The sequence below is a fragment of the Schistocerca cancellata genome, chromosome 4 (genome assembly GCF_023864275.1).
Source record: "Schistocerca cancellata isolate TAMUIC-IGC-003103 chromosome 4, iqSchCanc2.1, whole genome shotgun sequence".
In the NCBI taxonomy this organism is placed as follows: Eukaryota; Metazoa; Arthropoda; class Insecta; order Orthoptera; family Acrididae; genus Schistocerca; species Schistocerca cancellata.
Genome location: NC_064629.1, coordinates 395,033,183 through 395,321,540, shown reverse-complemented (window position 1 = coordinate 395,321,540; position 288,358 = coordinate 395,033,183). Strand labels below are relative to the sequence as shown.

General features: G+C 42.1%; 1 protein-coding gene across 1 annotated transcript; it reads left to right on the top strand.

Annotated features, from left to right (window-relative positions):
- Window positions 1-52,289: 52,289 nt before the first annotated feature.
- LOC126184731 (melanocyte-stimulating hormone receptor-like) lies at window positions 52,290-245,327 on the top strand. The gene is made up of 4 exons (XM_049927268.1): window positions 52,290-52,367; window positions 209,436-209,866; window positions 223,423-223,623; window positions 243,449-245,327. The coding sequence occupies exons 2-4, from the start codon at window positions 209,442-209,444 to the stop codon at window positions 243,888-243,890; spliced, it is 1,068 nt and encodes a 355-aa protein (XP_049783225.1). The 5' UTR covers window positions 52,290-52,367; window positions 209,436-209,441; the 3' UTR covers window positions 243,891-245,327.
- The last annotated feature ends 43,031 nt before the right edge of the window (window positions 245,328-288,358 follow it).

The following is a 288,358-nucleotide window of genomic DNA, read 5'->3' as shown; positions in this document are numbered from 1 at the left end:
CTTAGCAGACACATGCTTAGCCGGAGATCTTACCGCTTCAGACGCTCGCTCCGGACCGACTAACCTGGACCCCTAGCGAGCGTGCTTAACAGATACAAATGGAAGTGACCAGAGAGGCAGCTTCCTATACCAACATGACAAGCGACGGACAGGACCATACTAAAAATAGAAACCTCTCTGCTTTTAGAAAGCGTAGCTACCTGTTCCGGTGTTGGTCCTACTGTTCTCTAGCAGACAGGTTTGTCTGCTACCATCAATCATGCAACTAGAAATACATTTGCTCATTCATCCTCTCACACAGAAGGGAAGGGGGATGACAGTATCTTATCGTATACAGTATATAAAAGAAAGCGGATGTAGGTTCCGTATGAGACTTTGCGACATGAATTACATATAAACTGTGTTTTAAAGTGTAGTAGTGTGACAGATCGTTCTTGTTTATGTGTAAAAGTAACACCTTTCACTGCTCAGTCTCCTCCCAGATAGTCAGAAACACCACAGCAAATTTAGAAGAGGAATTTATGCCATAAATGACAACAGAATTAAGAAATTAACATAAAGGAATCCAACAGAGACCTTTCAATACGTCTTGGAGAGCCCATTTTCTCCATCACCAGCACAGCAGCTGCTACTTTAATTATGGATCAGAAAAGACAGCTGGCGTATGTACCCAAGCAGCAGCGTTATAGTAACCGGCTGACTGATATACAACAGTTGTAACTGGACACTGAGTTCCCATTACCAGCATCATCAGCACTACTCATCAGAAGGCTACGATGACATACTTCACTTATTAAGGGGATGTTATACACTATAACATACCATCTAAATTTGAGCGGTAGTAAACGTTTGGGTATAGGTTTCTCTTCAAATTCTGGGCTCAGCACAGCGTTAAGGATCTAAAATCTCCATTTAGTGGTATGACCTAAATGCTTTCACACTATGAATGGCGTGTATTATGTCTGAACGTCTCAGATATATCTGTCTGTCAATGGTCAGACGCCTCCGGTGTTGCTAGATTACCAGACAGGATGTGCTGTCAACAACCTGGGAACAGGTTTAGCAGTCATAACGACTTGAATACTGAGGAGTGTACTTACATTTGGTTATCAATGTACAGAAAAAAATTATGCGTTCCAGCTCGACCATTCAAAGTGCTGTAATTGAGTGCCTCGTGTCTTGTGTTTCGGAATTTTAGGAAATCTATGGCACACACACACACACACACATACACACACACACACACACACACACACACACACACACACACACAAACACACACACGAACAGGATTTACCCGTCAGAACAATCTCAGAGGACGTTTCTGCAAAGATAAGCAATACGTATGGTACATAATCGGTTCCTGCTTTAGCTAAAAATTTGCTCACATATTAGTGTATAAATTTACTCCCTACTGTGTTGGTTGCAATTACAAAAAAAGATAATAAATTATTGTCTCTAATGTGCAGCGTATTAATTTAACTGTCATATGAGGAACTTATTCCTGCAATATTAATGTGTGATCTCATAGTGGGTTTAAAACTATTACATTCTCTGTAAGCACTCCAATAGATGAACATCTCTCATGTCAATTTACAGTTAGTTATTACTTTCGCTGATTTTCTCGTATTTTTCAATATGATTAGCCAAAGTCACACGTAAATAGTGGACTAAGCAATTACCACTCTGCAACAAATGAAATACAGCTACTCAACAATTCTACGCGTAGCTTGTCCCAGGATTATTACACAGTGTCTTAAAAATGTGTTTCATGTAAGCGCTCCAATGTATAACCAAATCGCAACGCAGTTTACAATTTTTTACGTTTTTCTCTCCACGGTATCCCAAAGACACATGTAAATCTAAACTTAATGTTGAACAATCACCCAACTGCATTACTTAACTACTGAGAGGTATCAAGTCTATTAACAACTCTTTCCAGCATTGTTGTTAGTATGCATCATCATAGCGTGTTAGAAACAATAACATTTTCTGTAATTACCCCAACATATGACCATCTGCCATGGTTATTTACAAGTTATTAGATTTTCGACTGCTTTAGCTCCACAGTATTCCAAAGATGCACATGAAAATGACACTGCACAATTACCACAGTGGCATATCTGAACAAATACATAAATTGCCCACATTAAACAATCAGCACTGTGTAGTATTTCAACAAATATACTCATGTCCCATATTAAACAAATAACACATTTTGACAAATAGGGGAAGGCGGGGCAAGATTGGGAAGCTAACTTTAAACCCTTACAAAACGGACAAAATAAACAAATTGAAGTACGTTTGATTATCATTTGTTTACTTAACCATTGAATTACAATAGCATGCAAAGAAACCTGCAAACTTGTTACATTTAGTTCGAAATATCTCGATTTGAAACATAAACTACCAACTCCCCTTCTTGCCCCATATGGGGGGTAAGATGGGGAACTAGCATGAATTCATCTCTAAAGCTTAAATAAGGACTGGAATAACGAAATCATGTGACGATAAGGTTTCGAAACATGGTTCTGCGAATTGTAGAATCAGGTATTACGTTTTATTTAGGCCTCTTACTTTCACACAGTACACAAGTGTGGACACTTTCTATCCCTGCACAAGTGTCGTGGGCCCAGCGTCCGTAGCTAATACACCGTATCCAGCCTCCTTCAAAGTAATCATAGCAGTATAAACATTATGCACTCCCTTCCTCGTTGTCATTCGACCTCAGTTTATTATCCCTTGAGCATGAAGGGGTGGTTAAGACGTCTGTAACGTTCGTCACTTTTTCGTTGTCATTACGTCCTTTTGGTGATGTCCCAGGTTTATTAAACGTCTTTGAGAAGAGTTTTCGTTTACATGCAGCACGTTTTGGGACTCCTTTTCGTTTAATTTCTTCAGATAGTTCACTCCTATAAGGAGATTCGGTCAAAAAAACGGGTTTTCCACACCTGTTACATACTTTCCTTTTGGTTTTTTTATCCACCTTTGGAATAGCTAACACCATCACAGCGCTGGTAACCTGAAAGTTAGACGAAACAGAGGCTTGACCGTCAGTTGTTAATTGTTCAGGTGTTTTACGTCTTGACAACATCTCTGGTATTTGGTCTTCCGTTTCTGTAACTTCAGATGTGTGAGCTTGATGAATGTCTGTAATCACTTTCTTGAAACACATTTCTGTTTACAGGCCAAAATGCCTGTTTTCCGAAGCCCGTTCACTGATGTGGACATTGTAACTGAATGAATGAAGGTTTTGCCGAATAAACTTACGATCTCATGCAGCGTAACAACTTTTCCAGGATGGGTGCGAAGCCACTATCTTACTTCATCTTCGTAAAATGTACTGAGATGTTTCATAAATGCCACGTCCAATGGTTGAAGGTGTGAGCAGTGTGGTGGAAAACACAGCAAGACAACCCCATTTTCGTGGGCCACATCTATCAGTTCTAAATTCTTGGTGTGCGTTTTGTGGCCGTCCAATATGAGAAGTATTGGTCTTTCCTTTGACACTCCAGTAAATGCAATAAACTTCTTTACCCAAGTAAAAAATAGTTCTTTCGTCATCCAACCAGTTTCTTGGACTTCTGCCCAGGCACCAGAGGGCAGGCCAGTCTCAAACGCTTGTTGCATTCGTTTTCGAGGATAAATTAACATAGGTGGTACGTAGCACTCCGACGCTGAAACACAGATTTCTACAGTCACAGTCTGGCATCTTTCTGCTGAAGTAACTGCTCCCACCTGTCTGCGCCCTTTCAGAGCAACCACCTTTGTGTGACCTTTTGGAATGACTGTTAAACCAGTCTCATCGCAATTGAAGGACCCCATATGACCTTCTATAACAGCATTTACAGCGCCTTCCTGCCTCGTGATGACTGGGTGTTGTGTGATGTCCTTAGGTTAGTTAGGTTTAAGTAGTTCTAAGTTCTAGGGGACTGATGACCATTTATGTTAAGTCCCATAGTGGTCAGAGCCATTTGAACCATTTTGAACAGCGCCTTCCATTGACTCCAATGACCAGTCTTGCCTAGACGTTTGTCGCCGATACTTGCGAACTATCTGAAATAAAACACGTGGAACGTACTATTGAGTCAGATCATTCCTCGTACTCTATATTATATAGTAAATACCATATTTCCAATAGTCAGTCGTTAAAGCATAGCAAGAATACTGACTTTGCACGTTTTGTGCACTTTTATTCACCATATAGCCTAAGGCATACTTTGTAATTAATTAGGAAACGTTGGAATAAGGAATACCATTCTATTTACAATTTTATACATCATATAATGTACGTGTTCAAAACCCGCAGCGAGGTAAACACATGAGACGATAAGAACGTAATGTTTGGACAAATAGTAGCGGCAGGACGGGGAAGCTCCCCATCTTGCCCTACCCCGTCTTGCCCCCTACCATGCCATCAGGTTATGTTACGCCTACATCAACACTAATTAGTGAATATTGACTACTGACACAGCAGTTTACTGTTAATAAGACGTACTATTGAGTGCTATATATACAGTCTGGACAAATGTTCACGAAACACATGTTTTAGGACCTCGAAGGGTGTAAAACATTGCAAATCAGAATAACAATTGTACGTACCTTGCAAAGCTCACAGAAACCGCCGCGAAACTAAGGTTCAGCAATGTCAGCACACTAGGACCTGTGTACTGATGATGTTGACGTAGCTATCCACAAATGGCAGCACTCTAATTGTAGCTTATAGCCCTTCCGCGTCTTACCCCGTCTTGCCCCGCCTTCCCCTACATACGAAGTCTACTAGAAACAGTATAGTAAGCCTGCCTTAGAAGATTAGAACACTATAGGCCTGAGATATACTAATAAATAATGACAGAAAAATCCACGAACTCCCATGGCATCGCTAAATTTACAGTTTAAAGAATAACTACCACCACTGGCATTAATATGAACAGTAGAGGAAACGCACTTCACTTACAACCAAACTAAGAGCAGACGACAAAATTTCTCTTGGTAATTGCTGTTACCAGAATCATGGCAGCATGAGATGTGGTCTTATAATATTCTTGTATCTTCTCTATAACCGAAATGACACAGCATGTATTTCCTTGAAGTCTTGTGCGCTGCGAAGACGCTCAATCCATCTGGTGAGTGTGGTTCAGACTCTTGCTTCAGATACCGGTTAATGGTTCAAGGACATTGTAGCGTCGGCTCTTTTGGGAGTCAGCACTGAGCCAAACAAGTAGAGAAGTTGCCATGATCGGTAACAGGAATCCTAAATGATCTGTACATAACACTTCCTGATAACAAAACTCTTTAGTGCCCCCGACATGCAATTAATTTACCCACTATTACTACTCTCAGAACGCAGGCTGATCGTCGTCTTCCTATTACTCAGTACTGATGCTCTCAGAGTCTGCGACCGAACTGGGACCGAACAGCGGTGAGTGGCTGGTTAAATCAGCATTGACAATGGGGCGATGAACTCTGTCTTACTGGGGGTGCGGCGCTGCCCGCTCTTTCCATTGGCGAGCGGGTTACCGCCTTCCTGATGACGTTTCGCGGCTCTGCGGTGGTCGTTGGCAGTTGGGTGGTGTAGTGGGCCGGGAGCCGCTACATGGACCGACGCCCGAGCCCCTTGCCGCTCCCTGATATCCTTCCTGCACTCCGAGTGGAACGTCGGTCGGAAAACCCCCGAAAAGGCTACCACCCTCTTCCTGAGCCGGTCTGATGAAAAACGGAGGGGACGGTGAAGACGACAACGACGACGTCGCCGGGTCGCCGGCGCGTGCTGTGACGAGCACCGGGAAGTTAAACTGCTGCGGCGGCGAAGCCAATGGGTCCAGCTCCATCGGTTCGACAGGCGGTGCCGAAGAGGCAGCCGGGGCGGCAGCGCCGGCCGCAAGATCCTGGTAGGATGCGAATCTGGCGACAGAAAATCTGTGGAATAATCTCGCAATCGACAAGTACTAATGTGGTTCTGATGGAGGCGCAGCAACCCCGCAGGACCTTGAATTAAATGCATGCAAGGGCCCCAATTTCGAAGAAACATTCCTCTCTCCCAGCGCCTGGCGCGACCAAAAATTTCGGAAAAAATAGAACCATTAGGCGCAAAGCGATACTTGCGGAGAGTGGGATGCGCAGTGCGCTGCAGTGGACGCAGCAACAGGCGCAGCGTGCGGTGGCGCCGGTCATGTAGAAGCTTCTCTGGTGACAGGCCGTTGCATGCTGGGAGCAGTACGCTGCGATGAAGAGCAGCAGCGCTTGCTCCTGTGTGTGGGAGGCAAGTAGTTCCATCATGCGTTGCTTGAACGTACGCACAAATCGTTCAGCTTCTCTGTTCAACTGATGATGAAACAGAGCACTGGTAAGGTGAGTGATACCATTGGCTGTACAAAACTGTTCAAAGTCCTTAGACGTAATCTGTGATCCGTCGTCTGTAACCGACACTTCAGGCAAACCTAAAAAAAAAAGGATGACAAAGTCTCAATGGTACTACCCAACGTAGTCGAGTTCGTGGGGACAGCAATCTGATGTTTGTTAAAAGAGTCCTCAACAATATGGCAATGAGTGTTCCAAAAGGGACCAGAGAGTCATTGTGTACCCATTGTCAGAACGGTTGAGATTTTGGCCAAGCTGAAAACGTTTGCGGCGGGGACGATAGAGTTGCAGCACAAGAGTGACACTGTGACATCATTTGATCAATGTGGGCGTCCATTCCCGACCAAGTGCAGTGCGGAAGGCTAACTGTTTTGTGCAACAATTCCCCAATGTCCTTGGTGGAGCAATCGAAACACATATTTTGCAACACCTAAGGAATAATCACACGCGAATATCCACAGTCATTTTGCAATAAAACCACACCGTGGTGGGCAGATAGTCTGTGCCGACGAGCAAAATATGGGCGCACGAAAGAATTCGGAATATTTTTCACTGAACGAGGCCTAGCTTTACGTATGTAGTGCAACAAAAAGTTCAAGTCAGGGTCTGCTTTCGTGGCCTGTGCGATTTTCCTATAGTACAGAGGAAACGTTTGCAGAAGTTCAGTGTCCTGCGCATAGATCTGACAACAAGACGAGGCAGGAGCATCGAATCAGGACCAACAGGAAGGTGAGAAAGGGCATCATCATTTGCAAGCTTCTACGTCGGCCGGTACAATATTACGTACTGTGACAATAACATAGTCCATCGCTGCAGCCTCTGAGGTGTGTGGCGAAACAGGTTTGGACAGATGAAACAAAGACTGAAGTGGCTTATAGTCCGTCACTAGGTAAAACTCCAGAGTAAAGAGATACTGGTGAAACTTCGTCACGCCATAGATGATTGCCAGCGCTTCCTTCTCAGTTTCGGAATAGTTACAATGAGTCTTGGTCAACAACCTGTAAGCAAAAGTAATCAGCCTTTCCTGTGAACCAAATCAGTGCGTGATCACATTTCCGATTCTGTTCGAAGAAGCGTCTACTGCGAAAACCACAGGTTAGCGAGATCGAAACCAACAAGGCATCTGTAACTCAACAAGGCATTTTTAAGTTTCTGGAAATCATCCCGACACTGCTTGGTCCAAACTAAAGGTACATTCTTCCGGCGCAAACGATTTAACGGAGCCAGCCGCAAATGGGTTGGTTTGGGTATAAACCGGATATAGTATGTTTTCCCGAAAACTGCCTGTAATTCTATTACGTTACTCGGAGCAGAGAGATCGCGGATGGCCAGCAAATGTCTGAAAAACAGGCGGATTTGTCCAGGCCCGTCTTCAAACCTGCAGCTGAAAGTACTTGAAAAAGTGTACGAAGTTTACTGATATGTCCCTCCGGCGTACGTCCTGACATCACAGTATCGTCCAAATAACTTGAAAAGAGCGAAACTTTTTCAGTAAGCTGTTCCAAGTAGCGTTGGAATATGGCAGGCGAGGAATCGCTGGCAAAGAATAAGACCACAAAGACTTTCTGAGACTCCTCGCATAGAGGAATTTACAAATACGCATCGCGTGTAAATTTTTGAAAAACATCAGCTTGCACCAAGGCTGTCCATTAATTCCTCAGGCGAGACAATGGTAAGTATCAATTACTGTTTGTGGATTCACAGCGGATTTAAAGTCAACGTAACGACAAAGTCTTCCAGGAGGCTTTAGTAAGGTTACCAAGGGAGAAGTCCATTGACTTGCCTGAATAGGAGCAACAACACCACTGTCTTGCCACTCTTTAAGTTCCTTTGCAGCTTTGTCTCTAAGTGCATAAGGGACAGGATGGCCCGGAAGAACTTAGGTTGCACTTTGGCCGTCATTGCCACGTGCGCCACAAAATTATTTGCTCTGCCGACTCCTTCAGAAAATGAATCAGCAAAACTCCTCAATCAAATGAGTGACACTATGTTCTGGGCTGAAAGCAGAAACAGGAAGTACATTGAATATAAAGATCAAAGAAATTCACTGAATCTAACCCAACAATATTAACACACTCTCGCGAAAGCAAAATTGTAAATGTCACTGTTCTGGTGTCAGACCGTAATGTGGCAGGAAAACTACATGAACAAGCACTGGAATGTCCTGACGGTTAAACGTGGTAAGTTGCTTGCAAGATTTTGTCTTCTGTGGCAAGCCCAACTGTTCAACAATCACACGGTTAAGCAATGTAACGGAATCGCCGGTGGCTAAATGAAGTTGCACACAGTGTCCGGTCATTGCTAAGTTCACAAAGAGTCTGTTTCACTATCGTTGCACAGTATTTGGTAACGGTAAAGGCACATCCTGAAATTGGTCATTACTATACCAGTAGCTGCGTTAGAAAAAACTACACTCACTGAATGAGAGCGAACGTGAGTAAAGTTCTTTTTCTGTTGGAAGCATACAGCCTGTACGTGAACTTGCTTTCCACAAGTAAAGCAATTCGTGTCCTGGGAGCGGAAATTTTATCTTTTATGCTTGGAAAGCAGCGGGACATGATTTCACAGTAAACATACGCGTTGACACTTTTTTATTTTGTCCATGGCGCGGTCGCTAGTTTTCGCCCTGTGGTCAGTCGCAAGGCCATACCTGTTTGTCGCTTTGCATTTCACTGCAGACGGGAGCTACGTCAAAGTTTTCCACAGCACTATCACATGAGTGCTGGTGTTCAACAATTTGTAGCACTGGTTTCAAACTAGGATCAGAATGTTTCATAATTTGTTCATGAATCCTACGGTCTGATACATTGTATGGAATTGCATCACGAATTATTGCGTCTCTATAGTACTGTCCACAGCTACACTGAAAAAGACACTGTTGCGTCAAACCGTTAAGTTTGACTGACGGTGCTGGTACTGCGAACGGCTGAAAGCAAGGGGAAACTACGGCCGTAATTTTTCCCGAGGGCATGCAGCTTTACTGTATGATTAAATGATGATGGCGTCCTCTTGGGTAAAATATTCCGGAGGTAAAATAGTCCCCCATTCGGATCTCCGGGCCGGGACTACTCAAGAGGACGTCGTTATCAGGAGAAAGAAATCTGGCGTTCTACGGATCGGAGCGTGGAATGTCAGATCCCTTAATCGGGCAGGTAGGTTAGGAAATTTAAAAAGGGAAATAGATAGGTTAAAGTTAGATATAGTAGGAATTAGTGAAGTTCGCTGGCAGGAGGAACATGACTTTTAGTCAGGTGATTACAGGGTTATAAATACAAAATCAAATAGGTGTAATGTAGGAGTCGGTTTAATAATGAATAAAAAAATAGGAGTGCGGGTAAGTTACTACAAACAGCATAGTGAACGCATCATTGTGGCCAAGATAGACACGAATCCCACGCCTACTACAGTAGTACAAGTTTATATGCCAACCAGCTCTGCAGATGACGAAGTAATTGCAGAAATGTATAATGAAATAAAAGAAATTATTCAGATAGTGAAGGGAGACGAGAATTTAATAGTCATGGGTGACTAGATTTCGGTAGCAGAAAATGGGAGAGAAGGAAACGTAGTAGGTGAATATGGATTGGGGCTAAAAAATGAAAGGGGAGGCAGCCTGAATTTTGCACAGAGCACAACTTAATCATAGCTAACACTTGGTTCAAGAATCATAAAAGAAGGTTGTATACATGGAAGAAGCCTGGAGATACTGACAGGTTTCAGATAGATTACATAATGGTAAGACAGAGATTTAGGAACCAGGTTTTAAATTGTAAGACATTTCCAAGGACAGATATGGAATCTGATCACAATCTATTGGTTCTGATCTGTAGATTAAAACTGAAGAAACAGCAAAAAGGTGGGAATTTAAGGAGATGGGATCTGGATAAACTGAAGGAACCAGAGGTTGTACAGAGTTTCAGGGAGAGCATAAGGGAACAATTGACAGGAATGGGGGAAAGAAATACAGTAGAAGAAGAATGGGTAGCTTTGAGGGATGAAGTAGTGAAGGCAGCAGAGGACCTAGTAGGTAAAAAGACGAGGGCTAGTAGAAATCCTTGGGTAACAGAAGAAATACTGAATTTAATTGATGAAAGGAGAAAATATAAAAATGCAGTAAATGAAGCAGGCAAAAAGGAATACAAACGTCTCAAAAACAAGATCGACAGGATGCGCAAAATGGCAAAGCAGGGATGGCTAGAGGACAAATGTAAGGATGTAGTGCCGGCCGAAGTGGCCGTGCGGTTAAAGGCGCTGCAGTCTGGAACCGCAAGGCCGCTACGGTCGCAGGTTCGAATCCTGCCTCGGGCATGGATGTTTGTGTGTCCTTAGGTAAGTTCGGTTTAACTAGTTCTAAGTTCTAGGGGACTAATGACCTCAGCAGTTGAGTCCCATAGTGTTCAGAGCCATTTGAACCATTTTAAGGATGTAGAAGGTTATCTCACTAGGGGTAAGATAGGTACTGCCTACAGGAAAATAAAAGAGACCTTTGGAGAACAGAGTACCACTTGTATGAATATCAAGAGCTCAGATGGTAACCCAGTTCTAAGCAAAGAAGGGAAAACAGAAAGGTGGAGGGAGTATATAAAGGGCTTATACAAGGGCAATGTACTTGAGGACAATATTATGGATATGGGAGAGGATATAGATGAAGATGAAATGGGAGATACGATACTGAGTGAAGAGTTTGACAGAGCACTGAAAGACCTGAGTCGAAACAAGGCCCCGGGAGTAGACTACATTCCATTAGAAATACTGACGGCCTTGGGAGAGCCAGTCCTGACAAAACTCTACCATCTGGTGAGCAAGCTGTATGAGACAGGCGAAATACCCTCAGACGCCAAGAAGAATATAATAATTCCAATCCCAAAAAAGCAGGTTCTTACAGATGTGACAGATGTGAAAATCAGTCTAATAAGTCACGGATGCAAAATACTAACGCGTATTCTCTACAGACGAATGGAAAAAACTAGTAGAAGCTGACCTCGGGGAGATGAATTTGGATTCCGTAGAAATGTTGGAACACGTGAGGCAATACTGACCCTACGACTTATCTGAGGAGCTAGATTAAGGAAAGGTAAACCTACGTTTCTAGCATTTGTAGACTTAGAGAAAGCTTTTGACAATGTCGACTGGAATACTCTTTTTCAAATTCTGAAGGTGGCAGGGGTAAAATACAGGGAGCGAAAGGCTATTAACAATTTGTACAGAAACCAGATGGCAGTTATAAGAGTCGAGGGGCACGAAAGGGAAGCAGTGGTTGGGAAGGAAGTGAGACAGGGTTGTAGCCTATCCCCGATGTTATTCAATCTGTATATTGAGCAAGCAGTGTAGGAAACAAAAGAAAAATTCGGAGTAGGTATTAAAATCCATGGAGAAGAAATAAAAACTTTGAGGTTCGCCGATGACATTGTAATTTTGTCAGAGACAGCAAAGGACCTGGAAGAGCAGTTGAACGGAATGGACAGTGTCGTGAAAGGAGGGTATAAGATGAACATCAACAAAAGCAAAACGAGGAAAAATGGAATGTAGTCGAATTAAGTCGGGTGATGCTGACGGAATTAGATTAGGAAATGAGACACTTGAAATAGTAAAGGAGTTTTGCTATTTGGGGAGCAAAATAACTGATGATGGTCGAAGTAGAGAGGATATAAAATGTAGACTGGCAATGGCAAGGAAAGCATTTCTGAAGAAGAGAAATTTGTTAACATCGAGTATAGATTTAAGTGTCAGGAAGTCGTTTCTGAAAGTATTTGTATGGGGCGTAGCCATGTATGGAAGTGAAACATGGACGATAACTAGTTTGGACAAGAAGAGTGTAGAAGCTTTCGAAATGTGCTGCTACAGAAGAATGCTGAAGATTAGATGGGTAGATCATATAACTAATGAGGAGGTATTGAATAGGATCGGGGAGAAGAGAAGTTTGTGGCACAACTTAACTAGAAGAAGGGACCAGTTAGTAGGTCATGTTCTGAGGCATCAAGGGATCACCAATTTAATATTGGAGGGAAGCGTGGAGGGTAAAAATCGTAGAGGGAGACCAAGAGATGAATACACTAAACAGATTCAGAAGGATGAAGGTTGCAGTAGGTACAGGGAGATGAAGAAGCTTGCACAGGATAGAGTACCATGGAGAGCTTGCATCAAACTAGTCTCAGGACTGAAGACCACAACAACAACATGTCTATTCTGGCTTTTTCCGCAATCGAAACAACTTTTAATGACCTGCAGCTACCTGTACCTGATGCCTATAATGTACATAGTGAGAGCGGAAACTAAATCTTAAAAAAGTAGCAACTCCAGCCTACTAGTTAGGAATAAGTTGTGAGCGAGGCGATAAACTCCTGTGCTGGCCACTGACAAGACATAAGAAAGTATTTTGTACTTGACGTGTAACACAATGAGCGTTGAACTGAACTTACAACCCGTTCCAATCCTCTTGCAGTTCATTGAAACCTTGGAACGCTGGAATGCACGGAGACCGTGCTGAAGATGTGGCTGGCTTTGTGGTGGAGTTATTGCAACAGGAATTTGTGCGTTAATGAGCTGCTGGAGTGCGGTCATCAACTGCGACATTTGGTGGCTCATTTTTTCGTGAAAACTGTTAAAAACATGAAACATTAGTGGCAGATCTTGGTCACTCCCTTCAAATATTATGTCATCAAAGTAAAGAGCATAAAAACCAAATCATATTACCCAACACGGGATTATTTTTGAAAAACGTTTCTTCTAAAGCATTCACAAAGATGTCAGCTACGATACCAGCTATGGGGCAACCCGGGACTAAGCCGAATGGTTGCTCATACTCTTGCCATTAAACGGAAAGTAATTATTATCGAGTACAACCAGCAGTAGTGACATAAGTTCTGACAGTTGTGACTCACTTAAAGTTTTATGTTGTCGAATAATATTTTCGATAGTTGTAAGAGTGATATCTACCGGAACATCAGTGCACAAACTTACAACGTCGAACGCTAGTGCGATGCTCCTTTCCTGTCTTGCTGGGATTTTACGTATTTTGATGATTGTTGTTGGCGGTTTTCAATTTGTATGTCTGGTTTAAATTATTATGTTATGTTTTTTATTCATGACGACAGGTGGTTTCGATTTACTATAACAATTTGTTCGTTTTCGCCATTATGTATCTTTGTGTTTAATTTGTGCGAGATTCACGCGCATAACACCAGTGCCCTCTCTCGTTGGATATGTTCCTTAGCGCAAGCTTCATCTGCTTGACACTAGGACACAGGCAAATTGGTGTTCATATTTTCTATTGTAGGCAGGTGTTTTAAATGGTTCTGATATGTTTCGTTCATTAAGACATAGGGTTTCATTTTACACAACCTTTAAAATTTTATTGCGCATGAGCACGTATCCGGGGTTTTATTGTGCGAGAGTGTCTCGCGCATATCGCCAAGTGCCGTCTCTCGGTGAAACTGTCTACCCTTGTGCTTTAACACACTATTCACGCTAGTCCACAGGCTAAGTACTGATAGTGTGCCGTTTTCGCATCGACCATGTCTTCATAATTATGCTGTACGGATGGAGGGGATATTTTAATTTTAATAACTGACGGCGTCTTTGGGCACGATTGCTATACGCATCGCCACTGCATGATGTGATTTTAGTATGTGACTAAAAGTTTTGTGCTTGTAATACTTTGGTAAGTTTCATAGTTACTTGTAGCTATAAGTGGTTGTTTTCTTTCTTCTATCTCAGTGATGTTGGTAAGTTTCTTTTACTAATGAAGGTGTCTTCCTGATCAGGTATATTTTTGCTTCTGATGAAGGTATCGTTATATATACCGAAACCGTGGTCAAGGATTTCAATAAATCTATATCTTGCAACTGTTTGGCTGTTATCATTTACCGTGAATGTCTTATATCTTTTTTCTGGTTCAGTATCATGTGAAGGAAGTAGTCACCATCGATTGCAGCAGCCATAACGCTTACTATTACAGCTTTCCATAATCTAAGCGCTGATCGCATACATGTTGAAATATTCAAGAACATACTTCCACTTCGAGAACTTTGGGATTACCAGGGCTCCAACATTCTGACGACTATCTTTGCCTGAACTTGTCTTGTTAGTGAAAAACGCACACCACTTACAGAAGGCACTCTTTACGAGAGAATACCAACCTAAAATATTTCTGCATCCTTCTTAGGCTGAACTTACGAATTGATAATTCTGTAGAGTGAGGAGAAATTTGTAATTAGTGTCGGGCGCAAAAATATTTTGAAAATAATGTAGATTCATGTTGTCATCAACGTTTTCGATATTTGATAGTAAACAATCACTTACGTCTTACAGCTTGGTGGTGGGTTGTCAGAGCTTGATGTATCAGTAAAAATGATGATTTCACTTCAGAACCTGGCAAACGTGATTTCGAATTAGCAATAAAGCTTCTGTTGCATGAAAACAGCAGAGGCGGCAACTGTGGTGAATCACACATTTCGCATACCTGAGATGACGGAGTTCCTTCTAGTCTTGGTGTTTTGTAGAAACAGTTCAAAATTTTTCCACGTTTTGTTGTGTGGTCTGTTGTCTTAGCTTTAAAAATCAAGAATTCACTGTACTAGTAGCTTCCATGACACTGGTTTCCGCAACACTGTCTTATCAACACTTTCACAATCGGTGACGCAGAAAATCGTGTACGAAACAGTCTAGAACATATCCTGGTCAGCGTACGCTCCGACGTGTGTCCACCACCTCTACATTGCGCATTGTTTCTGTATTCATTATTGTTCATTACGGGTACCCTAACATGCTGAGACTGAGCTTGTAAACTTTGTATTTAGTTCACTATTGATGTTAATATGGAATGTTTTACTAAAAGAAAGCTGATAACATATAATGTTATCATGAAATGAAGCATATTGTTTAATGAAGTAAGTTTTAATGCTTTAAGAATATCTATTTCCCGTTAACCAGTCACAAAGTACAACCACGCTAGCTATCATGAAATTACAATTAAATCAATACCATTAGCTGCTGACAGACGTTGATATACATCAACGAGGACAGCTAAAAATGTGTGCTCTGACCGGGACTCGAACGTGTGATCTCCTGCTTACATGGCAGACGCTCTAATGTTCAAATGTCTCTGAGCACTATGGGACTTAACATCTATGGTCATCAGTCCCCTAGAACTTAGAACTACTTAAACCTAACTAACCTAAGGACAGCACACAACACCCAGTCATCACGAGGCAGACGCTCTATCCATCTTTTTTTTTTTTTAATCTCATTTTGTTCGATATTTTTCGTTGCATTTGTTCGGTGCGGATGTCCCAGGACACACGTTCAAGTTCAGTGTTCAGCCGCTGACTCTGTTTTTTTATTACAGAGGGCAGCTAACCTGACTGAAAACGCTGAGCTACCGTGCCGGCATCCATCTGAGTCACGCGATGGCACAGAGGATAGTGCGACTGCAGGGACTTATCGCTGGCACGTTTCCCGTGAGACCTACATTCTCAGCTTATAGTCCACACACTATATTCGTAGTGCCCCTGGCATTATACCCATTGGTCGTGGCAGACAATCCACCGAGTCCCGTGAGAGTTCAGGCTATTCGTGTGCATCCGCACCGAAGAAGGTCATCAGCTGGTTAGCCTTAACGATATGAAGATGTCATCTGTTCTTTCGGACATGCCCGAAAGAACAGATGCCATCTTCATAACGCTAGTTATCGGTGACTGTCTTTTGTGCGGAGATTCTTTCCGAATTAGTCTGTCACTGGCACGTTGTAGCATCACACAATGCGCTTCTTCACATACTGAAGCAGAGGTGTTGTTAACCAATCTTTTCTCTCCATAGTATTACGATATTATGTGCAGGTGCCTAAGAAAAACATATGTATAATTTAGCATTTAGAGGGGGGCTTAAGCACTGAAGACCCCCCCCCCCCAATCCTTAATAACGGCACAGGTTTCCACTTAAAACAGATGCTAAGCAGAACATGGATAAACAGAAATTAAATATGTAGACATGCATACCTTCTTCATCACTATTCAGTAAATAATAATAGGATGTAACATCATCTTCTGACTAGGAATATGAAACTACGGGTTGTGGTATATATTGCTCAGATGAAAACTACAGCGTCTCACCCTCAGATTAATGAGCCAAAATCCTGTTTATGGCATTTACAATGTCCTCTTCTGTTCTTAGAGGTTTGGCCATAATACATGTGTGTATTGTAAGCGCCATTTATGCTACTAACAGATATTTTATGGAACAAAGCAGTAACGGCGTTAGATCTGTGTACACATTCAAACGTGTTTGAACCTCATCTCCATCCCCTCCACTGCTGGAGAACGGCAGCGTCATGAGGTAATGACATAAATTTGAGTAATGTGATTGTTGAAAAAACACAGTCAAATAATAAATATGAAGTTATACGAGATATAAAATTACTATAACTGCTGCAGCAGTGGGGTCATAACTCACCCGTTCATGGTTCTAAGTCAATCTGGATTTTTCTTGTTTAAGGTTTCCCCCCCAAAAAGTTAAATTAAGCGTGATAGTTAACTACACTATTTGATAAAAAAATCGTAGAAATTGACTAATCTAGGCGATAATACAAATTTGTGACAAATGAAAGAATTAAATGACGGGTCACAAGTGACAATGCAGTGATTCTAGGGCACACTCAGATATCACACATCAATAATGCAGGTACTAGTTTCTTGTAGATTGGTACACACCCGTGTTTTATTTTTTGCGTTGCAATAATTTTTTCAGTATTATTTACGTGCATCTTTGTTTAATGATACCGAAAAGTATGAGAAAATAGGAAAAAATGCAGCAAATTGTAAATTGCCATGGTAGGTGGTGGTACATTGAGGGTTACAGAAAATGATATAGCCTCCAACACACCATAATGTTACACGTTGTTTATGCAGATGTTAGTTCCTCATGTTGCAAATTTAAATAATACACCGCAGACAGTAAACATTCATTTATTATCTCGTTTTGTAATATCAGCTAACATTGTAGGGAACACATGTATACACAAATACGTGCGTAATTCCTTAGCTACATTCAGTAGCAATGATGCACCATACATACTTCATACATGAGCGCAACGATTGTTGAAATTCATAGCGAAAACAGCCTTTGAGGTACTCTGGCGCGTGTGCTCTTTAAGTGGGTGCCATAGATATCCTTTTGTGTCGTATTGTTGTCACTGTAGGCTTGAACCATGGGAAGCAAGGAGCGGATGTTCTATCCTTTTTCTATAACACAACTGCGCAAATGTATTAACGGGGTTCTTTATTAACTAGAAGAAGAACTTACTCATCTTTAAACTAGTTGTTGTGGTACAAACTCTACTGCAATATTCTATGTTACACATCCCACTATGCGCACTACTCTGGTCCCTATGTGCTGCCTGAGACTGAGGCTCTGATTGTGACTGCAAGTGACTGGGCCACAGCTGATGTACGACAATGACTCTGCCACACCGTCAGATGGCTTGCGGAGTGTGAATGTAGATATAGACTGTGTCTGTGACTGAGTTGGTACCTCCAGTCCGCGGCGGCGATCTAAATGCTGGAAGTTGAGAGCGCGTTGGTGGTACATTTCTTGCGAATTTGTCTTTCGACTCTTTCCTGATATTCCTGCTTGGTCCAGCGCCTACCATCGATCTTCTCACAGCCTCTTTGCAGGCCTGTGCGCTGGTGACAGCTTAGGCCAGCATACTAAAAATCGGTATACATACTCACAAAACCTGAATTCTCAGTCACAGCACACTGAATAGTTGAGCTAGCACACATTAAATATCTTGGTGATGATTCTTGAGTCCATGTGCACTACTCAGTATTATAGTTGTTATATTGTTATAGATTTCGACTGTCCTCAGGTTGCTGCCAGCATAACCTGTGTAGTAATCTCATAACAAAGAAGGCATTTGGTAATACAATGTAACATATATAAAACACGCCATTCATAGTGTGAGAGCATTACATTATTGCGGATTTTCAGTCATTACCACAATGTTGAACCAACACTCTGAGGAGAAACCTACAGCCAAATGTTTACTGCCACTCGAATTTAAATTTATGATATAGAGAATAACATCACCTTAATAGGTGAGATATGTCATGTCAGCGGTCCCTCGAGCGTTTCTGACGACACTGACAATGGGAACATTTCAATATCCAGGAACGATTGTTGTACATCAAATAGCCAGCCGCGGGGCGCTTCAGTCTGGAACCACGCGACTGCTACGGTCGCAGGATCGAATCCTGCCGCGGGCATGGATGTGTGTGATGTTCTTAAGTTAGTTAGGTTTAAGTGTTCTAAGTTCTATGGGACTGATGACCTTAGATGTTAAGTCCCATAGTGCTCAGAGCCATTTGAACCATTTGTACATGAAAATAGCCACTCACTGTGATCCTGCTGCTGGGGTACGTACACCAGCTGTCTTTTCTGATCCCGTAAGCAAGGTATCAGCTGCTGTGCTGGTGGTGCAGACAACAGAACCAATAGTTGAGCTAGCACACATTAAATATCTTGGTGATGATTCTTGAGTCCATGTGCACTACTCAGTATTATAGTTGTTATATTGTTATAGATTTCGACTGTCCTCAGGTTGCTGCCAGCATAACCTGTGTAGTAATCTCATAACAAAGAAGGCATTTGGTAATACAATGTAACATATATAAAACACGCCATTCATAGTGTGAAAGCATTACATTATTGCGGATTTTCAGTCATTACCACAATGTTGAACCAACACTCTGAGGAGAAACCTACAGCCAAATGTTTACTGCATTGCAGCTGCTGTCGCATGAGAGGAGCGTTGAGCAGTTGGAAAAAGAAAATAAATATCCTAAGTAAAACCACATAGTACATCAGTAAATAAATGATCATCTGTAGAATGAAAATCGTACTTCCTGAAACATATATAATATTAACAAATGGATATTCCTTTGTAGAAGAACAAAAAATCGTTACTATATTCAAGAAACACATAGAATATTAATAACTGTTTAATAATGAGAGATATGAGTTGACTAAAGCTAGGTGTACACGTGAGATTTATCGCTCTCATAGAGCTTTTGCGAGTAACACGCGTCGTGTAAACAGCTCCAAAAGGTCAGCTCGCAACCAGTGTTCGAGAGTGGGGCAAGATCTGGACAATCGCGCTTGTGCATTGAGAGCTCCCGTGCAGGCGGAAACCTCAAACTCTCGAGAACTATTCGACGTAGCTCTTAGAAAAGAAAAAATACGCCGGAATTGTCGGCAGAGTTCAGAGTACTCGGAGAGTGCTGCGTAGTGATATTGCGTCGCAAGAATTGTGCCGTATTTCACAGTCTGTACACCACCACATCTTGATAATACATATTGTCGTACTAATGCACATATTAAGGAAAAGTACCCATGAAACTGCTTATTTTAAGCCACAATATGTTACCGCGGCATGTTTCTGAGAGAATAACGTACGTAAGCATCGTCTCTGATCATCTGCATCCATTCATGATATTGTGCATCCCAACGGACATGGGTTATTCCAGCAGGACAATGCGACACCCCACACGTCCAGAATTGCCAGACATGAACATTATTGAGCGTATCTGGAATGCCTTACAACGTTCTGTTTAGAAGAGACCTTCACCCCCTCGTACTCTTACGGATTTATGGACGGCCGTGCTGTATTCATGGTGTCAGTTACCTTCAGAACTACTTCAGACATTAGTCGTGTCCATGCCAAGTCGTGTTGCGCCACTTCTGCTTGCTCGCGGGGCCCCTGCACGATACTGGGCAGGTGAACCAGTTGTTTTGGTTCTTCAGTGTTGAGTTAACACATGAAAATGAAAAAAATGGTCACTGAAGACATCCGATCGCATGTTAATTTGAAAATGCACCACATCAACAAAGCAATCATCGGCTGTGTAACCATGTACAGGCGCTGACGTGAAGATATAATCTACTGTACCGGTGAATATGTACTACAAATTAATGTCAGCGATGTCTCGGCCAAAAAGTTATGAGGACAGCCGCTAGGAAATGGACTCTGGTCGAAGTTGTGCAGTCAACTACTTTGTGCAAAGAAAGGCCAGCGTTACCAAATGTACAGTCATTAGACTACAAGATATGTGATAAGAAGAGACGTCTGTTAGCTGAAATGGCTACAGATGTTAACACCTTCACAGAAGGAATGTACCAGAATACTTATAATTCAAGGAATCAGGCAAAGTATTTTTATAACATAGAAAAGTTATCATAGAGACACAAGCGACGTTATGTTTGAAAATAATAGTTTTGGAACTCGGAAAACTGACATTTAGCTTCAATTAATACAGATAAATCTGTAATTTTATACGATGTGGTGTTTCTTTGTAATATTATATAGGGTGTTGAAGAATAGACATTTAGGAATTTAGTGGTTTGCTAAGTCAATACAATTAAAAACGTTCAGATAAATGTATTTATGGAAATGATTCATTTATCAGCCATCTGGCATAGTAGGCTTTTAAAAGTCTATGAGTATAAAGATGATATTGGTTTAGTGTTATTTTATCAAAATTACTACTTTACCAAATGTTAAAGAGAACAAATGTAGTTGATGCTAGAAATATTAGTGTCGTAAGTTGTTTTTCTTTAACAGCTCATAGATTGGCAATTTCAGGTGCACTTAGCAAGAACGCCTCTTTCATCTCCACAGCCGTCATTCTCGTAAAATCTCGATGTTGTTGTGGATTTTCCATCACAAGCTCTACAATTAGATTCTTGTAAGCGCCAAAATAGTACCGCTACTTGAACTTCCCTCTTATCAAACACGAACACTGTCGTTTACTTTTCTTGCCACCAAAAGTATTACAAGTGCAGCTGTAACCAGCAAACACTTCCTTCACGCACAAAACTGCGACAGAAAAATCTTGGTAAGAGCTATCATGCAGATCTCAATGACTCTCTCACCCTGCTGTGTGTAAACGTTTTCGATATCTGCTCTCACAAGACTCACAGACTCTTACAGAAAGTACTAGCGAGGAACTATCAGACAGAAGCTATTAGCGAATATTTGCCACTAGTGTTAACAGTACTGCGACTAGCAGCTGAGAGTACGAAACTGTTTGAGAGCAAAGTAAAGTCTAACGTACATCCCAGCACTGAAACCATTTTTTGGAATGTGACAGGCCTCATCTTCTTTTTATTCTGGCCAGCGGCAGTGGTTGATCTCTGTTGCTGCTGTCGTTTCATAATACTCTTATTATGGTGCACAGAACACGAGTGACGAAACTCACATAACTACGTAACTGAAATAATAACAAAAATAGGCGAGGAGGTTTTAAGCCTTTTAATGTTTTCCTGTAGATTTAAGTTAGTTTATGTGAGTGTGACGGGATTCCTGCCTTTTTTAAGCCATACTATTGACTTAAATCAGTTAGGGAACGGGACCTGGTCTAATCTGTCCCAGATCGTGCACAGTGAATGGGTGACCTTCATTTTCCCGTAATTTTATGTCACGTAATTACCCAAGAACCCACTTTTGACTACTGTGCAAAAACTGATGTCCAAAATTAAAGCGACAAACCACTATTTTCCTTCCTGTGCCTGAGTTTAGTCTTGACTCTTTGCTGTTACGAAATCTTGTCTGAAATCTACTGAATATTCTTTAGCCTTAGACTCTGCTGTAAGTAAAAGAAAATATTAGAATTAGATCTGCTTTATGTAGTTAGGTTTGCTGCAATCTTCCCGTTGTAATAATTATTTATGAAACCCTTAGAAACACTGTTTACGGCGGCCCTGCTTACCTGCACTCAGCAACAAATACAAGTAACCGCGGCGGGGTCAGGTTTGTTTTGGCTCCGTGTATAGATAAACAAGCCTATCAATCTACTACTTCAACTACAAAATATTTTTGAGTGATACTGCACCAGCTATGCAGAGATGAAGAAGTTGCTCAGAGTCGACTAGCGTGGAGAGCTGCATTGAGCAAGACTTCGAACTGAAGACCATAACAACAACAATAGTAACATTAAAATGCAATTGCTATGCATTCCTTGTGGCAGGGAGAGTCACAAATCCTGAACGACGCAGTGACTCCTCTGGCACTACCCTCACGTACCTCGTGGGACAACGTCTGATGATAGTGTAAAACAATCACAGATGGGAACATGAGTGAATACGAACGATTGGCAGATTGCGTGTTCAGAGAACATAAGGTTTACGGTGATTCTCGTGGAGAGCAGGAAATTTTCCTTCTGCTGTTGTCTAGTGCGAATTATCAGTAGTTACAACCTATTCATTACCTTGAGTCGTTCGTTCTTCGGGAAACCGCAGACGCCAAAAACAACTTCCGTGGGGATAAACATGTTGATGACAGTGGTTGCCGTCGAATACAACGGATCGTAACAGTGGGTAGACGAACAACATTGTAACAGATCTCAAAATGCTGTACAACCACAACCTGTTATTCACCTTACAGCGAGAGCGTCTTCCTTGCTGTGGGGCACGGGAGACAGTGTATCGTAACCGTACCTATGCATGCCGCATGTTAAAGGGCATGGTTACCAAATAGCCGCCACTGAATGCCTGAAGCGTAAAAATGTCGCCTAGGCGAGAAAGACAGTGTACTACAATGCTCAAAAGCATTCGAACTACACGAATTGTGTTTCGCCTGATTTGCGTGCAACATACATGACGTATTCTTCTGGGAGGTCCTCCGACCCCTTTGCGATACAGTCGGCTGGTAGTACAAAATGCTAACCACGCGTGACCATTAGAGAAAACTCCTCTGTATGGTAATCAGATTAAAAGTAAGTTAACAGCACAATATTACACATATTAGAAATTACTTTATTAAGGATGAGACAGTACTTGACGCTTATAAACTCAGCTTTATTGCAATAAACTGAATATAAAATGAATTACCAAATTCATTGAATCAAAGCTAACTTTAGTCCTCAGGTGGGGACCTCCGGCCATCAGTGTCATACGATTATTTCATTTCACTAAATTTATCACATATATCATTCTGTAATCTTTAGTCAAAAAGAAACAATATAAGCTCAGACAGTATCTGGATTCCTAAAATTCTATGACAGTTCGAAGTATTTTTGCTGTCTGGAAGATTTTCCAACCAACTGCTAAATGTCACTCATGTGGCAGGTGATTTTACATTAACTGGTAATTGAATTAACAAATATAATGAAGTATGAGTAATACCTGCAAGAGCTATATGGGAACCTCAACATTAAAAGCGTACCTGCAATTTTAACCTATTCGTGATTCATGATATGTTACTTGTGGACATGTTTGGACATTATATGACGTGACGAACTTTTTTTTCCAGCTTTTGATTCAAATTTAACACCTGCAGTCACTGCTAACTAAAAAAGCGTTCGTGTCAGGACGAGACTCGGTCACGATAACAATCGTCATTGACAACTACTCATAAAAATATGTGAAATATTAGTTTTTCAGCCTGTACCAGTTAATAATCTTGAACATGAGAATAAATGAACATCTGTGTATTTAACTGCGAATCATATCAAGACCTTCATCTTCCTGTTAACTAGCCATCTATACTTTCACTCACCAGCAACAAAGCGTACACATGTTTAAAACTGAAATGCCATGAAATACATTTCTGTGACAAGAATTCGAACCCAGCACCTAAATAGATAGTTAGGTATTGAAATTTATCAACAGTAGCGAAGAAACGTGAAATGATGACACAAAGTAGTTTCTCCCGAGCAGGATTCGAACTCGGTACCTTCCGCCGTTGTTTTCTACCAATGAATCGACGTTAAATATCGATTGTTTGTTCAACGATAGTGATACGTGCGCATGTCAGACCAGAAAGTGCAACCAGCACCTAACGTTACTGATGACAACACAAGAAGAGACTTTAAGAATGAAAACAATCTTCCACCAGTAGTTCGGTGTGCCAATGCTAGCTAAATCTTCAGTGAAATGGTAAATATTTTTCTGCTGGCATACGAAAGCAGATACTTGCCTTTCGTGGATAACTAGCGCAGTTTCCTATCTTGGCGAAAACAACATAATGATGGAACGCTCCGAGACGGTTAGATATCGTGAGTGAGATCAGAACTGGAATACAATTTTAGCTCAAAAATATCTTGAAGACTCTAGTTCAAATAAAATAAGAGCTCTGTGGCCTTAAATGACTATTGGTTCATAAAATAAAATAAAAATTTTAGTGTAAGAGCGCTCATTGGAGACAGAGTTTCTGTTAGTCACGATTTCGATCTCTGTCATGGCCCAACCTAAACTAACTTTCACCCAGCCGGCAGAAAATGAATGCGACATTTGATGTGGATTCTGAACTACGATGCTACCTGACCATCTTTACTTGGCATTACCATATGTGAAGAAGTTCCGTTCGTAGTTATTAAGAATGGACGCATGAAGGGCGAACTGATCCCGTACCTTGCAGATATCAATCCAGAACCAATCCAATACACATTGCAACACACAATTGTATCCTTCATGACAGTGTTCTAACGGAAGATGCACAACAAAGTATGAGGGATCTGACTCCCTGGAAGTGTATTCCTCATTGTTCAGTACATTAGTTTTCTGGTTCTGTTTTTATTTTGTTTGATCGCATCGACATTCACCAGCTGCCTTACGGATGGCAATTATTGCAGAAACCAACGGTTTTCGATTACATTGGTTTTTTCCCCTTGATTTGAAACTGACTGTTAAAACCCCTGAAAACAACTTATTTCTGAAATAATCGATTCTGTCTTTTTATTCCTATTATTTCTTGTAATAAACATAGAAATCTAAGAAAAACTGGAAAGTGATAAGTGGTTTAGTACTGCAAAAAATCACCAGTATTCTCCTATAACTTATAATATTCTGAATCTATGGTCAAAAATCATTTTGTCATCGGTTATCATACAATTACTAGGGTATTACAAATAGTTCGTGTTAAATCGTGAAAACTGTCTTGGAGATCTCTTTTTTTCATATTAGTTTGTCTATTTTCAAGGACTACAAGTAGATAATAGCATTTATATAGTCACAGATAGCAGTATATCTACTTTGTTTTTTTATTATGTGCTAAAAACGGGTTGTTTTTAAGTTGTTGTTTATTTCCATCCTTTTTAATTATTTCATAGAAATGACAGACAAACTCCTAAATTTTGAAGAAAATTAAGCATTGTACTTCACTGCTCTCTCATTTCATAACAATACACACGTCAAAAAATGTTTCGCATCACCCCGGTTCCCTGAACTCCCGAAGATAGACGTTTACTGTGGATATTCTACAACAGACACAGTCAATTTGACTGTTCAGATACGTCACTAAATCTCCCCAAAGATGTAAACAACCATGCACGAGCAGCGCCGATTAGACTGGGGGGTTCCGACAGCCGATTAGTTCCAGTCATTCCACCAGGAAGGAGGTGTACAGCTCGTGTTGTCTGTAGTTCAACCACGCCTAGACGGTCAGTACCACGGTTCGATCGCGTCAGCATTGTAACTTTGTGCCAGGAAGAGATCTCAACAAGAGAATTGTCCAGGCATCTCGGAGTGAAGCAAAAAGATGTTGTTTGGGCATGGAGGAGATACAGAGAGATAGAAGCTGTCGATGACATGCCTCGCTTAGTACGCCCAAGGGCTACTGCTGCAATGGATGACCGGTACTTACGGATTATGGCTCGGAGGAACCCTGACAGCAACGCCACCATGTTGAATATTGCATTTCGTGCAGCCACAGGACGTCGTGTTACGACTCAAACTATGCGCAATAGGCTGCATGATGCTTAACTTCACTCCCGACGTCCATGGTGAGGTCCATATTTGCAACCACGACACCATGCAGCGCGCTACAGATGGGTCCAATAACATGCCGAATGAACCGCTCGGGATTGGGATCACGTTCTCTTCACCGATGAGTGTCGCACATGCCTTCAACAAGAAAATCGTCGGAGACCCTGTCAGGCTAAACGCCTTAGACACACTGTCCAGCGAATGCATCAAGGTGGATGTTTCCTGCTATTTTGGGGTGGCATTGTGTGGGGCCGACGTACGCCGCTGGTAGTCATGGAAGGTGTGGTAACGGCTATACGATACGTGAATGCCATCCTCCTATCGATAGTGCAACCCTATCGGCAGTATATTGGCGAGGCATTCGTCTTCATGGGCGACAATTCGCGTCCCCATCGTGCACATCTTGTGAACGACATCGCTCGACTAGAGTGGCCAGAATGTTCTCCAGACATGAACCCTATCAAACATGCCTTGGATAGACTGAAAAGAGCTGTTTATGGACGACGTGACCCACCATCCACTCTGAGGGATCCACGCCGAATAGCAGCTGAGGAGTGGGACAAGCTGGACCAACAGTGCCTTGTGAACTTGTGGATAGTATGCCACGATGAATACAGGCATGCATCAATGCAAGAGCACGTGCCACTGGGTATTAGAGGTAGCGGTGCGTACAGCAATCTGGGCCACCACCTCTGAATGTCTCCCTGTATTGTGGTACAACATGCAATGTGTGGTTTGATGTCGAACATTTTTTGATGTGTGTACACCCAGACCAGAGGATTAGTGCCATTCCGCAATAAATGGCGACAACAGCGAGGAACTATCGTATAGATCAGGTGGGGGCAAGGGTTGCACACTGCACGTACGCGGGTACGCTACGCCACGTCACAGACACACGGCAACTGGACATTATTGTCTCAACAATACTGTACCATTTCTTAAGCCATGTGCTCGTTGCTCGTTTCTGTCGGTGTTGTTATTAAAATAGCACCGATCGCTTTTTCCATTTTCTATAATAAAGCAATATTTTAAAAAAAAGCTTATATAAAAACTAAAAATTTTAGCACCGATGCTATGGATAATTGATATTCGGTTTCTTTATATAAAAAAGAAACACCTGTTATAACCGAGACAAAAAAATATAGAAAAATACTGGTTACTCAGAACTAGAATGTCGGTATCGATTTTAACCGGTCGGTTTTTGCCATCCGTAAGCTCCTCTGACTACTCAATGCATATTTTTGATAAGCTTAATGCTTCCACAAATAATTCAAAGGTATAATGTGTCGCAGTGAAACCATCTCCAAAACCTGTATATGTACGGTTTTAACTGCTAATGAGTTACAATTCCTTTCTTTACACCAAAGCTTACAAATTAGAGATGGTAAAGGAGCACAAGGTGTCTGTTAACTGTTTAATTACCAATAAGCATCAGACGTGGAAGTTATTCAAGTCTCATGTCAGTGGTATCTAGAGATGCTTCTTGTCATCATAGACACTACTCGTAGCCCTTTGGAAATTTTCACTATTTCAAAGAACTTCTTTGTTCGATAAATTCCACTGCAGTATACGCAGTTAAAAGATAATTAAATTATGAATATGATTATTACTGTTTTTTCATTGAGCTGCTGTTGTTACAGGTGTGCTTTCATATATTATTTAGTGTTTTTTGGCTATTTTTAGAGGCTGTAGCTCGAAAACGGGTAGTTATTTAGTCCTTTATGCGTGTAGCGAATACTTTCCAGGTGAATATCGGACATCACTAATTATTAATTGACTACACTGAAACGAAAGGAGTTGATGAAACGTTGCTAGATAAGAGAAATCGCAATGTATTACTTTACTTGCTTGCTGTCAGGAACGTCACTTGTAAAACGCTAAAAGTGATGGTAATAGCCACTTAAAAGCCAGAAGATGTTAATGTTTTCCTTTAAATGTCATGGTCATTCTCTGCAAATGATTTGGTCAGATTTACCAAATATCAAGTAGTACAAGAAACAAAAGCAAAGTATCAACCATTTACGTTGCAATAAACTCAAATTATAGCATTCGACATGGTTCACATTTTCTCGTAAATAGTTTAAATATAGTATCCACCTCAACAACGTAGAAACATATTACACTATTGTAAACTACACATATGACACAGCGACCTCATACGAAGTCGTCAACCAGGAATTCTAGCTCTGTGGAACACTAGTTTCAGTATCTGATTTAATGAAAACTGTTTACAGTGCTCTCTCTAGCCGGAAAACAGGCAGTTAAAATGTTCAAATATTTGTGAATTTCTGAGGGATCAAACTGCTGAGGTCATCGGTCCATGTACTTATACACTACTTAAAAAACTCATGCTAAGAACAACACACACACCCACGACCGAGGGATGATTCGAACCTCCGGCGGGAGGGGCCACGCAGTGCGTGACATGACGCCGCAAACCGAGCGACCACTCCGCGCGGCCATGCAGTTCATACACTGGGTCCATACGTACACTGTTACAGTAATTCAGAGATTTCGGATTTGAGGATTTAATAATTTCGAGGCTTCCAGCTCTGTATATCCCTGACCTAAACATTCCCCGTGCCATTTCAGGCAGAGGTTAATGAAATATCCTATTAACACCAGCAATATGTTCGTACTGACGGCTTCATTGTTCGTTCACTTGATTTTGAAACCACATAACCTCTAAACGTGAGAGGTTTGACTTCGTCCTCCTTTCCTTTCAACCAGCGAAATGTGGGATAATGCCGCTAGTAACCGATTCACAAACCGGTTTTCAGTCCTCTTAAATTTTATATCCCGCCTGGAAGGCGGTGCGTGGGTCTTCTCCTGTATACTGAAGGGTAGGCCGAATGTAGGAAGCGAGTAGGAGCAGGAAAAGGTGAAATGCTTCTGTACTGCGTATAAGTTAAAACTCTTTTACTGGGGTAGGAACATATACAACTGATATTATTACTTAACTGTGCGTACAGATGAGCACGTAGGTGCGAAGCCGTTCATCAATCTAATCTAACATCGACTAGAAGTTACAAAGGCAAAATCTGTAGTGGTTCGCCCACTATGAAATAGAAACAATGTTCCTTGGTCGTCTACTCGGTTTCAGATGGGTAGAATCTAAAGCGGCGCTCGTGGGACTGCACAGCGCCTGCTAGAGGGCGCTGTCGTCTGTGTCGGTGTCGTAGTGCCAACCTAAGAACTTGCAACTACGCCGTGGCATCGTAGCTATCGATACCACATTAAGAATATCTGTTTTAACGTTCATTGTAGATGAAGGAATTCAGTTTCGTGTAAAAAAGGCTTAAGGAACAACTATCACCAATTTCCCGAACAAGAAAAATATATTGTCCACACAGTAATGGGATTTAAAAACAAAGTCTCCACAATCAAAATATCCACGGGTGTGCTGCCGGTCTATAGTGTCCAACGGGCACAATATTTCGGCGATCATACATGTCGCCATCATCAGGTGAACTGACGGACTGAGCTCCTGTGAACGTGCCGGCACGGAGTTCCGTACGCTATGGCTGCTCAGAGGCTATGGCTCCCTCTGAGCAGCAATAGCGTACGGATCTCCGTGCCGGCACGTTCACAGGAGCTCAGTCTGTCAGTTCACCTGATGATGGCGACATGTATGATCGCCGAAATATTGTGCCCGTTGGACACTATAGACCGGCAGCACACCCGTGGATATTTCGATTATCAAATACGCCGGGAGAAACTCAAGAATCACAAAGTCTCCACAGTCAGAGCAAGGTCGACCTTCTCATCTGATGGCGCTGCCTAAGTTTTTACTAATACTTTTCTGCAGCTCTTTAAGTATTAGTTGAAGCAGTGGATAAGGGTACGTGCTGTTCAAACTATAAAATGATTTTCAACTGAAAACTGAGTTCATCCTCTAGCAAGGCGTATTTAAATGACGTAAATTTCACGAGACTTTTTGCCCTTGGTTTCCTGCAGCAAGCACTGGAAGCCATATACATCAATCACTAAAATATTCTGAATACTTTCAATGCCACTACTGACGATATTCCCCTAAATGATGACACTTACAACCTATTAAAATTTGTAGAAGCGAGAAGATTCGAATACACTGCCTACAATCTGGAAATATACTAATGTAACAACGACACCATTGCAGCAGTCGATTCACTGATATTTCTGAATGGAGTGATCTGGTCTCTGCGGTCATTAATCACATTCAATAGCCAGGGAAACATAACATGGATCACTATGTGAATCTCAATTTCCCTTCTAAATACTTCTCTTCTTTATCATTTGAAACAGTACAGTTACTTGCAAAAACGCCGAGCCATCCGGCAGCCTCCACAGCCAATACGACTGAACCGATTCCGTAGGTGGCCAACATGGCCGCCCCGTAGGATACGAAAGTTGGTAGTGGAGATGTTATCATCTCCCAGAGCCATCGACTGTCGCGCCTGCTAGTAGCAGGTTGGTAATCGGCGCCTAAAAGGACGACAAAAGTCGACTAACTATACGGCATGTTACCTGTATGTTAAAACTGTGTATGTAACCGAAGTCCAATCATAATTCCCCATTCTCACTCCTCCAAAATGGCAGTCTACTATGAAAATATTTTCTTGACAGAATTCTAGGCTGAGTGTCAATTTCTGAACATTTTCGTGGCTGAGAGTCCTTCCCCGACACAGCAGGCGTCCGCTTTATACAGAAGCAGCCACAACCTCCTCCTTACACACCCTAACCTCCAACAACACCTCGACGAGATAACACAGTAGTGCAATCGCTGGAAAATAAAGACCAATCCCACCAACTGCCAGGCGATGTATTTCATACCTAAAATCAAGTTCCTTGATCGTCAACTCACCACTGACGGCACAGAATTAACCTGGATGAATTCAGTATTTTACCTGAGCCTCGAAATAGATCGACGCCTAACATGGAAAAGGCACCTCACGACCGCAGCAAACAAAGGCTGCGCACTCTTCTGTAGTTTATATCCGCTGCTGAAAGGGGACGGATTAACCATTGAGTGCATCTTCTTCCCTGGCACCAGTTCATACTTCCGGTCATCTTGTATGAATCGGAGGTATGGTCTATGGCGTCAGCCAGCACTAACCCGACTGCATCGTCTCCAAAACAAAGTTTTCCGTATCATCTCAGGAGCTCGCAGATACGTCCCCAATACACACATAAGAGACTTTTTAGGCCAACCCACAATTTACACACTTCTTCAGGACAAATCCACAAAATTTTAAGAAACACCACAAACTTCAACCCACTTTCTCATTCAAAATTTAGGACACGAACCACCAGAAACTTCTCACAAATGCCTAAAATTAATCCTTACACTACACGCCTCTTTAGGGACCAATAACACACACATAAATCACCACACAGAAGCTTACACACTGAAACCACTCACACAGCCCCAATCCCTCATCTTCACGAAAACCCCTAGCGCATTCTGAAGTCAGATGGGCACAGCCCAGTGGTACTTCATACGCTACAAAAACAAGCATAGCCTCGTCAGCGGGCGCGGGTGCTGCCACTTTTGCCAGCCCCCTAGCCGTCCAAGTCTTCCCTCTGTGTTGCAGTGACTGATTCCGACCTGCGCCGTATGCTACTGCTCTGTTTGGCTATTGTAATGCTCTTCATAGTAGCTGAGTGAGATTTCGTGGTAAGATACTGTCGAATACCGAATGAAAGCAACGCAGTGTTTCTTTGATTGAAACACAGACATGCTCCCTAACTGAATTCCATGAAGGAAGTTACGAACAACGCAAGTTTATTGAAACTGACGCAACAGTTATTCTGCTAAATTACATCAGAACTGCTTATTTTGGAGGTAACAAATTGGGGAAGATTCAGAACATGATTACTGCTGATGCAAATGTTTCAACATAGTGCTGGAGAATTTATTCATGTAATACCAACGTATGGCTTGAAAATGTTTGCTTCATGTAACCTACTAGCATGATTAAAATGTACCAGAAAAGAAAACTGGACTATAAACTTACTATAACTATCTAAGAACCAGAATTTGTTATAGCGAAAGGTAAACGTAAACTGTGTGTCCCAGCGACAATTGAAAAAATTAGGCAATTTGTCATAATTGTCTTCAGCCGCTGAGACCATATTCATATTTGTACAGTTTGGCTTCATTCGAATCAATCACATTTGTCGCCTTGATGGCTGCCGTAACATTAAAATAGGATAGGTCAAGACATCTGCCGTTATGAAAAGAAATTAACAGAAAATCCAACTTACCCATACGTCAGGACGCAGTACTGTAGTGTGCACTTTTGATATGAGCGATCAAGTGCCAAATACAGGTAGCATTTCAGAACACTCGTCATAATGGAAAATATGACGGTGGAAGTAGACATATGAAGCAACTTGAGAAACATTTCAATCGACATCATATAGTAATCAAATTTCGTATTCACAATCAAAATTTATCTCGCCTGGTGCAGAAACGAAAATGAAGATGCGAAGAAGCTTTGAACTCTGCAATTTAATAGGTTCTTCATGTCCTGATTTACCATAGTTAAATGCTATTGAGTGTGTTGATTGCTTCCATAACTATTCTTTGCGGTGATGATACCCTATATGACGAACAAAACACAAACGACTGTCATTAATGATCCCTTACAGTCTTTACAAAACTTTTCTTGTGAAATAACACAATATTTTCAAGGGAGACACGCTTGCAGCTACAAGGTAGTGAACCGAGACTGTGTGATGGCTTATTACGTAGAGCTTCTCTTAAGATTTCATTACTGAATTTCGTGCTGCCCATTTGCAAATCGCCAACGGCCTTGCTGCAGTGGTAACACTGGTTCCCGTCAGATCATCGAAGTTAGGCACTGTCGTGGTGGACCAGCACTTGGATGGGTGACCATCCGTTCTGTCGAGTGCTGTTGGAAAGCGGGGTGCTCTCATACCTTGTGGGGCAAACTGAGGAGCTACTTGATTGAGGAGTAGCGGCTCCGGTCTCGTAAACTGATATACGGCCGGGAGAACGGAGTGCTGACCATATGGCCCTCCATATCCGCAGCCAGTGACGCCTATGAGGTGAGGATTACACTGCAGCCGGTCGGTTCCGTTGTGCCTTCATGGCCTCTTCGGGACGAGAGTTTTTTTTCTTCATTTGCAATTCGAGTAAAGAAAACGAAAAATCTTAAATACTGCAGCATTTCTGCAGAGAGACTCTAGCCGACATCTAAAGTCTCAAAAGTATCAAGGGCCGATTGTGTTTCCGCTAATCCGTCGACACAGCTGCAGCATACATGCTCTCATTATTTCCATTGTGATCTTGGCTTCAACCAATGAATTTAATAGCTCAGTGTCGCATCTTAAATGTTGATCATTCAGAATATTTTATCACGATGGCATAAAGCATCAAATAAATGTAGACAGATACCTTAGCTCACACCCGGAAGTAAGTGCAGGATTAGAGGGTTGACAAACTTTTCATGCTGCATTGTCAATTACATTCTTCACTAGTGTTCGTATTCGAAATGTACGACTGGCTCTGAGGCTCCCGCATACTGCTCAGCTCTAAATTAAGTCGATAGGTGGTCACGCGCAGGGAGACTGCAAAGTGTCTGCAATAATTTCCCACGGTGCTTCAATGCCATTTGAGTAGTTAGGCTACAAGGCTAAACTATATACAGGAATATCAATCTCGGTGACTACAGCGGCTGAAAGCTACATCAAAAATGAGGATAAAGAGAGCTTTAGGCAGGCCTGACAGGCAGCGGTGGTTACACCTGTTGCATACAGTGTTGATCGTACTATAAATTGACATGCTCGTTCAAAAGCTGCGTTTCTAATTTTCTACTAATCATCTTCAGCTGTAGCACCTGAAAGTCGCTATCTGAATTTGTCAGGGTATTCATACGGCAATAATCGAAGTGAAACTACCATCTGTTTAAGGTAATGGTTGAAAAATTGTGAAGATCACTATTTACAGGGGTACTGAAATGTGTGTAGACGTCGGTCTCGGGAAGATCAGTTTTGGTTCCAGAGACATGTAGGAGCAGCTAACTCTGAAGTGTATCACAAAGAACAGGTTGCAGAAAGGCAGTCTACATTTATAGCACTTGTAATTTTAGAGAGTGATTTTGACAATGTTGACTGCCACCCATTACATGAATCTGTGAAGGTAGGAGGGGTAAATTACAGGAAATGAAATATATCTACTCCTTGTACAGAAATCAGATTGCGGTTATAAGAAACAAAGGGCATGAAATAGAAGGAGTAGCTGAAAAGGACTAAGGCAAGGTTTCAGCCTCTTCTCGATGTTATTCAATCTGTACAGTGAGCAAGCAGTAAATGCAAACAAGGAGAAATTTGCAAAGCGAGTTAAAGTTCAGGGAGAAGCTATAAAAACTTTGTGGTTTACCGCAGACACTGTGATTATGACTGAGACTGCATAGCAGTCGTAACATTAGCTAAACGGAATGAACTGTGTCTTGAAAAGAGATTATAAGACGAACATCAATAAAAATAAAATTATGGTAAAGGAATGTACTCGAATTAAATCAGGTAATAGTACGAGTATCACAGTAGGAAATGAGTCTCTAAATGTTGTAGAACAGTTTTACTATTTGGTAGCCCACAAAACTGACGTTGATCGAAGTAGAGAAATGCAAATCGGCATTAGCAGCAAGAGTATTTCCGAAAAAGAGAAATTTCTTAATTTCGCATATAAATTTGAGTGTTATGAGTTTCTTTCGGAATGTGTTAGTCCGGAGAACAGCCTTTTGTGGAAGAGAAATATAGACGATACGCAGTTCATATACACTCCTGGAAATTGAAATAAGAACACCGTGAATTCATTGTTTCAGGAAGGGGAAACTTTATTGACACATTCCTGGGGTCAGATACATCACATGATCACACTGACAGAACCACAGGCACATAGACACAGGCAACAGAGCATGCACAATGTCGGCACTAGTACAGTGTATATCCACATTTCGCAGCAATGCAGGCTGCTATTCTCCCATGGAGACGATCGTAGAGATGCTGGATGTAGTCCTGTGGAACGGCTTGCCATGCCATTTCCACCTGGCGCCTCAGTTGGACCAGCGTTCGTGCTGGACGTGCAGACCGCGTGAGACGACGCTTCATCCAGTCCCAAACATGCTCAATGGGGGACAGATCCGGAGATCTTGCTGGCCAGGGTAGTTGACTTACACCTTCTAGAGCACGATGGATGGCACGGGATACATGCGGACGTGCATTGTCCTGTTGGAACAGCCAGTTCCCTTGCCGGTCTAGGAATGGTAGAACGATGGGTTCGATGACGGTTTGGATGTACCGTGCACTATTCAGTGTCCCCTCGACGATCACCAGTGGTGTACGGCCAGTGTAGGAGATCGCTCCCCACACCATGATGCCGGGTGTTGGCCCTGTGTGCCTCGGTCGTATGCAGTCCTGATTGTGGCGCTCACCTGCACGGCGCCAAACATGCATACGACCATCATTGGCACCAAGGCAGAAGCGACTCTCATCGCTGAAGACGACACGTCTCCATTCGTCCCTCCATTCACGCCTGTCGCGACACCACTGGAGGCGGGCTGCACGATGTTGGGGCGTGAGCGGAAGACGGCCTAACGGTGTGCGGGACCGTAGCCCAGCTTCATGGAGACGCTTGCGAATGGTCCTCGCCGATACCACAGGAGCAACAGTGTCCCTAATTTGCTGGGAAGTGGCGGTGCGGTCCCCTACGGCACTGCGTAGTATCCGACGGTCTTGGCGTGCATCCGTGCGTCGCTGCGGTCCGGTCCCAGGTCGACGGGCACGTGCACCTTCCGCCGACCACTGGCGACAACATCGATGTACTGTGGAGACCTCACGCCCCACGTGTTGAGCAATTCGGCGGTACGTCCACCCGGCCTCCCGCATGCCCATTATACGCCCTCGCTCAAAGTCCGTCAACTGCACATACGGTTCACGTCCACGCTGTCGCGGCATGCTACCAGTGTTAAAGACTGCGATGGAGCTCCGTATGCCACGGCAAACTGGCTGACACTGACGGCGGCGGTGCACAAATGCTGCGCAGCTAGCGCCATTCGACGGCCAACACCGCGGTTCCTGGTGTGTCCGCTGTGCCGTGCGTGTGATCATTGCTTGTACAGCCCTCTCGCTGTGTCCGGAGCAAGTATGGTGGGTCTGACACACCGGTGTCAATGTGTTCTTTTTTCCATATCCAGGAGTGTAAAAGGAGAATAGAAGCTTTTGATATATGATGTTACAGAAGGACATTTAAAATAGATGTGTCAATTTCAGGAAAAAGCAATTTGTGGTTCAACGTGATTAAAAGAAGGAAGCGGTTGACAGGACATCCTGAAGCATCAAGAAACAGTCATTTTGGTGATGGAATGAAGCGTGGGAGGTGAAAACTGTAGAAGGGGGCCATGGCTTGAGCTGGTTCAAATGGATGTAGAGTAGCGTCGAGATCCTCGTCAAATCATTATTCAGATTGCAGATCAAGACAACAACAGGAATAACAGCTCAAGAAGAAAGATCTATGTGATCAACGGGGCAGTGATAGAATATTAGAGTACAATGTATCTTCGAGAAGGTACAGCTTGTGGGAAATGAATGATCGATAATTGGAAAACAATGAAATCATTAGATTACTGGTTTCTGTTATTGATACCTGCAGAAAAAATGTTACTTTACGAAGTCCGTCTCAAGATTTGGCTGCGTTGTCAACTCCAACATATTAAGACAAGCTTCTCCACAGTCGACGCAATTTATTCTCGCAGGGGTCCTCCACACTGACCAAATGTCTTACATCTACATCCACTTCTAAATCTATATGTCTACTCCGCTGTTCACATAAGTGCTTTTCAGAGGGTTCATCGAACCATTTTCAGACTAAATCTCTACCGTTCCACTGCCGAATAGCGTGCAGGAAAAGCAACACTTAAATCTCCCATTGCTGGCTCAGATTTTTTTTTTTATTTTTTACGATCATATTTTCTGCTGCCCATGTAGGATGGCGTCAACCAAATATTTTCTCGTTCGGAGGAGATAATTGGTGATTGAAATTTCGTAAAAGTTCTCACTACAAAGAAAAATGCCTTTCTTTCTAACGATTGCTACCCCCATCTTCGGTGTAGTACTGAAGGCACACACTCCCATTTTACGCGATAGTACAAAACGATCTCTAATTCTTTGAACTTCTTCAATGTCAGTCGTATCCGGTACGTATCCCACACGGCACGGAAGTACTCTAGAAAACAGTATCTCTAGCAGAACTGTTGCATCTTCTGTTCTGCAAATAAAACCTAGTCTTTTTTTGTCACATTACCGACTAAGTTATATATGTCATAATTCTAGTTTAAGCTGTTCGTAATTGTAATCCCTAGGTATTTAGTTGAACTGGCAGCCTTTAGGTCTGTATGATTTATCGTACAGCCGAAATTCAAGGGATTTCTTTTAGTATTCATGTGGATGATCCTACACTTTTCATTATCTGGAACCAACTACCACTTTTGACCCCTTATTGCCTAAATCATTTCGCAGTTGGTTTTGATCTTCTGATGACTTTACTTGGTGGTTAATGATAACATCATCTATAAAAGATCTAAGAGACCTGCTCAAATTGTCTCCTAAATCTTTTCTACCAATCAGGAAAAGTAGAGGGCCTATAACACATCTTTGGGGAAAGCCAAACGTCATTTCTGTTATATTCGAGGATTTTTCGTCGATTAATACGTCTTGTGACCATTGAGACACGAAATCCTGAATCCAGTCGTACATCAAGACAATACTCCATAAGCACGCAGTTTGATTAGAAACCGCGTGTGGGAAACGACGTCAAAGACCTTCTGTAAATCTAGAAATATGGTATCAATGATCACCTGTCGATAGTTCATAGTGATTCGTGTGAATACAGACCTAGTTGTGTTTCAAATGAATGATGCTATCTGAATTCGTGCTGACTATATATCAATATATCGTTTCCTTCGAGGTATTCACAACGTTCTCACTCACGCCGAACGACGACAGGAACACGTGTCACGTAAAGTCTTAACCAAAATATACTAATCGGCGCTCTTCCGATAGGCAGTCAAATGAATAGTGCTTAAAGCATTTCTCCGATGGGGAGCATTCCTGCCTTTCGGTACACTTGGTGGCAGTGGTAAGTTCCTATATGACCAAACAGCTGAGGTCATCGGTACCTGTACTTACACACTACTTAATTTAATTTAAACTAACTTACACTAGGGGCAACACACATACCCATACCTGAGGGAGAACTCGAACCTCCGAAGGAGGAGTCGCGAAAACCGTGGCAAGACGCCCAAGACCCCGCGGCTACCCCGCACGTCTCGATACACTTCCCATGTTTCTAACTCTAAGAGGACTATATCCACAAGCACAGTAACTGAGTAAGAGACTGGCATGTATATTGTCCATGAGACGGACGAATGCCGTCTCTTTCACTGAACACATGCCGAGGTTCATACACAGAATGATTCTTGGTTATTCAATTAGCGACTGCTCTAGATGTTAACATTCAGATAAATACAGATAGCCGCGCGGGGTTGCCCCGCGGTTTGAGACGTCTTGTCACTGTCAGCGCGGCTCCCCCCGTCGGAGTTTCGTGTCCTCCCTCGGGTATGGGTGTGTGTGTTGTCCATAGGGTAAGTTAGTTTAAGTTATATTAAGTAGTGTGTAAGCTTAGGGACCGATGGCCTAAGCAGTTTGGTCACATAAGATCTTACCACAAATATACAAAAATACAGTTAATCCTCACGACTGAAAGAAATGATTCGAATGGCTCTGAGCACTATGGGACTTAGCTGCTGAGGTCATTAGTACCCTAGAACTTAGAACTACCTAAACCTAACTAACCTAGGGACATCATACACATCCATGCCCGAGGCAGGATTCGAACCTGCGACCGTAGCGGTCACGCGGTTCCAGACTGCAGCGCCTAGAAACGCACGACCACATGGCCGGCGCGACTGAAAGAGTGAAGGACTTAGCGTATGTTTGTATAAAGTTTCGGTTCTCACACGACAAAACAGTTAGTGAATTTCATTGTTGTAGACAAAAGGGAGAACAGTTCGTAATTCAATAAGTATGCTTTCAGCATATAAATTAAAATTAGTGTTTACAACAAAACACCCCGATTATTCCTATACGAAAATTATGATAGCTTTAAACGACGACTTTTAATTATAAAAACTGACGGCATTTAGTCGAAAAGTCGAAGGGCGGCTCTTGAATGAGCATGTCAATTTGTAGTGCACTTAACCCGGAGGGAAATGGCTGTAGCCACTGCGGCGTAACAGGTCTATCTAAATAAAACGCTCCCGCTCTTAATTGTACGTTGCCATTTACATATTCGTTGAGATTGATATTCCTGTCTAAAATTTAGCCTTGTAGTCTAGCTGCTGAAACGGGATTGACACTGAGTCGGATAATGGTGCACTCTCCTGGCGCCTGACGATCTATCAAATTAATTTCGGGCTGACCTGAACCTGCTCTCCAGTAGGCGGGACTCACAGAGCCACTCGAACATTTTGGATACGGAAACTAATATAAAATGGAACTGACAACATTGCCTGGAAAGTTTAGCCACACTGTGATCTTCCACTTACTTCCCGATGTACACAACGCTATCCGTCTACATACATACCTCATTGTCATTTTCGTGATATATTCTGAATGACTTCTATTTAAGATGTTACACTGACAAGTTAAATTTATTGTCTGAACCAAAGATAGAGGATCGCCGCTTAAGCTATGGCTGCTCTCTCTCTTCGCGTAGTGTATTAGGCACCATGGAAGTATGCCAAAAGGAATGCTACAGCTGTGTCTTGTTGGGTTAACTGTAACAAAGTCTTCTAGTGCTGCTTTGGAGGCTTTGGATGTTGGTTGGTATCTCACTGGAGAAAAGTTTTTACGACATTTTTCGTTTCCTTTACTCAATTCGCAAGAAGACAGAACAAAATCTAGTGACAAAATTTTAGGCGAATATCTTAAGAGAAGCTCTTCATCATAGGCCATCTCACGCCCTCGATTCAATGCCTTCCACTGCTGGCGCAAGTGTCTTCTTTGAAAATACCGAGTTACTTAGTAAGAAAGTTTCTGAAAACACTTCAAGAGACCATTAATGACTGTGATTTGAGCTTTGTTCGTCATTTATGGATTCATCGTCTCAGGCAAAAGTTACAGAAGCAATGAACACACTGAGCAGCATACCACTGTGGTAAATCTGGTGATGAAAAACGTATGAAACAGGAGAATTGACCATTTGTTAGTATCTAAATTTCTGTTTGTGTATCAGGAGAGATAATTTTCTTCGTTACTTCAAAATTTGATTACTGTGTGATTTCGAATAATTTACCAAATTTCCTTATGAATTTACACTGTAGTTACAGAGAAACTGGAATAGGAATCCGTATTGAAAGACAGGCAGGTTATCAAGATTTAAGGGAAGCCGGAACGATCAGGCTCCTCCATGTTAATTTTAGCACATAGACATTTTTTCTAAAACCATTAAACATATTGGTCTGAAATTTGGACTACACGTTCAGTGAATATTTCTCTACGAAGTCATAATGCCATGTTAAGAAATATATATTGGTTTTTGTTTAACAAATTTTTAAAATAGATGCTAATTTTTTCTGTAAAATTTTGCACTTTTTCTTCTATAACTCTAGAATTATACAGTTTCTTTTTTACAATTTGTTACAAAAATGAAGGAAAGAAGTAAACAATATTGTGTATAAACTTCATTGAGATACGTTTGAAAGTTTTTGAGAAAATGTTCCTCAAAGATGAAAATTTTAAACTTACGGGAAATGGCTTGCTAAGTTTTTTTAATACATTCCTGCTCCATATGATGGATTATCAGCATCATCTTCTTTTTCCAGTGTTAGTTTCATTTTCTCTGGTCTTTTCTTCCCTTTTGCAGCATTTTGTAGCCTTTTCTTCCCGCAACTCTTAGTCTTTCTTCATCAATTAGGCGCATTGTGGAAATGGTGTTGTGTCCTGGTTGGAAACCTAAACGTTTCGGCACATCACATTTCATAATGTTTCCTTCATTATATGTTGCCACTGCATCATACACTCCAAAATGCAATACTTGTATCTGTACAAACTCTCTTTTGGGAATCCTAATCCAGATTAAATTATTTACACTTTCATTTGGATTTTGTGTTTTCCCATATAAACACTTTTCCAATAAACTTGGCTGTGATAAATCTCTGAATATTGGCTTAATTACATCGATTACAGCATTTGGCAAACTGTTTTTATGGGAATATTCCTTTCCTGATTGGTACTTATGCCATGACCTGTGGGGCACAGTGCATGTTGAGGGTGGTCATTTGTTAATGTAGAATGAAAAAATAATGCCCATACTGCTCTCCTCATATGCTCATTGCTTCTTGTATTTTGCCTAATTGCACACCCATAATACCTCTGCAATCTATCAATTGCTTCATCAATCAGTCTTTCTCTTCCTCCAAGGGCCTTACCATCACTAGGCTTCTGGGATCCTAATGTCTGCTTTAGTTCGCGAAAGCGAGCCCCCATGCGCTTCTGCACATGCCCAATGCCCTCCTGTTTTTAATGTGAATTTCATTGCCATAAGGTTTGAGTTCCTCTACAGTTTCATAACCCTTAGAATCACTATCTCCTAGATAGTTAGTAAAACGCACATTATACCAGTCCTACGATCTGGAAAAAACTGCTCTCACTCCCTCTACTTCCATCGCTCCACTCGTGCCGTAAAAATTTGCTTCACAACTTTGACTATGTTCGTCATTGGTATTGCTCCTACATCTACAATCTTTTGAGAGAATAGCAACTACAATTACTTTGGAACTGTCTCCATTGGTAGCTGTCACAACTCCATTTAGAGATTTATGACTTCTACGTTGCCATGACCCATTTAAAGCTACAGTTAAATCTCTACAATTCCCATTACCTGTCACAGCTTCTTTAACTGCTTTCTTCATTGTTGCTTGAGCAATATCTTCAGCAGAAGATCCCACCAATTCATTATAAAATCCAAACTTTGTTGGTGGTTTTGGAAAGTTCATAATTCCACATAACATTGTTCCTGCAGCACTGCCCTTGCCAATGTAATGCAAGCCATAGACTACTCTAACATTTATGTCATACACCCTCTTTCCACTATTACCACTACGAGGAATACTGTTAGAATTAGAAAACGAAACTTCTGCATCACATTTGTTACACTTCAATAACATTTTACAGGCCAAACCAATGTGTGAAGTTATTTTCAATTCCAGTCCTCTTTCTTTGCAAACTTGGCATAATACGTTATGTTTCTAAATATTAGAGAGCAACGGAATGTTAGTTATTTCATTCACATCATTACTGTCACTTTCACAGTTTTCAAATTTTTCTTTGCTGTCACAAAGTTTCTTACTGGAAGAAGTTCTATCACATTCTACTCAGTGAAGCAGTCTAAGCAGCATCTCCCTTCGAAACAACAAAAGATTTCTTCTTCCACTCATTGTGCCTTTCCTTAAACACTCGATTGTTGAAACGGGGCATACTGATATCCACAAACCACATACGTAAAACAGGTACGAGCAATATTCGTCAAATCCGCGAAATTGAACAGCTAAACAACACAAAGCGAACTCCACCAGTCAGCACACACGGTATAGCGTTTATGTTTACCGATATGAACAGTCACTTGTCACAGAGATAAAGCCATACAACGTTGGAAAACAAAACACTGTCTAATTCCGCAAAGATACCATGCTTGCAGCCAGCGTGCGGCGCCGTCAGAGGTGACACACCAAGCAGCTACAACCGTTTACGCGGCGCGTCAACTTTGTAGCGATAAAAAACTCACTTAGAATTCACTTAGAAGGGTGAAACTTGATTAGTTTTATTCAGAAAAGTCCAAATAATATTACAATGAAAAACCAAAAATATGTTAATTTTGTCATTTTCATCGTTCGCGTTCCCCTTAAGTGAGTTTGAACGTTGTGTTACAGTCTGCGCACGAGCGATGGGACACAGCATCTCCGAGGTAGCGATGAAGTGGGGATTTTCCCATACGACCATATGACGAGTGTAACGCGAATATCAGGAATCCGGTAAAACATCGCTGCGGCCGGAAAGAGATCCAGCAACAACGGGAGCAAAGACGACTGAAGAGAATCATTCGACGTGACAGAAGTGGAACCCTTCCGCAAGCTGCTGCAAATTTCAGTGCTGGGCCATCAAGAACTGTCAGCGGGAGAACCATTCAAATAAACATCATCGGTCTGGGATTTCGGAGCCGAAGGCCCACTCGTATGCCCTAGATGAATGCACCACAAGAAGTTTTACGGCTCGCCAGGACTACTCAACACCAACACTGGACTGTTGATCACTGGAAACATACTGCCTGGTCAGAGAGTCTCATTTCAAATTGTATCGAGCGGATGGACGTGTACGGGTATGGAAAAAACCTCAAGAAACCATGGACCCTGAATTTTAGCAGGGGACTGTTCAAGCTAGTGGAGACTCTGTAATGGTGTGGGGCGTGTGCAGTTGGAGTGATATGGGACCCCTGATACGTCTAGATACCATTCTGACAGGTGATACGTAAGCAAGCATCCTGGCTGACCACTTGCACCCATTCATGCCCACTGTGCATTCCGACGGACTCGGACAATCCCAGTAGGACAATGCGACGTCCGGAATAGCTACCGAGTGGCTCCAAGAACAGTCTTCTGAGTTTAAAAACTTCCGCTGGTCACCAAACACACCACTCATGAACATAATTGATAATATGTTGAACACCGTGCAACGTGCTGTTCAGAAGAGATCTCCACCCCCTCGTACTCTTACGTATTTATGGACAGCCCCGCAGGATTCATGGTATCAATTAACTCCAGCACCACTTCAGACCTTAGTCGAGTCCATGACACGCCATGTTGCAACACTTCTGCATGGTTGCGGGAGCCCTACACACTTTTAGGCAGGTTTATCAGTTTCCTTGGCTCTTCAGTGTCACTTCCACCGCCATGGTTTCACATTATGACGAGTGTCCTGAAGTGCCACCTGTATATGAAAGCTGATAGTACATATCTAACTGCAGAGTATATTATTTCTTCCTGACATTTGAGCAAGTTTTTTTTCAGTTACTTTTTCTTTATGAGGGCATATGTATTGTCCTTTCCTATTTTAGTGATATGGGACCAATCATGGCGATAAATATGACTCATTCTCATGAAGTCAACTAGTATAGATATGAAGACGACCTCTAGCAGCTGAAAATGGTTATGACCACATGGATCATTACTCAACTATGACTATCTTTCTTTGATTTCTTTTGCTTGCGCCTTTTTTCTCGCGGATACGCAGGGTCGGCATGGTTAATCGGATGTGGCAATGTTAATGTAAGGGGTGGTCGGATGCCCTTCCTGCCGCCACCCCGTACTCCCTGGGACGGAATTAGTGTACCCCAACTGTCTGCAACTAGGATAATCCATGGAACAGGGCGAAAGTGTTCAGATCTCTGCGAGCCGTGTAACTGAGGCGGGACGTGGGGAACAGCCCGGTATTCACCTAACGGGATGTGGAAAACCTCCTAAAAACCACATCCAGGCTGGCCGGCACAACGGCCATCGCCGTTAATCCGCCGGGCGGGTTCGATCCGGGGCCGACGCGCCTAACCGAGTCCAGGAAGCAGCGCGTTAGCGCTCTCGGCTAACCTGGCGGGTCGTTACTCAACTATGACTGAAACAAACAAATTACCTATACCTTTCATTATAAAATACTTCTGTTGCAAGATATATGTCGTAAGTGCACAATTCAACCATATTTCCTGGTGCATGTTAATGATGGTGATACATTATATGAATCAAAGATTCTCACTCTTTGCTGCATGAGCAATTGTTCAATGAGAAAGTTTGCCACTACTGTGTCAAAACTTCATGACATTTGCATTAGCAGCAATTCAGTTCTGAACCCTTCACAAACAAGGCTTCTCCAAAATAAGTAGCTCCGATAACGTTTAGTAGGATTCATATTGCGTCAGTTTCAATAGTCTTGTATTGTTCATAACCGTTTCATGGAATACAGTGAGACAGACTGTTTACCTTTTGATCGAAGACAAACTGCATTCCGCCGGCCGCTGTGGGCGAGCGGTTCTAGGCGCTTCAGTCTGGAACCGCGCTGCTGCTACGGTCGCAGGTTCGAATCCCGCCTCGCTTATGATTGTGTGTGATGGCCTTAGGTTAACTAGGTTTAAGTAGTTCTAAGTCTAAGAGACTGATGATCTCAGATGTTACGTCCCACAGTGCTTAGAGCCATTTGAACTATTTTCTGAACTGCATGGCATTCACTTTGTATATGGTTAGACTCTTTCCATGGATACTTACACAGCTACTATGAATGGCCTTATACCAGCCAGAACCTAAACAGCAGCATACGCCGCAGATCTCAATCAGGGAACATCTGGCCAGCAAGGTGGCGTGTGGCCGCAGCCAGTGGCTGCGCCCGCTGTATTGGGAGCGAACTTCGCCATTCTCGGGGTGCCAAAATGTGGAATTATGATTGGACTTCCATTGCATATGCAGCTGTAGCACAAAAGTGAAATGCAATACAGAGAGCGGACTTCGACGAGTTCAAAATGATTCAAATGGCTCTGAGCACTATGGGACTTAACATCTACGGTCATCAGTCCCCTAGAACTTAGAACTACTTAAACCTAACTAACCTAAGGACAGCACACAACACCCAGCCATCACGAGGCAGAGAAAATCCCTAACCCCGCCGGGAATCGAACCCGGGAACCCGGGCGTGGGAAGCGAGAACGCTACCGCACGACCACGAGACTTCGACGAGTTCTTAGGTGCCATTTACCAGACGATCACAAGCAGACGTGAGAGTCTATGGCTTTAGCAGATGATAACACCTTCGCTACCAACTTCCGTATCCTATAGGGTGGCCAATTTGTGCTGAATGGCAGACAAATATTTGTAAATTGTAAATATGTGGTAAGTTACTATGGGACCAAGAGCTAGGGTCTTCGGTCCCTTGGCTCACACACTACTTAGTCAGACTTAAACTAATTGACGCTAACGACAACACACACACACACACACACACTCATGCCCGAGGGAGGACTCGAACCCCCGACGTGCCAGACACAGAGCTATGAGAATTGTTATGTTGGCCACTTAGGGAATCGGTTCAGTCTTAATGGCTGTGGAGGCCGCCGGATGGCTTGGTGTTTTTTTCAGTGACGGTATTATATGCAATGCAAACGAAGAGGCTCCCTTTAGAAACATAGATTTACATAGTGGCTCGTTTTCTGTTTCTCCGGTTATTTGGCGTGATTAAGGTATGACCTCACAGAGCGTATCATACCATTAGAAAATAACAGTGGAGCCGACTGCTACAATGACGTTGTGGTTAAATTCGTAAATTTCTAGCTTGTAGGTAGTGTGTTCTAGTCCTTTCACTTCTACAAAATTTTATACTTTGTAAGTTTTGTGTATACGGCTTCCAATGCTTGCTGGAGGAAGACAAGATGAAATAGTCCCCATTAATTTACGTGACATAAATAATTGAGGATGAACTCAGCCTTCGGTTGATAATTGTCTTGCAGTTTTAACAACTCAGTAGCCTTAGCTGTTGAACACACTGATTCAACTAATACTTTCGACAGCTACAGAAACGCAAAGTGTGTTGTCTCTTAGGTAAATTACTTATGCAGTGGTATCAGACGAAAAGATCTACCTGGCTGAGAATTTGCAGACTATATTTTTAAACCTCTTACTGTCTGGGCAATGACCTTTTCTTGTTCGGAAAATTTACGGTAGTTGTTGCTTAAGATTTTCTTGCAAGAAACTAAACTCCTTCAGCATCAACGAACGTTAAAACAAATGTTCTTAACAGTACTAAACAGCAGTTTGTGAATCGGTTACTTGCTGCATTTTCCCACATTTCGCTGGTAGAAAGGAAAAAGTTGACTAACAAAAAAAAAAGTCTTCGAGAAAGAAAGAAGGATGGTATCAAACTTTTCACACTGCAAGGTTATGTGATTTTATTTCAGTGATTACAAAATCTAGTGAACGAAGAATGTAGATGGCAGTACGAATACACTGCTGGTGATATATGATATTTCACTAATTTGGGCCTAATCTGACGTAGGGCCAGCTTAGACCATACATATACAGAACAGGAAGCCTCAACATAATTAAATTTGGAAATCCGAAAGCACGGAAGTACTTTAACGGAAGGCATTAACATCGTCTGGCTTTTGAATTGACATTTACGATAATTTATATGTGTTTAGAGGTAACATCGCTGAGCCCAAGTCAATAAAGTCGTGCAACGTGATTTCTCTTGTCAAGTAACGTCTTCGTCTATTAATTTAGTTTCGTGTAATCAATGAATAATTGGAGGTGTTAGATATTAACTTCGAAGGTATTCCCTACGTATGAAAAGAACTAAATAATTACCTGCTCTTTGGGAAGAGCTTCTAAAAATAACTTAAAATCATTAAATGTTTTCTACAAGCACACCTGTAACAGCAACAGCTGAATAAAAAAGGGTAACAGTATTATGATGGTAATAATTAAATAACCTGTCAACTACATAATGTACAGTGGGATTTATCGAACTAAGAAATTGTTTGAAATAGCGAAAATTTCAAAATGGCTCCGAATAGGGGCTATGATGGCAAGAAGCGTCTCTACATACCACTGATTTGAGACTTGAATAACTTCTATGCGGAGCCTTACTGATAATTAACCAGTTAACAGAGAACTTGTGTATCTTTACTACCTAATCTGTAACTCTTTCCAGTCTTTGTATCAGAAATTAACTGTAACCAACTAGCCGTTGAAACCGCACACATGCCGATTTTGGCGGTTATTTCATTATGGTACAACATACAATTTAATTGTGAGATTTGTGAAGAAACGGGCCATTTAGAAAATGTGCATTGAATAGCTAAGGAAAATGGTGAATGTCGACGGAGTCGAATACATTTACAGCAGAACCACAAAATGAAGGCACTGAACAGTCGGGAATACACTTCCAGGGAATCAGATCTTTCATACATTCTTGTGCATCTTCCGTTATAACACACTAATGTAGGTTACAAATGTGTGTTGCAGTGTTGTGTTGAGTTGGTTCCAGACTGATATCTGCAAGGTACGGGCTCAATTGTCTCTCCAGCCGTTCATTCTTAATAGGCACAAACGTAGCTCTTAAACCTCTGGTAACGCCAGGAAAAGAAAGTCGGCTGCATCGCAATTCAGAATCCGCATTAACTATGATGTCAATTTGCTAAAAACTGGAGCAAAGCCATTTATTTTATTTTATGAGCCACTGGTCATGTTAGGTTACGGATCTCTTATTTTAATTTAACTTGTGACGTTGAACATATTGTTGGTGCTTTGCTGGAATTTGGGTCTCGCTTTTCACGTTATTTGACCCTCTCAGGGCGGTAGAGTTACATCAATTCGTTATTTTCATCAAGATTTCTAGTTGCTCTAGGTCTCCGTGAGAGGCGCGTATCTTTGTTCGAATCCCGTTCCAGCACAAACATATTCACCACTTCATTTCAAGCACTAACTTGCTCACGCCGAACTACTGATGAAAAAAAGTTTTCAGTTTTAGCGTCTTTTTTTTTTTTTTTTGTCAGAGGTAACGATTGATGCTGGTTTCAAGTCACAGGCAGAGAATGAACATCTACTCATAGTATTTCAAGTTTAAAATTTCATCATGTCATTTCAAGTACCAACATTCTACTCGAAGTTCCCAGTGAAAAATAATTATATCGAAAACCTCTGGTTGTACCCAACAACTACGGAATGAGATGGTTTCGATGCCTAGTCAGTCGAGAAATTTCCATCAAGTCATTACAAGTTGAAACATGCTACTCCTAGCTGCTGGAGAAAAAATAATTTGTTTATTAACATATCTTCGTTACGATGTTAGTACGGTTGGAGTTACATTTGCACAAACATTTCGTCACGTTCTTTCAAATCGAGCATGCGCACATATCCCTAATTGTGAACAAACAACATCTGTTCCTGGGTGTTCAACGAGGGAGGAAAGTGACGAGCTGGAATCCCGAGCAAGCAAAGGTGGTGGAAAAATTCGGTATCTAATATTTGATATTATTCAGTTAACAATCCTATTATGTACTGGGTTCGCATCCTCGTCACAAAACTTTACACCAAGGAATTTAAAATTTAAACAAGTGGGCAGTTCGTTACTTGTGAATGAAACTATATTAAATGTCTTCCGAGTCTCTTGATAGCATTCCTGTTTCGGTTAAGTTTTAATTTACTGTGAAGTTAAGATCTGGTAACTGATACTGATTGAATCCCTGATATTCCACGTCTTATTATGCCCAATCAGCAATGAAAATCATTGCCGTGATCGTAGCTTGTTCAGAAATGAAAGGTTTTCTTAGTTACCAATGACTACAGGTGTTGGTTATGAATTTAGATTCAGAACTAAAAGATGTTCTCATGCCATTTAAAGTTCAAATAGGTGTAAAAATTACATATAAGTCACCATGAGTAGATGGAAATTATGGTGATACGCTTTTTTCCTGTTTTTACTTCTCATTCCAGTAACCAGATAATGCAAAACCACCCACCATAGGAACGACGTTCAGCAAGTGGCAGAAAACGTTGTAGACAGCAAAAATTCTTCGTACTGTCATAGACCTTCGGGAGTCCGAATATTCTCTCAAGACAGTTTACTTCATTTCGATTATAGATCACAAAACGATTTGTGTGATTAAGTAAATTTCAGATCCGAATGGGTATAGTAACAATTTTGAAGCAATAAAGCTGAGTTTACAAGCGTCAAGGACTGTCTCATCTCTAATAACCTGTTTACTAATGTTTGTAACACTGTGGTATTAATTTACATCTAGACTGAATACGATGAAGAGCAGTTTTCTCTACTGGTCGCCTGTGGGAACCATTTTGTGTAGTCGAAAGACTATACCGACAAGAGATCAGAAGATCTGCAAGAAGGCTACAGTGCGTGGGCTGTATGCAAATCAGGCGAAATGCAATTCCGGTCGTTTGGATAGCTCTGAAGATATGGTGGTGACCGCACATACGCCGTGCGATGGGGACCCAAATATCTACTGTCCGATGGCGAGTATCTGTTGGTTCGCCCACTGATGGCCACTATTTTTAACAGAACAGTGCAACACCCAGCTGTCAGAATTGTGTTAGCGGTACTCCACAAACATCGCAGCACTTTCATTAAGCGATTTAGGGAAATAAAATAAATCCTCCATGTGAATGCACGGAAGAGAATTGGAATAACAGTACGAATTCAGAGTCCTATTAGTGAGCCCTCCCGATCGATACACAAAGCTGATACGTGTTACCAGTTTAACTGCTCATGACTGTGTACACACGGTCAGAATATTTCTCATTATTACCTCGGCCACTGTTGTCAATCATACGTCTTGCGATTTAACTTTACCCGATACTGCAACTTTCCCGATCAACCGTACATGAAGTAAGCTCTCAGTTGGTGGTTACTCTTACGAGAACACGCCAAGTGCCGTAATCTGATTTTATCAGAAACTTTGCTCAGAGGAAGATACGCGACCATTTCTGAGAAAATAACCGTCACAAATTTCGATGACATTTAGATACGTCTAAGCGTGCGATACGCTCATAGCATCCAGTGGGCTAGTGACTAGCGTCACGTTTTTTTTTTTTTTCCACTTTTGCGTCCAGTGCTTGAAACCTGATAATTGTTTTTATTTTATTTTTTCTATTATCTACCCAGGTGTGTGGAAGTCTACTACATTAATGTTTCTTACAAAGTTAGGGAATACAAGAGCGCTACATTAACTGCAAAATTACTGCTGGGTGTCACAATAAGTGTCACATAATTTTTTATAAAATATATGAGTACATGGTATTTCTAGAGCTTACAGGCTTTGTAAATTCTCCTATTCTCTTATTTATTCTTATATCAGTTCTTAATTCTTATATTTTATACTTATGTTTATTCTTCAGGGAGATTTGCTGCATTCCTTTGGCTGATACCGATCGTAGAAATATTGGATAAAGAAATTCCGAACACGAACACGGCACCGAGGTAGGTTTGCAACAGTTACACTTCTTCATAAGAATCTCACTCGGGAAAGAACCGTTCTCAACATTGCTGAAGATTTCACGCGTTTGAAATAATTTCGTGGCAAACCACGCATACCGGATCATTTTTCCGAAAAAACTGGTACCTGCAGTTTATTATGTATCAAGCAAGTTACACTAAAGGAATTCCACCAAAAACTATTACAAAAAATTTTTTCATTCATTTTTTTTTAATTCATTCGTCAGACTTACAATTAATTGACGAATATGGACAACGTTATTTTAATATACGTTGGAAAGCATTCTTGTAGTAATCTTCTACGGACATGGATAGATAAATGAAAAACAAATGTGAAAATGGTAATCGGGTTTTCAGCACGGGGTGCATTCTTGTAGTTATCTTCTACGGACATGGATAGATAAATGAAAAACAAAATTGAAAATGGTAATCGGGTTTACAGCACGGGGTGCAGAAGTGTGAAGCCGTGATGCTAGTCCATGCGCACCGCTTCGGTTGAACTAGTTGTTCGCTTAAAGGCACATACGCTACCTCAAAAACTTTGATCGTCGTTTACTCAAAAACAGTCAAATATCTATTGGTAAACTGAGACATGTGTTTGCTTATTTTGAGCTCTCTTCCACTGAGCAGAGTTTCTGGGATATCGGGTTGTGAAACTTGACGTGTTCTCCTCGTAAGTAGTAGGAAACCTAAGAGTACAGATATGCCTCACTGACTTTACGGACAACTTGTCGGAGAAGGCTAAACCGAGGTTAAGAAGACCGCTCGAAGGTCTCATTAAAATGAGGGTCACGAAATGGGCACAAAACGTGACAGTCGACCCAGAAGTTGGGATGAAGGAATGAATACCGTTATTAAGGTTATTACATCGGTTGAAAGCCAGTGAACTTTGTGTGACAGTTCACGTGGTCGTGGATTTCAATGCTCGTAGCTGGCTCGTTTGTAGGAGATGAGGACGCATAGTGAGTGCAGCGGCGGCGGCGGCGAGTGCTGACCTTGCGCGGCGGCAGCCCCCCCACCTCCGCAGCCGGCAGGCGCTCTGCTGCGCGTAGGCCAGTGCTCCGCCGCTGGCGCCGACGTTCGCAGCCGCAGCGCGGAGCCACCATGCGCCTCCCACCAGCCACTGCACGCTCCCTGAACGTCGGCCGGTACGTATCAGCTGTCACTGCCACACGGCTCAGCGCAATGCGCAGTTACCGGCGTTACTAGGTTAGATACCTAATCGTGCGACTAGACGCCAGTGTCAATGCCGAAATGTGCCAAAAAGGTAGAGAGAAATATGAGGTAAAAAGAAAGAACGTGTATATTTCTTGAAGAAGCATAGCATAAGTATTGTGATAAAACTTTACTGTAATTATGTGAAGAGAAGAAGAATGAGGAAAGTTGGAAATACACTGGAAATGATATAAGTATGACTCATACAATATCTTTCTACTGTAAGATGGGGAGAACTGTATCCTCTGATTTATGGAAAAAGCTGCAGCACAAAATGGGCTCGGAAGTAGGTCGCCAATGTGTCTGACGTGCAGCTGAGTCAGTGAGATCATACATATTGTCACTTTAGACTATGGACCTTGCAGCTATGTTGACTTCCAATAATCTGTCTCTAAACAGTAATCATAATGGAGACTGTGTCATACAGTTCTATTTTCGTAGCATCATCTATGAATTTTTCCCAGAAAAGCTTGAACATATCCCAATAGACGCATCTACGGGAAAATTTCATGTATCAACTGTTAGTGAATAATACCAAACCTCCGAAAAATATTCGTTCCTGGTCCCAGGAGGCTTACAACATATTAAATTGTCTTTTCGAGATAGATTTGGAAAGGTCATTTTTTCATTACACATATACTGAAATTGATTGTGGTAAACAATCAGCACGCTTTTCATTAAAAACGTGGAAATAATTGCACAGCATACTGAATAAAAATTGGCTCCATACGTCACTTTATTATGGTTGTGTAACTAATAATAAATTTGATTACTAGAAGGAGAAAAAGTATTACATATTGACTAATCTACCAAATAGGAACACACACCAGTGAATAGTTGAATCAGAAACACCCACTTAGTAGCCCTCCTTGTTGACTTGAAGACAACATACTCAAGTTGTGGCACGACTTAACGGTATAGAGTACTCGCTGATGAGTCACGTCCTCAAAGATCAATCCATAAAATTTTGGTCAGGTGACTTCGGGGTCCAGACACGGGTCCTCATATCCGTGGAGCGTTCTTCATACTCTTCTAACATAACTCGAGCGTGATGGGGCTATGCATCGCTTCGCTAGAGATACAGATCACCTATAGGGTGCTGGATGCACATGATCATACATTAGATTCAAACATAGTTTGCCGGGTGAAAGACGATTGAAAGACTTTGTTGGACCACTCGCTGATGGACCACTCGCTCAAGTGGCATTCGACGTTCTCTTTCCGTGTCTCCGTGAAGTCCCACAACTTATCAGTAAAGGCGACTCTATTCCATGATCCTTGACATGCGGTAGCCACACGTACGTGTGTGGGCAATTCTATATTCCACAAGTGGAGTATAGAGTTTCTTTGCATGTTTCGGCTGCTCACTGATTCTGTCGTTTAGCATTGAAAACTTCCGTAATGTTGCCCCCCGCTGTAGTCGTCGGCGACCTCTGTCTTCAACACGCTGCCTGCCTAAGACACTGCAGCTGTCGTTTTGGCCAAGTATTCCTGATACACACATTGAGTATTGGTGCGTCGAAATCCCGCAGCATGCTTTACCTCAGAGACAGGATATTCGATGTGCGGATCTGGCTGCGCTGACATTCCACATCATGCTCATCCTGTGCTTGAATGTGAGGCCGACGGCGAGAAGAACTTGTGACGACATCAGAGACACGTGGCGCACCGAACTATTCCATTAGCTGCGGCAATACGAGCGCTCTCTCTCCACAGCAGTGGTTACGTCTAGTTGTACTGCTACCAGTGGATTCATCAGTGCCATATAATTTCACATTCAACTGCAACATTACATTAAACGTGAAACCCTAGTTTCGCGCAAAAGTGCCAACCAAGATAATAATGTTTTGAATGCGATCAAAGACAATTTTGAACACTAATTGCTTGTAGTAAATCAGTCGAGACGACAGATCACTGATTTTACCATAATTCAACGTACACACCAAATTTAGCAGCACACATAACTATACGTCTGAATAGTGAAAACGTCTCTATCGAACGCCACGCATGATTAACTGAACTTGATGGAAATGGACGAATACCAATACCTTGCTTGTTCAGATTACGGGTTGAAGTTGAACTGTAGCAGAATCCCTGAGGAATTATGGGGTTGTCAATTGAAGTCTGTAGCTTTACGTACCATCGACTTGCATAAATAGACTGTGGCAGTTCGCAGAAGAAAATAAACCAACTCAATTCATATTCTGGAAAATTTTCCGTAATAAATGGGTTAAAGCAACAATGCAAGAAAAGCGACGGCACAGATAGGAAACCAGTGGCGATTATTAATGAAAGGAACCAAAAACAAAACTCGTACTTATTCCCACACTACTTATTTCAAGAATCACCTCCATAACTATGTCATAGTGATCACCGTGCTGTCTAGGCCTACTACAAACACTCCAGTATCCCAGGAAACTCACTCACACACGTAGAGGCTGAATATTGGCAACTCTTTTGGAGTGCTGTTTCCTTAACTCTTGCGATCATTGCAGAGAATACGTTACTGACGTATTTTCTCTTGACCGACCTGGTAATAATACATGTTAATGCCCTTTGCGATCTCACTCGCTTCTTAACTTTGATTGGCAGGGCAGCTAGTTTGAAGTACTCTGGTAATGTTTATTTCGGAAAACTGGGAAGACACTTTGCAAAACTGTATCTTGGTTCTTAAGTAACTGGTCATCGTGAATTTCGTGTATCACAACATTATAAAATCGTTTCTGCACAGAGTAGAAAGTTTTTTTTACTATCTTTCACTTCCTAATACACCGTAAGCTGTGTATTGAACTTAACACTCCTAGCTTTCTAATGATCGTCGACACTGCTTCGTTTGAAAAGATTTGCCTCATGTGTTGCAAAATATAATATGAAAACAGAAATTCCGTAAAATTTTTCGGAGGAATTAGCTCTAATTTGCTTTCCTTAGCGCATAGATGTAAATGATAATCCATATTTGTTCGTTTGATGGCTAGCGAGTTCATGATATGTGCTGTTTAGGTGTTGGTACATACCTTATGACAACAGATGTTACTTATAAAACCTCGTTCCAGGTTAGCGAACGCGCTCCATGACACATGACAGACATACAGAGCTCCATTTCCTTGTAGCTATTACCACGCACGAAGAGAGAAATTAAAAACTATCGTATCGGATGTTATTAATGAGGAATAAAAGTCAATTGTCGACTAAGAACGAAGACACGGTAACACGGAATATTTTAATAATTATTTGATTAGCACGACAGAAGTTCTGACCGAACCTATTATGCTACACTGGAAGGCGAGTGTACAACAGAATCGAAATTAATGTGCCTCAACGAAGCGTTACGGGATCTCTATTGTTTTCATATAGGAAACGACTTGTCAGATAGGGTCATGATTATCCTCACATGGTTCAAAAATGTTCAAATGTGTGTGAAATCCTATGGGACTTAACTGCTAAGGTTAACAGTCCCTTACACACTACTTAACCTAGGTTATCCTAAGGACAAACACACACACCCATGCCCGAGAGATGACTAGCACCTCCGCCGGGACCAGCCGCACAGTCCATGACTGCGGCGCCTCGACCGCTCGGCTAATCCCGCGCGGCCTAAAATTGTTCGGTGACGAAACTATTTTCTATGAAGGAGTTTCCTCTCAAGTTGTTTGTAAGTAAGTGCATAACGACTTTGAAAAAATTATCAGTGGGCGCAGCGAATGTCGACCCTCTTTAAATGTTGATAAACACAAGATAGTGCCCGCAACAAAGAGAAAAAACCTGGCTGAATTCGATTACGGGCTCAGTAGTAAGCATCAGAATGTACAGAAAGGCGCTGCTAGAGTCGTACATGTCAATACAGCGTAAACGGAAGTGCAGCGGGGAACATGCTCAGGAGAGTTAAATGGAAATATTTGAGGTAAAAGCTGTTCTGTTTCAACAAAACCCACCTGTATGTCTCTTGTAACCTGGTATTCAAGGAAGACACAGCAACTATTCTGTAGTAATTAGTGTGCGTACCGAGGGATATAGGATGCTATTTTTCTCTCGCATCGTGCGCAAATGGAACAGAATGGAAAGTTGCTAGAATCGATTCTAAGTACCAGCCATCATGCTCAGTACACTGATTGCCAAGTACATATGTGAATTCAGTTGTAGATGAGGATACTCTCTGCAAAATTAAAATTAATAAATACTGGTGAGCCTTAACTTTATGAACAGCCTTTATCTTAGTTAAGAGATCGCCTGGTTCACGTAGAGGGGTGGGTATCCCAGTGCGAAATGTTTTCGGAATGCGGTAGGGTAAAACAGTATCGTCAGTGGACACAATTTCGAAGCTGCTGAATTAAGCGACTTTGAGGCACAGCAGGTCAGGATGTCTGCACTCTGGCAACAAGCGTTATGGAAACGGCGAAGCTCTTCGGCTGTTTACGTTCTGCTAGCGTTAGTATCTACTGGATGTGTACAAACGACAGTTCAAGCTGCAAGTTTGACCATGGTCGGCGATGGCTTGTTAGAACGGTAAAACAATTTCAACGACGAACTTCACGAAAACTTTCAAATGTGTAAAGCGAGGTGATCTTCAGTGACTCTACCGGTATGTGTACTTTTATGTGCAACGATGTCGTAAGTTACCATTGCAGTGGACACTAGAATTTTGTGAAGATACAGTGGGAAAATGAAACACAGTGGACCTATCAGGTAAATCACGTTCCTGGGTACATCACACTCAGTCTTGATCGCATTTTTTTTTTTTATGTATTGGAGTGAGTGACCGGTTTCGACCCTTTCATAGAGTCATCTTCAGACTCTGTAAAGATATATTGCCAAGGTAGTGTAGACGTTACAATAAGCATGTAAGAGATATATAAAAATAAGATAAATAATAATAAATTATACCCACAGCGGAGGGTGGACACTGCCAGACGAGTTTCGTCGACCCTCGACGATTGTGTAACTCGTGACTGCATAGAGGGAACAGGTATTAATTGGGCTGGACACACCCACCGTTCTGAGTATGACATCATATAAAGCCCATCAGAAAACACGTTCATGATTAGACAAATTAATACATAACTATGAAGGAACAATTACAGTTATAATACCTCATAATGTCAATTACTGATCATTATTCGTCAGTGAATTTAATTTACACTATTAAAATGGTTCATTGGTATGAAATAGAGTATGCTGCCCTCTAAACTCAGAACTACAAATCTGCACCAAAGATTGTCGTAGCCCCAGCGTCGACGTGGGTAATCGAGGGTTACCATGGAAATGGCGTCCTGTTCCGCTGTGGACGTGCTGTCGAAGACTGTACTCTGGGGAGTTACGTAGTACGTTACAGTTATGTGCCATAGAAAAACGGTTAATTTTCCTCGCTTCTGATGTCAGCGCCATGAAAATGACCATACTATGGCGGAACCATACTAATATTTCTATAATAACAGCGGAACGGTGTTATTAAAGTGCATCGATAGTTGCCGCCGGCCGGAGTGGCCGTGCGGTTCTAGGCGCTACAGTCTGGAGCCGAGCGACCGCTACGGTCGCAGGTTCGAATCCTGCCTCGGGAGTGTATGTGTGTGATGTCCTTAGGTTAGATAGGTTTAATTAGTTCTAAGTTCTAGGCGACTGATGACCTCAGAAGTTAAGTCGCATAGTGCTCAGAGCCATTTGAACCATTTTTGATAGTTGCCGTAGAAACGGCGTCCTAGCTCGGTGAGGCAGGCATCAGATGATCAGAGATTATAGTGTACTGCGAAAGATATCGCAACGGTTGACATTTCGACCACGAAAACAGTGTTTCCATAGATAATCGGCAGTTGTTATAGAAATAGCGTCTTAATTTCACTGCGACAATATATAATGCTGTAACAAAGTATAATTGGCGGAATTTGTCGCCCTCGTCAATATAGCATAGTATTCGTCATTATGACAAAATTATACGTCATAAAAGGAGAAAATAGTAATCAGCTTAAAAATCTCTTCACGAGGAATTCTCTATATGAGGTTATAGTAATGGCAATAGGATGCTGTAAATGTATATGGTGATTGGTGGGAACAGGTGCCTGATACCGCTATGGCAAAGTACAAAGCGTACATCAAAAAATATTTATGTATCCTTTGTACTTTTCCATAGCGGTATCAGGCATCTGTTCCCACCAATCACCATACAATTTTACAGCATCTTGTTTCTCAATATTATAACCTGACATAGAGAATTTTTTGTGAAGAGATTTTTAAGTTGATTATAACCCTTTAATTTTATCCATTTATGACGTATAATTTTGTCATAATGACGAACACTATGCTATAATGACAAAGGCTTCAAATTCCAGCAATTATAACTTTGTTACAGCACCATATATTGTCGCAGTGAAAATAAGACGCTATTTCTATAAGAACTGCCGATTCATCTATGCAAACACTGTTTTCGTGGTCCAAATGTCAGCCGTTGTGATATCTTTCGCAGTACACAATAATCTCGCCCGCCCGGTTGGCCGTGCGGTCTAACGCAGTGCGGCTCTCGCAGCCGAGCGAAGCAGACGTGCGGTGTGTGCTCTCCGCTGTCAGAGAGAGCCCGCGCGCCTTGTTTACTTTCTTCGGCCGACACTAACGTGACGCCGTAGCGCTACAAGACCATGGCAAACCAATACAGAAGATCAACCTTGAAATTCACATTTCGGAACGACTTTACCCGACCAAAGGCGCTCGAAGTCGAACGCTTTTTAAAAGAGGAAGCCAAGATCCCGGCTGCCGACATTGTCGGCATTCACTTTTCGATCGTCAGTAGCACGGTCTATGTAAAGCTCATAAACGAAACTACATGCGACAAGGTGCTTCGTGAGATGAAACAAGAACTCCGCTTTTGCCACGCAGATGGCAATGTTGGCAACGTCGAGGTCGGCCATGCCGCAATGGGACTGCGGACTATCCGCATATTCGAACTTCCATTTGAACTCCCGGCGGCAGAAGTTGTAGCGGCGCTCCGCCCCTACGGCACGGTACACGAACACGTGGCTGAAAAATGGACCCAGTTTAAGACGTATCCAGTACTCAATGGAATACGCCAAGTGCGCATAGATCTCCAACGGCACGTGCCATCCTATCTACAGATAGGAGGATGCCGGGCCATAGTTATTTATGACGGCCAGCCGAAGACGTGTTCCGGATGCGGCAAAGAAGGACACCTTCGTTCCGAGTGCCTCCAGCGTCGGATCACACAACTCCCACCGAAGGACGTTGCACCACCAGCGGCGAAGACTATTCTACCCGTGACTTACGCGGCGGCGCTCACGACGTTCTCCACACAACAGACACGGCCGACCGCTTCAGCGGTACAAGAATCACTTTCCACGGACAAAAACCTGGATGATCCGCCGACCTGGCCAGTGGTGGAAAATAGTACTACGACTCTGGAGCTACCGAACGCGACAGACATTGACGCCGGCAAGATGGCAATTGATTCCCTTATTGTACCGACCGAAGCGTTTGTTCCGGCGGAGCGTGAGTCAATGCCGTCTTCTGACAATGAAGGTCATGTACGGAAACAGCGATCACCGAAACGCCGAAAGCGCCGTCGTCGGACCGTGTCGGAACACAGCGGTTCGCATTCGGCCGGGGAAGAACAACTAACCACTCAAGAAGCCAGCCGCGAAGCTAAGGCTGTTTCCACTGACTCCAACCTTGCAGAACAGACAGAAAAACATGCAGCTTTCGAACATCAGCCCATTGACGGAAACAGTGAGCAGCGGGAAGGTACCAGTGCAGGCAGCGAAGTCGCCCGGTCCCTTACTACCAAACATTCCGAGGCTATGGAACATGAACAGACATCCGCGCCCGCTTCGTGGGCCGAGGACGTCGAGACACAAGATCCCGACCCGCGGCCAGCTGAGGCGCCGCCGGATCATGCAGCATAAGCAGCACAAGGAGGACCGCGTTTGGCGGGGGTTGACATCACTTCCGATGTTCGCTTCTCTCCAACTTCAACATGGATAACCTCGCCCAAACAACGCGTTGCCAGGCTTACCGCCTGGCGACAATGAATATCAACATGATCAGTTCTCCTGTCAAGATCCAACTTTTGAAAGAAACCATACGAGCCATGGGAGTTGACTTTGCTTTCCTACAAGAAGTGAAAACGACTACACTCCCGCACTTTTACGGTTACGTCACACATGTGACGCCCGGTAGCCCTGCAGAAACCGGAGTGGCAATATTAGTGCGCGAAGGTATTGAAGTTACCGACGTCACGTTTCTTCCCTCCGCGCGAGGAATAGCATTTACGGCACTCAACACCCGATTCATTAATGTTTACGCGCCGTCGGGAACCACAAGACGTCACGACCGCGCCAGATTCTACTCCACAGATGTCGCTCCCCTTTTCCTTGGACGATACGACCACAGCGTCTTCGCCGGCGACTTTAATTGCGTACTTCACCCCCAGGACCAAATCCCACATTACATGCCTTGTCCGGAACTGGGTGCGATGATCCAAGAACTTCACTTGTGCGACACGTGGGAAAAAGTCCACGGTAACCGCTCTGGCCACACTCATCTTACCAGTCATTCGGCCAGCCGACTTGACCGCATATATGTGTCACAAGATCTCACACAAGGTGTGGTGGACGCCGAATTATGGCCTCAAGCCTATTCCGATCACAGTGCCTATATCTGCACTATACATCTACGCCCCCAACAAGTCTGGCGCAGCAATGGCTTTTGGAAGCTCAACATAACTCATCTCCAGGACCTGGATTGCCGCCGGCAAGTTGCAGCAACGTGGACTGACTGTGAACGCCGCCGCCCACGATACACCTCGACCCTGGAGTGGTGGCTCCTCTGTGCCAAACCAGCAATCCGTAGGACACTTATGCGATATGGCAAGGACGTGACTGCGTGGCATCGACAGACCCTCGATTTTTACTACGCGGCACTCAGGGACCTCGACGCCTTACCCCCTTCCCCGGAGAGACAACATGACCAAAGCAGAATCAAGGCTCACATACTATCATTGACGAAGCGTCGGCTAGAAGGTGCAGTAGTCCGCTCTCGACGGCACGACCGAACGGTTGCAGAGGAACCCACTATGCACCACGTTGTGGCGGATAAGCGCCGACAACGCCAACATTTAATCACACAACTCAGGACGCACGACGGTCGCTTGTGTACGACCCAAGCAACCATAGTAAAGGCGGTGGATGATCATTTTCGTCATCTTTACAATGAAAGAACCGTCAATGACGATGCCACTACTGAAGTGTTACAGCAGGTAACACGTACTATCGACGAGGCTACCGTGAATGTACTAACAGAGGAAATCTCACTCGAAGAAGTCGAAGACGCCGTGGACAAAGGTGCGGCCAATAAATCTCCTGGACCTGATGGATTGCCCATCGAATTCTACCGGACTTTCCGTGACATCATGATGCCTCGCTGGGTTATAATGTTCCGCGAACTCATGTCTCCAGACTGTGTTGTGCCGCCAGCGTTTGTAGAAGGTCTCCTCATACCAGTACACAAGCCAGGAGGAGGACTATCGATTAACGACTATCGGCCGCTTACAATGCTGAACGCCGATTACAAGATTTTCACCAGGATTATGGCGAGCCGTATTAAGACGACTTTGCCGATGATCCTCGCTCCAGAACAGACGTCGCAGGGGGGAGAAGCCAACATACACATGGCCACCGGTGACTGCAGGGACTTAATAGCGATTGCTTCTGCGTGCCGTCTGAGAGCGGCGATCGTCTCCGTCGATTTCAACCGCGCCTTTGATAGAGTGCACCACAACTTCCTCCTACGAGTGATGGACTGTATGGGATTCCCACCTGGCCTCATCGACACCCTACAGCGTCTTTGGACCGCAGCCAGCTCACACGTCCAGGTCAATGGAAGGACGGTAGGACCAGTACCCATTAAGAGGTCTCTACGACAGGGTTGTCCCCTTTCTACCTACCTTTATGCAATCGCACTCGAGCCACTCCTAGGGGGCCTTAACCACCGCCTATCTGGCATCACGCTGCGGGACGTCACCTTTCGCTATAGGACATACGCTGACGACCTGCTACTGCTGGTTCGTTCCAATGACGAAGTTCAAAGCGTACTAACCTGGATTGAGCGATACGGACAGGCCGCAGGCAGTCTTCTGAACATCAACAAGTCGGCGGCGTTGGACATTGGGCGTGGTCTCGGACCGGAAGCCCTCGCTCCCCTCCCACCAGTTTCTGATCTGCGATATTTGGGAATCACGTTCAAGAAAGATGTACGTAAAACAGCTGCAGCAAACTACCGACGGTTATTACAGATCATACGCGCAATGGTGCGACAGAACCTGCTCCGGGACTTGAATCAGCTACAGCGTGTTGAATACCTGAACCTCTACGTAGCATCAAAACTCAACCACGTGGCACAGGTTCTCCCACTACCGCTGCAGATAGGTCGCCGGCTTCAGGCGGCCTTCAGTTACTACGTTTCCGCAGGTCATATCTTTAAAGTACGATACGACACTCTTACCCTCCCAGTGCACAAAGGAGGGCTGGGATTGGTCAACGTCAGGGCGAGAGCAGCTGCCCTTTACATGAGCAACATGAGGAAACGATGGAAAAGTCAATATACCTCTCTCACGGGTCGTTTACTACAGGTTCTGATGCCAGCCTCTAACGTCCCGCCGGTGTCGGTTGCGCACGTCGCACCACAGCTCTCCCATGTGTCGACCTTCATTCTTGATTACAGCTATGTCAGCTCGAACCTCTCCGCCACACGTCCACCAAAGGCGAAAGATTTTTATACCAACCTTCTGCGGGCTGTTCACCATAACGTGGTGGAAAACAAGTATCCTATGGTTCACTGGCCAAGAGTGTGGAAAACGATACACCACCACTTTCTGTCATCCACGGTGCGTTCCAAGTGGTATCAGATCGCCAACAAAAAATATGCCACACGCCAACGACTTCACACTATTGGACTGGCAGACTCCCCTTATTGCCCAGATTGTCACCTTTTGGATACCGATGAACATCGTTTTACTTGCGCATCATCGTCCGGAGTTTGGCGACTAACACAGAAGATATTGGCTTGTTACCTCCGGGTCACGCCTGATATGATTGACCCGCAGACCCTACTCTGTCCCGATGAAACTTACTTTCCGGCTGCAAAATATCATGCGCTTACATGGTTCAAAGCACTTACCGTCGCCTACATCTTTAGTGACGGAGAGAAAGAGCAGTTTGATTACTGGTGGTTCCTACAAAATGCTCACAATACCCTCGAACGCACACCGAACTACCGTACGCTCTTCGCAAATTATTTACGCAGCGTCTTCGTTAACCCCCCACTCAGCTGGGGAGTGCCAGGCTGTGGTTAATGTGCTGTGCCGCATCACACTAACGGCTCAACGTTCTGCCTTGTCAGCCATGACCAAAGGAAGAGACAAGCTGCTGCAAGGAAACTGTTTTCCTTGAGGCACTAGCGAAGCAGAATGCCTCCGTTGCAGATGCCCTTCAAAGGCGCTATTGGAGATTTCAGATAGCGATGGCGAGGCTCCAAGTGGAACCAGTTGCATTATTGAAGAACCTTTTAGTTAGAATTACACCAGTGGTTTATATTTTATTTTTTTGATTACTCTTTTATGCCACCTTTGTTGTTGTAACACTTACTTGTAACACTCAGTTACTAGAATTCTCATTTGTATACGCTCCCTAAATGTAATCGTATAAAAACAAAAAGTGGCAACGGATAGCCCTAACCTAGATTTCCCGTACTTCCCCTGGTATATAGGCAGCTCTCTGGGGTGGGTTTACTCATGAGCCAACGCCTGAAGTGGATCAGATTTTTTTGTTATAGGGTGACAAGTGGCGGTGGCACTTAGGTTTTTTTTGTTTTTTTTTCCTTTATTTATTTTTTTTTAGTTCCATTTTCCTAAGGGGCTTTTTAAGGGAAAAAAGTAAAAAAAAAAATAAAAATAAAAAAAAATAAACAAAGAAAAAAAAAAAGAAAAAAAAAAGAAAAAAGAAAAAAAACGCATGGCTTTCCGGGTGGGAAGGAGCGCCTGGTCCACGGCACGAATCCGCCCGGCGGATTTGTGTCGAGGTCCGGTGAACCAGTCAGTCTGTGGATGGTTTTTAGGCGGTTTTCCATCTGCCTCAGTGAATGCGTGCTGATTCTCCTTATTCCGCCTCAGTTACACTATGTCGGCGATTGCTGCGCAAACAAGTTCTCCACGTACGCGTACACCACTATTACTCTACCACGCAAACATAGGGGTTACACTCGTCTGGTGTGAGACGTTCCCTGGGGGGTCCACCGGGGACCGAACAGCACAATAACCATGGGTTCGGTGAGGGGCGGCGGAAGGGAGAAATGGACAGCGGTAGTCGTCGTGGGGTTGTGGACCACTGCGGCTGCGGCGGGGCAGAGCCTCTCCGTCGTTTCTAGGTCCCCGGTTAACATACAATACAATACACAATAATCTCTGATCATCTGATGCCTGCCTCACCGAGCTAGGACGCCGTTTCTACGGCAACTATCGATGCACTTTAGTACAACCGTTCCGCTGTTATTATAGAAATATTAGTGTGGTTCCGCCATAGTACAGTTATTTTCATTACACTGACATCAGAAAAGAGCAAAATTAACCGTTTTTCTATGACACATAACTGTAACATACTACGTAACTCCCCATAGTACAGTCTTCGACAGCACGTCCACAGCGGAACAGGACGCCATTTCCATGGTAACCCTCGATTATCCACGTCGACGCTGGGGCTACGACAATCTTTGGTGCAGATTTGTAGTTCTGAGTTTAGAGGGCAGCATACTCTATTTCATACCAATGAACCATTTCAATGTTGTAAATTAAATTCACTGACGAATAATGATCAGTAATTGACATTATGAGGTATTATAACTGTAACTGTTCCTTCATAGTTATGTATTAAGTTATCTAATCATGAACGTGTTTTCTGATGGGCTTTATATGATGTCATACTCAGAACGGTGGGTGTGTCCAGCCCTATTAATACCCGTTCCCTCTATGCAATTAGCAGTTACACAAGCGTCGAGGGTCAACGAAACTCGTCTGGCAGTGTCCATCCCCCGCTGTGCGAGTAATTTATTACTACTTATTATATTTTTTATATATCTCTTATATGCTTATTATAACGTCTACACTACTTTGGCAATATATATTTACAGAGTCTGAAGATGACTCTATGAAAGAGTCGAAACCGGTCTCTCACTCCAATAAATAAAAAAAAAATTGCGATCAAGACTATTTTAATTTTAACAAATTTTAAGATCGCTGAATATGTTTTCAAAAATTCCAAAAACTTCACATCACACTCAGGTTGTTTCCGCACACACCGTTTTCTACAAGAACGTCTACATGAAACATGCACAGCCACACTTAACAAGAGTGTGATGATCGCAGTATTACGTTACGGGGGACGGAAATCTGAACGTCTCTGGAAACCGCTGTTGTTACCGAAGACAATCTGAATGGTGTGAAACACATCCATTACTGCTCACAACTTGCTTAACTGTCGGAAATTGTCCTAAAAGACAGTTATAACTTTCATCAGATAAAATATATTAATTAAAATAAGTTGAACATTATTATCGGAGATGAAATCAATAAATTGACATAAGAGAAATCCGTTCAGAAACACTGGACCTCCATTGTAATGGTTACGTCGTGACGAATGAAAATGTGTGTCGGATTTCCTGCTCATCACAAGCAGTCGCTTTAACCATTCACGTGACAAGAGTACCCTTCAGTTATTGCCGAAAATAACAACCAGAGGTCGTTGCACGGTGTCTGTGACAGTAGGACCACTAGCGGAACGTATTTGATGGAGCGACCCGGCTGCATCACGGACCAAGGGATGGGATACTAACTATAATGAAAAACTAAAACCAGTAATTGACTTTACTTGCTCAGTTATACGTGGCTGTAGCGTTCGAAAATAATAGTTGAGAAAAATCCTTGATATTTAAAATCTGAGTCGATCCTGGAAGATTAATATGGTCTAAGTGACTGTTTGCGACAACCACTGTTTCTTATTTCGTTTTGTAAAAATTTTTCATTTGTTACAATTCATTAATTACGACTGAATCTTTCTACAGTGATTTGAGTAACATAAAGACTATTTCCATTTGATATGAACACCATACAATACGCCTGGGCTGCCATAGAAAATCATTTCTGAATTGACAGGCGATATTAATATCAGCTGCGTTAATCTTGCATGATTATATGGTTTCATCCTCCTCTTGCCACGTATCAATGACTTTGGCAGGGAATATATTAAACCGTAGCTATTTTTTGTGTCGACCAAAATGTCGTCTAGCCAACACTTTTCATTTATTTTAGATAAAAATCAGTAACTTACTTTAACATATGCTTAATGAACATGACTGTTGCGTGGCCGGGAAAGTTCACGACTGAAAGTGGGTTTCTGTGTTACTGTCTAAAAGAGATAAAAGAGAATTGTTTAATAAATATCAGTCACTTTCCTCTACGGACTGACTGATGTTTCCAGCAAGTTAGCAGGAGGAAGGAACTATTTTCGGGCTATTCACCGTATGTCTGCATTAATTTTTAAAAATTTCCATTGCGTACGACAGTTTACTGCTGCGAATGCTGGTCGATCATTGTTTTGAAATGAACTCTCTCGAGGTGAGTGCTGTCCAGGTAATGCTAATGGCATTCGACGCCTTCCCCGTCGTTGGCAACGCTGTGAGTCCGCTTTGGTGGTCTATTTTGAAGCACAATAGTTAATTTTGTTCCATGTGTACTCGCGTACAATAAATTTACACTGAGTTCCAATTCATGTATTTCGTTTCACCCGTTACCGTGGCCTCCTGTATTGTATTTTGTGTTGGCATTGAGTTATAAGCAGCCACATCAGTTCAATATACATTGTGGAATTCTTGTGATGTCGCGTTATCGCAAGATATACCGTAATTACCATGACTTATGGAATAACCCTCGTACAACAGAGGGCTAATGTGTAGGTCTGAGAGACAAAATACACAAAAATATAAGTCCCAGTAGAAATCCTTGAAAAGACACTAGGTACTGCATGTAATTGACGATCGGATAGAATATAAAAATGTAACAAATGAAACTGGCTAAAGCAACACAAATATCTGAGAATGAGACTGACTGGATGTGCAAAACTGCTAGAGTGGGTGGAGCAGTAATGCTAAGTAGTAGAAACATCCATGAACAGCGGAGAGGTAGGTGAAACCTACAAAATTATTTAACTGACCTTCAGAGAGAGGGGAAGCGCCTGTAGGAGTATTAGGAACTCTGATAGCAAGCCAGTAGTAGGCAACGAAGGAAAGTTGAAACGCGAAGCGAGTACATAGGAGAGCTGTACAATCTCAACCAATTTTACATCATTGTAGAAGAGGAAGACAAAGTAGCTGAGAATAAAATGGCGGATGCGTCATTGTGAGAAGAATTCGACAAAGCACTAAAAGATCTAAGTGAAAACAAGCCCTTCAGGGAACATGCCCTTCAGAATTATTGTGGCATTTGGGAGAGTGGGACATGATAAAAACGCTCGATTTTATGAGCAAGTGATACTATCTGATCAAAACAATCTGGAGACCCATCAGTGGAAACTAATGTAGCATTTGTGGAAACTAATATAGGATTTGTCCATCCTTCACCATTTTGATGGCTTGCCTTTTGCTGCAGGCGCTGTCAACGAGGTTTGTCAATATCTGTGAAGGCGTGTTAGCCCGTTCTTCCACTACAGCCGAAATCAGAGAAGGTAGCAACGTGGGACTCAAGCGTCTGGAGGGAAGTCGACGTTCTAACTCATCCCATAGGTCTTCTACTGTGTCCAGATCGCGACTCAGGGCAGACCGTTAATTTCAGGAATGTTATTATCCACAAACAATTTCCTCACAGATTCTGCATTGGCATGCTGATATAAACAATAATCGTCTCCGCAATGTTCTTCAGTTCTACAGAATACACATTGCTGTACTATGTGTTGATATCCTTACGCGTTTAGCGTTTTCTTAAGCGCAACAATGGACAATACCTAACCACGAATAACATCACATGCCGTGACGTCTATACCTCTACTGCATCGTTGACACTATGCATGTTGAAAAGCAAATTTTTCAAGCATTCACGAATCTCAAAGCCTTCCGTCGGATTGTCACAGGGTAAAACGTGTTTCATCACACCAAATTATTCGTTGCCAATCTTCTACTGTCTAATAGTGTCGCTCTTTATACCCCTTCGAATGTCGCTTAGTGTTCACTACAGAAAAATGTGACTTATGAGGAACTGCTCGACCACTGAAACCCATTCTTTTTAGCTCCCTACGCACAGACCCTGTGATAAGTGAACTGCTGATAGCACTTTGGAAAGCTCTCTCTCTCTCTCTCTCTCTCTCTCTCACACACACACACACACACACACACACACAAGCGCGCGCACGCGCGCGCGCGCGCACGCGCTCGCGTGAGAAAAATCACGTAAGATGTCAGACTGAAAACGTACAGTAAAAGGAAAAATCAGGCGAAAGGAGTAAAAGAATACAACAGGTAGCTGTTGGCTGAACGATCGCTGAATCAAGAAGAATTAGCAAACCACTTCGCAAACATCGAAATTCGTTTCAGGCCTCTCATCTTAGTACAACATGCAATCAGATAAAGTGTGGCTACAGACGTTTGCTCAGCACAGACGGCACTGAGTGGGTTATCCTTTCTCCGGAGTAGGAAGAGATTGTCAGAGACGGGCCATGAGATGCGTGTAAAAGGCAGGTCGTTGATGATGGCAGGATGGCAGGCAAGTAACACGAATGGCTAACTGTAGAGGTGGGGAGCGAATCAAGAACTGTGGATGTAATTTTTTCTTAACTTCTTTCACAGATCATGGCGTGTATTAGTATAAAGCAAAAATGAACATCTAAGAGCATGTGACATATGAACACCATATCAGGAGCGAGCAGTGATAGACGACAGTAAAGGCAATGAATCAAAGAAAATTCGCTTTCTTGATCACAACTTAATATTGTGGAAAAGATTATCGGTTTGGATCTCACAGCAATCATTAGATGAAATTGAAAACAAAGAAAAGTTTTTCGTAATTCTGGAAACAAAAAACAAACTTGCATTACACATACACAGAAAAAGTACCGAGCGAGGTGGCGCAGTGGTTAGCACACTGGACTCGCATTCGGGAGGACGACGGTTCAAGCCCGTCTCCAGCCATCCTGATTTAGGTTTTCCGTGATTTCCCTAAATCGTTTCAGGCAAATGCCGGGATGGTTCCTTTGAAAGGGCACGGCCGATTTCCTTCCCCATCCTTCCCTAACCCGAGCTTGCGCTCCGTCTCTAATGACCTCGTTGTCGACGGGACGTTAAAACAACACTAACCTATACACAGAAAAAGTGTCATTAAAAAACCTGCGGCTCAGAGGATGCGTAGTCTTAAGGTGGACAGTAGACCAGGATGCGTGATACTTCAGTAATGGATAAAAACTACAAATATTGGTTCTTGTTTCACTGGTGGAATGATCTGTAACAGAATGTATCATGCAAATATTTTCTGGGAGCAATTTAATTGCCGGAAAGAGAAATTAAACAAAAAATTCCTTTGTTTGTCAGGAACACAAAAACTTCAGTTTAGCAAATAGATACAAAATGTCGCTGCAGACGGTTCTAATAACCACAAGCCGCTGTCCTTGCAACAGCCGGGGGCCTCAGTACGGCATACTTCCGATCACTGAAATACAGGGATCAGTGGTGTATTCTTGAATGTTTCGCGTTCAGAAACTGAGGAGTACATCCAGCAGTACGCTAAGTGGCGTGATTAATCTCATAAAAAATAGTTAAAAATTGTATCAGTAATGTAAAATGTTCCGCAATGTCCAAAACATAAGAAATACAATGAGTGAAAAAGAAATACAAATAGTATGAAGGGGAATGCTGTGCAAGGTGACGTCAGAAGTTGTCTCACTACACGAGGAGTCCATCAGCATGACTGTGCAGACAGCGCAGTAGCCGTCGAAGTGGCAGAGGCGCAAACATTCCCCACAGAGTACCGATGACAGCCGTCCAGTTTGATATCAGTGGGTGGTATGGATGTCATCGTGACCGCCAGCGACCATTCCAACTTACGGTTCACGAAGAGGACCGGTAGCCCTTCGAATATTTGCAGGGGCAATTGTCTGGATTATTGACCTCAAAACATAAGCCAACAAAATCTTGGTGTGCCGCTGCTGTGAACAACTGAAAGCAATCCAAAACAACGCCATTTCTTTTAACGAGGGCCTGCAGTTCTATTATACACTGATCAATCAGAACATTATAACCACCGGCCTGCTATTGATACAAACCCGTCCAGGCGATAGCAGCGTCACGTGTCGAGGAATGACTCCTAGTCAGACACACGCACGGTACATGTAGTATCAGTGAGTGTGCTGTCCGTATGTAGAATGCGGAAGGTGCGAAGTCTAACTGAGTTTGATCGAGAGCGAATTGTGACGACCCAGATGGTTCTGCACGTGCATTTCGGAAACCGCACGACTTGTCGAGTGTTCGGGGAGTGCTTTGTGTCTTCAACACATGGCGAAACTAATGTGAAACCACGTCCAGACGTCGTAGGGTTGGGCAGCCATCCCTCATTACAGATGTCGGACCTCATAGGCTGGGCATACAGGCGGCGAATTGTGGCGGAACTAACATCAGACTTTAATGCTGGGCAGAGTACAAGTGTGTCCGAACACACAGTGCAGCGAACGCTTCTAACGTTGGGCCTCTGTGGCCGACATCCCATGAATATGCCAATATTAACACCACGACATAGGCATCCACGACTGAGATTGGCGGCACGTAACCATAAGCACTGGACGTTCGTGCAGTGGCAGAGCAAATCATGGTCTGATGGAGCCCGTTACCTTTTTCATCTTGCCGATGGGAGGCCACGAATCAGTCGCCTTCCAGGGGAACAGCTTCTTAACACCTGTAACGGGATGGAGACAAGCTGGCTGCGGCACCTTTATGCTCACGTTGGCATCCTTCGGTCCCATGGAGCTGAAGCAAGGAACCATGTCGGCGCAGTGGTTTCGTACAATGGTTGCAGACCACGTACACCCCTTCATGACTATCATGGTTCCCAACGGCAGTGGCATTCTCCAGCAAGATAATGCCCCATTTCACAAGATCAGGAGTATGGTGGAATGGTTCGAGGAACACAGTGACGAGTTTCGATTGATGTGGTGGCTTCCCCAGCTCGCCAGATCTGAACCCGATCGATCACATCTGGGATGTGATTGAATGTGGCGTCAGAGCTCATTGCCCCCTACCCCCCGTAATTTACGGGAATTAGGTGAGTTGTGCGTGCAGATATGGTGCCAACTCCCTCCAGCGACCTACCAAGGCCTCATTGCTTCCATGCCACGAAGCGTCGCCCCTTTTAACGGTACCAAAGGTATACCTACCGGCTATTATATAGGTGGTCATAATGTTCTGGCTGTTTAGTGTATGGTTAAAAGATGATGGTATCCTATGTGTAAAATAATCAGTGGGATTAAGAAGTCCCACACTGGTCCATTGGGATCTCCTAGTGGAGTCTATTGAGGCGAATGTTGTCACCAGGGAAAACGAAACTGACACTGTACGGGACGAAATGTGGACTGTTTCCTCCCTTAAACGTATAGTTACACTAGCGAATTAAAAAAAAATGAACTGAATATGTTGAAAGTAGTTTTAGTGGGAAACACTGAAGTACGGTGGCAGGAAGAAAAGGCCATCTGGCAAGGTAAGTACGAAGTTGTTAATACAAAACTGAATAGCAGTAATGCAAGAAAAGGTCATGAAGAGCGTACTGAATGTATTATCGTAGGCAAGGTAGATACGAAAGGAAATCCTACCACGGTGATAAAGTTTTATACGTCAACTAGCTCCGCTGACGATGAAGAGAATAATGAAATATGAGATGTTGCTATGAAATAACGGGACATTTGCTGTAAAACATTTTATTTCAAAAACGTACATGTTTAGTTACCGTCACTCTCTATATACTCCCCTCCTATGTCACTACAACGCTTCATGTTAATTCTCCACTTATGGAAACAGTGCTGGAAGTATTTCACTTTGAGCTCCTTGATGACACGTGCCGCATTTCCTTTGAATGCTTCAGTAGACTGAAATATTTTTCGTTTTAAGGCAGATGTGAATTTCGGGAACAGGTGAAAGTGACACGGTGCTATTTCAAGCGACTAATATGGGTGGTCTAAAATGTTATGCTGAATTTCGTCATAAACCTCTAAACACACAATGCGCTATGAGCCGATGCGCTGTCTTGATGCATAACCCATGAATTGTTCTTGCACAATTCAGATTTGTTTTCTCTTATTTTCCCACGGAGTTCAGCAAAAACCTCAAGGTGACGATGATGATTACTAGTTTGACTTTATGGAACCCAGTGAAAACGCACAATTAGGTGCATATCGAAACAAACTATCACGATGGCCTTAAATCCTGATTTGCTCATTCGAGTTTTCTCCCCTCTCGGAACAGTTGGGCCCTTTCCATGAGCGGATGGGGACTTAGCTTCTGGATCATAACTGAAAACCAATGATTTGTCGTATGTTATCACTTTTTTTCAAGAAATTTTGATCATTTTCAATAGTATTCAAAGCGTCAGTACAAACAATTTCACGAGCTTCTTTTTATTCGATAGTGAGAATTTTAGGCACCAGTTTCGTACAATTTCTTCTCGAGTTAAACTGGTTATGTAAAATTTTCCGTATGAATTCTTTGTGAATTCCTAGAGTTTCAGTAATCGATAGAATACCCAACCGACGATAAGATCGAATCAGATTACCTACTTTTTCTATATTTTCATCCATTTCGATGTTGAAGGGCATCCGGAGCGTGAGTCTTCTTCAGCGTCTTCTCGGCCATCTTGGAAACGCTTGAACCACTCAAAAACACGAGAACGTGATAAAAAGTCTTCGCCACTCATTCCTTTTAGTAAAAGATAGTTTTCAGTAGCAGTTTTTCTAAATTTCATGTTAAGCTTCACGGCAATTCCTTGCTCTATTAATATACTTACTGTTTTTGCGCCAAAACAAAAACGTAACAGTTCTTACACAAATGAAGGACACGGCCACATGCCGGCCGGAGTGGCCGAGTGGTTCTAGGCGCTGAAGTCTGGAACCGCGAGACCACTACGGTCGCAGGTTCGAATCCTGCATCGGGCATGGATGTGTGTGATGTCCTTAGGTTAGTTAGGTTTAAGTAGTTCTAAGTTCTAGGGGACTGATGACCTCAGAAGTTAAGTCCCATAGTGCTCAGAGCCATTTGAACCATTTTTGACACGGCCTCACTAATTTTTCTACAGGCATCAAAGGTGCCGTATTGAATTGAAAAGGCTTCACCTGTTGGTCATTCATCTTTGGCGCATGCGTACTTCCTCTGTGACAACATCAGTCGCGTTATTTTCTAGCCAACCCTCGTATATGTTGAGATAAAGAAACTTTACGCATTGTTAAGGACGACGAAAATTTACTTATGCTTTGGATCTTAAATTGGAAATTAGGAAAACTAAAAGAATGAAAAATACAGGGAGAATGGGAGAGCACGGACTGGGAGAAAGGAATGAGAGAGGGAAAAAAGCTAACAGAATTTAGCGCGTGGCATAATTTAATCATCGCTATGACTAGTTTCAGAATCATCTAAAAAGGATGAATACGTAGAAGAGACTTAGAGACACTGAAAAGTGTCAGATTGAGTGTATAATGGTTCGACAGAGATTTCGAAACAAGATTTTAAACTGTGAGACATTCCCGGGAGCATTTGTTGTTTCTGACCATAATTTACTAACAGCGGTTAAGGAGTATGGAAATTCAGAAAGGCAGAAAATTAAGGATATCGGACGTGTATAAATTTAAAGAGCTGGACGTTGTTGGGAGTTTTAGAGGTAACGCACGGCAACGATTGATTGAAACAGGTGGAAGGAATACAATAGAAATATGACGGGGAATTTATTGAGATGAAATAGACAATGCAACCGAGAATTAAATGTGTAAAAAGACAAGAACTGTATGGAGACCTTGGATAATACCGGAAATATGGAATTTAACTGACGGCTGAATAAAATGCAGAAATTTAGCCAACGAAGCAGACGAAAGCGAATGAAGGCGTATAAAATTAGATTGGTAAAAGGGCAAAATGGATAAACAGGAATTACTAGCCGACAAATGCAGCGCTGTAGAAGGATGAAATAGTAGATATGCTACTGCAAGAAGAAACTGACACAGAACTGAAAGACCTGGGATTGACGTCACTGACTCAGATTTATTGAGACCCTGGAAGAGTCAGTCATGACGCAAATATTCAGTCTTATGTAAGAGGTACAATCGTAAGAAACAAGCAAAGTAAACTTCAGAATTGGTCAAGAGTGTAATGATTCCAGTTCCAAACAAAGCAGGTGGTGACAGGTGGGTGATATTACAGACTATCAGTTCATTAAGTTATGATTGCAAAATAGACACAGAAATTATTCAGAGAACAATGGGAAAACTTATTGAAGGCGCCCTCGGGGAAGTGAGTTTGGGTTCCGCAAAATGTAGCAACACACGAGGAAATACTGACCCAATGACCTACCTTAGAACGTAAGTCAAAGAAAGGCAAAAATTTGTAGATTCAGAGAAAACTTTCAACAATGTTGTCTAGAATATACCCCTTGAAAATTGAAGCTAGCAGTGACAAAATACACGGAGCGAAATTTGTGTACAACTAGTTCAGACATAGAACTACAATTGTAACAGTCGAAGGACATGAAAGATAAGTAGCTGTCGAGAATGACGTGACACAGGGCTCTAGCCTTTGCCCGATGTTATGTAATCTTTACAATGCGCAAAAAATAAAGGAAACGGATGATAAACTTGGAGAGAGATTCAAAGTTAAGGGAGAAGAAATTAAAACTTTGAGGTGAACTGATGACATCGTAATTGTTTCAGAGACGGCAAAGGACTTGAGAGAGTAGCTGAACCCAATAAATACTAACTTGAAAACATATTACTAAGTGATCATAAACGAAAGTAAAACAAGGATAATATAATGCTGTTGAAATATATCAGGCAATGCCGAGTAAATTATATTAGAAAATGAGTAACTTTAAGTAGTAGATGTGTTTCGCCATTTAGGAAGTAGATTAACTGATGAGGGCTGAAATAAGGAGGAAATGTAATGCAGACCGACTATAAGTAGAAATGCATTTCTGAATAAGAGCAAAGTGTTAACGTTTAATATTAATTTAAATACTTGGAAATCTTTTCTGAAAATGATTTTCTGGATTGTAGCCGTATACGTAAGTGAATCGTGCATGATAAGCTGTTCATACAACAAGAGGGTAGAAACCATTGAAATGTGGTGTATAACAGAATGCTGAAGGTTTGGTAGATGGATCTGACAACTATTAAGGAGATAGTGACTCGAACTGGGGACAAAAGATATTTGTGTCACAAGCTGAGTAAAAGAAATGGTCGGTTCGTAGGACACATCCTGAGGCAAAAGGAGTCGTTAGTTTGGTAGTAGAGGGATGTGAAGGATAAAAATTGTAGAGAGAGGCCAGGGGATCAATAGGTAAGCAAGTTCTAGTGGATGTAGGTTGCAGTTGTTATTCAGAGATGAAGGGGCTTTTATAGGTAGAGCAGACTGGAGTGCTGTATTCAATCAATCTTCGAAATGAAGACCTTGGCAACAGCAAACGCAATAGTACTAACAAACGACAAAGTGACTTCGTTTTATTAAAAGATTCAAAGCGAGTTGCTGTGGTTGTGCGGTTCTAGGCGCTACAGTCTGGAACCGCGCGACCGCTACGGTCGCAGGTTCGAATCCTACCTCGGGCATGGATGTGTGTGATGTCCTTAGGTTCGTTAGGTTTAAGTAGTTTTAAGTTCTAGGGGACTGATGACCAAAGAAGTTAAGTCCCATAGTGCTCAGAGCCATTTGAACCATTTTTTTGCTGTGGTTGGACTCGGAACCATGTGCACAAGGTTAACATGAGCTACACCGACTAAACTGGGATGTAGTTCAGGAATATTTTCTGAGTATTTTAGCGTAAGGAACCAAAGGTCTCACTTGGCTGGTTGGAAAGTGATAATGTAGATACGAATTATTCTCTTTGTTACAACAATTGCTTTAGTTTCTACGAGAACACACTTACAAAAAATGGAGATATGTATAATATGAATTCACCAAAATGTTCTACACAAATCACTGAGTAATGCGATCATCCTCAGACGAAAACAGAACATCTTTTTAAATTTTGTGTTTAATATGTACTGTCAGGTTAAGGAACAATATTTAAGAAATGGAAAACTTTTCTCACGGATGTGTTGTTCTAAATGTTGACCACTGTGATGACAGCAGAGTATACAGCAACGATTCATCACCTGTCTGACGTGCTGCAGAGTCTCAGGAGGAAAAATCCTACGAACCGGAGTCTCGTGAACCAGGCTCCTCAAACGCCCCAGAAAGAAGTCCGTTGTTGTCATGTGTGATGACCGAGGTGACGATGAATCACGATGGTTGTCCAAACTGATTTCTATGTGGATTCTAATATCGAGCGCACAGTGTGCCGACAATCTGTTTCGTTGAAATCACGTAAGCAGCACGTTTTCTAGGAACTGCTGGAGGACATTGTAAACAACGTTGTGTAAACGACTCCCTTCAGTTTCTCTGGGAGTACGTAACGTTAATTATATAATCGTAACAATACCACTCAATAACTATAAAGCGGACTTGTTTTACAAGATACACTCCAATGCGAGTGTGTTATATCGCCCTATACCAAGCTATTCGTACAGTTCAGTTTGCTTTCTTTTGTAAACGGCCGGCCGGTGTGGCCGTGCGGTTCTAGGCGCTACAGTCTGGAACCGAGCGACCGCTACGGTCGCAGGTTCTAATCCTGCCTCGGGCATGGATGTGTGTGATGTCCTTAGGTTAGTTAGGTTTAATTAGTTCTAAGATCCAGGCGACTGATGACCTCAGAAGTTAAATCGCATAGTGCTCAGAGCCATTTGAACCATTTTTTTGTAAACGCTGCACTTGACTGTAAACAACACGAAAACAAGAAAATTTTGGTTTTCTACACATTGGTGTAGGAACTATTATGCCAACTGCCACTCGACATGGGACTGCCACTGACGTGGGTGTAATTGTTGTTCACTGAAGACTGTCGAAACAGTTGTTAACCTGGTGATCAGACCATGTACGATACTAATCACACGATAGTGACCAATCATCTATCACACATCCTCTTCCAGGTCGAGTGCTCTGGCATACGTTACGCGCCCAATATCAATCTTTCTAACACTGAATGAGTCAGTATATGTTAAACGGCTATGTACATGTGCGGAAGTAATGTGATGTGGTTGCCGTCGTTTCGGAAACAGCTAGCAACAGCGTCCCTGTGCCATACTTCCGCTACGTTCAGTGAACGCCGCACATGATTTGCACTTCAGTCAACTTTTCATTAGTAAATCACTCTGTACAATTAACACTGCCGAAATAACAAACCTGAGACTGGACCGAGCAGTAGTAAGTGCAAGCTTGAGGGCGAAGAGTGAAGTGGGTGTTTCTATTGTCTAAACCAAGTCTGGTGAGTGATGGAACAAGCTTCTCTCCAAACAAAACACAGAGTGCATACCGTCCCAATTTGTACGCTTGAGCAGATAATTTTAGTGCAATAGAGGCACTAAAAGTCATGGGGTAAGAAATAAAACGTAATACAATTGCCCTGTAATAAGAGGTAGTGTATATCAGCCGCTTTAAGCGCAATTTAGAGTCCATCTATGTCTGTGTCTTGAAGATCAAAAACTTTCCTTCGCCGCCACTACCACAATGAATACACCGAAATGTCCCGCTTACCACTTCCTTCATGATGTCACTAAAAATTATTTTAAAAGAAAAATTATATTGAACAGTTACTGAGAATTATTTTTCTGGGCAGATCTCGAGTGAATGGCGCTAGTGTGGAAGTGTTTAATTCCGCCATCGCGAAGTTGATCATCATGGCCATGAAAGACTTGTACCCTATATTGAAAATTAATCTGACGTCACACATGTGGAGCATCGTCGATACCACTTTTCAGACATGTCACTATAATAGTCAGCCACAAGAGTCCATGCGGCAGCATGTCGCTTACCTTTAGCCTGCTCTAAAGTGTCTTCCGATTCCATGTGGCATACATAAACTTTGGTTTCACACGTACAAATCCCCCAATCTACGATCAATTCGTCTCATCTTTTATCAATCCGATAATGTTATCGTCGCTCAGTTATACATCAAACAAGCATCCAAGTGACACGAATGTTTCAGGATGGCACCTTATCACGTTATAAGGAATTAACTTCTTCACACAGTAAATGGGATTTCGATATCCATATAGTACAACTTTGGAGCCTCAGAATGAGATTCCGCTAATTCATAATAAAAATGTGAAGCTTTGACAGGTGCACTGTACACATACCAACGAAAACAGAAGTTATCGGAGGGTACTTCGTACCAGTGTTTGTCAATATCTGTCCTGCTCCATTTGTGTAAAGGGAAATTTATTGTCTTTATGCGTCTAAATGCAATCTGGCTTCTCTTATCTTACTTCCTTAATCCCTACGAGATATTTTTACATCAGAATTTCCTCGATTATTGTTTGCCTAAATATATCCATTTGCGTTCCGCGAGAATAGCGTCGCCTGTTTCCTGTGATATCTACGAGGATTGGAACTTTAATTGTGGCAACTGTTTATTTACAGCCCATACGAAATAGATACGTGTTTCAAAGTTTTACAGACCTTCAAAGTAGTCACCACCATTGTGTATAACCCGTTTCCAGCGATGTGGAAGTCGTAGGATACTCTTAGCAGTGCCAGTTGCGTTGACAGCGGCGCGGTCAACTGCCCGACGAATTTGTAGCAGTTCTGGAGCGAATACCGTCTTATGTTTCCTTCAGTTTAGAAATAGAATTGAACATACGAGGGCTTAAGTCAGGGGAGTGCAGTAGATGGTATAGCACTCAGCAGCCCCATCAGTCAAACAAATCAGTAACAGATTGCACTGTACGTGCTTGAGCATTGTCCTGCAAAATGATGGTCAGGTCCAGCAGAAAGTGTCATCACTTCTGTCACTATGCTGTTCATTTTTGGAACACAGCATAGGACCAGCTTAGAGGCTGAATTGATGACACTTTCTGCGGGGCCTGACCGTCATTTTGCAGGACAATGCTCAAGCACGTACAGTGCAATCTGTTACTGATTTGTTTCACTGGTGGGGCTGCTAAGTGCTATACCATCTACTGAACTCCCATGAATTAAGCCCTCGTAAGCTCAACTTGATTTCTAAACTGAAGGAAATACATCACGGCAATCGCTTCAGAGCTGCTAAAAATTCGTCGGGAAATAAACCGCGCCGCTCAAACTGTCAACACACCTGGCACTGCTAAGAGTATCCTACGACTTCCACATCGCTGGCAACGGGTTATACACAATGCTGGTGACTACATTAAAAGTCAGTAGAACTTTGAAACACCTATCTGTTTTGTACGAGCTGTAAATAAATAATTGATACTATTAAAGTTCCAGCCCTTGTATTTACGTCCTTCGGGCATTTAGGTTACACATTTATATAGGCTATACCGACCTATTATGATAGCAGAAAAACGTTTCTGAAATCGTTGGATGCACGCTTCTATGAGTACTAGGAACGGACATGATAGCTAATACTTTATCATAAGTCGCACTAGCGAATTTCTTAGTAGATGTACTGCACTTTCGAGATCCCTTCCAACTAATCTAAGGGTTCCAACCGTCTTGCCAGTTACATATTATCGTGTTTACCCATCTGACGGAGCACATTGTTGTTACTTAGAAATATTTAAAAGAAGTGACAGACACGAGAAGATATTCACGGTCTTTGATATGGGAACTGTGACAAACGTTTCATTCAAGATTTTTTAACGGCAGTCGAATCAGTCCCATTATCAAAGAACTGTACGTGTGAACACAGTAAAACAATAATTACTGCCGTACGAAAGTCATTTGTAACTTTGAGCAATATGCTACAGGAACAATATCAGTCAATTTATTTATGTTAAAGACGGGACTCGTGTCTCACACTGTGCTGACGATAGTTAGGGGCCAAACTCGTATTAGGTAGGCACAGTGCCACTAGGTACTCGTATAGAAGGTTAGCAGCATGCTATTCAGTCTTGTTAGGTCAAGTCGGCGGTTTTTGTTTCCTTCAATACCAGGCTGACTGAACTCAGTGGTCAAAGTTTGATAGTCTACTCAGGTAATCAGTTTCAGGTTAGTGTGAAGAACATTGTATGATTCATACATGTACGAGTAGATACATGTACAGGGTGATTCAGCTGCCCCTACATATGGGTTTTATGCAACCCGCAACGCCTTCAAGTATCACGTCCAAAAATATTATATTCCATAGCTCGCTACCCGCGAACTATACGTCCTACAAATAAATAAATAAACTGGACATTTTTGTAGAGAAATTAATGTAGCTAAATTTATTACTGGGATACGTTTTTGTTAGAGGCCGCAGTTTTTTAATTATTAAATAAAAACATACAAAACGTGACGTACAAACACATTTTTCTTGAATAACTAGAAAACCTTGGCCTTCGGCGAAATCATATCCCAGTACGCCATTTAACTACGTTAAACGTCCTACAAAAAGTACTGTTCATTTTTTATGTGGGAAGTATAGTTTGCACATAGCGAGCGAAATAATATAAAAATATGACGCGTGATTTTTTAAAGTTATGTAAGTTGCATAAAACCTAGCGGTAGGGGCCGCTGAATCACACTGTGTATGTAAACGAAAACTGAAAGAAAATAAGTAAAGAAACTTTGACATTTATTCACCCATAACTGTAAGGTGAATGTAGGACAGTTTCGACACTACACGTTGCGGTGGTTCACATCATTATGTTCAGATGTTTTTTAATTAAATAGCTCGTGTAAGTGAAGGCTACAGACGCCTTTCGACAACAGCAGACTTAGAGCAAGGCACGTTATGTTGTGACTTTTGCTGATGACAAAATTGTGTTTCTAGAAAAATCACTGTTAAAGTCAGAAAAACATGAATTCGTTAGAATAGAGTGTACTTATAACGGAAGTAGTGTCTAAGAAAGGCTGTATACTGCAACTTGCGCCATGTGATCTCCACTGTGCGTTTATTTTACACTCTCACTTCGAAGATGTTACACACGTTAGAGATATTCTTGCTTACATTAAGTAAGTACAAAGATGACTGAAAAGTGCAATTGCTGGACCTTGGCTATTAGTTACCATACATCACAATTCAGTTATTATATTACATGGTTATATACATAAATACGTTTTTTCTTATTTTAAAAAATACGAATGTGCTGCAACAGAATACGAACTTGCGTACAATTCATTTATTATATTAGACGGTTATATATACTTCTCATACCTTGTGAATCTGATGAGCTATGGGCCACACAGAATTTAAGGTTTCATGACATTTCTTGTCTTCTCTTATCAGAAACTCTTGATTCTCTCACTTCTTTTCTTTACCTCTTCTTCGGAAATGTAATGTATGGACCTCCTCGTTAGTGGTTTCTTTTCAAATTATTTTATGCTGTTGATTTTGCTTCTGAATTTTTTTCTGTTTTGGATCATCTGTAGTGTAATACCAGTTTCTTGTGCATCTCTTTCGACCTCTTCAGGCGTCCTAGAAGTCGACTCTGATGATGTAATGTAATTGAAGAGCGTTTACCTCACTCACTGTTCGTCTTTTCTTGCTAGGTTCCACAAAATTTCAACCGTAGTTTCCGCATTGTGTACGTTAACTTTCCGGTGGTCTTATACAGCTTCCCATCTTTGTGATTCTTCCAAGTCCCATCGTGGGCTTCTGAGGTCCCACAGTTTTCCTGAGAAGTTTCCTTCCCTTCATTTGAAGTTCTTCCAAAGGTCTCTTTTTATTGAGAATAACACTGCGAATCATAGACTCCTTCTGGTTTTGTAGCTAAATTATAATGCCTCATTTTGGCCTTCTAGGGCCTCATACGATTGTTGTCCCTGCCTGTGTCAGTTCGTAGGCAACCTCTACTTTTCTATCTCTTGCACTTTTCAATTAATTTTGTACTTAATATAAGCAAGAATATCCCTTACATGATTAACAGCTTTCAAGTGACAGTGTAAATACAATGTACACTGGAGAGCATATGAAGCTCGTAGCAGTAGCAGCCTTCATTCAATTCTACTTACATTTAAGTACACTTTACTTTCACAAAATCATGTTTTTATAACTTTAACAGCGCCTTTTATAAAAACATATTTTTATTATCAGTAAAAGAAACATAAAATGCTTGCACTTAAGCGTCTGTGATCTTCACTAATACGAACAATGTAACTAAAAAATCTTAAGTTGAAGATGATGGTGTGAACCATCGAAAGTGACTGACGTAGAAATCTGTTTTATTTTTATCTTTCAACAGTCTCTCCCCTCATGTTGCCGTCCTTTATGAACGAAATGTTCATTCAGGATGAAAGAGTTTATGCCGATGCAATACTCGCGTTGCTCAGCTATCTCAAATGTAAAAGATTACACTAATCTACGAATATGTTCGAACGTGTAGAATATCTCTATAAGTTATGCAGTCTAGTGCAGTATGACGAGTCAGTGCAAGCAATGCAAGCAATAAAGCTCTCGGATGAAATCTGAACATGTGGCTCGAACTCAGGACTTAAAGCATTGCTATTTACATTTTTTAGTCTACATTTGTGATCTGTTGAGCCATTGTGAAGTTAAATCTGGCAGATTTTATTAGAAGCTACAAGGTCCATTAATAATTTACGCTTATATGACGTGGATGGAGCATCCCTAGGGTAATAGTTAGTTGTATCGGGTTTTTGTGGTCTTATGCTTAAGACCTGTCTGGTTTTGGTGCATATTTCATACTTATTTCAGCTGTATATACGTGCAGTCATTATTGATGATTAGCTAATAAACCGTGGTCCAAAGACTTCTGTCTGTCTCCGAGTTATCTTCAAACATTCGTCAATTTCTTTTACAGGAAATAAACAGGTACGAAAAATAACAGAACGTCAATATTTTGAAATGAATCTAAATTATACTAAAAAGTTCGTCGGATCGTACTTTGATGTTATAACGTAATGATGTTTTCCTGCCACTGTGTTAGAAAATAGCAAATTGATTTAAGTCACAGTGCTGAAGAATTTAATCTCTGTGCAACTCCTAGGACGTCGTTTACTATATATTTGGCAGCCTGAGAGAAGGTTATATTTAAGAAAGGGAACCACTTGACGTTTGTTTTTGCTTGTTTGTACGACGCACAGCACGACCCATCAGCAATTAGGACAGACTATGAACTGCCATTATCATACACATTGCACCACTTAGCAAGGCATAGGCAAACAATCCTTAAAGCGTGTGCCACTCAGTTCACACTGTGTTCCTTCTAGTTAAAATACTAGGTTCAACTGTGATGTGTCACAGGAAGCAATGCGGCACTGCGTTAACATCAGTTGTGGCAAAAACGTAAATATGAAGACGGTCATTTATTAAAATCATAAACAGCCGGTATCAGATTCGAACCTTACCTTTTACCTCTGGTTATTTTATGATCTTCTTTATGAATAGAAATTCCAGTAAAATCCGCGATACTTCGAACGAACTCTCTGGTTATGAAACAGGACTGTGATGTTAGATCACAGAAGAAGTGGCAACTATTACTAAGTTCAGTATTGGGAGGTATTATACGTGCTGATTTTATGTTATGGTAAATTTAACTGCACCTACTCTAGCAAATACACCCATTTCAGTCGGCCGGGGTGGCCTAGCGGTTCTAGGCGCTACAGTCTGGATCTGCTCTACCGCTGCGGTCGCAGGTTCTAATCCTGCCTCGGGAATGTATGTGTGTGATGTCCTTAGGTTAGTTAGGTTTAAGTATTTCTACGTTCTAGGGGACTGATGACCTCAGCAGTTAAGTCCCATAGTGCTCACAGCCATTTGAACCATTTGAACGCCCTTTTCCTGCATTAAATGGGGATACTGCCGTCAGCTTCATGTTTCTACAGGATATGACCAGTCATTAACTAAGTAAGCACACTACAGTCTCCGAAGATGAAATAAAAGTAAATTATAGAAGAAACCGAACAAGAAGCTTACGTAACTTGTATAATGACTATGGCATTAGACGAGGAAAATGGTAAAGGAAGTCGTGCGTTACGATCAGTGTATCGTTGCTGATTAAGAATACAAAGCTGACTCTTTGGCAACAGTTTCATACTATTTAAATGTTACGTCCGTTTACTGACATATTAAGTGTATATCATCCTTTAAACTACCGACACCTTCATAATAATGTATGAGATAGTCTGTGAATCTGAAGACAGTAGATGCGCTTGTTGACATCCACATTACGAGCGTATGAGGTACTGGTAACGTTGGGTAGCCATGTTGATCCACCTCATCTCAACCGCTGCACACAACTAGCGGAGATCGTAAGTGAAATGATGGTTGTATGTAAATAGGGTGGTAGTGTTGTTCGAACTGGAGAGACGACAGAATGGCAGAAAGGAGCTATCACGTTCGGAAGCTCCCAGTACCATTCCGTAAACGAAGTTGCATATTTGTTAGTGAGCAACATATAAAGCAGCACGACTTGAGTGGGCCAAAAAATTCGTAAACAGGAGAGCAGAAAATTGGAGGCGTGTTGTGTGGTCATATGAGTCAAGACATTGCCTCTTTCCAAATCTTCGAAGAATCAGAGTGCTCAGATGGACGAATGAAGCCCTTTTCGCGCAAAGTGTGAAGGGTGTCGTTCACGCCGGAAGATTTTGTGATGTTTTTGGATGTTTTTCGCACCATGACTTTGGCCCACTGATCCAATTGGCCGTGAATGTTTATTTCAATTTTGTCGGTTAGTTAATTAGTTAGCCTGTCGGTGTGGCCGAGCGGTACTAGGCGCTACAGTCTGGTACCACGCGGCTGCTACGGTCGCAGGTTCGAATCCTGCCTTGGGCATGGATGTGTGTGATGTCCTTAAGTTAGTTAAGTTTAAGTAGTTCTAAGTTCTAGGAGACTGATGACCTCAGAAGTTAAGTCCCATAGTGCTCAGAGCCATTTGAACCATTTAATTAGTTAGTTTCATGTTCCATGGATCATTTTGAGCGGTAAATCGTAGTGATGTGGAAAGAGACATTTTGCATTCGCATCGCAAATTAATTTGTACTTGTGGTAACATTTTGAACAATCCTAAGTTTTTTTTTTACAAAAAGAAAAAGAAAGATACAAATGTGAGTTAAAAATTCATACGCACCACATAAACATTACAATAATAGAAAATCTGTTCGGGCTTAGAACGAGTTGTCAAGGAGAAACCTTGTAAGTTTGTTATCAAATTTTACTCTACTGTCTGTCAGAAATTTTATACATCTGAAAAAGTAGACATTAATGAGTTAAAGCCAAATTTTATATTGAGTAATGAATGTAATTTCCCCCTCTAGTATTTAAACTGTCTGTATCATTGTTCCTTTTGAACTTGTAGTGTATTATTTACGTCAAACTTCATGAGAGAATAAACAGTAGTCGAAATGTCCAACTCATTAAACATATAGCTACAAGATGATCATGGATGAGCACCACGTATTATTCTTAAAGCACGTTTTTTAGTAACGACGACTTTGTCTCTTAAAGATGAGTTACCCCCGAACGTTATTCCATACGTCATTGTAGAATGAAAATACGCAAAATATGTCAGCTTACTGATCTGTCTCGCCCCAAGATTTTCAATGAATCCAAGAGCCAATGTAGCTCAGCTACGTTGCTTTGGGACTTCCAAAGTGTGCTTTTTCAGGATTAAATTCTCATCTGTATGGACACCTAACAATTTTGAAATTTCCATCCTATTTACTATTTCCCCACCTTGTGTTACTCTTATCAATTGTGTAGTATATCTAGATATGATATTTTATTGCGGTTATAGATCTTTTCACCGCCGTGCATTCTTAATGCGCCCGGATAGTTGTGGTAATCTTGTAGAATTGTGTAGGGTTGTAGACGAAGAATAGAACAGGCGCCCCCATAATATATGCGTGTATCTTTTTCTGGGAGTGGGACGGGTTGGGTGGAGGGGCTATAGAGGAAGGGGCAAGAAGAGCCTCGACCCTTCCCGTCTACCTATCCGTTGAACTGCAAGTTTTAGTGAAGATAAAAGACTAAACAGATGTGAAAATATCACTCCACTTCAATGAAATCCACTGAAGGTCAGTCAGTACACAACGGATCAAAGTACGTCACCGTTGAGAGTGATATGAAATTTCAGTTGGTGTATCATCCATCTCACCGCAAGAATATCACATAAATCCATGTTAGCACAAAACACCGAGATCCCTTTTAATGTTGTTTTAGTCCACTTCAATTTTATGAAAATTACGAATGAAAATAGCCTTTGTCGTCAAAACTACGCGGGAACCTTCTGTATTTTGCGTCTTGGGAAATCTTGAATATCTTCAATTTATGAGCTTACGTTCTGTGAAAAGTACAGATACACGAGTGTCATTTTAGTATCCATGACAGTGTTCTCCACAACTTGATTAAATACTAATGTTACAGCCCAGCTATAGCTTTCGCATACCGAAGAAAATTGGCACAAAGTTGTAATTAAGTCCAAATGTAGTTGTTACGTACTTTCTGACACGTAATACTACATTTTAATGCCACTATGTGTTATCATCTACAGTATTTGATATTTATTGAATTTTTTGTGAATGACTGTGTTGAATGAGTTAAAAAGTTACGTTAGTCCCCGCCTCATCCCCCTATTTCACGTGAAAGTAAAAATATGGATTCACATCAATATGAGTTAACATTGGCTTCCTTTATCTTTCGCCATTTCAAGACGTACCAGAGACCTCATTTCATCCCATGCAATTATTACGATTTTGCAGTGTTGTGGGTTGGCAGAAGAGCCAACACCGGTCTGAGAGGAAGCCGAAAGGCACGCGTTTTAGCTCACGCAGACTGGCGTGAGGTCTGGAACAGGTCAAGGAAATTAGACTTTAGCAAAAAACGTACGTTGCTGCTGGAATACTTAACTTTAATCCATAAATGGTGAACATCGCTCTTGATGGTACATTATTCATAATCTCAATAGTAACTGGCAATGGCGCCTTGCTAGGTCGTAGCAAATGACGTAGCTGAAGGCTATGCTAACTATCGTCTCGGCAAATGAGAGCGTATTTTGTCAGTGAACCATCGCTAGCAAAGTCGGTTGTACAACTGGGGCGAGTGCTAGGAAGTCTCTCTAGACCCGCCGTGTGGCGGCGCTCGGTCCGCAATCACTGATAGTGGCGACACGCGGGTCCGACGTATACTAACGGACCGCGGCCGATTTAAAGGCTACCACCTAGCAAGTGTGGTGTCTGGCGGTGACACCACATGCAGGGCACGTGTTATTGTGAATTTCTATGTAAATTCCTTTGAACATGCAGGTAGATCCAAAGGTACAGGCACTGCGGCGGCTACAGTGGTTTTTAAAATACATTAAATGTATTCCCAAATTGTGAAAATGGCCAACAATCGGATGTAGGATGTAATGACGAAACCGAAAATTTGTGCCACACCGGGACTCGAACCTAGAACTCCGGCTCATCGTGAGCAGTCACCTTACCATTTTTTTTGTTTGCACTTCTTGTTTTCTTAAATTTTTTTGTTTAAATAAAATAAATAGACGTCTTAAACTTTAGGCGTTGACCCCTATCACCCGTACTACCCCCAAAAACCTATCTCAACTAAAAACAAAAACAAAGCTAGTGCGACCGCCATTTTCATCCTAAAGCTAACGTGCTGATTTTATGTTATTGAAAATTTATCTGCACCTACTCTAGCAAATACACCCTTTTCAGCAGGCCGGGGTGGCCGAGCGGTTCTAGGCGCTACAGTCAGGAACCGCGTAACAGCTACGGTCGCAGGTTCGAATCCTGCCTCTAGCATGGATGTGTGTGATGTCCTTAGGTTAGTTACGTTTAAGTATTTCTAAGTTCTAGGGGACTGATGACCTCAGCAGTTAAGTCCCATAGTGCTCAGAGCCATTTGAACCATTCTGCAAAGTCTCCTAGTACGGAGAATAGTACCGAGCACTGACAATTAATGATTGGGAGCGATTTGAGGGCAACGACGTACGAGCTATTCCAGCGAAATAGCCAGTTAATATAGCTAGGGAACAACTAGGAGTCTCGGTTTCACCGAAGGCGTATTAAATGTATCAGACTGAGATTTAACGGTCGAGAGAGATTGAGAATATATTTTCAGCCGCCACTGTCACTGCCGACGAGAGGTAAACACGGGCGCTCGCGCTACGCCAACAAGTAATATTCAATTAACACTCAGAACTGCGGTCGTCTCCGCTTCTCCAATTCTTTTGTACACTCAACCATGACCTGTAGTTAAACATATTCACGTTTGTCGAGCTTCTTTAACAGGAAAATATGCGATATATCCGATCTAACGAAAAGGATTGATCAGCCACTGTAAAGCGCTTTATAATCTAAAGTTACTGAATTGCTTTAATTGTGTACTTCTTTTTGAGTGCTGTTTACCAACCCTATTCAGTTTTGGGTTTTTTCATTGTGCATTTTAGCTTCATTGATATCTCTGGCCCCAAATGTATTTCGTTTGATTTTACATTATGGACCCTCAGACAAGGTCATCAACCGTCTTATTATTAAAGAAACTTAAAATAGTTAGGAATTTCGCTTCACAGCTGTGAACACCCAATATGAATATTTTACTATCCTGTACGTATTTTTGCTAACGTTGCTATGCCATGAAGTCAGACTTCAAGTGAAAATAAACCTTAATAAAGGAAATCTAAGATTTTCATTTTTTTGTTAACATGTAGTTACGCCTGAACCAGTACACTAATTTCTGGAAATTGGAAATTTGTGGTAAGGTCTTATGGGACCATACTGCTGAGGTCATCGGTCCCTAAGCCTACACACTCTTAATCTAACTCAGACTAACTACACACACACACACACACACACACACACACACACACACACACACACGTACACATGCCGGAGGGAGGACTCGAACCTTCGACGGGGTGATCCGCACGGACCGTGACAATGCGCCCTAAACCGCGCGGCTACCGCGCGCGGCATTAATTTCTGTTAGCGATAACCTTTCCTGTACAGGGACTGTAGTGGAACTGATTTACATATCAGTGTCTGATTACAATACTGTCCGTACTGTTGTACTCTCCTGAACTCTGCATGCGTGAGATGCTATCTTCCTACCTTGCAGGCTGTAGGTTCGACACCAAATTCCTAAAACATTCACAGAACCCCCTTGCGCAACTGTGGCAGGAAGATAGATCAGGACCAGTCTCACACATCTTAGAATACATGACTGAAATAATCAGCTCATAAACTACTTGCCAATTTCTGTTACGGAATTAGAATATGGAAATGTATTTAAACAGTGGCATGAAATATTCAGTCACTCATTTTCACATTGTAACAATATACCAATTTTTATAATGTTCATTTCTCTGATAGGCAGTCATCACCAACACAGTCTTGGCGAGCCTTCTGCAGTACTGCAGTACATTCCTAGCAGAACAACTAACTCACCTGTTCACCTGCAGCATTCATTGTCTTTACCTATGTCTCCACATTTGCAAAGTAATTCATTAAGTTTGCTACTACGAGTCGGTAAAGAGCCAGTTAACTTCTTATCGTAATATCGTAATCATCGTCATCGTCGTCAGCATTACAAACGCTAGAAACGTCCGATGACGCTGGCGTTACCTCCGTAGTTCCGGTTTTTTTTTTCCTGGATGCTCAGTGAAGCACCCACATACGATTTCCCCATTCTTGTTGTTCAGTCCAGTCTTTCATGTCTTTTCATCCCTTACTTTCTTCTTCTTTCTTCTCCACTGTCCGTCAGCGTGTAATTGCTATCAGGAAAACCCGAGTTCGATTCCTGGGTCTGGTATCGGGCTGCGCAGAAGCTGAATGGCCGCTGGAGCAAATGGACCTCGATGGACGATAGAGGATGGAGTCTCGCAGCGCTGCACTCACCTAGTGAGGCCAAGTGAGTACACCGACCAGTAATGCCCTTCGGAGCCGGCATAAATACCACTGCACCGCGACTGCTCTGTCAGTCGTGTACTTCGTTTAATAGCGTTCGTTACTATCTCCACCGTAGTACCGACTACTCGTCGACGACTTCGCTTAGGTATCGGTTTTCGTCTTTGATCGCGGTTAGGATTGTGGCTCGTTCTTGGCATGTTGACGGCGTTGAGTCCAATCTTCGTTGCACTTCGTTGTTGCATATGTTGCTACTGACTTACTGTTGTTGTGTCAGGTCTGCCGTTCGGTCAGCCCTGTTGCTCGACTCCGGCGTGGGTTTGAGTACCGTCCGCAAGTAGTCTTCCGTCCTTGCGTCGTCATCGTATCTCTCCGGTTTTTCTGATGTGTGTACTGGTCTCTGGCTACCCGCGGATACACCGCGGTGACGAGGGAAAATGAAGCTGAAAATCCTAAACATGGCTGCGAAACAGCAACTGGGTGAATCTGAAGAAGTTGAAAAAAATCAGCCAACTAGTGGCAAAACAAAGGTTTATTAGCCATTGAACTACGTTTTGATATTTCTAAACATATCTACATCAGAATGAGTGGGCCTCGGTACAACACATGATGTAATGAGCAGCTCTTGTCGTATATAAAACTGGTTCAAAATGGTTCAAATGGCTCCAAACACTATGGGACTTAACTTCTGAGGTCATCAGTCCCCTAGACTTAGAACTAATTAAACGTAACTAACCTAAGGACATCACACACATCCATGCCCGAGGCAGGATTCGAACCTGCGACCCTAGCAGCAGCACGGTTCCGGACTGAAGCGCCTAGAACCACTCGGTCACAGCGGCCGGGCTATAAAACTGATAAAACAAGAATTATGCCTAGCCATGACTTTAGGTAACAACCACATTACTTTTAGTGTACTTCATAATGAATGCCCACTAGTGACTGCCCACAGGTAGAGGCTCTTGTCAACATAAAATTGTAACAGGAGTCATAGGATATAATATTTGCGTAAGTTACGCGTACATCATGACAAAGACTAAGGCCAACTGTTGGAGACGTTCTCAAGAACGATAATAAATAACCACCGGTGTGTCGTCCGCGGGAAAGGCCTCCATTCCAGTCTGGACCAAGATCTTCGTGTTGCTCCCAACGGACCCATTCCTTGCATAAAACATGCAAATTCATCTATAATGAGAGGCAAAAACCGGTGTAAACACTAAATACTGTCGAAAAGATGGTACGCTCTATGCAAGATGCCGCGATTGGAAGTCACTGCCTACTTTACGTGGTATATGGGCGTCTTTAAAGTTTCCGTCGACAGACTAACGTCGTCACTAGGAAAACTTTCTGTTGGAATGTGGTATGATAAAATTGTTGAGTAGTGAACCAACCGAACAACAGTCAGGATGAGTACTGAGGATCATAACGAAACATTATATAGCCGGAGTATTCTATGCTGAGCGAAAACCTACTTAAAAGCTAATTGATCCTCATTTGGAACGCTGTACGGCATTGGATTACAAAAAAAACTTGAGTAGATTTCTGAAGGGGTAGAGCATCAGTTGTCTACGCACAGGTCACGTAATTCCTCCAAATTACGGGCTTGTGTTTTGTGGTCTATGTGTTGGCGTCCGTTAGCGTCCAAGACGTGGTCCTCCGCGTTCATGTCAGGCGAATCTGATAGCTAGTACACGAATTTGATTTCATTATCATGCCCTTCAAACGACTATAGCACTATAATCGCCATGTGCCATGGGCGTTTACCCTGATGGAAGATGTCATCGCTGTCGGAGAAGACGTCAAGCATTTAAGGGATGTAGGAGGTGCGCATTAATGTTCATGTCATACACAGCTGTCATGTTGCCTATTATTACTACCACAGATACCATGGATGTCCGGTGAGTGTCTCCCATAGCATAAATTGTGGCTCTGAGCACTATGCGACTTAACATCTGAGGTCATCAGCCCCTAGAATTTAGAACTACTTAAACCTAACTAACCTAAGGAAATAACACACATGCCGGAGGCAGGATTCGAACCTGCGACCGCAGCGGTCGCGCAGTTCCGGACTGTAGCGCCTAGAACCGCTCGGCCACCCCGGGAGGCAGCATAAATTATGCCCATTGGCCTGCGTTCGTGGCGTTGTCCATCATTTCGGGCAACCGTTGGCCTTCATGACGGTGTACCGGGACACTACCTTCCTCCTTTTGTAGCAAGAAACCTGATCTGTTCGACAAGGCGACATGTTCCCGTCGATCAGATGTCCAAAGCCGATAATTCAGTACGCACTGCAATCATGCTTAACAACGTGCGGTCAACGGAGTGACCCGAAACTCTTGTGACTCCGACAGCATTGTACGCTGTCGTCACACCTGCGAAAGCTCGCCACCTATTCTATTTTACAGAGCGGACAAGCCTCCGACCTCCACGTAATGTATGAGGCGTAAACCTCCAAAACCTTTTCGCGTACTTGTGGTTTCACTATCTTCCAGTCCCTTCCATAGATGCTCGCGACAGCAGTACAAGTCAGTGGATTTCGCTGGTTGTGGCTTATGTGGTCGCTAGAAGGATTCCCGATTCGATTCTACTCCTCTTGCACACTTTCCGTACGGCGTTACATGCTCGCGACGCCACGAGGCTGCATTCAGTCGCGCATTGGGCAGTGGTCGTATTGCTGCGGCTCATCAGTAAGTATGCTCTGTTTGGCCTATCGCCTTACTCTTCGTGCACTGCTTTCATGTTCCAGTCTCCATCATTATCTATCTCTGCACCTACAGCACTGCTCCCCAAGACAGTTACCGAGCGAGGTGGCGCAGTGGTTAGCACACTGGACTCGCATTCGGGAGGACGACGGTTCAATCCCGTCTCCGGCCATCCTGATTTAGGTTTTCCGTCATTTCCCTAAATCGCTTCAGGCAAATGCCGGGATGGATCCTTTGAAAGGGCACGGCCGATTTCTTTCCCCATCCTTCCCTAACCCGAGCTTGCGCTCCGTCTCTAATGACCTCGTTGTCGACGGGACGTTAAACACTAAATCTCCTCCTCCCCAAGACAGTTACTACGTTTTCGATGGTGCCACAGTAGTTTAGTCCCTGTCTTCTTCCGTTCGCGGTTAGTCTCCGGGACTATGGCCATTGCTAAACCGACTTATTGGTTAGAATTTGTCGAAGTATTTTCGCCGAATACATGTGAGAGGGAGTAATAGGTTGATTGAGTCCCAGTAGACCATACGCCGCTGGAATTTTAGCAGCAAAATTGCCACTGATGCACATCATTCTTACAGCGTCTGTCATTTGAATTTTATGGACATCACCGTATCGCTGTTGCCGTTACTAATGGAAACGATGACGAAACGTTCCTCTCTTGTTTTTAGTCTTTTCCGTCTCCACTTCGAAAAATGGCTCTAAGCACTACGAGACTTAACATCTGAGGTCATCAGTCTCTTAGACTTAAACTACTTAAACCTAACTAACATAACGGCATGACACACACCCATGCCCGAGGCAGGATTCGAACCTGCGAACGTAGCAGCAGCGAGGTTCCGGACTGAAGCACCTAGAACCGCTCGGTCACAGCGGCCGGCTCTGTCTCCACTATTTACTCTACCTGATACTGGTTTCCAGATTGCGGAGCGAGCTGTACTCCAAATATCTGTTGAACGAGGGATTCCTAATGTGCTTTCTTTGTTGGCGAATGCGTAGAATCAACTACACCTAAATGTCACTGGGCAGTTTGATGGAAGAGTATCTATTACTTCACCACATCTTACTATTGCACGCTACAGTGGACAGCCTTCCCCATCTCTTCAGTTTTCTTGTTAATAGGTATACGTACACTGTCGTTTTCTCAACCTCCTTACGCATCCTTTTCAACGCATGTTACTTCCGAAAGCACTATATGGCTGTGCGAGAACGATCCAAAAATTGACTGTTTAGTGTTAGTGCTAAGTGATCTATCTGAACAGCATAAACACTCATTCACCGTCCTACTCAATTTTTATAGAGTGAAGTCCTTTAAAAAACCGTAGAATTGACGAATATTTCAGAATTCAAATGAGACACTAGAATATCTGTTATCAGTTACACACAACACAGTGAGTTAATGTTTAGCATATTTAATACGTGAATTAGTTTTCGCTGATTTCATCACCTATGTCACGTTTGTTTTAAGACATATTCTGTACAACTTACAATATTAGAATATTAAGATATTGTTATTTGAGGAAATCAACGTGTCTTTTAAAGGTGCAATTGAAATGCATTTTTTCTGAGAGAGTTGTATATGTTACGTATTTGGCTTTGAGGTTTAGTGTAGACGACTGTTACGAGTGCATGTCAATGGTCGTGTCCTCACTTTGATTTTTTAAATAACCATTTCACACTATAGTTTTTTGGGAACAAGGATTACAAAATGTATGAATATTTTATACGGTTCTCTTATTAAGTCCTTCTTTCCTGTCGCAGGATGAGTGTTTTGGGAAGACTTGGTAAACTACATTTATTTCTTTTAATTAGAAGTTCAAACTATGACACTATGTTAATAGTCACTATGTTACTCGTTAAAAGAGCTTACCATATACCAGAGAAAACAATATTAATAAAAATGGAAAGTCAGGAGGAAAGGAACTGGGAGTAGGAAAAGAACAAAAGAATAAAGACGCCCCGCCCTCATTAGAGATGAAGCACAATTTGGGATTGGGGCAGAAAGAGGGAAGGAAATCAGCAGTTCCTTTCCAGAGCAACTGTACTGACCTTTCTTTTAACTGATCTAGAGAATCCCTGATAAAGTCAGCTCAGGATTGTCGGACAGGAATTTGAACCACTGGGCTCCGTACCTACAGGTTTTTTTTAGAAAGGTCGAGATTTATGTCTCAGGACGTATTCTTAATGGAATCAAATAACTGTGTACTAAAATTATTGGGTACATTCATCATAATGGACTTAGGACTTAAGGGTATTCCTCAAACAGTAGCGTAGTGTTACGTTTGTGTTGTTAGTGGCTATGGTTTTTGGTGATACTGACTTCAAATAACATCACACGGCCGACAAGCTTAATGTCATTACTGGACGAATAAGTTGTTTTTAACACTGTCATCTGCCGTCACACTGTAACACCCATGGGGGTAGGATGATTTGGTTAACAGGATTCTTACCAGTTAACCCTAAACTGTACCACATTATGTCTCAAACCAAATACCACTTCTCTCTCCCAGTATACAGGGTGTTACAAAAAGGTACAGCCAAACTTTCAGGAAACATTCGTCACACACAAATAAAGAAAATATGTTATGTGGACATGGTTCCGGAAACGCCTCATTTCCATGTTAGAGCTCATTTTAGTTTCGTCCACCTATGCTCAATGGAACACGTTATCATGATTTCATACGGGATACTCTACCTGTGCTGCTAGAACATGTGCCTTTACAAGTACGACACAACATGTGGTTTATGCACGATGAAGCTCCTGTACATTTCAGTCGAAGTGTTCGTGCGCTTCTCAACAACAGATTCGGTGACCGATGGATTAGTAGGGGCGGAACAATTCCATGGCCTCCACGCTCTCCTGACCTCAACACTCTTGACGTTCATTTGTGGGGGCATTTGAATGCTCTTGTCTACGCAACCCCTGTACCAAATGTAGAGACTCTTCGTGCTCGTATTGTGGGCGGCTGTGATAAAATACGCCATTCTCCAGGGCTGCATCAGAGCATCAGGGATTCCATGCGACGGAGGGTGGACGCATGTATCCTCGCTAACGGAGGACATTTTGAACATTTCCTGTAACAAAGTGTTTGAAGTCACGTTGGTACGTTCTGTTGCTGTGTGTTTCCATTCCATGATTAATGTGATTTGAAGAGAAGTAATAAAATGAGCTCAACATGGAAAGTAAGCGTTTCCGGACACATGTCCACATAACATATTTTCTTTCTTTGTGTGTGAGGAATGTTTCCTGAAAGTTTGTCCGTACCTTTTTGTAACATCCTGTATCACCCCACCTGTCGTCTCCGAACCAGAACCGGCTCACTGTGGGTTGTGTGACACTGGATTACCATGCGTTAGCGTCAGACATCAGTTTAGAGCAAAGTATGAGTATATAATGTACATAAAATCATAGCAAGGAGCTATGCCATCATCACAATGGCAGCTGCGATCTGCTTTCCAGCTAAAGAGTTTCCCATATTGTCAGTGTAAGTAATACATCTCGCCGTGCAACTATTACTCACGATGATACATTAAACCTTCATCTGGCTTCTTGTCACAGAGCCTGTATAAACATCACGGTTTGGAAATAAACAGGAACTTTGATGTCCGCCGTCTGAAGATGAGCCTAAAGGGTTCCAAAACTAGTTTCTGGAATAAACGAATAGTTCCAAAAAGTGAATTGCTGCAGTTTTCTGTATTAGTATTCAAAATACAGTTACGGTTTCTGTAACATCAGCAATGGGTAAGATCCACGCCTGTTAGAGTCTTCGTGACAATTTGGAACGATATGTAACGAGTCTCGGAAAATACTCCCATTATTGTACTTTGCTATTGAACTTAACTGTGTCGCTGCTATTGGGTTCATGAATAGTTGGTTAATCACAGGCTAAGTTGTACTGCATTAGAATTGTTTTAGTTCTTTTAAATGTATTATTTCCTTTTCTTCCACTCTGACGGAAAATCCAAAAGTAATACGTTTCAAAACAAGATTTGACATACCCATCGACAGTGCAGACTTCAAATGACAGAAATGTGACTACAGATAACGAATATGTTAACTGAGATCTTATCAATTATCAGTATGAATTCCGAGTATGCGATGCACTTCCGTAAAGGCTTCATATACGATTCCATGTACAGGAACTCTCTGGTTCTGTGTTGTAATTACCGCAAGGCATCTATTAAACTTGACTGAGAAGCACGCCAGGGAATTCTTGTTTTAATTGCCACGCTGGTGTTTACTCTGCGAGCACTGCTGCGGAGAGAGTTCCAAGCAAGTTGGCCGTGTCGTAATATCCGGCAATTTCGCCAACTCCCGCGCAGAGCTCACTGCACACGTGCGACTGAAGAATACAGAAGGCACTAGTGTTTGCTATTACGGCTCCTGCCTAATTTTATGAACTTCAGTATCTTTCAGTGCACAGAGTAACAGTATTAAAGTTTTTATAGAGAAAGGTAAAAGCCCCCTTCAAACACCATTTGTTACAAAATGTAGCAACCGACGAGATGTTGAATCCTAAACGACTGAGATGATGTTCTACTGCCACTTTTATTAACAACCTGAAAAAAGTTACAGCGTTTACTTGAGAAGATATAGCATCAAACAAATTACGCTCATGTATTAGTGTAAAGTCGGCAAGACATTAAATAATCCACGTTATTCTGTTTCCAAAAGGTTGGTACTTAGGATGCAGAGTATTATATTGTTGACGTGATTCTTTTATAACGCAGCGGAAATGTTGTTTCCTTAAAAAATGGTTTTTCTAATTCAGTGTAATTTTGTAGACCACGATGAATCATTGGATTTAAATAACCGCCGGCCGTGGTGGCCGAGCGGTTCTAGGCGCTACAGTCTGGAACGGCGCGACCGCTATAGTCGCAGGTTCGAATCCTGCCTCGGGCATGGATGTGTGTGATGTCCTCAGCATAGTCAGGTTTAAGTAGTTCTAAGTTCTAGGGGACTGATGACCTCAGAAGTTAAGTCCCATAATGCTCAGAGCCATTTGAACCATTTTTGAATTTAAATAAACAAATGAAAAATTTAGCTTTAGGAATGAATGTAGTGCAACGGACTATTTGCAAGCTTTGCAAGCTGTGATCTAAATTGATGATGAGGTCTCATACTCCGGAAAGCGTAGGGGACAATACGGGAGACCCACACCGCCTACTAGGCAAGTTCCTAGCGGAGGTGGTTTGCCATTGCCTTCCTCCGATCTTAATGGGGATGAATAAAGACAACACTTTGTCATCTTGAGGCAAGGAAAATCCCTGTCTCCGCTAGGAATCGAACCCGGGACCACGGGCACGGGAAGCGAGAACACTACCGCAATCCCACGATCTGCGGACAGATCTAAATTATCCGTTCCTTATTCAGAGACAATTACCATTTCTCGGACCGTACAGATATGGTGTATAGAGCTTTTTGAATTTTTTTTGATCTTCTAATGACTTTAGCAGATGGTAAATGACAGGATCATCTGCAAACAATTTGAGAGGGATGCTCTAATTGTCTCCTAAATCGTATGTAAGGATTAGGAACAGAAAAGGACCTATGACACATCTTTGGTGTACGCTAGACATCACTTCTGTTTCACTCGGTACATTTCCGTCGATTACTACGTATTGTGTGTGACCTTCCTGACAGGAAGTCTCGAATCCAGCAACACAACTGAAGGAGTTCTCCATAGACATACAATTTGATCAGAAGTCTCTTGCGAGGCATGGTGTCAAAAACCTTCTGGAAATTTAGAAGTGTTTAATCAAGTTGAGAGTCCCTGTCGGTTGCACTCATTACTTCGTGTGTGTAAGGAGCTAGTTGCGTTTCAAAATGACGATATTTTCTGAATCAGTGACGACTCTGTGTCAACAGGCTGACTATGTGTCAATTAGCTTCGAGGTAAATGATAATGATCGAATACAGTATATGTTTCAAAATCCAGTATATGTTCCAAAATCCTACTTCAAAACAACGTAAGGAATAAGGGAAAAAAATAGATTTAGGAAGCTGTTGAAGAGGATGTCGTAAATATGACTAATAAAAACGAAACGAAAGAAGGCGGGTGATGTAGCTAGATGAATAGGTGGTAAATGGACAAAGGAAGTACTTGCTGTATTTCACGATATACTAGGGCGAATCAAAATGTAAGTCACACTAGTTCGCCACGAGAGAACGCTGTGTGTCGTGAGTGTGGCTAGTATGTGGCAGGAGACAATAATTGCTCACATGTCCGACAGGACGTGTGGTGTGGTATCCCGTTTTGTTATGTGTGCAGAGCAGGCTAGGCTCAATATCACGTCAAATGAATGTTCACTCCAAGTTGAAGGTGCGTGCAACCAGATTTCTGTGGGCTAAACGGCTCAATTGCGCGGACATTCATCGTGAAATCACTGCTGTATATGTTGAGCGTGCACTCTCTCATCCAGGTATAGTAATGTTGTGTAAGCAATTTGATGCCAGACACACGTGTCTCACTGACGAATACAGTGAAAACAGGCCAGTAACGTCCTGTACCGTTGCAAATGTTGACAGTGTGAACGTGATCATTAGAGAGGATCGGCGCACAGCATTGCAGAAAATCGCCAGCGCCCTGAACATTTCGGATGGCAGTGTGTTCTCCACTGTTCACCAGCACCTTTCATATCGTACACTGAGTGCCATGTGGGTTCCACGGCTGCTCACCGATGTTCATCAGGGACAGCGTTTCCCATAATCACTCGTACTTTTGGAACAGTGTTCTGTGGAGCGCAGCGAGTTTCAGCGACGAATCATCCCATGGGATAAAACGTGACTCCACCACGTTATTCCCGAAACGAAGAGAACATCGATGTGATGGGTGCACAACACATCACCACGACGAAACAAGGCCAAGGTCTAATATTCAGCAGAAAAGATGACGGCGACAACGTTGACATGTGGGGAGGGGTGGGGTTCACATTGAATTTATGCAAAAAGGCATGACAGTCAACTCTGCTCCGTATTGTCAAACATTGTACCTGTTGCGTAAAGGAGCTGAAGAAAGTGGCGGGGAAAATTGAGCCGGTGTGATTTTATTGCACGATGACGCAACAATGCACTTGGCCCTCGAAACGTCAGAACTGATGCAGCGATTGAAGTAGGAGGTACGACAACATCCTCCATACAGTCCAGATCTTGCGCCATGCGATTGTCATGTGTTAGATAAGATGGAAGAGGATCTCGGTGGACGACGATTACAAAACGATGGTAGGTGAAAGCAGCGGTCTACAGGTGGTTACATAGCGCTGGAGGTAATTTCTACACATCCGTAATCGAAAAATTGATTACCTCTTCCGGGAAACGTTCACAGTCGCTTGGAGACTATGTGAAAAAGTGAACTTACGTTGTATGTTGTTATAGCTGTGTTGCCTATGTTATGTGGTTTAATGAATGGCCATAACTTGGAAGTGTAACTTACTTCTTGATTCGACCTCGTACGTAATACTGAGACGACAAACTAATGTGAAGGGAGTAGATGGCATTAGAAAATATTCAGAATTTCCGTTGATGTGTGTAGAATAAGACTGTAACGCAAGGAAATGTCTATAAGGAGCTTTATCCTGCAGTAGATGTCCGATAGTTGATAGTGATGATGCTGTTGATTGTTATTATGATGATGCACACATTACAACCTAAATTTTTGACGCTTTTCAGTTGCAGCATATCAAAAAACTGTATATGTTTCCCCTAGAGATTTGGCCAGAGTCTTATGCTTTTAACTTGCTATAAAGTCGCCGCGTCTGATGTTTTACGTATGTTCCCACATCTTATGCAACATAAATAATTAATTACGATTTGAAGCGAAAGGCATTCGTAGTGCATCTTTTACAGATGTTCTTTATCATCCAAGATACCTTAGTGATGTGGAGACTGTTGTTTTGCAGCATCTCCTCAGATTGGTTTGTAGGTCACGTGCTTCACTGCCTTCGAATTGTAACCTTTGCTGGTTGTGTTCAAACGGGAGTTAATAATTGTAATGAACTATCTACAATATCTGGACTCTTATCATACTAAGGCATGACAGTCGCCATAGTAATTTAATACTGAATAATATTAATTAATACATTATTCTCGGGCCGAAGTAAAGCACAGACGAAAAGTGTAGAAGTGTCACATGGAGAGGAAGGGACAGCAATTCGCTTCTTATACTCGTTCAAAGAAATTGCAGTTGAAGCCTGTTTCGTGAAGAAGAGTGCTCAGACGCCTTGAAGCAGACTACGTAAAGAATGCATCACTTCACTGCCTTAGCGCCACGGTTCCAATACACAAAATGTTCATCGCCTTTACGAGGTGGGCTAATAACAGCCATTCCACAACAGGACTAATGTCTGGCCTTACTCATAACAAGTAATGAACGGGTGACTCTAGATAATTACGTATATAGGTTACAGATTCCTGGAAATTTCACATTTAACAGTGCTTCGGAGACTCACAGCAGGTGGATTGTACAGCACACCTAGGACAGTTTCTGTTCCATTTTGGACTATATTAAAACATATCTGTTGTAATGACCATTTGGCAACACAGACATTCGACTATGGAGGAATGGAGGTGCTTTCTGTGGATGAAGCACGCTTATGTTTTCACAATCAGTCTAGTAAATCACTCTCCTGGAGGGGAAGTGGTAGCCACTACAGACGCAGGAACGTCCTACAATGCGACCAGTTTGGCGAACCTGAAATCCTGACGAAGGGAGTAATTATAATGAACCAGCTTACTGAGTTCTGCGTAGACGCTGGTCATTCGATGAGTTGCACCAAACTCAATAATATGCATGTTCACTGCTGACCTGGACTTTACCTTCATTGACGATGACACATGTCCGCAATGATCTCTTCTAGAGGATAAATATCTTGCAGGTTAAAATCCAACGCATGAATAGGCCAACAAGATCTCTGGATAGAATGCGATAGAGAACGTCTGGGACGCATCGATAAGACGAGCGACAGGTCTGTAGCAGGCACCAAGGGCTCCGACAGACCTCTCCGCATAGCTCTTTCTTACGAACGATACCGACGGCTACTATACAGCTCATCAACTACGGCATGGAAAGGATGTCAAATCACAGCTAAGTATATGAGGTATTTGGAGTGACAATATGCCTATTATCTGTTTGATATTAGAGTGGTAATTGGTTTTACTATAATAAAACTGTGTAACATACTAAATTCGATTTAGAGACTTTGAGGACAGCTTCCTTACACAAAAACAGGAGAAATATCTAGTAAAAATGAGCTCTAAATGACACACCGAAAGAGCAATGAGCACTTGTTCACCTTAGATTCTGTGAAACACGTTTTTCCTAGTGAAGCTCTTTGTTTTCCTCATTTTGTGACGAGTTAGTGTGGACCAAAACAAGAAAATAATAGCCAGTAAACGTGCGCTCTAATATGCGCACCTGAAGAGCTATGATCACTTGCTCGGTAGACCAGACGTGTTCCACAGTAGCGATGGTGAGCAAGTGCTCATTGCTCATAAGGGATGCATTTTAGAGCCCAAGTATACTAGACGTTTCTTCTTGTTTTGCTGTAAAGAACCTGTCCTCAACGTCTGTACAGGGAATTACACCTTGTATTACGAGTGATTTAGTGTCACTGGAGGGAGTTGAAGTGAGTCGCTGTCATAAACAGGTCGTTTCCACTTTCCGGTTTGTGTCAGTCCTTTGCTCTTGACAGCCAAGCTTTTCACGAAAAATAAACAAATGAATGGCCTTAGCTGTTGGGGTGGATAACTTCCATACGAATGATGCAATCTGCTTAGTGAAAACTGAATTTATCAGACACCGCAACCTGTGAGACTGTAGGGGCCTACGTAATAGTTCGGTCACTGGCGGCTGTATTCCTCGTACGACCCGTTATTTTCTGAAGCATTATTAATTAAACGAACAAGGAAACTTGAGGCTGATATGTGAACCATTATTAAACTGCGTATTTATCGTTACTACTGCGACGAGTAACGCTATTACAAAAAGCTATACCAGATACAGATGAGTTGTAGGTGTCAGGGTGGAGTAACGACTGTTCGTTTCTCTTAATCTTGTAAGCACTTCAGATACTGAATAACAACTCATACCTGTGTACGTTCGGGATGATAGTTTCCTTTAACTGTAGTCCTTTTCGTTATCAGTAGTACATAAATGTTTGCATATTATTGTGGCATGGCAAATAAACAGTTTCCCTGCGATCCGTATATTTGACAGTTATTGGCTTTCATAAATACACTTTGCGTTTATTTTGCCGCAAAACAGTATAAATAGGTGACAGTAAATTAGAAACATTGTAAAGAATACAGAAAGTAAACAACTGCAACATGCAAAATGGTAGACAAATACGTTCATCGTATTTTCCAACTTAACGGATTTATACACACATTCTTACAACTGGTTAATGTGCTCAGTATGGAGTGTGACCACCTCTGGCAGCAGTACAGGTCTGAGAACGATGGGGCATGCTATGAACGATGTCATCAACCTCATGCTGAGGCAATAACGCCCATTCTTCCTGCATAGCAGCTCGCAAATCCTGGAGAGTGGTTGATGGACGCTAACGTAATGCAACGAGTGTCTCTAGTGCATCCTAGAGCTGCTGTATGGGTATCAAATCGGGAGAGCGAGCAGGTTACGCCATGCGTACAATTTCTTCCGTTTCCAAGAAAATATCAACCAGCCATACTCTATGAGGTCGAGCATTATCGTCCATGAATACGAAGTCTGGGCCCACAGCACCTCGCAACAAGCCGACATGAGGTTACTATATTTCGCCACGATACCTGATAGCAGTTAAACCTCAACAGCACAATTTCATGAAGAGGTGTTTGAATGGTCAATATAATCCCTGCTTGCACCATTAGGGTACCTCCACGAAATCTATCTCTTTCCACAATGTTTGGGCCCCAAAATCATGTTCCACCTTCTCTCCAGAAGCGAATCCATCGAGAGTCACTTTCCAGACCAAATCATGATTCATCTGCGAAAAGAACATTGGTCAACTGTTCGACCGTCCAGGTTGCTTGTTGACGGTTCAACTCTACACCGTACCCTTCTGTGAAGACGCATCAGAGGTACACATACAGAAGGTCTCCAGCAATAAAGGCCACTCTGCCGAAGTCTTCTATATACAGTTTGTTTCAATACAACACGTCCAGTGGATGCTGCGAAGTCAGATATCAGTTGGCGTGCTGTAATAAGGCAGTACTGTCGTCCCCTTACAGCCAAATAACGATCCACTCTTTCTGATCTCACACGTGGTCGGCCGTCCTTCGGTCTTCGGGCTACTGTTCCGGTCTCTATGAAATGTCGCCACGTTCTAAAAACGAAAGAAAGCCATCGGGCCACAACAGTTTGCGACTGTCCTGCTTCCGTTCTTCCTATGTCTTTCCACCGCAGAGAGCCTGGTGGGTGTCTTCACTGTGTCATACAGCACGGTGTGGTCAATGTACACAGCGATTGTGAATTTGGATTGCCCGTCAAACATTACCGCGATTGATATGTGCACTGACGTCATCTTTGGCGTGGTTTTCGTTGACCGGAATGCTGTCTTCCATGCTGAACACGATCGTGCGGACATCTTTCGCAGTATGTATGATTATATCGTGAATTAGATACACGGCGGGGAAACAGTGGTTTGTTGATTTAATTTTGGACACCAGTGTAATAGTCTATTCCGTCGCAGTGCCGCCAGCTTTCCTCTTTTTTGTGGCCTTCGGACGTGATCCACTAATCCAGCTTCCGATTCATGACATGCTGCGAATTATGGTGGGAAAACTTATTTTAGTAAATAAAGGTCACATTTCAATTGGCACCGTAAACTTATATCGAGAGATACTTGCAGGCGTGTAACGTATCGCTGTTTAAGTAATACTACTTCGTAGGCGCAACTTAACTTTCTCAGGTTCGTCCCTGTATCTAATGTCCGTGCTGTCGACGGAACGTTATGCTTTAATGTTCCCTCCCTACTATAGATCGGGCCAGCGATGTGCTCTGGCATATGCGGAATTTCGGGATCATAAGATTAGTATAAAACTATTGTATTTATATGGCGATACCACTATTGGCGATGTACATTCAGTGAAAGAAATTATTGAACACAAACAAGTTGTGTACATGCCATTTTGTTCGTGCACACACACACACACACACACACACACACACACACACACACACATACACTCACACTAACATACACACACACATGAACTGCATTCCAAGCAGATGATAAAATATTTACATTGGTTGTAAAACAAATGGTATAATTCTTCTTCTAAAGAAGTGATACGTATATTTATGTAGTGACACATCATTAGTTTTAAGTAGTGTCTCTATTCTGTTGGGAATTAGTTGTCCACGAAGCTCTAAGCACTGTAGTAAATTGATCGTAGCCTGTCAGGGAAGTGAGCAGTCGAAAATGATGTGGTCAATATCTTCCTCCATCCCACAACCGTATCAACTTTAGTCTGTAGAGGTGCTGTCAGAAACGATCGTGGTTAAAACAGAAGCGGAATATCGTTGTCAGAAATTTTCCGTAGTATGTACCAAGGGAGTGACACTGTAGTGCAAGGATGTTTGGCAGCGTAGCTGCATAGTGTCTTCTCCCATGATGTTACAGTAAGACGCCAATTACCGTTCCACAGAATACCGAGCTGCCACCGCACGGTTTGCAGAGGGCCTATGTGATGAACATGGCCTCATATCTTTGTCCCATAGAGGATGGTAACCTCAGCGAGAGCGCGAACAATTTCATTTGGCAATGTAGTATGGTATCTGTTTATTCATAGCACGGTGATTTTCATGTTGCGGTACGGTAAGTATCAATGCAGTCAACAATCTGGTACACCAGGCAATTATTTTCTTGTTCACGCCCCCTCCCGGCCGGCAACTAGCCACTATCACTCCACGGTATTATATTCGTCTCTGTTGTATGTGAACGAAAGGAGTAATGCTGCTAACAAGCCGTTCCTCCATAACGTTATATGTCATGCGGTTAGCAGACCTCCATTCGACTTATGATTAAATATACTGAAAGAAAAGGTATCATTCTTACAATGGAGGTATGACAACGTCCTTATCTTTGGGCCACTGTGACACGTCGTATATGTTGACAACCGGAAATATTTCCAGTGAAAACCGTGATCGGTAGCTTCAGGTACGAATACAACTTTTTTTGAACGTCTAGGTAATAAATTTTGTTATTCCCCAGTCTGATAAGGCAGAAACTATCAGTCTTCCCGTCACTATCGTGAGCAGACAGATTCTAAAATGGATGGAGTATACGTAGACTTTACTGTAGGTTTTTCCACGACGTATGACTGTCTCTTTCTTTTTTCATCCACTGCAGTGCTTGTGTCAGGACCACGTAGTTATGTGCGACAAACACTATCCCACAAGACGACTGAAGCTCTTGAAATGAAAGGAGTGTGAAGGTGTGATCTCATGGGAAGGACATGACAAGGCAAAACTGGAAGACCTTGAGCGCACACCTCTTGTTCCGTGATACCTGGAGGCGTACGTGTTCTCCCCTGCTTTACTGTCACGCGGTACCGCCACACAAAAGTGCAGTTCACATACCGGAAAGTGTTAAGTGAGAAACAGTTGGCGCAAATCTCTTGAAACAGCAAAAACTGCTTTCAGTACGGGACAAAATCGCTTGCATAAAACGGCTTGAACACTAAATCGAAATCTTTATGTGGACTCTTTCAAAAACAGACAAGTTTAAAATAGAGACTGAGACCTAAGATCTTCGAACAAGATAGTTTTCATAAGATGTTTCCTTCAGTAACAGTGGACTTTCTGACGAGCCAATCAAATTATGATCACCTGCTTAATAGCGAGTACCATTTGGGACGCCATACAGTAGCGATCCTGCCTGTCATGGACGAGATATGGGGACGTAAACAGGGAAATCCACTGACATAAGCAACTCTGTCGAAGGGCGGAGTGCTATGGACTGGCGCATGAGATCGAACATCCCATAAACGGCGGAACTGGTCAGCTGTTCACGGTCCCAGCCGTGAGTAGTTGAGCATCCATGGAAGTGTTTGAAGGACGGTGAAACCACGGCAAGCCGCTGGACGTCGACACCTCATCACACAGCATGGAGGTAGAAGTTCTGCCAGCTCTGTAAAGGAGGACAGGAGGCGTTCTATGGCAGATCTGACAACGGAATACTATAGCGGTGCAGGCACGAGTATTTTGGAGCTCAATATTCAGCGCGCATTGTGAACATGAGACGTGTTTCCTTCTTGACACATTGATATCGCCAGTTACGATTCAGTTGGGCTCGATATCATCGACGTTGGACCTTCATCCATAGCAAACGTGTAATCTAGTCAGATGAGTCATTTTTATTATTACTTCAAATTGATGGGCGTGTGCAGATACCGCTTCGTCCAAGCGAATGGTTGCTCACTGTCAAAGGCCGGTGGAGGCAGTATTACACTACGGAGCTGCAGTACAGGCTGAGATTTCTAAGTCCAGCGCCAGCTCTAAAGCAAAGACGTCTCCCTCTGCAGTACCACAGCGTCCTCTGTCTGCATTCACAAGTCGAAGTCTTCACCCAATAGAGATCCGAGATGAAGTATCTTTCTCCTTTTCTCCACAACCTCTAGCTGGTCTACCCAGCGCCAGAATCTTAGTAGCCAATAGCAGTATACGTTCCTTTCAAGTTCCTGCCGGTGTATATTTTCCGAGTATACAGTTCAAAAGTATCCCTTCTGGTAATGAAACTGCCGTGGATAACCATTAACGGTCCGTCCTCTCTTAGAGTGGGGTAAAAGACTGAAATATCTCTCGCACTGTATGTGTGTTTTCACTTTTCATCCAACAGATCTGGCTGCACGTCCGTTCTCGCAAGTCTCCGGCACTTCCACAAAATTAATTGTCATGAGCCAATAATGAGCCTCGTTACAAAATTTAAACTTCTATACTTGATGCCCCCTCTATCCCCCAATGGTTATGTCCCATGCTAGGTGCGTTGTGTTTTTCTCCTTCCTCCACAGATCGTATCTTTTTTAAATAGCATTATTTAGGTTCCTTGCACACTGAAAATTTACAATATGCCGGGTACTCTCGGTCTGCAACCTCCATGGCAACCGACTGAGGTATTTACATCTACGGAAAACAGCGCTTAGTTCTCGCTACAAGGATCCCTTATCGTACAAAAATAAAGGAAACAATTGTTGTGTATCTGGAATCACTGGTAATACATTTAATTGTGTGCATGCTTTCATGAAGTGTTAAGAACTTAAATGCGTTGAGTATCCTTATCTGGCTAATGGTACATTTATAAGGTTGCAGATCTTGCATCCATTCCATATTTGCTTGACAGTCGTAGGATCCTGGTCAAAGTGAGCAACAATACCGCAGAACAATAAACCCCAGTCTCAGTATGCTAAGATCCTGCTGCTGTCGAATTACGACCTGTTCTGTTAAATGTTTCTTCTTTCTAAACGAGACATAAACTAATCTTTTCACAAACAAACGAAAATTCCAATGTCATTTCTTAATGAGAACCCCATTGCAGATGACTTTACTCCTATCTATAGTTGCGCCCACGGCTTTGGGCGATGAACCGTCCCTTCACCAATCAGCGGAACGACGTCATAGAAGGAGAAGCTCCAGTCAGCCTGAGAGCCAGGCGCTTTTGAGTGAGAAAGCATATTCAGGTCGAAAGATCTCTCATTCAATAAGCTGACACTGCAGAAAACGCTAGCCAGCGTGTCTGAGAACCAAAGTTGCGACATTCTGCAGCTCTGGCATAGCTTCTGGAGAAGCTGAGTAGACAGGAAAACCAGTGCAAATGAAGTCATCACTGCCCAATTGCAATGTCCGAAAGTAATGCCTGCTAATCTTATATGTGAGAACTCTTAAAGTTCTTTTCTTTTAAATAAGACAAACGTTATTAACATTATGTATCTTTATTCTTCACGTCTACATATCTAGTTCTCAACATATTCACCCAGGCAGCGAAACATTTCTCCAAACGAGAGACGAGTTTGCTGATACCCTCACTGTAGAACGTTTCACTTCGTTGACGGAGCCACATCTTCACCACTGCTTGTGCTGCTTGATCACTGTCAAAGTGGAGTCCTCGAAGGTGTTCTCTATGCTTTGGAAACATAAAAAACGTGATAGGGCAAAGCCGGGACTGTATACAAGATGATCGATGGCACTGAACCAAAGGCGTCGGATTGTAGCAGATATCGCAGCGCTCTTGAGTGGTCTGACATTGTCGTGTTGGAGGGGGTGCTCCATGTGAGGACGAATGTTGAAATTCTAATCTTGATTAGAGTACGCTCTTTCTCACCCACCGACATATTTACATTTCACACCATCATGTTACACGCTACAAATCGGAGGTGTCAAACGCCACAGGGCTGCAAATATGTAGACCTGAAGAATAAGAATGTAGAATGTTAATAACGTTTCTTTCATTTAAAGAGTTTACACATTAAAATTCTGAGGCATTACTTTTCAGTTCGCCCTCGTATATAACCCCCTGCCCCCCATATGAGACCCTCATTCTCATATGTTCATTGTACATATCAATATACAACAAACTATTTTTAAGAATAAATAAATAATACATGTTACGACCGGTAAGTCAGTATCTTTGATTCCTTTATTTCCCTGACACATCATTCCCTCCTCTTTGACGACGGAACAGTGACCCCACGTACAAATAAATTAGACAGAGCTTCTGTGTGGACTAGCGATTTTCCCTGTCAGTACGGAAAACGGTAGGCATACTGACAGGCAGTCGACTATACTAGCCATCAGTGTAACAGTCGAGCTCGGACAGATATTGGGTGACCATCAGTCCATCTGTAAGGAGCTATCAAAAAGTTCCCGTCTGAAGGCCGCACAGTCCAGAATTAGCTGGCCAATCAGGCAAAATTGCCTTGAAAAATGAAGCAATCATCCCACCGATGCACCAGGTTGAACATACCCGTTTGGAAAACACTATGTCCTGCTGTGTGAAGAAGTCCTCATCCGACAGGAAACGTCGATCCTTAAAGGCCTTTTTAACAGACCCAATTTGTTAAAATCGCTTGGGGCGAGATCGGGACTATAGGGTGTGTGCTCGAGTATCTCCAACTTGAGTTGACGTAACTTCTTTGTTATGACATTTACGACATGGGGACATTCGTCTTGCGTCGAATCATCATCAGCACTGAACTTGGAGCACCATTCCACACCGATGGCTTCCGACAGACATGCTGCCCCATACACATTCTTCATTCTGCGATGAATGTGTACTGGTGTTTGTCCTTCTGCAGTCAATAAAAGAATGACAGTACATTGATCCTCTTTGGATTAATTTTGTAATAACATCGCCACAGTTCACGTTTCTGAAATTACCGCACACCAGTCGGAAAGTTACGAATGCCACAGTAATCCCTTGCCTACATGTCGGTGCTCATATACCCGCATCGGAGTCGCGCTATGTTGCGTATACGATGCAGCAATGCCCTCAAACAGAAACTTTCTTGATCGTCACTAATACGTACTCATGGTTTTTAACTTACCACCGTATAGGCTGTACTTCTGCTCGAGAAAAGCTAACGACACCACGGCCAAATGTCGTTGCTAAAGGATATTGGTCACTGTCGACTGTCGTGGATTGGTTAGTGAGTATGGGGTCAACAGTGCGTAAACGACTCACCAGATCATTGCTAGACGTCAGCAATCAGTGAAGAGCCATAACATCCAGAAATACCTGTTAACTCTGTTGCACGAAGGCCACCGTTCTAAACATGTATCTCTACTCACCGCTCGTCACTGTATGCATAGATTCGCATGTTCAATGATACACTGCTATTGGATACTCGCAACATTTGAAAACGCAGCCCAAATTAATGGGTCACAGTACACATAGGTACCCAATGTAGCTTATAAATACAAAAATAATATGACGCTTTACAATAAAATGTCTTATAGAAAAAATACTAAGTTTTTTTGTTTGAAAAATCAGCATCAGGATATCAACTGTCTTTATAAACTACAACCTGACAGTGTCTTTTGGAACCAAAAATAACTTAGGATGTATTTTGCAACACACTGTAGATGTAAAGCGCCTCTTTCATGCTTCTGGAATTTATAAAACTGATTGCCCGGACTGTGGGGCCTGTTACGTTGGCGAAACAGAAATGAGGCTGGAAATTAGTGTTGGGGAAGACGTCGCTTTGGGCAGACAATGAACCACGGAGTAATTGAGGATGTCTGCTCATTTAGTTACGGTGAAACATAAGCCGCTACGTAAGTGTGAAAAGGGCAGGTTCCTCAATGTCCTAGAAGAGCTGGAGGGCTTTTGTCATCACAAAAATGCCAATTGTAACCACATTAATGATCAGATCTGTATGAAAAAATGTGCAGTTCTGGGAATTTTTTGAAGTCTTGTTGCTGAGAATCAGTGAACGGTTTGACCCAGGGGGAACGAAGTAACAGTTTTTTTTCTTTTTTTTTCCTTTATTGTATTGGAGAGTCTCAGGGGTGGGAGGAGGAAAACTGCTCAGGTGGAAGGAGGGGATGCGAAAGGTGGGCCCTGGGGAGGGGGGGAGACAAGGTGGGGCTACAGTTTGTAAGAAGGGTAGATGTCACAGCGAATTTCATCATCCGGGAGAGGGATGTGATGTAAATAGCCTTGATGAAGGAAATGGAGAGAGTGGAGGTGGAGAGAGGGTGGTAGACAGTGATAGAGGCGTGGCAATGGGTGGGGGTGGAGAGGAAGGAGGACTCCAGGGCGATGGGGATCAAGCCTATGGACACTGTAAAGGATGCGGATATGTTGGAGGAAAAGAAGGAAGTGTGGGAAGGCGATGAGTTTGTACAGGAGCCGTGTGGGGATGGAAGGCAGATACAGAAGACAAGGTAGAGCACGTGGGATTCAAGGTTTTGGATGGCCTTATAAAAGCGGGGGGGTGGGGGGGCGAGGAAGTAGCTCTTTTTTCCTTTATTGAAGTTTCACTCCCCTCCCCCCATATGGTCAGGGAAAGGCGGCAGTGGCACAATCCACAACATACAAATAATGAAAGAGGATACTTATACATAAAAAGAGCGAAAAAATGGATATGAAAACTCAATAAATGGAGGTAAGGGAACTTAAAATATAAACCAACATAGGGACGTTCATTGGAGGACAGTAAAAAAATGGATGTAGCTCTTGTCATCTTGCCAATATGTAGCATCCATTAAAATTAATACTTTACAAGTTATGATGGTTATAACATTAAACCTACAGAGCTTTGTGCATGGTACGTTAGTTTAGATGCATGTACATTCTTAATAACAGTAATTCAATGTATTAGTTTTATTGTATTTATAATTAAAGTCTGTTTGAAGTTATTAACGGAATGCCAAGTCACACCAAGTATCCAGCTTGCTGACATTTGTCGCCATCTATGAACTACTCAGTAAATAAGAGGAACAACATAACTGTCATGATGATTAAATAAAGAGAAAAATAGTACAAAAGATAAAAACATTTAAATAAAATCAATTCTTATAGTTGCAGCATATAGCATGTATCTCCTTGTGTCTTGTAAATATTTCTTAAAAATGTTTTACGAATCTGACGTTACATCTGTGTTTTAAGGAATAACAAAAAAATTGAGTTACAAGGAGCGAATCTGGATTTTTTTGTATTTTCTGTGTTTACGGTTAAACGTGGAAATAAGTCGGACTGCAACATAAATAATTTTGCTTGTATTTTATTTTATGTTATTCTGATGCAAATTTGAAGTTTTTACTGGAGACCGTAACTCGTTTCTTTTGTTTTGAGTGTTGTATATCACGTAGTTCATATAGAGGGCGCCATACAGCCAATCGATGTCTTCTCCACAGAACCTACCATCATTATACAGTGGTCTTGAAAGAACTGTGACAGACGCTTGAACAACAAGGAACTGACAGGAATTGATGCTATGAAACAGTGGTATGTAATCAAATTTTAAGCCATATAGGTTGTGCCATGAATTGTAACTTTTTATAGCACCGCCTGACCACGTACTTCGTGTACTTCTTAGCGTTGTTAATGGCTAGGCACTAGCCCGAATCTATATTTGCCAAATAAAACCGGCAAAAAAGGACCACTGATTGCTGTGCTCTATCACTTGTAAAGTTTACAAAGGATGTAATTGAGATCCTGGTGCGTTTGACTTCATCTCTCGCCAGCGAAAGTTATAAAAAACTACTTTCCTGTTATCTGAATCCTTTTGTATCGTTCTCAGAACACCCCGCCCACCTTTCCCCAGAGAAAGTTAGTACGTTTCGTAGGACACCGGCTTCTTAAATGTGTCTCATTTAGGTAGAAACACTCCACCGTCGTGAGGCTGTTCGTGTGGCAGCCGTATTGTCTTACCTCGATCGTACTGACAACCTGGAGGAGGACATATAACCAGTTATGCATCCATTGGACCCTTACCCGACCGTTATCCGTGAGTAGGGTCCGGTGGTCGGAACAGTATGGCTCCCAATCGGGTCACTAGAGCGGAGGTCGTGCTACGCGGCACTATGCAGATGTGTCTAATTAAATTTTCCAGGAGTTTCAACAACGCTGGATGTTTGAGAATGCCGGTGGTGTTCGAATGTAAAACTCATCACATATAGAACTAATATTTCATTTACATGTTATTGCCAATTCGTGGTCTAGTGACCAGCTTTGAAACCTCGAGACCAAAGGGCCTTGGGCTCAATTCCTGGCTGGGTCCGTGATTTTCTCGGCTCGGAACAATGTGTGTGTGTAATCCTTATGATTCATCTGATCTTCATCGGACGGGCAAATCGTCGGAGTGGCGTCCAACAGGAACACTTGTATTTTGTCTGGCTCCTGTTCCCTTTCCTCTTTCTTATAAAGGACCTTCTAAACACGTAGCTTCACTAACGTATCTGTGAAAACGGGATCAAGGAGATAATGGGTGAAGAACAGCAGAGTGAGCGTTTTGAGGAGATATTTACTGTATTATAGTGATGTATTCACTGTCATCAAGAAAATAATTGGAGTTAAGCTACTGTAATCGCTAAGCACTTTCCAAGACGTTATTCGGCAAAAACGTGAAAAACATCTTATTTGTGCTACTGGTCAGGAAAAACACTAAGAACATAAACTGGAATGTATTATTTGCCTGAATCTACTTATTGCAGCTGTAGACAATTTAAATCAGGACAGTAAACGAAGTGGGGCAATAATATGAAACTGTACAGACGTACAGCCGTCCATATTTAGGATTTCCAAAGTTTTCTTAAATCTATGAATTCAAGCACCGGAACGATTCCTTTGAGAATGGCATGGTCGATTTCCTTATGTACACATCCTTACTCCGAGCTTGTGCTCCACCTGTAAACTCTAATCTTCACACCATGATTTAATATGCTTGTCTGGACTGGGACGGTAAATCTAACATTTTTAGATGTTTGCTCTGTGATAAGAAAAACAGAACAGCTTTCTAGTTTTTATTCACCACAGCTCAAACTCACCATCTTCGCTTGACTACTTGTCCCTAAACTAATGTTCATGTTAGTCTGAAACCTGTTAATCCTAGTTCTTGAATATGGAGTGATTTAACTAAACAGTTCATCTCATGTTCTTCCTGACCCGTTTAAGACTTCGTAATTCTGTTTTCACCCATACGAATTCCTAAAACGTCCTCACTAAATGACGTACAGTCTTTCTTCAAAGTTATTTTATTTACAGTGACATCGGTATCAACTGTGCTTATTGAAATATAACTACAGAAATTTTTGCTTGTAGACCTCAAAGAGATGGGCGCAACGCCATTTCATTCTTCGAAGTCCGATCTGTAGTTTCGTATAAATTACAATGTTTAGAGGTTTTTAGATTTATCTATTTCGAAAATGAAACCGATTGCTGTCCTATTCTGAAGCTAGTGTTGTTGTACCAAACGGTCGCCTCAGGGTGATAGTGCGTTTCAGCTTGACGTAGCTAAGAGAGACTACTTACAAAAGCGAAGTAATAAAGAAAAGTTTCAGTTAAAAGTAATATTAATCACAAATGACTACGTGAGGTTGCACCGACACACCAACATGAAGGGAAACGTCGAGGCGTCTGAGGATGATTTACCACGTACCTACGGTAGCAGCTCTGCTCTTGTTTCTTGCCAAATCGTTGAAAGAAATCAGCACGTCAGAAACTGAAGGGATGTGTGAAATAGGGAATTTAAATCAAAAAATTACTCAGCGCTAGCAACAGAAAGGAGATCATAAGGGCTTATGTTCATATACTCTTCCTTAACATTCCATTTATACCGTGAAGTGTCGGAAATGTCTACCGCTCACTGCAATACGCGTCTGCAGTCGCTTGTGCAAGGACTCCTGGACAAACCGAAGAGATTCCTTCGGCATCATTACACATGCTTCAGTCATGTGATGCTGAATCTTCTTAGTTCGTCAGAAGTTGTGCGTAGACTTCATACGTGAGTTTATTCCGGAGAAGAAAGTCCAGTAGCAACGAATCTGGTGAACGTGCAGGACAACTGCTGACACCTTCACCTCATATCCAGCAACCAGGGAAGAGTTGCTCGAGCACATCCTCAGACAAAAGCCAGGAATAAACCTGGCACTCATCGTACTCGTACGACATACATGTACGTATCTCTAGCGTTACTTCCTCTAGGAGAGCCGGTAGCACTTCGGTAAGAAATTGTGATCATGTTTTACTAGTTATGGAACAATCACTTTATCTCCAACAATCCCGCTCTAAATGTTCACACTCCACTGTTTCTGAAGTTCGGCCTGCCTCAACCAGTGTGGACTGTCAGCGGACCAAAACGCATTCTTCTTACATACAACTTTCCATGATTTGTAAAGGGAGCTTAATCGATAAATGAGAATTTTCGGAAGAAGAAATCTGTTTTGCTGAGGTCGCATCAGAACCGAGAGACAGAATTACATGCATGTTCTGCAATCCCGCTGGTTGATCTGGACACCGACTGTCGGGATACTTCTGTGAATAAAACTCAACTGTTCTCTTTGTGTTCTTCCTGCATTCGCCTTAAAAGTAGCATAACTAGTTTATCTTTGTTTGTGACATGCAACTCAATTGTTCAAACTAACAAGCATCGCCACACTTGAACGACGCAAATGAAACTTAAGCCGCATTTCCTCTGCGTTTCTTTCTCACCTGTATCGCGGCGGTGCAACACTGTTTCTGCTTGTCGAAAATGAGGTATTTTCTTATTTGGGTATGAAATCGGAAACTTGCGGTTGAGACAACAATCGGTTTCAAGTGCAAAACAGATATGTCCTCGGTCCTGATTATTGTGGTTACTGCGAAACCAGTAATCGGATACTGTAAACTGAAACGTCGTTGAATTCTTCTCTTTTATAACCACGATACGAGCAGCAGAAATAAATGTAGTTTCACAAGAAGAAGTTTCTCACAGTCCATGTGGTTGAAAACAGAATTACGGTAATGTAAACGGATGTGGAAGAATTTTAGGTGAATAGCTTAACGGAAATACTCTGTATTGGTCCATCCTTTGTAGTGATGGTTACGTTACTCGTTTGTAACAGACAATAAATAAAATTACAGGATTGCGTTAGGTCCGTCAAATATTTTCGAAATTTACCGACTTGTTTTAACTCATATTTTCGTTATACATAATATGGAAACCATCATTTTTATGTTCTACAAAAACCCTTCACTATCACCAAGGTTTTCACCTGTCCCCGTGGCCGAGGGCGCTATCTCACGCCTGTGCGGCGGCCCTACGCTCGTAGGTAAGCTGGTATAAATCCCGGTGGTGGGTGGAATTTTCACTGCCGTTGTTTGGCCGGCAAGTGGAGGAAAAGTGGTGTCCTAAAGTTTCTTATCGCCTGTCTTTGAGCAAATGTCGTTGGTTATATTCCAAACCCCTCCGCAATGACTTATAAACTGAGGGCATGAGACATTGTTGAGAGTGATCTGTCCGTAGTATGTGAATGCTACCCCATTGGTGCTTTTAGAGAGGAGTAAGCCATGTGCCAACACCTGGTTTCTCGCTCTCTCTTCTCTTTCATCTCCAACACGACGATGGCACTATACATCCCACGCGCGCGAGCACACACACACACAGACACACACACACACACACACACACACACACACACACACACACACACACTCATGCACACATACACACACACTTTACTGCAACCTACACTTAACCCAAGCACTTTCTCGCACAACTCTCATATTTCGCAATGGAAAGACGCCTACCACGAAGGAAAAACCTTTCCAGTTATGCGGCTGACCCTTTCTCGGCGGTCCCACAGCCATTAATGCTACACGACTTTACTTACTGACAATTACTAGTTATTATTTCTCATTCGTCATGTGAAGAAAAAACAAAATTATGTCGTTAATGACGCGGACCCAGTTTATAAATCACTGATGTGTAGCTATGAAAAAAAAGTGAGAACAATTATAATTACTGAATATGACTTTAATATTGTATTTATCCCCAAAGTTCATATGAGTCCACTATTTCGTTTACTCTGGCTGCCGTCCCCACATGGCTGACTATATAGCACTAGAGCTACTTGGTCAAGTATTCTTAAATAGCCCGAAACACTCGGAGAAAGGTGACAATGCATGGCAATGAGGTTGCGTTCTATAGGAACACCTTGGATACCAGAAAGCGGCTCGACTGTCTGTCCTTCACACGCGTGACCGCAGAGGCTGCTGAGTGCGGCCAGAGAGGGCGGATCACATGACGAAGTGCAACTTCCCCAGCAGCTGCTGTCTGTTCACGAGGAATGCTTCTGTGTCTTTATGAATGTTTATGGACTTATTATTCCGCATTTCTAATAACGTGTCCTGAAGTTAAGAAATGTTGTTCAACAGAACCTAGAAGTCATCTTACGAGCAAGATTTTAACTGGGCTCAAGGCCGTGAGAAAAGCATTTTAGAACATTACAGCTCAGTTTACACGAATATTTGCTTAGTTATAGAGATGGTGAAGGACGAATCTTCCTTGATGTGCTGCTCAAGGGGAAATATGACGGTGCATTAAGACATGCCATTAACGTTAAGCCAACTCACACTATTTGTACCTTCAGGCTGATAAACGTCAACATCCACTCAGCATTAAGTGATGTATTGTACATTGGTTGATAGAGCAATGTAACCTCACAAAAAGACCACACCGCCACCAGATGCTTTTAATTTCTCATATTTAAGGTACGCGAAGTTCAGAACTTTAATATCAATATCCCAAAGCAAGTGGACGCTCCTCTCAAAAATTTTCGTGGTAATCTACTTTGAAGTTTTCCGAAACTCTACAATATCCAAAAGTAAGGTCCATTTCTTGACAGGCGGTGTGGACATTAGGTAGAATACTCAATTGCAACAGTGTGGGGTCTGGGTTCCATTTCCCCCAGATTTAAATTTTTAAAGAAAGGTGCATGTGCTATAAGCTCGTCCCTAAAGCTTAAAATGCATAAAGATGGAGAAACACTCGATAGTACCCGTGACTGGTATTCGTTGGATCGCTTGTTCCAATCCCGTTTCCGTTATGTTTGTTTGTTTTTGTTTTTCGGTGAGATCGAGTACCGACACCACTTAAATATGAAATTCATCATATATATTCCAGTTGCTGTACATGTAATTGTTGTTTTTATGACAAATAATCGTCTGCTTATATATAATTACATAGCACATACAAAAATCCAGTTTTTATTTCAAATATAAATTCTTAGTAAATACTTTTTGTCTTGATCTAGTTTACGTTTAATGGAAATCCTCGTAGATCCTGGGCCTTATTTTAAAAATCTAACATAGCTATGGATCCAACCCTGGTACCAGTGTGATTTTCGACCACTATCAAATATTAGGTCGATCTTGGTTTACGTAAGGTGAGTGTCTACAGTATCCTTAGCAACCATGTCTTACAATACATTGGTAAAATCATCGGGACTGCGGAGAATGTGTATTCAGAGCATTAACGTTACACACACTTTCAATACCCGAGCAAATGTGCAACGCTAGATTACTGCCTTGGTACCGGTCTCGCGGTGAAATGCTGGCCGCGGTGGTTGATCGGTTCTAGGCAGTCAGTCCGGAACCGCGCGACTGCTACGGTCGCAGCTTCGAATCCTGCCTCGGGCATGGATGTGTGTGATGTCCTTAGGTTAATTAGGTTTAAGTAGTTCTAAGTTCTAGGGGACTGATGACCAAAGATGTTAAGTCCCATAGTGCTCAGAGCCAATTACTGCGGTGAAATATAAAAATCACAGACATCGAGGGGTGCAGTTCTTGTTACTGCTATATTATTGCGAAGGAAGCTGTTTAGATTAAACTAGCAAGTGACGTTACTTAAATTCTTCCAGATATACTGCTCTGTCCCTGGTTGAGCATCAGAGAGACAGAGCTGACGCCACTAACTCACCTGTTGTTAATTAAAATTTGACTACGTCTAACGTTGGATATCTTTGATTTTGTCGTAGCACTACTTATTTAACGTGTGTGTTGTCTTTTTGAATACGCTGTCTTCTGTTTCGTGGTTGACGTTGCCCCGCTCTTCGAGGGTTATGCTGTCAATCACAGAGATCTCTCGTTTCGTTTGTCCTTGGAAAATGACCAGATGCTGACATGTAGAAATATCTATGGTTGTCGTGGAGTCACTAGAACATTGTATACTCCTGTGGAAGCTCAAACTGATTGGTACTGATCCTTACGCTACTGTAAAATGGAACGTAAATACCCTTATGCAGAATTTCTGATGAGTGTGAAGTGTGAGTGAGGAGGCTCGAAGTCTGTACTGTGGCATCGTTCTGATGATAAAAATCACGTGCCCGACATATTACAAACGGCAACAGAATAGGATACTCAATGTACTGAATAATATCCTGTACTTTACAGTGTTTCAGCAACAAAAACAAGACATTTACTGTCATTGTATGCTATGTCTACCCACTCTATGAGGCCTAGTACCGGCTTTAAATGTCGCTTCTTTATAAAGATTGGCCGTTGTCGTTCAACAAGTTGTCGTCGATTCGCAGACGAATATTGCTATCTCTGAGGCAGAATCTTCTCTGAACAGTAACAAAAGCTCTGCGCTGTTCATTCTTCCCTTTGCGCGCTGCCCTAGACTATAGGAGAAGAGTTACACCTCGATTATGTGTGCTGAAATTCAGTTAATTTCTCCATTTTACTGACCCATTATGTTACAAGATACAAATATTTAATATTTCATAAAGCAAAACTTAGTTTTTATGGTCTCAGTCTTTTCAAGCTCACCTCGTAGTCGTATATAATATTTTCCATTTTTTAAAAAAGTTATTATATCAAAGTTTCTCTTGTATTGCAAGACGGATCGAAATAAATCGTGCTGCTGATAGTAGGGTACAAATGCGGGACAGCACACTGTTGATAGCATCATCATGGTAATGGAAATAGCAGCAAATGATGAAACCCAGTCGATGATATGGCCCGTCAAAGAATGACTATGTTGACTCAATGTTTTCACTGCAGTGAACATGGAATCACCATCACAATGACATTTTTTTGCGTGAATGAAATGTCAGTTAGAGTCAAAGGTGCCATGTCACGTAATAAACTGTCGATAGTAAGAGTTACCATTAGTCGTGTCTCGACTATCAAAAGAACGCAATGAGACATAAGGTCTATGTGATACTGATAAGTGTCTCTGAACTCTGAAGATTTTGCAAATTTTAGTAGAAAATACTCTCTGTATAACCATTAACTGAACTCATTCCAAGGGGTCTTTGTTATTGTGTACAGCAAAAGGAAACGCTGTTAGGTTACGTTACCGGAAGGTGGGCACGATGCCTGCATGACCTTCTGTGAGATTTAACGTCTTGCTGACCTCGAATTCGTAACTGAACGACAATTTTCTCACACCCACCAGCGACCTTGTAAGACGCTGGCCTTGGCTTTGTATGTGGAACCATAGCCTAATGCGGCTGCAGTGTTTGACGTAAATAGTAGGACTTGTAATACAAGATGACGAGAGAGGAATTAAAACTACAGTCAGATCAGTAACGAATGCCAGATACTTCAGTTGGCTTGGTGTCTGCGCGTACGAAAAGAGCTAATGATCTGTCCATCGGTTAGTAACGTTAACCCTGGCCGCTGTACTGATGCTGTAAGAGAGAAAACGGACGGAGATAAGGTTGAGGATGTACTTTGCTTAATCATTTCCCCGAAAATTCAGTTTTTGACATCTCTTAATATCGGACTCATATTCGTAGCACCATCTGCCTGGTGGTTATAATTAAGCTGCAGGTACTCAGAGAGGTCCAATGTGAGCTATAATTTCGCATGGCAGCGAAACTCTAATGTATCAAAGCGGAACTGATTTACGAAGGAAAAAAATTGTTCCAATTGTGCCAGTGAAAGTCTGGCGCTGTGAATGCAAGAAATAAATATATAAATGTTTCCATAAGTAACAGATTAGGAACATGACGTGGGCAGAAAAGGTCAAACAAATGAGAAAGGAACAAAATTTATTATTTTATTATCTGTCTCTTACACAGTTTGTTCAGTATGACCACCTTGAACTTCGACGAGGAGCTGTAAAGCACTAGATTCGCACCTGGTGGCAAAAACTTGAACTAATTTTCTTGCAGCCTAAATCGGTTCCACACTAACGCATAAGCGTATCTACAAAGTTCCGCTGCCATACGATATTATAGCCCACTCTGGATCTTTCACAGTTGTTGCACTTTAATTATAACTGCTTGGTATAATAGCATTAAATGAAGTAGTTCTCTAGCAGAAAGCTCCGTTCATGCCAAGGAAGTGCAGGCAAATATTATAAAAAAAACAACATAAAAACAAAAAGAAAATCAATTTTCGTATTATTAATAAGGCATGGGAGTGCAACCACAACCACAAGAGAATATATGTTCATCACATTATACATACAACAACAAAAAGTTTTGCATCACCTCGGTTCCGAGAGTTCCGGAACCTGTACAGAAAATTGGAGTAGAGATCAACATAGACATCATTTCCGCCCTTTTTATTGCTCATGAAAACCACACATTGCATATTGTAGCGCCATACAGCGACACCTTCAGAAGTAGTAAGGAAGTCATTCACACGATGTATACGTGACGCAGTCTAACAGCCATTTACACTCATGTGTATTTCATCATTCGCCAAGAAATATTTACATACTGGTATAAGAAGTTTTGGTTATACTCTTAAAGATTTCATTAGCTTACATAGATGGAAGAAAAAGGAATCGACGTTAAATTTTCCCATTGTGTATCGTATCAGAATAGGCCTGGCCAAAAAGCCACCACCCTCCCTCTCCGCTCCTACCCCTCCTCCCCCCCCACCCTGGTCACAGTCCCTCACGTACAACAGCTAGCTGTCCTGTCGCCCTCCCGCCTAGCGCTCCTCCGAAAGCAGCCGCGAACAGGCTGAGGCGAAGACGAGGAACAGGAAAAGGCTGCAGCCGCATGCAGCTAGAGCATTGTAGTCGGCTTGGCACACTTTGCTAACAGTACCAACTATGTTATATTAGATTTACGTTCTGCATTAAGAATATCATGGCTATTACGGTCTGTGCACTTGTCCAAAAAATAAAAGAGAGGAGAAGCACATCATTCATTTCTGAATGGCAGTTGGCTTACTGTCGTACCGTAATGCCTGTGACCAGGGAAACGTGTTACATGGTCCTCGCATAGCGTCCCTCGGCTTTCCACAGGGTGGAATACTGAGTTCCTTACGATACACTCTTTACGTCGCCGACTGGGAAACTGTTTTTGCCCCAACGTCGAAGTTCTTCAGTACGCGAACGACGTTTGTACATACAGCTATCCACAGCGCTTTTCGGTGATAATATTACAGCCGGCTGGGGTGGCCGAGCGGTTGTAGGCGCTACAGTCTGGAACCGTGAGACCGCTACGGTCGGAGGTTCGAATTCTGCCTCTGGCATGGATGTGAGTTATGTCCTTAGGTTAGTTAGGATTAAGTAGTTCTACGTTCTAGGAGACTGATGACCTCAGAAGTTAACTCCCATAGTACTAAGAGCCATTTGAACCATTTTTGATAATATTACAGCTTCAAGACGCATGTGATAAGCTGGCCGCATGGGAACTAGGAAATAATCACACTTTATCGCCCACAATATCTGCTGTGGTGGTATTCACGAGAAATCGACGCAATTTACTTCTCCTCAGTGCTTCAGCTTGGGTCATGCTGCCTTCTTGCTCAGTCACATGTTAAGCAACTTGGCATCTACTTTGACTGCATACTGACGTGGACACGTCATGTTGCGTACTTCGTAGACAAGGTGCAACACACTGCGTCTGCCTGCTAGAGTTTGGTGGGGAGCGAAACCGACAGTACTCTTAACTATATACAAGATCTTGATCCACTCTGTCTTCGATTATAGCAGGATCGTCTGTGTGTACCTCGATGGCCTCCAGTAAAGAGTGTTTCCTCTTGTTCTTGGAGCCATGAAATCAACGCACACCAAGGTACTTTTAGTGGAAGCGTCAACAATGCCCCTCACCGTACTTCGGCACATTTTGTCCTATAATATTCTAATTATTCGGTCTTCCATATGTTATTGTGCCTCCCACAAGACGGTGGTTCAATTCTGGGGGCTCATGCAGGTACCTCACAGACGAAGGCGATCAGGGCTCTCTTACTGATTCGCATATATGAGAAATGGAGACATATTTTGCGCTAATCCTACAACACTCGAAATTTCCTTGCGTTCGTTTTCCGTTAAGTACTTCCTTCACCCTACCGCCGATGTCGTATTTGCCATCCGATTTCAGAACAGGGACGAACATTAGCTCTTCCTTACACGACACTGACCACAGTATGCTTTCATCTATACGGATGGCTCCAAAACAGGAGAGTGTGAGATACGCCTTCTTCAGCCACTCTAGCGTCAAATTTCATCATGAGCTCTCAAAGAGATTCCAAGACTGTGTACGTTGAAAAGTGATTTTGATTTATTTATCAGACCGCTCTCGCTTTCGGTTGCTGACCTCATCATTACTTCCAACATAAGCTGATATATGTGCAGTGCTGCAGCCTGGTCAATGACCTGCTTGTCGAATCCGCGAACTTAAAAGACAGTTTCTCAGATTAATCGTGAAATTTATTTCAATGTTTGTTTCAACATACGTTTACCAATGGTTTTTGTATCATGAACCGTTGTTTCTAAAATCGAAATGTGTATAAATTAAAGCCGGCCGGTGTGGCCGTGCGGTTCTAAGCGCTTCAGTTTGGAACCGCGTGACCGCTACGGTCGCATGTTCGAATCCTGCCTCGGGCATTGATGTGTGTGATGTCCTTAGGTTAGTTAGGTTTAAGTAGTTGTAAGTTGTAGGGGACTGATGACCTCAGAAGTTAAGCCCCATACTGCTCAGAGCCATTTGAACCATTTTTTTGTATAAATTAATAAACATCACAAATTATTGTTAAATGCCTGTATGTAAAGTTTTTTGCTGTTCTGCTAACGGTATTAACAATGAATATTATACTTATTGACTTGAGTAGTAAAATAATTGCTTTGGCAGAAAAATAAAAGCTAAAGATGAAGACTAGTGATAAAATCCTCCTTACAAATGTATGCTACAATATTCGCCTCTTAGAAGTAGTCGTACTGTCTTGTCGACACGTCTTCCGATTTCCAAGTGCGCAGCCTTCCGCGTATAGTCGTCGTACCTGCTCGGAACAGCGCAGTGGTAGGGGAAACCGGAGTGCTGACCATACTCCGCTGTGATAGCGGCGTGCGAGCGCACTCCGGGAGCGCGAATCGTGGCCAGTTATGTGTTAGAATAATGCAAAAAAATCGTCTGGACCGCCCACTCTATTTATTATTTTAAATATTAGTATTTACCTGAAGTGCAGATCATATTGCGATTAAAAACTGGTACTTAATATTGCTGTTTTTCGTGAAGGATGGAGACGCGGGATTTTCACACATTTGGACAAATTATGCCTCTCAGCAACATTGGAAAAGAAGATTTTAGTAAAGCATTAGCTACTTTTTGGACGACCTATATCTACTAGATCTACATGGATACTCTGCAAATTGTTTTATCTTGGTGATCGTTCCTCCCTATGTAGGTGGGTGTCAACAAAATATTGTCGCATTCGGAGGAGAAAGTCGGTGATTGGAATTTAGTGAGAAGATTCCGTCGCAGCGAAAAACGCCTTTCTTTTAATGATGTCCAGCCGAAAACCTGTATAATTTCTGTGACACTCTCTCCCACATTTCGCTATAATACAATTCAATACAGTACAGATACGACATATTCCCTCTCGTTATGTTGCTCAACAGCAGTACAATCAATCATGATCAGTGATGCGTGTGAAATCCAAGTTGTTGTATTCGTTTTTTATTCACTACTTCATCATCTAAATATATTACAATCACAAGCTTTTTCGCGACAAACTTGCTTTGTTTAAAATGTTCAGAATGAACTTTTTGTGTGAAAGTGATACAAGACTCCAATCTTTAGATTATATGTTCCAGTGTTTTCTTCAGGGTAGAAACTGACTGTCAAAGAGACAAGGGCAATTCACAGACGACGTAGTGATTCGTATCTACACGAAATAAGAACTGAGTCAATAACGCCACTATCCGTAGTGATGTGGTTCACATTCGAGTAAACTTGTGCAAGGATATGACTCAAAGCTGCGTTTCCCGTTTTTCATGAACAGTCGACTTACGCGTTCAAATATCCAAGCACGGCTTCTGTGTCAGCTGATTCTTCCCTCCCAGTTCAATACAGACCCTTACTCGCAAAATTCCTCTACCATGTGATAGCAACGTTGCTAGGAATGCTGAAACAAGTTTAGTACTCTCTGTGAAACCAGACACATTCCGCTAATTCAGCACAACATCATATCACGGTATTCTTTCATTTCTAAGGAGCAAGAGTCACTGAACTAAGACAAATTTTAAACAGAAAAGGACAAAAATCGTATGCCGGCTACCTAAGAAAATCGAACAGTTATCTTGTAGAGCATTTTACTGTCCTCCGTCCATTTTCTCTCTTAAAGCACCAATACAACAGTGGTGCTTAACGTTATAATACGATGGGAAGATCATTATCAAAAGGCCCTTACGACGTATAATCTGTTGTTGTTAGAGCAGACATCAGGCCAGCTCAGCTGAAGTGTCCGGCATTCGCTACTATGTTGACAGTAATTTTAGTTCCTCTTCGAGTTATTGGTGTATTCAAGGTTCAATGTGAATAATATGTGTCACAAAATCGTCATATTTTCTCTTGAGAGAAGCTGCCACACGACGGTTCTAATGTCGTCCTTGATATCGTTTATACCGGCACGAGACGGAGTTGGTCCCACACATATTATACTGAGGACATGTCTGGGGTATCACTGGTCACGACAGCACCTCGGGGTCATGCACACAGTTCATAGAGGCAAGCACTGTCTGTGGGCGAGCATTGTCCTGCTGAAAATGCCACCATGATACCTTCGCATGAGAGGAAACACATGAGACCACAGGATGTCGGTGACGTGTCATTGTGGCATGCGAGTTCCACAGTTAGTACCAGTTGTGACTTGAAGTCAGAACAGATTGATCCCCACTCCAAGACGCCAGGGATAATACCGCTTTTCCCCTCCAAAACTGTTGGAGGGTAATACCTCTCCTCAGGTTCCCGACATGTTCAACGACGTTTGTCTTCCGGGATAATGCAGAACAGAGATTCATCGCAGAACAAAATGGTTCAAATGGTTCTAAGCACTATGGGACTTAACATCTGAGGTCATCAGTCCCCTAGACTTAGAATTACTTAAACCTAACTAACCTAAGGACATCACACATATCCATGCCCGAGGCAGGATTCGAACCTGCGACCGTAGCTGTAGCGCGGTTCCGGACTGAAGCGCCTAGAACTGCTCGGCCACAGCGGCCGGCCATCGCAGAACACAATACGACGCTAATCATCAGCAGTCGATAATTACCGGTCACGACACCACTCGAAACGCAGTCGTCTGTGTTGTGGTGTTAACGGCTGCTTACTCAAGGGACGGTAATTTCCTAGTCTGGCTGCAGAAAGTCTCCTACCAATGGTGCAGGATGACGCAGAAGGTTGCAAGAAGTCACTATCTTACACTATCGTATAGGAAACCTTGAATCCCAATTACTGTAGGCTGCATATTTGTATGTACAGGATAAAACTGTCAGTGATGATAAATTTAGTCAATTAAAATTACCAAATAAAAACAGTTTTCCTGAATTCATTTGGTTACAGTAGTAAGAGAAAAGTCGTCCAAAATGATGAAGTACATTTTTGGTCTGCAGCGGTCATCATACAAGAGCGATCAGGACTCAGGATATGCCGCAAGAGAGGCTATAACTCAATGACAGCCCGTGCACTTTTAGAAAACGTTACATTTCTTTCCGTCTCTTTCATAATTAAAGTTGACAGCTGATTATTAATGTATCAGTATGAATCGCTACCATAATTCACCCATCTTAAATCGATAATGCCAACGAAATTGCACTGTATAACAAGAAAAGTGAAGCACCCGTAAGGGAAAGAGGAAGCGAAATGTAACTTCAAGCGTTGAGAGGATATTTGATTTCATTTCATTTGGTACGTAATCGACTGCAATGTACACTGATTTGACGGTGTGGCGTTGCACCCTCTCTGACGTTGATTTATGCACTGATTCGGTTAGGAAGGGTGTAATAAAGCCATTATATTCTCTCCTGAGACAGCTGTTGTAACTGGTCCTTGATATCCTCAATACTGACAACGGGACGGAGTTGACGTCCGAACTTGTCGCACGCATGTCCTACCGGGGGCAGATCTGCGTTCTTGCTGACCACGGGAGAACCTGAACATCACGCAGATATTTCATAGAGAGACATGTTAGATGTGGACAAGCATTCTTCTGTTTAAATATGGCACCTCGGTACGGTCGCGTGAGAGAGAACACATGAGGATGTTGGATGACAGTTCCCTCAATCACTACCAGCCATGACCTTGAGCAAAACATTGAAAGAATGGGACCTGCTCACGCGTCGTGACCATACTCCCTGACGATGGGGTATTGTAGAACCATGATTCGTCGCTGAACACAGTGCGACGCCATTCGTCAGCAGTCCATGCTTCCTATGCACAGCAGCACTTCACACGCAGCCGTTAATGTTGTAGTTACAATGGCTGCCTACCCAAAGGACTGTAATATCCTAGTTGGGTGCAGCTAATCTCCGACCAGCGCTGCAGGATGATACAAAAGGGTGTGAAGTATTCATTACTTGTTCTCGGTTGGCAGGCGCAGATGTGAAGGAGTTGCAATGAACTTGGAACACAATACGGTGATCCTCCCTTTTGTTGGTCAGACGTCGTCAAACGGTATCTTGACGTTTGGTAGAGGTGTAAAAATTCTCCCTCCAGGCTTTCTGCCCCTGTCTCCACCGCAACCATTAAGGCAGCTCAACTTGTCCACAAGGAAACGCAAGAGTACTTATATATTGAAATACGGCCATTAAAGCAGGCCAGATTGGGTCTATGCAATAGCGGCAAGTTTCATTTGACAACAGGTTGCGCTATCAGTCCAGTGTGACTACAGAATAGCCAGTTATATCTAGGGTGATCCAAGAAAGGTGTCCAATACTTTGAGAAGTATTGGTACTCATTGAAACATGAAAAATAAGTCCAATAAACGCGAGTCCGGCAACTCATACATTCCGAGATCAACATGTGTTTCCAGGAAGGGATGTGCGACGCTTGCTTGCGGATATTAGCACAGTCGTTGCATTGGCACTCCGTCAAATGTGTCGGCAGGTTATTATGAAGCCTTACCCACAATATTCTACCTATCATTAAGTGGCCTGCAGTCAACTGAGTGGTTCGAGTCGAGTTGTAGGTTACGTTCGTTTTCATCGTGTTTTATGCCTCATTGTACAATACTGTCAAACATCAATTTGTATCATGATGTTTTACCTTCTCCTAAAAGTGGATTCACTTATGTGTTTACCGTTATTGAGCTGTTTCTACGTGCAGATGTTGTAGTACATTTACAGTTTCTCTCTTCCACCACTTGTTAGCAATGTTAGCAATGGAAGCGTAATACTCGACAAGTGAAATGGCGGATAGGATATTCTGCTATGGTGTAGCAAGTGGACGTAGCCTGCGAGCCCGAGCCCCCTAGGCTGAAAAATATCCACAGGGCAGATTGCCCTCTGATAAGCAGTTCGGCAGACTTCTCCAACATCTGAGGGACACAGATACCCTTGCACATTGGAAGACTCTCAGTGGAAGGCCCTCCGAAGTCCTCACGCCTGACATCAAGGAGAGTGTGCTACGTTTGGTGGAAGAAACGACTCCTACCAGTGTCCGACGATTATCAGCAGCTATATCGGGGTGTCTCACTCTCTTATCTGGGAGGGGCTTCATGAAAAATTTATGTGCCCGTATCATCTACAGGTCGTTCAGGCCATAAGGCCACAGGATTTTCATGGCAGACGGCGGTTCTGTCAGTGGCTGTGGCCGAGCGGTTCTAGGCGCTTCAGTCTGGATCCACGCGACGGCTACGGTCGCAGGCTCGAATCCTACCTCGGACATGGATGTGTGTGATGTCCTTAGGTTAGTTAGGTTTAAGCAGCTCTACGTTCTAGGCGACTGATGACCTCAGATGTTAAGACCCATAGTGTTCAGAGCCATTTGAACCATTTTTTCTGCCAATGGCTGTTGCAGTAGTGTGCCGCAGATGTATTGTTCACATACAAGATTTTATTTACCGATGAGGCAGGGTTCACAGGAGGTGGTGTTTTGAATTTCCATAACCAGCATGTGTGGGACGATGTAAATCTCCAATAAATTCAGGAAAGATGGCATCAACACTGTTTCTCAATCAATGTATGGGCAGGCGTACTTGACAATAGACTAATATGGCCTTATCTGCTACCACAACGTGAACTGGGCCTCATTATCTGGACTTTCTCAACAATATAATGCCTACCCTGCTGGAGGCTGTGCCATTGCAACAACGAATACAACTGAAGCTCATGCATGTTGGCGCACCAGCACACTTTCGTCACAATCTGACCTCTCTATTGGTCAGAGGGTCCCCACACCTTAGGCTGCTCGTTGCCCATACCTCAATCCCCAAGACTTTTGGTTATGCGGACACTTGAGGGAATAGGTCTACGCCAAGCCAATCACTTGACACTACATGGTCGTGTCTTCAGTACGTGTCAGCGGATGAAAGAACAACTGGGTGTACTTCAAGGAATGTGTAATTCCTTACACCGGAGGGAGAGAGATGCATTGTCATGAATCGACGCCACGTTGAACACCTTCTGTAAACACCTGTTTACCACAGAAAGTGAGCATATCTGTACCCATGTTTATTGCAATTATCCCAGGATATATGCATTCCCAGACCCATATTTACTGGACTTATTTTTTTTGTTTCGATGAGTACTACCACCTCTCAAAGTACTCGACACTGTTTTTGGACACCCTGTGTCTACGCAGGTACTTCAGCTGCAGCTCAGTCATCGTAACGGAGGGAGCAGCAAAGTGAACAAACCAAACTTAACAGAGATTGAGGAGAAATTGAGAACTGAAGACTATATAGTAGTAACGAAATAGAGCCTAAGTTCAGAGTGTGAGAAAAATACCTGTGTTTATGAAGCAGCTTCAAATAATTCGGTAGATGTCTCGCAATGCAAGTTGTGTAAAAAGTTTGTATGCTCTCATTCGAGAATCTCTATTTTTTTTTACGAATTGTTTACCAATTTGACCAGCGGCATGCTCACTTCATAAATATTTTTAAAAAAGGACAAAGCCTACTAAGTGTCTCTTTGGTGGTCAGGTATGTGGACACCTTCTCAGTATCTCTTAGGCACAGAACTATACCTTCAGTGACACTACGGTGTAAACGATACGCATCGGACTTTAAATGCGAATGACAAGAAATGTACACCTTTGTTGTGAAACTGAAGATAGCAAACGACTAGAGTGACTTATTGTTGCTCGAACGTTTCCAAGATCGTAAATATTATGTAGAGGAAGATGAGATGCAACGAGTTGGCAAGGACGTTGAGACGATGCGTTTATGCATGTTGTAGGGCCGCAAGAAAACGAGGTTGCTCTAACGAATAAAAGAACTGTCAAATTTTTAAGAAGAGTGGCTTTCTTTTAGTAATTTCGTGTTGGTATGTGTCAGTATACTATATACGTGTTAAGCATGCAGCAACGTACACTGTCGTTATAGTGAACAGAGAAATGTTCTTTCTTTTTGCATTCCGTAGTTGCAACACTTACAAATGCAGCAATTTTACACATTGTGCGTGTTTTGATTCCGTTTCCGGCATGCTCATTACGTTTACATGTAGCACACCTTCCAAAAGATGAAAACCGAATGTCGGAAATCGTTTTTCACTGTCGTCTTTAAATGTTAAGGGCTGAAGCGGATTTTCTGTCCTTGTTGATTTTAATTCTAATTGAAGTTCTAATTGAATCAGAACAATCGCTATTTCTGTTCACTTACGTATTAGAAGTAGACAGTTTCATGCTCAGTCTAATATTTCTGCATCTCATTCACGACGCAGTAAGTCACCCCGTCCATATTAGTTGCATATTTTGAAAACAAGACGTTACCCAACAATCCAAGCACGTTTCAAAACCGGTTGTGCGTTTATATGGGAGCTAAAATCGATTGTGGAAGTGGAAAACCAGCAGCTAGAAACGCACTTCCAGAATCGACTTTGAAGTTTTTACATGTCCAAACAGGAACCGTATTGTGGAATCTGCTTACTAGATCTGGTTTTTGGTGGCCCACGCAAATATAGTGACTGTCAGTGAGCCATGCTACTTGCAATTACGTTCGCTGCGTTACCCGCCGTGGGAGAGCGTCCGAGCTCGGTGTCCAGCGCCTCCCAGCTCCCTGCTGCCCTTACAGAGAGTCAATGACGCACTAGAGCAGTTTATTTGTCTGTCCACGTTCCGATAACCCCCCTCGTAGCCACCCGTCACTGACCCGCCCCTGCACCACCAGCAACCTTCAGCCATGCCACCTGCCGCAATGTAACAACCACTGCCCGACGTGCTCGTTTGTCGTCCTCAGCAGTAGCGAAACGCAAAAATCAGCTGCTATGCCCACTTGTCACTGAGTGTGCCCGTTGCTAAAAGTGTTGTGCAATAACTTAAAACCATGAGTTACCCTTTTTTCCAGGTTTTTCATTTCAGCTGACTTATCATCAACTTGTCCGCTGCTCGTGGCCTCGCGGTAGCGTTCTCGCTTTCAGAACACGGCGTCCCGGGTTCGATTCCCGGCGGGGTCAAAGATTTTCACCTGCCCCGAGATGACTGGGTGTTGTTGTGTCGTCTCCATCATCGTCATTCATCCTCATTTCGGTCGGAGAAACGCAACGGGAAATCACCTCAATTAGGACCTTAGCTAGTATGGCGGTGCGGGTCTCCCGCATCGTTCCCCTACGCTCTGTCAAGAAGCATGGGACTTCATTTACATCCCAATCATGACCTTGTATTTGTTTGTGCTAAAATAATGTTTTTTTTCATCTTTAAAACAATGATTCTTAGCCTGTCTTGCATTACACACACACATAAACAATGTAGGATCTGTTTCTTTATGTTATTGTAGTTAACGTACACTGACGGAAAAAAATAGCAATTCCAAAAATTAATTGATTTATTGGTACATTTGTCTATGTAACAAAAAATAAATGATGTGGGTACATTTGTCTATGTAACATAATTAAGTGATTAGCACAGGGACATCACAAGTCAACCAAACCTCCAGGTAAGTCACCGCAAATGTGAAATATTGGTGCACTTATAACCGATATAACCACCAGAATATTGAAAGCAAGTCTGCATTATTGCGTGTATTGCCAAGTTTCAGTTTGTGAGAATGATTTCCATGCCTGTGGCACTTGGTCTGCCAATACAGGGACGGTTACTACTGTTTGTGGGTGATGCTGAGAAGTTGTCCGATGAGCTCCCTTATGACCTCGATTGGGGAGAGATCTAATGATACAGCAGACCAGGGCAGCATGTCGACTCTCTGTAGAACGTGTTCAGTTACAACAACAGCATGTGAGCGAACTTTATCCTGTTGGAAAACATCCCCTGCAATGCTTTTCATGAATGGCAGCACAATAGGTCGAATTACCAGACTGACGAGCAAATTTACAGTCAGAGTGCACGGAATAACCACTAGATCGCGCCAGTTGTGAAACGCAGTCGCACCTTCAACGATAACTCCAGATGTAGGTTGTAAGACATTCAGCATCATTTTGAGAGGAATTAATAAATTATTCAAAATGGCGGCGGCCGCTACGAATATTCAGGTTTAAATGGAGCATCTTCTTCGTCCTGAGTCCTCAGGGGCTCAGCGTTCACTTTTTGGATACGGGCTTGGCGAGCTCAGGGTTCCTGGTAAGCGCCACCAATCCCCTGTCACCATAAGCTCTGGGCATGCTTCAGAGACCACTGTGTGGCGCGGTGGTGGAAAGTTGTGTCTCATAGGGGGTAGGGATCTTGGCTTCACTGTCCGGATCGTGAGGATGGTACAAACCTCTATAGAAAAAATCTCAATATGAAGGTTTGCTGCGTGCCGGTGAAATGCATAGCTGTTGAGGTGGAACATTCGTTAGCGGACTACCTCTGAGGAACCTCCCATACCTTACTTGTATAAGGCTTACCTAGGCATGTGAGGTTCTGTATGAGTGGCCTCTCTTCCCTAGCTGCTCGTGGGAACACCATGAAGGTTAAATCTCATTTTTCTACTCCCAGCAGTTTGGGTGTTCCACTGGGCAGCATTACCAAGCAAAACCCCAAGACGATTCATGCGGCTAGTCCACCTCGGTCATCTCTGAGAGTCAACAACAGTAATCAAAGTAAAAGACCACATCATGAAGTGGGTAATGTTTTTGTCGTTATGAAACGTGTGGACGGTTCCGTTGAAAAACTGTCGACGTTTTATATCCCTAAAGCACTGGAGGTACTGTTTTGGTGGAGACTACGAAGGCTCCCCAAGTACATAAGGTGTTGAATGCCAAGCTACTTCGGGAATAACATATCGCCAGTGAGCTGCACACTGGCCAGAACATAATGGATGTGGATATAAAAGAACTACAATGGGAATGGGAAAGTGGAAGGGTGACTTTACCTCCAAGATGTTTCAAAGTTCCGTGGCTATACCGCTGCAGGATTTCTCTGCCTTAAGGTAAGACTGTATGTACCAAATCTAACTTCGGTCACACCGCTATGGGTTGTAATGGTTGGGCTACATGTGACCAATGTGGCAGCATGGAATACGAGCAGGGTTTCCAGTGCACTGCACCACTCAGGTGTGTTAACTGCTCTGAGGCCCATCCTGTTTGTAGCAGAGATTGTCCTGTCTACACTGAAGAAAAGAAGATTCAGAAAATTAAAGTCTCCCACTTTATCCCGTACTCTGAAGCAAAGAAGGAATTTAAGGCCATTCATCCACCAATTTTCATCAAGTCTTTCGTCGCAACGTTGATTCAGCCTGTCTAGAAGGTCAGTGTTAGCACGCAGACTATGTTGAGGAGGGCACATCTACCTATAACTGTGAATGTACCTGGCAGCCTGTGCTGCTGGTCCCTATCGCTGGAGCATTGAATGTTGCTGAACATAATGTCAATGTAGACAGGAAACTCTCATGGCCGACAGTGGAAGAGATTCACCAGAGTGTTTCTGTTCCATCAGCCTTGCCAGTCGCCCCAAAATCCTAGCTGGGGGCGAAGGCTACATGACCAAAGCGGTCCGCTCCGAAAACAGGAGAATATGCGACCTTGCTGTTGTCTAATGGATCAAAAGAAGATCATGCCTTTGCTGGTATTGACTTCGAAGTTTTCCTGAGGGTAGCAGCCAGTCTCTCAAGTAACACTTCCCCCTCTGTTTCCAGCGAGAATGGGAAAGACAGAGTAAAACCTCATCGCTATAATGGCTTCCATACTGCAGTGGACCTTCAGTGGGTTCAGGATTCATGTGCAGGAACTGGAAATCATAGCACAGGCCCGACCCTTGTGCTTGTGTTTACAAGAAACACATTTTAAAGATACAGACATCCCTGTGCTGCACAGTTATACAATTTACCGCAAGGGGAAAAGAGAAAAGGGAGGAGTCAAGGTCTTTGCCAATAATGTGAACAACTCCTCTGCTCTGCCCTTTGCTACTGACCTGCAAGCAGCTGTATTTTAAATTCATGGACGTCACAGGATTACAGTTGGCTTGCTGTGTTTACTCTGCTAGATGTGATACACTCTGAGGCTCTCACACCTCTTGTGAAATCACTCCCCTGATCATTTCTCGTCCTGGGAGACTTCAGCGTCCATCTTGTCTTGTAGGGCTCGACCTCTACTTGCCCTAGGGGTTGGGTTTTAGAGGGCTCATGTTGTCTAGCGAGCTTCGCATCCACAACACTGGTACTCCCCTCTCATTTCTGTACTGCTACTGGCACATTCTCAGCCATCGACTTCTCTTTCTGCTCTCTCGCTCTTCAGTGGAAGGTCATTGACGACCTTCATTCCAGTGACCACTTCCCATTCTGCATCCACCTATGAATGGAGCACTCCCTGAAGCAAAACCATCAAAATGCTTTGTCAGCAGGGCTAACTGGATGCACTTCAGCCAGATGGCAGTTTTAAAACACTGCAATAGCGACCACGAATTGATGGACCACATCACACGAGTGATCCATAATGCTGCTGATCTGTCTATCGTGAAGTCCTCAGGTCATCTTAGGAAGCGACCTACACCGTGGTGGACAGATGAGTGCTGTTGAACAATCCCAAAAATTTTTTGTGTCACTAAGACATTTTAAGTGCCTCGAACAGCAGACAATCTAAGGCCTTTTAAATTGCCAGGGTCACGGTTCAATACGTCGTTAGGGAGAGTAAGAAAAGGTCATCGCAAGTGTTCCCGGACTTCACCAATAGTTCCACTTCTTATACAGTTGTATGGGAAGCCATACAGAGGATTTCTGGTAAACACAGTCGTTTATCAATAGCAGCAGTGCTGAAACAAGGGTCTCTACAAACAACATCTGGAGACATTGCTCAGATGCTGGTCAATCATTTTGCAAAATCTACTGCACTGTACACCTGAATCTGGCGTCTCGTCTCTCCCATGCAGCTATAGAGAGGGGAAAGTAGGGACTCAGATCCAATAGTTCTGAGGCCTACAACTCCCCTTTCTCCATGTGGGAGCTTGAATCGGCGCTGACTGAGAATCGTGACACCTGGTCACGACCAAATCCGGTACTGCACGTTTCGGAATTTGCCAGCGGCGTCGAAGGAAATCCACATAGAATGTCTTAATCTCATATGGCCGACAGGTATCTTCCCCAACCCGTGGTTGCAGACCATTCTCAAACCTCTTCTCAAACCAGGAAAGGACTTCATATTTCCCAGTAGTTATTGGAGTATCGCCTTAACAGGTTGTGTAGAAAGACCATGGAGCGAATAGTTAACCGTCGTCTAGTCTGGTCATTAGAGACCAGGCAACTCCTTAGCCACTCTCAGTGTGGATTCTGGAGCTGTCAGTCCACAGTCGACAACCTGACTCTGCAAGAGGCGGGTATTTGGCAGACTTTGGTATGTAAACATCGATGTATCAGCATATTCTTCGATATCACTCAGGCGTATGATACTGCTGGGAGACACTGTACTCTTGCACAACTGCATCAATGGGGCTTTCGTGGTCACCTCTCCATCTTTGTAAGGTCTTTCCTGTCCTGATTTTTTAGGACCCGAGTTGGTCACACAAAGTCAGATCGATTTGAGCAGGAGAATGGTGTTCCTCATGGCAGTGTTTGAAGTGTTACCCTCTTTGCCTTGCATATGGGGGAAACGAAAGGGCGGATCTAGCAGCCAAGGGAGCATGACTTGATCCTCAGATATTTCAGTGTGCCATCCCCTGCGTGCTATGACGTTGCTGTTGAGCTCCAGAGTCTTGCGTCCATGGAAGGATGAGTGGCTGGAGATGACTGACAGCAAATTCCGTGTCGTAAAGCCCATAACTAGGCCGTGGCGTACCTCCTTCGAGTCATGTCATCGGGACGAGATCCTCCTCACTCGCCTTCGCCTAGGCCACATCCCTATGAAGCATGGCATCTCGCTCTGGCAAGAGGACCGTCTAATGTGTGGCGTTTGTGGCATGCAGAACACTATGAGCCACATTTTATCAGACTGCATTTTATTTTCCGACCAGCGGGCCACGGCTGATTTGCCGACGGATCGGAATTCTATTTTAGATAATAATCAAACCAATGTGAGTAGAGTTTTAAAGTTTTGTGAATTGATCAACGGTTTTACGAAGATATTTGGGAGAGAACTGAAATATGTTCACAGGGTGACCGTCTTGCCCATATATTATGTAAGTGGTTAGCCAGTGACATTTTACTGTGCCTTCCCTTTAGATCCTTTGTCGTTTTCCTTGTATAGTATGTTTTATTCTTTCCCGTTGTCTTAATTTCTATGATCACATTTTAATGATTTTTTCCTCACTTGTTTCTTTTAATACATGTAAGGGCGCTGATGACCTTACGGTTGAGCACCGGCAAGCGTCTCACACACACACACACACACACACACACACACGCACACACACATCGTCGTCTTGAGGCGTGAATGACCACAGAACGTCCCGCCCTCTTAGCGGCCGAGGCTGCCCCAGGTTAGGAAACTTCTGGGTCAAACAGAAAGCGGCCAGTTCTATGGCCCAGCATGCGACGGCTAACCGCTTGATCACCGAGTAAGTTGGCAATGGAATTATTTTTTCAGTTGAAGACACAGTAGTGTTAGCTGCCGACCAGCTTACAAAACCTCTAAGCATCACTACTCCAGCCCATTCTGGAATGTTTTCTTGGAAGGTCCACAAGCTGCCGACCCGCGTATGACCGCCTATTCTCCATACGTACGTCACGCCATACGACGGGAAACCTTGACGGTTCGTCAATACGTTCACAGTCTTATGACGCTCGGATTAGATCGCCGTTTGGGTCGTTTGGTAATCGCGAGTATTCAGCGATATTGAGGGAGAGGAGCAGCTCCACCCATGCGCTACAGCTCATCGAATTCTGCCACCACCTCTTTTGCTGAAGAACCCTAGCGCTCAGGGTTCAGTATGATCTCTCCGAAGTGTTCTGAATTAAATTTGTGTATCTGTCGGTAAATTCTATTTCTATATGCCATTTTGTGGTTGTCTCTATACCAGTGGAGGCTACCCTCCGTTAGGATTGAGTTTTTATGTCCTGATTTAAGAATACCCGGTGATCAAAAAGTCAAACTGAATAAATCACGGAATAATGTGACATGGGGTTTTATTAGATCCAAAAAAATACAAACGTTAAAAATTATCCGATAGATGACGCTTCATCTGTTCAGAATAAAAATAATTAGCATGACAAAGTAAGACAAAGCAAAGATGATGTCCTTTACAGGAAATGATCAATATGTCCACCATCATGCCTCAACAATAGCTGTAGTCGAGAAATAATGTTGTCAACAGCACTGTAAAGCATTTCCGGAGTTATGGTGAGGCATTGGCATCGGATGTTGTCTTTCAGCATCCCTACAGATGTCGGTCGATCACGATAGACTTGCGACTTCAGGTAACCCCAAAGCCAATAATCGCACGGACTGAGGTCTGGGGATCTGGGAGGACAAGCATGACGAAAGTGGCGGCTGAGCACACGATCATCACCGAACGAGGTGCGCAAGAGATCTTTCACGCGTCTAGCAATATGGAGTGGAGCGCCATCCTGCATAAACATCGTACATTCCAGCAGGTGTTTATCAGCCAGGCTGGGGATGATGCGATTCTGTAACATACCGGCGTGCCTCTCACCCGTCACGGTAGCAGTTTTGCTGTCCAGTGCCATCTGTCGGACATTTTGTGAACTTTGTTTGTTTTTGGTTCTAATAAAACCCATGTCATTCCAAGCATGAGTGTCAATTTTTACCTCTCTATCTACATTATTCCGTGGTTTATTAAGTTTTCAAATTTAAACTGACTTTTTGATCACCTTGTATATCTCTCAGTGTTAATTTCAAAATGTTTTATTTGTGTTGCAATTTCTACCATCTCCACGTAATATACATTCAGTGGCTCCCTGCATGCAGGATCGTAGTCCATGCCTGACACTGAGTTGAATAATGAGACGCCCATGGCCAGCCAATATTTGTCTCATATGCAAATGAGGCAAGCTCTTTTCATTCAGGCCGCCTAGGATACGAAAGCTGTGGCAGTCAGTGTACGTGAGGTAACGCAAGGTTCACGGTGGATACATGCAGACAGGTTGGTTGCAGGCACTCAGCTGGCCTGCTCGTAACCAACATACTGTCATAACTGTCACCAAATCAGAACCAGCTTTCATCAGAAAACACAACATGCCTCCACCCTGTATTTCAGTGAACTCTCGCTTGGCTTCACTGAAGTCACAAGTGGTGATGATATGGGGTCGGTGGAATGCACACGACAGGGCGTCTGGCAGGGAGCTGTCCTTGAAGCTGCTGAAATTGCAGCTGAAGATGGAGTACGAGGCGGCAGAGCCGCACCCCGTACATGATGATCTTGCCTCTCGGTAGTGGCACGTGCCCGTCCTGAGCCTGGCCTCCTTGCGATCGTACATTCTTCTGACCACCGCTGCCAGCAGTCATGTACGCTGACTACGTCCCTGCCAAGTCTGCCTGCAATATCGCAGACGGAACATCCAGCTTCTAGTAGCCCTATAACAGGACCTCGTTCGAACTCTGTGAGATGCTGGTTTATAGGGGCGTCTTTGCAGTCTTAAAGGCATTCTTGACTGACATCAACACACCACGTCCAATCTCAAAGGTAACGAACGCTCACGACCATTACAGCGTGTATTTTAAGAGCAGCATGATTTGGATCCTTATAGCAGCGCGACTAGCACCACTCCTATGCGACAAGTAGGAAATTTGAGTAGACATCATCTTTCAGATGTACAAACGTGACTACCAACTTTTATGTCGTACAACTCTTTCTTGGTGTTGCGGTTTTTTTCCCGTTAGTGTACTTCAAATCTGATGGCATGTGTTTCCAGGTAATTTTGTTATCACATGAATTACAACGTACAATTTGATGTGCAGGTGTAAGAGGTCACCATATTAGATAACCAACTGGTAAGTTATTAGGCTCTAGTTTACTAGTGGTCTACAGCTTTTTTTATTTCTTATACAGGGTGGTCCATCTGAAGTTTCTTATGAGATTACCTCGAAAACTATACATCGGGTAAAATAGCGGGTAAGGCAAGTTCGTAAGCTCAAAGGGGGGCGGGGCAACTTTTAAATCTTAAATGGAAACACCCATTTTTTATTGCAGATTCGGATTCTCCGTAAAAAAGGTAATCTAGTTTTGTCTTTAACATTTTTTATACCATCGACAGATGGCGCCAAAATCGAGAAAAATTAAAATCTCTAAAGAACTCCGATTTATTTAGAATGATCCGATAATGTGCACCAATTCTTTCATTACTCTAAATTAAGCTTTTTTTTTTTTTTTTTTACTAAATGTATCCTACCCGCCACAGTTTTTGATGAAGGAAGGCGGAATGGTATTAAAATCTCATTAGGAAACTCTTCACAATTGCATTACTTACCCGACTGTGGCGATACCGAGCCAAACTGCGAACTATGGCTCAGTGTAAACGTCGGTGCAATTCGATCAGACGTCACTTCACTTTCAGATTGTGACCAGTAAACGTCAACTGACGAAAGTAAATTACTCTTTAGCGAAACATGGAACACTATCCTTCTACAGAGATTATTCATATGGTGTTAATTTTAAGTGAATACCATGACAATTGCGCTGCAGCTGCGCAATTTTATGCGGATGGTTGACCCAAACAGACGACATCCAAGCGAAAACATTATTCGAAATTGCACTCAACGAGCTCAAAATGGATACATGCATCGTCCTCCTCGACATCGCGAATACAATGAAAATGACGCTCGTAACCTTACCGTTCTCGCCTGTGTTCAATTGGACCCCGAAATTGGTAGTCGTGCGATTCAGAGACAAACTGGAATACCGAAATCAATTAATTTGAGGATTTTGATGGCACATAAATATCATGCGTATCATATCACACTGACACAGATATTTATGCCGACAGATATGCTAATACGCGTGCATTTCTGACAATGGGTCTTGGAAATGATAAGAGGTGACAATGATTTCTTTAGACACGTTGTGTTCACTGATGAAGCCACATTAAAAAACAATGGCGAATGAAATAGACATTATTGGTCCCATGTCAATCCATACTGGCACACACCCGTTGACAATCAACACAAATGGTCTTAATGGTCTGGTGTGGAATTTTAAACGTTTACTTGACAGGACTGTATTTTTTTGACCGAAATGTTACTGGGTAATCTTATTTACAGCGTCTCCACGATGATTTGTTGGAGCTAATGGAAGATGTTGATTTAGAAACTAGGCAACGAATGGGGTTCTAACAGGACAGAGCAGCTCCCCTTTATGCTTAAAATGTGCCGAACGTTTTAAATTTACGGCACCCTGCTTGGTGGATAGGACGTGGCGGACCAATTCAATGGCCTCCTCGTTCACCAAACCTAACATCTCCTGATTTTTTCTTGTGGGGTTATTTTAAAATTATTGTTTATGACAGACAGCCCACACCCCGAAACGATATGGAGCAACGCATTCGAAGAGCGTGTGCAGCCACACCACGGAATGTGCTGCTCAAAACTGCATTGAAGCAAATGGGGATAATTTTGAACAAATTCATCGTGGCTAATTTCATTAATTGAGCATCCCAGATTCTAAGAGGCAAGGGGACTCACACTAATGAAGCACCCCAGCATATGAGAGGCAAGGGGGCTCACACTAATGAAGCACCCCAACGTGTGAGAGGCAAGGGGACTGACACTAATGAAGCACCCCATGGGAACATCATTCTACTACGTTCATGTCGTTGTTCCTGGGTAACGCTAAGCGTAGGATACAATACGTTTCGTACAAAAATAGCATAATTTTTTTTTGTAACGAAAGTATTGATGCACATTTTTTATCGATTTGAGGCGTCTTTCTCGGATAATTCTAAATAAATCAGAGTTCTTCCTCAATTTTACTTTTTTCGCGACTTCAGCGCCATCTGTCAATGGTTTGGAAAAACACTTCAGACAAAACTTGATTACTATGTTATGGAGAATCCGAATCTGCAACAAAAAATGGGTGTTTGCATTTAAGATCAGTATCATATGACGTCCCCCTTTGAGCTTACGAACTTGACTTACCCACTATTTTTACCCGATGTACAGTTTTCGAGATAATCTCAGCTGAAACTTCAGATGGACCACCCTGTATGTACTAAGCAGCCGTTATACATATCTTTACATTTCCTTTGTGGAGGCTGATCAATGTATATAAACAAAGGAGAGTTCAGATATCATTAAAAATGGTTCAAATGGCTCTGAGCACTATGGGACTTAACATCTGTGGTCATCAGTCGCCTAGAACTTAGAACTACTTAAACCTAACTAACCTAAGGACATCACACACATCCATGCCCGAGGCAGGATTCGAACCTGTGACCGTAGCAGTCCCCCGGTTCCGGACTGAGCGCCTAGAACCGCTAGACCACCGCGGCCGGCAGATATCATAACGTATTGAGTTTATGGAAATATGACTGAGGGAGATGAAAACTCATTCATGATGACAGTCAAAAGGTATTTTCAGTGATTTTGAGCTAAAGAGAAAGAAATGTATGCTGTTTAATAAGAAACATTAACGACTGGGATACGTTGCATGCCATAGAGGTTTCATTGATTTAGAAGGGATTTTGAATTTCTTTTTTGTTCTATCAATTTCATTTCTAAATGTGTCGATTGCCTACTTGTTACGTATATTAACTGAAATGTAATCGGCTGTAAATTTTTGGTGTAGGGACAAGATAATGTGAAGTGTGTCTGTTAATTTTACTGTAATATTTGTCTAATAACTCATGGGGGAAAACTGGTTGGTGGTTTGTTGGTATGCGATTATGTGTTTGATGTTATTACGTATCGATACTGTACTCTTTACTTATCGCTGGCTTCTGGAAATTTCTAAACTAAGCGCGCCTTTGTAATTGTCTTGCTGTACAATGGCTTCAGTGATCCAGCGATAGTCGTCACGCGCCGTCTTGATGTGGGGAAGAGAGTCATTGTTGAGCGCTTGCACGGTCAGCGGTCGTGCGCAGACGCTTCGCGGTTGAAAAGTGTGATGTAGCTGGTAGAAGGTATAATAAAGAGTTGAAAGTATTACGTCGGCGCGTAGGAGAAACGTGCTTATGTAATTCAGTTGTTTCGTGGGAAGGTGCGCTGGATTAATTATAAGATTTATGGTTCAAATAGTGTCTTGTTTTAGCTGTTAATACTGGATGAGTTTAGACATTGTTAGGAAAGTGTGTTACGTGCTAAAGGCAGAATAAATCAAAGTAATTTGGCTTGCACTGTTAACATTTTATACTTACTTTTCAACTGAGTAACTTTAATATTTGTAAAGCATAAGAGAATTGTGTTCCAATTGGACACATGGTCAAGTCTGCTTCGTAACAATTCCAAATTTTTCGAGGTAGAGCACATATAAACATTCCACAATCAGTCTCTGAAACAGCTTTTAGAATATTATGTGCTCTTGAGAACGTTATAGTAAGAGCCTGAACTCCGTCGAATTACGCTAAGTTCAAGATTATGCACTCGGCAAAAGGTAAAATGTTAAGTGGCGCAGCCTTCTCACAGTTCATGTACAGTACTGATTCGCCAGAGTGACTGCCACTAAAGAGAGACCACTGCGAAAAGAAGATGCGAGCACTGACTCGCGCCCTTATATTTTCTATGTAACGTCAAATACCATTAATCCAAGTTTAAAATCATCATCTTTCAAAATTAAAGATATTTTCAGATATACGCATTATATTAAAATAATGTTAGATTTTGTAACGTCCCCTTAGAACAATTTATACACGACTGTGCTTAACCTGACACACAATAATTTTAGCGCAACGCAATCTGACTATCAAAAATCCCTGCAAAAGAATGGCCCTGAGTAACATTACACTATACCTTTCACAAATAACTTACCTCACAAAAATCTTCATTACTGGAACTACTGCAATACAGCGAGCGCCACTACTGCCAGCTAAATAAAAGATTCAAACTACAGAAGGCACTAACTACTGATAGGGATAGTTAGCAAATCAAAGATATTAATAGAGAACAAACAATGTATTTACCTCAAGATTCATAATATATACAGCAGTTCATGACATTTTTCAAAACTCCGCCATCTCTCTCCCCACATCCACCACTGCTGGCGGCTCACCTCCAAGTGCCCAACGCTACGCGCTGTTCACATCCAGCTGTAGCAGTTCATGACAACAATGGCAGACAACAATGCAAACTAGCCACATACTGCACACAGCACAGCCAGTGATTTTCATATAGAGCGCTACGTGGCATTACCCATATAAAAATCTAAACAGCCTACTTACATAGCCCCCATGCTCCCCACAAAAAATTTTACAAAATATTTTTGGGCAGTGGCCAATAAAGATTTGATAAAATTTTTCATAATTACAATAACAAAGATATCAAATGCACACACTTATTGATACAATGTTGGTCAACAGCTAAAATTTTTTCACAGTCAATAAAGACAGTCCCGATCATTCATCATAAGAGTAAACCTGCAGTTTGTTTGCTCAAAGTCTGAGCAGTAGAATACAATGCACACGGAAGTAGTGGATTTCCATGCAGTCTTGAAGAAGTAGTATTGTCCTTCCAACAGTAAGACAGTGCTGACTCTTGACATGCTGACAGGTAATGGGCCACAACAGAGCAAACCCACAGCAGAGTCAGTCGACGTTTCGAAGAATATTGGTAGGTAGGTCATCACAGAGTAGACCCACTGTAGTCCTGGTAGAGATTGTGGTATTGGTGGACCACCAGAGGTGCAGACCCACTGTTGTCCTTGTAGAAATTGTGGACAGGCCCACTGTAGTCCTGGTAGAGAGTATGGTATTGGTGGGCCACCAGAGGTGCAGACCCACTGTAGTCCTTGTAGAGGTGGCCAGCAGCCATCTGTTGCGACTGTGCAGGTGCACAATCACCATTGAAGAGTCTTGCGGATAATAGAGCAAGTCCATAACCACCACTTGTGCACTCACAAAGTTTTTGGAATTGTCCTTAGAACCAGCAATGCTGTTATCCAGTCCCTTGCTGAATTATTAACACACGTGCAAACACTATCAGTCCCTACTTCTCACATATTGTCCATATACTATGACCAACAGAAATGTGTGCAGTGAAATGGAACTTACAAGTTACTTGATGAACTGCTGTCAATTACAATTTTATAACATAAGAATACGATTACAAAGGTACAAAATACATCATTAAAAACATAACAATACAGATAACATTTGTAGTACTGGCTTTACAACAGAATAGAAATAAACATATACATCAGTGTTACAGGAATGATGACATGAGTACAAAAATAAAAGATCAGAATCACTTTTAAAACGTCAACTTCACACATGAGCATTAAAACAAAACAGAATACATAATGTCTAAACATCTTTACAAAGAAAATACCATATTATTAATGCAAAATATATTTGAGGATAACAGTATTCCTCATCATAGTGAATGTAGCTTAGTATTAGAAGGAAAAATTCTATGAAACTACACAGAGACAGGAAGAAAACAAATACACAAGGGTACACAAACACATAGTGGGATAACACAAAAGGAAAGAACAGGGTTTGTTTTCAGTGTAACATTTGGTACTGCAGTCCACCCCACAACTTCATTCCGTACATCTTTCATCTTATTTCAACCTTTGTTTCCACCAAAAAATTCTATCTAAGCATGCTTTCTGTATTTATGTTCACACATTGCTTACCTCATCATTTATTTCCAAGAAAATCCTACCTATACCTCCTTCCTGTATTCTATTCATATTTCTTTCAAAATAATTATTTCTGATTGTACAATACTCATTGGGGCCCAAATCGTTTTCATATAACTTCGCAATGCATTCTTTACCTATTCTCCATAGTCAGTTTCTTATATAGTCTACCCCCTCTTAAGCTAACTTAAATCTACTGAGCTCAGATATATATACCAAGGGACGAGGCAATGCAGCATGACAACAAATCAACACAAACAGAAATGACAAAAAATGCAAATTGGCAAAGCTAGCAGCATAAATTAGCAAAGCAAGTGCAATATTACAACTAATATAAGGCACTGTGCAGGAAACAAGAAAAACTAGCTTAGAAGAGTAACACAAAGTCAAATTCAATAACACTATGCCTGGCAAACAGCAGCAACTTATACCTAAACATGACATAGCGCAAGCAGAAAAAATATTACAGTAAATACAACAGTGCAGACAAGGGAAATGTCTATTCACATCTTAATGTCTATGTAATTAAAGTGGTGCACCATAACAACTTATTGTAAAAAAATATTACCATGTACTTGAAAAGAAAATTATGTGTTACTGTTACTAGTTCCTTCTTATTGTTCTTCCCTTTCCAAGTGCTCCTTTTTTAAAGAATGTGGATCATAAAATAATTATTTAATAGATCTGTTGACAGAAAGAGTTCACATTAGCAAATGCATCTCAGTTTATTTTATAAAACTAATGCTGCAACACAGCTGGAAACCAGATATTAAATGAAATAAGCAACTATGAAAAGCAAAGCATAAAAATATCATTCAATAGTCATGTGGCATTTCGTAAGTCAGTAGCACTCAACTCTCGGAGAAAGACACTTGTCATAATCAGGTGTGCAGATGTACGAATATTTCCCATCAATTCATAAGCATTTCAATAATTAGCACAAAGTGCGAGTAATCATATGTCTTTAAGTAACGAGGGTGTCGCATTAGCGATGAAAGGCACACCCTAATGGCTTGTTCTCCAGGTGTGTGACGCAGCTGTGTGCCCACAACGCATTACAAAAATCATATGTTTTCAAGTAACGAGCGTGTCGCATTAGCGATGCCCTCTACAAAGGATTGTCAATAGCATGGTTAACCCCTTTTTTGTTTTTCTACCTGTGCTTCCGGAAAGGCCCTCACTCTAATGGCTTGTTCTCCAGGTGTCTGACACAGCTGTGTGCCGACGACGCACGTGCAGGTGGTCACTTTCTTACGGAAATATTTACGACAGCAATTTCCGCTGCAGTGACAGTCTCATTCACGCATTTACACACACATTTCATAACTCTTAAAGTACGATTCTTGGTTTCCAACAACCTTTTTCACAAGTCAAGAGTCCCTATCTTCTATTCATTATTCATATACATATAAACAGGTAATCACCTTCCTCATATATGGTAGCATCATCTTATTGACATAAACATACCTCAACAGCATAATACACATCGTCGTCGTAATAATAACATCATAACACCTCAGTCAAATCTCAAAATCGTCGTAGCTTCCTCCAATAATTTCAAAACCTAACAAAATTCTCTGCTCATGTCAAAAGTGTCATCTGCCTCAAACGTACTTTAAAATCATGCTCCCTTACCAAATACATCATTCAAAGCTCTCATAGTATCACAATGGTACCAAAAAATATGAACAGTTCACACAGTACAGACAAAATACAATTTCTTAAATGTGAAGATATCCAACGGTGTAATTACGTAAACATGTGTCACTGACGTAGTAAAAAAGATGTTTGTTTCTCTGTTAAATGATCAGATAGCTGTGTAATTTATGTGTTAGAGAAATATGGTACCGATGTGTAAAGTTGTATAAGCAAATACCATATTAGCTAGGGCTCCTTGTGCTTGCCAAACACATGGTACACAAAGTAAGCATGTACCCCCCTGAGGTTTATTGTAATTATACCCTCAGGTGTTACAGATTACAGCAATGGAATGAAATGTATCACGAAAAACTTTCTTTGTAATTCAAAAATCTTTAAAAATAAATGTTTTAAGTACAAAATTAATCACTCAAATACGTGTCCTGTAGCGCTAAATATGCGTCTTGCTGTTAGATAATCTCTGGGAAGTGTCGTAGTTATTGTCCTCCGAAAGCTAAGTTCTGCAGAAGTCAATGTACTTACCTCATGATACACAAAAGTGAAATGCTTTGCGTATAGATAACTTAGTTATTACGCTTATTGCCGTGAAGAGGAAAGTACTGTGCTGTAACGTATTGTTGTCCTACGGAAAAGGCTGTCTCCTTGTAGCAATACCACAAAAGTTACTACTAAAACATGTTTTGCTTTCCATAAGGATTCAGAAAAAACTGTGCAGATATAAAACAGATACACCGCAAAAGCAACATTGTAAATTGTCACTCATTAGTAACGTCGTGATATAATCGTAAAGGTGTCACACAAACCAACCACTGTGTCATCTGGCATTTCACAGAAAGCACCTCAAATCCAGAATCCACTCGTAAGCAAACCAAAATGTTGCATGTTAACAGTTTCTTAAGTCTGACAAAGCATACTAGAAATGTGAAGTGAAAAGTTTTATGGCAAAGACAAAGTTAAAAGCAGATTATCTTTCAATAAACGGTTTTACATGTGAAATGTGGTGTAAACCTTTACTCTTCCTAGTACGCAGAGTTTCAACTTCAACGCAATTATCATGTGGTATACGTCGGATTCTGTAAGGTCCATTGTAAACTAGAAAGAATTTGTGACTCAAGTGTTTCTTCTTATGTGACAATGAATGAGCTTTAATGAGAACTTTCTGACCAATATATAATTTCTTTGCATTTGCTTTACCGTGTAGTTTTCTCCTTTTGTCTGCTGCAGATTTTATATTTTTAAGAGCCAAATCAATTATGTCTTTGTGTCGAAGTTTACGTGTATTCGGGAAAGGTACAAGCTCTCTGATTCTGTTCGGAGGTTCTACATTCTTCAGTACAAGAGTAGGTGGTAAAGCAGTGGAATCATGAGGCATTTCATTCAGCACATTTTGAAATAAGTGTAAATATCTGTCCCAATTCTGATGCTTTCTGTGACAATAAAGTCTGCAAAGCTTATTGATTTCTTTCATAATCCGTTCAGACGGGTTACAATGTCGTGAATACAATGAAATAAAAACAGGTTTGATTTTATGATTCCGAAGCATGCGTGACCAAACAGCAGATCTGAATTGCGGTCCGTTATCTGAAATGACTTTACTAACGTGTCCAACTTCACGTAAGAAATTTTTAACAAAGGCGTTGGATACAGACCGTCCAGTGGCTTTACGTAACGGAGTGAAAGAAACAAATTTTGAAGTAAGTTCAACAGCGACTAGAACGTACGCAAATCCATTAGATGTTCTGACAAGCGGTCCCAAGAGATCAACCGCAGTAAATTCTTTTAATTTAGAAGGAATGATAGGAAACAGCGGAGCACGATGGGAGACAGTAGATGGTTTCGCCTTTTGACAAAGTTTACAAATAGACAAGACTCTTCGAATTCTCTTTTCCATATTGTTAAAATAACAAGTCGTTCGAAGAATATGATAACATTTTCGTGGACCAAAATGTGCGTAGCTGAAATGAATGTACCAAATGAGCTTATTAACAAAATCGTCTGGAATGCAAAGTACCCATAGCTTGTCATCAACAGTGCAGCGTTTGAAGAGTATGTTGTTTCTAACCAGGTAATAATGCCGAATCTGAGTGTGTGTCTTTTCATGCCATTTACTTTTGATGACTTTCCAGATCGGATCTTTATCTTGTTCATGAGCAATGTCCTTTAAAGATGTGGTGATGAAGTTTTCAAAGGCGACTTTCTGAATGTAAAGAATACTGAAATTTTTCTCAAGGTTGCCTTCAGTGTTACTTTTCTCAAGCCCAGCCGGTGCGCGTGACAGCGCGTCCGCAACAATGTTCTCCTTGCCGGGAATGTAGACTATTGTGAAGCGGAATTCTTGCAGAAACAATGCCCAACGTTTTAACCTGTCATGATTTAATTTTGAAGACATAAGAAATTGTAATGCACGATGATCACTGTATACTTTTGCGTGCTTACCAGAAAGAAAGAAACGGAATTTGTTAAATGCCCAAACGATAGCTAAAGCTTCTAATTCAGTAACGGAATAATTTTTTTCAGATTTTGTTAGCACTCGGCTAGCAAAAGCAATGGTTTTCTGAACAGTAGTGTCATTTTCTATGGCTTCTTGAAATAAGTGGGCACCAAGACCGACTTTAGAAGAATCCGTGCTAAGGCAGAAATCTTGTGACAGATCTGGATGAGCTAGTATTGGTGCGTGAAGTAACGCTTCTTTCAAGGAATTGAATTCCAACTGTGCTTGTTCGTCCCAGTTCCAAATAGTATTTTTTCCAGTGAGAGAACAAAGTTTTGGTGTAACAAGAATTTGCATATTCAGAAAACGACGGTAAAAATTTACGAGACCTAGAAAACTACGGACTTGTTTTTTTGTGGATGGAACTGGAATGGCTCTGATTGCTTCTAACTTTTCAGGATCCGGCTGAATGCCTTCAGAAGAAATAATATGTCCCAAAAACTTCACCTTTGTCCTACCGAATTCAGACTTTTCCAAGTTAACTGTAATTCCAGATTCTGCAAAAGTACGTAACAAACTGTTGAGGATGCGGTTATGTTGTTCCCATGAAGCTTCTGCTATTAGAATATCGTCCACATATAAGGTGATGTGACGTTTTAAGAACTCAGGTAATATGGAATTTAACCCACGAATGAATGCTGCCGAAGAAATGTTCAAACCAAAAGGAAGTTTCCGAAACTGATAACAAACGCCGAAACAAAGGAAAGCTGTGTATTTTCTGCATTCTGGATGAAGTTCGATCTGATAAAAGCTGGATCTGAGATCAATGGAAGACAACACTTTTACACCATTAAAATTTTGAAGAAGTTCTTCCATCGTCTGTGGCCTATCTGTTTCAGGAATGATGATAGTATTGATTTGTCTCGAATCTAAGACAAGCCTGATCGATCCATTTTTCTTCTCAACAACATGTAACGGATTGTTGTATGAGCTTACTGCAGGCTCAATAATGCCCTCGTCAAGCATAGATTGTATTTCTGTTCTAACACGGTCCCTATAATGTGCTGGAATTACATATGGTCTAACACAAAATTTAGTATGCTCACGAACACGAAATTGGTATTGAAATCCCTTGATTGTTCCTGTTTTGTGAGTAAAAACTGTGGAATGTGCTTGTAAAATCTCAAAAAGGTCCTGCCTATCAGTGTCATTACAATTCTCAATTGTTTGAATTTTATTCTGAATTAACTCATTAATTTCAAATATGCCGTTGATGTCATCCCTGTCAGTACTTGCAGAGTGATTGTTTGTGTCTAGTTCCGTAGAAAATTCCGAACTGTTATCTAACAGAATGTAAAGCCGATTAATTTCCTCATCATGGTTTGAGAGCCAGTCTTCAAATTTCAAAGCTATTGACTTACCTTCTTTCTCTAAACTTATTTCAGCATCGTTAAAGCTTAAGATTGCTTTGTATTCATTCAAAAAGTCTACTCCCAGTATAATTTCCGTCGACAATAATGGAACAATAAGAAAGTTCATAGAGAAGCTGTGGCTTTGGCAAAAGAATTCTAAATTGGTTTGTTGGCGTACATCTACACTTTTTCCAAAGATTGCACCTTGTAATTTAATCTTACGTAACGGAAGTGTGGGGCAATCGTTCGATTTGTTGCATTTGCTAAAAGCTGTTTCACTAATTACTGAAATGGGACTGCCAGAGTCAAGTACTGCCGTAAATTTTACGTCATTTACAGTAATGTGAATCACAGGATATGCAATGTTATTATGTTTTACGTCGTGTTCCTGGAGTAAGATGTCTCTAATGTCTTCCATTTTTACGTAATTACTAGCTACGGCAGCTGCGTCGTCAGTTTCATAAGTATGTATTGTGGCTGCCAGCGGAGTGAGTCATTGCCTATTGTCTCTTTGTTGGCGCGCGTCGTTATTGGGATTTGGAGACCTAACTTCTACAAATTCATCGTGACGAGAGTGCTCTGCTCTGTTTAAATCTCGCCAGTTCTGATGCAATTCAGGTCTGTCGTTACGATCATATCGTCTGTCGTCATGTCGGTAGATTCGATAGTATCTTTCTTGTCGGTCACGTGGTCGAGAATTTCTTCCTGAATCGTAACTGCGCGCTGGACCGTTGCGTCTGAAGTTATTCTGTCTCCCTTGATAATAATTATTTTGGTTCCCATATTGTCTGTTTCTCTGATTGTCTCTGTGATAGTCATTACTGCGGAGAGGTGATCTTTCCCTGTAATTATTACTACTCTGCCAACGGTTGTCATACGGGTGGTGTCTATTTTGGTCACGATTTGTGTGGTGAGAATAGCCTTGTCGCGTCCAGTTATCGTTTCTGTCGTCACGGAATTGTGACGGATGTGACCTGTAGTGATTGTTTTCCTGTTTTCGCATCCCGCGACTGTCTGTGTCAATTTCTAATTCTTGTAACAGTCCCTGAAAAGCTTCAATGTCGTCTTTGCAACGTCCTGCTAAAATAATATGTCGTAAATGTTCAGGCAGTTTGATTAAGCAAATGCGGATGAGTTCTGAGGGGCTGTATGGGTTTGACAGGTACTGATTCTTGTGCAACATGTCTTCAAAATATTTGACAAGACTGGAAAATTCAGATTGTTCAAAGTGTTTCATCATCATGATGCTATGTTTTACGCGATCTTGTGTAGCTTGTGACCAATATGCTGAGAGGAACGCATGGTAAAATTCTCCTTCACTGTGACAATCGTGAATGACAGGTCGCATTCTTACAGCTGGTTCATTCTCCAAGTAGCCACACATAAATTCTAATCTGTGTTCTAATGACCAGTTGGGAGGAAAACAATGAGAGAATTGATGGAGCCACGCTTGTGGATGAATGTCATTGGCAGAATTCTTGAATGTTTTGAATTTACGTGTAGTAATGAACAGCTTATAGTCAAAGTCATCGTGTCGGCGAGTAGCATATCGGTCATTGTTACGTCGTGTCGGCGGTTACATCTCAAAATTCGGTGTACCTTGCCAATTTCTTTCATAATTACCGAAATGCCCTGTGTTATTATTTTGTGGCTTTTCCGTATTTCTAAGTTCCTCTTCCCGTGTTGGAGCGCGAGTGTCCTCTGAAATATGTAATTCTTGTATCACCTGTGTCAACTGATCTTGTACTTCCCGGATTTCTCTTTTGTACTGTGTATTGATTTGATTTTGATTTTGTCTGAATTTTCTAATTTGTTCATACTCTTTTGTGTCAGTGAAGGCTACGGGTCTTGTGTCATTCAGATCATCATCTACCTTTGTAGATAAGTTAGTGACCTGATCCGAAAGTTCAGCTACTTTCTCCGATAGTGAACACATTTCCTCAGTGTGTTTTTTTGAACCAAGTTTCAGAGTGTCCATTTGTGTTGAAATCGAATCTACTGTGTTCTTTAAGTTTTCCTGAGTTTTTGCCAGTTGCGTAACCGAATCGGTAGATGCAACTGAGTCAATTTTAGCCCACAAGGTCTCATGATTTTCATGAACAATGGTTTGCAGCTCTTTTATGGCTGCTTCGTGATTCTGTAATGCATTTTCATGCCGCGAAAAAATAGGCTGAAAATGCTCACAAATTTGTGTTTTTACGTCATTACAGACCTTTTGACATTTCGATTCAATGTTATGTAACTCAGCAGTTAAATCTTCACGTGTTTGTTCGAGAGTTTGTTCCAATGAGTCTAACTTTTGAAGATTTTGTTCCATCGTGTCTAACTTTTTAAGATTTTGTTCCACTGCGTCTAACTGTTGCTGTGTTTGTCTCTGGTGTTGTTCCATTGTGTCTAACTTCTGAAGCTTTTCTCCCATTTGTTGCATTAATTGTAATAACAATGCATTGGTGTCTGAAACATTTTCCTCAGTGCTTTTCGGCAGTGAATTTGCACCGGCAACATTCACATTTTGACAAGCTGAAAATGTGTCTTGACTTACTTGAGAAAACGGTGAGGACCCAAAACCTGAATCTACAGTATTTGCAAAATTGTGTCCTATCATTTCGGATTCCTGAGGCGAGCTGTTGCCGACCGATCGATCGATAATGCTTCCCTGTTCACTACCTGTTTCACTGCCTACGCCATTGTTTGACGCCCGCTCCATTTCCCTATGCACAGTTACCAAATTACTACTTTGAACATTAGTAAATTCATTACTCGGCGGCGCTAATAAGCTACGCTCGTCGTCACTATTATTTCTCAATTTAGCTTGGAGCCTAGTGTTACGTTTTTCACACGCCATTATTGTCACAATATTTCACACGATAACACAGAAAAGCACAATTTGAATAGCAAAAATAAGAGAACACATTAACATAGCACTGAAAATAATATCTAGTTAATTGCAAGCGTAGCTGCGAAATACTTGGTGCAAATCTATATGCATGCCACAACTGTTTTACTGTACAACAATGAAAGACTGCAACTACCAAGGAGATTCTCTCTACAATTACGCGCTAAAGCTACACTAAATACACAAACTACAAAAAAAAATCAGAATATTCCAGTGAGGTATCCTGGCAGGGTCGCCATATGTAACGTCCCCTTAGAACAATTTATACACGACTGTGCTTAACCTGACACACAATAATTTTAGCGCAACGCAATCTGACTATCAAAAATCCCTGCAAAAGAATGGCCCTGAGTAACATTACACTATACCTTTCACAAATAACTTACCTCACAAAAATCTTCATTACTGGAACTACTGCAATACAGCGAGCGCCACTACTGCCAGCTAAATAAAAGATTCAAACTACAGAAGGCACTAACTACTGATAGGGATAGTTAGCAAATCAAAGATATTAATAGAGAACAAACAATGTATTTACCTCAAGATTCATAATATATACAGCAGTTCATGACATTTTTCAAAACTCCGCCATCTCTCTCCCCACATCCACCACTGCTGGCGGCTCACCTCCAAGTGCCCAACGCTACGCGCTGTTCACATCCAGCTGTAGCAGTTCATGACAACAATGGCAGACAACAATGCAAACTAGCCACATACTGCACACAGCACAGCCAGTGATTTTCATATAGAGCGCTACGTGGCATTACCCATATAAAAATCTAAACAGCCTACTTACAATTTATCGCGATGATTTGGCCTTCTCTCAAGAGATAAATAATGTAATGTTAGAGAAGATATTAGTGGACTACAAATCACAGTCACAAGTGTGTTTCGTAACGCAAGAGAACTACGTTAAACAAACTTCGAAGATTAAAAGTGAAAACAATTTTCTTCCGACCTCTATTCATTTGTGACTTAAGATGTTTCATGGTGTATGCCTTTTATTAACTAAATAGAATTCCACTGATGGAGATATGTAGGATTAATAAACAAACTAATAAATAAACTTCAACCTCAGAGACTTATCATCTGGGATGATTAATAAATGAGGAGTGTATCTCACGCTGCCTTCAAATTCAGTGTAGGTGTGTAGAACTCAGAGCTAAGGTGCGTTTGCGTCCTGACAGCGTTATACAACTTGATGTAACTTTTGACAGAAGTAAAGTTTTTAAGATGAGACTTTTGTGGCGCTTACTGATTTCTTCAACTTTCTTTTGATACTTCATATGGTGTGATAGTTCTGTGTTTTTTAGTTTACTTTTTCAATATCCGTAATCATAAACATTGTTAACTTTCGTTATAAAATAAATTATGATCTATGTTGCAATGAGTCTTTCTCATCGCCGCCATCTCTATGATGTGTTCAGTTTTATTGCAATGTTTTCGTGAAACGTGGATGTCGTTTTTCTTGAAACTGCAACAGGCGTGCACTATTGGATCAGCACTTAGTCGCCACCATCACATGCCTTCCAAGTCACCTAAGGCCACCGTTTCTCCCTTCACACCATGGGAATTACTCCCAGACTTACCTTCCTGAGCGTCGCCTTGTAACTGCTACTTATATATTTTCCAAAATGTCATCATCTCAGTCAGATGCACATATAAGAATATAAAGGAGTAATGTTTTCTGTGGAAAAATATCCCCTTTCTTGTACATGGATGAACCTTTCATGTTTGCAGCTATATGTCTTAATAACAACTGTATCTCCATTACTTCGTCATTCCGATTAGCGAACGTAAGGGTGCAGCAGTGCTTCATTGTCTACGGCTTTTAGTTCATCCATTTTGCTGTACCCACCTACATTCAGTGTTCAGTGGTTTGCAAAGTTTATATGTAGATGTAAATTTAGATTATATATTCTATGTTCAAGAAAAGCTCTTCTTGTGATAGAAAGGCCATCTCGTCACTTTTTATGGAAATTGGGTCATTGCTCAAAGTAAGTCAATTTATAAACGTATTGAGTATATAGTGTCTTGCAGCTCTCAGGTACTGATATTTTTGTGTCTTTAACACCAAAGCTGCTATTTATTTATAGGTGAACTAATTTGTCCATTTTCCCAGGCCACATATTAAGGAGAATAAAATTTGGTATCTACATCTACGTGATTACTGTGCTATCCACAATTAAGTGCCTGGCAGAGGATTCAATGAACCAGCTTCAAGCTGTCTCTCTATCCTTCAACTCCCGAACGGCGTGCGAGAAAAACGAGCTCTTAAAATTTTTCTGTGCGAGCTCTGATTTCTCTTATTTTATCGTGATGATCATTTCTCCCTATGTAGGTGGGTGCCAACAGAAAGTTTTCGCAGTCAGAGGAGAAAACTGGTGATTGAAATTTCATGAGAAGATTCCGTCGCAACGAATAACGTCTTTGTTTTAATGACTGCACTCCAATTCACGTATCATGTTTGTGGCACTATCTCCCCTATTTCACGACAATACGAAACGAGTGGTCGTGGCGAATGTGGATAATAAATATATCTCATATGTGTGTTAAATGATGTCACACTAGCTTACAGCATTAAGTCAATGTGTGTGCATAATATAGTTTTCTTATGTTCGGGGCATTCATTAACCAGCATGATGTTATCCAAGTGACTACGACATTTTATTTAAAACGGGGAATATTTTCTTACTCGATTACACTTTTTGACATGGTGTTTTATTTATCCTAGGAGTTATCCTAATTTAGATAGACGGAGCCAAAGATAATTTAATTATGAGATACTATATAATCTCCGATATATTCCATAAACTTCGCGATTGTACGAATGGATGTGCGTACGAGTGGCTAGTTACAGTGCCAATCTATCTATTTGCTGGTCCTCCAGCATCTCCTGTACCTCACGCTTTGTTATTTGATGCTTTTTCAGGGGATCCAGCCGGTCTTAAATGAATTGGCTACACTGGTTTTGCTTTTAGATCCTTAAAGATATCAGCAGAACTTTTACCGTCACATACGTATGCAGCCAGCTGCATATGAACCATATCTCGAAGCTCATTAGACTGCGTCCGTTATCTCTACGGAGTGTTCAATCTTCGCTGCCATTCAAGACTAGAGTGTTGTGCAGCTTGACTCTCGTGTGACGATGGACAACTAATGCGCTGAGGATGTTATTTATTAGTCCTGTAACTTTTGCGAAATTTGTAATTTTGTACTGCATTTTGTTTTCTTGAATGTAGATGAGGTTGTACTCTAGCTAATTGCATGTTGATATTTTTCTCGAGAGTTGTGCTGTCTATCGAAATTTTGGTTGTGATGTGGTCTTTTCCGATGAAGGCCATATCTTTGTTTTTATTATTCACTGATCTCTGTAGATCGTCCACAGATTCTGCAAAACGTAACTTGACGTCTGCAAACAGTAGTATGTCTACGTCAGTTTCTTTCTCTATCTTGAGTCTGCTACGCAGATTTTATCCCCAGTCACTGTCGATTTTGTTTATATACATGCTGAATAAAAGTGGTTAGATACAACATCCTTATTTAATTCCATTGCCAATGTTTTTCCGTTGAGACAGCTGTTGTCCGATTCTGACTGCAAACTTGAACATGCTTATCTTAAATTTTCATAACAATTAAAGAATGACGGACTTTTTTTTGGTATGAGGAGTACGCTCCGAGAGACTATAAAGTTCTTTCAGAAACACCCTGGGGACGAAATCAAAGCTAATTGAATAGTTTTAAAGTTTAATTCCTGCTTTCCATTTTTGAGGAGATCAACAGGACTTCATGATGAGTTATGGTTATTGAGTTACTTCAAGATTGTCTCTATTATTCTTATTTTTTTCTATTTTTAATTTTTTTCTCCATTGTCTATTTAATAAGTGAATCTAAATGAATATTTCCTAGCTTTGTTTATTAATTCGTTGATCATTTTATCTTAGACTAGCTGATTTTAATCATATTGCACTGAAAGATAAGTTTGGAATCAATAGTGCAATTAGTATTGCATAAAAACTGTACTTTATACATAATAACGAAATCATTTGTCCTTTTTACATTTCATAGTAATCCGCTTACAAATAATATTGGATCAATTAATATCAGTGTTTTGAGACGTAATAAGTTTTGTGCTTGTGATATTAAGTACTTGAGAACGCCCACGCGCATGAGCAGTGTAAACTGTAGGAAATTCTGCACTGCAGTATAAATCTACAAATATGAACTCTGCGCTCAAATTCATTTAGTAGAATTGCTTACACATGTTGTTTGTGACACCGATGTAATAGCTGCACCAACAGTATTTTCCACACTGTATTCTCCAAAGTGTACATTTCACGGGCAGATGGTCGGGCAATTACTGTTTAATCTTCACCCACACGACCCATCACCATGTTCTGTAATTTTGCTGTGCGAACAGTCTTTTTCTAGAACCAACAATCGGTTGCTTGAACGACGCAAATTCTTGTGCTTCTCAGTTAACAGCGTTAAGATTTTTTTTTTCCACATTAAGGCGCCGTCTATTGCGAAACTCCTACGTCCACTTGATATTGGATTTCCGGGCACATCTTGCTGGTGACTATAAGTTCATGTAACGGATAATGCTCTGTCTTCGACAACAGTGATCAACTATCAACAGTGCAAAGATCCACAGCAGAGACAATTGTACTTGTTTTCCGAAATAGCGCACGCGCACCTATACGGATGATATTTGTTCGTTAAGCTGTTTTCAGACACATTAAAAACCTAATGTCATTTGTAATATGAGATTGCACCCTAGGTGTTTGAATGTTGATACCTGCTCGAGGGTAATTTAGTCTATTGAAATTTTGGCTGTGCTGTTGTCTTTTCCGATGAAGGCCATTGGTTCCAAGTCTTAAACGACTCGGCTTATAGCCTACATCCACGTGTATAATTTCTATTTCTATACTAAAAGTGGGCGACACGTTTTTGAAGAGATAAAGGCTTCTCAAATGAATCGGTTTAAGAGCTTGGTTTAGGCTTCATGCAGCACACCTCTGGAGGGTTACAGATATACTGATAAGTCAGGAACTTCACAGTGAACTGTATTTATCTGCGATGTTTTGTAAAGAGCTCTTTATCTACTTTTTCCCAAGAAATTATTAATATCGTTTCTGTGAAGTACAGACACGGCAGTCGCATAAACAGGCTGTTTATAGAGTGATTCAGACGATGCCTTGTATTGGCACATCCTTCACTCTCTGGGTTAAAATTAAATCGTTCGGTTTCTAACGCAGAAGCGATTATTTTTATGAGTTAGTATTACTTCTTCTGATATGATAAAACGAATCACAACGTGCTTGAAAATCCCTGATGATCATCGACGTAACACTCTAAAAACTGAGACCCTCTGTGTTATCTATTCCACGTAATACTCAGGCCGTTATACCAATGAACTCCAGAGAAATAGCGGTGCATCACATCAATTACCACCTTGGTCGTCAAGGAAGATGGTCGGCCGTATGAAATCGGAATGGCGTTGCAATATGAATGGGAATCTATAATTGAAATTATACAAAGATTGGAGTCAATGAGATAACCACATACGCCAAACTGGCATATTCGTCTGTTATGTGTGTTGTTTACTGGCGATTCACGCCGAGGCTCTTCTTTAACCTTCACCAATCTACTTAGATGCAGTAATTGTTACTGGTGAATTTGTGACTGTATTATTCTCACAGATTCTGTGAGTCATTGACCAATAACACTACGCTATGCTCCCTGTAAGATATAAAGTTCGTGTAGACTATTTAATTGAGAAAAATTAAATTTAATCATTCACGCAAACCGATGAATATGAAATGTGTGTGTGTCTGTACGGAAAGGAGCGAGTTTATATATTAAGTTCCTATGTTTGTGGTCAATCTGAATTATAGAATAATTTGGGGTATCGTGGACAGTTCAGTGGTAGCTTTATCTGTGACCCGGTTATATCACAGAATCAATAGATAGTTTCATTATCTGATGGGCGTATCGCAAGACTAACAGACCAGACCATTTTGGAAGAGAGTCGGTGTCCTGATGGCCGCAAATGGATTAGGTAAGTAATACATGACAGTTACACTCTGTACGGCTGTCAGCCACCTCTACCATTGACTTAGCAGAGTAACGGATGCAGAAATTGATAAATGAAATGTAAGTTGCTGTTCGAAAGAATTAAATTTTAGTCAACCACGTGAACCGATGAATATTAAATTGTTAGGTGGTCTCAAGAAAAAGGAGAAAAAATGCTTTGTTGTATATCCAAAACAGATTTTTATCTCAGGTTGAAAATGTCCATGAAAACAGGAAATACGCCATACATTCAATTTGAAAATTCATGTCTGTGTATGAATTCCTTATTAATTAGCTACTTCGTGTTTCAGATCACTCACAGATGTGTCATTCCCTTTCTTACATTAAAGTTAAAACCGCCTTACGTGCTGAATGTTTACCTTACCTTTCCTCTAACAATTCTCCGTTGTGCCGAATGTGTTTGACGTTTCGTCACAGCACGATACGACGTACGTAATTTCCACCGAACAGTCTTAAATAATGTTTGTGAATGAGCAGCTTCTACGTTTCTGGAGTTATTACTATATGCGCACAATCAATGAAGTGATTAATGGGTCGGTGGGAAATTTCGTCATAAGAAATCAGAATTTTTCTTTTTGTTTCGTAACGATTACCTCTCGACAGGCAGTCAATATTTTTTTTCTTTGCTAGATAGTTCTTCAGCATAAATACTTTATTATACCAAAAAAATTTTAACATGTACTTAAACTCTTTTAAATTAGTTATAAAATGCACAATTTAAAAAAGTGAAAATATATATATGAGTAATTCTATAACTCTGTCCATAGCTCAGAAAGAGGAGGCAGAAATCATTGTCCATTTGGCAAGCCTTAGTCCGCCAATTGAAATATTTGCAGTGTTGTGCTTTCACGCTTAAGCCTACAGCAGGAGAAATTATCTGAAGGAAAGTTAATTTACAAGAAAATATGTCTGTCGGGAAACGGTTTTCTGCATTTCGTCACAGGAGTATCCATTTTGAATGTGATAATACAATTCATAGGATTAAACAATAAATTTCGCACATTTCGTTGAGATGGCGCCACTTTGAGCTTGCTGTAAAATACAGTCTTTACTATTTTGTCATTAGGAACAAGTGTCAGTAACTTGTACCGATTTCCAAACGCTATTTTAGAACACAAATTAGGAATCGGTAACGTGTTTATAAGTAAAACCTGACAGCACGTATCTGAATGCATTAGGTGAGGCAAGGCTGATGACTGTTACCCATGTCATTTAATAATCTATACAAATGGCAGACCCAACATTGCTGAAGGACTGATTTTAAGGCCTGTGCTGGAATGAAAATCTTGACTCACTGGTTCACCTTGGTGAAGGCAAACGAGAACTCAGTCCCTAGGCACTGCATCTGTGTTTTAGTTTATAGTCGATAAATTAAATAACTTGCAAGTAATCCCTAACTCCGTTTCCTTCTACTGTAGATACGTTGAGCAAATACTCCGATTGTCAATAAGCCATGGGACGGTGGCCGCCTGGACTATCCATTAAGACTTCGTAGTCTAGATGATCCAAGTCTTGTGGAATATATGTACGAGTAAATTGATTTCTAGGAATTGTGAAAATGATGTACTCTACCCAGAATCCCAAGTAACGTGGTTTTCATCTCGATTTATTACCACCTCAAACATAAAAATGGCCAAAACCAGTTACGCATTACATATTTTTATGCAAGCAGGTACCTCCATATATTCACGACACTATATCCAGTCGTAGCATTAACAACATAATCACTGCAGAAAGTCACAGGTCTCTGTACACACAATGATAGCGGAACAAAGTGGCTGTATAAAGAGGGCACACTCGAAAGGAGGTGTGCAGGAGGGAAGACTAGGATTTATCATCCCGTTCGAATGAATGTTCGACTGTATGTCAATTCCTAAGGGATCAAACTGCTTAGGTCATCAGTCCTACACACTACATAAGTTAACTTATGCTAAGAATAACTCACACACCCATACCCGAGGGAGGACTCGAACCTCTGGCGGGACGGCCGCGCCGTATGTGACATGGCGCCTCAAACAGTGCGGCCACTACGCGAGGCCATCCCGTCGATATACGGGTCATTAAAGATGGAGCACAAGCTTATTCAATGGTGGTGAAGGAGATCGGCTATGCCCTTGCAAGGAAACCAACTCGGAATTCGCATGAAGTGATTTAGGAAGATCACGGAAAACCTAAATCTTGATGACAAGACTCCGATTTGAACCGACCTCCTCTTGAATGAGGACGCTAACCACTGCGCGACCTTGCTCTATCAGCCACTGTAGTTATTGAGAGTCACCGAGTATATTAAACATCATGTGCATAAGACGACACCATTCCGAGGCAAATGACGTTTATCAGTTCAGAGGAATTAACACAATCACAGCTTTATAAAGGTACATCAGATAAACGGCACATTCTTGCTGCTCATATATCCATAGTCAGAATATTTCCACAGAAATGCTGGATATGATTTTCATGAACATTTTATAGTGGTATGTGTGACAACACGATAATCGTCAGCATTGTAGATGTAGGCCGCGATCTATTAATACAACTCAGAGTGGCCGCGACTTATCGAGATCCCACATAGATGTCTAGCGAATGCGAGCTGGTCCCAGACTTTATAACATTGTTACACATACCGACAGAGGTGTTTTTCGTTTGATGGCTCTCCTGAGACTGATTGTTTTGAGGGTGAGGTGAGCTGTATAAAGTCTGGCATATGAACAAATTGCGATCTCGGAAACTACATATTCATTTGAAAGATGGCTAGGTTACATTTTGCTACTCGGGATAAACTATTAATGTATTACCAGTAATTTGGGTTATGAAATACGTTGTGGATTAGCAGAACAGGAAAGGTTAGGGAACCACTTTACGCCTCCTCTAGCGGAATACCCCATCTACGAGTTCAAACGCAAAAATGAAAATTATGATGAATAAACTAAAAACTTTAATTAATAGTCTAATCAATTAGTGAAGTATGTTACCTTGTGCAATGAAACCGGGTCGACAGAAGAGTAATGGCAAAGGTCGGAATGCAACAAGCACAGAGGCGAAATCTGCAGTGCAAAATGTAAATGGGCCCGAACTTGAATGGTATTTATCTCGTAAGCTGATAGATTTTAGGCAAATCAAAATACTTTATTGGAAAGTCTGGATGTCGGTCTTTCTAATGGGTGATGTCATTACGATCAGAGTTGCCGATTAGCTCAGCTGTAATTTACGCTTGCGTGTTGCACTGAGAAGTTCAGTTATGCATCTTTTTTAATTAACAAGGTTATCATGTCAATTACCTACATTAAGAGAATCAGCACATTATAAATAAGACTCCGAACAATACATCCAGCTGAAAATTGTCGTTGTTAATGTATTGAAATATTCATGCGCAAGCTACATCTAAATTATTTAGACAATTTGGAAATTTGTGGTAAGTTTCTATGGGACATAATTGCTGAGGTCATCGGTCCCTAGGCTTACACACTACTTAATCTAACTTAAACTAACCTAAGCTAATGACTACACGCACCCCCATGCCCGAGGGAGAACTCCAACCTCCGACGGGGGGAGCCGCACGAACCGTGGCGGGGTGCCTCAGACCGCACGGCTACCCCGCGCGACAATTACGTAGATAACTGTATGAAAAATGCAGTAATGAATACGTAAACAGATAAAGATTATTAGCACAGGTAAATTAAGAGGAGATGGCTAGTTCCAGCTTGCCTTGCTTCGGGCACTTGAAATTACATTGTCAGTCTGTGGTTTCAATATTTTCATTCTGATTTATTCAGAACTATGCATTCTAATAAATATTGCAACTAGGATCTAATTGTGAAAACTAAATTACATACCTGTTGTTACAGTATCTGTAACAGACAAGCGACCTCAGAGATTGATCAACTTAATTACTGAAATCTTCACAAAACGTATCTGATGGTCGTTAGCAAAGCAAAGCAAAGGTCCCCCGTTCTGGCCTCAGATGGAAAAACCGGGACCGATCGATTACCGAGTCATTCTTAGCCAAAGGCGTCATCTGGATGCGGTATTGTGGTGTATGGTGTCAGTGCACCCCCCCCCCCCCCCCCCCCGAGCGTTTTCTGGTTTTCAGACGTTGGGGCCACTGCTTCTTATTCTAGTTGCTTCTCAACTGGATTCACCAGGCTGACTGAACCCCGTGTCCAAGGAAGAATTCCTGGCAGTGCAGGGAACTGGACGCAGGTCATCCGCATGACGCTCTATCATGGTGATTACTCAGCTGCGGATGCGTACATTTGATATTTACTTTCCAGAGAAATCAAAATTGATGATGCAATCAAAAAGTTACATTCTATGTTTTCGTAAATATATGTAGGGTAACACGCCACAGTAATAAAGTGCCAGAAAGAAACATACATCTGGAAAGCCGACGTCGATTTCGATCCGGTAATTGCATATGCCACCTGGGTATGATAGATGTACTGATAATGATTTCAACGTCGTCCATAACAGATAGCTTAGTGGCATAGCTACCAGAGCGCCACCTGTGTCTACCCGTTAATAGGGAACGCACACCCCCAGAAGGCTCAGTATGGTGCGAACGTGTGACGCACGCAGGCAACCGTGCCACGGAGACACACTCGTGCTTTCTAAGCCAACTGAACAGGTTTGAAAAGGGTCAAATTTTGGCCTTCTGAGTGGTGGTATGGTCATTTCGGGGAACTGCTACACAAGCTGGACGTGCTGCGTGAGTTATGCAACGATGCTGGTATCAATGGTCATTTGAATATTCTCGCACACGTGGACGCCCGCCAGGATCGTCGTATTGTAAGGAAAGCAGTGGCAGATCGTACAGCTACCACAGCAGAGATAAGAGGGCTTGTAAGCTCAGATGTGCCAATGTGAACTGTTGAGAAACACTTGTTAGCAATATTACTACGGGCACGAGCACCTCTAGCCCGTCTAGCACTCGCCCCACATCATCGACGTGCACAGCTCGACTGGTGCCGTCAGAGGACCACTTGAAAGATGGAATGGTGGGCTGTGGGTTCCAACGATGAAAGGAGATTCTTCTCACACACAAGTGATGGTCGTTGGTGCCGACGTCGTAAACGTGAGGAGCGCTGTCTTGCAGAGTGTATTCGTCCAAGACACACTGATCCCATCCCACACCTTAAGGTCTCTGGTGCAAGAAGCTACAACTCTCGTTTTGGAGGGGACGCCAACCAGCGCCCAGTAAGTGCAGAATTTTATTACACCAGTTCTTCTGTCGTTCTTGGAACAAGAAGGCGATGTGTTGTTCCAACGAGATAATGCCCACCAATACACTGGCCGTGAAATTTAACGCGCTCTGCAAGACGTGCAGAAACTTCCCTGGCCAGCAGGATTTCCGGACTTGTCTCCAATGGAGCACGTCTAGGATATGATGGGACGAGAAGTGACTCGTGCGACTCGTCAACCACAACTCTTATAGAACTACATGAACAGGTCGAGCAGGCGTGGTAGAACGCATCCCAGGACAGTATTCGCCATCTGTACGGTCGAGTGGCTGCCAGAGTCAGCGTCTGCACTGCCTCCCGTGGAGGCTAGGAAAGTACACCACGTACTAGTATGGGTATTTCAGCATGGGTCGACGTCTGGTACCTCGCAACCTCTGCTGCTACTGATCTGTAAATGTAATCATTTCATGTACTCCGTATGCGCTGTTGCAACATTAAATATTGAGTGAATTGGAAACTTCTGAAAGAGTGCACTAATTATTTTCCGGCGCCGTTTATAAACATAGAGGGAGGGAATGACCTGTATGCTTCTTCCTTGCAACGGATGACTAAGAACGCCTGCAGTATAAGTGATAACATTTGCTCAATGATGTCGACAAGGGAAATAACGTAACGATGGTAATAGTTAATTAACCAGATGATATGGTCAGATGCAGTGCTGCTTCGTACATGTATTCTGTGTTGGAGAGTTTGTAAATGATAACAGTTTTAAATCTCTGTGATCGATAAGCCACGGATATCCAGCGTCTCACCTGATGCCTCTCAAGTGACCGTACCGTGGTGCCATTTTTAAACGTGACAATGCTCATCCACTCATGGCCGGTGTCTCAATGAACTGTCCACGTGATATCCAGGTATTTCCGTGACCAGGAAGAGCTAAGATATGCCACCGACAGTACATTTGTGATACCAGCTCGATCGTAAACTCCGTCCCAGTGTTAGTATCGAGGATGTCAAGGACCATCTACAACTGTTGTGGGCCAGCTTATATCAGGAGAGGGTATAACGGCTTTGTGACACCCTTCCCAACCAATTCAGTCTATGCCTCCCTGTCAGAAGAGGTACAACTTCACACTGATAAACAGTTTCATACTACCATGTTCATTGTATATTTGACTAGTCTTTGTAGTCACTGAAATAACATTAGATACCCTTACAACCCGTGAAATTTCATTTTGTTTTCCCCATCCCATCACGGTGCTTCGCTTTTTGTGCTAGGCAGTGTATAATCCAGGTAATTCCTGCATTTTCTTTTTCGTTATTGATTTAAAACGGATGACTAAGAATGCCGATTTATACTGGTTTATTAATAATCAGTTTCAAATTTAACTATGAAAGAAATTACAAACACGTTACGTTTTGTAGCAGTGCACGATCTCTCATTGTGATCGGGCCTTCTTGACGTCATATCCTGAGTCCTGATCGCAGTTGTATGATGATCGCTTCAGAAAAAACTGTACTGAAGCATCTTGAACGACTTTTCTGCTGCTACTGTTACCAAATGGATTAAGGAAACCTATTTTCATTTGGTAATTTTGATTACCTAACTTTGGCATCCCAGTTAGCCGTGAGGTCTAACGCACTGCCTTCTGGGCGGGATGCGTGCTGGTCCCCGGCACGATCCCTCCGGCGGATTAGTGCCGAGGTCCGGTGAGCCGATCAGGCTGTGGATGGTTTTTAAAGCGGTTTTCCATCTGCCACCGCAAATGCGGCCTGGTTACCCTTATTCTGCCTCAGTTACACTATGTCGGCGATTGCTGCTCAAACACTTTCTCCACGTACGCGTACACCATCATTACCCTACCACGCCAACATTGGGGTTACACCCGTCTGGTGTGAGACGTTCGCTGGGGGCCGAACCGCGCAATAACCTTGGGTCCGGTGTAGGGCGGTGGTGAGGTGAGTGGACTGCTGCAGCCTTCTCTGGGGTTGTGAACCACTGAGGGCTACGGCGGGGACGAAGCCTCTCCGTCATTTCTAGGCCCCCAATACCATACAATACAATACAGTACAGTACCTAATCTTTATTGCCAATGACAGTTTTATTCCATATGCACAAATATGCAGTTTACTACAGGGATTTACTGTATTCTATACCATACAGTCAACTATAAACTGAATCCTGATAATAACGGACCGATTGCGAAGTCTTAAAATGGCACCTACTTTCGAATCACTTCGAGGCAGCGCACCCTATTTCAGTTCACGATAACGTCGACACTGAGGTCCAAAAGCACTAATGTCGGGTGTAACGTAATCTTTTTAGTCCACACTACGGCTGTTGCGTAGCGTGTGCAGAGGCTTACAACACCAGCAAACATGGAAACCAAAATCATAGATTTCAATGGCGCGGTGGGCACTGATGCGCTGCTAACACTATCGGGGCTGCCGAATGTTAATACTCGTCAGGTATTACGATAACACACATTCTTTTTATTTTTATTTATGTATTTGTTTCACTTGGGCAAAACTGTTATGCATTGAAGCATCGTTTAGCAGACAATCTGTGATGCAGGGCTATTGAAAGACTGGTAACATGTCAAACACACAGAGAGGTGTTCAGGTGGTTAATGTTTAGCTTTCTTTTGTTACTAGATTGTGCCCAGAATTTCTTGCCGTTCATTATTTTATTGCAAGTTACCCTAGTCCTAGTAATTGTCTATGATCGGTAGGTTCTTTTAAGCCGTTTAGGCAACAAACGATATTGCAGTGCCTGAAATTATTCTAAACTACGATGTGCATCGTAATTTGGAACAAAAAAGGCATTGTAACATTGTATTTATCCGCCGAAACCGGACAAGCAACTTTCAAGGAAAATGTCTCCCCTGTACGTAGCGGATCTGAGAGTACAGGTTGTGGACACGTGGCTGACGACATATGGTAGTTTGGATGTGGCCGTGAGTCGCGCTCGGATAGCCTAATGATAAGGCGACCGCCCGCGATAAGCATGAAATCCGGATTCGAGTCCAGTCCGGCACAAATTTTTATTGCCTCCGTTCATTCACAGTGCGTATGGTTGTTTATAATCGCAAAGGTGAATAAATTTCATACATTTTAGGTAACAAGTTTCCAAGATCTGCAGTAAAATCAGAACTACCCTGTTTATTGACTGTAGTCCCTCAATTTGTGCCGATGAAAAGAAGAAGATTATGGTTTAACGTCATGAAGGTATGGATGACAAAACCGGTGGTCGGACTGATCAAATACTGGGAGGAAATTCTGGCGTTGCATATGCGAAATGGTTCAAATGGCTCTAAGCGCTATGGGACTTAACATCTGAGGTTATCAGTCTCCTAGACTTAGAACTACTTAAACCTAACTAACCTAAGGACATCACACACATCCATGCCCAAGGCAGGATTGTAACCTGCGACCGTAGCAGAAGCGCGGTTCTGAACTGAAGCGCCTAAAACCGCTGGGCCACAATGACCGGCGGCATATGCAAAGAAACCCATCTGACAACGATTTAGAGAAATACTACTTGTTCTAGGGAAATGAAAAATCGAATTCCCGATCATCTGAATCGGAGTCCTGTATCTTAACCACTTCGGTATCTCATTTTAGCCCGAATAAATATATTACAGGTTTCTATCTTCATGTCTGCAAACTATGGGGAGTGATGATGTCGAAGATAATCCATGGTCCTTGATACCATTACAACAAAACTAGAAGAAAACTTTCGGTTGCCACTGAGCTTATAGTTTTAATCTTGTCACCATCTTATATGTTCTTTTTTGTTCATAGAGTACTGACGATACTTACACATGCCCTAACTAAAAGATCCACTCATTTTGTTGATATCATGTTCCAATGTCGGTCGTAAATTTTTGCCTTAAAATATTGTGTTATGTTTCAGTTCTACCATATTTAATGTCCTACAATCCTAGAACGTTCAATTACAACTGACAGAATTCTTTAAATTATCTTTATTGTTGTAATTTCGATTGTTGGAAAAAGACGTTTATATGAAGACTCTAAGGAGAGAATAATAGTAAATAAATCGATCCTGTATGATTCTAGGATGCGATTAGTGCAAGCGCGTAGTGAAACGAAAATCTGCTAAAATACTTCATGTCAATAAAAATTCAGGGAAGAATCAAACATTGCAGTTCCCTACGCTTAATACTTTTGGCTGACAACACTCTGCAGGAATCCTCTGAACGAATAGTCTTAAATTATGCTGAAAGCACGGTAGGTGACAGTAAAACTCTCCGTATATTGCGTTGCTACGTAAGTTCGTAGCATTTGTCCCTAAGTCACAACAGATAAACATAAAAGAGACTTTGATCATCAATAACACATTCCCCTTCATTGTCTACAAAAGTGTGACAACGCATGGGTAACTTTTCGAGTCCACGACTGTAAAAATCACGTGGTTTAGAGGCCAAGAATTCCGTGAGCCATGTTCGGAATGCTTTTTCATCCGGAATGTCAGTTCCTTGAAGGTTATTCGACAGAGAGCAGAAAAGGTGAAAATTTGAGGCCGCAAGATCAGGTGAATAAGGTGCGTGTGGAACGACTTCCCAGCCCAACTCCTGTGTATTGTTTTTTGTCAGTCTAGCAGAATGCGGGAGGGCGTTACGGTGGAGTATCATCACATCACGAAGTCTTCCTGGTCGTTGTTCTTGGACTGCGTCTGCAACACATCTCAGTTGTTGACAATAAACGTCAGCAGTCATGGTTACATCTCAGGAAAGATATTCATAGTGCACAACACCGTCGCTATTCCACCAGGTGCACAACATTATCTTTTGTAGAAGTGCGTAGGTCTTTGTACTGGAGTTTGGTACTTTTGTTTGGACTCAACCATTCCTTTCTTTTCCTTGCATTAGCATAAATGCACAATTTGTCGTCACGAATAACGATATGGAATAGGAACGGACGGTGTTATTCACTAGCCAATTGATAACGAGCAAGGAGAGATGCACATGTGGCCACCAGATGATTTTGAGTTTGGCTTAGGGCATACGGTACACTGATACATGATTTTTGAATGTTCGCCACTGCTTGCAAATGCCGCACTGTGGCGGAATGATCACATTTCATCACATCTACCACTTCTCCAATACAGTGACGTGGATCGTGGCGGGTTAATTGGTTTAAACGATCTTCATCGAACCCCGAATGTCTTCCTGAACGTGGATAGTCACTAGTGTCAAAATTATTCTCTCTAAAACGAGAAAATAATTTTCTTTACGTGCTCTGTCCAGTGACATTATCCCCATGGCGCAAAAGTTTCTGGCTGACTCCGCTCCTGTACCCTTTCTATTGATCTCAAACAGAAAAATATGTGGGTCTGCTCCGATTTCTCGTCTTGGCACTCCATTTTATAGCCTACAGAGGTCCACTCGTTTGTAGTAACGGTGCACTACATGTAAAAAATGACAATCTATAAACAAATAGCAGGCGGATTACCAACATGTTAAACAAAAACAATATGAACCTTTCCACCTACATAATAAATTATCATTATGGTCTTCAAAGAAAGAATATTCATCGATTAGTTATCAAATGTAAGAGAGGCATCAGGCATGACACTAGTCGTCGTGAGGTGTGCCTATTGGCGCAGGGTGTTCCTTCAATCTCCCAGCTAAAGTGTGCAGGAAGAAACACAATAATGGGAATAAAAGTATTGGATTAGTTAAAAACCAGTTTCTTCTGTTCATGGCCTTTAACTAGTATGCAAGTCTCCGACAGATTATGACTGCAGCATACGAGCTGACAGATTACAGTTTCCTTCAATAGCTAAATGCCTGCGCAACGAACAAGAAGGACGTTCCGGTTGTTCAACGGCGATAGACATCCGCTCAACAGGGGAAGTCAGGGCGCTACTATGACTCATCCCGTCTGTACTGTGTAACGTGAAGTAAGGAGATATTTGCTGTGGTTTTCAGTCCGATGTCTGGTCTGGTGCAGCTCTCCATGCTACTCTGTCCAGTACGTGTCTCTACATCTCCTAATAACTATTTCAACCGACATCCTTCTGAATCTACGGACTGTATTCATCTCTTGGCCTTCCTCCACGATTTTTACAACCCACTCTTCCCTCCAATATTAAATTGGTGATCCCTTGATGTCTCAGAATGTGCCCTATTAACCGATCCCTTATTTGGTCAAGTTGTTCCACAAATTTCTTGTCTACCCAGTTCTATTCAGTATTTCCTCGATAGTTAAATGATCTACCCATTTAATCTTCAACATTCATTTGTAGCATCTCATTTGGAAACCTTCTATTCTCTTTTCGTCTAAACTGTTTAATGTAGGTGTTTCACTTCCATACATTGCTATAGTCCGCACAAATACTTTCAGAAAAGACTGGCCCACACTCAAACCTATATTCGATGTAAACGAATTCCTCTTCCTCAGAAATGCTTTTCTTGCCATTACCAGTCTACATTTTATATCCTTTCTACTTCATCCATCGTCAATTATTTTGCTGCCCAAATAGCAAAACCCATCTACTACTTTAAGTGTTTCGTTTCCTAATGCAATTCAGTTAGCTTCGCCTGATTTAATTAGCCTACATTCCATTATTCTTGTTTTCCTTTTGCTGATGTTGATCTTATATCCTCCTTTCAAGCAGAACATATCTAGTGCCCATTCCGTTCAACTGCTCTTCCAAGTCTTTTGCTGTATCTGACAGAATTACAGTGTCATCGGGAAGCCTCAAAGTTTATTTCTTCTCCATGGATTTTAATTCCTACTCCAAATTTTTCTGTTGTTTCCTTTGCTGCTTGTTCAGTATACTGGTCTAATTGCAGCAGGGATAGGCTACAAACTTATCTCACTCCCTTCTCAACCCCTGGTTCCCTTTCATGCCACTCGACTCCTATTACTGGTTTTGTGTAAAAATTGTAAATAGCATCTCGCTCCCTGTATTTTATCCATAGTACTTTCAGAATTTCAAAGAAAGTATTCCAGTTAACAAAGTCAAAAGATTTCTCTAAGTCTACAAATTCCATAAACATAGGTTTGCCTTTCCCTAACATGTCTTCTCTACGATAAGTTGTGGAGTCAGTATTGCCTCATATATTCCTGCTTCTGCCTGTTTTTCCAATTTTCAGTAAAGAATTCGTGTTAGTATTTTACAGTCATGACTTATTAAACTGATAGTTCGGTAATTTTCACACCTTCAGAATCACTTTCTTTGAAATTGGAGTTCTTACATTCTACATGAATTCTGAGGGTATTTCGCCTGTCCCATACATCTTGCCCACCAGATGGAAGTTTTGTCGTGGCTTACTCTCTCAAGGCTACCAGTACTTCTGACGGAATATCGCCTACTCTCTGGACCAGATTTCGCCTTAGATCTTTCAGTGCTCTGTCAAATTCTCCTCGCAGTATTATGTCTACAATCTCATCTCTATCTACTTCCACTTCCCTTTCTATAATACTGCCTTGAAGCTTATCTCCCTTGTTTATACATTCTATATACTCCCAGCACTTTTCAGCTTTCCCTTCTTTGCTTAAGACTGGATTTCGATCTGAGCCCTTGATATTTATACAGCTGCTTCTCTTTTTCCAAAGGCCACTCTTATTTTTCTGTAAGCGGTATATATATGTCCCCTGATGAAATATGCTTCTTAAACCTTTCACTACTCCTCTAGTCATTCCTGCTTAGCCATTTGCTTCTTCTTGTCAATTTCATTTTCTAAACGTTTGTATTCCCTTTCGACTGCTTCATTTGCTGAATTTTTATATTTTCTCCTTCGAGTAATTGAATTCAGTATGTTCTCAATGGATTTCCTTTAGGTCGTGTCTTTTTAGCTATTTGTCCATCTGCTGCATTCAATGTTTCATTTCTTAAAGCTACCCATTCGTTTTCTACTGTATTCCTTTCCCCTGCGAAAGTCAACCGTTGGTTAATGCTGCCGCTGAAACTCTCAGAAATCTCAGGTTCTCCCGAATTATCCAAGTCCCATCTCCTTAATGTTCTACTTTTCTGAAATTTCTTCAATTTAACCGTCGTCAGAGACCACATCTGCCCCTGAGAACGTTTTACAGTTTAAAACAAGGTTCCTAAATCTCTTTCCTACCGTTGTATATTTAATTTGAAACCTTACGGTGTCTCCAGGTCTCTTCCACATGTACAGCCTTCTTTTATGACCTTTATATCAAGTGTCAGCAATGATTAAATTATGCTCTGTGCAAAACTCTACCTAGCGGTGTCCTGTTTGATTTCTTTCTCCCGGTCCATGTTCACCTACTATGTTTCTTCCGCTTCCTTCTTCTACTATGGAATTTCAGTCCACTACCATTAATAAATTTTTGTCTCCCTTAAGTGTCTGAAAAATTTCTTTCATCTCAGCATACATTTATTCAATCTTCTCAACATCTATGGAGCTATCTGGCATATAAACTTGTACTACTGTCGTGGTTTGGGCTTCGTATCTATCTTGGCTACAATAATGCGTTCGTAATGCTGTTTATAGTAGTTTACCCAGACTCCGGTTTTCTTATTCATCATTAAACGTACTCCTGCGTTACCCTTATTTGATTTTGTGCTTATAATCCTGTATTCAGCTGACCAGAAGTCCTGTTCCTCCTGCCACCGTACTTCACTAATTCTCAGAATACCTAACTCCAAGGGATAAATTTCCTTTTCTTAAGTTTTATAACCTACCTGCCCGATTAAGCGGTCGAACATTACATGCAACGATCCGTAGAATGCAAGTTTTGTACCTCAGGGTGACGACATCCTCCTGCGTAGTCCCCGCCAAGAGATCCGAATAGGGGACTATTTTACCTCCGGAATATTTTCCTCAAGAGAAAGCCGTCGTCATATTACCATACAGGAGAGTTGCTTGCCCTCGGGCGGTAGTTTCCCTTGGTTTCAGCCGTTCGCAGTACCATCACAGCAAGGCCATTTTCGTTAAATTTACATGGATGTATCAGTCAATCCTCCAGACTATTGCCCCTGCACCTACTGCAAAGGCTGCTGTCCCCTCTTCAGGAACCTAAGGAGTTTCTAATGATTTTAAATCCTACATTAATGACACAAGACAAGTTTTCCGTCTCATAGAATTGCTGTGACTATGTAGTAGATTAATAGAAATACTGTAGTTCAGACAAAATATCAGTATTATTGTCGATCAGCATAGAAGTTGGTGACTTCATCTAAATATGAAACTGGAGTACATGAAGGAAACGAACCGAGGTTTTAACCATGAGTTCGTAACAGAGATGTCGGAGAAGGAATGGTCAGTGTTCCGGAATATGACGTGCACGAAACAAAAAAAATGTCTAGTGAACATGAGCTCTAAAATGCATACCCGAAGAGCTATGACCACTTTTGCAGTAGGAGAAGTGTGTTCCACTGGAATGAAGACCAACAAGTGTTCATAGCTCTTAACATATGCACTTTAGAGTCCATGTTTATCACAGTTTTTTCGCAAAATATGGAAAGCAGAGGGCTTACTGTAGAAGAGTTTTTTTCTCAGTCTATAAGATGAACAAGTGATCATAGCTCTTGAGATACGATTTTTAGAGCGCATCTTTACCGGACGTTTTTGCTTCGAATGATCGTTCTGCTTACATTCCTGAAGATTGACCACATCTCCCGGGACACCCTATATATAATTTATCGCAAATCACTTAGTTCTTTGTGAGTTCACTATGTTTGTTTCCCCGTTCTTATGTGCCTGTCTGGGAGTGATTTGTGTGTGGGAAAGAAGAAAGTTGTAAAGTGACATTCCTCTTTGAAAAATCTGTAAGAGTTTGTAATTTTCTCTCAGCGTTTTTGTCTGCGTATCGTGTGTGCCAGCAATTGATTTGAGATATGCACAACGAAGACCCGATGATGAACGATGGCTGTGAGCCTACATGAATGTTAAAAAGGTTTGTGCTTTTCTTTCGAAACGTCGTCTTCTTTAAGTTGCGTTGAGTTTTCCAGGTGCTTTGATTCTGCGGAAATCTCCTTAACTCAGTTGTCTCTGTTGTTGTTCAGCAAAGTAAAAATACCTTTTTACTGGGAGACATTTGAATTTATCACCTGGTAGCCTATCCACTACCCAACTTGCACACTGTAACACATTTTCTAGTATCGAGTAGTATTGTTGCAGAGCAAATTTCACAAACGTCTGATCTCAATTACGTCCACGTTACAAGTGCTTTTTGCTTCAGAAAAGCTTGAGGTCTTTGGAATGAGTCCAGCGTCAACTGGTTGCTTACAATATTAGTTTCGGGTAGACATGTTAAGTAGGCGTGAAGTTTAGTATACGTAATAACTTGTTTTGTACATAAATCGAATATTAGAGTATTGGTGCTTAAATACGCAGATATGGTTTTACAAACTCTTTGGTAAGCAGTGCACGTATTTTGACTAGAGAACAGTGTTCTGGGTGTTGTTGTCAACATAAATATTTTATCACATGTTCCTGAAATCTCTGTTGAATTTCGTGTTATCTAATTAATTTGACAGTATAAAAGCACCCGTGAAATTCCGAATACGTCAAAACTGTTATTCAGTTATTTACGAGGCAATAAAATTCGCAGTTATGTCGAATAATCCTCAGTTTAGCAAATTTGAAGATAGTGAGAGTTTTAACCGGTTCTGAGTCGCCTGAACTTTATAATGGGATATAATCTGCACCAAAAGTAATTAGTTTATGATTCATGAGTTTTCTTAAGTTTTTATCACTTGAAATTAAATGTTGCTCATATGTTTTGGTGGCTGTGAAGGTTGCTTACAAGTTTGGTATAACAGAGACCAGGTTGGACATCATTACACTTTGCTATCAGTTTGTATTGTTTTATTACGTAATTTCAATCATGGCAGGAATTTTGGTTTATCACTAAAATAATGCCATTATACCAAAAGGATTACCTCATGTGGCCATTTCCGAACAATACTGAGAATATTATTATTGAAGGTACGTAAGTTTTCTTTCTTAAATAGTGCAAACTTGCTGATAGCACTTCTAACAAGATTCGTTGTTCAGTTACCGGGTTGAGTATAAAGTGCAGGGATTTATACCATACGAAATGCGTTACAAGATCCGGCGAGTAGTTTCTCAGGGCAGAGGTAAGTTCACACCACTTCCAATGAGACCGTTCATTGTGGATGCTCGGTTTACGTGTGCTTATCATATTAGTCTTAGAAAAGCAGAGTTTCTTTATAGTGTGAACACATTACTTAGATACAAAGAATCATGATGACTTTGACAATTTAGTTTCTCGTTACCAGAAGGAAACAGTGCCTCTTCGTAGTATCACCCAATATTACGCTATAATTTGATCCTTTCAGACTTCCCTTCCTAAGAGCTGTTAGTTTCGAAGGTAATAGCAACAACGGTCGTAAATTGTAGATGATTACCCGCTATCTATATTACGATAAGCAACGCAGCAACAGCTTTCGATGAGCCGAGTTCTCCCACAATCTCGACCGTCAGGCTGTTTATGGTGGCACAAAAATTTCATATTTTCCCGTCATATTTCATTGACAGCTCATTGCCCAACTGCATACCTTCAGCGTGTAACTAAACTTCCTCATAAGTGTATCGCAATAATCTATGTTATAAAATACGTAGTGAGCTTTAGGGCAACTTGAACATTGCTTCATGAATTTCAAATTTAGGTACGTTTGATGTCACCAAATGTCTCGATCAAACAATAGTAGTAACTCGAGAAAATGATTGCATTACGCCAGAAAGGATGTAGAGTTCCACGCACTGCAGACATGGCGGACATTACAGATGGTGTATTACCATTATGGGATACAGTCGTTGATGTTATCATCACGTTTATGTGTAAGAGCAGCTAAGGTTCACAGGTTCATAGCTGATGGTGTTGATAATAAAACAAAATTATATAAATGAAGTTATAAAATTACAAAATCGTTCCAGAATCAGTCATGATCTCTGACCATAGTTTGTTCGCTGTGAACTGGAGAATTAAAACTGAAACACCTAAATCCAAACAAGGCAACTACAGCAGACGATATTCCCCCCCCCCCCCCCGAAGTTATTAAAATCTGTGGGGGTATAGATACTATGAGAAAACTATTCCATCTGGTATGAAAAATACATGAGAGAAGTGAAATACACCCAGGCAGAGTTCAGGGAGAATGTAATAATTTGAATTCGGAAGAAAGCAATAGCTGATATTGTGACTAAAGGGGAACCAACTCTTTCATAAAGAATGAAGAAACATCGCGAAAGTTTGGTTTATATTCGAGATAAACCTAGGAAAACGAAAGGCGATACAGACGCTATGATTTCGCTTAAATAAAGGAAGACCTATTTTTACACTACTGATATTTTTAAATATAATTTTAACAACGTTGACTGCAATACACTCTCTATAAATCTTAAGGCACCTGGACCAAAACATTGGAAGCGAAAGATTTTCTAGTACATTACAGAAATCACATCGCAGTTAGAAAAGTCGAGGGTCATGAAAAAGATGTGGCAGTAGAGAAGTAAGTGAACAAGTGTTTTCACCTATTCCTGATATTCTATCGATACGCTACACAAGCAGTCAGGGACATTTAGAATTTAGAAATATAATTAAAGCTCAGTCAAAATAAATCAAATCTTTTAGGTTCATCGATGATACTGCAGTTTCAACAGAGACGGCTAAAGTCTTGTAATATTAGTTGAACCCATTGGACAGTGTCTTGAAAAGAGAATATAATTTGAATACCAGTAACAGTAAAGAGAAGGATAACTTAATTTATTCGAATTAAATCAGACGATACTGAGGAAATTAGAGTAGAATTTGAGACTGAGAATTTGAGAAAGTAGTAGATGAGTTTTCTATTTTTTGAGCAAAAGAGCTGATGATGGAAGATGTGGAGAGTGGTTAAAATGCACCTAGCAATAGCAAGAAAAGTAATTCTGAAGAGAAAATTGTCGAAATTGAATATAAAATTCAATGACAGATTATTAAAGAGGATGGTCGAGAGCATAGCTTTGTACGGATGTAAAACGTCTACATGAAACAGATCAGACAAGACACTTTTGAAATGTGATGCTACTGCAGGGTGACGAAAGTTAGGTGAGGAGACGGAATAAATATGCTAATGAGGAGGTACAAACTCGAACTGAGGAAAAACCAAATTAATGACAGGACATGACAAAAAAAGTGATTGTGTGGTAGGACACATAATGATGCTTCAAGGACTCGACTATTTTGTAATGGTGCAAAGTTGGTTCGTTTGTTGATTTGGGGGAGGGTATCAAGCAGCAAGGTCATCGGTCCCGTCGGATGAGGGAAGGATGGAGAAGGAAGTTGGCCGTGCCCTTTCAAAGGAATCATTGCCTGAAGCGATTTAGGGAAATCACGGAAAACCTAAGTCAGGATGGCCTAAGACTGGAGGAGACCAACGCTTGATCACAGTAAGTAGGTCAAAATGGATATACATTATGTGATGAAAAGTATCCGGACATAGTCAGCTCCAAGCATTCACCGCAGGACACAAAGATATTGAGCATCTTTGGTTGGAATTAAAACGTATTGTCCACCACGCGCTAGAGAAATATGTGCCTAGCAAAAATATAGGGGAGGGAAAGGATCCACCTTGGCTCAACAAACATATTGTGAAGTTGAGGAGAAAGCAGAGAATTTTGCACAGTCGTTTTAAACGTAGTCACTGCCCCACTGACAAACACAAATTATGCAAAATGAAAGCAGCTGTCAAAAGGCCAATGAGAGATTCTTTCAACGAATTTGAAAGCAATATTTTATCTGCAGATTCTAAAAATAACCCCCGAAAATTATTTTGTACGTGAAATCTATGAACGCTACAAATAATTCAATACCTTCTCTTGATGACAGTACGGGTAATGCAACGGATAATGATAAACAGAAGCCCGAAATTCTAAATCTAGTTTCCAAAAACTCGTTTATGGTAGAAGACTACTGCACCATTCCCGCTTTCAATTATCTAACGAATTCAAGGATGGCTGAAATAGTGTTTATTGTATCTGGGATTGTAAAACAGGTAAGATCATTAGACGCCAGAAAGGCATCTGGCCCAGACGGTATCCCCGTAAGATTTTACATTGACTATGCTACAGATATAGCACCATTCTTATCCATCATCTATCAGAGATCATTTAAACAGCGGAAAATTCCACAGGACTGTAAGAAGGCCCAGGTCATAGCAATCTACACTCCTGGAAATGGAAAAAAGAACACATTGACACCGGTGTGTCAGACCCACCATACTTGCTCCGGACACTGCGAGAGGGCTGTACAAGCAATGATCACACGCACGGCACAGCGGACACAACAGGAACCGCGGTGTTGGCCGTCGAATGGCGCTAGCTGCGCAGCATTTGTGCACCGCCGCCGTCAGTGTCAGCCAGTTTGCCGTGGCATACGGAGCTCCATCGCAGTCTTTAACACTGGTACCATGCCGCGACAGCGTGGACGTGAACCGTATGTGCAGTTGACGGACTTTGAGCGAGGGCGTATAGTGGGCATGCGGGAGGCGGGGTGGACGTACCGCCGAATTGCTCAACACGTGGGGCGTGAGGTCTCCACAGTACATCGATGTTGTCGCCAGTGGTCGGCGGAAGGTGCACGTGCCCGTCGACCTGGGACCGGACCGCAGCGACGCACGGATGCACGCCAAGACCGTAGGATCGTACGCAGTGCCGTAGGGGACCGCACCGCCACTTCCCAACAAATTAGGGACACTGTTGCTCCTGGGGTATCGGCGAGGACCATTCGCAACCGTCTCCATGAAGCTGGGCTACGGTCCCGCACACCGTTAGGCCGTCTTCCGCTCACGCCCCAACATCGTGCAGCCCGCCTCCAGTGGTGTCGCGACAGGCGTGAATGGAGGGACGAATGGAGACGTGTCGTCTTCAGCGATGAGAGTCGCTTCTGCCTTGGTGCCAACGATGGTCGTATGCGTGTTTGGCGCCGTGCAGGTGAGCGCCACAATCAGGACTGCATACGACCGAGGCACACAGGGCCAACACCCAGCATCATGGTGTGGGGATCGATCTCCTACACTGGCCGTACACCACTGGTGATCGTCGAGGGGACACTGAATAGTGCACGGTACATCCAAACCGTCATCGAACCCATCGTTCTACCATTCCTAGACCGGCAAGGGAACTTGCTGTTCCAACAGGACAATGCACGTCCGCATGTATCCCGTGCCACCCAACGTGCTCCAGAAGGTGTAAGTCAACTACCCTGGCCAGCAAGATCTCCGGATCTGTCCCCCATTGAGCATGTTTGGGACTGGATGAAGCGTCGTCTCACGCGGTCTGCACGTCCAGCACGAACGCTGGTCCAACTGAGGCACCAGGTGGAAATGGCATGGCAAGCCGTTCCACAGGACTACATCCAGCATCTCTACGATCGTCTCCATGGGAGAATAGCAGCCTGCATTGCTGCGAAAGGTGGATATACACTGTACTAGTGCCGACATTGTGCATGCTCTGTTGCCTGTGTCTATGTGCCTGTGGTTCTGTCAGTGTGATCATGTGATGTATCTGACCCCAGGAATGTGTCAATAAAGTTTCCCCTTCCTGGGACAATGAATTCACGGTGTTCTTATTTCAATTTCCAGGAGTGTATAAAAAGGGTAGGAAATCGGATGCACGTAATTACCGGACAATTTCACTGACATCGATTTTTTGTAGAATTATGGAACATATTTTGTGTTAAGACACAATGACCTTTCTAGACTCTGAGAAGCTCATCTGCAGAAACCAGCACGGTTTTAAGGAAACAGCGGTCATACGAGACACAGCTGGCCCTCTTTCTGCATGATACACAACAGGCTCTAGATACAGGCTCCCAGGTTGAAGCCATATTCCTCGACTTTCGAAAGGCGTTCGACTCAGTTCCGCACTGTCGCTTGCTCCAGAAAGTGCGCGCTTACGGTCTATCCGATGACATATTCGCTTGAATACAAAGTTTTCTAGCAGATAGAGAGCAGTATTTCGTCTTTAATGGGGAGACTATAACAGAAACAAGTGTAACATCAGGTGTGCCCCAGGACAGCGTAACAGTTCCGCTGCTTTTTACGATTTACATAAACGATCTGGTTGATGGTTTGGCAGCGGCATTAGACTGTTTGCCGATGATGTTGTAGTGTACAGGAAACTAGTATCACTCGGAAGTTGTGAACAAATCAATGAGGATTTGCAGAAAATAAACGCGTGGTGTTATGACTGGCAGTTACCACTCAATATTAGTAAGTGTAACCTACTGCGTATAACAAAGCGAAAATCCCCATTAATGCCCAGTCTTTGGAAGCGGTAAAATGCGTCAAGTATCTGGGTGTGACTACTCGAAATGATTTCAAATGGAATGATCAGATTACACAAGTAACGGGTAAGGCGAACTCTAGATTGCCATTTATTGGTAGAATACTGAAGTGATGCAGTCCTTCAACAAAGGAAATTGCTTAAATACTTCACTTCGTCCAGTCTTAGAGTATTGTTCGTTTTTATGGGACCCTCACCAGTTGGGTTAGATTCAAGAGGTTGAGAAGGTCCAAAGAAGAGCTGCAAGATTCGTGACTGTTACATGTAGCCATTGCGAGAGCGTTAAAAATCTCATAGAAAGTTTGAAGTGGGACACACTTGCAGATAGACGACGTACTAAACGGAAGGACCTGCTCACTAAATTCCAAAATCCGATCTATGCCGAGGATGTAGAGCATATATTATTACCATCAAGTTGCATACCGCGCAATGATCACCATTCGAAGATAAGGGAAATTAGAGCTCGTACTGAGGCGTTCAGATAGTCGTTTTTCCCTCGCGCGATCCGCGAGTGGAACAGAGGGATAGGGGAGGGGGGGAAATATGACTTTTGCGCGAATAGTGCCCTCCGCCACACACCGCTTAGTGGCTAGAGGGGTATAACTGTATATACGAAGATGTAGACACCTGGCTGAAAATCACTTACAAGTTCGTGGCGCCCTCCATCGGTAATGCTGGAATTCAATATGGTGTTAGCCTCCCCTTAGCCTTGATGACAGCTTCCACTGTCGCAGACATACGTTCAATGAGGTGCTTGATGGTTTCTTGCGGAATGGCAGCCCATTCTTCACGGAATGCTGCACTGAGGACAGGTATCGATATCGGTCAGTGAGGCCTGGCACGAAATCGGCGTTCCAAAATATCCCAAATGTGTTCAGTATGATTAAGGTCTGGACTCAGTGCAGGCCAGTCCATTACAGGGATGTTATTGTCTTGTAACCGCTCCGCCACAGGCTGTGCGTTATGAACAGATGCAATCGCCATCTCTGAATTTCTGTTCAACAGTGGGATGCAAGAACGTACTTATAACATCACTGTAGGCCTGTGCTGTGGTAGTGCCAAGCAAAACGACAAGGGGTTATCCCCTCCATGAGAAACACGACCACACCATAACACCACCACATCCGAATCTTACTCTGGGCACTACACACGCTGGCAGATGACGTTCACTGGGCATTCACCATACCCACACCCTGCCATCGGATCGCCATATTGTGTACCGTGATACGCCATTACAAACATTGGTTTTCCACTGTTCAATCGTCCAATGTTTACTCTCCTTACACCAAGCGAGGCGTCGTTTGGCATTTACCGGTGTTGCTTGTGGCTTATAAGCAGCTGCTCGACCATGAAATCCAAGTTTTCTCACCTCCCGCCTAACTGTCGTAGTACCTGCAGTGGATCCTGATACAGTTTATAATTTCTATGTGATGGTCTGGATAGATGTCTGCGTATTACACATTATGACCCGCTTCAACTGTCGGCGGTCTCTGTTAGTCAGTAGACGAGATCGGCCTGCATGCTTTTGTGCTGTACGTGTCCCTTCACGTTTCCACTTCACTATCACATCGGAAACCGTGGACCTAGGGATGTTTAGGAGTGTGGATATCTCGCGTACAGACGTATGACACAAGTGACACCCAATCATCTGATCAGGTACGAAGTCTGTGAATTCCGCGGATCGCCCCAATCTGCTCTCTCATGATGTCTAATGATTACTAAGGTCGCTGATATGGAGTACCCGGCAATAGGTGGCAGCACAGTGCACCTAATATGAAAAACGTATGTTTCTTGGGGATGTCCGGTTACTTTTGATCACATAGTCTATGTTACAGAAGTTATACAGGGCGAAGCGAAATTCGCGCACTCGGACTTCGCGGCGCGACTTCTCACATGGTAGCGATAAAAAATGTCTCTCACAAAATTTTGTTCCGCGAGTACGTCCGTCAGGAAAAGGACGTTAAAGAGTAGCAATCTGGTAACACAGTAACCACATTTATGGTAACTCCTCTCTTAGCAGTAACCACATGTATAGTAACGATCTCTGTTAGCACATATCAGTCGTACGATACATTTGGTGCAGTTGATAGAGTTTTGGGTTAGCATGCAGGAGGTCGAGGGTTCGATAATGGGTTGGGACGCATTTTTTTTAATTGCTAATTTCATTCTGACATTTGATATTGTAATATTAACTGTTTCTTCGGTCGCATGTATCCTAAATTTACAAAATTTTGTAATGCTTGAAATAACAAGCACGTTGTTAGACAAATAAAAAGCAGACAGTTGAAACAAATGATTTGTCATAGGACAGAATAACTACAAAAACAATATCAATTTCGAAATGCTAAAGATGACAGCACAGTACAATAACACAGAATCTACTTGTCATTTATAGTACATATAATATGAGCGCTCAGATGCCGCACTTAGCAACCAGTGACAATAATACTGTCCATATTACTGACCGCATGACCTTCACAATAGAATACGTTGTCCCTAGAACAAAAAGTGCTCAAAGCGACCTTCCTGCAAGTCCAAAGATTGCGCAACCCGCCTGATCATACAGTTCTGGACCTTGCAGCAAAGCTCCGTCCACAGTAAGACGAGCAGCGTGAACACGAGCTACCAATTCTTCCACATTATTCAGCGGAGTAGAGTACCTGTGCTCCTTCAGGTGCCCCCATAGGAAGAAATCCAGTGGATTTAGGTCAGGTGCCACGTCCGAACCATTTCCCTGGATATGTTCTGTCCAAATACTGTCGCACATTAATTCTAGAGTGTAGAGATGCACCATCATGTTGGAACCATATCCTCTGCTGAACATGTAGTGAACATCTTCCAGCGCATCAGGCAGATAGTTTTAGCGGAATGCATGACACCTTCGTGCAGTCATCTGGTTAGGCAACATGTAGGAGCCCGAACAACTGTCGCCCAATATCCCTGCCGACGTTGATACCAAAGCGAACTTCATATGCACGTCTGCAGGTGCCATGCGGGTTAACCTAACACCAATGGTGGGCATTGTGCATGTTGAAGACACCTTCACAAGCGTACGCTGCCTCATCCGACGTAATTATGGAGTCCACGAAGTCGTCGTTGGCTTCCAGTTGTTGTTGGAACCATTCACAGAATTGTATCTGCTGACGGCGATCTGCAGGATGCCGGTGTTGCATAAAAGCATAATGATAGGGGTGCAGACCACGCTTGTGCAGCACGTTAACGACCGTGCGTTGCGAGACACGCAGCTGCCTCGCTACGCTACCTGTACTTCGCTGAGGTTCTTGGTGTATGACCTCCAGAGTATCTTCCTCAGTAGCTTGAGTACGGCGAGTCAATGGACATACTCTGTCCTCTATCACGTGATGGTGGAAGGAGAGAACCTGACTCCTGATGGCGCAGCTCCAGACGATGAAACACATTTTTATCTAGACGGCGTCGACAAGGATATCTGGCAGCATGTTCACGATTGGCAGTACCAGCACGGTTATCAGATGCACTGAGGACCAATAGCATACACACATATTCATCGTTTGTGTATGCCAAACGGCTGCCAAACTGGTTTAGAGGTTTACAATGAGAAAATTCGATAGTTGTACGCATGCACATTGGAGTCTGTCACGGGGGCGTTACTCCGTTCGCAACTAGTTCCTGTCTGGTGAACAGCGCGTACTGTATAAACACGCAATCAGTCCTGCGCGCTGTTCCACCTAAGGCGCATTACCCCTCTGACAGATATAGTTCTGCAAGATTCATTCCGACACCGCTAATTGCGAAATGTTCGGTTTCGGGTTACACTGTTTCCTTAACGGTAACAGACGTGATGTTTCCACAATCCCATCGATAGTATAATAATAATAATAATAATAATAATAATAATAATAATAATAATGCATTGAGATACGTACTAAACAGCATACAGCATGCGGTTGCCAGACTCAATGTTGCAAGATATATTTAATGGTACCACGGTAATAACACATACAAACAGTAACCGAGTTTGGACATTATTCGCAAAGCAAGTTGTTAGTCCTACTTGTAATGTAAGACCGTAATTAAATTTAATGGACCTGAGCGAGGCAAGAACAATAGTTTGTACTAATCTATGGGACCATTGGAGAAGGGACCAATGAAAACAGGTTTCACATCTAGTAGATGAACTGGTGCGAATGAATTTACGCCCACGACATGGAAAGGGCTTCTTTCAAATCTGACCAGTCTTCCATTTCTACGACTGTAGTTTGTAAGCGCAAGTGTTTTCTACAGGACCCGCTGCAATCGCTGTTCACAATTAAAATGCCGGATACCGTATCACCTCGACTACATTTACCAAATAAGAAGCATATGCCTGAACCCAGCATCTAACCACCGACCTCCTGCATGCTAACCCAAAACTCTATCCACTGCACCAACTGTGCAAGCCGACTAGTATGTACTGACACAGGTAGTTACCAAACATGTGGTTACAGTGTTGCTAGATTACCACTCTTTAGCGTCCTTTCTCTGCCGGATGCACTCGCCAGCCGAAATTTTGTGAGAGACATTTTCTTATTGCTGTTTTGTGAGGAGTCGCACTGCGAAGCTCGAGTGCGCGAATTTCGCTTCACCCTGTATAGAGCTGAAAAGGATTGCACAGAATACAATAATGTGGAGGACTATATCAAATGCATCTGCGGGCTGAAGGTCACATCAACAGTGTTGGCAATTCTGCATTAGAAGTACAGTAACAAAATTTTTATTTTATTATTCACTTTATGATGTATGAGCATTGCACCTACTATAAATTATCTGTTAGCATTACATCAATGTTGCTTTTTATCTGATGCCATACGACTTCCATTCAATCATACTCATTATCTAAGATCATGAATTTCACGCCTAAAGATTATAGAATAATGTCCTGAGACATTCTGCCCTAAATGTCGTTGGTGATTTGATAGATGACCAGTGGATCACAGAAGCCACGATATCCATTGCCTTATGTCACGTTGAACAGCACAGCTTTACTGGCTTTAATACAGCATAACGTGCAGGGAGACGATGTGCTACCGACGTAATTATTGTCCACAGGCATGATGAAAAACTATCCAAGCATTTTAAGTCTGCTCTATATAATGTGGAATACTATATTGCTGCTGATTAATTTAGCTCTTTTGTTAATCTGTTGTGATAATAAACTAACGAAAAAACGCTGTTTAGTACGTTCTGTACTAATACAAATAAATTCAAACTTACCTTAGTAACGTTACGAAAGGATAATGTTTAATAAAACAAAGTATCCCAAACAGTCACGAAATAGCAGGATAATTTGCTCTTTCGCCACCGATATTGTCTGTATCTACATTCAGTACAGAGTCAGTAATGTAAAGACTACCATGGGAATATGCAGATATAGCGATAGGCGTAGATACATAACAAAATCCAGTTAACAAATCATTCAGTACCACAATTAAGTCAATACAATTTACTGAAGCAGAAAAAGCAGACAATGTATCTGTATGGTGCAGAAGCAGGGTAACAATAACGACAAAACTTGTGGGGAGACGATCCCTTAAGATTTCTTTGCTGATTGTTGACCTGCCTGCTATTGGATCTTTCACAGAAGAGGTAAAATTCTTGTCTTCAGCGAGATTAGAACCGAAAACTGAAGCAGTCTTCTCCTTGAGTGGTGAACACTTTAACCCAATGTTATCATACAACAATAGAAGACATCGCTCGCATGTTGTCCCAATAATCAGTAAGACGTAGGATTTGCAGCGTGTATGCCGAAGTAAGCTTCAGTTTCTGCTGGCAGGATTCTTGGACCCATAAAACTAAGTTTCCTGCCTCTTTGTCATCCCTTAAGTGACAAACATTCAGAATATTTAATGCAAATGATAGATAAAATATCGACTGAACATATCAGGATGATTCTGAACCACGCAGGGAAACAAACTGATGGTCACATAGTAGCCAAACATATTCTCTAATGCAGCTGATTCTCCATTGGAGTAAAGACAGCCAGAATACTTTTACTGTCCGCCGCTCGTGGTCTCGCGGTAGCGTTCTCGCTTCCCGAGCACGGGGTCCCGGGTTCGATTCCCGGCGGGGTCAGGGATTTTCACCTGCCTCGAGATGACTGGGTGTTTGTGTTGTCCTCATCATTTCATCATCATCCAGGAAAGTGGCGAAATTGGACTGAGCAACGATTGGGTAATTGTACGGGCGCTGATAACCACGCAGTTCAGCGCCCCACAAACCAACCATCATCATCATCTCAGAATACTTTTACTCAGCTACTGTATTTCTTCAGCAACTCTGTAACTAGGATTTAGATCTAAAGTGTAGTCACGAGTGTTATCCAGATACCCGGCTGCAGCTTTGAACATCATAAGTAAAGAGCAGGGGAAATTGTTTGGGCTGCTCTCCCATCCCGCAGCTGTTGTAGCTATTTTTATCTTTATGCCTTAAGTGAACTCCTAACTAACATACTCATTCACCGAAATTCCCAGGTGTTTCACACTACCGTGGCCTCTTGGCTATAGCAACATTCGTACGAGACAGAGATTGCGATGTTTACTTTCCAAAGGTTCAGCATAAACTGATAGCTACAAAGCGAGTTTTTTCCCCAGCTTTCATAGGATTCCTCCCTGGTGAATCAGCTGGCATAAATGTGATTAGTAGGCATTGGTTCAAAATGGCTCTGAGCATTATGGGACTTAACTTCTGAGGTCAACAGTCCCCTAGAACTCAGAACTACTTAAACCGAACTAACCTAAGGACATCACACACATCCATGCCCGAGGCAGGATTCGAACCTACGGCCGTAGTGGTCGCGCGGTTCCATACTGTAGCGCCTAGAATCGCTCGGCCACCACGGCCGGCAGTAGGCATTGCTCACCAAGTTTTTTCATATAATGTTATATCATACTTCGCACCTCGAGATATTCCCGGAAATACAATCTCGCTGCCTTTATAGATATGTGTGTTACAGAGGAAAACATTAAACAGACAGACCTCGCTTCTCCACAACACTGTTCTGTGTCAAAAAAAAGAAATTGTAGTGAAAAATTATTTTGTAAGTAGTGCGCCATGGTAAGTAAATCAGTAGTTGCTTGTCTTAGGAGCACTTTTGGTGCAAGACATCTCAACAATGGCTGTGGCTTTGTGGTGGGTAAGGCAGTGGCGTTATCTCCTGCATAGTATTAGGTGTGCTTGCTCACTCGTCTTACCTTTTTACACGGCTGATGTATAACTGGCCCAGTATGTAATATTTTCAGTTCTTCTGCGGATGTGAATACGATCTCTCGCCATCTGTTCCCATAACCTAACGCATGCTGTTTGATACAAATCAATGAATATATGGACTGTTTTCTAAACTGTGAAATGATTATTTTGCGGATATCTCTCAACTGATGGAATGTACTGATATTCAGTCTCCCACTCTAGAGTATTCGACAGCCATCGTGAAAAGACGATAATCAGAATTCGTCAGCTCGGTTTCTATTTATTTCTACTCATTAAAGTCATCTGCAGAGGTATGTTAAAAATTTCAGCTGTTTTATTAATCGATAAACCTGCGGTAACAGCCTGTTTCGCTTATTCCATATCTCCTGCAGTTCATTTCCTGTCCATCTGAAATATAAAAAAGAAAAGGAAAGATTATTTTTTTGTACATGATGTCGGACATATAGTTTTATTCAACAACTATGTGACCCAAAAGTAGAACCTACTTTCTGGTCTCATTCATTCCCACTCTTCAGTCTGGGTCGCATCATGTTAGCAGATATTTTGAATTTCTCAGTAGCTTTTGTCATCAATAAAGGTGCAGCAACAGCCTGTTATGTCTTTTTCAAATCATTTTCGCTGTATTTGCTACTAATGTGAAGCATACAGAAAACAGGATGAGTGCCTGGTTTCATTCAGCAACAACAACTACATGTGAAAAAGTAATGCCTTCCGATAACTTCTGTACAATCAAAGGTATGACACAATTCATCTGTGATAGTACTGTTACTCGCTCAGTGACCAAACAAAAACTATTTTCCCTTAGAATTCTGGCTCTGATTCACAAGAAATTTCTCGGGAAATCTCCTCCAGATTTCGTTTTCTGATTACGCCTTGCCATTCTTGTGATAATACAAATAAATAATGATGTTTTAAAAAACAGTTTTGAGCTTTTAGTTTAAAAAATTACACAGAACACTTCCCCTGCTTCGAGAGAGAGAGAGAGAGAGAGAGAGAAGCTGGAGGTTTCTACAGTCGGAAGGTAATTCCTAGCAAAAACTTGTGGGTGCAGGAACCAATTTTCTGTTTCTTGTCTCAGCTGGCTTAGGTCTATCTATTTCGTCACGCTTGGTGTTCGCGCGAAGCTGGCGTTACCGGTAATGTGATTGTGCAATCCCTGATTCCGCATACAAGGTAAGAAGTGTGTTCTGAATTGAGATGTTTGCTTGTAATCGGTTCAGTTGTGATTGAGCCCTGCAGCTGTCAACATGCCTCTCAAATACTGACTGGATGGAAGAGTATTCTTAAGATAAGACCATTCTTCTGCTAGATGCCCACCATTCGCCGTAGGTGCTCACCATTGCCGCAAGGTTTCCATTCAGTAACATCTGACACTTACCACATTACGCCACCAGGCAACAACATAATGAAATATTTTATATGGGATATAGCTTAATGCATAATTCCTCCAGGAAGCAACGACATTACTATACATTTTAAAAGGATGCAGTTAGAAGGATACAGTTTTTCCTTCTGGTAGCAACCATTCATCAAGTGGTAGAATACTGTTTAAGTCCTAGTAAGGTCTAACGTCTAACGCGGTGAGCACTGGCATAACCTGAGACGTTTGATTGTTGTGACTGAACACTACAGCTTAGAACATCTCTCTACTAATTCGGTTGGACGGACGATTTATCTTAAGCGTCGGCTGTTGAAATATTCGCAGGCAAACTGGCTTGAAAAAAAAAATGAAACTACCAACTCTGTACTAGGAACGGGAGTTAATTTAGACCAATTCCTCAACCGATGGAGAGATTGGGAGAACTATTCAGATAGGAGAATAAGACATGCCTAGACGAAGGAGATGGGTGTTAAGTATTTAAGGAAGCAGAAGAAGATGATGATGGTGTTGGAGATGAAGCAGAAGCACGAGAGGAAGTAGTGCCGGAAGCCTTGTCAACATAATTTTCAGTAAACTAATACACGTAACGTGTGATACTGTTAACAGCATTACATTTGAACCAGTAGCAAGAGTGTGAGTGATTGGTGATTCGCCGGTAAACATGATTTACTAATTCAACAAGTAAGACACCCGAGAATGTGAGGATTTTATAATCTGTTGTTTAAAATTACGCCTCCTAAAACGAGTTACACAGCAAATCTTCAAAATTTTGAAGGCTGACAATACTTATTAGCAAAGCTCCTTCTCCTACAGACAAGTAAATTCCAGCAGAGGTCATCAATACACTCATATCAGTAAGGGTATATTGGTAACATTGGTCGTTCGTTATTGAGAAATGATGTTGGCATCACATGAGCGTGGGAGAGATCGAAATTCCAGCTGTGGCTAAAGGATCTCGCCAGGCTTTTCCAGAGGATGAGACGAAGACCCTGTTCAACAAGCATCCACTTCAAACGGATTCTCAGAGTCTGAAGCAGCCATGTCGAAAGGAGACACTTGAATTTGATAAAAGCGATGTATTTATTAGAGCAGAAGGTGGAGAAGAAGAAGAAGAAGAAGAAGAAGAAGACGATGAGGATGATAATGATGAGAAAGATGAATATTGTAACGAAGAAGAGGAAGAGCATGATGACATTCACGACTGCAAGATAACCTACAACAAATCGCCAGCACATTTCGATCAAAATAAATTGGCGGAACCATTATTTCTCCTGCCGGATCAGAAAGTGGTAAGCAATAATTCAAAAGATAATGAAACAATATATATTGAGGAAGAAGCTCGTGGAGCACTGATTATTGCCTAGAAGTTTACGATGACTGCCGACAAAGTCTGGAGTGAAAGAGAGGATACGACAACTATCCACGTAAATATTGATTTTTGAATCAAACAGCAAGCACTGCGTTATGGGCTTCTGCTAAACAATTAAAAATATTAGGGTAAGTACAACTGAGTGTGTTTATTTAGCCAAAGAAATAAGCACACTCAAGATGACACTTTGAAAGATAATAGACGTGCGTGATCCTATCACTAGGGAGAACGCCGCAATGGCTGTTGCCATTGCTGAAACAAGAGCTCCTTTGTTGAATCATTACATGGGGGAGAATTCTCTCCTGATAATATAAGTAAATACTGATGTGGTTAGTACCCCTATTTTTTCTTAATGCAGAACGTCTCCTACGGTTATCTAGAGCCTTGCAGTTGGGAAAAGAGGAAGCCTTTGCAAGTTTTAGCTGGCCTTTTCGTGTCTCCCTCGGAAAACCAACAGGTCTCTAATTATGCTGAAATTTATCTACTTTGTGGTGAACACGTGTTTCCAGCAATGTTTCTTACGAAATCCCTGATTCAAAACACGAAATCAGAAATTACTGCTGAATGAGTTGGGATGCATAATATCAAAGGTGGAAGAAAACTCGCTTAGAAGCTATTAATTGATTATGAACCTTTACAGACGCAATATCAAGATGTAAGCACAATAGGCTATGCTACTAATATGAATATTTTCAGTTTTCCTGTCAATTTCTGGCTATAATACATGAAAGCAGAGATTCCACGTTACAGAACTTGAGGAGTGTGGAGACCGCAATAGACGCCACCACCAAATTAGGAACAACAGTGCTGCTTCATGCGAAGAAATGCCAGATATCTCTACTATCAAGATTACCGACCATTAGTCGCACGGACTCAACTTCCTCAACAGAGTTAAAATGTGCATAATACACTCCTGGAAATTGAAATAAGAACACCGTGAATTCATTGTCCCAGGAAGGGGAAACTTTATTGACACATTCCTGGGGTCAGATACATCACATGATCACACTGACAAAACCACAGGCACATAGACACAGGCAACAGAGCATGCACAATGTCGGCACTAGTACAGTGTATATCCACCTTTCGCAGCAATGCAGGCTGCTATTCTCCCATGGAGACGATCGTAGAGATGCTGGATGTAGTCCTGTGGAACGGCTTGCCATGCCATTTCCACCTGGCGCCTCAGTTGAACCAGCGTTCGTGCTGGACGTGCAGACCGCGTGAGACGACGCTTCATCCAGTCCCAAACATGCTCAATGGGGGACAGATCCGGAGATCTTGCTGGCCAGGGTAGTTGACTTACACCTTCTAGAGCACGTTGGGTGGCATGGGATACATGCGGACGTGCATTGTCCTGTTGGAACAGCAAGTTCCCTTGCCGGTCTAGGAATGGTAGAACGATGGCTTCGATGATGGTTTGGATGTACCGTGCACTATTCAGTGTCCCGACGATCACCAGTGGTGTACGGCCAGTGTAGGAGATCGCTCCCCACACCATGATGCCGGGTGTTGGCCCTGTGTGCCTCGGTCGTATGCAGTCCTGATTGTGGCGCTCACCTGCACGGCGCCAAACACGCATACGACCATCATTGGCACCAAGGCAGAAGCGACTCTCATCGCTGAAGACGACACGTCTCCATTCGTCCCTACATTCACGCCTGTCAGGACACCACTGGAGGCGGGCTGCACGATGTTGGGGCGTGAGCGGAAGACGGCCTAACGGTGTGCGGGACCGTAGCCCAGCTTCATGGAGACGGTTGCGAATGGTCCTCGCCGATACCCCAGGAGCAACAGTGTCCCTAATTTGCTGGGAAGTGGCGGTGCGGTCCCCTACGGCACTGCGTAGGATCCTACGGTCTTGGCGTGCATCCGTGCGTCACTGCGGTCCGGTCCCAGGTCGACGGGCACGTGCACCTTCCGCCGACCACTGGCGACAACATCGATGTACTGTGGAGACCTCACGCCCCACGTGTTGAGCAATTCGGCGGTACGTCCACCCGGCCTCCCGCATGCCCACTATACGCCCTCGCTCAAAGTCCGTCAACTGCACATACGGTTCACGTCCACGCTGTCGCGGCATGCTACCAGTGTTAAAGACTGCGATGGAGCTCCGTATGCCACGGCAAACTGGCTGACACTGACGGCGGCGGTGCACAAATGCTGCGCAGCTAGCGCCATTCGACGGCCAACACCGCGGTTCCTGGTGTGTCCGCTGTGCCGTGCGTGTGATCATTGCTTGTACAGCCCTCTCGCAGTGTCCGGAGCAAGTATGGTGGATCTGACACACCGGTGTCAATGTGTTCTTTTTTCCATTTCCAGGAGTGTATATCGAGGAAAGCTGACCGGTGTGGCCGAGCGGTTCTAGGCGCTTCAGTCTGGAACCGCGCGACCGCTACGGTCGCAGGTTCGAATCCTGCCTTGGGCATGAATGTGTGTGCTGTCCTTAGGTTAGTTAGATTTAAGTAGTTCTACGTTCTAGGGGTCTGACGACCTCAGATGTTAAGTCACATAGTGCCCAGAGCCATTTGAACCATATCGTGGAAGAGAGAATAACAAAAACACAGTCGATTTTGAAACTACTGGTATATGATGGATTGCATATATAAAAATGTGAGTTTCTGTTCAAAAAGAGTCACACTGTGGAAGTAGTTAATGTTAGATCCCTAAAAGAAGACTCTTGTTTCATTCGCAGTAGTACTTACGGTAGCTGTCGCATAGAAAGTCATTGGTGATGTGCAAGCTCTTACAGAAGTCAGTGACCGAATAAGACACTCGCTTCAGAAGAGTGCTACACCTTTAACGAACGCTATGATGTTCTTGAAGAGTACGTTAGGTATGAGTGTATTTATTTCAGGGTTTCTCTTCCATTATAAAAAGTTGGTAGATAGCTATATTATTCGTAACGTACACAGTTTGCTGGCAAATGGTATTAAGTGCCGTTTCGATTTCAATAATGAAGATACAGCACTGAATTCTTGGTTGTCTAATGGAGTTGTTACGAATATCTATTCAAATCGCAAGAAATTGTTGTTTGGAATAGGTGATGATGTATAAAGTGTAGATGACAATGTAGAATGTGCTTTAAATTCTTATTTTTGCACAGTATAGATTTTGAAAGTGCCCTTTGAAAATTTTTTTATTCTTTGTTTTGCCTTTCTTTCCTCAGTAATACTTTAAAATAATAAGTTAATTTTGATACAGTTATGAGTGAGACATGAACTAATTACTGGACAACACAGATTTGTATCATATTTTTTTTGTGTAAGACATACAGAGGTATGTGTGTATGTAAATGATGCGTAACATTTCGACCTTGGAATCATTTTTAATGTTATCCACAGGTATGCTTACGTACACAAATGCTTTTGACTTTCACAATTATTTAATTTGACACCTTTTTTATGCATCATAAATTATCATAGCGATACTTAATTATACTTGCACTGATGCTCAATAATCAGTGATGGTTAGTGATGAATGATGGTCAATGGTCAGTGCTAGTGATGAATTACAGTCAGTGATGAATGATGGTCGGTGATCAGAGATGACCAGTAATCAGTAATGGCCAGTAATCAACATTCGTTATGTGTGAGGCATCAGACTTTTACAGCTTACCATTTAGATTCTATCGTTAGGCGTTTAGTGTTTATTTATTTATTTATTTATTTATGCATTTATTTTACCTGGCAAGATTAGGGCCTTCAGGCCCTCTCTTACACCTAACCAGGCATACTCAGATTCAACAAATTTCAGTTTCTACAGAACATTAAGGGCATATAACATGCTATACAGTATTAATGTTAAAGAAAAAAATGCAGAACGTCTCCTACGGTTATCTAGAGCCTTGCGTTTACTGTTTGGTATTTGTTGTTTAGCGTTTACCGTTACATAAAGCACCTGACACTAAAGGTTTAGCATTCAGCGTCTACCATTTTACATTTATTGTTTACATTAAGCGCTTACCTTTTACCGTTTAGCATTTACTTTTTACTCGTTTACTATTTAGCGTTTGTCATCAGGCACTTATCGTCTACCCTTTAGCGTTTAGCATTAGTGTTTACCGTTTACCGTTTCTGAATTTAGCATATACCGTCTGCCATTTACCGTTTAGCGTCCAGCATTTACCATTATGCATGTAGTGCTTATAGTTTACTGGAGAGGTCACGGGGTATAAAACACACAATTGGCCTATTTCCATCAACTTGGATTTTGTAGAACTGCTTTGGAAAGAGGAGGGGAACTGAAAAAATACTGCACACGGTTGTTCGGTACACAAATAATGTGACTATCTTACACACTATTTTTGTACCAGAAATAATGAAGATACTCGAGATTCAAGGAAGTAATGAATATCTTTAACTTTCAATTGGAGGTTACGTAATATGTTACTATATACCACGAACATCTTTTAAATTCTACACTCTGATGGTGAGAAAGAGGACGTAGGGGTGTATAAAGCACTCAGTTTGTCTTTTTACATATGAAGAAGAGAGCGATTTCTATTATCACAATTTTGCTGTTTCCACCATGTTGGATATTTAATAATACGCTATCATTTGACTGAGACCAAAGGGGGGAGGTGACATAACTTGGTGAGTACATCAAAAATAAAGTAATTTGACTTATAAGTACTACGTTCTGATAGGTTGTAAAGAGGAGGGAGTATAAAGCCCACAATTGGTTTCTGTTTCCATGTAAATAGGGGAAAAGTATTTTAAATTCTCCATTAACTCAAATGTGATGTTTTCTCTGTCTTCGGTTTTTAGTACTGTACTGTAAGTTGCTGGAGATAAGGAGGGGAAGGGGATGGGTAAAGTGCTCTAGTTACTAACAGGTATGGATGATGATGTCGCTGATCACAGCGATGACGTCACTAATATGGATTATGCCATCACTAGGTCAATTACTAATGTCACGTGACGCAATAGACCGTCGAGTTCATAGGAGACAAGGCCTTTCTAGACAACGGCTAACTTCCCCACTGGTGATCGAGGCAATCAGTCACTATCACTGACTAACAAGCAACACTGCTCACGTTCTGCCTACGGTCCGTCAGCGTACAGAATTATGTTGGTTGTCAGAGGGTTTGGCCTAGTGTTACGTGCCAGCGTCTATAACTTCGACGCTGTATGGCGTCAGCAGATGACACTTTTGGACACGGCTTCCTATCCTTGATTTGTTCCCCAAGACACCCTCTACAAATCTTCGAAGCTTGTCACAACATTTCTGGGACACCCTGTGTATAATGACCTAGTAGATAACGTCTGAAGTTCCATGAGGCTTTTGCCGGATGATTCTGCTGTGTACAGAGATGCCTCGATGCTAGAAAACTATAGTGAAATGCAGGTATACCTACAGAGCATCGATGCGTAATACAGGGAGTGGCAATTGACCCCCAACGTTAACAAACATGAAGTACTGCAGATACATAAACGGAAATACCCTTTAATGTATGGTTACAAAATAGCATAAACATCACTGAAAGCAGTTAATTTCACAAAATATCTTAACGAGTGTGTACGAACTGATTTGAAGTGGTTCAAAAATGGTTCAAGTGGCTCTGAGTACGATGGGACTCACCTGATGAGGTCATAAGTCCCCTAGAACTTAGAACTACTTAAACCTAACTAACCTAAGGACATCACACACATCCATGCCCGAGGCAGAATTCGAACCTGCGACCGTAGCGGTCGCGCGGTTCCAGACTGTAGCGCCTATAACCGCTCGGCCACTTCGGCCGTCATTTGAAGTGGAACGGTTATATAAAATCAGTTGTGAATGAGGCTCGTGCGATACTGAGATTCATTGAAAGATTCCTCGGGAAATGTAGTCCATCAACAAAGGAAATAGCTTACAAAAGACTCGTTCAACCAATGCTTGAATACTGCTCGTCATTACAGGATTGATACCAGATCGGACTGATAGAGGAAATAGAAAAGATTCAAAGAAGAGCAGCACATTCGTTGCAGGTTCGGTTAGTAAACGGAAAGAGACTCAGAGATGCTCAGCCAACTTCAGTGGCGGACGGTGCAGCGAAAACGTTCGGCTTCACTGTACGGTTTGCTGTCAAATTACCGAGTACGTACATTCCTAGAAAAGCCAACCGATATATTCCTAAGTATACCTTGCTAGAAGACCACGAAGATAAAATTATGAGCGATTAAAGCCCACACGTAGGCTTACCAGCAATCGGTTTCTCCGCGAATCATACCCTACTGGAACAGGAAAATGGGGGAGTGATACTGGTAAATAAAGTACCCTCCACCACACACCGTAAGGTTGTTTACAGTTGTATAGATGTTGGACTTGGCAACGCGGATCGATCACCATCCTATGGCATATGATGTCATTCGGATGCTTTGTTACGGACATAGCTGTCAGCACACCGCTCTCTGACCGTTGTCAAGTTCCCAGACATTGGAGCAGCTACTTCTCATTCAAGTAGCTCCTCAGATGGCATCTCCAGTCCTCGCACGAAGGAAATGAACCCGGGTTTTCCGCTTGAGCACCATTCGCGCTAACCACTCCGCTACGAATGCGGACTATCAATAACTGCAGCGTGTCACAAAATATAGTATTTAAAATGAAGGTGACGCATAAAATTATGTATGGGATTCGGGGAAGAGATGCTAACATGAAAGCCTGTTGTTTCGAATTACCTGAGTGTATATTCAACAGGAGGACGTTAGAGACTTGGAATGAGATTTTGCGTAACCTCTGTCTTCTGCAAAACCACACCGCGACCAACGTGAATCTGCAGTACAGTTCACATACGCAGAACTTGAAATATAAGCAAAACACTTCACATTTTCAAATTAGATACTATATTTTACGGGCAGTGTTATTTTCGCCGTTAGAAATATGAAGTGCATTTCTTTGACTTTTCGTTTATTAGTGTCAGCGCGTTGACCTTACCTGCCTCATTTCGCTAAAGATCTCTGTTACTACCGTATTCCCAGGTGACACGTCTGGTCAACGACACCAAATATGATGATGAGATCACACGAGTGTGTCATCTTGGAAGGCAGATAGGTTTCTGTGTGTTCCACTTTACTCTGTCACGTGTTGCTACTATTGTCTTCTCAAAATCAGGAAAATATGGGCAGAAATCTTTTAAGATGCAGTGGAGAACGAAGGGAAGCACGAAATGAAGAAACAGATTTAGGATGACTGAAACGAATGTAGTTAACATCTTAGGATTCCTGAACTTACAGATACGTCACGTATAATAAATGCAATTACGTTTTTGCATTTTCATTGGAGCCTTCTCATATTCTCTTTACATTAAACGCCTATTCACACTCATGCCACTTAATATAGGCTGACTGCGATGGTATACTCCATTAATTACAGATTAAGTGCTAAGCTCTTGTAGGTCTGGACGAGTAAAACGAAAAGAAATTGAAAAATTTATGTACGCGCAACTCAAAGCATTATGTGTAATTTGAGATGTGGTTTGAGGCATTTTTGAAACAAAAATACTTAATCATTTTAATGTGCATATTTGACGGCGTCATGTTCACCGATTCCACACACACGAACGTGAACGCTTAAACACACGAATATACATAAACTTACACACACGCGCACACACACACACTCACTCACACACACACACACACACACACACACACAAATACGCAACATACACATAAACAACATTAGTGTTCATGTGTTTTGATTGGCTTGTGATAAATCGTTCACAGGTAATGTTCATTTGCACAGTAAGCTTGGTTTCTTACAGTTATGACTTGAACTGTTTCCATTTACTTTTCTTTAGTTTATCTGGCCTATTAACTATGGTGTCAGTGGCATGTCTCTTTAATGATGAAAGACAAGCGTGTGTATTCCGCATCTGTATCGTAATTGTTCAGATTAAGAACACTGTTCTCCTGTATGAAATGTTTTACATTCGTTGTGTTGCTATAGTGTTTTAACTTCATTATGTTGTGTATGCATGACTGAAGCAGGAAACTGTAACAAGCAGGGTATTCATACAATAGTTAAGGAGTTAAAGTGCATGCAACTTCGCAGAAACTTCAATAAAATTTGTTTTATTTGCCACTGGTGCAATTAAAATATTATTGGATGCGATAAAAACAGAGGATAAGTTTTGGAAACCGCTTCGAAACATAAACCCTTTTACGTCATGTGTGATAAACAAGAGTCACTCTTTGTCCAAGAATCATTGGAAATGAATGAATATAATGTTTTCGTACCTTGGTCATTTTCTTACTAGGCATGTAGCAACAACAATTATTGATACTGCATGTTCGACAGTTGGTTGTCAACATAAGCTGCTCAGCAAAAGAGATGATGATTTTTGCACAACAGCAGTGTGGCAGTACAGTGGGTTCAGACCCTAAAAAGAAATACTCGTAGTTAGGGCAAATGGCTGGAATAAGACAGAATTAGAGCGACACCATTCTTCATTTGTATCCCAGGAGAGGATAGAAGACCGCTAGATTGCATCAGTACAGACATCTTAAGAGTCACTGGCAGGAGAGAGCTTCCGAGAGAAAGAAATCGCACAGACTTCAAACCACCTTCTGTCCAACTGAACAAATTACTGTACAGTGCAGAGTGTAGTGCCTTGTTGGGTAGTGGACCTACTGTAACTACGTATAAGGTAAGGAAATAATGACTGTCTGTATGCTTTTGTATACGTTCTAATATATCTTATTTTGTTCCCATGATCCCTTCAGAGAATAGTTGCTCACCCCGTCTCGAACACCTGTTCTTTAAATTTGCCAAACTGAATTTCGAGGAAAAAATGTCTATTTTTTCCATAGATCACCATTTCAACACCTTGATCGTGCGACTCTCAGTGTTTTTCTACAGTGGTTGGACGAAATCATGGAAACACCGCGAGAAACGCTTGCTTGAACCTAAATTAAGATGACAGCCAACCTGCGGGTTGAGCTGTTGTATTTGACCACTAAACGCACTTGTGTAATGCTCTTAATACCTTGTAACTGTCAGTTGTGATCAGAACAGTGTTCTGTGTCGTATGAGTACATTATGTCGTGGCTAAGTAAATCCGATCGTGGGTAGATTGTTGGTGCTCGTCGACATCAGTGCTTCTGTTCATACAGCGTGCGTCGTTCAGGATTGGTTTTCTCAGCCCAAGGATCTTATGTCGCATCTTCCCTGTCCGCTACAGTCACCAGATCTCACTGATACTGACCCTTTGTGGTCTACTTAGGAGAGAAGTGCGTGACTAGCATCAGCTTCATCGTAATGGGAAGTTTCCACTACTTTGCATGCAGAATGGTAAAGATTGATTTGAAAACCATTCAGGACATATAGTCATCCCCTCCGGGACCCCTGTAAGCTGTTTTGAATACCAAAGGGTTCTGTATAACGTATTAATTATGATACTGTGTTGTGTGTTTGGTGTCTCTATATTTGTAGCCAACCCTTGTACGTTTACTGCCTGGGCAGCCTGACAAGGATTACAAACAGTGGAGCAGTGTCCTAGAACACTGAGCTGGTGTGATGGTTAAGAAGCCTTCAGGAAGAGCAACCTTACTATTCCCGTCCAGCCACTCAGATTTAGGTTGATCTCTAAGTTATTTAAAACAAATACTGTGAGTGTTCCTTTGAGAAATACACGGCTGAAATCGTAACACATCCTTGTGAAATCCCTGGTTAAGCTACGTCTCTTATGACTTTGTTGTTGACAGAAAGTTAAAATATAATGAGGTGGCACTAGCGTCTTGCCGCTGTTTCATTAACTGTTGCAATGTACTTCCCGACCCAAAAAATATAAGTCATCCATTTGTATTCCCGCCAGACTTCAGAAGTAGGCTTTTAGTGTTTCATTTTGGCATAATTAAGCATTTATACACATTTAAAGGTGGAAGAAAGGAAGGAAAATTATGGTTTAACGTAGCGTCGAAGAAATTTAGTAAGAACTGTCATACTGAGAAGAAAATATTAGGTTGAAGCATAAGTTCGTAGCGTTTTTCCATTCGCTTAACAAACACGTCTCATACATGTAACAGAGAATTTAGTCATCATTATTAGATTCTCCTTCACTATTTATAACAATCTGAAAATGCTGGGGTAACTTTTCCATTCCGAGACTGTAGAAATCAAGTGGTTTCGAGGCGAAGAGCTCGTCGAGCCATGTTCGGAACTGCTGCTCTGTCTGGACTCACCCATTCCTTTGTCTCCCATATGTTAGCATAAATACCCCATTTATCGTCACCAGTAACGGTACAGGATAGGAATGGTCGATGCTGTTCACGAGGAAATTGATGAGAAGCAATGAGAGATGCAGATATGGCCACCCACAGATTTTGACTCAAAACATGCGCTGTCCATACACTCGACTTTGGACTTTCCCCATTGCATTCAAATGTCGCATGATGATAGAATGATCACAAGTCGTGACATCTGCCAGTTCTCGAGTTCGCTGACGCCGATCATTGTGGATTAATGCGTTTAAACGATCTTCATCAAATCCCGAAGTTCTTCCAGAACGTGGAGAGTCACTAATGTCAAAACGATTCTCCTTAAAACGAGAAAACCAATTTCTTGTCGTGCTTTGTGCAGTGGCTCACAGCTCTCCTCACTATCTCCAAATCCCAAAATGACAAGTTGTTAACTCAAATAGCAACAGTGAACTACAAATAAAAAATGACAATCGATAAATGAAACCACAGCAACCGGTATAACAACATGCAAAACAAAACCGCTATAAACATGTGCACCAACCTAATAAATATACACTGATGGTCGTTCTTCATTTGCTTCCCAACACTTACCGATTTATGATATATTCCTGCAGACAACACCAATATCAGTGAACATTCTGGAAATGCTGTTGCCCATACACGATAACTGCTTATCTACAGTCTCAATATATCTGAACTGGATTAATAAAAAGTAGAGAACTGTCTAGACTGTGGTTTTAAAACTTCAAGTGGTCTACAAGTCTCCTCCCCCCCCCCCTGCCACTACCTGAGTACATACAGAACGTCTCCAAAACAATATTAAAATGTCAGGAAAGTCAATTTTTGGGATGTTGTTCAACTAGTGCCTCACATTCGCACCTTCTTCTTCTGTCTTGGAGAATTCAACTTGCGCCTCACATTCCCAACTTCTCCTGCCCTTGAGAACTGTGAGAGATCCACTTCACACGTTACAGTTTTGTGATAGTTTCGTATTGACCACGCGAAGTCTTCTCACCAGTGACAATGTTTTTTCAGGAAAGAATTTTCCGCGTTTTTCATTGCAGTCAAGACGCGGCATTCGTCCACGCGTCGTTGTTCCTGTTCGGGAGTCAAGGTGTGTGGACAGATTTTGCATAAATTTTTCTCTTCTTCAAAACGTTCTGGAGAATGTCTGGAATACTTGATTTAGAGGTGTTCAGTTCGTCGCACCCTTGTGATGTGTTAATCAACAACGTTTACACACTATGGCCGCACGTCCACTGCCTAAGGCTGCCTGCTCAGAACAGGTAGGTCGAACGCATGTCTGTTGTTTACGGTTTTAGTTCAAGCTGCCACCGTAGTTGCTGCGCTGGCGTCGTCTTAAATCAGAATAAAACCGGTCTTGTATCTTTTTGGACGGAAGGTGTGTCTTGAGAAAATTAGCGGTCCTATTACGCTGACTTTTCGAACGCCAGTTTTTCCTTTCGATTCTGTTGAGAGCTCAGCTCTAGAGCAACCTACTGGGTTCTTGAAACAATCTAATATTTGTTAAGGTACTCTGTGTGATCGTATTCAGGTTATGAAGTCGGCAATGTAGCTCTGTGTCTAACGCCTTCCAGTACTCTCATCACACACGATAATACGACTATCTTTGATGAGAACGTTACCGATCTAACTACACTGCCTTTGGGCACACCCTATGTTCCTTTCCAATCTGCTGACGATTCATCGTCTAGTGAAGCCTACTACAGATTTCCTTAAACAATCGTATCACTGTGAACATTCTCTGTATGACCGTATACTGGTCGCCAGTTGTCATTATGATTCTCTGTCGAACGAAATACGTGATTCTACGATCACCGAATTTAATGAACGCAAGTGAGCATGTGTATGCCTGTTCACTTGCGTCTATTTGACTGAATGGCCAAAGGTCACAGGAACGATTGTCCCTAATGTAACCTACAGGAATAAATAAATACATTTATATTTACAGTATACACTGGCCATTAGATATTATCAAAACTTTAACCGCCGAATTCTTGCATCCGAAGAAAACAGTCCACAAGTAAATATACTAGGCAGAAGAAACAGGTACTTGAAGTTCCAGCGTCTGTCAGAGTGTGCAATCATTTACATTTTATAATAATGTGGTCAAATTCAGATCGCTCCACTCAACGTAGGTCACTTTTATATGAATCCAGAGGGCATGTTTCCAAGAGCATCAACAGTAGTCAAACACAGCTGACAGAGGCAAAGTCCTGTGGTAGTACAGCAGAGTGGGATGATAACTACAGCTCAGTCCAGCGAAGTGGGGCGACGTCGTACCCATAATTCAGAGACAGTGGTGGTGAGAAGACTGTGGCATAGCGTAGTTGATGATGATCAGCATGAAATAGCTGCGACAAGAGAACCCACTTCCAGTTATATTGCCATCTTCGTTGCTTCTCAGGCCCATGACCTGCTTGGCCGAATGTCATGTGGATGTAGCTACCACGGCTCATGGCTGTCCCACTAAACCTATATGCCCACAATCTCTGCCATCGATGCGTATTATTCCGTTGGTGCTCAAGATGGTCGTGTGTGACACCCTAATGCTGCCGCTAGTGGCGTTGTAATGTGCGCTGTAGACAATATATCTGAGCAGTTTGTTACGGAAAGGTGAGCACTGAAGATGGCATCACGTCTTGAGTTAACCGATACGAAAGTGAAATTATAATCAGTGGAAGACGCACAGGTCACACAATATCGTAGTATGTAAATTGAAGGTGGAGGGAGGAGAAGAGAAAGAAGAGGATCTGATGATACCAGCTGCACCGGGACATTACGCAGAATAGGCGGTGACGAGTGAAAATGTCCTCCGGCCCGGGACCCGAACCTGGGATCTCTAGCTTAGTAGGCAGTTGTGTTAACCACTGTGACATCCGGACACAGTGGTACCGCAAATGCGCGGACTGTGTCGTCACGCTGCCCTGTCGACCCACACTTCCACCTAGCGCCTCCCATTTGCAGGGCCCGTCCGTGACCTCCATGCTCACTAATTTTACATTTCCGCCGGAGGTCAAAAGATATTGTGCATCCTCACTTAAGATTGTGAATTCATTGCTTATTCACGATAATCAGTTTTATGAATGTGTGGTGTCTGTTCTTTCAGACATCCACAACCTTCGGTGCGGACGCACAATATCGTTCGACTTCCAGCGGGAATTTGAAACTAGCGATGATGATGATGAAGTTTGGTTTGTGGGGCGCTCAACTTCAAGGTCATCAGCGCCTCTACGACGTCCCAATTTTTACACAGTCCAGTCTTGCCTCTGTCACGATTGATGATGATGATGATGATGATAATGATGGTGAAACGATGAGAACAACACTCAGTCCCCGGGCAGAGAAAATCCCCAACCCGGCCGGGAATCGAACTCGGGACCCCGTGATACAGAGGCAGCCACGTTGGCCACTAGACCACGAGCTGCGGACTGAAAGTAGCGAGCATGGAGGACACGAACGACGTTTGCGGATAGGTAGCACTAGAGGGGAATGCGGGTCGGCCGGGGATCGTGTCGAGATAATCCGAGCATTTGCGATGAACTGAATGGCGCAGTGGTTAACACAACTGCCTAGTAGGCATGAGACTCCAGGTGCAAGCCTCGGTCCGGTACACATTTTCACTTGTCGTCGGAGTCCGCCGCTCGTGGTCTCGCGGTAGCGTTCTCGCTTCCCGAGCACGGGGTCCCGGGTTCCGATTCCCGGCGGGGTCAGGGATTTTCACCTGCCTCGAGATGACTGGGTGTTTGTGTTGTCCTCATCATTTCATCATCATCCAGGAAAGTGGCGAAATTGGACTGAGCAAAGGTTGGGAAATTGAACGGGCGCTGATAACCACGCAGTTGAGCGCCCCACAAACCAAACATCATCATCATCACTTGTCGTCGGCGATTCCGCGTAGGGTCCCGATGCTGCTGATGTCATCAGATGCTTTCCTTTCCTTTCTCCTCCCTCCACCTTCAGTTTGTATAATGCGTAGTACAGCTGCGGATTCCGTGTGGTGTCTTCTTTCGGACATGGCCAGAAGTGCTCATTCACACAGTATTTCAGTAGTTCCTAAAGCGGATCACCATTATCGCGACACAATGTTTCACACGCATAAACCACAGCAGAGGACAAGCACAAGTATTTGAAAAACGGCTGTCACGTCATGTGCGTAGAGATTGGCAGCAGTGAATTAGCACAGGGTTGCAGAACTGTTTCCATCGGTTTCGAACCCTGTTCTTGAGCGTATTGTGGTCTTGCAGTAAGGGAGAAAAAGCCTCATAGTGCCGAATTCGGTGTGTGGCATGAATTGACTCTTGTCGAAATGATCGTTTGATTTTCATTGTCAAAGATGAGACGGCCTCATCAATTCTCTCAGTGCTGGAAACGTCCACTGTTGGGTTGACATTGTTGTTGAGCCATGTAGTGTACTGATCGCAGTTTGTGAACATAGTTGTGGGCAACAGAATGTGGTCCAGGTTGTACCAATGACTGGGTTGTGGCTTGAGATGAGGTCCACTATGGTGGTGAGTTGGAGGTCGAGAAGGAGATTCTTTAGCATCGCCACATCGGGATCATCAGAGTAATGGGTCCTGTTGTGCTGAACGTGTGTCGGATCATCAGGCCGATGGTAATTGCCCAGGTGTTTATCAACATGGAGTTGTTCTCCCCTTGGGTTGCAGCAGTCAGACTTCCACCTGTAGCGCTTCGCATTTAGATCTCCACATAGGAGGATCTCATGGAAATGGGGACTGTGGACATAAATTCAGAGATGCTGGACAACATCTGAGACAGTTCACAATAGTCAAAGGTGGGTTGGTCTGAAGCCGCTGCCATTGGCGGTTGTCAGTTACAGCGGTTAGGTGGACTTCCTGTGGAAGTCAATGGCGCTGCCTTTGGTTGCAATGACGGGAACTGTTTTAGGGTGTGCATCGGTGCTGCTGGTGGGTTTGAGGCTTGTTACTGCTGGAAAACTGGTGCTACTTGGCGCTGTGCCGTGTAGATTTTCAGTGCATGCTGAAATCTAGGAAGTCCCTCCCCCCCTCCTCCATGTAGTAGGATGTTCGCCTTGGCAGCTGACACACTTTGGTTTCTGAGTGGCAGTCGTGGTGCATTCCATGGATGGGTCATTTACAGTACACTTGACGCAGCGGAGTGATAGTGAGCAGGAGTAGGCCATGTGGAAGAACCGCTGACAGCGTTTGAACTGTGTGCATCCTTCTTTGGCCGATAAGTCTCAATTTTATCTTAGTGCCCAGAATTTGTCACACATCTTAGATGGACTAAATTGTTGGATCTGCAGGGAGCTTAACACGGTAGATTGGTTGAGACACAAGTTTATTCGTCTGTTTATCGCTAGATTTGAACTGATGAATCGACGACTGTAGAAATCCCAGGGACCGAAGTTCTTTTTCAACAGCTTCTGCAGTGATCTCCGCTGGCTGGTACTTAACCGCAACTTTCAGTGACTTAGCAGCTGGTGGTTGATCCGTAAAGAACAGAATTTTTGCAGTCAGAAAGAAGCGAAGACCCAGTCGCTAGTCTGTGATCGATTCCAAATGATCCTGTACACTGAATGGTGATAGGTGGAATTTTGGTCATTGGCATCGGAGCTTTCGCAGACGGCACCGGAGTAGGTTGAGTAGTTGCTCCCGTATTCGTCAGTTGTGCTGTATTGTCCATTTGTTTCGCCAGTCTGGAGGGGGACGAATGTGTTGGATGTCGGAACAGGTAACTGAAGTTAGCTGATGTCTATGTTTTGTGAGTTTTTCCTTTTGCGTCCAGTCTCATTCCGCCCGACAAATTGGAAATCTACGTCGGCATCGACGTCAGTCGCGAGTGGTGGTCCATGTCGGAGTCGGAGGCGGGCTCATGTGTGTAGGTCCTCGCCGGACTCTGTTTTCGTGTCATTGTTTGATATTAACTGAGCGCGCCTGGCGGCGCGGTTCCTGGCTTGTTGCTCGTGCATTTCCTGTCGTCTTTGGTGATCGATTGGCTTGTGTCTTCCGCTTGCGATCCGATAGGAATCGTGATGGGGTCCCATTTCCCAAAGCAACAATCCTGATCGTGGAGGTGTTTCTAAAGCCAGAACGCGAACGTTGTCGAGGACTATGCCTGACCGGCCGTGACCGGGGCCTGGGCCCACCGTTGTTGTCATCCGCGGTGCTGCCAGAGTGTACCGTTTCTGAAGCCGATGTCGTCATAAGCTTTTTCCCGTCCGCCATAGCCTGTGTCGTAGTAAGCAGGGTGGCCGATGGGTCCGGCGACGGAGCAAACACCGCCCGACGGGCGATCGGCCGGCTCCTGCGATGCCGAGGCAGCTGATTCGGTTGCGCGCTTGCATCTATCTTCTCGCTTTTGCATTGCGTACTCGACTGAACTGGAAGAAGATGAACCTCAAACGTCATGTGGGAGCAAGATGGTGCGCTGCCTCATGGGCATAACTCAGTATGCGATTGGTTAAATAACGTCGTACCCGACAGCTGGAATGACTGCAAGGAGCCCGATGATAGAACCTGTTTTATAAGACAGTTCACAAAAGGTCTGACGCCATTCGAGTTTTACCTTTGCGTATTCATAAAGGATCATGTGTATGTGCGTCTGCTACCTGGTGATCTAACTGACTTTAGAATCAGCATTGTTACAACAATTACTCCAGACACACAGATAAATGTTTTGGGAGAACTCGCCTATCGACTCGATGTATGACGAGTGATGCTCGCATTGAATGAACACTTGTCAGAAAAACTGAGTTGCTCTTTCATTTGATGGGCTATTTGTAATTTTAAGTGGGATGTAATATATGCTACAGAGCCTTAAAGCCGGTTATTCATTTTGATACGCTCTGTATAGACAATTGGTTTCCGATACCCTCGTATTTGTTATAGACATGTTGACTGCGATGCACTGATGTTTCAAGCCTTCTTTTTCCAATTGCTGTGTAGTAATATTTGACATTGATATTTGGTCACTTTTAAAAACACGACACTCCTTGCTTAAAATGATCGCATAATGCTATTACTAGCGAATTTGGGTGGTAACCATGTCCTCACCGAGCCCGGATATAAACATTTAAAAAATGAATGTGAGCTTGTTGTCATTGCGTGCTGTCGGCCTACAGCTGGTGATGTCGTCTTGCCTGGACCGTGGCGTCAGCGATGAGGTGGGTGGCGTACCCCTGTTGGCGGGCCAGGCAGCCGTCGACTACACGGTGCTGGCTCTAATGGTGTTGGGAAACTCGTTCATCGTGGCGTCCGTGTGCCGCTACAGGCGCCACTACCCAGTCCACGGGACGGCCGCTTCGGCGCGCTTCGCCGCCAACCTCGCGCTTGCCGACACGTACGTCGGCGTCGCCACCGGCTACTTCCTCGTCTTCCGCTACTTCTGCTGGGCGCAGGACGTGCTCGGCTCCCGGAGGTTCAGCTGCGTGCTGCGCTTCTTCCTCGTGAGCAGCGCCCACATGACCTCAGCGTACAGTTTGGGAGCCATCGCCCTGGATCGCTATGTGGCTGTCGTGCATGCCCTGCAATACAGGAAGATAATGAACCTCAGGTACGCTTCTGCAATGTTTCACAATTGTTTCATTCTAAAGAGCTGTGAGAAAAAGATCGTGCATTTTCAAACTTTCATAACGAAGCTATGATCATTCCGAAACAAATAAATCGTGGAAAAATAAATTTTAATTTACCAAGTGACCAACATGCAAAACACTGGAAGAAGTTTAAATATCTGCCCTGAATACGCCACCATAGTAAATGAAGAGAAGAACAAGTTCTTTAAATAACGCTCAAAAAAGTGTACACCACTATATATCTGGGAACGCGAGTGAGCTTAGAATTAGGATGAGCAGGGAATGACTGCATGAGTCCTATGAAATTAAAAAATAGCTTTACTGTGAGTTAAAAAGAAATAATAATCACAGTTGTATATCTGTGCGCATCAATGATATTAAAATTTGTTGCTGTGTAACATTTGATACTGTTTTGCTTGATCCTGTGCATTGTAAAATGCTCGAGTCTTCCTTCGCATATTAGCCAGAAGATGATCGACACTTTTCTGCTCTAGCCTCTTTCAGTCTTCCATATCGGCCGTCCCATAAACATTTAGGGTGTGGTGAGGACTGCACCAACGACGACACTACTCCATTTGCAACAGGTCGCAAACACTTTCAGATCGGTTGGTGTCAGCTGATAGCGGGTTCAAATGGTTCAAATGGCTCTGAGCACTATGGGACTCAACTGCTGTGGTCATCAGTCCCCTAGAACTTAGAACTACTTAAACCTAACTAACCTAAGGACATCACACACAGCCATGCCCGAGGCAGGATTCGAACCTGCGACCGTAGTAGCAGCGCGGCTCCGGACTGGAGCGCCTAGAACCGCACGGCCACCGCGGCCGGCTGATAGCGGGGGTCATTCCATTCGGATGATTCAGCCTCCTGCAGACATTTGTTGACGAGGTGTGCTTGCATTATCCGCTTGAAAGGCGAATCCATCGCCGAAATGTTGACTGTAGGGCTGGACAATATGTTAGAGAATACTGAAATGATATTCCACAACCTTCAAATTATCCTCAATAGCAATGAGATGCGTCAAACGTATTATATCGACCAAAACAAGAATGACACACCTTCCCGACCATCCGTGGAACCGAATGCCGGAGACGCCCATTAACAGCTGACAACCTTTACATTCTTCTGCGACGACCATCAGAAATCAGTTGAATCCTTGTACTCGTTGGTAAAGAGAACCAGACGTCAATGATCAAGATTCCTTTCTAAGAGTTCCCATCCTTAATAAAGGGATGATGAATTGTGCTGTTGTTCGTAATAGACAAATGGGGTACAAATGGGCAGTGTGGAGACTGTAGCGTACAACTTGGGTTCGTGCAGTCCTCCAAGGTGACTCAAAAATGGTAGTGCTCAGTCCTGTAGCATTTTACCCGCTGGTACCTACGATCCACAATTACTGTAGCAGTTGTCAACTGCTATTGTTGACCAATGATGACCACTAAGCGAACACAGTTTCAAATGTACATTTATTTATTTATTTATCTCATTAACAGTAACCCACCGCCTTGAAATGTAAGGTGGGTCGGATGCTTCTGCATCCAACAGCAAACACTTCTCAGTATTGCAATGTTAGTGGTATTTTTTATACTATAAAGAACGTAACATAAAAATTTATATAAGGTTACAGCGAATTAAGTGTTTAACGTTTGTTGAAATGGTTCTATACAATTTGTTTCTGCCTAGCTGATGAGAATATAATTTATACATGCAAATGTCAAAGAAAAAGAAAAAGAAAAATGTAATACAATGAGTGTGGTTGAAATAATTTTCAATACGTAGAGGGTAGTGATATACAGAATCTGGAGGTGTAATATAGCCTATGTGGCATGCTGGTTGGCAATGGCCTATTTGTACCTTCTACATCTCAAATCTACAGTAAATGATCCTTCGAGAAATGTAAAGTGTACACTGGTCACATTGTTCCTTTCACAAACAGAGACACAGAACGCTCTACTAAAACGCTGTGAAAATGCAGGCTTATTCTTACCTGAATTACCCAAGTGGCTGCACATAGCCATGTCCTGTGATCAAATGAGCATTGGGAACGAGAGGTAAAATAATGCATGTGACGAGGATGTTGCGAAATATATTTGAAAAGTTTATAATACGTTTGGAACGACCTCTGCTGCTGTAGATGCAGTGATGTGCGCAATTTATGAATCTGTTAGACACGCGTAGCAACTCTGCAAGGGATGTCAGTTACAGTTGATTCAAAGTTCAGATGGGCGCTTCGAATGTATAAGGATTATCTGAGTACGTCTAACGCTTCAACTTACCCCCGAGGTGCAAATCACAAGGAATGACATCACCTGATCTTCGACTGCAGGAAATTTTACTGCCTTCGCTTACTCCTCTCTGCACCGAACGGCTCATAAACTTCAGTCAAAGTTGCACGTGCTGTGGGTGCGATAGCTGCATCTTTCTGATAATATAGATATCGACTTTTATCTTACTTCAGGACCCATAAATCACTATCGTCGTTTAGATTACGGTCTTACTAATTTAAGGAAAAAGTTATCGGGACAGTTTTATTTTGACCACCCTGCACAAAAAATAGAAGTTGCGTTTGCAATTCATTTTTTCGGACTCCATTGATACGATCACAGCATCCTCAAAGGTGGCGATCTTGTTTTCATAAAACGGAAATCAAAATAGACTCATTTCTTTGAAGATACATTGGGCAGCTGTGTCATAGATACACTCAAGAAAATGCTGAGCAAATTATCAGCTTTATTTCCCTTATTTTAAAGAAAAGGAAATAGGTTCACATAACCTCGCTGCGGATTACATTTATTTGCCTAACAAAGTACTTTCCTGGCAAGAAAGCCTGAGATCGTGAACAAGGTTTCTGGAAGAGTTGTAATCGGTGTAAGGCAAATGCCGGGATCATACCTGTTCTCCTAAAGATTTTATTTGGAGAAATACAGAGCATTTAGCTGAACAGAAACGAAAGGAAGAATTAATGCGAATAACCAAACAGTAAATTAAAATAAGAACCTAATCCTCATTCGTTAAGTTTGCAAGCCAAATACTTTACCCACTGTTCTAAACTTACATTTTTTTGCAAATCTCCATGCTTACTTGGAATGATTCCTCTCAGATATCACTGATGTTTTCCCCGCGTACATTTGATAAGGTTCAACTCATTTTTTCTTTTACCTCAGCAAAAATTAAAATGCCATTTCTTTCTGGTTACTTGCATCATGAACATGTATTCATCTCTTGCGACCCGGACACCAATCAGCATCGTGGAGCCTACCAATTTGACTGTTCTCCAACGAATACTTTTTGTAGTAGACGATGAATTGTAAATTAGCGAAAGCAAACGAGTTACTAGAGAGAGTTGTTGTTGTTATAGTTGTTATTGTTGTTGCCATTAGTGTGGTGACTAGTTGGATGAATCTCTGCATCCATGTCTACCCTGTTCAAGTCTCGTCACCTCTCGATAATTTTCATAACCTTCATCCGTTAGTAGTTGCTTGCTGTAGTCAAATCTTGTCCTCTCCCCAAAGATTTAACTCCCAACGCTTTCCTCCATCACCAAACTAAAGGATTACTCGAAGCCTCACAATGTATTCTGTTAACCGAACCCCTCTTTTAATGAAGTTGTGGTATAAATTCCTTTTCCATTCGAATTCGATTCAGTACCTCCTCTTCAGTTAATAGACTTACCCACAAAATCTTCAGTATACTTCCGTAGCACCAGATTTAAACAGAGTGTAGTCTCTTCCTCTCTCAACTTCTTATCTTCCACATTTCAGTGCCATACAGAGCTCTAGTCCAGACAAATACCTTCGGGAAGAGTTTACTAACAATTAAATTTATAAACAAAGTCTGAGGGTATCCATTTTGTCTCTTATAAATTGCACGAAACGTTGATTAACTTGTCTTGTGTGGTTGTACCATGGGTTCCAATAATTCAGTGGAAATTTCGTCCTCTCTAGAGGCCTCTAATCTACTTAGTTCTTTCAGTGCCCTGTCAATTCTTTCTAGTAGTATCATATCTTTCATCGCATCTTCAAATATCTTCACATCCCCTTAAATAAAATTATCTTCAAGTTTATTTCACTTTTAAAGACCATCTTTATAATTCTCTGTTGGTCCATCATGCCCAGGGAACATCGTCTGGTATATACTTTTCAATTCAATGAACTTTACCAGCAACCGTACACTTGAAGGAATTTTATTTTATTTCGAAAGCAACCAGTTTCGGCAATTCATTTTGCCATCTTCAGGCACCATACGCTTTTTACAAATCAACGAGCTTATCGCACAGCGCCATAGAACTGGATATCGTGAATCCCAATCGTTGTGCAGCTGATTAATTGCTGTCACACTTTCGTATGAATCAGCTGCACAACGACTGAGAGTCACGATATCCAGTTTTGTGACGCTATAAGCTAAGCTCGTTTATTCGAAAAAAAAGCGTATGGCGCCTGGACTTGGCAAAATGAATTGCCGAAACCGGTTGCTTTTTAAAAAAAAATCTTAAAGTGTACAGCTGTTGGTACAGGTTATTGAAGTAAATTCTTTATAATTGTTTCCGCCTTTAAGCTTCCGCTTCTTTTCTCTATTTGTTTTGAAGAGGGAGATAAAAACTACAGCTGACCTATCCCTCTATTTCTCGCACCAAAACAGGGTTAATGGTACAGTTTCACTCCCTGTGGTTCTATTAAAGCCAACCACTACCCTTAAGTAGTAGTAGGAGGCCCTTCGCTGGTCCTTCGTTAGACATACTTTCTTCAGGGCTTGATGACCCGAATATACTCTGTCCTTTAATCTCCAACTCCCCGCACTAGAAGATTAACCTACAGACTACAAATAGGGGCTTCTTTCTCTACAGCCATCGTGTGTAGGTGCTCCTTAAAGTTTCCATGGCTTGTTATTGATCCTACCATGAGTTTAGTCTTCTCCTGTTCAACCCCAGGATTACAGAACTTCTCTTAATTCTCTTAATGCATAGCTTCGGTTAGGACCGTTTCTGGTCCGACAAATGGAGGCGTCCCACACGTCCCGGCCAGCTTATCAGCTTGTTCATTATCACTAATTTCTGAATCACCAGGGATCCTCAACATGTTTACCCTGTCGCATTCCCCTAATCTAAAAAAGTCTTTGTGGTATCCTGCAACGATCTTTGATCTCGTTTGAGGAACTGATAGCGATTTTAGAGCTGCTAGGCTGTATGAATGAGTGGAGATTCTGCGGCCTTTGTACCACCTACGCAAATTCTCCTTTGCGCGTACCTTCAAGCCAAATATTTTCACCTGGAAACCTTGCCCGGTTTCCCTAGAGGGATTGCGACCCCTCGTGTACTCTGTCTTCCGCATACCACGCCCCGAGCGCCTTCTTCTATTTTCCACCCGTCAGTAAACCAGACACGTCTCCTTCACCATATTGTGTTTCATTCTTCCACTGCCCCCTACTTACGACTGTTACATGGAAAGGTTTATTAAAGTAGTGGGATGTTATTGTATAGTCAGCTGGAATTTATCCGACCATCCTATCTACATCTATATCTACATGGATACTCACCAGGTCACCGTACGGTGCTTCGCGGAGGTACCCTGTACCACCACTAGTTATTTGCTTTCCTGTACCACTCGCAAATACAGCGAGGGAAAAGTGACTGCCTATATGCCTCCGTATGAGCTCTGATTATTCGTATTTTATCTTCGTGGTCCTTGGGCGCAATATATGTTGGAGCAGGTAGAATCCTCCTGCAGTCTGCTTCAAATGACGGTTCTGTAAATTTTCACAATAGTGTTTCTCGAAAATGACGTTGTCTTCTCACCACGGAGTCCCATCTGTGTTCCCGGAGCATCTCCGTAATACTTATGTGTTGTTCGAACGTACCAGTAACAAATCTAGCAGCCCTCTTCTAAATTGCTTGGCGTCTTCCTTCAATCAGACATGCTACGGATCCCAAACACTCGAGCAGTACACAAGAATATGTCGCATCACAGTCGTACATGCCGTCTCCTTTACAGATGAACAACACTTTATTAAAATTCTCCCAATAAACCGAAGTCGACCATTCGCCTTCCCTACGACAGCTCTCACATGATAGTTCCATTTCATAGCGCTCTTCAACGTTACGCCTAGATATTTAAATGACTTGACTGTGTCAAGCAAGACACTACTAACACGGTATCCGTACATCACAGGTTTGTTCTTCCTACTCATCCACTTAATTTACACTTTTCCACTTTTAGAGCTGCTGACATTCGTTATACTAACTAGAAAATTTTATCTAACTCATTTTGTACTTTCCTACAGTCACTCAACTTCGACACTTCAGCTTACACCACAGCATTATCAGCAAACAACGGGATATTGCTGCCCGTCCCGTCCGCCAAATCAAGAGCGTACATACAGAGAACAACAGCGGTCCTATCACACTTCCCTGGGGCACTCCTGACCATACTCTTATCTCTAGTGAACTCTCGCCATCGAGGATAACATGCTGGGTTCCATTACTTAAGCAATCTTCGAGCCATGCACATATTTGTCAACTTATTCCATATGCTGCTACCTTCGTTAACAGCCTGGAGTGTGAAACCTCGCCCAATGATTTCCGGAAATATAGAAATATGGAATTTATTGTAATCCAACTCAGAATATGCACTAGGATTCTGCAGCAAACCGAAGTGGGGGATATTGGTATGTAATTTTGCGGGTCTGTCCTTTTATGCTTCTTATATACTTGCGCTTTTCTCCAGTCGCTTGGGACTTTGTGCTGGGTGAGGGGCCAATGCTTCAGAGAAACCGAATTAGGATTATATCCGGCCCTTGTGATTTATTTTCTTTCAAATCTTTCAGCAGTTTCTCTACACCACAGATGCTTCTTACTATATCGTCCCTACGGGAGTCTGTTCCACGGTCAAATTCTTGTATGTTTGTACGATTCTCTTGTCTGAACGATTTTTTTAACGTAAAATTGTTAATTTTCGCTTTCGTTCTGCTATCTTCACCTGCCACACCAGACTCGGCAACGTGGGACTGAATGGAAGTCTTAGACCAGCTTAGCGATTTTACATGGGACCACATTCTCTATAATGGTGTGGGTTTCGGTATATCCTAAGGGTGTCCAATTACTTCCAGTTTTTAGCCCGTATGCTTCTGCCGCTGCCTCCATTTTAACCCACAGGTTCACGGGTGGCACTCCCAGCATGGTCTCCATTCCAGCAGTGGGTGTGCTGTTAATGTCCAGTCTTATTGCTAAGCAGGTGAGTCCCTACCATCCCTAACCTCTTTAGCAGCCACCTTCTTTTCTGCTTTTTTGCACCATAGTGTCGCCCCATAAATTGTCATGGGTTTCATTACGATTATGTACACCCAGTACATACTCTTGGGGTTTGGACACTAGTTTCTTCCTCATACTTATCTAATGCTCAGAAGAGCACTTTTTGCCTTGAAGCGTGTATTCCTTATGTGAGGGGTCCATGATGGTTTCGCATCCAGGGTTACTCGTAGATACTTCGCTAGCCCCTCTACAGGTACAGTTCCATTGTGAATCGTAAGACTCCAGTACCTGTGCTTGCTCGGAAATGGTATTGCAACAGTGTGTTTGGGGCTGAATCTTAGATGCTGTTTCCTGCACCAGGCACCAGTTTCGCACAATATTCAATGCACAGTTGTAAAGTATTACCTAACTTGCAACATTTTATTTTGACATTCGTCTGCTTATGTTTGACAAAAGTAGCCTCTAATATTTAACGCTTCAGTGAGTTCAGTCACGACTAGGTTCCACAGTATTGGGGACAAAACCCATCCTTGTGGACACACCCTAATGGTGTTGGTCATCATTTTATGATTCATCATGTCTGATTCCACCTTTCTTCTGTTTAACGCTGTCTCAATCCACCTACGTATGATGTTCTTCAATAGGCCTAACCACTGATTCGAAGGTCTCATTCCTAAAAGCTTCCTCGTTATCCAAGAAGATGCATAGAGCAGTTTCCTGAAAGTGTAGTGCGTTCTCCATCTTTCCAATAAGCTGGAGAAAACTGTTTCAAGTGATTTACCTGAAGATATGTCTGTTGGTTTGCGTGTAGAGGAACCTTATTTACCCTCCTTTCCATGCCTTGCACAATAACCAACTTATTATAATGTCTTTTAAAAAAAGATGGAAAGAATAATCGGTGTTGTAACGTTGGCCTTGGTATGACCAGTTCTCTCTGGCTCGCAATGAAAGCTACATCCATTCTCCTCCAAGTATTAGGAATGATTCCTGCTGCTAGGCTGACCCTAGACACCCTGCATACAAATCTCCAAAAACTCAGCCCTCCTTGTTGCAGTAGAGAGAGAATGATTCCATCTTGGTCAGGTGACTTAAGTGGTTCAAATGTTCCCTCCGTCCACTGAATTGTTTTAATCCACACATTCTCTGGCAGATTTACAGTTATTCCTTTGATTATCTGTATACAAGGGCCTCTCAGGGATTCAATCTTAGTCTATGTTGTCTGCTAGAGTGTTTTGAGGGGAATAAGTCTTGAGGTGCACATCCAGCGTCTCATTCACTGTCCTAGTATATTGGTTCAAATGGCTCTGAGCACTATGGGACTTAACTTCTGAGGTCATCAGTCCCCTAAAACGTAGAACTACTTAAACCTAACTAACCTAAGGACATCACACACATCCATACCCGAGGCAGGATTCGAACCTGCGACCGTAGCGTTCGTGCGGTTCCAGACTGTAGCGCCTAGAACCGCTCGGCCACTCCGGCCGGCGTCCTAGTATATTAACTATCCTCCATCCTTATAGAACCTCCTGATTTAGATGGTTTTCTAGTGGGGATTTTGTGAAGTCTGACGAAAGTAGCTATACCTTCTACTTCCTCATACAGTACCTTCGAGGACGATAGTGTCGCTTGCTTATTGGCCAGATTGTATTTGGCGAGGCCTCTCAGTATTTTACAAATTGTTCTTTCCGTCTTGCAAGGTGGATCAGTCTGCCTTTACAATTCCATGATGAAGTTCCACCAAGATACATCCTGTATATTTCTTCGTGACTGGGCAGGTTTATAGGTACTTGGTGATAATGGCAGATGTTACTGCGTCTGACATTTTCTCAAAATATGTTGGATTCCTAGTCGAAGTTCGGACGTCAGATAAGAGTAAGTTGAAGTGTTTTCTGTAAGATTCTACTTCTGTTTCCCTATGGCTCATGTAAGCCATGCTCTGTGTAACACCCTTATCAGCCTCAGACTTAATACACGTGTGATCAGATAAGGATGGTTCCAACGCCACATGCCATTGTTTGACATACTGTAGATACCCAGTAGAATGGTCGCAAAGGTTATGTCCATTTACTTCAACCCTTTCGTTCCTGAACGAAGGTTTCCTGCCCCTATTCCGGATATGCATGTTACTCCAGAGTAAAAATTCAACAAAGTACTCACCTCTGCTGTTGCTGTCGCTGCTTCCCCACACAACCAACCATCAGTTGTTCATTCTGCCGGTAGCAACTGTCTACCAATCTCGTCACCTCCTGGAAAAGAGCAGTAAGCTGAAACCAATACCGTTTCCTTCGTGCCGCCTTCCTCACGCTGCTTAATCTGGAAGGTAACTAAGTCCCTGTAACAAGTGTCCGTCATCAGCATGAATGAAATACTGTTCTTATCATAAATGCATGTCCAGGAGTTCTTTAGATTCATAGCACAAATCAACTTACCTCAATTTCCTCCGTGCCTTGAAACACCCCCTTTATGCAGACAGGGTTCCAGGATCAGGACCACGTCCACCTCCTGTCTTCCTAGCCAACGATTGAGGGTGACAGTTGCCCCTTTGGTGTGTTGCAGGCCTAACTGCGACACTTGCAGCCTCCAGCTTATAGCCATGGTCGCATTCGATGTGTTTGATTATTCTGATGATAACCTACGAGAACCCTAAGTAAAGTTTCACGTAGGATTCTCGCATTACCGTCAGGGATATATTGCGCACCACTTGCAGCACAAGCGTTTGGCTGTCCGATCAACCATTCAGTTGCTTACACTCAAGTCTTCGGTCCTCTAGTTATGTGCCTGAAATTTACCGATCAGTCTTAGAAGAATCTGTATCATATCTTCCATCACAGCTTCACACACTTCCTCTTGCCTTTCTATAATATTTATTTTTATCAACTTATTTGCAACTTGGTCGACTACTACATTTATATATTCGTGTGTGTGTGTGTGTGTGTGTGTGTGTGTGTGTGTGTTTGTGTGTCTGTGTCTGTGTAGTAATGTTTGTATGATGATGATGATGATGAGAGAAGGGAGACAGAGCAGGCCGCCGAACTTAACTTTTCCATCCGACGGACGAATCATCGTCAACTGTGTCACATGCACTCACTTCATGAGACATTGTGGAGAGGTTTGGTATTTGAACCAGGTCACTGCACAAAATCTGCTGGTCAGAAACCTTACGCAACCTCCTCTCCTCCCCTGGCCGGCCAAATACTGACGGTGAAACTTTTTTCCACTGCCAGGATTCGAACCGACTTACCCCCGGGTGGAGTGCCACCGCAGAAGCGTGCGTGAGCGACCTGTTTTGTTATATTTTTCGGGTTTCAGGTATTTAATTTTTTTGTTTCTACCTAGCGAGTGAAAACAAAAACAAACAGTACTAACCGTACGCGGCACCGCCGCTTGTGACGCTACCAAAAACCCATAAACAGATCTCTCATCCCAACGAAACTTAAAACTTCCCCCTTAACCCCCCCCCCCCCCTCCTCCTAAGCAAACTAAACTATCTTGAAGGGACAAATTTGATCATGTTGCCATTAATAAATTTTCTAATAAAAGGTCAAACATCGTTCGAGAGCCAACCCTTAAGGGCGATCGGACTGAGGGATAGGAGATCCCAGTAAGAAGAAAACAAATTTTTTATGTATTTATTTGCTTTTGTTCTTTTATTTATTTTAAATTTTTTGTTTTTTCGTGTTTTATCGGTTCGTTGGTCTGTACCTGCTGGTGCACCGTACCGCGGAAGATGATCATGGATTCATCATGAAATGGGGTGACGGGGCACACGCCAACGTTTGGGATAGGAGGGCAAGGCGAGGGTCAAGAAGGAATATTGTCTTCAAGTTGATTTCCCTTGCATAGGTCATTTTTACATTTCTTCCAGCTTTCAGCTTTCTCTTCTCTGATTAGTAATGGCCTGCCATCTGAACTATTGATATTCATATCATTGCCTTCTCTTTCTTCTAAGGGTCTCTTTGATTTTCCTATTGGCATAATCTATTTTCCTCTTAGTCATCAATGTTTCTACAGTCTTCATTTGTGCCCTGTCAATACCTGCTCAGGTATTAAGCAGTTCCTGCCAATCAGGAACCCGCGAACCATACGCGACTGGAACAGGAATGGGAGGTAATGACAGTGGCACGTAAGGTGCGCTCCGCCACACACCGTTGGGTGGCTTGCGGAGTATAAATGTAGATGTACATGTAGAATCTCATTTTTTAGAATTTGTATTCCATTTTGCCTACATAATTTATCACTATCCTATGTGTTATCCAATGACGGGGCACTTTTCTTCTTGCATATTTCGTTCTCTGCTCTCCTCATTATTATTTTTTTCTGAAAGCTAACTATTCGTCTTCTACAGTATTCCTTTCCTTCGTCTGACTAAGTCGTCGCCTAATGGTCTCTTTCAAGTTCTCAGTAGCCTCTTGTTCTTCAGTTTAACTAGTTCTAATCTCCGCCGGCCGCGGTGGTCTAGCGGTTCTAGGCGCTCAGTCCGGAACCGCGCGACTGCTACGCTCGCAGGTTCGAATCCTGCCTCGGGCATGGATGTGTGTGATGTCCTTAGGTTAGTTAGGTTTAAGTAGTTCTAAGTTCTAGGGGGCTGATGACCACAGACGTTAAGTCCCATAGTGCTCAGAGCCATTTGAACCATTTTTTTTTCTAATCTCCTCATTATCCTACCTCTGTGCAGTTTCTCCACTTTAATCTGTAGTTCGTAACCATTTACTCCTGGAAGTAATCTGCAGTTTAAAATGTGGTTTTGACCTTCCGTGTCTTCAGATCTCTTCTACGTATTTTACCTTCTTTCCTGATCCTTACACCAAGTCTTTGCATTGATTAACTTAAGGTTCGCCCAAAATTCTGCTAGGCGGCTTGCCCTTTCATTCCTTTCTCCCACATGATGTTCTTTCCGTCTCTTCTCTTTACTACTATCGAATTTCAGTCCCCACCAAACGTAATTCTTCGTCTTCCTTAAAAATCTGAATAATTTCCCTTATCTCACCATACATTCATTTAATCTATTTATCATGTGTGGAGCTAGCAGGCAAATGAACTTGTACCTCTATGGTTGTTGGCTTCATGTCTGTTTTGGCTACGACAATGCGTTCAGTTTTCTGTTGATAATAACTTACCACATCCCTATTTCCATATTGTTTACTTGTCCTAATAGCGCAAAACCTCTATTTCATCTTACATTTATAAGCCTCTACTGACCTGATCAGATGTCTTTTTCTTTCTACCAGAGCACATGTGTAATACCTTACGTTCAACCTATCCATTCCCTCTTATAAATCTCTAAAACACCTACAAAATTAAGATACGTAACATTCCAAACTCAGACTCGTAGAGCGTCAGTATTGTGTTTCCTTGCTGATAACACGTCCGAAGATCCAAATGGCGGCTATTGAATCTATCTATGTATCACACACACACACTCAGACACATACACACACACACACACACACACACAAGCACACACACGCATACGCCCTCGCGCGGCTAGAGGCGCCATGTCACGGACTGCGCAGACCCTCCTGCCGGAGGTTCGAGTCCTTCCTCGGGCATGGGTTTGTGTTTTGTTCTAATCATAAGCTAGTTTAATTAGTGTGTAAGGCTAGGGACCGAAGTTTGGTCCCTTCGAAATGCACACACACACACACACACACACACACACACACACACACACACATATATATATATATATATATATATATATATATATGTGTGTGTGTGTGTGTGTGTGTGTGTGTGTGTGTGTGTGTTAGTGTGTGTGTGTGTGTGTGTGTGTGTAATTAAATAACTAATGGCGAGGAACACGTTTCACCATGCCGAACGGTCAATCTCCTCGATGCTTAAGTTAGTAGCTGATTGTAGTTAATCTGCGGAATAAGGGACCTCCCACAGCGTTGAGGGCTAGATAAGCAGTATAGATAGGGCGATTGAGTCTTGCGCCATCTGGACATGTATCCGCTTGTGTAACATTTATTTTGCACCCCTAGTCAGCAAACTTTTCTTATACCAAACAGTGTGTTAATAGTAGTTTACTGAAAGTGATTGTGCGACACAGCAGTTTCATCTGTTCATTACATTGACTGGGAAATCGCTTCAAGTTTTTAAAAAATGGAAATGTGTTTCGAAATGACGATGTACGACTCTCTTAAAGATACAGAGCAGCTGTATTGTAATAATGAACAACAATAACGGGCTCATAATTATATTCGTAATCTAATGTGGAACTTTTGCTTGAAAGTGACTCTGACGTCCTTTGGTAAAGTTAAAATTAATGTGCGATGGTTTGCTTGATTCCAGGCGTTCTGCGACGCTGCTTATTCCCGTGTGGGTGTGCCCATTGGCTACTTGTTCCCCACTTTTGTATTGGAACAACTGGACGGATGGTATCATCTGCGAGGTGGAGGCTGTTGTTCCTGTAGAGTTTGTGACGGCTATAGGCATGTTGACGCATGCCAGTATCATTATAACCGTCACCGTTATTCATTACCGTGTTCACAGGTTCGTCCCACAATTTTCATAATGGTCGTAATAAAGTGTCGGTTTAAGTGACAATAGTATCACTTTATACGTAATTCACTATTTAGTTGGGTATTTTCGTGTAAGTTGTCCTTTTATTTAACTAATTACAAAATGACGAGAGAAAAGTGGAGAGAAAATGTTCAACGGTGTGTGTTCCATATTGTAAATATTGTGGTTTTATGTACAAATTCATCTGCTGTAGTGTAGAAAGCTGACGCGATGTGTTATCATCGATTAAGTCTCACTGGTTTCAGTCATAGTTCTAACATCCGACCTCGATGTCTTCGACTCTGTTTCGCCTCTCGTTTATCCGTACATAGCTTGGAGAAGTTGTGAACAACCAAGTATGCTTACCTCATTTCCAGAAACTGTTTCCTGAATCACCTTACGTTAGATTTTCGCTACCGATTTTAGAAGATCAGTGGAAACGTTAGTAGCCGTCAGTGCGTTTGCGAACAACATGATGTTATATTCCTCTTCCGGTATGTCGAACCTGACAGATTTCCAGCAATGGAAAGTTCACATGACTTGGCGACCATTGACCTTCTCTGGGTTATGACTGGTCGGCAGCTTGTTCATTACGGCACCGTTGTCGATGCTTTGTGAATTTGGATGGCAACTGAATGGCGGTCTATTCACCTGAAACATATGCAGATTCTCTTTGATTACCTACCACTTCATTTAGAGACTCTGATTACAGTACATCGGAATTCGTAGCTTATTGAATTCTCATAGTCAGATCATTTATTGTTTCGGTATCTCATTCATTTGGCTATTGTTATATACCTAAACTAGGCTATACAGTTCATTTCAGTTACAAGATTAATTCTTGCTGTTGGTAGGTTCACACAGGTTAGTTCAATTTTTTAAATCAGTAAGGCTTCGAGGTCCACATATTCGAGAGACTTATTCAGAAGCTAAACGCCTGTTAATTTTTTCCTCTCCCTGATTCAATTTCTTCATAAACTGCGAGGCAGATCAAATCCTCTGTGTCAAACTCGTGTTATGTGATAACTGCGTTTTGTTAAAAGAAACGCTAGTGCGGAATTAAACTTTCTTTCTGGAAAGGACACTTCAGCTGTAGCTGAAACATTTGCCAACATATGTTTGCTCTCAGTTCAGCAAGGCATGTTGTGAGTAGCTGAGAGGAGTTTGGAAAATGTGTGAGTGTTAGTGACTTGTAGAAATTTGTGTGGATACTTTAGTAAGTTCATCTCCCGTGAAAGGCCGTAGTTGCAGCTCGAGTATTGCTCCAACAGTATTTTTCATTTACAGAAATCTTCCTTTAAGTTGTCCGCAAATCATGTTTTGTGCTGTTTGTATTCGTTCTCATTTTGTGTCTTATATGAAGAGATGGAAATTTCCAATTATCATTAACGGTTAAGAAAAGTCAAAATCGTCACACAAACTAGTGGCTTGTAGCAAACTATTGGTCGTCAATCCGGAACTTAAATCCTACATTACTTTGTGTTTGTCTGTAGTAGCGAACTGTACTTTTAACCCCAACGAGTTATCACTGGGAAACCGGTTAGCTGATTATCCTCGCGTCTGACAGGTGAAACAAGTGTCTGAGTTTGCTGAGTTATTAACAATAATGCACACAACTGAAAACACGTTCGTCATAAAGTCAGTGGATTATTGTTCTTTCTCATTAGATTAAACTTAATTATTTACCCACGACTTAGCGAACCTACTAAATTTCAAATATATTGTTATCATAAAGATATAAGAAATTTACTTTTATTTTGTTGATGTATTTAACCTGGCAATATTAGGGCCAACAGGCCCTCTACATCTAAATTCTGCTCATTTGACGTGACATTCATTATGAAAAGAATGTAATGAGTTACTTCCAAGGAATAGTCAAATGAAAATGAGTCAGATGGAGAAAAAGTAAGCAAACTGTTTATTATTTCACAAGTGAGCGCCGTGTCTGTCAATTAAGTTATCCCAATATCGATGTCTTAATGGAAAAATATTTGCAGTTGTCTATAGGACCATAATCGTACCGAGGCATCTTACAATGCTACAAAATTTTCGCTGGGAAGCCCTTACACATCCTCCATACAGTCCCGATCTCTCCCCATGCGATTTCAATTTTTTTGGAGCCCTGAAGAAAGACATTCGTGGCCGTCGATTTTCTTCGGATGAAGAGGTGCACGCCTGGCTGCAATCATGGTTCCGTTGGTAACAGCAAACATTTTTCCACAGAGACAATGACGGTCTTGTCTCACAGTGGTACACTGGTATTAGCAGTTATGTCACTAACTTTTGAAATGATAAACAGTAACTTATTTTTTCCAATTTTTTCCGTTTTAATTTGATGGTCCCTTATAATTATAACGTTTAGAAATTCCTGTAGTGCAGAAATAAAACGCTGTTTGCATTAGTTCGCTAACGGCCTCGCCGCAGTAGTAACACCGGTTTCCATCAGATCAACGAAGTTAATCGCTGTCGGGCTGGGCTAGCACTTGGATGGGTGACCATCCGGTCTGCCGAGCGCTGTTGGCAAGTGGGGTGCATTCCGCCCTTGTGAGGCAAACCGTAGAGCTACTTGACTAAGAAGTAGCGGCTCCTGTCTCTGGAACTGACATACGGCCGGGAGAGCGGTGTGCTGACCACATGCCCCTCCATATCTGCATCCAGTGAAGCCTGAGGGCCGAGGATGACACGGCGGCCGGTCGTTGTTACCGTTGGGGCTTCATGGCTTGTTCGGGCAGAGTTTCGTTTTTTAATTTTAGATTAGTTCAGCAACAATGAAGATATTTAACAGGAAATTCGATTTAAACTTCGGGTGCTAGCAGCACTGAACATGAGAGAGGGAGTGAATGACGGAAACTGCATTAACGAAGTTGAAGGAGAAGAAAGTTGTGTGGTTGATAAAAAATGGCCACTGAAATGAGTGTAACTGGGAGAGGATGGGATCATTTGCTTTACTGTTTGTGAGGGGGAAAGATCGCCCCCATATGTTAATTTTTAAGGAAACGATATTAGGGTGAGATAACGAAATTCTTCCATTTATTCTTAAGAGTAACTTTGTGTTTCAATATGTGCAGAGTGCAGGGTAGTTTCTTCCAAACGCGGACGGCTGCTATAAAGAATGAGTTTGCAAATTGATATACTTGAGACCTTGTGTCTTGATTTTAATGAGATGACTGGTTCTTCCCCTCTTATGCTAAGTACTGGGATGCGTAAACACTGAGATGTCGCAGAAGCGTACGTAGCGTATGGTAGTCACGACCGAGTCTAACCGCAACCAACATAAATGGCCGTATGAAGCAAGGACATGGTCAAATAGACTGACGTTGCAAGTGTAATGAGCAGAAGCATTCCTGTTCAGTTACAAAAGTCCAGTGTTCTCACTTCTCATGCAATTCTCATGGCTTTAGTGGAGGTTCCGTAAGACGAGCGACTGCGCAATATCACGTTTCACATTCTCTGGAAAGATATTCATAAACCTATTGATATTATAGGCGAAGCGTAAGTTCCGCAGGTATGGCGATAATATCTCTTTATGAAGAGTAAAATATCTTTCTCAGGTTCCACGGTATTTGAAAAAGGTTTGCCATGACGACCACTTTTGATTGATATCAGTTCTATAACGTGGTCAAACATATGGCTTCGTTACTGAGGGTTTTTATCGTGAAAAATTTCGAGCGAAATGTCGACTTGCCACGAACAGTCTCCTCTGCCTCTAGGTAGCAAGGTTATCTATGGAAGGCTCTGAGGGGATAAGAACTCTAGATGAAAGGCCCTAAACTAAGGTACTTAGCATAGAGGGTACGTTAATGAAAATTTTGAAGTATGACAATAACAATCTTTATATACAATAATCTTTATTATTTCATTTTTGGGGTGCCGTTCCTCAATTGGTAAAAAGAGAAACCTTGCCGTATCTCTTTGTTGTACGTCAGCCTGTCCATCTGTCCAGACGCCTTTTCCTCGGTAATGGTTAGAGGTGTTGAGTTGAAATTAATGTCAAATACCAAGGTATACGACCACTGGGCGATGTAAAAATTTGAGCTTCTATGTCAATACAGTGAAAGTGATTTATGGCATATATTTTTATACTCGGAAATTCACTCTTCAAAGCCTATAGGAAACTATATGTTGACCAACAATCATAAAAATTGACAAGAAGCCTGGTTACACAGTGTAAATGAAGCAAAAAAAGAAAACTGTTAATTTTCAGTTATATCATAGTATTTTTGTATTTTTTTCCCCATAGGTTGTCCATCTGTCTCTCTGTCCGACTGTTAAGACCCCTTTTTCTCAGGAACGGATAAAGGTATCAAGTTGAAATTTACTTCAAATATTAAACCCCACGGCCCTTAGCGGTGTAAAACATTTAAGATTCAAAGACAATGGAAACAAAAGATACGGCCAATTACGACGCTTATTTGATACTCGCATACTCACTATTAAAGCATACAGATGGACTATATGTATAAATAATTAAGTTCGTATGGAATCCTCAGACCTAGATTCCTACTCGCACTTGCCTGTTATTTAGGCCTCAAATTCAATCCACAGATTTATCCAATTCATCATCAAAGAAGAGAAAAATGACTATTAACCGTTTTATGATATCGCTGTAAGTCGCAAAGTGGATGGATCGTTATGACATTAAACTTATGCATACTGATTTATATCTGCAGACTTCCAGCACCCTCCTCACTTCCCAGACAATGACCATCCTTTAAACGTTTGTCTGATGGGAACAGCTTTTCAAAGGATCTGCGATATCTAGAATATGTGTAAATTTGAAACGGGTGTTCATCACCTGTGACGTAGACGAGGTTATGTAACTCTTCGCCGGCATAACGTAAATTTTGTTGTACCAAATTTCATTTGTCTTATACTTAATTTTCCCTTTTTCACAACTGCTTGTGACATAAGGGCTTCCACATCTGAGGCACAAGGAAACATATTTTTTAACGTGGGTGTACAAAAGTAGTCCGAAAAATGCAAAATTCGGAACTGTGCAGCTGAGTCAGAAGTATAAACTGTAGCCACTCCGCGGTGACATCGTCTTGATGCCGGACGAGGACGTATTAGCTGTGTCATGCCTCAATAGGGCTGAAAATTCAGGACACGAAAAACAGCTTTATAATTTGCCTTACTGCACTGACACTCGTCGTCGAGACACACCAGAGAAGCAACATGTTCGAAGGTTAGTTTCATCTGACATTTATCATGCGACCAGATGTGGTTAGTGGGTAAGCACATGCCAAGTCGTAGTATTCCTGCGCAGTAAACGTTAAATTTCTTGACTAAGAATGACACGAGACTTAATTATTATTTGAGATTTATATGCCGGCCGGGGTGGGCGAGCGGTTCTAGGCGCTTCAGTCTGGAACCGCGCGACCGCTACTGTCGCAGGTTCGAATCCTTCCTCGGGCATGGGTGTGTGTGATGTCCTTAGGTTAGTTGGGTTTAAGTAGTTCTAAGTTCTAGAGGACTGATGACCTCAGATGTTAAGTCCCATGGTGCTCAGAGCCATTTGAGACTTATATGAATGCTGATTGAATGGAATCTAAAACTCAGACTTCGCCTTCCCCAGATTTTAAGAAGTTTCTCTGCACATTTAAATTTGTTTATATTTTTCTGTAGGCTATATATGAGTTGCATTTTGCTCGTGTTCAGTGATAACTCCTTACTGTAGCAGCTTTGACACTGAGTAATATGCAACCATACCATTTGTAATAAACATGACATCAGTATCTTCGGTATGTTGTAACAGGGCTGTTCGGAAAGGAAAGAACGATAGGTTGCGAAATGGAAACCACAGTGAAAATCAAAACTGTTTTATTGGCAACAGTTAGCTACACCTTCCAGCTACTTCTCTACACTGCCGTTCAGACTTAGACATCTGTTGCAGCGTTGTATCAACTTTTCAATTCCCTCGTTGTAGAAGACAGCCGCCAGTGCATCACGACAATTTTCTACTCCGGACAGCAGCTCGTTGTCTGTGTCAAAATATTGTCTTCATAGCCAGTGGTTCATTTGAACAGAGATGAACCTCAGGGTAACCAGTTACGGGCTGTATTGCGGGTGATCCAACACGTCCCAATGAAAACGCTGCAGGAGTATCTTCATTGCCCCTGCTGAGAGCGGCTGCGAACTGTCGTGTTGAACGAACCGCATGACAGTTATGTTATGTGGATTGCATAGCTTCAAGCGAAATCTTTCGTCAGGCCCTCATACTTATCGAAGAGACATTAATTACTAGCCATCTTTACGTTCTCACTGTGAACTCAGAGCTGAAAAGAGCGACATGATGCGATGAACGGGCGCACTAAACAGTGCAAAACGCATCTGTGCAAAGCTTCACCAGATTTTCACCGTATTTTCCATTTCGCGACCGATCGTTCCTTACTTTCCGAATGACCTACGTATTTCAAGGGACATCAGTGTAAGCTGGTAAATTTTTAATTGCTTGTGAATGACTCGACTCAAAACTATAAATACTGTTTTTATACTACCAAGTGTAGTCACGTGGCTCGTAGCTACATCACTTTTCTACACAATCTCCTGTACGATCACCACTAGTTCGCTTGCGCATACCAAATGCTTGAATACCCGTAGAGGAGGCAGCCGCACACCATGAAGAGCTCTTCATCATCAGAAGAGAATTTCTTGCAGCCAAACACTTCTTTCAGTGGACCAAACGTACGGAAGTATGTCGAGCATGTAGTAGATTCAAAAGATAATCAAAATTCAGCGCCGAGATCTTGGCACCTTTTGCTCAGGCCGCGCATCGTACTGCTCTGACGAAATACCTGCAGACCAGAATCAACACTGTTTTATCTTATTTTAGACCGAGTCTGATTATATTGGAAGTTTCAGTTACCGAGGTCATTCGCGAAGTTCTGTTGAGTGGTACTTAAGTAAATAAATTAGTGAAATCAAAGTGAAGTAGAAATTAGCATATAAATGAAAAACTTAGTTTAGTTTAGAAGAATTACACAATGACCGACGTTAAGAAGATTCTTCAAGAAGCTTTTCAACGTGACAGAAGAGGCAACGGCCGTGAAGTCGTTCACCTCCAGTGAACTGAAGTGAATAAATATGCGAGACGCGGTGGGCCCGACAGACGAGAGACGAAAAAGACGAAGAAGTGAAGAAGCGTAGCAGTTGTTTTCAGTCAGTTTCGGTGCTGAAGACCGTCATGCAAGAAGAGACTACATCATGCACAGACGCACCAAGACCGCCACTGTAATGGAATAGCAAGTCGCAGCCTCGGCGCAAGAAGACAGAAGTTAAAAGGTGTTTGAAGTCTGATTTTTGCGTACCCGGGTGACTCGTGAGGACGGGAAGGAGACGGCGTCACATCAGCAGTCACCTGTGAGCTGGGATGAAGATCTGACAGCCGAAGGCTGGCAAGCGGGAGTCCGTTGTTCGAGTCCGGGACACTGGCCTTCCCCCGCCGCGCCGCTCCGCTGGCCGACGCACGACACACGCGGCCGCTTAGAGAAGAGAAACACTGGGACGCCACATCCAAGGTATCACCATCTGATGCACGACTTCGCTCGCAATAATTAAACGGGCCACTTCGCGCTGCGAGTCTCCAGTCAGCTGGGCGAGAGGGCGACACGAGATACACACCGCCACGCGTAATCAGACGCCGCCGCCGCCGCTGCCGCAGCAGAAGGCTTCGCAAACGACACAGCTGCCGCTCTCCGAGGCAGAACATCCAGTAAGAAACAGTTGTACAAAACTTTCAATAAAAGTTATCTGATGTAAAAATGCTGTTTCATTCTACCTCATACCCGAGCCACGGAAGAACCCACCCTGCCCACATGTTGTTAAGAGAGAAAAGTTAATTTATTTAGTATTGTCAGAGAAAAAACTCTTGGCTCAATATGAGGTGTGAATGACAGTCGCTAAAGGTCCACAGTTAGTATCGTTTAATGTGTGAAAGAATAGGTGTTTGCATAGCAGTCGTAATATTTTCTTCATTTAGAAGTTTGTTCTCTCTCATAATTTTAAGAGTTTGTCGAAAATATTTAAACATCTTTTTCATTCAGTGTAGTAAGATTGTGTAACTAATAGTTTGTAAAATGATGACATGAAATCGTACAAAGTCAGAGTCAGCACCACAACTGGGGAAGCTATTCAGAGCTTAGTTACTGAAATAGCACAGCTTAAAAATGACAATAATGCATTATTTAAACAGTAGTGTGAGGTTAGGCAAACCAGTTCAATACCTCCCACCCTAGATTCCTCAGCAGCAGCCTTAGTAACTCCTTTTTCAGATAAACCTGGCCAAGACATAACAGCCTTTTTTGATGATTTAATAGCAGCTGCAAAGTTAGGATCATGGTCAGATGAATAGCTCTTACAAATGACAAAGTTAAGATTGATAGGAGAGGCTAAAGCACACGTATTATACCATGAAGAATTACGGAATGCTCCAACATTTGAGGAATTGAAGAAAGGATTGCTTAAACGTTTTCAAAAACAAAACAGCTGTAGATTTTATAGGGAACAGTTAAACACTATCACTCAGAGGCAAACCGAGTCGTTAGAAAGCTTTGTAGATAGGATTAGAAAAGTTAATATTAACACCTATCAGTTGACAACTAATGATGAAGCAAATAAAGTTATTATCCAACAGGCAGAAAATAGAGCTCTGGATACATTTTTACGTGGGTTACCACCTGAAACGTCCCGTCGTGTCAGGGCAGTTTCCTAAAAATTTAGCAGAAGCTGTATCTGTGGCGACGGCTTTCGAAGAAATAGACATTGCCACCTGATACAAGGAGAAGCGAAATGAATTTTCAGCAGGAGTACGATGTTTTAGGTGCGATCGACAGGGCCATATAGCAAAAAACTGCAGACAACCTAAATGCACTAAATGTCAAAGAATAGGTCACACATTCAAGGAATGCAGGTCTAAGAAAGTTTTTGGAAATACAAATCAGTTAAACTCAAACGGGAATGTCGGAGCCGCCGCCAGGCGTTCTCAATAAAATTTCATGCCATTAAGGCGAATGTGAAGGCGGAATGCTGGTTATCTGCTACCATACAGGATAAAGAGGCAAGGATACTGGTGGATACAGGCGCAAACGTATCAATAGTGAGTAATGCATACATTGGAGTAAAGAAATATGACCCTCCAAGGTATAGATTGAGTGGAGTAGGAGGAGGTACAGTGAAGTCGTTAGGATGTACATCATTGATTTTCTATATTCACGGTGTACAATTTCAAGAAGATGTAGAAGTGGTAACGAAGGTAACTGACGTTTACGACGCGTTCTTAGGGTTGGATTTCCTGAATAAACATCACGCTAAAATCGACCTCAGACAGCAAATTGTAGAACTTAGCGGAATAGAGTTTCAGCTAGGTGACACCGCTGGAAACGGCCCACTGCTGCAAGATTTCCCCAACCGGAAGGCGAAATCAACTACACTGCGTGCAACTTCATTGAAGGTTGATTCGCGGGATCAGATACCATCTGGCTCAGGAAAACTTTTCTGGATGACCGTTGACGCCGCGGTACCTACAGATACAGTGTGTCTAATAGAGCCATTGGAGGAAAATGAGGAATTAGATATATCACATTGTTTTGTACGAAGAAGTGTCGTATGGGTTCAAGACGTTGAGGGTGAGAGAAAAGTACCGGTACATATTGACAATTTCGGAGTGGAGGACAAAGAGTTGCATAGGGGAATATCAGTAGCTACAGTCAGTACTTTTGAAGAAGAAGATTTCATTTGGTCAGATATTACTGATGGTCAGAAACCAGACACCTATAAAACCGCATTACGCCAGAAAATTGAGCATTTGAAAGGAAAGGATAGAGACTCGATAGAAGCAGTTTTAGTTGAGTTCCAAGATTTATTTAATGCAGAAGATCCACTGCCAGCAATAGATATCACACAGCATAGGATCCCAACATGAAATAGCCCCCCCAGTTTATAGGAAGCCTTATAGAGTTCCGCACCACTTACAGCCAGTACTGGATGAATTTTTAGAACAGCATCTAAAAGATGGAATTATAGAATATTCTCATTCGCCTTATAATTCAAATATCGTAATTATTCCAAAGAAGTCTCCTGACGGAACGAAACGATATAGATTTTGTTGTGACTACAGACACCTTAACAAACAAACTATCTCAGATGTTTATCCTCTTCCAAACATTACAGATATCATTGACAGTTTGGGTAACAGTAAATACTTATCAACAATCGATTTACGTAGCGGACATCATCAATTGGAAGTTAGCTACAAAACAGCATTTTCTACCCCTGGAGGCCACTGGCAATTTAAAAGAATGCCTTTCGGTTTCAAAAATACTCGATGGAGTATTGCGAGGACTCAAAACTCAGCAATGTTGTGTATATCTAGACGATATTATTTTATTCTCCAAAGACATTAATGAGCCTGCTGTGCGTCTGCATAATGATTTTCAGAGATTTAGAAAAGCTGAATTAACATTAAATATGGAAAAATGTAGTTTCGCATTGACAGAGGTTACATACCTAGGGCATGTCATTAGTGAAAAAGGAATTAAAACAGATCCTCGATTACTTTCGGCAGTTAAGGACTTCCCAACACCACAACGCGTTAAGGATGTACAAAGTTTCATTGGTCTCGCATCGTATTACCGAAAATATGTTCAAAATTTTGCTGAAATTGCCCGACCCTTAACCCAATTATTGAAAAAGGGTGCAAAATTTCATTGGTCTGAAGATTGTGAATCAGCATTTCAAACCCTTAAAGATAAGTTAACACACAATCCAGTATTATCCTACCCAGATTATAATAAAGAATTTATTTTATCCTGCAACGCAAGTGGTCATTCAGTAGGAGTTGTTTTGAGTCAGAATATTAATGGCGCGGAGCACCCCATAGCCTACGCTTCGAGACAACTAACAACGGCAGAAAGAAATTTTTCCACAACGGAGAAAGAATTGTTAAGTGTTATTTATGGCATCAAATACTTTAAATGCTACATGTATGGTAGGAAATTCAAGGTTATTACAGACCACGCAGCTTTAAAATGGTTGCTTGGGTTAAAGGATCCATCTAGTCGTCTCACCCGTTGGGCCCTACGTCTTTCCGAAATGTATTTCGAAGTTATCCATAAACCAGGCAAAAAACACACGAATGCAGATTGTCTAAGTCGGAAAATAGCACTTTTGGAAGCAACAGGCCGAGATACTGAGGACTGGAGAAAGGCACAAGATGAGGACACAGAAAGCAAAAAATATGCAACTCAAAAACAATTTTGCTTTCAAGATGGTGCATTATACCGTAAAACAAAACTTGGACCGCGAATTGTTGTTCCCCAACACCTTAGACAAGAAATAATGGCAGAGGCCCACGATCATATCCTTGCAGGTCACGGTGGACAGCGGACAACCGAAAGACGTGTAGCAGAGCGATTTTGGTGGCAAACCAGAAAGCAAGATGTGGTACAGTACGTTCGTAATTGCATTGCGTGCGCACAACGAGCTGAACTTTCTCGTTAAAAAATACCCTTACAGAGGCTCCCCGAGGCTTCATGTCCATTTCAAATCTGTGGACTGGATCTCTATGGGCCATTTCATAAAACACCTGCTGGTAATAAGTATGTTCTTACAATTATAGATCACTTTTCCCGCTATCTAGCTATGGTGAGTCTCCCAGATCAGCAAGCAAATACAGTTGCCCAAGCTTTAGTTAACAACTGGATACTTAAATTTGGCGTACCTGAAGCTATTATCACAGATCAGGGATCTAACTTTATGTCTGAATTAATGAAACAACTTTGCCACTTACTAAAAATACGTAAATTACGCACAACTCTGTTACACCCTCAGTGCAACGTGCGCACAGAAAGAGTTCATCGGACAATTGGCAAGATGCTTAGTTATTATATTAACGAACTACATTCTAATTGGGATACGTATTTACCAATAATCGTATCGGTATACAACGCCAAAACGCATGAAGCAACTGGCATGTCAGCCTTATGAAGTGGTCTATGGGAGAAAAATTCCGTCCCCTTTTGAAGTAATCAGGCAGAAAAACGGATAAGTCGGAGAAAGGGTAAAAGATTTCAGTCGAATGATGAAGGATGTATGGAAAAAGGTTCATAAATCTAATACAAATGCTTTGGAACGACACGAAAGGTTAGGTAATGCCCAAGCTAAATATCCAAATTACAAAATCGGTCAGTGGGTGATGCTTTCAACCCCATACATTGCGAAAGGAAAAACGAAGAAATTTGTAACAATATACAGAGGTCCTTATCAAATTATTGAGATCACATCACCAGTCAACGTTAAACTGCAACTGCCCACCCGAACTACTATTTCCATGCAAGTCGTTTAAACCCTTTTAAGGGCGCTCCAGATGTAATTCCTTCAACAATAGTGTCAGCTTTTCCGAAGGGTGGAGGAAGTTCCCGAAAAGGAAAAAGAGTGGCCACACCAGCACAACATACAGACATGGCACCATACAATCTTCGACCAAGGGTGCGAATGTCCTAGTTGAATCTTAGTAGACTGTGAATAATATACAAATTTAAATAATTAATAAATGATAATGGTTTATTATTTAGGAAAAACAAAGTTAAACGTAGAAGCATGTTGATCTTGTAGTTAACAATGTATTCCTTCTTTATGTTGTTTTTGTTTTTACTAGGTTCGTAGGTCCATAACCATGTTGATTGCTTTTTTCAGAAGACGCCATGCAAGCATTTCCTGCACAATACCTATCCTACCTCAATTACTCCCTTGACAGTTCCCTTCTGAAGTCATTAGATATGTTCATAATCTCGCACAGCAAGGCAAAATTAATGCCATTGTTATGATGCAAAACGTCTTAAAATTAAAAAGTGAACACAAAACTAAAATTATAATGCTAGGAACGGGTATATCTGGAACCTTTGTGTTGTTGTTTCTGCTTTGTACAGTTTTCTTTTATTTAAGACGAAAAAATAACCTAATAACAATATACCACTTCATCAAATCCCTGTTAACTGGATACAACACTCTTAACTGGTGTACTTCAGTGGTTACTTTTAAGCTTAAGTGCATTAATTTTGTTTATTGTACTTCACTCTTTACTAAACAGCCTTATGTTGAAGTAAACAATACTGTAGAATAGATATTCTTGCATTAATATAGGGTAGATTAAACAGCTGTTGTTATGTAATTTTCTAAGTGAAAAATCTATTTTTTGTTTATTCATTGTCATCAAGATTTGTTACACTTATTAGAACGAATTATGTGTGAACTATGTGATTCATGAGCATACAGTGCTTTAGTAAAGTGATAAAGTATTTTCAACATACTTAATGTGAAGCATGCGTAATCTTCTAAGTCGAGAGTTTCCATTGCTTGTGTTAGTGCTTTTGCCGTATGAAGAGTGGAAGAATGTTGAGTGGTAATTTCGAGGGCGAATATCTCCGAAGGGTGGAGGAATGTTGGGTGGTGCTTAAGTAAATAAATTAGTGAAATCAAAGTGAAGTAGAAATTAGAATATAAATGAAAAACTTAGTTTAGTTTAGAAGAATTACACGCTGGCAAACAGCGGGCAGAACAGCGGAGCAGAAGAGACAATGACCGTGAAGTCAGCAAGTTCCAGATAAGCGGACGCTGTCGATTCTGCCGTCAGGGCATCGCCTGACCAGCTCACGGGTTTCTCAGTTGTCACATGTGATCAAAGGCCCCCGCCTACATTCCACGAGCCAATGACCGACGTTAAGAGAATTCTTCGAGAAGCTTTTCAACGTGACAGAAGAGGCAATGGCCGTGAAGTCGTTCACCTCCAGTGAACTGAAGTGAATAAATACGCGAGACGCGGTCGGCCTGACAGACGAGAGACGAAGAAGACGAAGAAGTGAAGAAGCGTAGCAGTTGTTTTCAGACAGTTTCGGTGCTGAAGACCGTCATGCAAGAAGAGACTACATCATGCACAGACGCACCAAGTCCGCCGCTGTAATGGAATAACAAGCAGTAGTCTCGGCGCCAGAAAATAGAGGTTAAAAGGTATTTGAAGTCTGATGTTACGTACCTGGGTGACTTGTGAGGACGGGAAGGAGACAGCCTCACATCAGCAGTCACCAGTGAGCTGGGATGAAGATCTGACAGCCGAAGACTGGCAAGCAGGAGTCCGTTGTTCGAGTCCGAGTCACTGGCCTTTCCCGTGTTCGATTCCCAGCGGGGTCAGGGATTTTCTCTGCCTCGTGATGACTGGGTGTTGTGTGTTGTCCTAGGGTTCGTTAGGTTTAAGTAGTTCTGAGTTCTAGGGGACTGATGACCATAGATGTTAAGTCCCATAGTGCTCAGAGCCATTTGACACTGGCCTTCCCCCGCCGCGCCGCTCCGCTGGCCGACGCACGACACACGCGGCTGCTTAGAGAAGAGAAACAATGGAATGCCACATCCAAGGTATCACCATCCGATGCACGACTTCGCTCGCAATAATGAAATGGGCCACCTCGTGCTGCGCGTCTCCAGTCAGCTGGGCGAGACGGCGAAACGAGATACACACCGCTACGCGTAATCAGACGCCGCCGCCGCCGCTGCCGCAGCAGAAGGCTTCGCAAACGACATAGCTGCCGCTCTCCGAGGCAGAACATCGAGTAAGAAACAGTTGTACAAAACTTTCAATAAAAGTTATCTGATGTAAAAATGCTGTTTCATTCTACCTCATACCCGAGCCACGGAAGAACCCACCCTGCCCACATGTTGTTAAGAGAGAAAAGTTAATTTATTTGGTATTTTCACTTGACATAATGCTTTAGAATGCTCCTCCTGACAGTTGACTTGCATCAAAAGAGAAAACCCAGTTACATTTAGTATCAGAACTGTTACCGTTCAATACTCTGGATTGACGCCGATTTCATCCTCAAAAGCAGTAAGCAAAACTATTTCTTTTGATGATTGTATCCGCATTTTTTAAGTTTGAGTAATGAGGAATTTCTAAATTCCATATTAACTCCCTCCTTCTCTGGTTTGTAGTTTCATTCCCTATGACAATTATAGCATCTTATTTTTTAGTGCTCCACAGAAGGTGTCAGTACACAACGACTAGTTATTATTGTTTCAGATCGTGTCAGTTAACGTGGATGCATCACACAACCACTTTGTGAATCTCAAACACTCCTTGACCACTGTGCTTTGCTGAACCATGAATAACATTTAAAGTTCCTATGATATCATTCATTGTCACTCAGTTGTTTTCCATCGCATTAGTTTCAAAGGCTGAAGAGTTTTTTCGGAGCTGTAAGGATGAAGGTTTTCCTTTTACGATGTCATACACAGACTTGCCTGTGTGAAAAAAAGCGTCAGTCGGTAGAGTAGTTACCTGTGAAAGGCAAAGGTCCCGAGTTCGAGTCTCGATGTTGGACAAAGTTTTACTCAGCGTGGAAGTGCCCGCACTGCCAGCCGCGCGATCTACCGCGCTGCTTCCGGAGCGGGAAAGCGTGCCAGACCTCGGCACGAATCCGCCCGGCGGATTACTGTCGAGGTCCTGTGTGCAGGGCTGCCTGTGGATGGTTTTTAAGGCGGTTTTCCGTCTGCCTCGGTGAATGTGGGCTGGTTCCCCTTATTCTGCCTCATTTACACTGTGTCGGCGATTGCTGGGCAAACACTGCCTCCACGTACGCGTACACCATAATTACTCTACTACTCAAACATTTGGTGTTACACTCGTCTGGTATGAGACGTTCCCTGGGGGGTCCACTGGGGGCCGAGCTGCACAATAACCCAACGTTCGCAGTGGGTGGCGGTGGGTCGAGTGGACTGCTGTAGTCTTTTGTGGGGTTGTGTACCACTGAGAGCTACCTCCGTTTTTCCTTGTCCCCGGTTCAATAAATAATACAAAAATGCCATATCAGCGCACACTCCGCTGTAGACTGAAAATTTCATTCTGGAAATACCCCCTAGACTTAGCCTAAGTCATTTTTCCGCAGTATCTTAGTGGAGTACTAGTCTTCGATGTTTCGCAGGAGAGCTTCTGTGATGTTTGAAATGTGGGAGATGAAGTACTGGTGGGAGACTAAAGCTGTGAGGAGAGGTGGTTAGTCGCGCTTTGGTGGTTCAGTCGGTAAAACACTTACCCACGAAAAGACGAGGTCATAAGTTCGAATCTCGGTCCGGCATACAGTTTTAATCTGCCAGTATATTTCAAGTTGGCGTTGTTTTGCAGCCATAGACATGATTCTTAATTTTACCATTTCTGTTCTTTCGTGATTTGGGACTCAACTTCTTTTACAGTGAATCGTGGGATACCATGACTTGGTCATTAACTTGCACATTGCTCATATTAATTCTAGTGTATGTGTAATCTCTCCTTAATACAATGGGTAATGAAGCTTTAGCTACATCATGCAAAGTCGATTCAGTCGTGATGCCGGAAATTAAATGATCTTTTATGCTGTGTTTCCCTCCATCCATGTACTACTTGTAACTGAGATAGTTTAATACATCATGTATTTCTTGTTATTTGAACAAATACGTTCGCTCTGTTTGATTTTCCCATGTGTATAGATATTTGTAAAGTAAATGTGTAGACTCGAATACCCTTGACATCACTTCAGTATTTAGTTAATACCATGTCACTTGAACGTAGATTAACCAGGGTCATCAGGCACACTTATATGTGAGATAAGTAGCATCTTATGACGATTCTGTGGTGGAAATCGTCTTTTAGAAAACATATCACTTTTGATCAGCCTAAACGGCTCAAGATATATTCCTTTATTTTGCATCAGTCATTGAAGCTCGAGTATCTGGCGACCCTTATATCGAATTATTGGTAGAAACAAAGAACAGCAACACCTAACTTACATCCTCCTCACATAATAACAGATAGGTATGTTATAGATAAGGTGGACTGATAAGGTAAGGAATGAGGAGGTTGTACACAGAATCGGAGAAGAAAGGAATATGAGGAAAACACTGATAAGGAGAAGGGACAGGATGATAGGACATCTGCTAAGACATGAGGGAGCTGGTACTAGAGGGAGCTGTAGAGCGCTAAAACTGTAGAGGAAAACAGAGATTGGAATACGTCAAGCAAATAATTGAGGACGTAGGTTGCAAGAGCTACTCTGAGATGAGGAGTTTAGCACAGGAAAGGAATTCGTGGCGGGCCGCATCAAACCAGTCAGTAGACTGATGACAAAAAAAAAAAAAAAAAAAAAAAAAAATGTTATAGATAACCCTACCAAAATGTTATTCTTTATTAACTGGAGATAACTTTCAATTTTCATTGGACTCATCCCCATATAATCCAGCTGTGAAACAAATTAGAAAAATACAGTCTTCCATAGCCGATACTAAGTTCCTCTCTTTCATATGGCGCTTTAGTTGTTAGGCAATATTTGCTGCCTAATGTATCGTTTGCTACTGCAGGGGCTATCATGAGAGACCATGTAAACAGTTATTTACTCTCATGGGCGGTAACCGTTTCCATTGTGGCATACAAAAACTTCAGACATTTTAGTATTATGAAAGACCAGACAACTAAAGTATCGAAAAGATTAATATAGAGTTAACTGGAATTCATCACTCTAACTTTCGATACACGGAGATTAGTCAGACCCATATGCAATCCATGCGGCGGATTAAATGCTATTTGTCTGATCACGGGGAAGTCCTACAAGTTTTAGGTTGTTTTTCACTCTAGTTTACACTAACCCAAACATTTAAAATACAACAGTATAAAGTACGAAGTTTACACGATTCACAAATGACACAAACCACTGCTCCCACTTAGGTTAAGTGATGACTGTTGCGGCAGAAAGATCACACAGTCACAAAGTTAAGAACAAAGTAATTTGTCAAAACATTGAAACACTACATGGCACGTGACACGACAAACAGAAGGAAGGAAATATGTTCACACTACCAGTTTCTACATGGCATTAACATCGAGACGTAGTCTAAGACAAAACGCGACCCACCACGAACGGATCATCCAAATCGGAAGAAAATCAGCAGATGTGATGTACATGTACGGACAAGCAAATGATTACGATTTGAGAAAAGCTGGATGATTTATTCGAGAGAAAGATCGTCACTAACTGAAAAGTCAGTGACGGGTTGGTCCCTCTCTGAACCTTATGCAAGCAGTTATTTGGCTTCAAATTGATTGAAATAATTTTTAGATGTCCTCTTGAGGAATACAGCGTCCAAAATTGTTGCACTGGCGTGTTAAACTGTCAGAATCCCGAGATGGATGTATGGCACTCTCAACAGTGCTCCAAAATTTCTCAATTGCTGTGAGATCTGGCGACCCTGCTCCCCAAGGTAGGGTTTGGTTAACACGAAGAAAAAACAGTAGAAAATCTGGCAGTGAGAGTGCAGGCATTATCTTGCTGAAAGATAAGTTCAGGATTGCTCGCCATGAAGTGCCACAAAACAGTGTGTAGAATATCATCGTCGTAACGCTGTGCTGTAAGGGTAGCGCGGCTGGTAACCAAAGAGGTCTTGCTATGAAAAGAAATCGCACCCCAAACCACCTCTACTGTTTATTGGGCCGTATGGTGGGTGACTGTCGAGTTGGTATCCCACTGCTGACCCCAGTGTCTCCAGGTACATCTTCGGAATGAAATCACATTGACTGGAGTAGAACTGTCTTCGAAATGAGCCCCAATGACCAGTGAAGACGTGTCTGGAGACTCCCCAGACAGCGGTGGGATGCCATCCTGAATGTCGTCCGCCATACGTCTCGAGAACCAGTAGTGACGGTCCGGGGTACAATTTCTTTTCATAGCGGTCCCCATTAAGTTGCCATCCGCGACACCGTTACACACAGCAGAAGGTCGAAGATATTCTGCGCCCCGTGTTGTTGCCTTTCATGGCAAGCTATCCTGGGCTAAGATTTAAGGAATCACACATAGCGAAAGTTTCTACTGCTTGTCTTCGTGTTTGCCAAACCTAACCTTGGCTCTCCCCAGTTAAGGAAGTTTGGAGCATTATGAGCAGGGCCCTTCAACCTGATCGGGATTTGGCGATCTAAAGCGCCAAATGGACCGAATTTGGCACGATCTCCCTCAGGCGGACGTCCAAAAAACGCTATCAGTCAACGCCAAACAGAATAATTGCTTTCATAATAGCCTAAGTTGGACCATCGAGTTACTGACTTGTTGAATCTATGACTCTCTTTCACTTAAATGAATCATTCAATTTTTTTGATATTGGAATCATTTCTTTGTCCGCACACGGGCATCATATCTAACGATTTCTGTTCCGTCCGAGTCATTTCTTTTTGGAGCGTCTTTTTTTTTGTCTTAGAGTGTATTTTCATTAGCACCAAACGAAAGTTTCTGTGGATATTCATGTAACACTTGTCAATATCCAGTGATTTACGAAAGATAGTGGCGTAAGTATTTGAGTCATAATTACTGATCCTAACTAAATAAAGATTCTTCTGGAAAAATAAAGCCGTTATTCGTATACAGATTTGATATTATTCCAAAGTGGATCGAATTGTTTCATGCAATTCGTTTGCAGGTGGATTTCGCTGGGCTTTGCTTTCCTTGTAAACAAACTGTTTCCTTCATTTTGCATCAAATCTTCCCAGTTATTTAATGTTAGTGGTTACTTCTGTTGGATTCGGAACAATTGCTCCATAGTCTATAATGATGTCTCCCCACAATGTGACGAAATGTTAGGTCCAAGACGATGACCTAGAACTAACAAACCATATGTCAGTGAACATAATTAAAATAAATTCAGAGCAAATTTTAGGTTTATTTCAGACGTTAAACTTTTGGAGAAGCTACAGCTTTGCTGCCCAAATTTAGAATACTTTGCTAGATCATTCTTCGTAAGGCAATTTTGACTGTTACAGGGAGGCAGTGGCTGTGAAAAAGAGGCGGCGCTGCGACGAATCGCAGCAGGTGATCTTCACAGTACGCTGCCCGGATGGCAACCACCTTTCTGCTCCGAGACCCATAAATACCAAGTCTGCTCGAATTGTTCTATACGTGACGGGGGTGTACTTCTTCTCCTGGGCTCCTTATACAGTCCTATATATAATTAAGTCATGTGGCTATTCTTCTCCAGAAATTAATGTCATTTATCGTCTCTGCTTCTCGTTTGCTAACATAAATTACCTTATCAACCCATTCTTGTATTCTTGGAATAATTCTGCCGTCAGAAAATCAATCATTAGTTCTCTTAAATGTTTAGGTGTGCTGAATAATCAGAAAAATGACGTAGGTAGTAGAAGTTCTTCATCACGAATCAGCAGTGCCGTCCCAAGCGGTCCTTCAGTACACGGCATAAGATGAGTGCTATCTAATTTAGGCTATATATCACCATGGTCAGAAACAAAAAATATTTACTATTCCTGAGTTAACTAAATGTGATATCTCGGCGTGAATTATTTCTGATGCGTGTATGATACAATGAGTATCACACAACTGTGCTCGAATAAGAAAACTGAAAGAGTGCCGAAATATAGTTTCCCGAAAAAACGGTGCTATCTGGAAGACCTTCAGTGTATATTGTGCATATTGCGAGAGGAGTTTGTCTTTAAATTAAATGTTTGTCACAACTATAGAACAATAAATGTTATGCAACATTTAAAGCCTAGACCGTAGTTTCTTTTTTAGTATGAGACATTGCTGATACGTTTAATATCAAGACGTATTTCACCTAATTGCTGTCATATAATGAGTCTGGCGGCATTGTCGAACTGTATGTAATCTGCGGACATCTAAAGATAGCAAATAACTTATATAGCGGTGAATATCTTGGGAACAGTGAAAGATTATTGCCTGAAGATGATTAAATCATTTGCGTTTCAATGTGTATTTTCCATTTAATGAGCAGAAAACAAGTAGTCAACTCGCCCCAATAATAGTACTTCAGGAAACAGTATTTTAACAGTATTATGATTTTGTTACAATTTGAACACAATAATAAAGAAATATTTTTATATTAAGTTTCTAAAGTACTCTTTCTTTCACGATATATATATCCCGACAGGGCATCTAAAAGCTCAATCAAATAAGTGTTTTATCCCCAGTTCACTTTGACGAATTCTTTCACGTTATCCTCTCCCTAAAATGACTGTGACAATATGGTGGTCTACAAGAACACAAATAACGCATTTATTCCGATGTTTAAAATCTGATTCCAAGCGAATATGCACTACAGAGAATGATAAATTTCCTTGCCTTTACGTAAAAACAAAGACATATTTTAAAGTTTGTATTGAGCTTTTACGACATTCAGACGAAAAGAAGAACGGTAATAAGGAAGTTTAAGGTTAGAAAAGTCAGTCAAATTACAAATGTTAATTTTACCAGTAAACGGTTACTGTAACGATACTTTCCTGAGGCACTTAACTACTATATACGCAAATCGTCTATGTTTACTTACAGATAACCGTATATATTTCCTTCGGTGTACGTGATACATCAGCTTCACATGACGGGGAAAATTAGTCCAAATTCATTGTATCCAAGTTACAAAAACATGGGCTCTAAACATTGACAATGTAAGTGCAGGGAATCTGGTCTATGGTCTCTTACATGAAGCACAATATTGTACAATGACTTTTTTGTACAAGGTAATTAATTGACTATTATTACAGAAGGACTACTGAAAGCTATCTCAACGACACTAAGAGAGAAGCTAATGTGATGTAGTATAAACGCAAAGATACAACGAAGTTTTTCCAAAGTGATTAAAGTGGTGGAAATGAAACTTAAATTAATTAATGCAGCAAATTTTATTCCAAAATCATCTGATTAGTTGTTCTTAAGAAGAGAATAAACTGCTTTTACCTTTGATTTGTTGAAATATTTTGAATATTGGCAAATTATTCGATCTGGTATTTTCTGATTATTATTAATGTGATTAAAATGAATATGACACGTAGCTCTGATAGGAGAACAATTTAGCATCCTAGTCCAGACAAGAACGATTTCGATTAAACAAGGTGAGTATTACAATTGAAGGTCAACCGAGTGGTTATTATTATGACATTAAAACAGGAAGACTAGTGTGCCTTCTGCAAAACAAAACTTGCTTGACTTGTCTCACACTTAGAAGGGGAGATTTAAAAGTTGTATCTGACGCTAGTGACAAAAAACATCAGCTCCCACTTAATGAAGTTTTATAGCTGAACATAGATTGTGTCTGGACCTGTATTGTTCTAAAGACTTGCTACAACACTACCCATTTCACATTGCAGCAACATACGTTCTCACAGTACACGAATGTTATATTATTTGTTGACTTTATGTGCGTCTTACAGGCACATTGACGCATTCAAACCCTCTCATAAAGACAAACGCTTAGGAGACTGACATGAGGCATCTTGTTCACTTTATATTTCTTCTAAAGGTATTAGAAAGACATTATATTGTGGCGATTTACAGAGATCCTTAGATATCTTATCTTGAGAGCCAAATGTTGTGCATGTTACACAAAGTATAACAGACATGGCAGAACATATAATTTATACTGTGAAATAATTATTAAATGTTATATTAAATGTGAATAGCAATATAGACATAAGATTAATAAGTTTACTCAGAGATGTATTTTACGGAAATAGTTGTACACTATTTCCTCTACATCTGTCTTGCTTATTTAGAAGTGCCCAGTCTTCCATTTTTCTCATCCGCTATCATACATTGAAGGAAATATTTCAAAAAAGTGAAACAAGTGTTAGCCAAACCCGGAAATCTCCATATTGCTTCAGTATGATATTTTATATCTTCATACTACATCCGAAAACAAACCTATTTAGTTGTATATGCAGAAGTGAAATTTATGATCTTAAATGTAATAAAATGAATTCTTACGGTGTTACTAGTAATTCAGATACTTCATTTAGACTCAGATCTTAGAAACATGAGAAATTGAAACAGAGGTCAGCAATGTCTCCATTATTACGTGTCCGTATCGCCAAATGCAATGTTCATCGGATATGCATGCATGTACAGCGCTATTCAAAAGAAGGAACAGATTTCAAACATTTGTTGCTTCCAAACTACAAAGGATAGAAACACAACTCCAATGTTCCTGGAAAGAGAAAAGTTCAAATTTTTAAGTATTCAATGTGAGCACCATGTATTACACGACAAAGATCAAAACGGTGAATCTTTTCCTCCCACACACGAAGCAGCTGGTCTCTCGTTATCGAATTCAAAGCTTCGCAATGCAATGTCGCAGACTTTCAAGAGTGTAAGATATAGATGGGATAAAAACGCTGTCTTTAACGTAACCCGACAGATAAAAGTCACAAGGAGTGAGATCTGGAGACCAGGGAGACCAACGGCGCCGAAGTTCCTCTTCTGCTCTTCCTCTTCCATGCAACCTCATGGAATCGTGTCATTCTCTAAGCACGTCCGATATTACCTCAATGACACCATTCTAGGACGCTGGATTGGGATAGGAGGTGCAGAAGATGATCTTCATCGCCGGTGGTTTCCCAGGTCTCCAAATCTCCCACACCGTCAATTTTAGCTTTGGGGTTACTTAAAATATCGCGTTTCTATCCCCCCTATACCTGACAATCTTGGAAGTCTGTGACATCGCATTGTGAAGCTTTGAATTCCATAACGAGAGACCAGCTGCTTCGTGTGTGGGAGGAAATGAGCCACCATTTCGATATTGGTCGTGTAGCACATGGCTCTCACATTGAATACATAAAAATTTGAACTTTTTTCTTTCCAGGTGGGTTGGAATTCGGTTTCTATTTCTTGTATTCTGGAATGAGTAGAAGTTGTAAATTTGTTCCTTCGTTTTGAATACCGCTGTATAAGTGAACAGACACTGTCAATGATCTAAGGGGTATTAAATTAATGAACTGTATTAACCGACTGAATGAAAACTTTTGCTAGACAGAACTTGAACATGGATTTCCCCGCTTTGGTTATAATTGCACATCATAGTATTTTTTACTAATTCCAGCAGTCATCCTCATTTAGATCATGGCACAATTTTTTATAAACACTTCTTACTATTATTTGGTCCTCGCAACATTTCATATCCACAGCTACCTATATAATTTTCTCTGAGAGAATTATCAGTATGATCACATACGATAATGATAAGCAACCATTTTTTCAGTTTTTTTCACACAACCCACTTCAAACTGTAGCATGAGTAACATCCATATAGTTGACATTTCATGAAACAAACAACACCTTCAAAATTGTAGAGTATTGTGGTCAACGTAATTTCAACATTCAGTCTCCAGATATTTTACCTAAATTCCTTGACGCTACATTAGAAAAACAAGGCCCCGGGAGTAGACAACATTCCATTAGAACTACTGACGGCCTTCGGAGAGCCAGTCCTGATAAAACTCTACCATCTGGTGAGCAAGATGTATGAGACAGGCGAAATACCCTCAGACTTCAAGAAGAATATAATTATTCCAATCCCAAAGAAAGCAGGTGTTGACAGATGTGAAAATTACCGAACAAACAGTTTAATAAGCCACAGCTGCAAAATACTAACGCGAATTCTTTACAGACGAATGGAAAAACTAGTAGAAGCCAACCTTGGGGAAGATCAGTTTGGATTCCGTAGAAATGTTGGAACACGTGAGGCAATACTGACCTTACAACTTATCTTAGAAGAAAGATTAAGGAAAGCCAAACCTACGTTTCTAGCATTTGTAGACTTAGATACAGCTTTTGACGATGTTGACTGGAATACTCTCTTTCAAATTCTGAAGGTGGCAGGGGTAAAATACAGGGAGCGAAAGGCTATTTACAATTTATACAGAAGCCAGATGGCAGTTATGAGAGTGGAGGGACATGAAAGGGAAGCAGCAGTTGGGAAGGTAGTAAGAAGGGAGTAAGTAGGTATTAAAATCCATGGAGAAGAAATAGAAACTTTGAGGTTTGCCGATGACATTATAATCCTGTCAGAGACAGCAAAGGACTTGGAAGAGCAGTTGAATGGAATGGACAGTATCTTGAAAGGAGGATATAAGATGAACATCAACAAAAGCAAAACGAGGATAATGAAATGTAGTCGAATTAAGTCGGGTAATGCTGAGGGATTTAGATTAGGAAATGAGACAATTGAAGTAGTAAAGGAGTTTTGGTATTTGGGGAGCAAAATAACTGATGATGGTCGAAGTAGAGAGGATATAAAATGTAGACTGGCAATGGCAAGAGAAGAGTTTCTGAAGAAGAGAAATTTGTTAACATCGAGTATAGATTTAAGTGTCAGTAAGTCGTTTCTGAAAGTATTTGTATGGAGTGTAGCCATGTATGGAAGTGAAACATGGACGATAAATAGTTTGGACAAGAAGAGAATAGAAGCTTTCGAAATGTGGTGCTACAGAAGAATGCTGAAGATTAGATGGGTAGATCACGTAACTAATGTGGAAATATTGAATAGAATTGGGCAGAAGAGGAGTTTGTGGCACAACTTGACAAGAAGAAGGGACCGGTTGGTAGGACATGTTCTGAGGCATCAAGGGATCACAAATTTAGCATTGGAGGCCAGTGTGGAGGATAAAAATCATAGAGGGAGACCAAGAGATGATTACACTAAGCAGATTCAGAAGGACGTAGGTTGCACTAAGTACTGGGAGATGAAGAGACTTGCACAGGATAGAGTAGCATGTAGAGCTGCATCAAACCAGTCTCAGGACTGAAGACCACAACAACAACAACATTAGAAAATCAAAGTTTCGATATCCTACATTGTGAATCTGTATTTGTACTCAGAGCGAATTCCTACTCAAAAATGTGACGGTCCCTCCTATTCTATTGAAAACATCAGGCTGATACAGAATCGGTATGCATGAAACAGCATGTGCACCTAATATCTTACGAAACGGAAGGCTAAAAAACGGGATTTTCCGGTGCTCATAGCTCGGGCTCTTTTGGCGATAAAGAAGATAGGGTCGTTAGTTTGGATAGTCCTTGGTCTAGGGACAATTTGCATACCCAGCCCAAGGATCATCTTAGTGTCACCATGCTACAGTGCAGGGTCAAAGTACGAATATTACACACATCCTCTGCTTAGGTAAATGGAGCAAATGCTTTGGTTCTTTTTGTATTTGATGTGGTCCACGACGATATATTCCTAAGCTCCCGATCTTGAAGAATATATCATTACTCGTTTCCCATGTACAGAGGTTCAATATTGCCCTACTTCTACACATAAAACCCGGTATAAGGCGAAATCTAAATGACACTTAACCGCAGAAGGTTCCTCTAATTTTAACGCTATATTCTGTAGGTGTTTATCTAAAAGAAACATCTCCCCATTTTCCAAAATTTTTATCCGTTATGGAGAAACACACTTTTCTTTGTACGAAAACCCAGCCACAGATTCCGAGACGGCTATGGAAACCAAACAACTGTAAATTTACGATGTATTCCTAAGATCGCGATCTCGAAGGACCTTGAAAATATTCTTCATAACTTTATCCAACTCCGAGGCACGGAGGTTCGAAGTTACCGTATTTGTGCACGTAAAATCCGGTGTGAAGTGCAAACGCAGCTTAGAAACTGACTTATCTCTGAGATATATGTTGGAAAGTGTCTTCATTAACATTTGCGAACATCACGTTGTAGTACTTAAGTATGTGCAAATATTTTAAACGTAAGATGTTGTATGATATGTAAAATTAGTCAATTTCACATAAGAAAACTATTTAATTTTTACTGACCAATACATTTCTTTTCATATGAGCTACATGCCCTGCTGCAGTTGGGACAATAAAGGAACCAGCGGGAAAATGCTCTTATCGAAGCACAAAGCCTGCCGGAGTGGCCGAGCGGCTCTAGGCGCTACAGTCTGGAACCGCGCGACCACTACGGTCACAGGTTCGAATCCAGCCTCGGGCATGGATGTGTGTGATGTCCTTAGGTTAGTTTGGTTTAAGTAGTTCTAAGTTCTAGGGAACTGATGACCTCAGAAGTTAAGTCCCATAGTGCTCAGAGCCATTTGAGCACAAAAATTGCGAATACGTTCCTGTTTATTTAGAAGCAACTCTCTGAAAAGTGGGGTACCAGCTGCTCCATTGTACCTTCATCAGCACCTCTAACAATTTTCCTATAAATAGTGGCATGCGAAGATACTCACGCCTTTTTATGCTGATAGGAAGATAGTGGCAGTGGCAACGAGACGGAAAAGTAATAAATACTGGAAGATAGTAGGCTGCGGTTGTGTTGTAGAAAGAAACTTAATGGCAGTGTGAGTGAAAGAGAGAAACACAGTGGCAGTGGAACGTATTTGACAGTGACAGAACAATATTAGGTAATGGGTGAAGGAGACAGTGCCAGGGGGGAAGGAATAAAGAGAAAGAGGAAGTGGAAGTAGCTGAGAACCAGTGGTAATGAGAAACACAGTATATGACAGGGACAACGAGACAGTGACGGTGAGAAGACACAGCAGCAGTAGGAAGGAAGTATGAAGGCGTTAGCAGAACGAAGGAAACAATGGCTGTAACACAGGAGACAATGACAGAGAGGCACAAAGAGGTAAACGTAGGTGGATGTAAGCTTCCAGCACATGTAAGCTGACACACTATGGAAGAGGAAGAGGTGCCATATAAGTTAAAACCTGCCATATTGTGAAAAATTTACAAACAAAAAAAATTGTGTAGAGGAACATACAGAAGCATGAGCATGTGAACTTAAAGTGAACAATGGTACTTTTATTATTGTTTCCGTGTATAGGTCTCCTCCAGGAATTTTTCAGCTATTTTTGAAAAACCTGGGGTTCTTTGTTGTGCTGTCAGTCAGGCAGAGGAAAGAAAATTATTGTTTGTGAGAATTTCAATGTAGATTTTCTGAAAGAGTCCTCTAGAAAGCTTGACTTCGAAGTATCACTTGGTTCTTTCACTTTGACGTCAGATATTGATATTCCTACTCGGGTGGTACAGGAAAGCAGGACACTGATAGATGATGTTTCTATAGAACAAGATAAATTTAATCAAATAAAAGCTTTTCCTGTTAAGAATGGTCTGTCTGATCATGATGTGCAGCTAGTTGTAGTATATACATAGCTCCATACAATAGAACAAAACAGTCCTCCAAAATACTGCATTAAATTAACGATTTAACAATACGAAATTTTAGGGAAAGATTGCAACTGTTAGACTGGATGAGGTGAACAGGAAACCTGATGCTAATTTAAAATTTAGACTTTGTCATGATACCTTTGTGAGTATATTTGAAAACGCTTTCTCTAACGAAACAGTGATATATAATTTTATGAAATCACCCAAAAGCCATCTTGTAAACAGAAAAGGGAAGTATTTCTTAAAAGTAGAAGGTGTATTGATCACTGAAACTGTCTTAAGAAAAGTTATAAAAAGGATGGATGTGTGTGCATTATGTCTGTATTAGAAGATATCATAATAAAATTAAAACAATTTGGAATATTGTTGAAAGTGAAACAGGGCAATGAAGGGCTCAGGAAGACTGTATTTCTCTCAAACTCAATGAAAACTTTGTTAACGAAAGACAGAAGTAGAAAATATTTTTAATAATCATTTTTAAGTAATGTAGAGAAAATAGAATAAAGCTATTCCGTAAAAAATGCAAGGCACTATGTGGAAGAGGCAATACTACTGCAGTTTTAAAACTGAAATTCAGCCCACTTCTCCTACTGAAATTAGGAAAGGAAGAAATTCACTCAAAACTAAAAGCTAAAATGTAATTGATGGCACTTCCAGTGGAGTACTAAAAGCTAAGTAGTATTCTCAGTCACATATGCAGTAGCTCACTGATACAGTGCACTTTTACAGATAGACTTAAATATGGTATTATTAAATCATTCCATTAAACAGAGGACAGGTGTGGCTCTAACACCTACTTCCCAATCTCACTTCTCACAGCTTAATCCAAAATTCTTGAAAAAGGTATGTGTTCAACACTAGCATCACACCTTATAATAATGAAACACTAACACAATGTCACTTTGGTTTTCAGAAAGGCTTTTCAACAGAAGAAGCTTTATATCCTTTCACGGATCATATATTAAATGCTTTGAATAAGTGAACATAACCCACTGAGATTTTTATTGATCTCTCAAAAGCTTTTTACTGTGTAAATAATGAAATGCTTCTAGATAAGTTGAAGTATTGTGATATGAGTGGGACAGTGCCCAATTGGTTTAATTCATACTTAACTGGAAGAAGGCAGAATGTTGAAATTAAGAGTACAGAGGTCTCTAACAGGGGAGGTATCAAGAATGGTGTTCCATAGGGTACAGTCTCAGGGCCCTTGTTGTTCTTAATATGTGGTAATGACTTGTCACTCTGTAGTCATGAAGATACAAAGCTAGTCCTTATTGCTGATAATGAAAGTATAGTAATCACACGCAACAAAAAAGAATCAGCTGAGGAAAATGTAAATAATTTCTTTCAGAGAATTATTACATGGTTCTCTGCAAATGAACTCTCACTAAATTTTAAGAAAACATAGTACATACGATTCTGTTCAGTAAATGGCGTAACACAATTAATAAATACAGACTTTGAACAGGAGTCTGTTAATGAGACAGAATATTCTAAATTTCTGGGTTTGTGTACTGATGAGACATTACAATGGATGAAACACATTGATGATTGGCTGAAATGGTTATGTTCAGCTACGTATGTTATTAGGGTTATTGGAAATTCTGGTGATCAACATATCAATAAATTAGCCTACTATGCCTATTTTCATTCACTGCTTTCAGGTAGCATGATATCTTGCGAAAGTTCATAATTAAGAGAAAAAGTATTCGTTGCACAAAACTGTGTAATCAGAATAATAGCTGGAGCCCACCTAAGATGACCTCTCAGACATTTATTTAAGGAATTTGGGATATTCACAGTACCTTCGCAATACATATATTGACATATGAATTTTGTTATCAACAACCCATCTCAATTCATAACTAATAGAAAAGTGTATAACTACAGCACTAGAAGAATGGGTCTTCTTCACTATTGTAGGTTAAATCTGACTTTGACACAGAAAGGGATGAATTATGCTGCCACAATAATCTTTAGTCTTTTCCAAATAGCATTACAATTCTCACACATAGCTAACCGACATTGAAAAGTAAATTAATAGAATATCTGAATGAAAGCTCTTTCTACTCAATAGATGAATTTTTAAATATGGAATAATATCTGTCTAAAATTTAAAATATTCGCAGTATTGTGCAAAGAAAACTTGTGTTAAACTGGCACATCCCACATCATCACGAAATGTCATTTTCATGACGTATGAAACAAGTGTTAATGTAATGTAATGTAATGACAATTAGCTGGGATGAATGAGCGATGGAGAAAGACCAACCGGGAGTAAATAGTTTCGCGTTACTTACAGCAATGGACTTGTTTGTGTGACTTAGTTACAGTTACTGGAGCTTGTGGGAGTTTGAGGTGAGGTGCGATCTAAGAAAAGCGCGAAAATTTTCGCATGCCAAAATTCCTGGGAAAACTTTTACAGGTTCTGAGGAAAGTAGATTGAGGCAGCTGGTACCCAACTCCTCTGACAATTTGTTAAATAAACTGGAATCTATTCTCATTTTTTCACGGCTATTCTTATCTTTTCATATCATTAAAAGTGGGCTGAATTTACCTACTATAATAAAACCATATCTTCTTTTATCTAAAGAACCTTGTTTGAGTTCTCAAGTATGGTGATATCATGATCCTAGGAACACCTCGAGTTATTTGATAGTTATAAAGGGAGAGCAGTTCTCAACACCTTCTTGTCTCTGAGGTTCTTTGTTACATTTAGTCATAACTACATTGCAGAATTATTGCAACTCTCTTTCAGATCTTCAGAATTTCTTAAGTTTTAGGGAAAACAAAGCATCTTTCAAAAGGCAGAATAATATACTTATTAATTATTAAAACCTTTGAATAATGACTTTGCAGTGAATGGCGTGGTGGAGACGTTACGACACTAGACTGACACTGGGAATATTTGTGACGTGGCAAAAGTTTTTGCTTTTCTGCATCATGATATCCAAATGTAAGACTTCACCTGCTATGCAATAGTAGGCACAGCAGATTCATGATCTTTATCTTAACTCAATGACAGAAAGCAAAGTGTATGAGTTCTATTCAATCAGATTTTGGAGCAGTCACACATGGTGTACAGCAAGGTTTAATTTCGGGTCTTCTGTTCTTTCAGATGTACATAAACTATCTTCCATTTACACTATCTGAAAGTCCAATTTTTTCGTTTTCCAGATGATACTATTGTAGGAATAAAAACATAGAAGTAGGTCGATACCAAATCTGTAAGTGATGATATATTTGTAAACGTGAAGAGTTGATTCATGACAATTATTTTGTCATTGAATTATGACACAACTTAGCACATACATTTCAGTGATTCTCACAGACTTCCTCACCTGCAAGAATAAATTTCTCAGACAGTGAAATAAAAGATGTTGAAAATTGTAAGTTTTTAGAGCTCTATAGATCATTGACTTAATTGTTGGAAAACACACTGCCTAGCGGTAATGAAGCACCTTAATTCCTCTGTTGTTGTTGTGGTCTTCAGTCCTGAGACTGGTTTGATGCAGCTCTCCATGCTACTCTATCCTGTGCAAGCTTCTTCATCTCCCAGTACCTACTGCATCCCACATCCTTCTGAACCTGCTTAGTGTATTCATCTCTTGGTCTCCCCCTTCAATTTTTACACTCCACGCTGCCTTCCAATACTAAACTGGTGATCCCTTGATGCCTCAGAACATGTCCGACCAACCGATCCTTTCTTCTGGTCAAGTTGGTCAGGTCTGGTCTGGTCAAGTTGTGCCACCTTGTGCCAACTTCTCTTCTCCCCAATCCTATTCAATACTTCCTCATTAGTTATGTGATCTACCCATCTAATCTTCAGCATTCTTCTGTAGCACCACATTTCGAAAGCTTCTATTCTTTTCTTGTCCAAACTATTTATCGTCCATGTTTCACTTCCATACATGGCTACACTCCATACAAATACTTTCAGAAATGACTTTCTGGCACCTAAATATATACTCGATGTTAACAAATTTCTCTTCTTCAGAAACGCTTTCCTTGCCATTGCCAGTCTACATTTTATATCCTCTCTACTTCGATCATCATCAGTTATTTTGCTCCCCAAATACCAAAACTCCTTTACTACTTCAATCGTCTCATTTCCTAATCTAAATCCCTCAGCATTACCCGACTTAATTCGACTACATTTCATTATCCTCGTTTTGCTTTTGTTGATGTTCATCTTATATCCTCCTTTCAAGATACTGTCCATTCCATTCAACTGCTCTTCCAAGTCCTTTGCTGTCTCTGACAGAATTACAATGTCATCGGCGAACCTAAAAATTTTTATTTCTTCTCCATGGATTTTAATACCTACTCCGAATTTTTCTTTTGTTTCCTTTACTGCTTGCTCAACATACAGATTGATTAACATCGGGGAGAGGCTACAAACCTGTCTTACTCCCTTCCCAACCACTGCTTCCCTTTCATGTCCCTCGACTCTTATAACTGCCATCTGGTTTCTGTACAAATTGTAAATAGCCTTTCGCTCCCTGTAATTTACCCCTGCCACCTTCAGAATTTGAAAGAGAGTATTCCAGTCAACATTGTGAAAAGCTTTCTCTATGTCTACAAATGCTAGAAACGTAGGTTTGACTTTCCTTAATCTTTCTTCTAAGATAAGTCGTAAGGTCAGCATTGCCTCACGTGTTCCAGTATTTCCACGGAATCCAAACTGATCTTCCCCGAGGTCGGCTTCTACTAGTTTTTCCATTCGTCTGTAAATAATTCGTGTTAGTATTTTGCTGCTGTTTCTTATTAAACTGATAGTTCGGTAATTTTCACATCTGTCAACACCTGCTTTCTTTGGGATTGGAATTACTATATTCCTCTTGAAGTCTGAGGGTATTTCGCCTGTTTCATACATCTTGCTCACCAGATGGTAGAGTTTTGTCAGGACTGGCTCTCCCAAGGCCGTTAGTAGTTCCAATGGATTTTTGTCTACTCCGGGGGCCTTGTTTCGACTCAGGTCTTTCAGAGCTCTGTCAAACTATTCAGACAGTATCGTATCTCCCATTTCATCTTCATCTACATCCTCTCCCATTTCCATAATATTGTCCTCAAGTGCATCGCCCTTGTATAGACCCTCTATATACTCCTTCCGCCTTTCTGCTTTCCCTTCTTTGCTTAGAACTGGGTTTCCACCTGAGTTCTTGATATTCATACAAGTGGTTATCTCCAAAGGTCTCTTTAATTTTCCTGTTGGTAGTATCTATCTTACCCCTAGTGAGATACGTCTCTACATCCTTATATTTGTCCTCTAGCCATCCCTGCTTAGCCATTTTGCACTTCCTGTCGATCTCATTTTTGAGACGTTTGTATTCCTTTTTGCCTGCTTCATTTACTGCATTTTTATATTTTCTCCTTTCATCAATTAAATTCAATATTTCTTCTGTTACCCAAGGATTTCTACTAGCCCTCGTCTTTTTACCTACTTGATCCTCTGCTGCCTTCACAACTTCATCCCTCAATGCTACCCATTCTTCTTCTACTGTATTTCTTTCCCCCATTCCTGTCAATTGTTCCCTTATGCTCTCTCTGAAACTCTGTACAACCTTTGGTTCTTTCAGTTTATCCAGGTCCCATCTCCTTAAATTCCCACGTTTTTGCAGTTTCTTCAGTTTTAATCTACAGGTCATAACCAATAGATTGTGGTCAAAGTCCACATCTGCCCCTGGAAATGTCTTACAATTTAAAACCTGGTTCCTAAATCTCTATCTTACCATTATATAATCCATATACCTTTTAGTGTCTCCAGGGTTCTTCCATTAATACAACCTTCTATCATGATTCTTAAACCAAGTGTAAGCTATGATTAAGTTGTGCTCTGTGCTAAATTCTACCAGGCGCCTTCCTCTTTCATTTCTTAGCCCCAATCCATATTCACCTACTACGTTTCCTTCTCTCCCTTTTCCTACACTCGAATTCCAGTCACCCATGACTATTAAATTTTCGTCTCCCTTCACTATCTGAATAATTTCTTTTATTTCATCATCCATTTCTTCAATTTCTTCGTCATCTGCAGAGCTAGTTGGCATATAAACTTGTACTACGGTAGTAGGTGTGGGCTTCGTATCTATCTTGGTCACAATAATGCGTTCTCTATGCTGTTTGTAGAAGCTTACTCGCATTCCTATTTTCCTATTCATTATTAAACCTACTCCTGCATTACCCCTTTTTGACTTTGTGTTTATAACACTGTAGTCACCTGACCAGAAGTCTTGTTCCTCCTGCCACCGAACTTCACTAATTCCCACTATATCTAACTTTAACCCATCCATTTCCCTTTTTAAATTTTCTAACCTACCTCCCCGATAAAGGGATCTGACATTCCACGCTCCGATCCGTAGAACGCCAGTTTTCTTTCTCCTGATAACGACATCCTCTTGAGTAGTCCCCGCCCGGAGATTTGAATGGGGGACTATTTTACCTCCGGAATATTTTACCCAAGAGGACGCCATCACCATTTAATCATACAGTAAAGCTGCATGCCCTCGGGAAAAATTACGGCCGTAGTTTCCCCTTGCTTTCAGCCGTTCGCAGTACCAGCACAGCAAGGCCGTTTTGGTTATTGTTACAGGGCCAGATCAGTCAATCATCCAGACTGTGGCCCTTGCAACTACTGAAAAGGCTGCTGCCCCTCTTCAGGAACCACACGTTTGTCTGGCCTCTCAACAGATACCCCTCCGTTGTGGTTGTACCTACGGTACGGCTATCTCTATCGCTGCGGCACGCAAGCCTCCCCACCAACGGCAAGGTCCATGGTTCATGGAGGGGGGGGGTTAGTTCCTCTATATTTCAGTATTCGTAATCTATGATTTGGCAAACTAAAATAGTTTATTCTGCATGTTTTCATGTCATTACATTCTATGAATTATGGAGTCGCCATGTGCCATGAAACTGGTTTAGTTCGGCCAGCGGATGGCCTCCAGCTGGAAGGTATTTCACCTGAAGGCAGTACTACGACTAGCAGCAGCCGATATTCGAGCAGCTAAAACAGAAGCATCTTAATATACAAGGTAGTACTAAAATATAGGGCTTCCGAAGTTTTTATCCGAAAACTTTTGAAGCCTTTTAAATAAAACTAATGTTATTAACATCATGCATCTTTATTCTTCACTTCTGACGACAAACAAGTTTTTCCCAGCGAGAGACCAGTTTGTTGATACGTCACTGCAAAACTTTTTGCCTCACTGATGGAGCCACAGCCTTACCTCTGCTTGCACCGCTTCATCACTGTTAAAGTGATGCCCTCAAAGATGTTCTTTAAGTTGTGTAAACATAGGTAAATCGGATCGGGCCAACCTGGGGCTGTATGGATGAAGAACAATAACAATGAAACGAAGGCGTCGGATTATGGCAGATGTTGCAGCTCTCGTGTGTGGTCTGGCATCGTCATGCGTGGACCTTAATGTATGGACGATTTATTAGATTTCGATACACGAGTGCAGCACACTATGTAGTGACATCACACACCGCCATGTTGAACACCACAGTCCGGACCCCTGTTAGTGGTATAGTGTTGCAATTTGTAGACATGATAAATTTAGATGTAGAATCTTAATAATATTTTTGTATTTAAAGTGTTTTAAGGGGTTTCACAAAAAAATAATTGTTCATCATGGCCCCATAGTATTATTTATTTTCTGATCTTATCACTTCTGGGAAAAGCGTGTATGACATACATGGGTGGGTCTGTTTTCTCCCCATTCCTCCTACCCCTCCCCCTGTTAAAAGATTTCTGCTGTTATTGGTGACAACGAATAATCTGGTGAACTAAACGGACAGGTATGACTGACGTGTATTGCAGTCTTTTCTATTGGTAACGCCACTTCAACATTCACTGTAGAGATCATCTCAATAACCTGATAAGGACCTTGGCACACATTGATGACTTGTATTTGAATGTTATGTACGTTGAACACTACTTTTAGCACACTGCTCTACATTTCGAGTATGTATCCTGCACCATTGATTTTATTTCTATTCTTCTACCCGTGGTTCTACATCCTCCACCGAGCGAGATGGCGCAGTGGTTAGCACACTGGACTCGCATTCGGGAGGAAGACGGTTCAATCCCGCGTCTGGCCTTCCTGATTTCGGTTTTCCGTGATATCCCTAAATCGCTTCAGGCAAATGCCAGGATGGTTCCGTTGAAAGGGCGCGGCCGATTTCCTTCCCCATCCTTCCCTGTTCCAATGAGACCTATAACCTCGCTGTTTGGTCTTCTCCCCCAAATCAACCTAACATCTTCCATGACCGATAACATGTGATCATGTGATTACATCAGTGTTTCTTCTCACAGTGCAACAGCGAGCACTACGTCAGTCCCAAGCCTTGTTGTCTTACACAATGCACCATCACAAATAGTAAGCTTCAGTTGCACTGAAAACAGTTTGCAGCCCGCATCAGCAGCTTGTGTCCTTCTTTTTCTGATTACTCCCTCCGCATTACTGTGTACCTCTCAAGATTTGTGAACTATCAAAATAAAACGCATTCAGTTTAAAATCCATCATGGAGGTCTACTTAAGGGATCCTTTAATGCGAGTAACCGCTTCAATGCTGTACAGTAAATCAATAAATTAATTTTTCTCCATAACGTAGCAGCAGGAAAACGTCACGCCGTTTATCACGTTTAAATCTTCTTGATGCTTTGCTCAACTGTCATGACGCATAAGCATCAGTGTATTCTGTAACCTGCGTTTACTGTCCTACAACACAACCTTCCATATCGCTGGTAGCAGCGCGTGATAAACTGAATATTTTGCATTCACCTAAAAAAAGCGGTAAAGGACGAGTTGTCAATAATCCCGCTAATTTTCTCAAAAACTCTTTGCAACTCTGGTGTCGTTGCAAGTTCTCGCCTTTCAGTAAGTGTGAGACTGGTAAAGTTATATCTGCAAATTCTTGAAGAAATGTGTTATAGAGTGTAGAGTTCATTGGTGACTTGACCTTCAAGGTTGTTGGAAGATGCATTTTTCAAATAGTCAGGATGGTATTTGGCTCTCCACCCTACGTTTCGTGATTATGAGATTAAGTTAGGAATGAGAGAAAGTCTTTAGATAAATCGTACCATCATACAATAGTTCTTCAGGGTACATTTGTGCTTTGTCACTGGTGGTGACCAGAGTCAGACCTTACCCCTATGAGCAGCAGGATTTTCCCAGTCATAGAAGGCACAGTTGGCTATCAGTGAAAGCAGGCTGTGGTAAGGTGGCATTCTGCCATTAACAGGACAGCGGTTAGGAAGTGCGTAGCAAGAGATCCAGACCTGGCAGCATGTGGCAGTGGCGACTTCTGGGAAGGAAATATACACCTTCTGGCACTGGCTCATGCCACAGTTTGGGGTGCGCTAGAGCATGCAGAGTCAAACTGTGAACCTCAGCGTAGGTGGCAGTGACAGCAGCTGGCTGCGTTAAAGGGTGCCTGCACGGGGCAGCTAGGCAGTTGTAGAGTATGGCTGCATAATTCAGCTAGGCAGACTCAGCCATAAACCAGAGACCCCCAAGTGGATGACCTGCAGTCTGCTGAAGTTGGCTGATTGGTTGCTCTCTGGATGTATGGTACTAGTTCAAGTTCCAGTTGCATTCAGGCTTGGGTGAGAGAGGAACAGTCTTGCAACTTGATGAAGCCACCGTTCAGCAGTGAGGTTGATGACTTACCTAGATTTCCTTTCGTAGCTGCATATAGGTGGTGACTGATACTGTCCAACTACAAAACGCATTATCTATACAGGGTCCACTCTCCACTGTTTTGTCAAGATATGGTTTCCCATCGCTTAAGCCATACAGAGCTGGGGTGGAAGGCCGTGTGGCAGTGGCTTCTGTCATTCCACTTTGTCGATGGCATTATACCTCTAGCTTCGTCATTGGGGTCTATATCTCTGGAAATCACATCAAGGCCTGGATGGCAGCACTTGCAGCGTAAGTATAGTCTCTTTGTCTATGACTGCTTACCTAGCCCGCATCTGAGATGCTTCCATGGTGCTTCTGTTGTTGGCCATGGGTGACATCTTTAATTTAACCATGCCATGTAAAGCAGCAGCAGCAAAAGTGCCTTAACCGTTCAGAAGATCTGGTCCAATAGATCGCAGGCTCTCAACAATTCAGGAAAAGTCGGGCCAACATTTCTTGCAGTTTAAAATATATATACATCACACTCAGGTTGCCTTATATTAACTCAACTCAAACCAGTATATTCACTGGCTGATTACCTAACTAATTCTTACTTCCTGATTTTGGACCAATCTACTGGCAACTGATGTAAAGGGAGCTCAGATGGGTCATTAGGCTTTCGCCTGAAATAGATAATGTGTGCACAAAGAATCAAGAATTCAGTGGTACTTGAACCTGAAACCCTCATTACCAAGTCTCTGTGGCGTTGGCTGCTGTGATATTGCTGCACATGCTAGAGCATCTTCTCCCCCATAGAGCATCGTTCCTGAGATGCTATTAGCTAGTCCAGTCGGTGGAGAAACCTGGGTTCCAATAGATCATTACGATAGGTTAGATTCTGGGCCGGTGGAACTTCTACACATTTATCCAGTCAATACAACAAAGGAGGTGTCACGTTCATTTTCTGTTTCGGTAGATAGGAGGTGAAACATCGTTCCTAACATCTCACAAGTTATACTGATTGACAGTCCGCTGAATTTTGGCTGTAATTGTATTACGTCCTTAGGTTGACCTTCCTCGTAACAGCTTGCCATAACCACAATGGAATTGTACATGGGAAAACTCCAGTGTATCCTTTCTCTCTGAAAATGCGCTGTTAGCATCCTACCACTTTTGCTCCTCCTCGGTATAATTGCAACTTGCATGCTCCTGCATAAGCTGGAATCACTTGTGTCAAGCATTACGCAGTACGTTCATTCCAACTACACTCGTCGTGGTGCTATGATTACGATATGCCCATCCAAGTAAACTATTCACAACCAATTAAGAAACTTCTTAGCGTACAGCCCACAAACAAATCACCAACCACCTACACTAACGTTGCGAATAAAATGTATTCGATGCAAAAATACACAAATGCAAAATAAAACTTTATTATTCAAAATTATTTGTTGAATCCAAATTTCACGATGTCAGCTGCAAGTGGTATATATACACAGATAACCAGAACTGCTGAAGGTAGCATTGTTATGATGCAAAGAAAGAAAGATTTTGCTGTGGGTATCATTATCTGAATATTGCATAAACTCCTGATAACTTGGGACACTGTAAACATTTCTGCACTATAGACATAAGTAGTTGGTATCAACAGTTGGAAGTAGCACCAGAGGACTGACCAAAAACTGTGTTTACTGTTCCTTGGGGTCATTCAGAATACTGGCAAATGCTGTTTTGTTTGAAAATCGAACGAGTCACATTTTAACGATTGTTGGATGGATTTTTGACAATGATGAATCTAGGTCATTGTACTGTGTACACTGGTGATATTATTTTATTTGCAAAAGTTGTGGATGAGCATATGTGATGGCTGATGGATATTTTTAAGAGCTACCATTTTGCACATATGACTCTAAGCATCAAAGTGTGCCGTTTTGCAGGGAAAGGAGTGAGTTACTAAGGACTTGTAATAAGCTGCGACAAGGAGAAAACGTATCCAAGATTAGTGCACTTGGACAAGTTTCCCAACGCCACAGACGAGTAATGAGTTACGGCCAGTTTTGGAACTCACAAATTATTATTTTCACACTACGGATGGGAGCAGCGTATAATTCATGTAATCATGATAATATTGAGCTGTCACAATATAAGGTGGTGTATGGTAGGTTCACCATTTGATGTAGTCACACCAAAAATGGGGAGGAACGGGAAACGCGTATGAAATTATGATAAAACGTTGAAGTATGTGTGTAAATGGGTACCAAATCCTAATACCAGGCCTCCGAACGTCAGAAAAGAATGGTGTGACGTTTTAGTTACTTTTCTCGCATATCATATACAGGTCACTGGGTATTAATGAAAAGCCCTTATACCCCAAAGGGTGAGACAAGGAGAGTCATCACTCGTTGCCAGTGTCAGTGCCATATTGCAGAAGTGACGTTTCCTTTAAATGTCAAATAACAGTTATCTGGGCATACAACTGTTGTGCTTGTAAATTGCCTTCGTCCTTTAAAAGAAGCATCAAATTTGTTGCCACGGTCGGTGACACCAGTCCCTAAGAAAGAGGGAGAAAGTATAGTGAGGAATAGGAAACCAGAGGCAGGTTACAAAATTGCTTTTAATGAACTGTGACAAGAGCTTGAAAAACAGGTTTAGATGTACTAGTAAATTTATGATGTACTAGTACATCATCAGTGTATTAGGACATCGATGATGATTAGTTACTAGCCGAAATCTGGATCTGCTCTAATGAAGCTAGAACGGAACCGACGACTGATTACTGCTCTTAACCATTCTGAAAGTTATATCGCTGTCGTGGAGCGTATTCCACTTTCATAATGGAAGGTTATTTGATGAACCCAGAAGCATTCGCACAAACTTCACACTAAATTCCATACAAACAAGTCACGAAAGTAGTGGAGTATGCTACGAAGATTTATTGTTAAGTGTGCATCTGGTATTACCATAACAAATGATGCTGGGTGACGTAACTTGCGTTTTGATAACATTTTAGAGATTATATATTCATGCAGATTTTGGGTGGTGGGTTTGGATCAAGAGAGTAATCTGGTGCATTCTTTGTGAGAGGTTTTTACATCTTATTTCCGCTTTTATTAATTTTGAATGAGTTCTTGATTTAGGGTGTTCATGTTCCTTGGTTACATGTACAGGAGAGTGGGGAACAAATGGAATCAGTGCCGACAGTTTTATATTGTTTACATACGATTTGGAAATCATCAGCTGTATGAAACAATATTCTAAGTTATTTACTGTATACAAATTTCATGACATCTACTGCAGCGGGTATAAATGTATTACTCCAGTGTGTCATATGAAAATATGCGGTGGACCGGGACTCGAACCGAAATTCCCCAGTTATAGCAAGCTGTAGTCTTAACCCTTATGGCTACCCATGCACAAATCCCAGCCTTATCCAAACCTCCGTATGTTACTATCCACTTCCTTATACTGTAGTCTTAATTGTGTCTTCCTTTAAGCGTGCATCATTGCTTGAGTCCACTCAGGAGAATGACTCCACCACAAGAAACTGAGACAATTTACCGTAGTATGTCATGCTCCTGAGTAGGAATCAAGTAATGTTTCAAGCTTTAAGGGAAACATACATAATATTAGAATACAAGGAAGTGGACAGTGACATCTGAAGGACTTGTAAAGCTGAGGAGAATTCATGGACAGCAAATATGGTTAAGGTGGCTGCTGACGATAAGTGGGAAATCAGGGTTCAAATCTTGGACCGGCAAAAATATTCACATGTCACAGGTGGATAATATACACAAATCAAAAAAAGTTTTGCCTCACCTCGGTTCCAGAGTTCCGGAACCCGTACAGAAAATTGGAAGAGAGGCCAACATAAACATCATTTTTGCCCTTTTTATTTCTCATGGAAACCACACATTTCATGTTGTACCACAACACAGCGACCTTCAGAGATGGTAGCCCAGATAGCTGTACACACCGGTACCTCTAGTACCCAGTAGCACGCCCTCTTCCAATACTGCATACCTGTATTCATCGTGGCACAGTATCTACAAGTTCATCAAGGCATTATTAATCCAGATTGTCCCACTTCTCAACGGCGATTCGGCGTAGATCGCTCAAAGCGGTTGGTGGGTCAAGTCGTCCATAAACAGCCCTTTTCAATCTATCCCAGACATATGCGATAGGGTTCGTATCTGGAGAATATAGTGGCTGCTCTAGTCGAGCGATGTTGCTATCCTGAAGTAAGTCATTAACAAGATGTGCACGACTGGGGTGCGAATTGTCGTCCATGAAGACGAATGCCTCGCCAATATGCTGCTGATATGGTTGCACTGTCGGTCGGAGGATGGCATTCACGTATCTTACAGCCGTTACCGTACCTTCCAGGACCACCAGCGGCGTACGTGGGCCCCACATAATGCCACCCTAAAACATCAGCGAACCTCCACTTTGCTGCACTCGCTGGACAGTGTGTCTAAGGCGTTATGCCTGACCAGGTTGCCTCCAAACACGTATCCAACGATTGGCTGGTTGAAGGCATATGCGACACATATCGGCGACAAGAACGAGATTCCAATCCTGTGCGGTCCATTCGGCATGTTGTTGGGCACATCTATACCGCGGTGCACGGTGGTTGCAAAGATGGTCCTCGCAATGGACGTCAGGAGTGAACTTACGCATCATGCAGCCTATTTCACAGAGTTTGAGTCATAACACGACGTCCTGTGGCTACACGGAAAGCATTACTGAACATGGTGTCGTTGCTGTCAGGTTTCCTCCTAGCCATAATCCGTAGGCAGCGGTCATCCTCTGCAGTAGTAACCCTTGGATGGCGTGAGCAACCCATTTCATCGACAGTTCCTGTCTCTCTGTATCTCCTCCATGTCCGAACAACATCGCTTTGGTTCACTCCGTGACGCCTGGACACTTTCCTTGTTGAGAGCCCTTTCCGGCCTAAAATAACAAAGCGGACGCGATCGAACAGCGGTAGTGACCGTCTAGGCATGGTTGAACTACAGACAACACGAGCCGTGTACCTTCTTTCTGGTTGAATGACTGGAACTGATCGGCTGTTGGAGACCTCCTGTCTAATAGGCGCTGCTCATGCATGGTTGTTTACATCTTTGAGAGGGTTTAGTGACATCTCTGAACAGACAAACGGACTGTGTCTGTGTTACAACATTCACAGCACTATGGAAACAGGCATGCTTCATGGATTAGTATTTTCCTCTATGATACCACCGTTCCACTGTTGATTAATGAATGTTTCCATAGTTCGTTCTAAGTGATGGTGTACTGTATGTGGCTTACAATACACAGGAGATTTATCTTATTTTGGAATCCTTTGCTGTGTCATGGGGGTTGCTGGCAGTGGCCGTGACAATTTAATGCGACTTCAAATTCCTACAATAATTTATCCATTGTCACCCCCAATGTATAAAACTGGGCTCTGTAGATCATACTTATCTAGAATGTCTAAACTGTCATCAACAGTCCTTTCTACTAAATTGGATCATAGTGCCAAAACAATCCTTACTGATGCGTAAAGTGCATTCACTCGTAGAGATTCAACAGTCCTGTGTATGTAACGTCATCATCTGTCTAGCCCATCATTCTTTTCCAGTGACTCTACCACGCATAATACGTTGACAGGTAGTTCCGAAGTTTACCCAAGGTAATTTTCCTTTTCGTTGCAGCATATTAACTCTCCAATTGAGCTCATTCCCAAGAGATTCCCCCAGCTGAAACAGTGTCCCCCGAGTTCCACCATGCATTGCCAAAGGCCAGTTTTAGCAAGATGTTTATACAGGAAATCCAAACCTAGGATCGTTCAGCATAGTTCACCTACATGGGGCAAAACTTTCAAACTTTCTTGGGACGGTTTTGTTCCAACCCAGGAACTTATCGTTGCGCCTAGCGACCGTAGATCATTATCCCCAACCACACATAACTTACATCATGGAGGGCTTAACTGACTCTTCATACTCGCAACGGAGATGTGTTCCTCCCTGTGTGATTAAAAATCTATGCCATCTATCGTCTATTACGCCAATTAAGCAACACTCCGCCTCTGCATACGCCTTGAAAGCATCAAAACTTCTTATGAATGCCGCTCGGTGATTTAAATTTCCCATTGGTGTTTAACACTTGAAGGGCAGAGTTTGTAACATTCCTAAAATGGCTTAAAGAGTTCATTTTGAACACATATTCAATACTGTTATATTCGACTTATAGAAGTTATAACAGCAATTACTTTAAGTCGGTAAATACTTAGTTATTTCAACAAAAATATCTTCCTGATTTATCATTGTTCATTCTAACAAGTTCTCTAAACTGTAGTCTTCCATCCGTTAACTATTAGTAGAATCTTATAAATGCATTTATTATATACGGTTCATAATATACCCACATGTGTTTTACACACGGCTTTGATGTGCTCTTCACTTAAATCAAGAGACCGCCTAGACGCACTTAGCGCAAGTGATTTCTGTTTTTCGGCTCAGTGCTTTGTGTCTCTTTATATTGTTGTCTGTAGACATATTGCTCTTGTAGAGGCTGATTTAACACTTCTTCCACTTTCTGGAAGATTTCGGTCCTGTACCCTCTTCTATTGTCAGTTCTTATTCCTACTCTTTTGTTTCGTTGAGTTAATTCGCCAACTGAAGTATGAACTTCTTCTTTTCGATTTTCTTCATCGTTATTATTTTGTAGATGGCCCGTTCATCTATTCGCGCCTTGTACAAGATCTTGTAGAAAATATGCATTGACCATGTCTTTCATTAAACTTTTATAGTATGTTTATAGCGTATAGTATTTGTAGTACATTTATCACTTCCACCCTATACTTTGTTGCATTCTACAGTGTTATGGTTTCAAGTTTCTTCCGTCCTTCTTTGCTTATTACTACTTCGGCAGGCAATGTACTCAGAATAATGACATATTTATTCATCTTTACTTGGCATAAAGTCATAGCGCAGTCTGTATTGCCAGTACGGTGCAGAATGGTGATGGAGTGTATTTCAGCATTTAGCTTCTTTACCTCATCAGATATTTCATGAAGAATCTTATTCATTGCACCAATTAATGAAATTCTCTTTTCTTTGAGCTTCTAAGCAAGTCGGAGAGATATGAGGAAATTGTATCTCATTATGTTTCTTTCACAATTGAGAAATGACTCGATGAAAGGAAAAACGATATGTTGTTCGACTGGTTGCTTTTCTGTCTCGGTGTCCTCTTTTCAGAGGTGTGGAAAGCATTACTTATCGCTACATCGACAGCATTCCAGAATTTGACATCATGTTTGTGGAGTTTGTTGAGTATGAACTGCCTGTGCTTACTTAATGTATTGCTTGGTAATAGTTGCTCATGTATGATTATATTTTCTCCAAATTGGTATCAAGCAGTATCATTTTCAATGAACTTTCACTAAATTTTAGACACAAGAATGAATTTGTTGGTTCAGTTCGAGTTGATTTTTCATCGAAATGCAGAAATATGTGAAGAAATCTGTCCCTTGGACTAACATCCATGTTTCCTCCCATGAGTTGGGTGAAAATCAGCGTATTCCTCAAATCCGTATGACATAGGCCTATAAGTTAATGTTTCCACCATCAAGCGCAACGTAGTCATCTATTACTATTGCCCATCTGTCCAGAAAACCAGCTTTCTAGCTATCAGAAAGTCAACCTCAAATGCTAAAAAATGCTTTGTTGCTTTTCCCGAAAAAAAACTACTCAGTCTAGTGATAGCTGAATGTAATGAGGAATCGGTAAAACTCAACGATGGTCTGTCGCATCCTAAAACATTCAGTTGTGTATGTACTTACATTTTATTGGTTCTTAAACTAGTTACCTGTTCTAACAAAGACTGCACCACTTCCTGCGTTTGAAGCCCCTGCATCTTTGACTTTAATAAATGGTTTGTAGCCAGTTCTCTATCACTAAACTTGAATGAACATACTATATGCTGTTCAGAACTTGTAAAAGGTTTCCTCCCAGTATGCACCTAAAATAAGACGACAAGTAAATACGAGAAGCTGACAATGTTAGATTATTGGGATTACAGCTTAATAATAAATTCTGCTAGGTGGAGCATACCACAGAACTATTGAAGCGCCAAACGAACTTCTCTTTTCTATGCGAATGGTGTCAGACATACGTGATGTAAAAGTAAAAAACCTAGCGTACAATGCTTCCTTTCATTCCATAATGTCATACGGGATTGTTTTCTGGGTTAACTCATCAAACCTAGCTATCGTTTTCCGAGCCCAAAAACGTATGGTGTGAACTCAAAGACTTCCTACAGAGGGCAGTTAAGGAACTGGGGATACAAACTACTGCTTCGCAATATATTCATTCCTTAATCAAACTTGTCATTAAAAACGTGTCTTTTCTTTAAGTAATAGCTCAGTTCATGGAATCAATAGCAGAAATAAGAGTAACTAACAAAAGTATCTGAGGCACTTACTTCGGTTCAGAAACGTGTCCACTATACACCAATAAACATTTTCAATAGCATGCCAACCGCCGTACTAGTTTAGCTAATAATTAAATTCAGTTTGACAAGAATTTAGAAGATTTATTGGTGGCCAACTCCTTCTACTCCATTGATGAATTTCTTAACAGAATCGATAGATGCAGATGTGTTATTAACAATATCATATAATGGGAATATTGTGTACAATGTGACTCCTGCACTAATTTTGTGGAGTAACCCGTTCATTGTTAATAAGTTCTGTAAAATGTGTCTTATTTTATTTTTTATTTGATGATATGTGGTTAAAACAGCATGAGAGTTATCATATGCACCAAAGTGTATAGAACATTTAGTAATTTAAAATTTGGTGACCAGTTTTGTACCTTAAGTGTAAATATGCATCAGTTTTTTCTTTTTCTAAAAATGCTCAAATATGAGTGAAATCTTATGGTACTTAACTGCTAAGGTCATCAGTCCTTAAGCTTACACACCGCTTAACCTAAAGTATCCAAAGAACAAACAGACACACCCATGCCCGAGGGAGGACTCGAACCTCCGCCGGGACCAGCTGCACAGTCCATCACTGTTTCACTTTTTGACCAATCTCACGTCCATAAGGGCAGTTCTATTTGGGATCTGTTGAAGGTACATTAGCGTATCTGTTTTTATTTTGTAAATATTTGTTATATGTTCTTGTTTGCTGACATGTTCCACATCCCAGGGGATCTCCTTTCTATGGATCAACTGGAACGAAAAGTACATTTAACCTAATGTAATCTCAGACTTTGTGGAACATCAATCCAGTACAAAAAGTACAAAGGGGAAACAAAACAGAAATAAAATCATCATGGGAAATCATAACATTGAAACATTATTTCTAATTATTACACCAAATCACGAGCCACATTGAGTCTCCACAAGGCCTTACATATAACATGCAACTGGTGCTAACTGCGTACACGACTTGCTGTGACTTGACAGTTTACGCTGTGTGCACCGAAGTGAATGCATGCCAGATTTGTATTCCCTATTATTATCCCAAACCTGTTATAGGTATGCAGCTTCCTATGGTCTCAATAATTTTATCCTCAATTTCTTACTGCACTTCTGTCATCACACCCTAACTTGCGCGCACATAACACGAGAAGAAAGTCAGCTGTAGCACTCACCTCACTGTGCCTTGGCGTTGCGTGTTGCAGCTGGTAATGCTAATCTCAATCCAGTAGTAGAAGAAGAAGAAACCATACCCTTCCCCCAGTGTCGTAGAGTAGATGTCACGGGTGACTTGACTTCTACCGTGGGTGGAAGAGCAATTCTTCTGGCAGTCAGAATGGTGTTTGGCTCTCCAACATGAACGTTGTGACGGGGAAGCGACGGGCGGGAGCCTGATTGATCTCTTCTCATATGTCAAGAGGGTGCCACCGTCATGCTTTTATCCGTCATAATACAGTACAACGTTTTCGCCGGTGGTGACCAGAGTCGGCGTGGTGAAGCGGATAATATGAAGGCCTCAGAATCCAGCCTTCAGAGGCATGGTTAGCTCTAGGCGTAAGCAGGCCGTTGTGAGGCAGCATTCTGCCTTCAGTAGTACGACGTTGAGAACTGCCTAGTCATATCACCAGCCATGACGACATTGGCTCATACCTCAATGTGGGGGACGCCAAAACATGCCGACTCAAACTATGGACCATAGCAGAGGCGGCTGTGACAGGAGTTGGCAGTGGTAACATGTGCCCACCCTGGGCAGGTCGGCAGCCATAGAGCATGCCTGGACAACACAGTTAGGCAGGCTCAGTCATAAGCTAATGATCCACAAGCAGCTGACCGGAAGTTGACAGAAGTCAGCCGACAGGTAGATCTCTGAATCGATGGCACCATTTTTAGTTTCAGCAGCATCAGAAGTAAAGTCCAGCAGGCGGTCCCACTGCTTAGTGAAATCGGCGTTCAGTAATGGAATCTAGAGGGTCAGTTTCAGGGACAGTGACTAGGATAGACTACCTCTTGTAGATGGCTGCAGCTGTTCACTCGAACTGTCCATCTAAACTGGGCAGTATTAATACAGGCTTTCCTCGTAACAATTTCACCAAGACATTGTTTCCCATTACGTAAGCCACAACAAAGTTGTGACGTGAAGCCATACGGCAGTCAGGTCACCAATGCCAAAGTGGCTTTATGTTTCCAGCGTGTCAGTGATGTCACGTTTCTGACTTCGCCCTTGGCACCTGAATGTGTGGCAACTGCCCCAGCCCTGGATGGCAGTCTTTAGCATTGGCGAGGTCTGCTTATATAAGATGGCTTTTCTGGAACCCCTCTGCCTTGCTTGCATGGTGCTACTTACATTACCCAATGGGTGGGCTCTTTATTTTAATTTAGTCAGTCCAAGTAAAGCAGCAGCGCTGCAACAAGTAATTAACTAACCCCAAAGCAAGCTGTAATTCCTTGCTTGTCAGTGGTGTTTTGAAACTTTGTGTACTGTTGACTAATCTTCAAAACGTTCTTACTCCATTTTAGTGAATGTCATGTCCCAGATATATTTTAACTTTCCGCATCGAAAAATGACACCTTTCTGTTCTAAGAATTAGGTGTGCTGAAAGCAATTTCTTAGAAATTCCCTCAACTACTGTATATGTTCCTTCATATCCCTCGCAGTTATATTAATGCGATTTGGATACTCCATACATTCTTTATTGTTAATTTCCCTCAAAAATCCGTCCAACAGCCGTTTAAGCATGGTTAGTACATTTTTCAAACCAAGTGGTATTCGCCAATGCTGGTAATGTCCCCAAGGAACCGTAAATTTAGTTCTTGGTGAGTCTTCTGGTACTACCTCCAGTTAACTTCTTAGATCTATAGTAGAGAAGTACCAACATTGCCCCATGTTACCAATGGTTGCTGTATATTCCCTTTGGATACACATCTGTAACTTCACGACTATTGAATTATCCGTATTCACAGCGGAATTGATACTACTTCGTACTCTGTTTTTTGGTACTGTCACCATAGGAGCACTCAGGGGATGGTGTTTCCTTCAGTTACACCATCATGGAATTGTTCATTAATGAATTCCTCCATTGTAAGGTCTAGATGATTAGGCGCTCTTCATGGATTACAGAACACAGATATTTGATTCCCAGTTGGGATCCTGTGTTGCAACACTGGGGTAGCTGGTAATGGCCCACGAGAATTAAGTAGGTCCACAAATTGCAACAGTAACTTCTCCATTGCTACTCTCTCTGTTCCTTTAAATATCCTACCTTTGCAGATAGCACAGGTACACTGATGACTTCTCATGGATAGACTCTGAACTTGACCTGCCTAGATCATCGTTATCTAGAGCTTCTAAACCGGGGACTATTAACCCATTACTTAGACTTACGCTTCAGTTCCTAAATTATCAACATCGATGGGCACTACTCATTCACCGTCCTTTTCTCATATGTGCATAATACTCCTTTTCGTGTAGTCGTTCTCCGTTAGATAACATGTTTAAAAATGGTTCTGTTCTCAGTTTCACCCAGAGGTGTTTCCTGTACCCTGAGGTAAGAAGTTTAATTTTTTACCTCTCATGAGAGGCGTGGTATCTGGCAGCACATCAATGACAACAGTATCATCCAGATGTAACAATATTCACCTGAGTCCCACTAGCCATTGTCGGAGGTCTATTTTAGCAAGATGCTTGCACAGGAAACCGAGCAGTACGCTTCAGTTTCACGGAATGTGGGAACGGTTCGTTTGAAAAGGGCAAAGCCAATTTTCTCCCTATCATTTCTTAACCTGAGCCTGTGCTTCTGACGACCATGCTGTTGACAGGACGTTAAACTGTAATCTTTCTTCCTTCTTTAGCCTATAGTGAGCGAAACTACCATAACTCCCCAGACTTGATTTGCTCCACATGAAAACTCGACACTGCTGAACCCACCGACTCTACATCATTATCTCCCACTCAGTATAAGATATACCGTGCAGGGTTTAACCGCCTCTTTCCCATGAAGTCTAGACTAGCCACAAACACGTGAGTACCTGTGTCTAAGAAAAATCTATGTACCCTACGGTCTACTGCTCCAATCAAGCAATATTCGACCTCTGTATACAATTCTGTAGCCTTAAATTTTACTCCCAGGACCTCTCGTCGTGTTTGGCATTCCAGTCTTTGTTTCACAGTTGATTATTTACACTCTGTCCTTTCCCAGTATGTCCTTTACTTCTAAAATCTCGCTCCCAGTGTCGTACTTTCCCACATCTCTTACACTGTGGTTGTCGACAGTCTCTGCGTAAGTGACCCGAACATATTCACCGATAGCATTTTATGTCAGATGAAAAGACATTTCCTCTACCACTGATTCTCGGAACCATGTCTATCCGCTAGTGCTGTAGCTACGTTTATGGTTTCAGCAAGGTCCTTTAGAAATTTTGCACATGCTGTACCTTACTTGACAACTTGTGCGAAGCGTCTCTTTGAAGTGCGTCTAACTCCCTCTGCTACGCTTCTGCAGAACAACCCTATTTGCATCGTCACTATCCGTCAGTAGACGGGTATCAGCATTAGTTTTCCGTATCATGACTTCAGAATCCTCGACTGATTCTTTTCGCTTGTGTGACATTTCTTTTAATAATCTGCGATAATATCTGGAGTTATTTTTCCTCCTACATCGCAGTACTAGACCTCTTATCTTTTCATTGAATAATAGGGCATTCCTCAGGTACTCATGGCACGTATGTTTTCACATCTCTCGTAAAGTAAAACTTTGGTCATCTGTCCTAGATACCACCTTTGCAGCTGTCAATAGGATACCAATAAACACTAGTACATCCTCCTCTATCTAGCCTGAAAAAGGGCTCAGTTGGCTAGCAGCAGCTGAATCGAGGATGAGAACAGCCAACTGGACGATGCACCGCCTTACCTTATTCCATTCAGCTGCCTCGATAATCCTGTGTTTTTTGCTGTCAACTGAGCTACTGATAAAGATTTGCAATGATTCCCCAGTGGCGAAAGTCTATTTTTTTAATCAATCATTATGAAGCATTTATATTATTCATGAAAACAGCGGGAGGAACAAAACGGCAATGACGGAAGAATACTTGCTTCCAGCATCACGGTAATAGTTCCTGCTACAATTCAGTTGGTCTGCCTCAGTGGTTACTTAAAGATATCACTCTCTAAACATTTCTAAACGAACTACTGGTGGCAAATATTACATATTCCTTTCTAAATCCTACTTGCGCACCTTCAAATCATTTTCTAAATCTACTGTCACTCATCCAAGTGAATGGGCGTCTTAAAATCATAAAAGCAGTGATAAAATAATAGGCAGTTAATTCAATACAGACATTCCAGCAGTTGAAACGTCGTCTTGCAGCGGTCAGCTTTGCACGTTGGCCCCGAGCAGTAGTGTGTGTGTAGCTGAACACGTGGTCTCAGGAGCTGGTCGGCTCGTAGAGTCGTCGAGCCGAGCAGGCGGCAACAGTGACAGCACCACCAAAGTGTAGGGCAGCGTGAGGCCGGCGCAGGCGGCATCACGCACTCACAACAGTCTCGGCAGGAAGGCGGTCCCGCCGACTGGCACAGATGCATAAGGTCATAGAGTATGTGTGTGTGTGAATTCTTATGGGACTTAACTGCTAAGGTCATCAGTCCCTAAGCTTACACACTACTTAACCTAAATTATCCTAAGGACAAACACACCCACACCAATGCCCGAGGGAGGACTCGAACCTCCGCCGGGACCAGCCGTCAAAGAGTATGTTATTGTGATTTACACCAGACGATTTCATTTGATAAGTGGATTTTCTAAGCTGACAACATATGTTGTACTGCTTAGAATAATTCCAACAAATATGACGAATGTTCATCTTCATAGAACGAACACTTCAGTTACAGATACACGACTACCCTCTTCACTGCTGCAGGCTCGTTCACTGACGGTAAAGAAAACCGTTTCCTTGTAACTGCGGTGACGTCCTCTGGTTACGACTACATGTTGACTGAAGTGACAGAGCCACATGACATATCTACTGACCTCGTCGGCGACAGGGCCTTCACCCCTAATTTATCTTCCCTCTCCTTTTCCGGATGACAAGCTTGAGTAGTACATATGATGCTAAATTAAATCCATGCAACTGTCCCACGATTTTACTTGCACTTTATCTTCAGTGCAGATATATTTCTATGTATATTACATCATTTTGGACTCCACTTCTTCTTTTCATTTAAATAGAAAATAATTCAGGAATGATAATTTATGTAGCGTTTCGTTGTGATTTCTTCATCACGTAGCCTTAGAGTTATTGACTGAATCATTTGACATCCGTTGATTAGTTATTTATCTGTACACTCTGCGTATCCCCAAACGCCGTTATTTCTAAAGCCGTCCGAAGTGTGCTTGCCTGTGCATCTTGAAACACCATTAATACGGATTTCAGATCTCCATGGTGATTATGTTAAAAAGAAAACAATCTTTCTAATATCCCGATCTATCGAAGGTTAAAGGAAGGTAAACTTCATAGTTTTTGCCTCCAGGACTGTGAAATATCTTCTGTGTGTGGTTTGATGCAAAATACCGGATGGTAAGCTCGATATGGCGTCTGTTTCGAGGTAGTTAAAAAGAAATACCAACTAAGTTGCAAACTGTGGGGAGATGTAGATGGATCTGAGGTGACCAGCTTTGTCGTTTTGAGAGCAATCAGGTTTCCAGTGAGTTAGGAAAACTACACATTACTAAATCTATGTTGCTGCACATGAAATTTTAGTGACGCTGCTGACCTTTAAGCTATCTCTGTTACATCTTGCATCCAACCAGGCACGCTACATATTTCGTATTATATATATTGGAATAAATGTGTTATTAGTTACATTTAATATTGAATACTATACTTAAAAATTGTAATAACGCAGATAAAAACACATTTCACATTATTGTATGATAAGTGCAACAGGAAATTCCGATTATGGGAAGGAAGGCTTAAACCGTGGTTGCTAACGGCAATGGAAATGACAGAAAGGGGTGGGCGAGGAAAAAACGAGGAACATGATAACACGCGATTAATGAAGATACAAAGAGAGAAGTCTAGTGCCTGATGAGAAATGAGAAGAAAAAGAATTCTACCAGGGAGAAAAAGTGTGCATTAGTTTCAGTCTTTGACACAGGAAATATCTTTCATATACATTCTAAGCCAAAAACGACGGACCACAAAGGAATTATGCGGATAGGGCTGAAATCAATAGATGAGATTTACATTTACAGCCAAACAAATTATTAAAATTTAAAATAAATTGGATGATTTATTCAAGAGAAAGTGTTTCACAAATTCAGTAGTTCAGTAAGGCGTTGCTCCTCCTGTCGCCTTTATATAAGCACTTATTGGGCTTGGTATTGATTAATAGAGTTGTTGGTAGCATAGTTGCTGGATGTCCTCCTGACGGATATCGTGCAAAATCTCGAGCTGGCTAGAGGGCCCTGCGCATAATGCTCCGAATGTTCTCTGTTGGGGAGAGATCCGACTACCTTGCTGGCAAAGGTAGGCTTTGGGAAGCACAAGGACAAGTATTAGGAACTCTCACCACGTGCGAGCGGGCATCATGTTGGTAAAATGTGATCACAGGATGGCTCGCGGTGAGTGGAAAGAAAACGGAGCGTACAATATAGTCGACGTACCGCTCTGGTGTAAGGGGGCCGCTGATGACATCGGAAGGGATAAAGCTGTGAAAAGAAATGGCACCTCAGACCATCACCCCTGGCTGTCGAGCAGTATGGAAGGCGACAGTCAGGCTGGTATCCTACCGCTGTGCGGCTGGTCTCTAGACACATTTTCGGCCTGGAATCTCATTGACTGGATTAGAGCTGTCTTCAGTGATGAATTCTGCTTCGAACTGAGCCCCGATGACAAGCGAAGACGTGTCTAGAGACGACCCACACGGTGGGTAACAAACCGACTATCGCCAGCCATACGACCCGACAACCAGGAGTGATGGTCTCGGGTCGCATTTCTTTACACAGCATGACACCTTAGCTTGTCGTACGCGGTATCCTTGCAGCACAGTGGTATGTCAACGATATTCAACGCCCCGTTTTGTTGCTCTGGACCTCAAGCCATGCTATGCTTACATCTGAGAAGGTAATGCCTGCCCGCACACAGTAGAGTTCCTGTTGCTTGTCTTCGTTCTTGACAAACCGTACCTTGGCTACCAAGGTGGGCGGATCTCTCTGCAATCGAGAACGTCTGGAGTATTATGGGCAGGGCCCTCCACTCAGTTCGGGATTTTGACGATATAACGTGCCTGGTGGACCGGATTTGGCATGATAACCCTCAGAAGGACTTTCAGTAACACCGTAAATAAGTTCCAAGCCAAGTAACTGCTTGCATAGGGGCCAGAGCAGGACCGACGTGTTATTGGCTTGTTCAGTTTGCGAAGCACTTTCTCTTGAATGAGTCATTCAGTTTTTCTGAAATTATTGTCATTTCTTTGTCTGTACATATAGTTTGCATGCACTGATTGTCGTTTCATGGGACGTCGTTTTCTTTTGTATTAGAGGGTGCATTTAATATGGTGGAAACTACGTGAGCGTTAAGAAAAGGAAGTGCTTCAGCTCCTTTTTACAAGGAAGGAGGCATTCACTTGTCTGCAGAGTACTGAGCAGCTTGTGACAGAGAGGGATGATGACAGCAGAGATGGAGTCCGGGAATGGTTTTATAGTGAATGGGTACAGCTTAAGTACTAGCTAAGTGACACTTTGTGTTTCGGTTATGAGGAGGTGAATGATATTCAGTCTCTGATTCGAGGTACTGGAGTGGTTGCGCAGTGAGGAACCGATGAAGCAGACATAGCGTATGATAGTCACGTTTCTTATCTTACCGGATATGTGATGCGCAGACATGTTCATGGCGACAAATACTGCAGACATAACGCATACCAGATTACGTAGCTTGTTCTAACCGTCTGGTGTTTCCACTACTCCTGCTGTAATTGATAACATCGCAAAAGTGGATGTTAAGTAGGAGAGTTACTGCGTATCTTTATGTTTCATACATTGTGCAGATATTTCCGTAAACTATCTGAGTGCATAGTGTCAATCAGAAGTCTTCCTGTATGTGGTTACAGTATCTTCTGTCCAACTGAGATGCTCATCCAAAATTACACTCAAGTTCTTCTCGGTTTTCAGATGTGATATTATAATACCGTCGACAAGAATAGGAGGCAACTGTTCGCGAATTACTGTACTTATCATTTTCCGATAGGATTCCAGGATTAAATGGTTTAAATGGTTCTCAGCACTATGCGACATAACTTCTGAGGTCATCAGTCGCCTAGAACGTAGAACTACTTAAACCTAGCTAACCTAAGGACATCACACACATCCATGCCCGAGGCAGGATTCGAACCTGTGACCGTAGCGGTTGCGCGGTTCCAGACTGTAGCGCCTAGAACCGCTCGGCCTACCACGATTACTTGGGGCTTTTTTGGAATTAATTTAAGTCAAACACACTCCTGGAAATGGAAAAAGGAACACATTGACACCGGTGTGTCAGACCCACCATACTTGCTCCGGACACTGCGAGAGGGCTGTACAAGCAATGATCACACGCACGGCACAGCGGACACACCAGGAACCGCGGTGTTGGCCGTCGAATGGCGCTAGCTGCGCAGCATTTGTGCACCGCCGCCGTCAGTGTCAGCCAGTTTGTCGTGGCATACGGAGCTCCATCGCAGTCTTTAACACTGGTAGCATGCCGCGACAGCGTGGACGTAAACCGTATGTGCAGTTGACGGACTTTGAACAAGGGCGTATAGTGGGCATGCGGGAGGCCGGGTGGACGTACCGCCGAATTGCTCAACACGTGGGGCGTGAGGTCTCCACAGTACATCGATGTTGTCGCCAGTGGTCGGCGGAAGGTGCACGTGCCCGTCGAATGGACGGGACGAATGGAGACGTGTCGTCTTCTGCGATGAGAGTCGCTTCTGCCTTGGTGCCAATGATGGTCGTATGCGTGTTTGGCGCCGTGCAGGTGAGCGCCACAATCAGGACTGCATACGACCGGGGCACACAGGGCCAACACCCGGCATCATGGTGTGGGGAGCGATCTCCTACACTGGCCGTACACCACTGGTGATCGTCGAGGGGACACTGAATAGTGCACGGTACATCCAAACCGTCATCGAACCCATCGTTCTACCATTCCTAGACCGGCAAGGGAACTTGCTGTTCCAACAGGACAATGCACGTCCGCATGTATCCCGTGCCACCCAACGTGCTACAGAAGGTGTAAGTCAACTACCCTGGCCAGCAAGATCTCCGGATCTGTCCCCCATTGAGCATGTTTGGGACTGGATGAAGCGTCGTCTCACGCGGTCTGCACGTCCAGCACGAACGCTGGTCCAACTGAGGCGCCAGGTGGAAATGGCATGGCAAGCCGTTCCACAGGACTACATCCAGCATCTCTACGATCGTCTCCATGGGAGAATAGCAGCCTGCATTGCTGCGAAAGGTGGATATACACTGTACTAGTGCCGGCATTGTGCATGCTCTGTTGCCTGTGTCTATGTGCCTGTGGTTCTGTCAGTGTGATCATGTGATGTATCTGACCCCAGGAATGTGTCAATAAAGTTTCCCCTTCCTGGGACAATGAATTCACGGTGTTCTTATTTCAATTTCCAGGAGTGTACATTTAAGTCACAGTGCTGAAGAATTTAATCTCTGTGCAACTCCTAAGATGTCGTTTACTATATATTTGGCAGCCTGAGAGAAGGTTATATTTAAGAAAGGGAACCACTTGACGTTTGTTTTTGCTTGTTTGTACGACGCACAGCACGACCCATCAGCAATTAGGACAGACTATGAACTGCCATTATCATACACATTGCAGCACTTAGCAAGGCATAGGCAAACAATCCTTAAAGCGTGTGCCACTCAGTTCACACTGTGTTCCTTCTAGTTAAAATACTAGGTTCAGCTGTGATGTGTCACAGGAAGCAATGCGGCACTGTGTTAACATCAGTTGTGGCAAAAACGTAAAAATGAAGTCGGGCATTTATTAAAATCATAAACAGCCAGTATCAGATTCGAATCTTAACTTTTACCTCTGGTTATTTTATGATCTTCTTTATGAATAGAAATTCCAGTAAAATCCGAGATACTTCGAACGAACTCTCTGGTTATGAAACAGGACTGTGATGTTAGATCACAGAACAAGTGACAACTATTACTAAGTTCAGTATTGGGAGGTATTATACGTGCTGATTTTATGTTATGGTAAAGTTAACTGCACCTACTCTAGCAAATACACCCTTTTCAGTCGGCCGGGGTGGCCTGGCGGTTCTAGGCGCTACAGTCTGGATCTGCGCTACCGCTGCGGTCTCAGGTTCTAATCCTGCCTCGGGAATGTATGTGTGTGATGTCCTTAGGTTAGTTAGGTTTAAGTATTTCTAAGTTCTAGGGGACTGATGACCTCAGCAGTTAAGTCCCATAGTGCTCACAGCCATTTGAACCATTTGAACGTCCTTTTCCTGCATTAAATGGGGATACTTCCGTCAGCTTCATGTTTCTACAGGATATGAGCAGTCATTAACTAAGTAAGCACACTACAGTCTCCGAAGATGAAATAAAAGTGAATTCTAGAAGAAACCGAACAAGAAGCTTACGTAACTTGTATAATGACGGTGGCATTAGACGAGGAAAAAGGTTAAGTACAAAAAGGAAGTCGTGCGTTACGATCAGTGTATCGTTGCCGATTAAGAATACAAAGCTGACTCTTTGGCAACAGTTTCATACTATTTAAATGTTACGTCCATTTACTGACATATTAAGTGTATATCATCCGTTAAACTACAGACACCTTCATAATAATGTATGAGATAGTCTGTGAATCTGAAGACAGTAGATGCGCTTGTTGACATCCACGTTACGAGCGTATGAGGTACTGGTAACGTTGGGTAGCCATGTTGATCCACCTCATCTCAACCGCTGCACACAACTAGCGGAGATTGTAAGTGAAATGATGGTTGTATGTAAATAGGGTGGTAGTGTTGTTCGAACTGGAGAGCCGAAAGAATGGCAGAAAGGAGCTATCACGTTCGGAAGCTCCCAGTACCATTCCGTAATCGAAGTTGCATATTTGTTAGTGAGCAACATATAAAGCAGCACGACTTGAGTGGGCCAAAAAATTCGTAAACAGGAGAGCAGAAAATTGAAGGCGTGTTGTGTGGTCCTATTAGTCAAGACATTGCCTCTTTCCAAATCTTCGAAGAATCAGAGTGCTCAGACGGACGAATGAAGCCCTTTTCGCGCAAAGTGTGAAGGGTGTCGTTCACGCTGGAAGGTTCTGTGATGTTTTTGGATGTTTTTCGCACCATGACTTTGGCCCACTGATTCAATTGGCCGTGCATGTTTATTTCAATTTTGTCGGTTAGTTAATTAGTTAGCCTGTCGGGGTGGCCGAGGGGTACTAGGCGCTACGGAGCTCCATCGCAGTCTTTAACACTGGTAGCATGCCGCGACAGCGTGGACGTAAACCGTATGTGCAGTTGACGGACTTTGAACGAGGGCGTATAGTGGGCATGCGGGAGGCCGGGTGGACGTACCGCCGAATTGCTCAACACGTGGGGCGTGAGGTCTCCACAGTACATCGATGTTGTCGCCAGTGGTCGGCGGAAGGTGCACGTGCCCGTCGAATGGACGGGACGAATGGAGACGTGTCGTCTTCTGCGATGAGAGTCGCTTCTGCCTTGGTGCCAATGATGGTCGTATGCGTGTTTGGCGCCGTGCAGGTGAGCGCCACAATCAGGACTGCATACGACCGGGGCACACAGGGCCAACACCCGGCATCATGGTGTGGGGAGCGATCTCCTACACTGGCCGTACACCACTGGTGATCGTCGAGGGGACACTGAATAGTGCACGGTACATCCAAACCGTCATCGAACCCATCGTTCTACCATTCCTAGACCGGCAAGGGAACTTGCTGTTCCAACAGGACAATGCACGTCCGCATGTATCCCGTGCCACCCAACGTGCTACAGAAGGTGTAAGTCAACTACCCTGGCCAGCAAGATCTCCGGATCTGTCCCCCATTGAGCATGTTTGGGACTGGATGAAGCGTCGTCTCACGCGGTCTGCACGTCCAGCACGAACGCTGGTCCAACTGAGGCGCCAGGTGGAAATGGCATGGCAAGCCGTTCCACAGGACTACATCCAGCATCTCTACGATCGTCTCCATGGGAGAATAGCAGCCTGCATTGCTGCGAAAGGTGGATATACACTGTACTAGTGCCGACATTGTGCATGCTCTGTTGCCTGTGTGTATGTGCCTGTGGTTCTGTCAGTGTGATCATGTGATGTATCTGACCCCAGGAATGTGTCAATAAAGTTTCCCCTTCCTGGGACAATGAATTCACGGTGTTCTTATTTCAATTTCCAGGAGTGTATTTTGTGCCTACAGATCATCATTCATCGGAATGATCAAAATACTAATACCTTCATATCTGTCACTTAGGTATAATTAGAGGTCGCCGGCATAAATATAATATCTATACAACAGAAGTAACAAGATATCACTGACCTACAAAGAAAACCAAAGTGGGCCCTGGATTGTCTCCTGTAACACTTGTTAGAGAACATTGATGTCTGTTTTAGGAGCCTTCAAACCACTTAAGTGCATTGTCTAAAAATATTGGCTGTCGCATTTTTCTGAGCAGTACGCCAAAATTGACAGTATCAAAAACTTTGCTGAAAAGTAATAGTGTTAATATTGAGGCCTCAGATTCGTCCATAGCATATTTCTGAGTTTCACTTACATTAATTACTGCAGTTTTTGTGCTATGGTGTTTATGGAAGCCGGACTAGTATTTGTCATATAATTGGAATTTGTGAAAGTGTTCAGTAATTTGGACTTGAGAAATATATTCCGTGTCTTTGGATACTCCCATTGGTAAGTAATCACTAGGTCATTCAGAGCCTTCAGTCTTTGGGACAGGTAAGACTATGCTTCTTTTCTACGCAAAGTTGTGTGTTCAGTTCACGAGAAACCCATTAAATATTGTTTTATCCATAATGGGTTGAGAAGATCCTGGCTGATTTCGTAAATAACACTTAAGGAAAAAGTTCGAACCAGCAACACATTTCTACGAATGCTTTATTTATCCACCAACAGTTCCGAGTCTGGACCCGTCCTCATACGGCAGTAATGGTATGGTGCACAAATTTCACAATATTTAGCTCCAATAATATAACAGAACATTAATGAGTTATTATTTACAAAAGCTTATACTTTATGTCCATGATCATTACAGATTAATTGAGAAAAGGTTTTAGTTTATCACTTATAGCATTGCGATCTGCGTCCATTATATTGAATATGTTGAACGTCAGTTTGACTTAAGACAACATGACAGTCACATTTGATTACCTCTGATGTCAGGTCGGTTAGTGATTTGATTGGTTTTACTTAACAACAAGATGGTGGAGTAATGGCATACTTTCCATCTATGATGTATAATATTGCAAAGATTATTTATTTTTTTCTCCTTTACCATAGATTGTTATGCGTATTATATATTTAATCTTAGAAAAGCTCTGGTAATTTAAACTGATAGTTTTTTATATGAGGTTTCCTTCGCAACTAGGCAAGCGATGGCAGTGTACATATTCCCTTTATCGGTACAGTACTGCGGAAGCTCAATGAAATTTTGTAGCTAAATTATCTTTCTTATCTCTTTTTGGTTTTTCACGATACAAGCAGATTTATTGTTAAGTTAGCTATGTATTTACATTCCTTTCATCAAATTCATCTACATTCGTTTCTCAGCGAACTGTAGTATTTCTAAACTTTCTTAAATGCTATTCTGTGTCACTGTGTTGGGTCATGTGATTAGCAGTAGCTGATTTATTGTAGTCTTTTAGCTTGAGAGCACCCATGTGTTTTCTATGTTTAATGTTGAATCTCGTACCATTTGGACCAATGTAAAAGTTAGGGTGGAAAGAACAATTTAGTTTATAAATACCAGATTTATTGCACGGTTCTTGTTAAGATATACGTTACGAATTAGGTTATCTATCATACACTCCTGGAAATGGAAAAAAGAACACATTGACACCGGTGTGTCAGACCCACCATACTTGCTCCGGACACTGCGAGAGGGCTGTACAAGCAGTGATCACATGCACGGCACAGCGGACACACCAGGAACCGCGGTGTTGGCCGTCGAATGGCGCTAGTTGCGCAGCATTTGTGCACCGCCGCCGTCAGTGTCAGCCAGTTTGCCGTGGCATACGGAGCTCCATCGCAGTCTTTAACACTGGTAGCATGCCGCGACAGCGTGGACGTGAACCGTATGTGCAGTTGACGGACTTTGAGCGAGGGCGTATAGTGGGCATGCGGGAGGCCGGGTGGACGTACCGCCGAATTGCTCAACACGTGGGGCGTGAGGTCTCCACAGTACATCGATGTTGTCGCCAGTGGTCGGCGGAAGGTACACGTGCCCGTCGACCTGGGACCGGACCGCAGCGACGCACGGATGCACGCCAAGACCGTAGGATCCTACGCAGTGCCGTAGGGGACCGCACCGCCACTTCCCAGCAAATTAGGGACACTGTTGCTCCTGGGGTATCGGCGAGGACCATTCGCAACCGTCTCCATGAAGCTGGGCTACGGTCCCGCACACCGTTAGGCCGTCTTCCGCTCACGCCCCAACATCGTGCAGCCCGCCTCCAGTGGTGTCGCGACAGGCGTGAATGGAGGGACGAATGGAGACGTGTCGTCTTCAGCGATGAGAGTCGCTTCTGCCTTGGTGCCAATGATGGTCGTATGCGTGTTTGGCGCCGTGCAGGTGAGCGCCACAATCAGGACTGCATACGACCGAGGCACACAGGGCCAACACCCGGCATCATGGTGTGGGGAGCGATCTCCTACACTGGCCGTACACCACTGGTGATCGTCGAGGGGACACTGAATAGTGCACGGTACATCCAAACCGTCATCGAACCCATCGTTCTACCATTCCGAGACCGGCAAGGGAACTTGCTGTTCCAACAGGACAATGCACGTCCGCATGTATCCCGTGCCACCCAACGTGCTCTAGAAGGTGTAAGTCAACTACCCTGGCCAGCAAGATCTCCGGATCTGTCCCCCATTGAGCATGTTTGGGACTGGATGAAGCGTCGTCTCACACGGTCTGCACGTCCAGCACGAACGCTGGTCCAACTGAGGCGCCAGGTGGAAATGGCATGGCAAGCCGTTCCACAGGACTACATCCAGCATCTCTACGATCGTCTCCATGGGAGAATAGCAGCCTGCATTGCTGCGAAAGGTGGATATTCACTGTACTAGTGCCGACATTGTGCATGCTCTGTTGCCTGTGTCTATGTGCCTGTGGTTCTGTCAGTGTGATCATGTGATGTATCTGACCCCAGGAATGTGTCAATAAAGTTTCCCCTTCCTGGGACAATAAATTCACGGTGTTCTTATTTCAATTTCCAGGAGTGTATTACTATTTGTGGAAAGTTAATCTAAATATTTTTAGCATGGAATATTTCTGAAGTTCGATGTGACACTCTACCTGTGAAAGTTATAGGGATATATTTCACTTAAGTGTGGAGAGGAAGATTGGGCGATAGTACCGTTAGTTGTAGACATACAACTATCTTAGTTATTGTGTTTGTTTTTAATACTGCAGTAAAGCTTATTGATGTTGACAGATGTATAAACGTTACTTAGAGCTGTCTGTTTAACTGTCTTAAGTTCCCACAGTTTATCTCAGTGGCCAATGGCTTTTTTCCACACTATTGTGTATGATGATGACCCACAAGGTTAGCCGAGAATGCTAATGCGCTGCTTCCTGCACTCGCGTAGCCGCACCGGCCCCGGAGCGAATCCGCCTGGCGGATTAATGATGACGGCCGGTATGCCGACCAGCCTGGATGTGGTTATTGGGCGGCTTTCCAAAGTCCACTAGGTAAATACCGGTATGGTCCTCACGTCCCTCTTCAGTTACACGGCTCGCAGACATCTGACCACGTTCGCACTATTCCATTAATTACACTAGACGCAGACAGTTGGGGTATACTAATTCCGTCCCAGGGGCGTACGGTGTGGCGGCAGGAAGGGCATCTATCCACCCCTTAAAAGAACCAGGCCAAATCCGATTAACTGTGCTGACCCTGAGAAACTTCAGGACAAAAGTGCAAGTTAAAGAAAGAAGATTGTGTATGACTCTATAATAAACAATTTTCTGTTGCTTGGATAGCATCAAGTGCAGCTGAACAGAAGTCACTGAGCTGATTTTTGGCGATCTATAGGTAACACCATTTAAGCAATTTTTGCTCTGTACATTTGTTACAACGTACGTGAATTTATACTGTTCTTGTGCGTAAGCTTTCAATGTGCTTAAGATCTTGTGTCTGAGGTCAGATCGAATATACACGCCAACGCCCTCACCATATACAGGGTGAGTCACCTAACGTTACCGCTGGATATATTTCGTAAACCACATCAAATACTGACGAACCTAATCCACAGACCGAAAGTGAGGAGAGGGGCTAGTGTAATTGTTTAATACAAATCATACAAAAATGCACGAAAGTATGTTTTTTAAAACAAACCTACGTTTTTTAAATGGAACCCCGTTAGTTTTGTTAGCACATCTGAACATATAAACAAATACGTAATCAGTGCCCTTTGTTGCATTGTAAAATGTTAATTACATCCGGAGATATTGTAACCTAAAACTCAAGTACCACTCCTCCGCTGTTCGCTCGTGTGTATCGGAGAGCACTGAATTACGTAGGGATCCAAAGGGAACGGTGATGGACCTTAGGTACAGAAGAGACTGGAACAGCACATTACACCAGATGTACTGCGGCGTACACGACATTCATTACGCCAGAGATTGCAATTGTGTGCAGCTAATGATGGCCACCACATTGAAAATCTATTGGCCTGACATGTCGGGACACACTCTATTCCACTCCGTGATTGAAAACTGAAACCACGTGTGTACGTGTACCTCACCCCTCATGGTAATGTACATGTGCGTCAGTGAAAGAGACCAATAAAAAGGTGTTAGCATGTGGACGTAATGTGCTGTTCCAGTCTCTTCTGTACCTAAGGTCCATCACAGTTCCCTTTGGATCCCTCCGTAATTCGGTGCTCTCCGATACACACGATCGAACAGCGGGGGAGTGGTACTCAAGCGTCAACTTTAGGTTACAATATCTCCGGATGTAATTAACATTTTACAATGCAACAAACGGCACTGATTACGTATTTGTTAGTACGTTCAGATGTGCTAACAAAACTAACGGGGTTCCATTTAAAAAAACGTAGGTTTGTGTAAAAAAATATACTTCCGTGCATTTTTGTATGGTTTGTATTAACCAATTACACTAGCCCCTCTCCTCACGTTCGATCTGTGGAATCGATTCGTCAGTATTTGATGTGGTTTACGAAATATATCCAGCGTTAATGTTAGGTGACTCATCCTGTATAATTAGCCTGGCAACCAAGATAAATATACACTACTGGCCACCAAGAAGAAATGCAGATGATAAATGAGTATTCACTGGACAAATATATTATACTAGAACTGACATGTGATTACATTTTCACGAATTTGGGTGCCCAGATCCTGAGAAATCAGTACGCAGAACAACCACCTCTGGCC

What these genes read in the sequence shown, in the direction of transcription:
- LOC126184731 (XM_049927268.1), top strand. Translation starts at nt 209,442, where the DNA reads ATGTCGTCTTGCCTGGACCGTGGCGTCAGCGATGAGGTGGGTGGCGTA. An exon ending in AGGAAGATAATGAACCTCAG is followed by an intron (nt 209,867 to 223,422) that starts GTACGCTTCTGC and finishes GCTTGATTCCAG; the next exon opens with GCGTTCTGCGACGCTGCTTA. An exon ending in ATTCATTACCGTGTTCACAG is followed by an intron (nt 223,624 to 243,448) that starts GTTCGTCCCACA and finishes TGACTGTTACAG; the next exon opens with GGAGGCAGTGGCTGTGAAAA.